We start from the raw sequence: 288,358 nt of genomic DNA on the forward strand, positions 1-288,358 counted from the left end.
CAATGATCTGATCTGTATGAACAGTAGGCAAGATAAGTTTTTCATTCTAGCTTGGTGTACATGACAGAAATAAACTATTTCCAATACCAATACCAAACTTGGCAATCCTTGTAACTTGATTACCAGATAAATCTCTCTGGTACAAACTTCAAAGCACAAAGTAAAGTTATTATCAAAGTATTTATATGTCACCATATACAATCATGAGATTCATTTTCTTGTGGGCATACTCAAGAAATCCATAATAGAAAAATAACCATAATAAAATTAATGAAAGACTGCATCAAGACAGGCATTCCACTAGTGTGCAAAAGACAACAAATACAAAAAAGAAATAATCATAATAAATAAATCATCAACAAATATTGAGAACATGAGATGAAAGAGTCCTTAAACATGAGTGCATAGGTTGTGGGAACATCTCAATGATGGGGAGCATTTCAGTGAAGTTGAGTGAGGTTATCCCCTTTGGTTCAAGAGCCTAATGGTTGAGGGGTAATAACTGCTCCTGATCTTGGTGGTGTGAGTCCTGGGGCTCCTGTACCTCCTTCCTGTTGGCAGAACAGAATCAAAATCAGGTTGAATATCACCAGTAGATGCTGTGAAATTTGTTAACTTTGCTGCAGCAGAACAAAGCAATACGTAACAATACAGAGAAAACAAACTGTGAATTGCAGTCAGGTACCACTGCTTGAAGACGTCCTGGATACTACGGAGGCCAGTGCCCATAACGGAGCTGACTATATTTACAACTCTCTGCAGTTTACTTCGATCCTGTGCAGTAGCCAACCCACCCCCATCATCCATCATACCAGACGGTGATGCAGCCAGTTAGAATGCTCTCCACGGTACATCTGTAGAAATATGCAAGTGTCTTTGGTGACGTACCAAATCTCATCAAACCCCTAATGAAATACGTATAGCCACTGTCTTGCTTTTTTATAGATTCATCAAAAAGTTGGGACCAGGTTAGGTCCTCAGAGATCTTGACACCTAGGACCATGAAATTGCTCACTCTCTCCACTTCTGATCACGCTATGAGGACTGGTATGTGTTCTCTGGTCTTACCCTTTCTGAAATCCACAATCAGCTCTTTGCCCTTACTGACGTTGAATGCAAGGTTGCTGTTGTGACCACTCAACTAGCTGGTGTATCTCACTCCTGTACGCCCTCTCGTTACCATCTGTGATTCTGCCAACAATGGTTGTATCATCAGCACATCTATAGACGGCATTTGAACAATGCCTAGCCACAGTCATGGGTGTGGAGAGGGTAGAGCAGTGGGCTAAGCACACATCCTTGATGTGTGCCGGTGTTAGTTATCAGCAAGGTGAAGATGGTATTTCCAATCTGCACAGATTATGGTCTTCTGATTAGGAAATCATGGATCCAGTTGCAGAGGGAAGTACAGTGGCCCAGGTTCTGGAGCTTTTTGATCAGAACTGTGGGAATGATGGTGTTAGGTGCTGAGCTGTAGTCAATATAAAGCACCCTGACATAGGTATTTGTATTGTCCAGGTGATCCAAGGCTGCACGGAGAAACAGTAAGATCGCGTGCACCGTAGACCGATTGTGGCAATAGACAAATCATGGTGGGTCCAGGTCCTTGTTGAGGCAGAAGATGATCCTAGCCATAAATAACCTCTCAAGCACTTCATCACCATAGACGTGAGTGCTACCGAGTGATAGTCGCTAAGACAGCTCACCCTGCTCTTCTTGGCCACTGGTATGATTGTTGACCTTTTGAAGCAATGAGAGATTGAAAATGTCTTTGCACACCCCCACCAATTGGCTGGTACAGGGTTTCAGAACCTTACCACGTACTCCATTGGAGCCTAGCGCCTGAAAGACAGGGTTCACTCTCCTGAAAGACAGCCTGACGTCGGACCCTGAGACAGAGATCACAGGGACACCGGATGCTGCTGGGATCTTCACAGCTGTAGTTGTATTCTCTCTTTCAAAGTGAGCATAGAAGGCGTTGAGTTCATTGCTGCCACTCACGCAATTGGGTTTCGCTTTGTAGGAAGTAATGGCCTGTGAACCCTGTCAGAGCCGATGTGCATTTGAAGTCACCTCCAAGATTGCTCAGAATTGTCTCTTCACTCGAAACTCATCCACAGCTTTCGATTGGGTATGTTCTCATCCATTCATCCACACAGGTTTTAATGAAGTCAGTGACAGCTGTGGTGTACTCATTCAGATTCGAAGATGAGTCCCTGAATACTGACCAATCCACCAATTCAAAGCAGTCCTGTAAACGCTCCTGTGCCTTCCTGTTCCAAACCTTCTTGGTCCTCACTGCTGGTGCTGCGGTCTTCAGTCTCTGCCTATACTCAGGGAGTAGAAGTACAGCCAGGTGATCAGACTTCCCAAAGTGAGGGTGTGGAATAGCATGGTAGGCATTCTCGCTGGTGGTGTAACAGTGGCCCAGTGTGTTGTTCCCTCTGGTACTGCAAGTGATTTGTTGATGATAATTATTGAGAGATTTTTTCAAGCTGGCCTGGTTAAAATCCCCCAGAATGATGGGGAAGGCATCAGGATGTGGTGCTTTATACTTGTTGATCACATCGCTCAGATCATCTAGAGCCTGTTTGACATTGGCCTGAGGAGGAATGTATACCATAACCAAAATGAATGCTGAAACCTGCCATGGTGGGTAAAATGGACGGCACTTGATTTGGAGGTGTTCCAGGTCTGGTGTACAGGACTGGGCCAGCATCACCACATTTGTACACCACGAGGAGTTGATCATGAAGCACAGTCCTCCTCCCTGGCCCTTGAAAGACTCAGCAACCCTATCTTGGCAGTGTATAGTGAACCCATCAATCTGAATCACTGCTTCCAGAACGGAAAGGGTTAACCAAGATTCTGTGAAACGAAAGATCCAAGTGGTCCTAATGTCCCTCTAGTACAGCACTCTAGATCTGAGACCTTCAATTTTATTCACCACAGACTGTATGTTGCCAGCAAGATGGTTGGTCTTGGGAGTCAAAAGCCATGTTTCCTCAAGCGAACCTGTGCTCGATGAGGGGTCTCGGCCCAAAGCGTCGTATGTTTTACTCTTTTCCATGGATGCTGCCTGGCCTGCTGAGTTCCTCCAGCTTTTTGTGTGTGTTGCTTCCTTTTACAAACTTTCTCACAGCAGTGAGAAGGGAGCATGAGCTGGGATGCTCCTGATGGTGGATGCAGCTTTCTTGCAATAATGCTTTGTGTAGATGTGCCTAAATGATAATGTTTCAAAAGACATTTGCAACCATTCGTTCAATATTAATTGAGGGACCATGAATCAAGGACATTAATGTTTATCAGAAGTGTAGAGTTCAAGTTCAGGAGCAACACTCTGCAGCTATTGCCACCTCTGACATTAACAGGACATGGAGCATGAACAAGTGAACAAAACACTCAAATATTCCAAATACGTCCAAAACGTATGAGGAGCGTTTGATGGCTCTGGGTCTGTTCTGTCACAATGGGGTGCTAGAAACAGACCCAAATACGAGACACAGACACTGAAGCACAAGGAACAGGACTTGACTGGAGAAGGGACGTGACAGGATTCAGGCACGGAGCTGGGACAAGAATGCCGACCTGGGCTAGGGAAAGCGGGACCAGGACTAGAAACCATGGACTAAGAGACAAGGCTTGGACTCTAAGCCCGAGACTGGACAAGGACCCAGAACCTGGGTCTTGCCTCAGGTTCAGAACCCAGAACCAGGTAAGGACATGACATGGCTTCAGAACAGGATGTGGCTGGTGTTCTAGAGGCCTGAGCTTGGAGACAGGCTGGGGTCTTTGCTCTTGAGGCTTGAGGCTGGGGTCTTGGTCTTGATCTTGGCTGCAGGCTGGGGTCTTGGTCTTGAGCTTGGCCGCAGGATCGTCCAGGCTTGGGGTTCTTGGAGTTTGGCCGCGGGATCGCACAGGCTTGGGGTTTTTGGAGCTTGGCCGCGGGATTGCATAGGCTTGGGGTTCTTGGAGCTTGGCTTGGAATCCTCAAGGCTTGTGTTCTAGGAGCTCAGAGACAGAGTGGGAACTGAACATCAACATAGAGCCGGGACTTATCCTAAGACAAGCCAGGACTCAACTTCATCAAGGTCCCTCCGTCAGATAACAGCAGAATGGCCGGACTTACCCAACAGAGGTGAGGACAAGACAAGACAGATTCCCCCACGGGGCAACAGCAAAATGGCCTGACTTACCCCACAGAGGCAAGAACAAGACAAAACAGATCCCCCCGCAGGGCAATGGCAGAATGGCCTGGCTTATCCCACGGAGGCGAGGACAAGAAGAGACAAACACCAAAGAATGACAGACAGTTCCATCTCTGCTCCGGGGAAGCTCCGAGTCTCAGTTCAGCTAGCAACCTCAGCTGGCTACGGAAACAGCTGGATCCCTACCTATCTCAGAGTGGCTGGAAGCCACTCAGCTGGCCCAGGAAACAGCCAAATCCATACTGCAAAGACAGCTCCGACTACCGACAGCAAGGCTCCATGAAGCGATGGCTCTCCAACACGGCCTAAAGATGACAAGTGGCCACTCTAGCCTTCCACTGGCAGGTTGTTCCCAGGGGAACTGACGAGACAAACCAGCAGTCCACACTCAACCCCAAGGCTACTTATATTCCAAGACCCAAGATGGGAATCAAGTGCCTATGCTTAACTCAATCAAACGAGGGACAGCTGGAAGCCCGGAGTCCTGAGTCCATGGACTGGACCGTGAACCGGAATGCAGACTTCACGGACCAGACCATGACATGTACTCACTGGAGCTTAGAAGAATGGGGAATCTCATTGAAACCTATCAAATATTGAGAGGCTTTGAAATGTGGTAGGAAATTGGAGCACCCAGACGAAACTGATGCAGTCACGGGGAGAATGTACAAACTCCTTACAGACAACAGTGGAATCGAACCCGTATCTTACAGCTGACATTGTAAAGCTTTGCACTAATTACTATGCTACCATGCTGCCAACCGGTAAATCAAATATATAAAATAAATTAAATGAAATATAGCTATACTTTGCAATCTCTGGGTAACCAATTGGAATCTGCCCAGACTTGGAGTACTCTGCCTAATTTGGAGTATTGTGTGCAGTTCTGGTCAACTACCTACAGAAAAGATATCCGTAAGAGTAAAAGAGCACAGAAAAAATTCACAAGGATGTTATCAAGACTAGAAGACCTGAGTTATGGAGGAAGTTGGAAAAGTTTAGGATTTTATTCCCTGGAGGAAGAAGAATGTGGGGAGACGTTGTAAAGGTATACAAAATTATGAGGGTACAGATAGGGTAAATGCAAGAAGACTTTTTGCGCTGTGGTTGACTGAGACTAGACCTGGAGGTCATAGATTAAGCGTGAAAGGTGAAATATTTAAGGGGGATCTTCTTCAGTCGGAGGGTGGTGAGAGTGAGGAACGATCTTCCAGCAGAAGTGACGGATGCAGGTTCGATTTCAACATTGAAGAGAATTGTGGATAATTACACGGATGGGTGATGTACGGAGGGTGCGGGTTGATGGGACTAGGCAGAATAACAGTTCAGCATTGACTAGATGGGCTGAACGTCCTATTTCGATGTCGCAGTGCTTTATGAGTGCTCCAACTTCCTGTGTCAGATGTGTTTTAATAACCAGGAGAAAGGCTTTGGAATAATAGACAGTGCTGAAGGTGAACTGGAAAAGCTTGCCAAGTTCAACACAAGGAGGTAACAAAACGAGGAGGTAAAAAGAGGGTCAGTGGTCTCTTCAGCCTCTGAGACTTGCCCTATCGTTCAATGTGATCATGGTTGATCTGTCCTAGGCCTCACCAATTCTGTGCCAGTTCCCATCACTCCCAATTCCCTGATCGTTTAAAATTTCTGCATTAGATAGATAGATTAGATTAGATTATGAGGACACTCGTCCTCGTTTATTGTCATTTAGAAATGCATGTATTAAAAAAATGATACAACGTTCCTCCAGAATGATATCACAAGAAACACAGGAAAAACTAAGACTAAAACTGACAAAACCACATAATTATAACATATAGTTTCAACAGTGCAAACCAATACCGTAATTTGATAAAGAGCAGACCATGGGCACGGTTAAAAAAACGTCTCAAAGTCCCGATAGCCTCATCAACTCACGCAGGCGGTAGAAGGAGAAACTCTCCCTGCCATGAACCTCCAAGCACCGCAAACTTGCTGATGCAGCACCATTGGAAGCATCCGACTGCAGTGGACTCTGAGTCCGTCCGAAAACTTCGAGCCTCCGACCAGCCTCTCCGAGCACCATCCTCTACCGAGTTCTTCGACCCCGCCCCGGCCGCTGAGCAACAAGCAAAGCTGAGGACTCGGGGCCTTCCCCTCCGGAGATTCTGGACCACACAGTAGCAGCAGCAGCGAAGCAGGCATTTCAGAAGTTTCACCAGATGTTCCTCCATGCTTTCACATCCATCTCCATCAAACCAGCATTGTGCACGGCACCCTACTTGACAAATAACAGAATGGCCACTGCGAGCTGCGTCGCGCCGCCATCTTCTCCTCCTTGATGTTATTGATACTTTATTGATCCCAAAGGAAATTACAGTGTCACAGTAGCATTACAAGTGCACGGATATACAAATATACAAATACTAGAAGAGAAGTAAGAAAGAATAAAAAATAAGTTCCCTCAAACAGTCTAACAGGGAGTAAGCTAGCCAAGAATATAAAGGAGGATAGTAAAAGCTTCTTTAGGTATGTGAAGAGGAAAAAATTAGTTAAGACCAAAGTTGGGCCCTTGAAGACAGAAAAGGGTGACATTATTATGGGGAACAAGGAAATGGCAGACGAGTTGAACAGGTACTTTGGATCTGTCTTCACTAGGGAAGACACAAACAATCTCCCAGATGTAATAGTGGCCAGAGGACCTAGGGTAACGGAGGAACTGAAGGAGATGCACATTAGGCAGAAAATGGTGTTGGATAGACTGAAGGGACCGAAGGCTAATAAATCCCCAGGGCCTGATAGTCTGCACCCCAGGGTACTTAGGTCATGGTCCGGTCCATGAAATCCGTGTTCCGGTTCCTTGTTCCGGGGTTTCTGGTTTTCCCCAGTTTCTGTTGTGGGCACAGGATTCTCGTTCTGGGGCTCAGACATAAATACCTCTGCAAACCAGGGATTCCCTGCTGGACTGTCCTGTTCCCCTCCTTGTCTTCCCCCACCTTGCCTGACTCTCTGCCTGCTCACCTAGCCTGGATGCCCTGTCTGTATTGCTGAGGTTTTACTGCCGGAGCAAGACTGGAGCCTTGTTAGGTCAAGATAAGGAACTGTCTTTCATTGTGTGGAATTGTCTCTCTGTGTCACGCCTTTGCTTGGTAGGTCTGGCCATTTGCCACCACCTTGTGTTGGGATCCATCTCTTCACGTTCAGCGTTCTGTGTATGAGTCCCGGCCCTACATCTTATTCCCAAGGAGGGGTCCCGTCTCTCCTAATCCAAGGCTCCGTGCTCCTGTCTCTTCTAGTCCAAAGCTTCATGCTCCTGAAGGCCCTCGTCTAGTCCGTGCCTAGTCCAGTCTATCTGAGTCCTGTCCTTGTGTCTCGCCCTACCCAGGAGCTCCTCACCTAAGCCATGTCCAGTCCTGTAGCCTCGTCTTGTCCTCGCCTAGTTCTGGAGTCCGAGCCTGAGTCAAGTCCCGGGTTCTGGGTCCTTGCCCAGTCTCTGGCTCGGAGTCCATACCCAAGCCTCAAAGTACCCTAGACTCAAGACCAAGACCCCAGCCTCAAGACTCAAGACCAAGACCCCAAGCCTGTCTCCAAGACTCAAGCTTCAAGTCCCCGAGCCTGTCTCCAAGCCTCAAGCCCCAAGTCCCCGAGCCTTGTCTCCAAGCCTCAAGCCCTGTCCCCGAGCCTTGTCTCCAAGCCTCAAGCCCCGTCCCTGAGCCTTGTCTCCAAGCCTGAAGCCCCAAGTCCCCGAGCCTGTCTCCAAGCCTGAAGCCTCAAGTCCCCGAGCCTGTCTCCAAGCCTGAAGCCTCAAGTCCCCGAGCCTGTCTCCAAGCCTGAAGCCTCAAATCCCCGAGCCTTGTCTCCAAGCCTGAAGCCCCGTCCCCGAGCCTTGTCTCCAAGCCTGAAGCCCCGTCCCCGAGCCTTGTCTCCAAGCCTGAAGCCCCAAGTCCCCGAGCCTGTCTCCAAGCCTGAAGCCTCAAGTCCCCGAGCCTGTCTCCAAGCCTGAAGCCTTAAGTCCCCGAGCCTGTCTCCAAGCCTGAAGCTTCAAGTCCCCGAGCCTGTCTCCAAGCCTGAAGCCTCAAGTCCCCGTGCCTGTCTCTAAGCCTGAAGCCTCAAGTCCCCGAGCCTGTCTCCAAGCCTGAAGCCTCAAGTCCCCGAGCCTGTCTCCAAGCCTGAAGCCTCAGGTCTCCAGGCTTGTCTCCAAGCCCCAAGCCTCAAGACCCCAGCCTCCAGTCCTGCAGTCATGTCATGTCCACGCCTGTTTCTGGGGCCCAAGCCCAAGATAAGACCCTGGTATTGGGTCTTGTCCATTCTCTGGCTCAGAGTCCAAGCCCAAGCCTGCGTTCTTGTCCCTGCTCCTTGTCTGTATCCTGTCACGTCCCTACTCTGGTCAAGTCCTGTTCCTTGTACTTCAGTGTCTGTGTCCTGCATTTGGGTTGTTCCCAAAGTATCCATTGTGACAACTTAAGGAGGTGGCTCTAGAAAATGTGGATGCATTGGTAATTATTTTCCAATGTTTTATAGATTCAGGATCAGTTCCTGAAGACTGGAGGTAGCTAATGTTATCTCACTTTTTAAGAAAGGAGGGAGAGAGAAAACAGGGAATTATAGACCAGTTAGCCTGACAGTGGTGGGGAAGATGCTGGAGTCAATTATAAAGGATGAAATAGCGGCACATTTGGATAGCAGTAACAGGATAGGTCCGAGTCAGCATGGATTTATGAAGGGGAAATCATGCTTGACTAATCTTCTGGAATTTTTTGAGGATGTAACTCTGAAAATGGACAAGGGAGAGCCAGTGGATGTAGTGTACCTGGACTTTCAGAAAGCCTTTGATAAGGTCCCACATAGGAGATTAGTGGGCAGAATTAAAGCACATGGAATTGGGGGTAGGGTACTGACATGGATTGTAAATTGATTGGCAGACAGGAAACAAAAAGTAGGGATTAACGGGTCCCTTTCAGAATAGCAGGCAGTGACTAGTGGGGTACTGCAAGGCTCGGTGCTGGGACCACAGCTATTTACAATATATATTAATGATTTAGATGAAGGGATTAAAGGTAACATTAGCAAATTTGCAGATGATACAAAGCTGGGTGGCAGTGTGAAATATGCGGAGGACGTTGAGATAATGCAGGATGACTTGGACAGGTTGGGTGAGTGGGCAGATGCATGGCAGATGCAGTTTAATGTGGATAAATGTGAGGTTATCCACTTTGGTGGCAAGAACAAGAAGGCAGATTACTATTTGAATGGTGTCTAGTTAGGAAAAGAGGAAGTACAACGAGATCTTGGTGTCCTTGTTCATCAGTCATTGAAAGTAAGCATGCAGGTACAGCAGGCAGTGAAGAAAGCTAATGGCATGTTGGCCTTCATGACAAGGGCAGTTCAGTATAGGAGCAAAGAGGTCCTTCTGCAGTTGTATAGGGCACTGGTGAGACCACACCTGGAGTATTGTGTACAGTTTTGGTCTCCAAATTTGAGGAAAGACATTCTTGCTATTGAGGGAGTGCAGCGGAGATTCATGAGGTTAATTCCTGGGATGGCGGGACTGTCATCATATGTTGAAACATAGGAGCGACTGGGCTTGTATACACTGGAATTTAGAAGGATGAGCGGGGAACTGATTGAAACATATACGATTATTAAGGGATTGGACACGCTAGAGGCAGGAAACATGTTCCCAGTGTTAGGGGAGTCCAGAACCAGAGGCCACAACTTGAGAATAAGGGGTAAGCCATTTAGAACAGAGTTGAGGAAAAATTTTTTCACCCAGAGAGTTGTGGATCTGTGGAATGCTCTGCCTCAGAAGGCAGTGGAGGCCAATTCTCTGGGTGCTTTCAAGAAAGAGTTAGATAGAGCTCTTAAAGATAGCAGAGTCAAGGGATATGAGGAGAAGGCGGGAACGGGGTACTGATTGTGGATGATCAGCCATGATCACAGTGAATGGCGGTGCTGGCTCGAAGGGCAGAATGGCCTACTCCTGCACCTATTGTCTATTCCTAATGATCTAATCCCCACAACCCGTCGGGGTAGAGAATTCCAGAGGACTGCAATCCACTGTGAGAGGAACCTCCTCAGCATTATTAAATGATACAGGATTCTCCCATTTGTGGAAGCTTTCCAACATCTACGCCGACATGCTCTCCAATGATCGTTGATGAAAGATCACTCTTCATTCTTCTGATCCACGAAGAATATAATCTCTTCACCCACTCATGATAGGACAATCATCCTATGGCAGGAAATGGTCTAGTCAATCTCTTTTGCGTTGCCTCCAGTGTACTATCTTAAACAAGAGAACCAAAACTAAGCCTCTCTCAATGCAAGTATTACCTGAGTTAGCACACAAAATGCTAGAGGAACTCAGCAGGTCAGGCAACATCTCTGGAGGGAAATGAAAAGGTAAAGTTTTGGGTCCAGAGTGAAAGACTGACAGCCAAATATGGGGCATGAACTGGCAGGTGATAGGCAGAGTCAGGTGAGGGGAGGGGTGACAGGCAGATGTGGAGGGGGGAGAGTGGGAATGGTGTCAGATAGGTGGAAGTGACAAATTGCTGAAGGTGATGGAATATGATAAGGGAGCAAGATGGAGCATGGAATAGAGGGAGGGAGGGAAGTGGAGAGGGGAATCAGTGAAGGGAATGTGCGTGTGTGTGTGATGGGCAGATAGGAAGGGTAAGGAGAGTGACTGGCACCAGGTGAACCAGGAAGAGAGAGGAAAAAGGATCGGGCAGAGTGGGGGGGGGGGGGGTTGCAGTTACCAGAAGTTGGAGAATTCAATGTTCATGCCTCCAGGTTACAGACTAGCCGGGCTACCAGAGTAGCTTTATAAACCACGGAGAAGGAGGTCCTAGATCTCCCACCTGCCTAGGCTAGGGAAGGTTGTGGTGTCTGGGTGTTTGCATGTATTTATGAAAGATCTCTTCAGGCTACCCTGGGACCAGAAGCTGGATTTCAGGAGATGTGAGCCCACCAGGGAATTTAATTTCAAATAATCAGATACTTCTGAAATTCTAAAGAAATACATTTGCATTCATGGAAAGCAAAAAAAAAAAAAAAAAATGACTGGATCATTGTAAGACTCAAATGAGGTTTGCTAGCATTCTCCAGAGATGGAACTTTGCTGAGCGTGCGTACTGTGCACGCTCACAAATCTATGTGAGTGTCTGTGTATGTGTGTGTTTATGAGTGTGTGTGTGTTCCTGTGAACTCGTATGACTGTGTGTGCACATATGTGTGTCCGAGTGTGTGTGTGTGTGTTTTTGTATGAGTGTGTGTGTTTGTGCAAGAGTGTGTGTGTGTGTGTGTGTGTGTGTGTGTGTGTGTGGTGTATGAGTGTGGGTGTGTGTTTGAGTATGTGTATGAGTGTGTGTGCGTGATATCGGTGAGTGTGTGTGTATGTATGTGTGTGATATTGGTGAGTATGTGTGTGATATCGATGAGTGTGTGTGTGTGTGTGTGTGTGTGTGCAATATTGGTGAGTGTGTGTGTGTGATATCGGTGAGTGTGTGTGGGTGGTATCAGTGAGTGTGTGTGTGTGCTATGTGAGAGTACATTTGGATGCCTTTTTATGTGGATACCTGTATGTTTGTTGCTATCATTACCTCCAGTGTAAATCACTCTACCACTGGTGGCCATGTATCCAGCTCGGTAAAAATCCCCAAATGTTTATGTTTGTCTTGTGAACCTTGGTTATATGATGCTAAGTGACTCTGATATGCCAAAATTAAGACTTCCTTTGCTCCTGTGCAAGGATGTACTTCTGCAGATGACAATAAACTTGACTTTGAAAATATAGAAAGTAGATACGCATAAATTATGTGAAGAGGATGTTTCCTATGGTGGGGGAGTTCAGGGACAACCTCAGAAGAGAAGAATAGCCCCTTAGGATAGAGATGAGGAAGAATTTCTTACACCAGAGAGTGGTGAATCTGTGGGATTCATTGCCACAGGTGGCTGTGGAGGCCAAGTCATTGGGTACTGAAGTTGATAGGTTCATGATTAGAAAGGGCATTAAAGGTTATGAGGAAAAGGCAGGAGAATGGGGTTGAGAGTGAGAAGGAATCAGTCATGATGGAATAACGGATCAGACTCAACAGGCCGAATAGCCCAACTCTTCTCCTATATCTGATCACTTTATGATCGGTCAGCATCTATAGAGGGGAAATCAACCATCGATGTTTTGGGTGAGACAATTCATCAGCACTGAAGTAGAAGTCAATAACTCTTACCTGCTGTGACTCAATAAATTTCACATGCTTTATTTCAATACGTCTATTGGTACTTTTATTTCTCATATTTTCTTCTGACACAGAAAGCCATTCAGTTCCCTGAATCAATGTCAGGACAATTTGCAGTTTGTCTCCCTATAACCTACTGTCTTTCAAAGTTCAAAGTTCAAAATACATTTATTATCAAAGAATGTATATATTATACAATCTTGAGATTTCATCTCCTTATAGGCAGCTACAAAACAAGAAATCCAATAGAACGCATTTTAAAAAAAGATGACCGACGAACACCCAATGTGTAGAGGAGAAAGAAAAAACCACATCATGCCAACAATAAATGTAAGCAAATAGCATCTAGAATTAAAGTGAGTCCTCAGGCATGAAGCCAAGAGCAGCCTCAGCTTTAGTGTCGCAAAGAGTGGAGCAGCTCGTTGTAGAGCAGTGAGCAGAACTGGCCCGACCCTCACCTCTGGTATATCCCAACCTGCTTTCTCATTCCACTTGGCCCAGTGTTTAAGTCGTCCAAACATTAGGTTGTTCCTCATTCCGAGACCTGCGCCCTGTCACATTGATACGTTCCCATCAAAGCCATCCTCCTACCCCGTGCTCCTGATTCTTCTACCAGCTACTGACACAACGGCAATGTACTCTATGGTATGGCAGCGTAGCGGTTAGTGCAGTCCCTTTACAGTGCCAGTTTGGATACCCACTGCTGTCTGTAAGGAGTTTGTACGTTCTCCTCACGACCGTGTGGGTTTCCTCCGGGTGCTCCAGTTTCCTCCCACATTCCAAAGGCGTACGGTGAGGATTGATGCATCGTGGGGATGCTACGTTAACGCTGGCGGCATGATGACACTTGCGGTCTGTGTTGGATGTTGATGGAAAACGATGCCTATCACTGTGCGTTTCGAGGTTTCAGTGTACATATGACTCATGAAGCAAATCGATTAACCTATCTTATCGTTTGTATGCGACAGCAAACTAGAGTGACTGGGGAAAGGCACACAGTCACAGGAAAAACGAGCTAACCCCACACGAGCAGCACCTGAGATCCGGACTGAACCTCGTCACCGGAGCTTTGAGATAGCAGTACTAACTGCTGTGCTGTCCGACACCAATAAAATTATATCTGTGAGGGCCGGCTGGTGGTGCAACGACATCGGTGCCGGACCCAGGAGCAGAGGTCCCCGGGTTCGAAACTAGCTGGGTCCGCTCCCGAGTACGCTTTCCATCCGTGCCAGGTTGAGTGTCAAGGTCGTAACCTGACCTTGTAAAATAAAGGGAAAATACTGCAAAAATGTCTGTGTGAGGAGTGGCGCGCCACACAGTCTCTCTCTCTGTCTCGCTCCACACCTTGTAAAAAGCCATGAAAAAGACATCAGCACGAACGCACGCACGCACGGACACACAGATGCACACGCACAGACTCGCATGCACACAGGCACATGCAAAAAAAATTATATCTGTGAAAAAAAATTGTAATGTATGAAAAATATCTTAGGCCTTTCAGAGAAGATATACTCAATGGCCACTTTATTAAGTTCCCCATACCCAATGAAGTGGCCACTAAGCTTACGATCATAGTTCAAAGTAAATTTATTATCAAAGTACATGTGTGTCACCATATACAACCTTGAGTTTCATTTTCTTGTGGGTATACTCAATAAGTTCATAACAGAATAATAATCATAATAGAATCAACTTGGGCGTTCAGCCAGTGTGCAAATGACAACAAACTGTGCAAATCCAAAAAGAGAGAAGTAAAAATGATAAATAAATAAGCAATAAATATTGAGAACATGAGATGAAGAGTACTTGAAAGTGAGTCCATAGGTTGTGGGAACATTTCAATGATGAAGTAAAGTTGAATAAAGTTATCCCCTTTGGTTCAAGAGTCTGATGGTTGAGGGGTAATAACTGCTGCTGAACCCGGTGGTGAGAGTCTTGAGGCTCCTGTACCTTCTTCCTATTGGCAGCAGCCAGAAGAGAGTATGCCTTGGGCGGTGGGGGTTGTTGAAACATGAACAAAGTCATCAGAGGAGCTAATGGATGCAGAAGTTCAACAAAATGAAACGCACTCAAAGGAAGAGGCCTGCTTGACCCAATATTACATGACATTTTATATACTAAGGGTCAAAGGTAACAGCAGGAAAATTCTATAGTTACAATCTTTCTACAATGCTTCCTTTGAATTACAGAAAATTTTCACACATCCTTCTTCGCATCCGCATTCCAGACACCCAAAATGAATGTTAGTCAGCATTGTTTGGTTTTCAATTAACGTGTCCGCAGCTATTGTCCAGGGCTGCGTTTTATATTTAATCTACAATCCACGCCCAGGTCTAAAAACTAGTTGCTGAAGTTAATATTTGATCTATACCCTAACTCCAGAATATGCCCTAACAGAGGTTTCTGATAATGGATATTGCTCTCCTGTGACAACGTTTCGCGTCAATATGGTCAATGGTGGGGAGGGCTTTACCTGTGATGGACTGGGCCGTATCCACTACTTTCTATAGGGCTTTCCATTCAAGGGCATTGGTGTTTCCATATCAGGCTGTGATGCAGCCAGCTGTGCTCTTCTGCTGCTGTCGCCCATTTATCTTAAGGTTTGACATGTTGTGCATTCAGAGATGCGAGGTTATTTGAGTTACTCTCAACTTCCTGCCAGCTTGAACCAGTCTGGCCATTCTCCTCTGACATCTCTCATTAACAAGGCATTTTCACCCACAGAACTTCCACTCACAGGATGTGTTTTGTTTCTCGCACCATTCTTTGTAAACTCTAAAGACTGTTATGTGTGAGAATCCAAGGAGATCAGCGGTTTCTGAGATTCTCAAACCACCCTGTCTGGCACCAACATTTATTCCTTGGTCAACATCTCTGAGATCACATTTCTTCCCCATTCTGATATTTGGCCTGAACAACAACTGAACCTCTTGACCATGTCTGCATGCTTTTATGCATCGAGTTGCTGCCACATGATTGGCTGGTTAGAAATTCACATTAACGAGCAAGTATGCAGGTGTACCTAATAAAGTGACCACTGAGTGTACCTTAATGATTCTAATTATTATGAAGTCAATTTATTAAAGAAATTGATTTAATTTCCATTGATTTAACAGTGTTATTGAAATCAAATCTTACTGACATTGGACACCAAAAGCAAATCTTGTTGACCTGACTACGCACATTCAGAATATACGCTGAATAGAATTCTTCGTTGCTGCTTTCTATTTGTTTTACGATAAAGATATAAAATTGCCCTCTTTTTAAAAATAGTCCTCAATTTAATTTTTCCACATTTGAAATCCTGGCACGGGAGGCAAATAAATCTTTCAGGAAAAGAATGTTCCCTAGTCCAAGGCATCCTTCCAGAGTTCCCTTGAGTACCATTAATGGTTTCTGAAATAGATTTGTGGAGATTTAGTAGGAGTGGCAGGGAGGCCAAACCGAAAATCATTCAATGAATAAGGCAGGAGACCTCTATGGCACACCACAGGATGTACAATATTGAAGAAGCAGTCAGATTTTCCATTGAGGTTGATTGACTATATACAGCCACAAGGTATTTTCACAACCAAGTCAACACTGCCATCAAATAGACCCCGTGACTGTTAAATGTACTGAATTTCCACTCAAAGTGGAAGTGCGGACTGAATTTCATTGATCCACAGAGGGAGTCAGCTTGTCAAGATCAAGCAGGGAGAGCTGGCAAAGCTTTTAAACATAGAACATAGAAAAGTACAGCACAGTACAGGCCCTTCGGCCCACAGTGTTGTGCCGACCCTCAAACCCTGCCTCCCATATAAGCCCCCACCTTAAATTCCTCCATATACCTGTCTAGTAGTCTCTTAAACTTCACTAGTGTATCTGCCTCCACCACTGTCTCAGGCAATGCATTCCATGCACCAACCACTCTCTGAGTAAAAAACCTTCCTCTAATATCTTCCTTGAACTTCCTACCCCTTACCTTAAAGACATGTCCTCTTGTCTTGAGCAGTGGTGCTCTGGGGAAGAGGTGCTGGCTATCCACTCTATCATCTTGTATATCTCTATCATAAGACCATAAGACAAAGGAGCAGAAGTAGGCCATTCGGCCCATCGAGTCTGCCCCGCCATTTTATCATGAGCTGATCCATTTTCTCCCATTTAGTCCCACTCCCCTGCCTTCTCACCATAACCTTTGATGCCCTGGCTACTCAGATACCTATCAATCTCTGCCTTAAATACACCCAATGACTTGGCCTCCACTGCTGCCCATGGCAACAAATTCCATAGGTTCACCACCCTCTGACTAAAAAAATTTCTTCGCATTTCTGTTCTGAAAGGGCGCCCTTCAATCCTTAAGTCATGCCCTTTCGTACTAGACTCCCCCATCATGGGAAACAACTTTGCCACATCCACTCCGTCCATACCTTTTACCATTCGAAATGTTTCTATGAGGTCTCCCCTCATTCTTCTAAACTCCAAGGAATACAGTCCAAGAGCAGACAAACGTTCCTCATATGTTAACCCTCTCATTCCCGGAATCATTCTAGTGAATCTTCCCTGTACCCTCTCCAACGTCAGCACATCCTTTCTTAAATAAGGAGACCAAAACTGCCCACAGTACTCCAAGTGAGGTCTCACCAGCGCCTTATAGAGTCTCAACATCACATCCCTGCTCCTATACTCTATTCCTCTAGAAATGAATGCCAACATTGCATTCGCCTTCTTCACTACTGACTCAACCTGGAGGTTAACTTTAAGGGTATCCTGTACGAGGACTCCTCATGTCTCCTCTCATCCTCCTTCTCTCCAAAGAGTAAAGCCCTAGCTCCCTTAGTCTCTGATCATAATGCATACTCTCTAAACCAGGCAGCATCCTGGTAAATCTCCTCTGAACCCTTTCCAATGCTTCAACATCCTTCCTATAGTGAGGTGACCAGAACTGGCCACAGTAATCCAAGTGTGACCTAACCAGAGTTTTATAGAGCTGCATCATTACATCGCGACTCTTAAAATCTATCCCTCGACTTATGAAAACTAACACCCCATAAGCTTTCTTAACTACCCTATCTACCTGTGAGACAACTTTCAGGGATCTGTTAACATGTACCCCCAGATCCCTCCACACTACCAAGTATCCTGCCATTTACTTTGTACTCTGCCTTGGAGTTTGTCCTTCCAAAGTGTATCACCTCACACTTCTCCAGGTTGAACTCCATCTGCAACTTCTCAGCCCACTTCTGCATCCTATCAATGTCTCTCTGCAACCTTTGACAATCCTCTACACTATCTACAACACCACCAACCTTTGTGTCGTCTGCAAACTTGCCAACCCACCCTTCTACCCCCACATCCAGGTCGTTAATAAAAGTCACAAAAAGTAGAGGTCCCAGAACAGATCCTTGTGGGACACCACTAGTCACAATCCTCCAATCTGAATGTACTCCCTCCACCACCACCCTCTGCCTTCTGCAGGCAAGCCAATTCTGAATCCACCTGGCCAAACTTCCCTGGATCCCATGCCTTCTGACTTTCTGAATAAGCCTACCGTGTGGAGCTTTGTCAAATGCCTTTTATCTGTGATAGTATGCACCAGACCCCCTCCATGAAGAACGCAGCCTGTGGAGGCACTGGAGGTGAGGGCCGCCCAGCAGAGACAATGGAATGGTCTTCAACCTCGCTCACTGGTGCAACACTTAGAGTCACAGAACATTGTGTTACGTTCAGCACAGACACCATGAGTCACCGGATCTGTTCCTGTGCTATACTGTTCTAAGTTAAACTATATCTCTTGCATCTGCATTTGATCGATATCCCTTCATTCCTTACATATTCATGTGTCTCCTTAGACATCACCATTGTTACTGCTTCCACCACTGCCCTGGGAAGCTGCCCTAAGCACACCACCAGCACTCTAAGCTTATACCTTGAGTGCTGAAGATTATAAGACATAGGAGCAGAATTAGGCCATTCAGCCCATTGAGTCTGCTTTGCCATTCCATCATGGCTGATCCCGAATCCCACAGAACCCCATACACCTGCCTTCTGGCCATATCCATTGATGCCTTGATTGATCAGGAAACAGTCAACTTCCGCCTTAAATATACCCACGACTTGGTCTCCACCGCAGTCTGTGACACAGCATTCCACAGATTCACTACTTTCTGGCTAAAAAAAAAATTCCTCCTTACCTCTGTTCTAAACGGTTGCCCCTCAATTTTGTGGCTGTGCCCTCTAGTTCTGGATACCCGTCCATAGGAAACATCCTCTCCACGTTCACCCTATCCAGTCCTTTCAACATTCGTTAGATTTCAATGAGATCCCACCGCATTCTTCTAAATTCTAGTGAGTACAGGCCCAAAGCTGCCAAATACTCCTCATACATTAACCCCTTCATTCCCAGAATCATCCTCGTGAACCTCCTCTGGACTCCCTCCAATGACAACACAGCCTTTCTGAGATAAGGGCCCCAAAACTGTTGACAACACTCCAAGTGTGGCCTGACTAGCATTATCTCCTTGCTTTTATATTCTAATCCCCTTGAAATAAATGCTAACATTGCATTTGCCTTCTTTACCACAAACTCAACCTGTAAATTGACCCTCTGGGAGTCTTGCACCAGGACTCCTAAGTCCCTCTGCACCTCTGATGTTTGAATTCTCTCCCCATTTAGATAATAGTCTGCACTATTGTTCCTTTTACCAAAACACATTGTCGTACATTACCCAACACTATATTTCATCTGCCACATTGTTGCCCATTCTTCCAATCATTTGCAAACTTTGTCACAAAGCCATTAATTCCATTATCTAAATTACTGACAAACAATGTGAAAAGTAGTGATCCCAATACTGACCCCTGAGGCACATTACTAGTCACTGGCAGCCAATCAGAAAAGGCCCCTTTTATTCCCACTCGCTGCCTCCTGCCTGTCAGCCATTCCTCTATCCATGCCAGTATCTTTCCTGTAATATCACAGGATTTTATCTTGTTAAGCAGCCTCATGTGTGTCACTTTATCAAATGCCTTCTGAAAATCCAAGTAAATTGCATCCACTGCCTCTTCTTTGTCTATCCTGCTTGTTACTTTCTCAAAGAACTCTTAACAGATTTGTCAGGTACGATTTCCCTTTACAGACACCATGCTGACTTTGACTTATTTTATCATTAGTCTCCAAGTACCCCGAAACCTCATCCTTAATAATCGACTCCAACACTTTCCCAACCACTGAGTTTAGGCTAGCTGACCTATAATTTCCTTTCTTTTGCTTCCTCCCTTCTTTAAGAGTGGAGTGACATTTGCAATCTTCCATTCCTCTGGGACCATGCCAGAATCAAGTGATTCTTGAAATACCATGACCAATGTGTCTGTTATCTCTTCAGCAACCTCTTTCAGGACTCTGGGATGTCATCCGTCTGGTCCAGGTGACTTATCCATCTTAAGAATTTCAAGTTTGCCTAGCACTTCTTCCTTTGTAATAGCAATGGCACTCACTCCTGCTCCCTGACACTCACATACCTCTGGCATCCTGCTGGTGTCTTCCACAGTGAAGACTGGTGTAAATACCCATTAAGTTTATCTGCCATTTTTTTGCCCCCGATTACTACCTCACCTGCATCATTTTCCAGTGGGCCGATATCAACTCTAACCTCCCTTGAATGCTTGAATTCCAGCATCTGCAGATTTTTTCTTGTTTGTGATTGTCTCACCTCCCTTTTAGTTTTTATATAACTGAAAAAACTTTTGGTATCCTGCTTTATATTATTGGCTAGTTTACCCTCATATTTCACCTTTCCTCTTCTTATAGCTGTTTTAGTTGCCTTTTAAAAGCTTCCCAATTATTCAACGTCCCACTCACTTTTGACCTTATATGCCCTTTCCTTGGCTTTTATGCAGTCCTTAACTTCCATTGTCAGCCACAGTTGCCTAGCCCTGCAATTTGAGAACAACTTCTTCTGTGGGACATATCTATCCCGCGCCTTGTGAACTATTCCCAGAAGCTTCAGCCACCTCTGCTCTGCTGTCATCCCCGCCAGTATCCTCTTCCAATCCACCTGGGCAAGCTCATCTCTCATGCCTCTGTAACTCCCTTTATTCCATTGTGACACTGAAACCTGTGAGCTTTGCTTCTCCCTCTCAAATTGCAGTATGAATTCAATCTTATTATGATCACTCCCTCCAAAGGGTTCCTGGGTTATTACACAACACCCAATCTAAGATAGCCTTTCTCTGTGTAGGCCCAAGCACAAGCAGCTCTAAAAAGTCATCTTGTAAGCATTCAACAAATTCTCTGTCTTGTGATCTGACACCAACTTGATTTTCCCAACCCCCTTGCGTATTGAACTCCCCATTACAATTGTGTCATTACCCTTATTACATGCTTTTTCCAGCTCCCTTTGCAATCTCAACCGCACATCCTGGCTACTATTTGGAGGCCTATGTATGATTCCCGTAATGTTTTTTTTTTTACCATTGCCTTTAGTTAGCTGCTCCCACAAAGATTCAACATCCTCTGACCCTACGTCACCTCTTTCTAAAGGTGGAATTCCATCTCTTGCCGACAGTGCCACACCACTGTCTATGCCTCCCTCCCTGTCCTTTCAATACAACTACGATCTTCTTTCAGCCACGAGTCAGGGATGCCCACAATATCATACCAACCAATCTGTAATTGCGCCACGAGTTTGTCCACCTTATTCCGCATGCTACGCATATTTAAATACAGCATCTTCGCCCTTTTGAATTTTGCCTCTGTGGTACAATTTAGCTCTTTACTCTGTCTGCATTTGTACTTAGTCATTGGCTTGTCCTTCCTTACATTCATATTACACTCATCATCGACTTGTAAACCTGCTGGCTCACCCTCAGCTCTTTCATCCTGGTTCTCATTCCCCTGCCATGTTAGTTTAAACCACTCCCAAAGTCTCTAGTAAACCTCTCCACAAGAATATTAGTCCCCCTCAAATTCATGTGCAACCTATCCATTTTGTACAGGTCCCACCTACCCCAGAAGAGGTCCCAATTATCCAGAAGTCTGTATCCCTGCCCCCTGCTCCAATTCTTCAGCCAGGCATTCATCTGCCACCTGATTCTATTCCTGTACTCACTATTACATGGTACAGGCAGCAATCCCGAGATTACTATCCTTGGGTTCCTTTTCCTAACTCCCGGTATTCTGTTTTCAGGAACCCCTCCCTTTTTCTACCCATGTCATTGGTACAATATGTACCACAACTTCTAGCAGCTCACCATCCCTTTACAGGATATTGTAGATGCGTTCAGAAACATTGCAGACCCTGGCACCATCTGTGTTTTTTTTCACATCCGCGGAACAGCCTATCTGTCCCCCGGACTCTAGAGTCCCCTATTACTGCTGCCACCCTCCTCAGTTCCCGACCCTTCTGAGCTACAGGGCCATACTGAGTGCCAGAGGCACGGCCACTGTTGTTTCCCTCAGGTAGATCGTCTGCCCCAACAGTACTCAAAATGGAGTACTTATTGTTGAGGGGTCCGGCCACAGGGGTACTGCCCTCTTTCTGATGTTTTCCCTTCCCCCTCCTGACAGTCACCCATTTATCTGTCTCCTGTAGCTTTGGGGTGACTACCTCCTTGCAGCTCCTGTCTGTCATCTCTTCACTTTCCCTAACGTCGAAGGTCATCGAGCTGCAGCTCCAGTTCCTGAACACAGTCTCCAAGGAGCTGCATCTTGATGAACCTGGTGCAGATGTGGCCATCGGGGAGGCTGGGAGTCTCCTGGAAATCCCGCATCTGACCCCCAGAACAGAATACTGGTGTACGTCCTATTTGCTCATGAGTTAAATAAGAAAGAAGAAATAATTAATAAGGAATGAACTTACCTACTCACCTTGCCTCCACCAGTCCTTGTCAAAGCCCTGTTGAACCAAAGCCTTACCACTCTGACTCAGATCACTCCCACGATGACCGCTCTGCCACACGGTACCCCTCTTTATGGAGACTGGGTTGTTAAAGCTCTTCGCCAGACTTGCGTGGGAACGCTTTTACTGCGTAGTACTCCAATCAGCGACTCCCGTTGAAAAATATTTCCTGCTGTTTAAAGCTCTTCACCGGAGTTGCACAGGAATGCTGCTACTGCGTCTGCGCAGTGCTCCAATCAATGACTGGACCACTCCAATCGATTATGGGTTGATCTCCTGCAACTGAACATGAACATCTAGGCTGGCCCTTCAGTGTAGTACTAACCGAGCATGATCATTCAAGTTGAGAATGATGGTCTCCCAAGGGATTATTTTGTGAAAGGAGAATGCATGTGCGTGACTTTGTTTACCGTGGGGAGCTTGATGCACGGGCAGCCACCACACGGTCCTTGATGGATTGGGGTTCAAGTTCAGTGGCATGGAATGCAATATGACTGAGGACCTTCACTACTGCAGCCTTCCTCCGCCCTAACTGCTATCGTGATCTTCTGCCAGCTGAGATCTTGTTCAGTTCACCCCTTCCCTCTGGACCGAACCACCATGGGTAAGATCAAGACAGCAGGAACATACAAGCCTCAGGATCGCAGGAACTTACAAACTTCTCCCGCACAACAAGGAGACAATCATCAGAGAAGGGCCACTCAGTGTAGACGGTCAACAACACTATCTTCCCCGCTGGATATTAAACTGGTGCCCCTGCAGTGCATGTAAAAGACCACATGGTACCTTTGTGATGAGGAGTTAGTGGAGTAATGATGTCCAGTCTGAGATTCAGTGCTCGCACCTCAATGACTATCATCCAGTAGCGCTTACATCCACTATGATGAAGCGCTTTGAGAGGTTGGCGATGAAGCACCATGGCAGTGTAGCGGTTAGTGTGATGCTATTGAGGCATTCCAGTGTTCGGAGTTCAACTCTGGTGCTGTTCTGAAAGGAATCTCTGTGGAATGCCTGGGTTTTCTTCAGGTCGTCTGCTTTCCTCTCACGGTCCAAAGATATATCGGGTAGGTTAGTTGGTCATTGTGACTTGTCCTGTGATTAGGTTAGGGTTAATTGTGTTTGTCAGGGGTTGCTGGGGTTGTGTGGCTCAAAGGGCCAGAAGTGCCTACTCTGCTCTGTATCGCTAAAATAAAATAAAAATATCAACTCCTTAGCTGAGAAGTGAGTTGGACTGGCTCCAGTTTGCCTACTGTCACAACAGGTCAACAGCAGGTGGCAATTGACTGAACCCTGGAATATCTGGACAGCAAAGATGCATACATCAGGATGCTCTCCATTGAATTTAATACTATCATTTCTTCAAAACTAATCATTAAGCATCAAGGCATTGGCCTCAATGCCTTCTTGTGTGACTGGATCCTGGATTTCCCCAGTCAGTTCAGATTGGCAATGGCTCCTCCGCAATCAGCACAGGAGTGCACCACGAGGCAGTGTGTACTTGGCCCCCTGCTCTGCTCACTTTATACTTACAACAGTGAGGCCCAGCATGGCTCCAGTGACATATTTAAGTTTGCTGATGATATCAGTCATCGGCCGAATGAAGCAGCATAGAGGAGAGAGATTGAAATCTGTCTGAGTGGTGCCACAACAACCACTCATTCAATGTCACCAAGACCAAGGAGATGACTTCAGGAGGAGAAAACCAGAGGTCCATGAGCCAGTCCTCATCAGGGAATCAGAGGTGGAGAGGGTCAGCAAGTTAAATTCCTCAGTGTTATCATTTCAGAGGATCTGTCCTGGGTCCTACGCATAAACGCCATTACAAAGAATGCATGGCAGCACCTCTATTTTCTTAGAAGCTTGCAAAAATTTATCATGTCGTCTCAACTTTGACAAACTTCTATAGATGTGTGTGTGAGTGTACAGCATATTGACTGGTTGCATCACAGCCTGGTTTAGAAACACAAATGCCTTCAAGGGAAGTAATGGACACGGGTAAATTCCTCTCTACCACCGAGCACATCTATACAGAGTACTGTTGCAGGAAAGCAGCATCCATCATCAGGGTCCCCCACCACCCAGGCCAAACTCTCCTCCTGCTGCTGCCATCAGGAAGAAGGTAGAGGAGCCTTAGGATCTATACCACCAGGTTCAGGAGCAGTTACTTCCCATCAGCCATCAAACTCTTGATCCAATGGGACAAATTCACTCACCCCATCACTGAACAGCTCCTAGAACCTATGGACTCACATTCAAGGACTTGTCATCTCATGTTCTCAATATTTATTGCTTAGTTATTTGTTATTATTATTATTATTACTTTCTATTTGCAGTTTGTTCTCTTTTGCATATTGGTTGTTTCTCCGTTCAGTTAGGTCTTTTATCGATTCTATTGTGTTTCTTGTATTTACTGTGAACACCTGCAAGAAGATGAATTTCAGGGTTCTTCTTCCTCTTCTTCTTCTTCTTCTTCTTCTTCTTCTTCTTCTATTTCTGGCTGTTTAGATGCACCTAGGCGTATTACAGCCCCCTGCAGGATGTATAATTAATTACAGAACTTCAAGGAACTCAAATTATCGAATGCAACCTAGTCTCACGTAAAAACTGAATGATAGACTCTTCAATCAGATGTTGATTCTCTTGATGGCCAAACAAAGATTTAATAGAAAACCAAAATAAATTTAAGCCAGATAGCCTCTTGAACAACATGCTTCTTTCAATTGTGTATCAATTACAGCTCAGCAAAACATGCTGGACTGTGTTACGTACCCCGTAACTGGGTTGCCAAACCAGCAGAAATGGACCACTCAGTTGGAGTCTGGATTACTGGAACTAAGAAAGTTTTATTAAAGAAATAAGCAACACAGTACTCTAATAGTAAGGGTATAAATGCAACAGGTTAGTACTGAATAAACACACGTGTACACAGAACTAGGATAATAGGATCAATCAAGCTCTACCGCAGTCTAGGGGTAAAATGTTCAATCACAAGTGACAGAGTTCAGTTTAGTTCAGTTCGCAGTAATCGCCGTCGTGCCGTTGGAGCGAGAGAGAGCGAATACTGATATTCAAATCGGATTCAACAGACCTTTGATATTCCTCGCAGTTAGCTTTCGGGCGAGCCCTTTGTAATGTCTTCTGAGGTCACCAACTGTGACCCCTCCGTTCCAGATACGATCGTTCTTCAGCGGTGAACCCGGCACCCAGGCTAGGGCGGACACACACCAGGTTCCCGCCGACCGTATCTTTCCACCCTGTGCGTCTATGGCTCGTCCCGCGACTAGACCTTCAAAACTCCCACCGACTTGTGGGGGCGCACCGCTTCCAGGGTCTCGTTAGCTTGTGGTGTCGTGTGTGGTGTCTGAGCGAATCTACCCCTTTTTATCCCCCTGCTGGGGTATCGCCTGTCCATCACACTTCAAACAGTTCAGGGTTCAAAAGGAGTCGGTCTTGACAATACTCAGACCGGTGTCTCCTTCCATTAAACTCTCTCGTCTCTTCATTAACATTTCCAAATGCTGCTCCATTGTCTTACTTATCTCTCTCTCCTGAAGACAGGTGGCAGATCAACTGTTGATCCCACTGGTGCTAGCACAGGACAGTTAACATCTTAGTCTATGTGTACTTTTGTAACCCTCTTTCATCACACCCCTCCCCTTTAAGGATTTGTACCAGGGTAAAAATTATAAGCATGAATACATTATTAGATACACACAAATATACATCTTCATCAGCTATTTGGCTAAACAGAGAATTTTAAGTTGTCGACACCTTGACGGACAGTCAGCAATCACATTTTCCATTCCTTTTTATACGTGTTATTTTAATAATCCTCTCAAACAAGGCTCCAACTTAGCAGGCTTCATAGTGGCCGTAAACACTAATGAATTGTGATCAGTGTCACTTCTCCCACCGGGTCCCGTCCCGGACCACGACAACAAGGGTCGTCCCATCCCGACCCAGTTTCCCCTCGCAAGGGCTCTGCAAGAGGGTGGGTACCATCCGCAAAGTTGTTTTTTTTTTCTGCAAAACTTCCGATAGTACCCCACCATCTCCAAGAACCTTCTCTGGGCTCTCTTGTCTGTCGGGGTGGGGACTTCAGCGATAGCCCGCACCCTAGCCTGCATTGCTGCCAGCTGCCCCGGTGTTACCACAATTCCCAGATAAGTGACCTTCGCGTGGCCGAACTCATTTTTTTCAAGGTTCACTATCAAGCTGGCTTCAGACAGCCGTATTACATCGCCAATATACACTTCTGTGTTCTTTAGCCCTTTCGTCACTGAATTACTCATTCTATAGGGCTGTTGCTCACTAGGCTGACCTAGCGTGACAAACACCACCCAACGTCCCAGTTCTTTGCATCGCCTCGGGACTATCAAACACACGTGTGCGAGCCATTTAATTAGCTCTCCTAAAGGGTCGCTTTGTTCGGGGATTAAGGGAGAGACCTTATCAGCAGAGCTGGCCAAAACAATAGCCTTCTCCCATCTGGTCGGTACCATACTCATCTTTTCAAAATGGGTTTTCCCTTTATCAGGTGGCACCCTAGCTTCATTGATTTCCGCGCTAACACCGACTAGGTTTGTTAGCATATCAAAAGCCTGTGACCGTCTCAGTTCGCGTCTGCAATAATCAATAACATCCTTCTTCCTGTGCAGCCAGAAAAACTCTCTCATGGCTTCGCCGACTGTTTCCTTCAGCACCTCAAAATGTCCACCGAGGGGTACTTGTGGGCCAGGTTAAAAATCTCATCCCCATAACTCTTTTGCACCACCCCCCATTCCTCATCTGCGGTACTTGGTCTCCCTTCCTTCCTTAGCACCTCCCCCTTCACACCATAATTCAGTGGCTCCCTTCCTAATTCTGTTTCACAGAGAGCTGTTTCCTCGTCTCGCTCCTGTGCCTGTATAAAGTCCTTCTTTTCTAATGATAGATCTACCTTAATTTCTCCTCTTCCTCCTGTTTCATTACGCTCCTTCTTTTCACTTTCTACCCCCTCCTCGTACAAGGCTGGTAGAAACGTCTCAGCAGTGTCTCTGTACATACAGAGAGTCACTGCGCAAATGGGATGAACCTGTGAGTCCATGGGCGGGGCCTCAATGCTGGCAGGCGGGCCTGTCAATCTCATTGCTGTGTACACCTCCCCGCCAGCGAGGTCATTACCGAGTAAGATTTCCACGCCTTTCATCGGTAATTCGAGCCTCACCCCGATCGTGACCCGTCCAGAGACCAAGTCGTTTTTTAGGTGTATCTGGTGCAAGGGTACTGCCTCTGTCCCTTCCCCAATACCTTTGACCCTGACCTCCCCAGTCTGGGTCTCTGAGCTAAACTCTAACACACTCTTCAATATCAATGACTGACACACTCCCGTGTCTCTCCAGATCCGTACTGGAACTGGGCTTAACCCTTCCTTCACTGACACCAATCCAGCTGAGATAAACCTCTCGCGCCCTTCCTGAACTTTGCTAGCCCTCTCCTCTCCTAGCGGTTTGTTTACCAGCTCAATACAGCCAGTCGGAAACGCTGCCTTTCCTTTTCCTGTCTCCTTCTTTGGGGCAAAGCACCTGGACGCAAAGTGTCCGGCTTTCCCACAATTATAACATACGACCCCAGGAGACTTCCTACCAGACTGCTCCCGGTCTACATTATCCTTCTCATTAGTCCCCAGCTTACTTTCTGACTTTTCTGGCGGACCCTCCCCGTCGTCCTGACTACCCTTCTGGTAGCCTTTACTCGGGGCAAACTTCATTTTATGAGTCAACACGTACTCATCCGCTAACTTAGTAGTTGCAGCTAACGTGGTTGCCTCTTTCTCATCTAGGTAGGGTCTCATACCTTCAGGGACACAACCTTTAAACTGCTCAATCAGGATCAGCTGTAGCAGTCTGTCATAATCCCCATTTATATCCTTCGAGGCGCACCAACGCTCACAATATGTCTGCATCTCACAGGCAAACTCTAAATACGTGCGGTCCCACTGCTTCCTCGCATTCCGGAACCTCTGCCGGTATGCCTCCGGGACCAACTCATAAATCCTGAGGATGGCCTCTTTCACCACCTCATACCTCTGGGCATCTTCCGCGGACAAAGCCGAGTAAGCTTGTTGGGCCTTTCCTTTAAGTACACTCTGAAGCAAAACAGCCCACTTATCCCTCGACCAGTCCTGACTTGCAGCAACTTTTTCGAAATGGAGAAAGTACCGATCAACATTGGTCTCGTCAAATGGGGGAACCAGCCTAACCTCCTGGGTCGCCCTGAACCCTCCACCTTGGTTCGGCATGGGCCCCTGCTCTGTCATCATCTTTAACCTCTCCAGCTCGAATTCCCTTTCCTTCTGTTTCTCTTCTCGCTCCAACTGTTTGTCCCTCGCTCTCTCTTGCCGTTCTAACTGTTTCTCTTCGTGTTCTAGCTGCCGTACCCGGAACTCGTGCTCGAGTCTCAGTTTTTCAAGCTGCACCTGTACTGCGTCTCCACCAGGTTTTCCAATAGATATCACCTGCAGCTCCCCTTGGGGAAACACACCTTTAGATACATAGGGCTCTATGATAGCTCTGTGTATCTCCTCTCTCCTCATTGTCGACTTCCCCTTAACAAGATTCAACCGTTTGGCCACAGCTGCCAATTCCGCTTTTCTGGCATCCTCTAATGCATCCAAGGTCGGCGCCTTTAGAAATTCCTCAATCTCCATTTCTGCTGTTTGCCTTTTCTTTCTTTCAGGAATTTTAACCCAATCAATTTACCCTGTCCCAAATTTAGCGTTCAAAATCCTGGACGAGCCCCCACTTATGTTACATACCCCGTAACTGGGTTGCCAACTCAGCAGAAATGGACCACTCAGTTGGAGTCTGGATTACTGGAACTAAGGAAGTTTTATTAAAGAAATAAGCAACACAGTACTCTAATAGTAAGGACATAAATGCAACAGGTTAGTACTGAATAAACACACATGTACACAGAACTAGGATAATAGGATCAATCAAGCTCTATCGCAGTCTAGGGGTAAAATGTTCAATCACAAGTGACAGTGTTCAGTTTAGTTCAGTTCGCAGTAATCACCATCGTGCCGTTAGAGAGAGAGAGAGAGAATGCTGATATTCAAATCGGATTTAACAGACCTTTGATATTCCTCGCAGTTAGCTTTCGGGCGAGCCCTTTGTAATGTCTTCTGAGGTCACCGAATGTGACCCCTCCGTTTCAGATACGATCGTTCTTCAGCAGTGAACCCGGCACCCAGGCAAGGGTGGACACACACCAGGTTCCTGCCGACCGTATCTTTCCACCCTGTGCGTCTATGGCTGGTCCCGCGACCAGACCTTCAAAACTCCCACCAACTTGTGGGGGCGTACCGCTTCCAGGGTCTCGTTACCTCGTGGTGTCGTGTGTGGTGTCTTAGCGAACCTGCCCCTTTTTATCCCCCTGCTGGGGTATCGCCTATCCATCACACTTCAAACAGTTCAGGGTTCAAAAGGAGCCGGTCTTGACAATATTCAGACCGGTGTCTCCTTCTGTTAAACTCTCTCGTCTCTTCATTAACATTTCCAAATGCTGCTCCATTGTCTTACTTATCTCTCTCTCCTGAAGACAGGTGGCAGATCAACTGTTGATCCCACTGGTGCTAGCACAGGACAGTTAACATCTTAGTCTATGTGTACTTTTGTAACCCTCTTTCGTCACAACTGTCTCTGGACTACCACAGTCACATAGTCCAGTAGGATGTTTTCCTATTATCTTTAAGTAATTGTTTAGCCCACAATGCCCCAACCTAAGTCTTGTAAATTTCACCATATCTCTACGACTTAAAAGGTAACAGTCTGAGACCTTTTTAACTAGTGGGTGACTAGAAAAATAATGCCTGCCCCTTAATTCATTTTTCCAATCCTCCTGCCACTTCTTCTCTATATCTTTTTTAATCCTACTTCTCAATTCTGCTCTGCCTAGGGGAACTCTAATTTCTACTTGCCTGCTCTGTAAGGAAGACTTTGCAATGCCATCCACAATTTCATAATCTCAGGGTTGTATAGGTGACATATATGAACTTTGATAATAAATTTACGGACTTCCGGTCAAGATGGTGATGGTTTAGTCACCCAAAGCTGTTGCTCTGTTTTATTTCTTATCTCCGCACTTCTTCTCTCCTTTGTTTTTACTGCAGATTGTTAAATTTTTAATTCTCCCTTCTGCCTGAGAATACGCCTGTCTTACTATGGCTGCAAAGATCACTAAACTGGGGAAAAAAGAAGTTCCTACCGTTGGTTCCTCTGCTGAGATTGTTTCCATTTTGGAACAGCACCAACAAGATATAATATCTGAATTTAAGTCTTCTTTCAGTTGTTGGAGTCAAAATTGGATCAAATTAATTCCAAAGTTCGAGGAGGCTCATGCCGAATGTCTTTCTCATCTTGAGTCTGTTACCGATGATTCAGAATGTTATTTTCATGATTTGGAAATCGTTTGCTCTGGCTTGAGAGATCATAACACTAAGTTAATATCCAAAGTTACTGATCTGGAAGGTCAGAGCAGACGTCATAATCTACAAAACCTCAGTTTGCCAGAGGCTATCGAATGTGAATCTCCCATTGAATTTTTTTCCACTTTACTCTGTGAGATTTTTGGGAATGATATATTTCCAACCCCACCCAAGTTAGACAGAGCTTATCGTACCTTTGCGCCTAAGCCGGAGTTGGGCCATAGGCCACGTCCAGTAATTCTGTGTTTTCATCGCTATAAGGTGAAAGACCTTTTGATTATGGATAATAAATTTACTTTGAACTTGAACTTTGAACTTTGAGATTAGATTATCTCGTGTTCTTTTCCTTGGAATGGAGTGCGATGTGGAGAGATTTAATTGAGATTGTAAAGCTATGTGGGTCCCAAAGAAATAGGTAACCCTAATTCCCTTAGAGGAGAGATGGAAAACCACAGAACAGTGATTTAAAAGTTATTGATAGGTTAGAAAATAATTTTTTTTCAATCAGAGGGTTCTGGGAGTCTTGAATTCACAGCCAAGGAGGGTTGTAAATTTACAAATCCTCAGTTTATTTAAGATGTGTGCTTGAAGAAACCAGAGCTTGTTAGGTCTTTCAATTCAAATATTTATGCAGCTCGTTTTAGAACACTGTAATTAAATCTTCCTCTCCTAATGAATGCTAATGTTATGCCTTTGACATCTTCAATGTCAAATGTTAACGTTGGACATCTTCAAGAGGTGGCAAAGAGAGCAGCACCTGTCATTCACGGCCCCCCACCGTCCAGGAATGTCCTCTTCTCATTGCTACTTTCAGGGGGGAGGTACAGGAGCCTGAAGACACACAGTGTTTTAGAAACAGCTTTTCCTGCCCTGCATTCAGATTCCTGAACAAGCCATGAACCCATCAACACTTCCTCGTATTTTGCTGTCTTTTTGCCCATTTTACATTTCTTCTGTAACTGATAGAATTTTTTAAATTGCACTGCGCTATTACTGCAAAACAACACACTTCATGATGTATGTCAGTGATAATAAAGCTGGTTCTGCCTTTGTCTCAATCGGCTGCAAGGACAAGCCAGGAAACTACAGGCAGTTAAGCCTGAAATTAGTGATAGTGACGTTAAAGGAGGGGATTCTGAAAGGCTATTTATCTGCTAAGAACTGACTAGTGACGGGCAGCATGATTTTTGTACATGGAATCTATCTATTGATTGATTTATTTAGAGATATGGCCTAGTAGCAGAGCCTTCCAGCCAACAAGCCTGTGCCCCCCACCTCCCATTACACCCATGGTTCAAATAACCTACTAACCACTACATCTTTGGAGTGTGGGAAGGAACCAAAGCACCCAAAGGAAACCCATTCAGTCACGGGGAGAACATACAAACTCCTTACAGGCAGTAGCGAATTTCATCCTGGATTGTTGGTAACCACATGTGCTCCTGGAATATCATGTCTCGTGAATGTAATTGATGTATTTTGAGGAGGTGGCCAAGAGAATTGATGAGAACAAGGCTATGGATGTTATCAACTTGGTGTAACATGCTGTAAGGTTTCACTGCTAATATAATGGCCTCCCTGTAATGTTCCACTGCTAAGACAATGGTTTCTCTGTACCAGGAATGTTTGGGTTATGACTAGAGATAACGGGGCATGTTGGCCAATGAGTGGGATGTTGTTCTTTTATGTGTGTCTGGGAACTGGGAATTTGTGGTCTTTTTGCCGGGGAGAGAGGAAGAGAGAAGATGCGAATGAAGAGAGTTGGTAGACCGCTGGACAGAGTGGACTTGGAACGAGAGTCCCCAGGTCAGTGTTGATCGGAGGAGGTCGAGGGTGGGCGAACAGCCTTATCAATGAGCTCCAACGTTGTGCATTAAACTGTTTCATGACAATGGGCCCTTTCTCTTTCTTTTTTTGTTTTCTTTACTAACCATATAGTCAAATTAAGAACTATAAAGCTCAGTCATTGAATTGCATATTGTGTACTGTTTGTTATTTCATGGTACTGATTTGTAACAGAGGACATACCACGCTGTATCCACCCAAACGAGATTTCTTAAGTTTGGCCGGGCCGGGGGCTATCATCTCCTATTTTAAGCTGCTAGCTGAACTGGGAGTTACATTTGACTTTAACAAGTGTAGCCCCCCCGGCCATCCTCAGGGTCGCTCGGCTCGCTGTCGTCTAGGGAAACAGCCTCGGCCCCGACAAACTGGGTGTTTGTGTGGATGCTGTGTGATGTACCCCACCGCGCCCAAATAACAGACAATACACCAGATGCAATTAAATGATTTACAGTTTATAGATATTACTGGAACTATATAATTAAAAGAGAATAAAATATAAAAGGAAAATAAAAGGTGCCACACTTATCAAAGTTCAATCTCTTCGTGCACAAAAACCATTGGAGCTCAAGGACCTTCTTCTTCACCCTGTGACCCCCTCGGACCACCTCGACCGGCCGCCTGGGACCAACAACGGTGGTCGACCAGACACTCCACACGAGTCTGTCTCCGTCTCCTCGCCGAACGTCCCACTCGGGGTCCGACCCCGTTAGTGGACTCACAGCACCTGTCCATTCTCTGTCTTTCTCTCCCGCCTTCTGCCCCAAAACACCGCGCATACAGTATCTTTAAATACACCAAAACCATAACAATTATCCCCATTGGTTAATAGCACCCTCTTATCACCCTCTAAACAAAAACAAGCTGCTAGCGCAAACTTTCTCGGCGTTTAACACAACAAAGCCGCATTCCCCAGATTAACATAACAAAGACGCCATTTTAATTAGCCTCCGCAGTAACATAGAAGTCGAAACCCCCTTACACAAGTCTCATGTCAGACTGGCTCAGAAGGTGAGATCTCGAACAACTGTCAACTAAATATAGTTTACCAAAAACCCATTTTTTTCAGTACTTACAAATTAGAGACTTTCTGCGATCTCGATTATATACATTTCCTAATAGTCCTGATAAGAACTTATTAGATGAAATTCTTAATATGAAATCTTTTTATAATGGTTCAATATCCAATATTTATGATATGTTGATGGGAATGAGAAATGATTCTTTAGACAAAATCAAAAATCTTTGGGAACAAGATTTACAGACCTCAATTTCTGAAGAAACTTGGTTAAATTTTTAAATTGGTTAATACTTCATCATTATGCGCTCGTCATTCCCTCCAACAATTTAAAGAGGTCCATAGGGCTTATATGACCAAGGATAAGTTATCTTGTTTTTATCTGGATATATCTCCCTACTGTGATAGGTGTAACAATGGAGAAGCTTCATTTATTCATATATTTTGGACGTGTCCAAGTCTTGGAAAATATTGGAAGGAAGTATTCCAAACTTTTTCTGCACTTTAAAGTAAATTTTAAACCTAATCCTTTGACTGCCCTGTTTGGTATTGTTGAAAGGAAAGGTATCATTTCAAAGACATCTGATCTGTACATTCAGGCTTTTATCTCTCTTATGGCTAGAAGGGCGTTTTTGTTTAAATGGAAAGATGCTGTTCTGCCTAATCATGTTCAGTGGTTATCAGATGTTTAGGCATGCCTAAATTTAGAAAAGATTCGTTGTTCAATTTCTGAATCTAACCAAGATTTTCAAATTTGTGGGAGCTGTTTTTAAATTATTTTCATAATCTTTGATTTCTTGTTAAAGTACAGAAACTGGTTAATAGCATAATTTATTATCTGATAAGTTTTTTTTTCGTTTTTTTCTTTACCAAACAGCTTCGACTTAGGTAGCGGGTATAGATTTTTTTTAACATAAAATTGTTTATATTCTAACATACGAATTAATCTAATCTATATGAATATAGGGTAAGGAGTTCATTAATGTGATTCAATATAACGTATCTGGTATTATTATATTTTTTCTTTTGTTTTATAATATGTATTTTCTTGGACTCCTTCTGTGTAAAATTAATAAAAATATTGAAAAAGAAAAAAGAAGGTGAGATCATATAACATCCAGGGTGAGCTAGCTAGATGGATTAAAAAAGAATTAAGGTTAAAAAATTAAAATAAAAGTTGAAGGTTAGCTTTATTTGTCAAATGTACATGAAAATATTTCGTGAAATGTGTCAGAGAGTTGTAGAAAAGTACAGCATGGAAACAGGCTTTTCAGCCCATCTAATCCGTGCCGAACCACTTGAACTGCCCATTCCCATCGACCTGCACCAGAACCATAGCCCTTCATACCCCTACCATCCATGTACTTATCTAAACTTCCCTAAAATATTGAAATCGACCTCGTATGTACTACTTGTGCTGGCAGTTTATTCCACAGTCTCACCACCCTCTGAGTGAAGAAGTTTCCCCTCTTGTTCCCTTTAAACTTTTCATCTTTCACCCTTAACCCATGACCTCTGGTTGTAGTCTCAAACCTCAATGGAAAAAGCCTGCTTGCATTTACCATAGAATTTCAACCCCTTGTACTTTTCTATGCCTCTATCAAATCTCCTCTCACTCTGCTACGTTCCAAGGAATAAAGTACTAACCTTTTCAATTTTCCTTTATAACTCAGATCCTCATTTGCATCAATAACCAACACATTCTGAGGATGTGCTGGGGACAGTCCGTAAGGGTTGCCATGTTTCCAGCACCAAAAATAACATGCCCACAACCTAGTAACCCTAACAAGTATGAATGTGACAGGAGACCAGAGCACTCGGAGAAAGCGGGGAGAATGTACAAACTCTTTACACGCAGTGATGGGATTCGCGCCCTGCTCGGTGCCACTGTAAAAGAATCAGAGGGCGGCAGAGATTTGTTCTTCAGACTGGTGGCCTGTGCCACAGGGTTCAATGATGGAACTTCGATGCTCCTTTTATGAGCCAGGACCATCAATGGGATCGTGCAGTTCATGGCAGGGTCCTGAGGAGTGTTGGCCAACAGAGAGACCTTGGGGTAAAAGGACATAGTTCACTGAGCGTGGTGATGCAGGGGGACATGGTGGTAGGCCTGCCTTCATTGAAGAGGGCCCTGATAACAAGAGCTGGGATGTCGTGCGGCAGTATCTCGAACGCTGGGGAGACTGCAGCTGGAATACTGGGTGCAGCTCTGGCCACCGTACTCTAGGAAGGATGTGAGCAGGCTGAAATGAACGCAGAAAAGATTCAGAATGATGTTGCCAGGGCTGGTTATGAGGAGAGATTGGATAGGCTGGGACAAATCTCCCGGGAGCAAAGGAAACTGAAGTGTGACCTTACAGAGGTTTAGAGAAACACAAGGGGCAAAGATAAGATAGGTAGTTACAGACTTTTTTCCAGGGTAGGGGAGTCCAACGTGAGATATGTTTCACATGAGAAGGAATGAGTTCAAAGGGAAGCTGACCTGCAAATCCACTGGACTATTCGTGCCCAGGCATCACCCCTGATGAAGCTGGCAGAATTTGTCCCCGAAACATCAGTTACAATCGATACCTGTACCCAGCTGGAAGCCCAAGGAGAGTTTATTTGCAATGTAAGTTTTTCACAGAGAGGGTGGAGGTTTGTGGATGAATTTTGAGAGGAAGTAGTAGAGGCGGGTACAATAGCAATGTTTAAAAGATATGTGGACAGCTGCATGGATAGGAAACTTTTAGAGCTTTAAGGGCCAAATGGAGGCAAGTACCTCAGTTGGCATGAATGCTTCGGGCCGAACAGCCTGCTTTCCTGCTGTATAACTGTATGACTACTAACCTAACAGTGTAATCCAGATCCATAAGACCATAACGTTGTCAGCTATAGGAGCAGAATTAGGGCATTTGGCCCATCAAGTTTGCTCCATCATTACATCTTGGCTGATTGAGTATCCCTCTCAACCCCATTCATCTGCCTTCTCCCCATATCTTTTTACATCTGACTAATGAAGAACTGATCAACCCCTGCTTGAAATGTACTCAAAGTCCCGGCCTCCATAGCAGTCTGTGGCAATGAATTCCACAGATCCACCACCCTCTGGATGAAGAAATTCTGCCTCATCCCTGTTCCAAAAGGGTGCCTTTCTAATCTAGGGGTGTCAAACTCATTTTAGGTCACGGGCTGGATCGGGCAAAGTGCGACTTCATGCGGGCCGGATCAGTTGTGCGCGCGCGCCCTCCCACAGCTTTCGTTGCCTTTGTTTTTTCAACCTGCTCTCATGTGCCTCAGTCTCTGCTATAACACAAAGTGATTCACTTTACAAATTTTGTTTCTTATGAAGAAGATTACCTAGCAAGCATTATTTTTATGATTGGTATTAACTTACAGTCGTAAGCTACAAGAAAGTTGTGATGAGAGAGAGTAAAAATGATGCTATTTTGGCTAAGATTGTTTTGGGAGCCACACCCTTTCCATTAATAAACTATTTGAAATCGAACATTAGCAGACACAAATGTAAACCTAACAAAACAAATTGTAAATGTAGGCTACACAACTGCACCTAATTTTTATTAGCCTGCTTCCTGCAATCAAACTCAGACACAGGAATGGTACCGGAGGATTGGAGGGAGGCGAATGTTGTCCCCTTGTTCAAAAAAGGTAGTAACAATAATCGGGGTAATTATAGACCAGTGAACCTTACGTCTGTGATGGGAAAGCTGTTGGAAAAGATTCTTAGAGATAGGATCTATGGGCATTTAGAGAATCATGGTCTGATCAGGGACGGTCAGCATGGCTTTGTGAAGGGCAGATCATGTCTAACAAGCCTGATAGAGTTCTTTGAGGAGGTGACCAGGCATATAGATGAGGGTAGTGCAGTGGATGTGATCTATATGGATTTTAGTAAGGCATTTGACAAGGTTCCACACAGTAGGCTTATTCAGAAGGCATGGGATTCCAGGGAAGTTTGGCCAGGTGGATTCAGGATTGGCTTGCCTGCAGAAAGCAGAGGGTCGTGGTGGAGGGAGTACATTTGGATTGGAGGATTGTGACTAGTGGTGTCCCACAGGGATCTGCTCTGGGACCTCTACTTTTTGTGATTGTTATTAACAACCTGGATGTGGGGGTAGAAGGGTGGGATGACAAGTTTGCAGACGACACAAAGGTTGGTGGTGTGCAGATAGTGCAGGGATACAAAGATAGTGCAGAGGATTGTTGAAGATTGCAGAGATAGGATGCAGAAGTGGACTGAGAAGTGGCAGATGGAGTTCAACCCGGAGAAGTGTGAGGTGGTACACTTTGGAAGGACAAACTCCAAGGCAGAGTACAAAGTAAATGGCAGGATACTTGGTAGTGTGGAGGAGCAGAGGGATCTGGGGGTACATGTCCACAGATCCCTGAAAGTTACCTCACAGGTAGATAGGGTAGCTAAGAAAGCTTATAGGGGTGTTAGCTTTCATAAGTCGAGGGATAGAGCTTAAGAGTTGCGAGGTAGTGATGCAGCTCTATAAAACTCTGGTTAGGCCACACTTAGAGTACTGTGTCCAGTTCTGGTCGCTCTCTATAGGAAGGATGTGGAAGCATTGGAAGGGGTACAAAGGAGATTTACCGGGATGCTGCCTGGTTTAAAGAGTATGCATTATGATCAGAGATTAAGGGAGCTAGGGCTTTGCTCTTTGGCGAAAAGGAGGATGAGAGGAGACATGATAGAGGTATACAAGATATTAAGAGGAATAGATAGACTGGATAGCCAGTGCCTCTTCCCCAGGGCACCACTGCTCAATACAAGGGGACATGGCTTTAAGGTAAGGGGTGGGAAGTTCAAGGGGGATATTAGAGTAAGGTTCTTTACTCAGAGAGTGGTTGGTGGGTGGAGGCAGATACACTAGTGAAATTTAAGAGACTACTAGACAGATATATGGAGGAATTTAAGGTGGGGGGTTATATGGGAGGCAGGGTTTGAGGGTCAGCACAACATTGTGGGCAGAAGGGCCTGTACTGTGCTGTACTATTCTATGTTCTATGTTCTATGTGTCCAGACCCACAGTTTCAAATTTATATTTCAAAGCCGAGTTACACTGTATTTCAATTCGTGATATTGTACCCCTTTGCCACAGCCACTTGTTGCGAGCATATCAGACACACAGACACTCAGGTTTGCCGTTGACCTCAGAAGAATAAATAATCTTTCCAATTATCATTGAATATCCGACCTTCGATGTCTACTTTTCTTTTCTTGGAAAGCATTTTGAACCACAGCAGCAAACTCAACTCTCTGTTATCTATTGGTTAACCAATTCTCTATCCATGCTAATACATCACCCCAAATCTATGCATCCTTATCTTATAGATAAGTCTTTTATATGGCATCTTATCGAATGCCTTCTGGAAATCCAAGTAAACAATGTTTATCTGTTCTGTTCTATCCACTGCAATCGTTACATCCTCAAAGAACTGCAGTAGGTTTGTCAAACAGGAACTGCCTTTCCTGAATCCATGTTGTGTCTGCATAATAGATCCATTTCTTTCCAGATGCTTTGCTATTTCTTCTTTAATGATAGCTTCAAGCAACTTATAGTCATAGTCATGGTCATAGTCACACTTTATTGATCCCGGGAGAAATTGGTTTTCCTTACAGTTGCACCATAAATAATTAAATAGTAATATGTAAATTATGCCAGGAAATAAGTCCAGGACCAGCCTTTTGGCTCAGGGTGTCTGACCCTCCAAGGGAGGAGTTGTAAAGTTTGATGGCCACAGGCAGGAATGACTTCCTATGACGCTCTGTGCTGCACCTCGGTGGAATGAGTCTCTGGCTGAATGTACCCCTGTGCCCAACCAGTACATTATGTCGTGGATGGGAGACATCGTCCAAGATGGCATGCAACTTGGACAGCATCCTCTTTTCACACACCACCGTCAGAGAGTCCAGTTCCATCCCCACAACATCACTGGCCTTCCGAATGAGTTTGTTGATTCTGTTGGTGTCTGCTACCCTCAGCCTGCTGCCCCAGCACACAACAGCAAACATGATCGCACTGGCCACCACAGACTCGTAGAACATCCTCAGCATCGTCCGGCAGATGTTAAAGGACCTCAGTCTCCTCAGGAAATAGAGATGGTAATTTCCTCAGGAAATTTAAACTACAGACTTTAAATTATTTGACCAACAGTTACCTGACTTTTGCCTACATCTTTTTTTGAACAGTGGTGTGACGTTTGCCACCTTTCAGTCTGCCGGGATTGCACTGTGTCCCTATTCTCCAGTAAAATGGTGTGGCCCTGTTCTCCAGTAAAATGATTGTATCGCAATTCTTCAGTAAACCGGCTGTGTCCCTATTGTCCAATAAACTGACTGTGACCTTATTCTCTAGTAAACTGACAGGGCCTTCTTCTCTAGTAAAATGTCTGTGTCCTTGTACTCTGGGAAACTGACTGTGTCCCTCTTCTCCAGAAATGGCAGAAGCCCTATTCTCCAGTAAACTGGTGTGGCCTTTTCTTCAGTAAACTGGCGTGGCCCTGTTCCCCAGAAAACTGGCATGTACCTGCTCCCCTGTAAACAGGTGTCTCCCTATTCTCCAATAAACTGGTGTGCCTCCATTATCCAGTAAACTGGTGTTTCACTGTTCCCCAGTAAACTGGTGTAGCCCTGTTCTCCAGTAAAGTGGTGTGTTCCCATTCTGCAGTAAACTGGTGTTTCACAGTTCTCCAGTAAACTGCTGTGTCCTTGACCTCCAGTAAACTAGTATGGCCCCCTTCTCCACTAAATTGTTGTGTCCCAGGTCCCAGTTCTTCAATTAGCTGGTGTGTCCCCATTATACGGTAAACTGGCTGTGTCCCTCTTCTCCAGTAAACTGGTGAGTCTCCATTCTGCGGTAAACTGCTGTGTCCCCATTCTCCTGTAAACTGGTGTTTCACTGTTCCCCAGCAAACTGGTGTGGCCCTGTTCTCCAGTAAAGTGGTGTGTTCCCATTCTGCAGTAAACTGATGTTTCACAGTTCTCCAGTAAACTGATGTGTCTCCATTCTCCAGTAAACTAGTATAGCTCCCTTCTCCACTAAATTGGTGTGTCCCGGGTCCCAGTTCTCCAATTAGCTGGTGTGTCCCCCTTATACAGTAAACTGGCTGTGTCCCTGTTCTCCAGTAAACTGGTGAGTCTCCATTCTGCAGTAAACTGCTGTGTCCCCATTCTCCTGTAAACTGGTGTTTCACTATTTCCCAGTAAACTGGTGTGGCCCTGTTCTCTAGTAAACTGGTGTGGCCCATTTCTGGAGTAAACTGCTGTGCCTCCATTCTCCAGTAAACTGCTGTGTCTCCATTCTCCAGTAAACTGATTTGTTCCCATTCTCCAGTAATCTGGTGTGGCCCTGTTCTCCAGCAACTGGTGTTTCACAGTTCCCTAGTAAACTGGAGAGTCCCTGTTCTCCAGTAAACTGCTCTCTCTCCATTCTCCAGTAAACTGGTATTTCACTGTTCCCCAGTAAACTGGTGTTTCACTGTTCTTCAGTAAACTGGTGCGTCCCTGTTCTCCAGAAAAACTGGTGTGTCTCCATTCTCCAGTAAACTGGTGTTTCACTGTTCTGCAGTAAACTGGTGTTTCACAGTTCCGCAGTAAAGTGGTGTGTCCCTGCTCTCCAGTAAACTGCTGTGTACCTGTTCTCCAGGAAACTGGTGTGTCCCCATCTCCAGTAAACTGGTGTTTCACTGTTCCCCAGTAAACTGGTGTGTCCCCATCTCCAGTAAACTCTTGTGTCTCCATTCTCCAGTAAACTGGCGTTTCCCTATTCCCTAGTAAACTGGTGTGGCCCTGTTCTCCAGTAAATTGAAGAATGAGATGTGAATGATGCGTCTTTAAGATCAGGGAAGAGTTTTATTGGTGGTACGTGTGGATGTGAATAATGATATTGTTGTCTCAAAACTGTCTGTTAGATTATCACTACCAAATTGACAACAATGTTCAGAACAAAATACACAAAACACTGGTGTAACTCAGCAGGTGGGTCAGCATCTATGGAGGGGAAGAAACAGTCAACATTTTTGGCCAGTCCCTGATGAAGCCATGAACACCATCTGGTTATTCTTCCTTTTGCATTGTTTACTTCTTGTGTAATTAGTCATAGCTTTCTGTCCTGCTGTCACAAAACAACACATTTCACATCATATAAAACTGTGCTAATAAACCTGATTGTGATTCTGATGCAAGTAGAACATGACGAGTGTTTCTGCCCTGTCCAACCTCTTAGACCAAACCCACCCTGCTGCTTGGAGAAAATGACCCTTCACCTTCTCCTTATGCTCTCACCAATCACTTTTTATCTCTGCCCCCGAATCTCGACCCTCTGTGAAAGGTCAAAGTCAATGTCGAGTTTACTTCATTTGCACAGGCACACGTATGCACAGGTGCAATGAAAACCTTACTTGCAGCCGTGTCACAGGCAGAGAGCATTAGATAGCAGCATTGACAAGAAAAACATTAATTATACACAGATTTTGCAAGAAAGAGCTGCGAGTTATGAACCTGTGGCTCCAGTTCCTTTACGTGGTCTCTAATGAGCTACAGCTTGATTCACTTCATGGAGATGTAGTTATCAGGGTGACTGGAGGTCTTTGAAATTTCCCACATCTCACACAAGGAATGTAACCCACTCTCAGCACACTAGCTATGTCCTAATAGGGAAGAAAAAACTTACTAGAAACTTTCTAACTTACTTCGAACCTCCACCTCTGCTTGCCCAAGCCTGTTGAGCCAAAGCCAGGCCACTCTAACACTGGCCCCCTCAAACAATGGCTGCTCTGCTTACACATCCTTTCTTTTTATTGACCCTGCACTCATTGCCATTCACCCAGTAAAAAGCCAAAAAGTACCCAAACTCTTTTTAAGCCTCACACTGTGTCACCAATGAATAGCCACTCACACTAATTGTCACCCTTTGAGTCTCTGAAGTAAAACTGTTATAGTAATGAAGCATTTGATGTTTCTGAACCTATAGTCAAGGAAGTTCAGAAGAGCGAGAGGAAACATTGAAACCTACTAGATATTGAAAAGCCTGGAGGTGGAGAGGATGATTTCAGTAGTGGGAGAGCCTAGAACCTGAGGGCACAGCCTCAGAATAAAGGGACGTGCCTTTAAAATTGAGACGAAGAGGAATTTCTTCAGCCAGAGAGCAGTGAATCTGTGGAATTTGTTGCCGCAGAAGGCTCCGGAGGCCAAGTCATGGGTTTATATAAGACAGAGTCTAAAAGATCTTTGATTGACAAATAGGTTAAGGCTTACAATGAGAAGGGTACAGAATGGGGCTGAAAACAGCATTAGTCATGGTGGAACAGATTCAATAGTCCAAATGGGCTAATATTTCTCCTGTACCTAATGGTCTGATGGTCAATTATTAGAATGGTCACTGTGTAATAGTGTTGGCTGATGTCAATAGAATATTGGGTATATTTAAAGCACAGGTTGATAGATTATTGATTAGTAAGGATGTCAAAGGTTACAGGGAGAAGGCAGGAGAATGGGATTGAGAGGGATAATAATGGAATGGTGGAGCAGTTTCGATGGGCTGATTATCCTAACTCTGCTCCTATGTCTTAAGGTCTTAATATTAGGCTCATTGGCATAACTGGTCTAAGCAAGGGTGTTTGCTTGCCACAAGCTTTCTTTTGAACCAGTTCATTGAATGTATTAGATTCAATTATTTAATTCTTAGATTAGACTGTTTAATTGCTATTTTTTGCCGTTTTATAATAATCATCTGCTCATATTGAAAGCAGTTCTTATATGCACATAACGGTTTAACTAGCTATATCAAGTATAATTCTGGTAAGCTCTGGAAATTTCTTTCTTCTGCATAACTTGACTAAGTGCTTTCTCATTGGTAACTTAGTACTACAGTACTGAATAATAGCTTTCCATTGGTTAATTCTTATCTGTGGGTATAAAATAGCTAAAAACAAAGCAGTCCCATCTTAATCTTCTTAGTCTTCTCAGTTTTTTAATCTTTGCTTTCTCTATCACTGTCTGTTCAATTTTCCTCTGTTCTATCAACTCTTAATAAAATAATGGTGAAGCAACACATTTTCTGCCTCTTTCCTGATTTCTGAAAGAGCCTTGAATCAAAATCATCAGAATCCTACAAACACCACCAGGTTTCATGTCCTCTGAGAAAAAAAACACAGAATGGAAACTGCAGTAAAACTTTACTTCTTGAAAAGCAGCAGAATTATGGGGTTTCATACACAAAATGCTGGAGGAACTCAGCAGGTCAGATAGCAACTATGAAAATTAGTTACCCCCTTGGTTCAAACCATTCCCACCTACACCTGCTACATTTCATATGCTCTCAATCTCCTTAACAACTTTCACTTCTTGGCCCTGACCATCTCATGTTCACCATGGATGTCCAGTCCCTCCCTACACACTTCTATCCCCCATCAAGATGGCCTTAAAGCTCTCTGCTTCTTTCTTAACACCAGACACAAGCAGTTACCCTTCTTCCAGGCAGAGCAGGTCCTCACATACAACAATTTCCCTTTCGGTTCTTCCTACTTTCCCCAAACACAAGGTGTTCCCATGGGCACCCACAAAGGTCCCAGCTCTGCCTGCATTTTCATTGGCTCTGTCAAATGGTCCTTCCCTGGTAATGCCCCTATTTTCTGCGCTACATCAATGACTGCATTGGTGCTGCTTCATGCACCCCTGCTGTTTCTTCAGTTCATCAACTTTGCCCCCAACTTCCTCCTGCCTTTAAATTCACTTGGTCCACACCTCTCTGTCCTTCCTCTATCTCATTCCAATGTTCTTGGATAAGGGGCCCACAAATACTCCAAATGCAGTCTGACCAATGCCTTATAGAACCTCAACATTGCATCCTTGTTCTTATACTCTGGACCTCTCGAAATGAGTGCTAATATTGCTTTTGCCTTCATTACCACCAGCTCAACCTGCAAGTTAACCTTTAGGGAATCCTGCACAAGGACTCCCAGGGTCCTTTGCACCTTTGATTCCCCATTTAGAAAATAGTCCATGCCTTTATTCCTTCTACAAAAGTGCATGACCGTACATTTCCCTACACTATATTCCATCTGCCACATCTTTACCCATTCTCCCAATCTTTCTAAGTACTTCTGCAGACTCCCTGCTTCATCAACACCACCTGCCGTTGCTGCTCTTCCTACCTTCATATCATCCACAAACTTGGCCACAAAGTCATCAATTCCTTCATCCAAATCATTGACATATAACATGAAAAGCAGTTCCAACACTGACCCCTGTGGAACACCACTAGTCACTGGCAGCTAATCAGATAAAGATCCCTTTACTCCCACTCTTAGCCTCCTGTCTATCAGCCAAGCTTCTATCCATGCTAGCATGCTTCCTGTAATTCTGTGGGCTCCTATCTTGTTAAGCAGCCTCATATGCAAAGCCACAAAGACCTTCTGAAAATCCAAGTAAACAACATCCACTGATTCACCTTTGTCTATCCTGCATGTTATTTCCCCAAAGAATTCCAACAGATTTGTCAGGCAAGATTTCCCCTTTAGCCTATTTTCTCATGTGCCTCCAAGTACCCTGAAACATCATCCTTAATAATGGACTCAACCACTGAAGTCAGGCTAACTGGCCTATAAACTCTTTTCTTCTTGAAGAGTGACATTTGCAATTTTCCGGTCCTCAGAAACCATTCCAGAATCTAGTGATTCTTGAAAGATCATTATTAATAACTCCACAATCTCTTCAGCTACCTTTTTCAGAATCCTGGAGTGTTGTTCATCTGGTCTACGTGACTTATCCACCTTCAGAAGTTTCCGCTTCCCGCCGCCTTCTTAGAACATAGAACAGCACAGCCCCCACAATGTTGTGCCGAACCAGCTGAAAAGTAAATAAAAAAACTAAAACTATTCCTTCTACCTACACAATGTCCATATCCCTCCATCTTCCTCACATCCATGTGCCTATCCAAACATCTCTTAAAAGCCTCTTATGTATTTGCCTCTCCCACCATACCAGGCAGCGCATTCCAGGCATCCACCACTCTCTGAGGAAAAGACCCACCCCTCACATCCCCTTTGAACCAAACCCTTCACCTTCAATGTATGCCCTCTGTATTCATTACTCTTTTTGATTTTGCCCCCATGTTACACTTCAACTCATCCCACTGACTGCAATTTCACCCTTTCATCTGCCTGTCCTTCCTCACAGTCTCACTACACACTGCATCGACTTGTATCCAAACTGCCCCATCCTCAGCCTTATCATTCCATTTCCCATATCAATGTAAAATTAGTTCAAACCTTCCCCAACAGTTCTAGCAGACTTGCCTGCCAATATATATATAGAATGCAACTCTGAAATTTGTTCTCCTGCAAGCAGCCATGAAACAAAGAAGCACCATGGAACCCAATCAAAGAAAACATCAAAAACACACCGTACAAGAGAAGACCAAGTAGTGCAGACATCAGACAGCAAATGAACAACACATAGAATATCAGCATCAAACCAGGACTACAAGAGTACTCTGTTTAGTTCAGTTGAACTTAGTTCTCTTTCCACCTGTCTCCTGCAAACACTCCATTCGCTTTTCTCAGTTCCTTCATCTCTACTGCATCCATTTCAAGGATGAGGCTTTCCTTTCCAGGACATCAGAGATGTCCTCCTTCTTCAAATAATGGGGATTCCCTTCTTCCGCTGTTGATGCTGTTCTCACCTGCATCTCCTTCCTTTCCTGTGCATCCGCGCTCACCATTTCTCTCTGCCACCTTAACAAGATTAGAGCTCCTTGTGGCCAACCATTTCAATTCCTATCTCCAATCCTCATTCCAACATGTTGGTCCAAGGCTTCCTCTTCTGCCATGATGAGGCCGGTCTCAGGCTGGAGGAGCAACACCTCATATTCCATTTGGGTAGCCTCCAACCTGATGGCATGAACATTGATTTCTTTCACTTCTAGTAATACTTCCCCTCCCCCTTCTACATTTCACTCTGGCCTCCCTCATACCTATTCTTCTCAACTGCCTGTCACCTCCTCCTTCCCTTTCTCCTATAGTCCACTCTCCTCTCTTATCAGATGCCTTCCTCTTCAGCCCTTTACCTTTTCCACTTATCACCCCCAGCTTCTCGCTTTATCCCCCCTCCCTCACCCACCTATCACATTCTAGCTTGTACTCCTTCCGCTCCCTCCCCCACCCACCTTCTTATTCTGGATTCTTTCCCCTTCCTTTCCAGTCCTGATGGTGGGTCTTGGCACGAAACATCAACTGTTCATTCATTTCCATGGGTGATGCTTGACCTACTGACTTCCTCCAGCGTGTTGTGTCTGTTGCTCTGGATTTCCAGCATCTGCACAAACTCTTCTTTTTAGAATTATGAGGGAATTGGCATAGATCTGGGCATAAGTTCAAGAAACAACTGGTGGTGCGTTACTGGACAGAGAAACGATTAAGGGACAGGGTGACCTGATGGTTTGGTTGCCAAAAAAAAATGCTTTATTGGATTTTTTTTTCAATGAACAAGTAACCAGTGTGAGAAAACTTTGCACTCATCAGTCTCTCCTCATATTTTGTCAGCATTCTTCACATTGTGGAGGAACAGAGGGACCTTGGGTTCTACCTTCATAAATCCCTCAAAGTTGCTGCGCAGGTTGACAAGGTGGATATAAAGGTGCATGATGCATTGGCCTTCATTAGTCAGGAGATTGAGTTCGAGGGCTCTATAAAACTCTGGTTAGACCAGACTGGGAGTATTGCCTATAGTTCTGGTTGCCTCATTAAGGGAAGGATGTGAAAGCTTTAGAGAGGGTGCCGAGGAGATTTACTGGGATGCTGCCTGGATGAGAGGGCATGCCTGATGAAGATAGGTTGAGTGAGCTAGGGCTTTACTCTTTGGAGTGAAGGAGGATGAGAGGTGACTTGATGAAGATGTACAGGAGGCATAAATGGAGTGAATAGCCAGTTACCTTTTATTTTCCCAGTGTGGAAATGGCTATTACAAAGGGTCGTAAATTTATGATGATTGGACTATCAGAAATAAATTCTTTACACAGAGAGTGGTGAGTGCATAGAACAGAGGTGCCGGTAAAGGCAGATACATTAGGGACATTTAAGAAACCCTTAGATAAACACATGGACGATAGAAAATTGGAGGGTTATGCAGGAGGGAAGGTTTGATTGACCATAAAGTGGGTTAGAAGGTCAGCATAACATCATAGGCTGAAGATCCTGTACTGTCTCGTAATGTTTTATGTTTGATGTTCTATGGTTTTATTGATGAAGGGCCGTGTTGCATGCCTTCTGTTTGCGCCTTTCACAGCCCAAGGGCCCGGCACAGAAACAACCTGTCCACATCCATGTCCACCAGAGAGTACTATCTGTCCACTGAACAGCTCTTGGTCATCGGCTTACCATGCCTTGAAAATTCAGCTGCTCCTCCAGATATTTCCATGAGGGTCCACTCACTTTTGTGGAATACAGTGTGTTCCATAATGAAAGCACACAATGCAACTTTACAGACTATGTCACGCATGGCTGGACTCTTGTACTTCCCACTGTGTTAGTAAAGCAGCCAGTGTAATCTAAGACCCTACCCACCCTGAATAATCTCCCTTCTTCCCCTTTCCCACTGGGCAGAAGATGCCAATGCCTGAAAGTACCTGCCGACAGGCTCAAGGACAGCTTCTGATCCACTGTTATCAGACACTTGAACAGCCCTCTATTACAATGAGGTAGACTCTCGGCCTCACAGACAATCTTGCTATGATCTTGCACTTTAACGTTCATCTGCACTGCACTCACAGAATCTATTATCACTGACACACTGGATTTTGTGAATTTGCTTTTTGACAGCAGTAGAGTGCAAGACATAAGGAGTCACTGCAAGATACAATAAGAAATGCATAGAAGTAAATACACAGAGCAAATAGCCAGGTAGTGTTCATGGGTTCATGGAACATTTAAAAATCTGATGGCGGAGAGGAAGAAGCTGCTCCCAAAACGTGTATTGTCTGTGAGTATTATTCTGCTATGTTATTGCTTTACCTTATTCTACCACAATGGACTGTGGAACGATTTGATCTGTGTGAACAGTATGCAATGCAAACTTTTCCCTGTATCTCTGCACATGTGACAATAAAGTGGAGAGGGTGTTTCCGATGGTGGGGGAGTCTAGGACCAGAGGTCACAGGCTCTGAATAGAAGGACAACCCTTTAGAACAGATGGGGAGGAACTTCTTTAACCACAGGGTGATGAATCTATGGAATTCATTGCCACAGACAGCTGTGGAGGCCAAGTTATTGGGTGTGTTTCAAGCAGAGGTTCTTGATTGGTAGGAGCGTCAAATGTTATGGGGAGAAGGCAGAAGAATGGGGTTGAGGGGGAAAATAAATGAGTTATGATCAAATAATGGAGCAGACCATATAGGCAGAATGGCCCAATTCCTCTCAATTGTCTGCTGGTCTTATGGTGCTTCTTCAAGGAACAGTGGGATTGTTCTCCTGACCTCACACCGGGCATCCTGCTGTTGCTGGAAATCTTGAGCCCACCCTCTTATTCTGGCTCCTGCCTTTTTCTTTTCCAGTACTCTTCGGCCAAAATCTCAACCGTTCATTTCTTTTCCATAGACACCGCCTGACTGACCATAAGGCACAGAAGCAGAATTAGGCAATAGGCAATTCAGCCCATTGAGTCTGCTCTGCTATTCCATCAGGGCTGATCAATTTCCCTTCTCAGCCTTATTCTCCTGTCTTCTCCCTGCAAACTTTGACCTCCTTTCTACTCAAGAACACCTCAGTGTCTGCTTTAAATATACCCCATGACTTGGCCTTTACAGCCATCCGTAGCAATGAATTCCACAGATTCACCACCCTGTGGCTAAAGAAATTCTTCCTCATCTCTGTTCTAAAAGGGATGTTCTTGTATTCTCAGGCTGTGTCCTTGGGTCCTAGACTCCCTCACTATAGGAAACATCCTCTCCACATCCACTCTATCTCCTCATTCTTCTAAACACCAGTGAGTAAGGGCCCTGAGCCATCAAACACTCCTCATATGGTAACTTTTTCATTCCCAGGACCATTCTTGTGAATCTCCTTTGGATCTTAGATAAGGGGCCCAAAACTGCTCACAATACTCCAAGTATTCTCTGACCTGCTGAAGTTCTCCAACATTGTGCATGTGAACCTCACTCAGATTTATGAATTGTTTACACCTCGCAGTTTCTGTGATGACTCTGTGAATGTGCTGGCTGCTTGCATTTGACGAGCCCCGTACTCCACTGACTCTGTAATGAGGCTGTTGGAAAAGCAAGATCTTCCTTTATTTTAATGCTTTGCAGGTCACCAGCCGTCTGTGCAGGGCGGTCCACTGATTGTTACACACCAGAACCCGGAACAGGATGCCAAAGGTGTTGTTCTGAGGGAGGGAACGATGATGACCGGTCAATCATCACTGGTAGTCATCGAAGACACTGCCAAACAGCGGAAAAGCACTTCTGGCAGACATGAACTTCAACTCTGATACAAGAATACTTTATTATGTGCTTTGTTAACAATCTGCACCCTTTGGCTGTATACAGTTAATGACCATGTGTGCGCGATAAGAGAAACCAGACATAATAAGCTTCAAAACCTGACGAAAGGAGACAAATTATCCTGAAAACAATAGAATGCAAAGCCGTGCTCTGATACATTAAGTTTGAGTCTAGCATAACCAATATCCTGCTACTCTTAACCCTGTTCTCTCTCACTGTGAAATGTAGGGGATGGCAGAAGATCATTAAAGAGGTCAAATGAAAAATGTCTGAGTTGGCAATCAAAGGCAGGGGATTGAGGGGATCGAGGCTTGTAAGGATGAATGTTGTCCAAAGCATAGCCTCCAGCTTGCAGTCTGACAGGACAAGTGATTGATCCAATGAAGCCAATGGTTGGCTACTGGCTGAAGACAAAATATACTGCAGATGCTGGAACCTGGCATAAAGAAACAGAATGCTGGAAAAACTTAGCAGGTCAATCAGCACCTGTAGAAGCAAACAACGTAAGTCACCATTTTGAGTCGCGATCACCAGGTTCAGGGAGAGTTATTTCCCTCCAACTATCAGGCTCCTGAACCAACATGGATAACTTCCCTCACCTCAACTCCAAACTGACTCCAAAGCCTACAGACTCATTTCCAAGGATCTACAACTTATGTTCGCGGTATTATTTCTTTACACAATTTGTCTTCTTTTGTACATTGGTTGTTTGTCAATCTTTGTTTATGTAGAGTTTTTCAAAAATTCTGTCATATTTTTTTAATTTTCCTGTAAGTGGCCACAAGAAAACAAATCCTATGGTATGATATGGTGGTGTACTTTGTTAATGATTTTACTTTGACTTTGATATCCTCCATTGGGAGTCCTGATGTAGGTGTCAACCTGAAACATCGACTACCGCCTTTTGTCTTCACAGATGCTGATTGCCATTCTGAGTTCTTCCAGCTTACTGCTGCTGTGTCACCACTGGCTTGTCCAACTAAGGAAACAGAGGGTTGCTCCTAGACTTGGGAAAGGTTTGTTTCAGTATCAAATCAGTGAACCAAATCTCTCGGGTTAACTTCTTGAGCAGACTAATAGGGATGTCAGTTTACAGCGAGGTGTGACCAGAGAACTTCCGAAGTTCAAAGTAAATTTATTATCAAAGTACTACAAAGTTATATCACTATATACTATCCTGACTTCCATTTTCTTGCAGTCATTCTCAGCGCGTACAAAGAAACTCAATAGAATCAATGGAAAACCACACACAAGAAAGATGGACAGACTGTCAATGTGCAAAAGACAACAAACTGTGGAAGTACAAATAAGAAAAAAAACTTAATAATAATAAATAAATAAAGTAATAAACATTAAGAACTTGAGCTGTCAAGTCCTTGAAAGTGAGTCCATAGGTTGTGGAATCAGTTCAGTGTTGAAGTAAGTGAAGTTATCCCCACTGGTTCAGGAGCCTGATGGTTGAGAGGTAATATCTGTTCCTGAACCTGGTGGTTTGGGTCCTGAGGCTCCTGTACCTCCTTCTTGATGGCAGCCTGGATGGTTGGGGTCCTTGATGACGGATTTTACTTTCCTGTGACAGCGCTCCATGTAGATGTGCTCAATGCTGGGAAGGGCTTTACCCGTGACTAAAGGATTGCAAAGCCAACCAATAGAGGCCTACTTTACACTACACCACTGCTATTTACAGCTCAAAGCAAACAAAATTCAGCATGCTTATTTAACTAATGAAGATTACGTATGAACACAGATTGTTTTAACTCACAGAACACTGTTTGAGCCTTTTTTGATAGTTTATTTGCCTAACATTAATCAAAAAATAAAGACTAGGGTTTGTCGGCCAGGTTTCGCTTTCAAATTTTGATATTACTTCAGTGTAAACAAATAAATAAATTATTTACAGTTTTTGGCAAAATTCACTGCTCCCCACAAACATATTTTTAAAGAATGTGTGAAAGAGAAAGAGACAGATAGAGAGGCAGAGAGAAAGGATGAGGCAAAATTCATAAATAAATTAAATAGGAAAATATGATACAATCTAAATATTCACATCTTTTCCACCACACCTCCCCCCCAACCACAAGTGCCATTTCTTTTATCCGCATAAGACATTTGCCCTTTAGGTTGACCTATTGGGATTGTCTTCATGCAAATTTAGGTGGCAGGGAAAGGAATGTATCAGGAAAGAGAGGGGAGATAGGGAAGGGGGGGGTGACAGGAGCGAATTTAGTTCCTTCAAACCTTTAACTTGACCTACGGATTGACTGGGATTGTTTTCATGCAGAATTAGGCAGCGGGGAAAGGGGAGGGAAGAGGGGAAAGGAGATAGGAAGGGGAGTGGTACAGTGGCTTCTTATGAATGCAAGTTTGTTGGTGGACGTTGCTCAACATTGATAGAGCCCACGACGTCTGGAACAAAATGACTTTCAAAAACAATATGCAAAAGTAGAATAATTCTCTCGCTGCAGATATACTCGGGTTAAGTAGATACATTATTGGTTGTTACCTGATTTTCCCCTATGGCTTTAGTGTTTACTCACCTAGTGGTGGTCAGCTGAGGAAGCAATTAGCGCACCAGATGAAGGATTAGACAGTAAAGAGCGAGTGTCTGCTGGACACTGTCACTTGTAATGTTAATACTTGAAAGCTTCTATGCACAGGCAGTGAAATGTGGTAGAAAAATTTATAAACAAAGTGGTTTTAAAAACTTTTTTTTTGTAATTCATTCTTGTTTCCCAGAAAATGTCATTTTAAACATTGTTAAATCAGATTCTCGTCTAAAAGAGAAACAGTCCGCTGTTCAGTTTCCATGCCATAAGAGAACAATCAAGGCAGCCTGATATCTTAGCAGTATAAGTGTGTTAAATGATCACTCTGTCTAGGTATAGTCACGCTGTGAGACTTGTTGAGATACAGCCAGCTTCCAGCCGCTGCGGTCTCTGTTGCTGCGTTTGGGCCGGGCCGTCCAGAGAGCCAGTGTGCACAGAGCGAGGGTGGGTCACCACAAGTCAACCAAAGGGGCATTAAGGGTGTGAAGGCTGGAGGTTACACTCGGGGAGGGAGAGCGAGGAAAGAGTGGGCGGGAGTTGAGGCGGCCGGACAGATTGAGGTGGCCAGGCTGCACAGCCTGCTCGAAGTTCCATCATCCGTGCTACAGGCAAGGCTTAGTTATCTGTGGAGACAAAACATCGGATTACTTATGCGTTGCATTTCCTGTGGCGTAGCAAGAGACCATTTGGCCCATCAAGTAAATACTGGAGCATTCCCTTCAGTCCCATTCCACTTGTTTCCCAGTACCTCATTGTCTTTCACAAGAGCATCATCTAGAGACTAACAACACGCGCAAAATGCTGGGGGAACTCAGCATCCATGGAAAAAGAGTAAACAGTCGATATTTCGGGCTGAAACCCCTTTCTTTCAGATTGAAATAAAAAGGTGAGAAGTCAGAGCAATAAGGTGGGGGGAGGGGAGGAAAAAGTACAAGGTGGTAGGTGATGGGTGAAACCAGGAGAGGGGGGAAGGGTGAAGTAAAGAGATGGGAAGTTGATTGGTGAAAGCAATAAAGAGCTGAAGGAAGTTGACAGGAGAGGGTAGAAGGCCATGGAAGAAATGGAAGAGGGAGGAGCACCAGAGGGAGGCGATGGGCAGGGAAGGAGATAAGGTGGGAGAGGGAAACAGGAATGGGAAATGGTGAAGGAGGGGCAATTACCAGAAGCTGGAGAAATCGATGTTCATGCCATCAGGTTGGAGGCTACACAGGCAGAATACAAGGTGCTGCTTCTTCAACCTGAGTGTGGCCTCATCGTGGCAGTAGAAGAAGCCAGGGACTGACATGTCAGAATGGGAATGGGATGTAGAATTGAAATGGGTGGCCACTGGGAGATCCCACTTTCTCTCGGCAAAGCAGTCTCCCAATCTACATCGGGTCTCACCAATATATAGAAGGCTACACCGGGAGCACTGGATATAGTCGATGACCTCAACAGACTCACGGGTGAAGTGTCGCTTCACCTGGAAGGACTGTCTGGGGCCCTGAATGGTAGTGAGGGAAGGGGTGTAGGGGCAGGTGTAGCACTTGTTCTGCTTGCAAGGGTAAGTGCCAGGAGGGAGATCAGTGGGGAGGGCCGAATGGACAAGGGAGTTGTGTATGGAGTGATCCCTGCAGAAAGCAGAAAGTCCGGCGGGGGGGTGAGGGAAAGATGTGCTTGGTGGTGGGATCCCGTCAGAGGTGGCAGGAGTTTCAGAGAATTATGTGCTGGACACAGAGGCTGATGGGGTGGTAGGTGAGGACAAGAGGAACCCTATCCCTGATAGGGTGGTGGGGGGATGGGGTGAGTACAGACGTGCATGAAATGGAAGAGATGCAGTTGAAGGCAGCGTTGATGGTGGAGGAAAGAAAGCCCCTTTCTTTGAAGGAGGAGGACATCTCATTAGTTCTGGAATGAAAAGCCTCATCCTGAGAGCTATTAGTCCACATGTTTTTGGGACCTGGGTGGAAACTGGAGCACCTGGAAGAAAGCCACAGTGTTATAGAGAGTAACGGACACAAAATGCTGGAGAAACTTTAGCAGGTCGGGCAGCATCTATGGAGAAGACTAAAGAGACGATCTTTCAGGCTGAGACTCTTATCCACCATTGAGCAAATACACAGGGACTGCAGCCACAAAAAAGCAGCATCCATCGTCAAGGGCACCCACCATCCATGTCAGGCTCTCTTCTCACTGCTTTCATTTGGAAGGAGTTACAGGAACCCTAGGTCCCACACCACCAGGTTCAGGGCCCTGACCTGAAAAGGCAGCTCTTTATTCCCCTCCATTGATGCAGCCTGACCTGCTGAGTTTTCCAGCATTTTGTGTGTGTGTGTGTGTGTGTGTGCGTTACTCTGCATTTCCAGCATCTCTTGTGTTTGTCAGTCACGGAGAGAACTTCCAAACTCCACACGGACAGCACCAGAGGTCAGAAGTGAACACAGGTCAATGGGGTTGTGAGGTTGCAGCGCTAACCCTTCCCTGGGTTGTTTTCCCTCCCGCAGGTGCTGACGGGCCTGTTGAGTATTTCTGGTGAGAAAGCAATTGCTCCTGATCACTCATGCTGTGAGCAAACACAGGTCCGTCTTCTGAGATTCATCTCCATGAATTCAGTGGAACCAAGTCCAAGAGGCGGAGACAATATTCAACCTCTGCTTAATGCAAGCAACTAGGCTAGAACTTCCAACACACTTTCCTTCATTCCCCAGGAAGTGGCATCCAGTTTTATAGAACATGCAATTAGTGGCCACTCCAGGAGGTACCTAATAAAGTGGTCACTGAATGTATGTTCATGATCTTTGGCTGCTGCAGCCCATCTACTTCAAAGTTTGACAAGCTGTGTGTTCAGAGATACTCTTCTGCACACTACTGTTGTACGTGAGGTTATCTGCGTTCCGTTGCCTTCCTGTCAGCGTGAACTGTTCTGGCCTTTTTCCTTTGATCTCTCTCATTAATAAGGTGTTGTTGCCCACAGAACTGCCAGTCAGTGGATGTTTTTTTTTACACCATTCTCTTTAAAAGCCAGGGACTGTTGTGCCGACCCTTTTAACCAACTGTAACCCTTCCCTCCCGCAAAGCACTCCAGTTACCTGTCATCCAATATTCAAGTTTATTTGTCGCGCGTGTGTCGAAACGTACAGTGAAAATGCAGCATTTGCATTGACAGCCAACCACCCGAGGGTGTGCTGGGAGCAGCCCACAAGTGTCACCACACAGCAGGCCCACATAAAACACAACAGGCAACAAAATAGCAACAGCGTAAACAGGCCCCGCTCTTCCCACCAACCCACACACCGACACAGACGGTCCTTTAACCCCAGGATAGTGTCGATCTCTAACATATCTGCCTCTACCACCACCTTTGGCACTTCATTCCATGCACCCACCACTGTCTGTTTAAAGAAAACTTACCTCTGACATTCCACCCCCCACCCCCAACTGTACTTTTCTCCAGTCACCTGAAAATTATGTCCTTTCATATTCGTCATTTCAGCCCTGGGTGAAAGTCGCTGGATGTCCACTCTCTAATTATGCCTCTTAACATCTTAAACACCCTGTACATCTTATCGTACTAGGAAACCAGTCAGTATACTAGGAAACCAGTCAGTATACTAGGAAACCAGTCAGTATACTTCCAACAGCGGGGTACAGTCTTTCCTTCAGCCTGGCGTTACGTGCTGGGAAAAAGTCTCACTGACCACTCCATCTCTGCCCCTTACCATCCTGTATACCTCTATCAAGTCATCTCTCCTCCTCCTACGCTCCAGAGAGTGAAACCCTGGCTCACTCACCCTGTCCTCATCAGACATGCTCTCTAATCTAGGCAGCGTTCTGGTAAATCTCTAAAGCTTGCACATGCTTCCTATAATGAGGTGACCAGAACTGAAGACGGTAGCTGAACGCCAGTTTCTTGCGGCGTTTGAGAAGCGAATGCCCGACGGCTGGGAGTTAACTCTGATTAGTCAGCGATGCTACGGAGCATGGATCAAGCGAAAGGTTGAATTGGTTAGGACTTTACTCCCTAGAGCTCAGGAGGATGAGTGGAGATTTGATGGAGGTGATGGGTATAGATAGGGTAAATGCAAGCCAGCTTTCTCCACTGAGGTTGGGTGAGAATGGAGCCAGAGGGTTTAGGGCGAAAGGTGAGAAGTTTAAGGGAACTTCTTCACTCAGGGGGTGGTGAGAGCGTGGAATGAGGTGCCAGTGGAAGAGAGTTTGAATAAGTACATGGATGCGAGGGGTACAGAGGGCTATGGTCCAGGTGAATGTCAATGGGACTAGGCAGAATAATAGATGGGCTGAAGGGCCTGGTTCTGTGCTGTAGGACTCCAAGTCCATATTTGGCCAAGTTATTTAATTCAACTTTTCAGCTTTCATGAGCTTGTAAATGTGCTTATTAAATGTGACAAGTATTCCTGCCCCCACTCCCCCCCCCACCCACAAACCTTTCAACAGTGAGTTCTGGAACCCTGAATAGATTCCACAACTTTGGTTTAAGAATAAGGTAGTCTTAACTACCAGGATGGACTGTGTCAGTGAGAGAGGGCCAGGTCTGGCACTGTCTGAGCAGTGAGAGCATTGCCGCCACTCACGGGCCACTGAATCGCAGGTTCCACGAAAAGCCGTTCACACAGGGGCTGGCTACAGTGGACTTACCTCTACACTCATATTTGAGATCAGAGAAGTAAACGGCTTCTTGGGAGAAGACAAAGAGCCCTAGTCGTCCACCGGCTAACGTCTTATCGTAGATGGGACCGGAGTCAGACATGATTTGTTTACCTTCATAGACCACCACCCTGTGGAAGAAGAGACACTCTTACTGTTGCTACGCACTCATATTTCATACACAAAAGTTTATTCAATCACTATGAAATCAGATAAATGCAAGCAACGCAGTCAGGCTTTTTCCACTGAGGCTGGGTGAGAATAAAACTATAAATCATAGGTTAAGGAGGAAAGGTGAAATGTTTAGGAAAATGTGAGGGGGAACTTCTTCACTCAGAGGGTTGTGAGATTCTGGAATGAGCTGTCAGTGGAAGTGGTGGACGCAGGTGTGATTACAACATTTAAGAGAAATTTGGATAGGTACATGGATGGGAGGGGCGTGCAAGGCAGTGGTCCAGGTGCAGGTCGATGGGACTCAGCCAAATAATAGTTCAGTATGGACTAGATGGGCTGAATGGCCTGTTTCTGTTTCCCCCACAGTCCAAAGACATACCTATTGACAGGTTAGTTGGTCTTTGTAAATTATCCCATGATTAGGCTGGAATTAAATTGGGAGTTTGCTGGTCGATACAGTTTGAAGGCCCAGAAGGGCCTATTCTGTGCTGTATTTCAAGAAAAATAAATAAATATATTCCTGGTTCCCCACTTGACTCAAATAATACACAAAATAACATTAAAATATGTGTCTTCCTCAGAGTACTATTATCCTTGGCAGGACGTTCCACGCACCCATCGCCCTGTGTGTAAAAAATCTACCTCTGACACATCTCCCCTGTATTTTCCTCTTATCACCTTAAATTGATGCCCTTGCCATTTCTGCCCTGGGAAAATGTCTCTGGCTATTCACACAATTTATGCCTCTTATCATCTTATACACCTCTACGAATTCACCTCTCACCCTCCTTGTTCCAAAGAGAAAAGCCTTAGCTCATTCAATCTATTGCATACAACATACACTCTAATCCAGGCAGCAGCACCAGAAGCTCCTCTTTGCGCCCTCTCTAAGGCTTCCAATGCTTCCTATAATGAGGTGACCAGAACTGAGCACATTAGCCCAAGTATGATCTAACCAGAGTTTTACAGAGCTGCAATGTCACCTCTCGGCTCTTGGCCTCAATCTCTTGACTAATAAAGTTTAAAACACTGTACACCTCACACTATAAACTCAACGAAATCTTAATCTCTCAATCTGTCTCATTATGCACCTTGGATTTTATTTGTCTGCCTGCACTGCACTCTGTCTCTAACTGTAACTCTCTATTCTGCATTCTGCTTTTTACACTACCTTGATTTAATCATGCATGTGAATGATCTGGCTGGATGGTACACAGACCAAAACCTTCTCACTGTAACTCATTGCGTGGCAATAACCAATCAATTTCAATTCCAGGTCAGCCCAGCCATAACAGTGGAGCAGGGGTGTGAGGATCACTCCTTGTGCTTGCAGACAGCCCACCCTGCAAAAATTCATTTCAGGGAGGTAGCACCATCAATTTGCGGGAGACTTCTGGGAGAGGTGGGATGTCTGCAATAGAGTAGCTCCTTAGCAGCTAGCCAGCTAGTTTAAATAACGTTAGCTATGCTAATGAACGAATGACACCTGTTAAACTCACCCCAACATGTCTTTTACATTTTAACCCACCATGGGCAATAGAAAAGTCACTGTTGCAAACAGTGCAGCGAGCAACACTGTCATTATTTTGACCCCTATTAGGCAGGGGTGCACTTTAGTGTAGTCTGGGATGACGTACGTTTTATTTTTTTTTGGAACACTCTGCCATGGCGCGCGCTCTCTCTCTCTCTCTCGTGGTCGCTCGCGCGCTCTGAAGCGCTCTCGCTTGCTTTCTCTCTTGCTCGATCTCTCCCTCTCTTGCTCACACGCTCTCGCTCGCATGCTCTCACTTGCTTTCTCTCTCGTGCTCTCTCTCGTGGTCGCTCTTGCCCTCTCTCTTGCTTTTCTCTCGCTCGCTCTCAAAAAAATTGATTTCCGTGATATTGTATATAATTTGCGGGCATCAGGGAGCCATTATTAATATGCGGGAGACTCCCCGAAGTTCCGGGAAAGGTGGGATGTCTGTGGTTGTATGAGAGAGAACAGGCCTTAACAGTGGAGCAGGGCTGTGAGAACTGCTCCTTGTGTTTGTATGAGAGAGAACAGGCCGTGACTGGCCTGAGCTATTCCCAGACTGGAAAGGCAAAACTGCATAATCCTTAGTCCCCACCCCTCTTTGCACCCCACACAGCTGGCTGATTCCACCGCCCCCCACTTCTAAATGAGCAGCGGAAAGATCGTGGATGGCTGGGGAGCTCACCGGCCCCCATGGCCAGTTACCTGATGAAGCCTGTTTTGGGCCGGTGAATCAGGTGCCATCTGTACGCGGTGTAATCCTTCCAGCCAACGTTCTTGGGGTCATGCCACAGAGTTCGGACCTAAAATGCCAAACAGATCTACATTCATTCTGGGGGAGTCCACAGGGTGCACATTAGCAACAAGGAAGTTTACATATAAAAGGGCCTTTCCTCGACTATTTTGTCTCTGTTTATTGACCTAAAGATCTTGTAACCCAGAACTCCCTCCTTTATTGCTCTAGGGCAGACAGAGAGAGTTTAACCGGGCCAAATGAGAAATGTTGAACTTTAGATCAAATGTACGATGGCAAAACCCTTCACTGGGATGATGTAGGGAGAGATCTTGTGGTCCTGATCTTGAGCTCCACAGGTCAATAGGGCAGTGAGCAGGCATTGGCATGTTTGCCTTTATTAGTTGAGGAACTGAGCACAAGGGTGAGGACGTTGTGTTTGCAGCCTGATGAAAGTCGAGCTAGGCCACTTCTGGAGCATCGCAATTAGTTCTAGTTGCCCCAATTACAGGAAGAATGTCAAGGTTTTGGAGAGGATGCAGAAGAAGCGATGGGGTGGAGGTACGTCTCTATCAAAGGAGGCGTAGGGTGCTCCTTCCCTCCGCTAGCCTGCAGGTCACCCTTGGGCAAGGTGTAGCACCTGCTTAGCCACCCCCAATCAGGGTCACGTGAAGCCATGAGAGCAGGTAGTGGGTGGTCGTATGAGCTGTTGGTGTATATTACCTGCTTATGCGACCACTGACGTCAGGCAGACAATCTCTGAAGATAATGGATAATGTAAAGACACTGCCCAGAAGAAGGCCACTTCTACAGAAAAGATTGCCATGGTGAAGACCAAGATCACCCATGTCATATGGCACAGCATATAATGAATGAATGAATGAAAGAATGGATGCAGAAGAGGTTCTCCAGGATTAGAGGGCAACTGTTATAAAGAGAACTTGGACAAACCGGACTTATTTTCTCTGCAGCCACAGAGGCTGAGGGGAGAGGTATAATAATATGAGTGGCACAGACCAATTAGACAGCCAGTATCGGTTTTCCCCAGGGCTTTGTTGTCTAATACCAGAGAGCATGCATTTAATGAGGGAAGGGGTAAATTCCAAGGGGATTTGTGGAGCAAGTTTTTTTACACAGAGAGTGTTGGGTGACTGGAATGTGCTGCAGGGGGTGGTGACAGATACCGTAGAAGTGTTCAAGGGCACATGAATGTGCAGGAAAATGGAATTCGATGGGCATTGTGCAGGCAGAGGGAAATGGTTTATCGGGGCATTTGATTAGTAATTTAATGAGTTTGGCACTACCTTGTGGGCTGAAGAGTCTGTTTCAGTACTGTGCAGATGTGCAGAGGGATCTGGGTGTCGCTGAAAATGAGCCCATGTCCTTTGAGCAGAACGGAGCAGCGTTAGGGATGAAGTAGTGTGTGCGCAACATCGTTTAAGCAAAGCATTGATGGTTGTGGGCTGAGGGAAGAGTCTGGAGTGAACAGAATGGAAGGTTTCCTATCCGCCAGCAGAGAGGTTGAAGGGAAAAAGACAACAGAATCAGCGGAAAGGTCAGCGAAGAAATGAGAACTTTCTTTTCACCCAAAATGTACAGTCTGATAGGGTTACGGAGACAGAAATCTGATAGGGTGGTGGGGGTGGAAATCTGGTAGGGTGGTGGAGGCAGAAACTGCTGGCACCTTTAAAAAGCGTCTGGGTAAGTCCTTGGAGCTGAATCTTTTGGGACTATGGACCAAGAGGTGAGGTGTTTGCTTTTTATTCATGGGATAATCTGGAGCAACTGGAAAAATGGCAAATGGAATTACATGCAGACATGTGTGAGGTGTTGCAGTTTAGGAGGACAAACTGGAGTAGAGCTTACACAGAGAGCGGTAGGGTATTGAGGAGTGCTGTAGAACAGAAGGCTCTGGGAATACAAATCCATATTTCATCGAAAGTGACATCACAGGAGGAAGACTGAAACTCTGACTGAGTGGTGCCAAAATAACAATCTCTCACGCAATGTCAGCAAAACCAACGAGCTGATTATTGACTACGGTAGGAAGAAGCCGGTGGTCCATGAGTCAGTTTTGATCAGGGAATCATAGGTGGTGAGGGTCAGTACTGTATCAGAGGATCTGCCCTGGGATGAGCATACATGCCATTGCAAAGAAGACACAACAGTGCCTCTATTTTCTTCAGAGTTTGCATAGATTTGGCATGTCACCTAAAATTTTGATAAGCTTCTAGAAATTCACAGAGGAGAGTATCTTAACTGGTTGCCTCAGCTTGGTACAGAATCATCAAAGTCCAAGAATGGAGAAAGTCTACAAAAAGTGGTGGATACAGCCCGGTCTATCACAGGTAAAACCCTCCCTACCACTGACCACACTTACATGGAGCACTGTCGCAGGAATACAGAATCCATCAACAGGGTTGCCCACCACCCAGGGGCTGCTCTCTTCTCAGTAATACCATTGGGCAGGAGGTACAGGAGCCCAAAGACCCACACCACAAAGTTCAGGAGCACTTATCACCTTACATCTACCAGGGTCATTTTCATAAGGTCATGTTCATAAGGTCATTTTCATAAGGATTCGAAGAAGGAGTCTGAGAGTCTGAGTGGGAGTGCCGAGAAAGACATTTTTGAAATTTTCGTTATTTTTTTTTTCTCCAACGGCGTTCTGAGAGGCGGGACTGCGCAGGCGTGTGACGTCGGGCTGTGCAGCGCGGCAGATTTAAAAGGAACAGAGCCTCATAGAGCGGGCAGCGTAGTTTGCGGGCTGCGGAGTGAGCCGGGAGCAGAGTGAAGACTTAAGGGCTTCGGCTCAACTGGCTTAGGCGGAAACGGGCGAGGCGAAGGAGGTTTGGCATTCATTTTCTGTTGTTATTTGAGGAGAGGGGCAGTATGAGTGTGAGGGCAGTTTGCTGTTCTCGGTGTCGGATGTGGGAGGCCCTGGAGTCTCCAAGCCTCCTGGACGTCTACATCTGCGCCAAGTGCATCGAGATGCAGCTCCTAAGGGACCGCGTTACGGAACTGGAGCTGCAGCTCGATGACCTTCGTCTGGTCAGGGAGAGTGAGGAGGTGATAGAGAGGAGTTGCAGGCAGGTGGTCACGCCGGGGCCACGGGAGGCAGACAAGTGGGTCACGGTTAGGAGGGGGAAGGGGAAAAGTCAGGTAATAGGGAGTACCCCGGTGGCTGTGCCCCTTAACAACAGGTACTCCTGTTTGAGTACTGTTGGGGGGGACAGCTTACCCGGGGGAAGCGACAGTGGCCGTGCCTCCGGCACAGAGTCCGGCCCTGTAGCTCAGAAGGGTAGGGCAAGGAAGAGGAGGGCAGTTGTGATAGGGGACTCGATAGTAAGGGGGTCAGATAGGCGATTCTGTGGACGCAGTCCAGAGACCCGGATGGTAGTTTGCCTCCCTGGTGCCAGGGTCCGGGATATTTCTGATCGTGTCCAAGATATCCTGAAGTGGGAGGGTGAGGAGCCAGAGGTCATGGCACACATAGGTACCAATGACATAGGTAGGAAAAGGGATGAGGTCCTGAAAGGAGAATATAGGGAGCTAGGAAGGGAGTTGAGAAAAAGGACCGCAAAGGTAGTAATCTCGGGATTACTGCCTGTGCCACGCGACAGTGAGAGTAGGAATGCGATGAGGTGGAGGATAAATGCGTGGCTGAGGGATTGGGGCAAGGGGCAGGGATTCAAGTTTTTGGATCATTGGGACCTCTTTTGGTGCAGGCGTGACCTGTACAAAAAGGACGGGTTGCACCTGAATCCTAGGGGGACCAATATCCTGGCAGGGAGATTATCGGGGGCTACTGTGGTGACTTTAAACTAGAATGGTTGGGGGGTGGGAATCAAATTAAAGAGGCTAGGCGTGAGGAGGATAGTTCACTACAGGGGGATGGGAACCAGTGCAGAGAGACAGAGGGGTGTAAAGTGAGGGTAGAAACAAAAAGTACTATGGAGAATAGTAAAAGTGGCAGGCCGACAAATCCAGGGCAAGCATTAAAGAGGGCCACTTTTCAGCATAATTGTATAAGGGCTAAGAGAGTTGTAAAAGAGCGCCTGAAGGCTTTGTGTGTCAATGCAAGGAGCATTCGTAATAAGGTGGATGAATTGAAAGTGCAGATTGTTATTAATGATTATGATATAGTTGGGATCACAGAGACATGGCTCCAGGGTGACCAGGGATGGGAACTCAACGTTCAGGGATATTCAATATTCAGGAGGGATAGACATGAAGGAAGGGGAGGTGGGGCGGCGTTGCTGGTTAAAGAAGAGATTAACGCAATAGAAAGGAAGGACATAAGCCGGGAAGATGTGGAATCGATATGGGTAGACCTGTGTAACACTAAGGGGCAGAAGACACTGGTGGGAGTTGTGTACAGGCCACCTAACAGTAGTAGTGAGGTCGGAGATGGTATTAAACAGGAAAGTAGAAATGTGTGCAATAAAGGAACAGCAGTTATAATGGGTGACTTCAATCTACATGTAGATTGGGTGAACCAAATTGGTAAAGGTGCTGAGGAAGAGGATTTCTTGGAATGTATGCGGGATGGTTTTTTGAACCAACATGTCGAGGAACCAACTAGAGAGCAGGCTATTCTGGACTGGGTTTTGAGCAATGAGGAAGGGTTAATTAGCGATCTTGTCGTGAGAGGCCCCTTGGGTAAGAGTGACCATAATATGGTGGAATTCTTCATTAAGATGGAGAGTGACATAGTTAATTCAGAAACAAATTCTTAAAGGGGGGTAACTTTGAAGGTATGAGACATGAATTAGCTAAGATAGACTGGCAAATGACACTTAAAGGATTGACGGTGGATATGCAATGGCAAGCATTTAAAGGTTGCATGGATGAACTACAACAATTGTTCATCCCAGTTTGGCAAAAGAATAAATCAAGGAAGGTAGTGCACCCGTGGCTGACAAGAGAAATTAGGGATAGTATCAATTCCAAAGAAGAAGCATACAAATTAGCCAGAGAAAGTGGATCACCTGAGGACTGGGAGAAATTCAGAGTTCAGCAGAGGAGGACAAAGGGCTTAATTAGGAAGGGGAAAAAATATTATGAGAGAAAACTGGCAGGAAACATAAAAACGGACTGTAAAAGCTTTTATAGATATGTGAAAAGGAAAAGACTGGTAAAGACAAATGTAGGTCCCCTGCAGACAGAAACAGGTGAATTGATTATGGGGAGCAAGGACATGGCAGACCAATTGAATAATTACTTTGGTTCTGTCTTCACTAAGGAGGACATAAATAATCTTCCAGAAATAGTAGGGGACAGAGGGTCCAGTGAGATGGAGGAACTGAGCGAAATACATGTTAGTAGGGAAGTGGTGTTAGGTAAATTGAAGGGATTGAAGGCAGATAAATCCCCAGGGCCAGATGGTCTGCATCCCAGGGTGCTTAAGGAAGTAGCCCAAGAAATAGTGGATGCATTAGTGATAATTTTTCAAAACTCGTTAGATTCTGGACTAGTTCCTGAGGATTGGAGGGTGGCTAATGTAACTCCACTTTTTAAAAAAGGAGGGAGAGAGAAACCGGGGAATTATAGACCAGTTAGCCTAACGTCGGTGGTGGGGAAACTGCTGGAGTCAGTTATCAAGGATGTGATAACAGCACATTTGGAAAGTGGTGAAATGATCGGACAAAGTCAGCATGGATTTGTGAAAGGAAAATCATGTCTGCAGAATCTCATAGAATTTTTTGAGGATGTAACTAGTAGAGTGGATAGGGGAGAACCAGTGGATGTGGTATATTTGGATTTTCAGAAGGCTTTTGACAAGGTCCCACACAGGAGATTAGTGTGCAAACTTAAAGCACACGGTATTGGGGGTAAGGTATTGGTGTGGGTGGAGAGTTGGTTAGCAGACAGGAAGCAAAGAGTGGGAATAAACGGGACCTTTTCAGAATGGCAGGCGGTGACTAGTGGGGTACCGCAAGGCTCAGTGCTGGGGCCTCAGTTGTTTACAATATATATTAATGACTTGGATGAGGGAATTAAATGCAGCATCTCTAAGTTTGCGGATGACACGAAGCTGGGTGGCAGTGTTAGCTGTGAGGAGGATGCTAAGAGGATGCAGGGTGACTTGGATAGGTTGGGTGAGTGGGCAAATTCATGGCAGATGCAATTTAATGTGGATAAATGTGAAGTTATCCACTTTGGTGGCAAAAATAGGAAAACAGATTATTATCTGAATGGTGGCCGATTAGGAAAAGGGGAGGTGCAACAAGACCTGAATGTCATTATACACCAGTCATTGAAAGTGGGCATGCAGGTACAGCAGGCGGTGAAAAAGGCGAATGGTATGCTGGCATTTATAGCGAGAGGATTCGAGTACAGGAGCAGGGAGGTACTACTGCAGTTGTACAAGGCCTTGGTGAGACCACACCTGGGGTATTGTGTGCAGTTTTGGTCCCCTAATCTGAGGAAAGACATCCTTGCCATAGAGGGAGTACAAAGAAGGTTCACCAGATTGATTCCTGGGATGGCAGGACTTTCATATGAAGAAAGACTGGATGAACTGGGCTTGTACTCGTTGGAATTTAGAAGATTGAGGGGGGATCTGATTGAAACGTATAAGACCCTAAAGGGATTGGACAGGCTAGATGCAGGAAGATTGTTCCCGATGTTGGGGAAGTCCAGAACGAGGGGCCACAGTTTGAGGATAGAGGGGAAGCCTTTTAGGACCGAGATTAGGAAAAACTTCTTCACACAGAGAGTGGTGAATCTGTGGAATTCTCTGCCACAGGAAACAGTTGAGGCCAGTTCCACTGGCTATATTTAAGAGGGAGTTAGATATGGCCCTTGTGGCTACGGGGATCAGGGGGTACGGAGGGAAGGCTGGGGCGGGGTTCTGAGTTGGATGATCAGCCATGATCATAATAAATGGCAGTGCAGGCTCGAAGGGCCGAATGGCCTACTCCTGCACCTATTTTCTATGTATGTGTTCTGAGCCTGTAGTCCCAGGGGTTGGGAGATGAGCCAGCTTACCATAAATCAGGCTGTCCTACCTGTCCCGGGGTGTTTCCAGTGTGCCAGAGAGCATTGCGCAGGTGCTCTCCCCGTCCCGTGGTGGAGTTCACAACCTTGAGGGAGACGCCGGCGTATCCATGGGCCTTGGAAGGCTTCTCCTCCCAGTAGGTTTGGGTGACCTGCTTCCACATCACCACGTAGAACCGACTGCTGGACTGGAAGCCAAAGACGAAGCCGGCATAGTCATCGTCGCGGTCTGTGTTGACGTAGAAGGTGCCGCTAAAGTCGATGGCGTTGAACGTATCGAAGCCTGTGGATTGGCAAAGGACATATTTCCAAACAGGAAAGCCTCACCTTGTTGTGCATCCATTTTAGAGAAGATCAGGATTCACTACTGGGGTGAGAGAGATCCCTGGCAGTTACTACACATATCTATCCATCCCTGGCTCCTGGGCAATTTTGGATCAGGCCACGTGCTGGGGTCTAGAGTCACATATATTCTAGATGGGGTAATGGTGTCAGATCTACTGACTTTCAGGAAGCGGAGTGCTACAAATGCCCCTGCAGGTACCAATGGTGCTGAGGTAGAGATGGTTGAGACCTTCAAATTCGTGGGCGTGAACATAACCAATAAATTATCTTGGTCCAATCATGTCGATGCTATGGCCAAGAGAGCTCACCAGCATCTCTAATTCCTCATGAGGCTAATGAAGTTCAGTATATCCCCACTGACCCTCACCTATTTGTATCGATGCACCAGGGAAAGCATCATATCATGGCTTGGTATGGCAGTGGCTCTGCTTGAGATTGCAAAGAATTGCAGAGAGTTGTGGACCCGCCCCAATTAATCATGTAAACCAGTTTCTCTTCCATCGAGTGTGTCTCAGGAATAGAGTCAAAGTAATCGTAGACCACTCCTGCCCCAGACATTCTCTCCTCTCACCACTTCCCTCAAGCAGAAGATAAAAAACATTGAAAACAGGTACACCCAGGCACAACAACAACTTCCATCCCACTCCCACTGTTATAACACTATGGAACAGGCCGCATGTGATGAGAATTATCTCCTGATTTCTCAGCCAACCTGGTATGGCTAATGCACCTTATAGTCCACCTGCACCACACTTTCTCCGTAACTGTAACACCTTATTCTACACTCTGTTTTCTCCTCCATTTGTTCTACCTGCTGTACCCACTCACGGAATGATCCGCACTACCCGCTGTATCCGTCTCCGGAACAATCCGTACTACCCGCTGTATCTACCCACAGAATGATCCGTACTACCCGCTGTATCTAACCACGGAATGGTCTGTACTACCCACTGTATCTACATACGGAATGGTCCGTACTACGCGCTGTATCTACATACGGAATGGTCCGTACTACCCGCTGTATCTACATACGGAACGATCCATACTACCTGCTGTATCTATATACGGAACAATCCATACTACCCGCTGTATCTCTATACGGAACGATCCGTACTACCTGCATATCTACCCACAGAACAATCCATACTACCCGCTGTATCTACCCACGGAATGATCCATGCTACCCGCTGTATCTACTCAGGGAACGATCCGTACTACCCGCTGTATCTACATACGGAACGGTCCATACTACCCGCAATATCTACCCATGGAACGATCCCTACTACCCACTGTATCTACCTACAAAATGATCTGTGCTACCTGTTGTATTTATGTATGGAACGATTTGTAGATTGGCATACAAACAAAAGTTTATCACTCTATCTGAAGACATCCTTTCCAGCAGGTATGATGGGTTGGGCAGTTTGAAATATGTGCATATTTTAATGCTCGGAGTATTATAGGTAAGGGTGACGAACTTGGAGCATGGATCAATACATGGAACTGCAATGTTGTCACCATTACTGAAACTTGGTTGAGAGGGTGGGCAGGTGATTAACGTACCAGGGTTTAGAAGTTTTAGAGGAAGAGGTCAAAAGAGTGGGAGGTGTTGCACTACTACTCACCGAGAACGTCACAGCTGCCCCTGGGGAGACATCATGGAGGGTTCGAACACTGAGTCCATTTGGGTGGTACGGTGGTAGAGGCAAATACATTAGAGCTTTTAAGAGGCTTTTAGATCGGCACACGAACCTGAGGAACTCTTTGTGGGGTTTTGATTTGCATTTTAACTGTTTTGACATCACATTATGGGCTGAAAAGAGGGTTGGTCTGCTGTATTGTTCTATGTACTATGTTCTAACTAAGGTGAGCAATTTCTTCAGTCAGAGGGTGGTGAATTGTTGGAATTCATTGCATGGAAGGCTATGGAGACCAAGTCATTAGGGGTACTGAAGGCAGTGATTGATTGGTTCATGTTTGACCAAGGGGTTAAGGGTTATGGATAGAAGGCCAGACCATACTTTGAGTATTGTGAGCTGTTTTGGGCCCCTTATTTCAGAAAAGATGTGCTGGAGAGGGTCCAGAGGAGAGAATAATGATTGCTGCAATGAAAGGGTTAACCTACGAGGAGTATCTAATGGCTCTGGGCCTGTAATCACTGGAGTTTTGAAGAATGAGGGTGGATATCATTGAATCTTGTTGAATACTGAAAGGCTGAGATAGAGTGAATGTAGAGAGTATGTTTCCAGTAGTGGAGGAGTCTAGAACCAGAGGGCACAGCCTCAGAATTGAGGGACATCCATTTACAACAGAGATGAGGAAAAATTTCTTTAGCCAGAGGGTGTTCAATCTGTGGAATTCATTGCCACAGATGGCTATGCATGCCAGTTCATTGGGTACATTTAATGCAGTGGATAATAAGTTCTTAATTAATCAGGGCGTAAAATGTTATGGGAAGAAAGCTGAAGAACGGGGCTGAGAGGGATAAAAAAATCAGCCATGATGGAATGGCGGAGCAGGCTTGATGGGCTGAATAGCCTCATTCTGCTCTTGCGTCTTATGATATTCTGGGCAAAGCCACTGCCTTTCCTGGCTTGTCCCGATTGTTACCTACCAACAGCCAGGCCGGGGTCAGAGTTGGCGGTCTGCAGCAGCTCCTTGCCCTGGTTACGCACCACCCAGTTGGGATCGATCTGTGTTGTCCCTTTAGGATCCAGGTGGACCATCTGGAAATTTCTCAGGTCAGTCTCACTGATGGCGCTGTTCTCAGGGCACACGTCGTAGATGTCTGGGACGCTGTCATTATCAAAGTCGTCCTTACAGGCGTCCCCTCGACCATCACCTGCAGGGGCACAGTCAGAAGTGGTTAGTTCCTCCTCCTCACTGGAAAGGATCTAGAAGAGGTTCATGAGAGTGATCCCAGAAATGAAAGGGTTAAAGTACGAGGAGCGGTTCATGGCATTGAGCTTGTGCTTGCTGGAGGGAGACCTCCTTAAAAGCTATTGAATATTGAAAGGCCTCGTGGATGCGGAAAGGATATTTCCTCTAGTGGGGTAGTCTAGGACCAGAAGACACAACCTCAGAAGAGGGACACATCCTTTTAGAACAGACATGAGGGGGAATTTCTTTTCCCAGAGTGTGGTGAATCGGTGGAACTCATTGCCACAGACAGCTTTGGAGGCCAAGTCATTGGTTAAGCTTAAATCGGAGGTTGATGGGTTCTTGATTAGTAAGGGTGTCAAAGGTTACAGGGAGTAGGCAGGAGAACAGGGTTGAGAGGGATAATAAATCAGCCATGATGGAATGGTGGAGTAGACTCGATGGGCTGAATGGCCTAATTCTGCTCCTTTGTCTTATGGTCTTATGATCTAGGATGAAAAACACTGGAGGGAGCCAGCACGGGGAGTTAGTATAGTGTAATACAACAGAACATCACAACTCTGGTAATCCACACTCACTTCAGAATAAAAATACACATGGAAAAGGTAGGATGCAAGGGTTTTTACACACATTAACAAGGTCAGAATCCAGCCAAGTCAAGTTTAATGTCATTTAACTATATACATGTATATAACGTAATTAACTAATTAATGTGTATGGAAAAGAGACATTTCTCCAAACCAGGTCTAGTATCACTGACATACGTTATGAAACTTGTTGTTTTGCGGCAGCAGTGCAGTGAAATACATTTACAAAATCTGTAAATTACAAAAAATATACATTAAAATATTGAATAAGTAGTGCAAAAAGAGAGTGTAAATAGTGAGGTAGAGCAACACACAGAATTCTGGAGGAACTCAGCAGACCAGGCAGCATCTATGGAAAAAAGTACAGAAGGGTCTCGGCCCGAAAAGTTGACTGTACTCTTTTTCCATGGCTGCTGCCTGGCTAGCTGAGCTCCTGCAGCATTTTGTGCGTGTTGCTTGGATTTCCAGCGTCTGCAGATTGTCTCGTTTGTGAATAGTGAGGTAGTGTTCATTGTTGGTTCAGAAATCTGATGTGGAGTGGAAGGAGCTGTTCCTAAAATGTTGAATGTGTGTCTTCAGGCTATTGTAGCTCCTCTGTGATGCTAGTAAGAAGAAGAGAGCACATCCTTTATGATTGGGGTCCCTAATGATAGATGCATCGCATTTTGGAGATGTCCTCAATGTCGGGGAAACTATTGTCTATTATGGAAGCTGGCTAAGTTTGCAACCCTATGCAGCTTTTCCTGACCCCGTGTAGTAGCCCCTCCATATCAGACGGTGATGCCACCAGTTAGAATGCTCTCCACCGTACATCTGTAGAAATTTACTAGAGTTGTTGGTGACATACCAAATCTCCTCAACCTCCTAATGAAATAGCATTGCTTATGAATGTTGGAGGTGGGATTACTAAGTCTGCAGATGATCACTATGGCCATTTTGCACAACACTTACTGTGTCCGGATTCTAGTTATGTACTATTTTGTGACAAACATGTATAATTTATGTTTAGATTTTAGAACAAAGAACAGTACAGTACAACATGCTGTGAATTTTCAATCTACTCCATGATGAATCTAAACCTTCCCTCCTACATAGCACATAACGCTCTATTTTTCTATCATCCATCTGAATCAGAATCAGAATCAGGTTTATTATCACCAGCATGTGACGTGAAATTTGTTAACTTAGCAGCAGCAGTTCAATGCAATACATTATCTAGCAGAGAGAAAAAACATATAATAATAATAAATTGTGACACCATTCCACTAGTTGGCATATCTCTTGTCACCACCTTAGGTTCCACCAACAATGGTTGTATCGTCAGCAAATTTATTGATGGTATTTGAGCTATGCCTAGACACACAGTCATCTGTATACAGAGAGTAGAGCAGTGGGCTAAGCACACACCCCTGAGGAGCGCCAGTGTTGATCGTCAGCGAGGAAGAGATGTTATCACCAATCCGCAGAGACTGTGGTCTTCTGGTTAGGAAGTCGAGGATCCAATTGCAGAGGGAGGTACAGAGACCCAGGTTCTGCAACTTCTCAATCAGGATTGCGGGAATGATGGTATTAAATGCTGAGCTGTAGTCAATGAACAGCATCCTGACATAGGTGTTTGTGTTGTTTAGGTGGCCTAAAGCTGTGTGGAGGGCCATTGAGATTGCGTTTGCCGTTGACCTATTGTGGCAATAGGCAAACTGCAATGGGTCCAGGAGCTTAGTCTAGTCATAACCAACCTCTCAAAGCATTTCATCACTGTCGATGTGAGTGCTACCGGGCAATAGTCATTAAGGCAGCCCACATTATTCTCCTTAAGCACTGGTATAATTGTTGCCTTTTTGAAGCAAGTGGGAACTTCTGCCCGTGGCAGTGAGAGGTTGAAAATGTCCTTGAATACTCCTGCCAGTTGGTTGGCACAAGTTTTCAGAGCCTGACCAGATACTCCATTGGGACCTTTTGCTTGGGAGAGTTCACTCTCTTTAAAGACAGCCTAACGTCGGCCTCTGAGACAGAGATCACAGGGTCATCAGGTGCAGCAGGGATCTTCACAGCTGCAGTTATATTCTCCCTTTCAAAGCAGGTATAGAAGGCACTGAGTTTATCTGGTAGTGAAGCATCGCTGCCATTCAATCTATTGGGTTTCGCTTTGTAGGAAGTAATGTCTTGTAGATCCTGCCAGAGTTTCCGTACATCTGATATCACCTCCAACCTCGTTCGAAATTGTCTCTTTGCCCTTGAAATAGCCCTCTGCAAATCATACTGAGCTTTCTGGTACAGGCCTGGGTTGCCAGACTTGAATGCCACAGATCTAGCCTTCAGCAGACGATGTACCCCCTGGTTCATCCATGGCTTTTGGTTTGGGAATGGACAGTAAGTCTTTGTCGGCACAAACTCATCCACACAGGTTTTAATGAAGTCGGTAACAACTGTAGCATACTCATCCAGATTTGAAGATGAATCCCTGAATACAGTCCAGTCCACCAATTCAAAGCAGTCCTGTAGGCGCTCCTGTGCTTCCTTTGTCCAAACCTTCTTGGTCCTCACTGCTGGTGCTGCAGTCTTCAGTCTCTGCCTATACTCACGGAGTAGAAGTACAGCCAGGTGATCAGACTTCCCGAAGTGAGAGCGTGGAATAGCATGGTAGGCATTCTTGATGGTGGTGTAGCAATGGTCCAGTGTGTTGTTTCCTCTGGTATTGCAAATGATCTATTGATGGTAGTTGCTTAGTGATTTTTTCAGACTGGCCTGGTTAAAATCTCGCAAAATGATGGTGAAGGCATTAGGGTGCTTACCCATTGCACCTGTGTATGGATGTACTTGTGCATATGACAATAAACTTGACTTTGACATGAAAATCAGTGGCACTGTTAACTGTAAGGACTGCCATTTATGACAGGATAATAGTAAGATGGGCAGAGCAATAGAAAATTGAACTTAAATGTTCAAAAGTTCATTTTATTATCAACTTCTTCGGTTGTCCATCGAGTTCGATGTTGACTGAGGCCTGGGCAAGGTTGTATGGAAGACCAGCAGTTGTCCATGCTGCAAGTCTCCCCTCTCCATGCCACCAATGTTGTCCAAGAGAAGGGCCTAGGCCGATACAGCTTGGCACCGGTGTCATCACAGCAATATGTGGTTAAGTGCCTTGCTCAAGAACACAACATGCTGCCTCAGCCAAGGCTCAAACTAGTGACCGTCAGACACTAGACCGACGCCTTAACCACTTGGCCACGTGCCAACACACATTTTATTACCAAAGTATGTATGCAAAATACAACTCAGAGATTTCTCTTCTCTAGATAGCCATAAAATAGAGAGAACTGTGGAAGTAGTTGTAAGAAAGACATCAATCCTCTAGTTATAATCCCCCCAACTCCGTGCATGAAAAGAAAAAGAAATAAGAACTCACAAATCCCAAACCCATCCCCCCACAACCCCTCCATGACATAAAAGCTAACAGATCGCCCACATGGAGAAATAAGAAGATCAAACCCTCAACCCATCAATTGGCAAAAGAAGGAATGTGGGAGAACTTATTGCTGATTAGCACAAAGTGATGTACTTTGATAGGAAATACACCACAAACATCAGGTTCCTTGGGAGAAATGGGGAACATTTGGTGTGCAAGTCCAAGGATCCTGTAGCCTTGATCTTTGAGGTGGATTTTAATCTATTGGCTTCTCCTTTGACCAGAGAGGTACTGGCAGCAGTGTCAGTAACCATAGGACAGCTAAAAAACAACACACAACAATTTGCTGTTTGGATGAACATTCCAAAATGACACTCAAAACAAGAATTGGCTAAATATTCATAAGGCCAAATGCTAAAGAAGTAGAGGGAAAGTACAAGGCAATAGAACTCTCAAAGAACAGATCATAGGTATGAATATTTATCAGACAATTGTCCAGATACTCATGGACACGAGATTCTGCAGATGCTGGAAATCCAGAGCACACACACAAAATGCTGGATTAACTCAGCAGGTCAGGCAGCATTTATAGAGGAGAATAAACGTTTCGGGATGAGACCCTTCATCAAGACTGGAAAGGAATGGGGAAGAAGCTAGAATAAGAAGGAGATGGTAGGGGTCGGAATACATCTGGCTGGTGACCAATGAGACCAGGTGGGACTGCTTTGTCGAGCACCTTTGATCTGCTCCCCACAAAAGGCAGCATCTCCACATGCCAATCGAACCTCCCATTCCCGTTATGTTTAAATATGGTCTTCGTGACTGCCTGATGAGGCCAAACTCAGGCTGGAGGAGCAACACCTCATGTTACGTCTTAGTAGCCTCCAATCTGATGGCATGAACCTTGATTTCTCGAACTTCCAGTAATGACACCCCCATTCCCTCTTCTCTCTTTTTCCATTCCCCATTCTGGTTACCCCCTCACCTCCATCACCTCCATTTGGCTCCCCTCCTCTTCCCCCTTCTCTCATGGTCCACTTCCCTCTCCTATCAGATTCCTTCTTCTTCAGCCCCTTACCTCGTCACCTGTCAGCTCCCAGCTTCTCATTTCATCCTCCCATCCCTCACCCACCCACTTTCCCCCTCACCTGGTCTCACCTGTCACCTGCTGTCCCCCTCCCACCACTTTCTTATTCTGGCTTCTGCCCTGTTCCTTCTCAGTCCTGAAGCAGGGTCTTGACCCAAAGCATTGACTGTTTGTTCCCCTAAATGCTGAGTTCCTCCGGCATTTTGTGTGTGGTGTCCAGGCACTCAGCATTTCAACAGACTATCTAGACAGAGTTGGGACAATGTTCTGCAGATAATTGTCCAAGTTCTCAACATACATCAGCCAACTCTCTAGTGTACTTAGTATTCTGGAGAATATTGACTCTAAACATAATTTTTTTTAGCAGACATGCAGAACTTTAATATAGTGGATACTGGTTAATTGGGAAACATCAGGATCCGTACATTTTGGCCCAATTAAGCAACTGTCCCAATTAGTTGAACATTCATGGAAATAGTTATAAAGGTATAAAATAGTCTACTCTGTTTAATTGAGAAACAAATTGTATACCTAAATTAAATACACAACAAATTAGAACACCACCAATGTTATTACAGCACTGTGAACCCGTGTATAATAGATATCAACAGAGGAATTTTTCTGGTGCACTGTGTCCGGGGAGGGTAGCACCTCTAGCGAAGGTCCTTGTCGTGTCAATTTTGGGGCAGCTCACTCACCTTTGGTCCCCACCGGACACTCAGCTCTCACCTTTGGCCCCAGGTAGCTGTTTGCATGCGACAGTAGTCACACCAACTCGACAGACGGGCTAAACCTGGTGATGAAAGCCAGCAGGCTTCAGGCCCTGCTGAAATAGGGACATTTCTGTCCTAGCAGTTAGAGTCAGCTCCACCAGACTGAGCCGATGAGATAAACAGTGAGATCCAAAGGCCAAGAAGGCCGTTTTGCAATGCTTTGTGGAGAGCAAGGGGCATGACAAGGCACACAAGTCATGGCTAACCATTGCAACTACGGAAGACCCCAGTTTGTGACAATTACTTGTACCATTGGACTGGAATTTCGAGGTCAAGAGACTGGAACCGTCCCAGTGCAATGGCTTTTCCACTTTAAAAACTCACCCGCACAGGTTTCACTGTCGACGTTGGAGCAACGGACAACCAACATGCTGCATGTTCTCTTGATCGACAGTAAATTAACAAAATTAGCACCGACACCTAGTGTAAATAACGGACTGCCTTCATCAAACGATTTTGATGGTTACATCCTCCAAATCTTCATTTTCATCGTAACATTCAAGATGATTGCTGATACTTTCAAATTCTTCATAGTTCCTAACTTGTTGAAGTTGTGAAATTGTTTAATTTTCACCTCAGGCCATTTGTGGCATCCCTGAGCCCGAACACCTGTCTTACTGCTTATTTCTCGCCAACTATCAGTGACACAAATCACTGCTTTTTGAACAGAAACACACGCAAGTGACACTAATTAAAAACTGTTTCTCTAAGCATGCGCAGTGTCTAATGGCCACAAAAGTTCACAGAACTGACGCTAGATAGAAACTGTTTGCAAATAGTCTCCTGTTTCAGTTAAGCAGCATAGTGTCCTCAATAAACAAAGGGAATCCCAGCTATTTTCTCAATTAGTTTTTGTTCTTTAAGAGTTGTCCCAAATAAGCGGCTACCCCAATTAACCGATGGACCAATGAACTGGAATCTGCTGTATATCATCGGACTGAACATTCGTGGGCTTCCTTGAGACTGTGGGAGGCCCCTTGCTGAGATATTCACTAGTTAGCACTCACCGTCAGCATCTAACTGGTCAGGGTTGGGGACAAGGCGACAGTTGTCCTTCTCATCAGGGACCCCATCATTGTCATCGTCAGGATCACAGGCGTCTCCCCTCCCGTCCTTGTCGTGGTCGGCCTGGTTGGAGTTGGCGATGTACGGGCAGTTGTCCAGGTTGTTCTGGTGGCCGTCCTCATCAATATCCTGATTGTCATCACACTGATCGCCCACCAGGTCCGAGTCGGAGTCCTCCTGCAGGACAAGGCAGAAAGAAAAGAAGATTAGTTTTATTGTCACATGTACAGGGCATTGAAACATTCAGTGAAATGTGTTGTTTGATTCAACAACCAATACATTCTGAGGATTTGCAGGGGACAGTTCACAAGTGTCACCATACTTCCAATTCCAACATAGCATGCCCACAACTTACTAATCCTAATCAGTAAGTCTTTGAAGTATGGGAGGAAACTGGAGCACCCAGAGGAAACCCACGCATTGATGGGGAGAACATACGAACTCCTTACAGACAGCGACAGAATTAAACTGCTGAAGGGTCTCAGCTGTAAAGGTCAACTATACTCTTCTCCATAGATACTGCTTGGCCTCCAGCATTTCATGTGTGCTACTCAGTGTTTTAAGAACAGCTTCTTTCTCTCTGCCATCAGATTTTTGAACAGTCAATGTCAACCCTCGCTATAGGAAGGATATTGAGGCTTTGGAAAAGGTGCAGGATGCCAGGATGCTGCCTGGGTTAGAGGGCGTGTGCTATCCTGAGAGGCTTGAGTTGTTTTGTTTGGGGCGACAGAGGCTGACGGGATATCTGATGGAAGTTTATAAGGTTATGAGAGGCACAGATAGAACAGACAGGTAGTATCTGTTTCCTAATACCAGAGGGCATGCATTGAAGATGAAAGAGGGTAGGTTCAAAGGGGATGTCAGGGATAAGCTTTCTGGTGTGGTGGTAGATGCAAATACATTGGAGGCTTTTAAGAGACATTAGGCACATGAAGATGAGGAAGATGGAGGGATATGGACATTGTGTAGGTAGGTGGGATTAGTTTTGGAGCTCTTTTTGATTTACATTTTAGCTAATTCACACTGTGGCTGAAGGACATGTTCCTGTGTTGTGCTGTTCAATGTTCTATGTAACCCATGGACATGACCTATTGCATTACTTATTCATTTTGTGACTTATTGTAATTTTATGGTGCGTACAGTATGTGGTGCAGAATAACAAATTTGACATACAGGTATGTCAATGATTATAAATCTGATTGTGATTCTGAAACTGACCCCCTACCCTACATGGTGTCTGTCTACACTTCTTGCTGTTCCAGTAAAACAACCACAGAATGAAAAAGAAACCCACCCACCCTGGATATTCCCCCTCCCCACCCCTCCTCTCAGGCAGAAGGTAGGAAACTTTGAAAGCAAGCACCACCAGGCTCAAGGACAGTATTATGAGACTATTGAATGAAATTCCTGTGAGATAAGGTGGACATTAACCTCACAATCGACCGCATCAAGGCCCTTGCACCTTATAGTCTCCCTGCACTGGACCTCCTCTCTAACTGTGACATAAAGTAGTGGATACAGGCCAGTCCATCAGCGGTAAGGCCCTCCTTGCCAGTGAGCACATACACGTGAAGTGTTGTTGCAGGAAACGTGCTCTCTTCTTGCTGCTGCCATCAGGAAGGAGATACAGGAGCCTCAGGACTCACTCACTCCACCAGGTTCAAGATCAGTTATTAATCAACCATCAGGCTCTTGAACTGCTGGAGGTAACTTCACTCTCCCCATCACTGAACTGTTCACACAACCTATGGACTCACTTTCAAGGACTCTTCACCTCATGTTCTAAATGTTTACAGCATGTATATTTATTATTATTAGTTCTTTTGTGTAGTCTATTGTCTTCTACATATTGGTTGCTTGTCCATCCTCTTGGGTGCGGTCTTTCTTTGATTCTATTAGGGTTCTTGGATTTACTGTGTATGCCCGCAAGAAAACAAATCCCAGGGACGCATGTAGTGACACATATGTATTTTGATAATAAAATTATCTTGAACTTTATTCTACATTCTGAGACTGCTTTCCCTGTACTACGTCGATGAACTGCTGTGATGAAACGATGTGATTGCATGCAGGACAAACTTTCACTGTATCACAATAGATGTGACATGATAAAGCACTTTTATCAATTTTGCAGCTGCAGTATAGTGCAATACATAAGATATTTGATAAATTACACACACATATATATGCAAAAAGAGAGCATGAACGGTGAGCTGGTGTTCATGGATTCATTGCGTGTTCTCTGGGAGTTTAAAGGATGGGGAGATCTTATTAAGACCTACTGGATACTGAATGGCCTGGATAGTGTGAATAGGGAGAGGTTTCCAGTAGTAGGAGAGTTTAAGATCTGAGGGCACAGCCTCAGAACAAAGGGAGAGGCCCTTTGAGATTGTGATGAGGCAGACTTCCTTCAGCCAGAGGGCAGTGAACCTATGGAAGCCAAGTCAGTGAGTATATTTAAGGCAGAGATTGATAGTCCCTGACTGGTAAGGGGTTAAGGGTTACATAAATTCAGGTAACAAAGAGATTTTGTAGATGCAGCAACTCAGAAAGAGAGCTGGAGGAACTTATTAGGCAGCATCTATGGAGTGCAGTGGATAGTTGATGTTTCTAGTGAAAAAGAAATCAGTCATGATTGGCTGGCAGAGCAGGGTCGATTGGCTGCATGCCCTAATCTACCCCTATGCCATGGTCTTCTGGAGTAACTGATTTGTACCCACAAAATACTCTGCAGATGCTGGGGTCAAAGCAACACTCACAACACGCTGGAGGGACTCAGCAGGTCGGGCAGCATCCATGGAAATGATCAGGCAATGTTTCGGGCCGGAACCCTTTGTCAGGACTGAAGAGGGAAGGGGCAGAGGCCCTATAAAGAAGGTAGGGGGGAGGGTGGGAAGGAGAAGGCTGGTAGGTTTCAGCTGAAAAACCAGTCAGGGGAAAGATAAAGGGGTGGGGGAGGGGAAGCAGGGAGGTGATAGGCAGGAAAGGTGAAGAAGGAAAAGGGGTAAACACAATGGGTAGTAGAACGAGGCGGAAACATGTGGGAGGTGATAGGCAGCTTTCTCCTTCCCATCCTCCCCCCACCTTCTTTATAGGGCCTCTGCCCCTTCCCTCTTCAGTCTTGATGAAGGGTTCCGGCCCAAAATGTTGACTAATCGTTTCCCAACCTGCTGACTTCCTCCTGCGTGTTGTGAGTGTTGATTTGTACCCACATCCTTTGAGCACAAAGCCTTATGTGGTCAGCAACTAATGCTGGTCCAGTGTTGGAACATCCATTCAGCAAAAAAAAAGTGTCTTAAGAACTCAGCAGATCAGGTAGCATCTGTGGAGGCAAAGGGATGGTCGATATTTTGGGTCGAGACCCTAGATCTGGATTGAGTCCTGTGAGCAGTTTGTCTCACAGCGTCTGCAGTTGCTTATGAATCCAAGGAACTTCTCTTTAGGCTCAAGAGATGTGGCCAACACCAGCATCTGAACCCTTCCAGTGGTTCTTGCTGGGGACTAGATTCAACTGTAGACGAGAGGACTTGTACTTCAGTAGAGCTCTTCATGGACTCAATAACCCACGGGCAAGCAAACCTGGGCTTACTGGTTTATTACTGTCACAGGTACCAAGGTGTAGCGAAATACTTGGTTTTGCATGCCACCTGCACAAAATGCTGGAGGAACTCAGCAAACCATACAGCATCTATGGAGGGGAATTAACAGTCAATGTTTCAGGCCGAGACCCTTCATTAGGACATACATACGTAGAGTGCTCCAAGAATGCAGAATCTAGTGTTATAGCTACTGAGAGAGTGTAGTACAGGGAGACAATAAGGTGCAAGATGACAATGAGGTAGATTTTGAGGTTAAGAGTCCATCTTATCATACAAGGGAATCATACAGTAGTCTTATATTTGGGAGATACAGAAGCTGTACTTGAGCCTGGTTGTATGTGTTTTTGTATTTTCTGTCTGATGGAAGGGGCGGGGAGAGAAAAGAGAAATTCTGGGGTGGGTGGGGTCTCCTGCACCTGGTAATTACAGAAGCATGATAGGCAGAGCAGGGACAGTTGTCCTTACCTGGTCAGGGTTATGCATAAGCGGGCAGTTGTCACACATGTCTCCAACACCATCCTTGTCAGTGTCCCTCTGCTCAGTGTTATAAACATAGGGACAGTTGTCACCCTCATTCAGGATGCCTATTGACATGGGAATAAGAATTACCCTGGTGACAGTGGTCATAGGCTAAGAAAGATTCAATCAACATGTCAAATATTAAAGATTACATCAACATGTCAAATATTAGAGGGCGTGCACTTAAGATGAGAGGAAGAAAATTCAAAGATGTATGCGGGGAGAGAGAGAAGATACACTTCCAGTAGTGGTGGAAGGTAGAGATACAAATGGGGCACCTGAGAGCCTTTTAGATGATACGTAGAGAATTACAACACAGTACGTCCATTCGGCCCACAATATTGTGCAGACTTATAAAAAGCTACTCCATGATCAATCTAACCCTTTTCTCCTTCACAGCCCATAACCCTCCATCTTTCATAAATCCACCTGCAGAGTCTCTTAAATGTCCCATAAGACATCGGAGCAGCATGAGGCCATTCAGCCCATCGAGTCTGCTCTCTCATTCTAACATGTCTGATCTATTATCCCTCCCAAACCCATTCTCATGCTTTGATGCGTTTAAATCAAGAACCTATCAACCTCTGCTTTAAATATACCCAATGACTTGGCTTCCCTGGCTGTCTGTGGCAACCAATTCCATGCATTCACCACCCTTGAATGTATCTGCCCCTACCACTACACTTGGCAGTGTATTCTACACAGCTTTATGTCAAAAACCTACTTCCTAAACTTTCCTCCACTTACTTTAAAAGGATGTCCTCTGGTATTAGCCAATTCTCTCTAGCTATCCACTCTACCTATGCCTCTTATCATCTTTGACACCTCAATCAGGTCACCTCACACCCTCCATCATTCCAGAGAGAAAAGCCCTAGCTCATTCAACCTGTCCTCATTGGACATGCCGTCTAATCCAGGAAGCATCCTGGTAGATCTCCTTTGCATGCTTTCTAAAGCTTCTACATCAGTCCTGCAATGAGGTGACCAGAATCGAACACAATATTCCAAGTGTGGCCTCAGCAGGGTTTGATAGAACTGCAACATTACCTCGTGGCTGTTGAACTCAATCCCCTGACTAATGAAAGCCAACACACCATGCACATTCTTAACCATCCTATCAACGTCCTTGACAGCTTTAAGATCTATGGACCTGGGCCTCAAGGCCCCTCCGTTCCTCTACAACTGCTAAGAATTCTGCATTTCACTGTGCAGTCCGTCTTCATGTTCAAACTTCCAAAGGGAATCACGTCACACTTTTTCCAGTTTGACCACCAGCTGCCACTTCTCAGAGTGGCTCTGCATCATGTCAATGTCCAACTGTAAACTACAACAACCTTCTACACGTCGGAGCTCATGAGTATGCAGAGAGTGCAGGCAGGAGGGTAATAATAATTAGGAGCCATTATCTTAATTAATTTGCCACACCATGGTGAGCTGAAGGGCCCATTCCTTGCCGTACTGATCTGTGTTCGACATTTTAAATTCCACTCCTTCACATACCCTGTCCAAGATTAGGGTTTTGCGTCATAGGACAATGGAACTTTTGCACAGAAGGAGGCAGTTAGTCAATCATCAATTAATGGCTGTGGGCCTTGATGCACTGATGTCAATCTTGGTTCAAAGGTAAAAGAGAAAGGTTCACTTATTTTATTCAGAGAGCTGGCACCTGTATGAATGGCACAAACTCAAGAAGACGGGGCCCACATAATACAAGTGGATAGGCAGGGAGAGTGGGATTGTCTGATGGGCTGAATGGCCTCTCCCTGTGCCATACAGGCCCAGCTGGGCTTGTGCTGGGTGTGGGCCCATACAACTCACCGTCCCCATCGATGTCCTCGGAGCAGGCATCGCCTTCGCCATTTCCGTCCGTGTCAATCTGCGCCGGGTTGTGGTCATACGGGCAATTGTCACATCGGTCGCCTACATCATCTTTGTCATAGTCAAACTGCCTGGGATTGTAAAGCAGAGGGCAATTGTCCTGGAAGAGAAAGACAATCCCCCGTGTTATCCCACAGGTACAGTTGGGTGCAGCGTGCGGTGAAATATAGGAATACCTAATGATTCGACCTACATGTCATGCTTCCCCTTTAAACCCACCGGGACTCTGTTTCCCACTCCCCCTTTAAACCCAACATGACCAGGCTTCCCACTCCCCCTTTAAACCCACCGTGACCCCGTTTCACACTCTCCCTTTAAATTCACCATGACCCCGTTTCCCACTCTCCCTTTAAATCCACTATGACCCCGTCTCCCACTCTCCCTTTAAACCCACCATGACCCCGTCTCCCACTCTCCCTTTAAACTCACCGTGACCCCATTTCCCACTCCCCCTTTAAACCCACCGTGACCCCGTCTCCCACTCCCCCTTTAAACTCACCATGACCCCGTCTCCCACTCCTCCTTTAAACTCACCGTGACCCCATTTCCCACTCTCCCTTTAAACCCACCATGACCCCGTCTCCCATTCTCCCTTTAAACCCACTGTGACCCTGTTTCCCACTCTCCCTTTAAACTCACGGTGACTCCATCTCCCGCTCCCCCTTTAAACACACCGTGACCCCGTCTCCCACTCCCCCTTTAAACCCACCATGACCCCGTCTCCCGCTGCCCCTTTAAACCCACCGTGACCCCATCTCCCGCTCCCCATTTAAACCCACCGTGACCCCGTCTCCCACTCCCCCTTTAAACACACCGTGACCCCGTCTCCCACTCCCCCTTTAAACCCACCATGACCCTGTCTCCCACTCTCCCTTTAAACCCACCGTGACCCCGTTTCCCACTCTCCCTTTAAACCCACCATGACCCCGTCTCCCACTCTCCCTTTAAACCCAAAGTGACCGTGTCTCCCACTCTCCCTTTAAACCCACCGTGACCCCGTCTCCCGCTCCCCCTTTAAACCCAAAGTGACCATGTCTCCCACTCTCCCTTTAAACCAACCGTGATCCTGTCTCCCACTCTCCCTTTAAGCTTACCAGAACCCCATTTCCTACTCTCCATTAAACTCACCAGAACTCCATTAACCTCACCGGTTTCCCAAATTCCCTCTACACTTACTGTATCGTACCACCAAGCATAAAGTGAATTAAATGTATGCTCAGGTATCAATAGGAACTGCATCCAATGCGCTGGAAGATTTGACCTTCTCGTCCAGCACAACCACAGTCTGGAATCTGCCAGATGGTCAGATTTTACAATACTAATTATTGGGTGGGGGCTGAATCCACCTGGAAAGGTCCAGAACTCACTCGGTCATCATTCCTCCCATCATTGTCATCGTCCTTGTCACAGGCATCTCCCTCTCCGTCCCGGTCGAAGTCTTCTTGCCCAGAATTGGGCAGGTGAGGGCAGTTATCCTGTGAGAGGAGCAATGGAATTAAATTGGCAAACTGGCAAATTGGTGTATTATTGTCATCTGGAGCAAGGTCTAGTGAAAAACTTTTATTTGCATGCCCTCTATACTGATCTTTTCATCACATCAGTGAATTGAGTTGGTATTGGAATTGGCTCAAGATTCAGTGAAAATCTTGTCTTGCATACACATCAGATCATTACACAGTGCATTGAGCTAGAACAAGGTAAAACAATAACAATGCAGAATAAAGTAGGAAAGCTACCAATTCAGCTGAGCAATAAAGTGCGTGATCGTAACTTGTGGGGTCAAGGGGAAACAATAAGAGAATGCAGAATAGTTGCACTTCGAGAAAGTGCAGGGTGGTCAGACATGACAAGGTAGATTGTGAGGCCAAGAATCTACCATGGGGGGACCATTCAACAGTTTGATAACAGTGGGATAGAAGCCTGGCGGTATGTGATTCCATGCTTTAGTATCTTCTGCCTGATGGGGCAGGGGTCGCTGAGGAGAGGAGATACCACCTCGGGTGGTGGGGTTTTGGATAATGAGGGCTGTTTTACTGAGGCAAGCAGGGTCTATAAAGGGGAAGTTTGTCCCTGTGATGTGCATTACTCATCTCTGTTTACCCCTGACAGTTCACTACAGGATAGCAGAGAGTGTTCAGCTACCTCTGTAGAGTCAGTGTAGATTTGGCTACATCATAGTGGGTCCGACGTCACATATAGAGTCAGGGAGTTATTCAACAAAGAAACAGGCCTTTCAGCCCAACTCATTCAAACTGATCGGTGCCTACATTTTCACAGGAGAATGGAGGTTAATCTTATTGAGATGTATGAATCAAGATAGGCATAGATATCGTCAATGCACACAGTCGTTTCCCCAGGGTTGGGGAACCAGAAGTAGGAGAACAAAAGTTTACAGTGATTGGGAGAGATTTAATAAGAACCTGAGCCAACTTTTTCACCAAGAGGGTGGTCATAGTACATTTATCATCCAACTACACTAACGTCAGCTTGTACTACCAAGAGATTCATTTTCCTGCAGGCATTTACAGGAAAACAAAGAAATACAAGGGAATCAATGAAAAACTGCACACAAAGACTGACTAACAACCAATGTGCAAAAGAAAACAAACTCTGCAAAAACTAACGAATAAATAAATGATGAGTTGTTGAGTCCACAGGTTGTGGAATCAGTTCAGAGTTCAGAGGAGTGAAGTTATCCACAATGGTCCCGGAGCCTGATGGTTGTAAAGTAATAACTGCTCCTGAACCTGTACTGTTCCAGTATATAGCCGGGGAAGTGGTTGTGGAAAATATATTAACAACATGATACAGAGAGAGATATGGGCTGAACACAGGTATGTGACTGACTTAGGTAAGGGTATGGGTTGGCATGGATCACTGGGCCAAGGGGACTGTTCCCCTGATTCTGTTTCTAATTGTACTTGCCTGCATTTGGCCCAATTCCCTCTAAACCTTTCCTATCCATGTACTTGTATAGAGTCAGAGAAAAGTACAGCACAGAAACAGGCACTTCGGCCCATCTAGTCTCTACTGAGCCGTTTAAACTGTCTACCCCATCAACCTGCACTGGAACGTAGTCCTTCATATGCAGTACCTTTCCAAACTTCCTTTAAATGTTGAAATCAAGCTCACATGCACCACTTGCGTTGGCAACTCGTTCCTCACTCTCACCACCCTCTGACTGAAAAAGTTTCCCCTCATGTTCCCCTTAACTTTTTACCTTTCACCCTTAACCCATGACCTCTAGTTATAGTCCCACCTGACCTCAGTGAAAAAAGCCTGCTTGCATTTACCCTTTCGATACCCCTCATAATTCTGTAGACCTCTATCAAATCTCCTCTCAGTCTTCGACGTCCCAAGGAATAAAGTCCTAACCTATTCAATCTTTCCTGATAACATCGATCCCCCAGATCTGACAGCATCCTTGTAAATTTTCACTGTACTCTTTCAACCTAATTTACACCTTTCCTGTAGGTAGGTGAACAAAATTGCACACAATATTCTAAATTAGGCCTCACCAACACCTCGTACAAATTCAACATAACATCCCATCTCCTGTACTCAATACATTGATTTATGAAGGTCAAATGTGCCAAATGCCTTTTAAAAGTTGTAATAGTACCAGCTTCTGCAACTTCCATTGGTAGCTTGTTCTGCATTGCCATCATCCTTTGTGTGTAAAACAAATCCCTCAGGTCCCCTTTAAATCTTTCCCTTCTCAACTTAAACCTATGCTCTCTGATTTTACTCTCCCCCATCCTGGGAAAAAGACTTTGACTACTCACTCTAACTGTGTTCCTCATGGCTTTATAAACCTCTATATGATTATCCCTCAGCTTCCTGTGCTCCTGGGAGAAACAAACCCAGCCTATCAAGGCCCAGCCCTCAGTTATGCCACGTTATAGAGTTTCTGGGCCATAATGATTAACAGGAGGTTAAAACAAAGTGGGGAGGGGTTTTGAAAAACCGTGCCAGTTACAAAAGTTTGCTTTTCATGATGCAAGTGGTGGGTGTCCAATTACTGCCTGGAGGAGTCCTTGGGAATTGACAGAGATTGTGATTGAGGTCAAAACTCTCTCTTCAAATTAGGAACATATTTAAAACCCATTCCTGCGTCTTAGAATAATTCTAGTCGCTCCTATCATTTTTTCAAACGACGAAGTCAACATTTATTGTCAGAATCAAATCAGCTGTGTGCTATTTTAATGGCGTTGATGAACTTCTTTGCCATTCTATGAAACGCAACAGGGTCATAGTTACACTGTGTGTGTGAAATCTGTGTGCTTGTGTGCATCTTGTTAGACTGTGTGAGTGTGTGTGTCTGTGTGTAAATGTATGCATGTGAAAGTGTGTGTCTGTGTGTGTGTCTCTGAGTGTATGTGAGTGTGTGACTCTGTATGTGTGTGTGAGTGTGTGCGTCTGTGTGTGAAATCTGTGTGCTTGTGTGCATCTTGTTAGAGTGTGTGTGTGTGTGTGTGTGTGTGTGTGTGTGAATGTGTGACTGTGTGAGTGTATGAGTGTGTGCCTGTGTGTGAGTGTGTGTGTGTGTGTGTGTGTGTGTGTGTGTGTGTGTGTGTGTGTGTGTGTGTTTGTGCGCGCGCGCGTACCAAAGTCAGTATACATTGGAGTGTCTCCAGTGAACAAGGCTCACGGTGAACTTTCCTCCTTCCAATGTCCTGAGTCCACTGCTGGCAATCTGGCTCACCCTCTCACCCTTCCTGCTTGGAGTCAGCCCTGCCACAGTACGCAGTGATCTGTGGGAGACTTTCGCCACAGTGGCGTAGTGGTCAGCGTGACAATTTGCAGTACCAAAGATCAACAGTTGGTGTTCAATTCCCGCCACTGTCTGTATGGAGTTTGTATGCTTTCCCCGTGACTGTGTGTGTTTCCTCCGGGAGCTCCAGTTTCCTCCCACATTCCAATAGATGTACTGCTTAAGGTTAGTAAGTTCTGTGCAAGCTAAGCTTGGGAACACTTGCCAAGGCATTTCACTGTATGTTTCAATACACGTGTGATAAATAAAGCTAATCTTTTCATCCTTACTTTTATTTTGTTCACCTTTATCTTTCTCCCCTCTTACCTTCTTGCATTGGTAGGTGGCATTGGCCGAGCAGGCCAGTTGCTCGTTGGGCCAGCCATCCAGGTCAGAATCCTCTCCGCAAATGATGCCATCACCGGCATATCCTATTCTGCATTCGCACTTGTACATGGGCTCACTGAAAATGCCCAGGTAGGTGCACCTGGCGTACCTGTGGCACTTGTGGGAACCGTCCTTGCACGGGTTGTGAGGCTCACAGACCTGCGGGCGGAAGGAAGGAGCTGAGGGTCACTACAGGGGCAACAGTCGTAGCCAAGGGAAACATTACAGCCAACCCCACCAAACCCCACCCCCGGCATTTTATGAAGAGAATTATTTCACTCGGACAAAAGAGGGAAACACTAGGACACAGGCTGGGTGGCATTGCAATGTAATGGTTGGCGTAACTCTTTACAATGCCAGTAGTCACTGATCGGGGTCAATTCCCACCACTGTCTGTAAGGAGTTTGCACATTCTCTCATGGCCGTTTGGAGCTCTTCCGGGTCCTCTGGTTTCCTCCCACAATCCAAAGACACACAGATCACGGTTAGCAAGTTGTGGGCATTCTATTTTACAGCTGGAAGTGTAGCCACACTTGCGGGCTGCCCCAGTGCATCCTCGGTCTGTGCTGGTTGTGGACACAAATGACACATTTCACTATACGTTTCAAAGTGCCTGTGGCAAATGAAGTTCATCTTTCAAAATCTTTTCTTTAAAGCTCAGTCCAAAAGTTTCAAGAGTCATCCACTCTTTCACTCAGCAGAACCATCAGGGGTTCCAGAGGGGGTGAATGACAAGGTTGTAGAATGAAGAACAGAGGGCATAGGTTTAGGGAGAGAGGGAAAGAATTGATGGGAACCTGAGCGACAACTTGTTCATCCAGAGGGTGATCCATAAGTGGAATGAACTGTAACAGGAAGTGGTTGAGGCAGACATAAGAACAACATGACAAGTGCATTTCGACAGGTACCTGGATAGGAAAGGTGTAGAAATGGAGTTCCCAACCTTTTTTATGCCATGGACCAACACTATTAACCGAGGGGTACATGGACCCCAGGTTGAAACCCCTGGTTTAGAAGGACATGCACCGAACATGGGACACAGAACCAGCTTAGATGGGAATTGGGCCCACAGTCGCTGGAGTTTAGAACCATTGAAACTGATCCAATATTGAAAGGCCGAGAGAGAGTGAACCTGCAGAGGAATGTTTCCAATAGTGGGAGATTTTCGCATCGGAGACCACAGCCGCAGAATAGGTCATGGTTTTAGAACAGAGATAAGGAGGGATTCCTTTAGCCAGAGGGTGGTGAGTCTGTAGGCTTTGTTGCCACAGACAGATATGGAGGCAGAGTCATTGGGCATGTTTGAAGCAGAGGTTGATGGGTTCTTGATTAGTAAGAGCATTAAATTGGTCATGATGGAATGGCTGGGCATACTCAATAGGCCAAATGGCCTAGTTCTGGTCCTATGTCTCATGATCTTATGGCCTTATGTTAGGTTCTCCTTACTTGCTTGTCCTTTTGGGCTGCTTCAACTCCAAGGCCAAATGGTTGGTTGCCTCGGTAACGTGGCGGGCAGGGCAGGCAGTGGAATCCTGGCTCTGTGTTGATGCAATGCTGGACACCATTCATCTGGTAGCACGCGTCAGGGACCTCGTCACACTGCAAGCAAATCAGACAGGGTCAGCGGGAGCCCAACAATATGTTGGATCTGAACCTCCTTCGCAGTTCCCCTACCTCGTCGATGTCCTCGCAGAAGGTGCCGTTGCCTTGGTAACCAGCGGGACACGGGCCGCACTCCCAGGAGCCATCAGGGGAGCTGCTGCACTGTACTCCAGCGAAGCAGGGGTTGGACAGGCATCCATCTGGCAATGGGTAGAGAAAGAGGCTTCAGGTTGTCATAGGTTACAGCGGGACATTGACAGGATGCAGAGCTGGGCTGAGAAGTGGCAGACGAAGCTTAATCCAGAAAAGTGTGAAGCGCTTAACGTTGGAAGGTTGAACTTGAGGGCCGAATATAGGGTTAGTGGCAGGACTCTTGACAGTGTGGAGGAACAAAGGGATCTTGGGGTTCACATCCTCAAAATGCTGTGTGTTGATGGGAGATTAAGAAGGTGTACTATGTGTTGGCCTTCATTAGTTGGTGGGTAGAATTCATGAGCCATGAGGTAATGTTGCATCTCTTTTAAATCCTGGTTAGACCACACTTGGAATGTTGTGTTCTGTTTTGGTCACCTCACTATAGAAAGGATGTGGAATCTTTCCACCATTCCATCATGGCTTATCCATTTCCCTCTCAACCCCATTTTCTTGCCTTCTCCCCATAACCTTTCACACTGTGATTAATCAATCAACTTCCGCTTTAAATATACCCAGTGACGGCCTCTACAGCCCTCTGTGGCAAAGAATTCCACAGATTCGCCACTCTCTCATGAAAGAAATTCCTCCTCATCTCCATTCTAAATGGACGTCTCTCTATTCTGAGGCTGTGCCCTCTGGTCCTAGGCTCTCCCTCCATAGCAAACATCCTCTCCACACCCACTCTCTCGAGGCCTTTTAACACATTCAGTAGATTTCAATGAGATCACGCCCTCATTCATCTGAGTTCCAGTGAGTACAGGCCCAGAGCCAATAAATGTTCTTCATATGACAAGCGATTCAATCACGGAATCATTTTCATGAACCTCATTTGAACCCTCTCCAGTTTCAGCACATCCTTTCTTAGATAAGTGGCCTAAAACTGCCCATGATACTCTAAGTGAGGCCTCACCAGGGCTTTATAACGTCTCAACATTGCATCCTTGCTCTTAAATTCCAGTCCTCTCAAAATGAGTGCTCACGTTGCATGTGCCCTCCTCACCACCGACTCAAACTGCAAATTAACCCTGCTGCACGAGGATTCCCAAATTGCTTCGCTCCTCTGATTTTTGAGTTTTCTCACCATTTAGAAAATAGTCTGTGCTCTTATTCCTTCTACCAAACTGCATGACCATACACTTCCCAACACTGAGTACCACTTGCCACCTCGTTGCTCATTCTCCCAGTCTGTCTAAGTCTTTCCGCAGCCTCAACACAATGTGCCCCTCGACCTATCTTCATATCGTCTGCAAACTTGGCCACAAACCCATTAATTCCTTCATCCAAGTCATTGACATACAACATAAAAATAGGTGGTTCCAACATCGACCCCTGTGGAATACCACTAGTTACCAGCAGCCAACCAGAAAAGGCTCCCTTTATTCCCACTCTTTGCCTCCTCCAATCAGCCACCGTTTTATCCCTGCTGGTATCTTTCCTGTAATACCATTGGCTCTTAACTTTTCAGCAGCCTTATGTGTGGCACCTTGTCAAAAGCCTTCTGAAAATTGAAGTACGCAATATGCACCGATTCTCCTTCATCTATCCTACTTGTTGTTTCCGTCCTTATTATAGACCTATCTTACAAAAAAAATGAACTTGAATTGATGGTAGCTGCGTGACTACATTGAGATGAGTAGGGGGGTGATGTGGTGCAGATCGGAATAGGATTGCACCTACCTATGGGACAGGGCTCCTTGTTGCATATCTTACTGTCCTTGGTGTCTCCCAAGCACTTCTTGCCGCCATACTTGGGCACAGGGTTGTTGCAGTTCCGCTTGCGCTCATGGAGTCCGCCGCCGCAGGTGGCCGTGCAGGCTGACCAAGGGGACCAGGGGCTCCAGTTACCATCAACTGTGGAAGGAAGGAGGAAAGAGAAGGTCAGTTGGGTAGTCCGTGGTTGTCCTTGATGGGGGGAGGAGAAGCTGGCACCAACACGGTCCCCGACCTAGATATGATCTAGTGTGGAGGTCCACCTCCAGGATCCTGATGATGTTGAGCAGATAAGAGTCTCTTCTAAGGACAGAAATGAGGCCTAGAAACTTGAGGTAAAGTGTCTCCCTCAGGGAGTTGAGGTCAGGCAAGTAACTCATATTGATTGGTCACCTTGCTGCCTCTTTTATTCCAATCAGTAATGATCTTCTACCCTCTCTGTAAAGGGTTGGGTCCTAACAGAGTGGACGCTAAGCTTTAGCTGGAGGCATTGCTCTATGTGAGTGAGAACTTCTCTCCGCTAAGAATTTTTCCAAGTAATTTTATTTAGAGATACATCGCGAAATAGGCCCTTCCAGTGCTTCGAGCCTGCCACCAGTAACCCCCCAAATTTAGCCCTAGCCTAATCACCAGACTACTTACAATGACTAATTAACCTACCAAACGGTACATCTTTGGTCTGTGGGAGGAAACCAGAGAACCCAGAGGAAACCCTCACATTCCACGGTGAGGACGTACAAACTCCTTACAGAGGACGCCAGGATTGAACTCCAAACTCTGATGCCCCAAACCATAAGAATCCCATTTATCAGCAGTTGCTCCAAAGCCTGCTCTCTTTGGCACATCTAGGTAATTCTAAACTGCTTTACGAGTCTCTGCTTTCACTGCAGGCATGTTTCAGAGTTAACCATTCTCAGGGTGAGAAGCTCTTCCTCAAGTCCCCTCTAGACCTCTTATCTGTTGCCCTAAACATATGCCCTCCGGGTTTTTATTTCTTCTCCTTTGTACTTCTGCCCAGAAGTCAAGATTTGTCTGGTTCTTGAACCATCCATTAACACGAACAGCTTCGCTCTATCAAACCAACGCAGCCCAGTCACCACCTGGTACACCCTCCTTTGCAAGGAACATCTCTTGTTCAACCTTGGGAAACCTTGTGCCCCATTCCTCCAAACTTTGGGGACAATGGAACAATGTACTCAGCCTTCCCACACACATCAGTCTTGTGAATGAGAAGGTTCAAGGCCTGGTACTTGCGGTGTGTTCTTCAGCCTGTTTTTACACAATAAAATAGCAATGATACAATTGGTATTCATCATTTACCTGCACTGCACATTTTCAGTAGCTGTTGCACTGTTAACGTTTTACCCCATTCCACTTCAATGCACTGCATAATGATTTGATCTGTATGAGCAGTATGCAAGACAAGCTTTTCACTGTATCTCAACCACTCCTATCTTTAGACAGGGACATGAAGAGAAGGTAGAGACCATGAAAAGGCAGATATGTAGTTTAAATTAGAAGCGTGGCCGGCACAGACATTTTGGGCCTGTGCTGACCTGCTCCAGGTTCTATTCAATGGCACAAACACCAGGGGTTCTGCAGATACTGGAAATCCATGGTAACCCAGGCAAAATGCTGGAGGAGCTCAGCAGTCTCACCAGTTCTGATGAAGAGTCTCAGCCCAAATTGTCAACTCTTTATTCCTCTCCATAGATGCTGCTGAACCTGCTGAGTTTGTTGAGTTCCTCTGGCGTTTTGTGTCTCTATGCATTAGGATTGATTCTGGAGCACGGCACAATCCAGGCTCTGAAGGCACGTGCAGAGCTGTGGGGAGATACGAGGCGGGACTTACTGGGGCACGGGGCCTTCATGCACTGCTTTGTCTCCCGACCGTTTCCTTGGCAGTCCTGCCCGCCGAGCTGCGGCACGGGCGAGTTGCAGAGGCGGATGCGGGTGGTGATGCCGTCTCCGCAGGATACCGAGCAGGGAGACCACGGCGACCAGTGGCTCCAGCCCCCGTCCTGACGAACTGAAGACACAGGAGTTCACATCAGTACACCGGCAGAGAGACTTTCAACATAATACAGACAACACCTACCTCCATTTCCAGAGCACCCTTAACATAGCAAGGTATTCCAAGGAGGCCAACAGGAGACACAGACTGAAGCAATGTCGATGGTGTCGTTTACTTAATATTTCAATAACCTTGTACATACATTGTTCGATTAAGCACTCTTGTTTGATTAAATAATTCATTATGGGTTATGTATATAAATGCATCAATTGCATACGACATCACATTACCACCTGATGTGTGCGCACCTTGCTTAAAGTAAACATGAAGTCAGACCTACATTTCAAACTCTCATGTGCTCCTTTGAATTAATTTAATGTTTTGAAGTTACAAAACATAAAAAACAGTTTCAAAGTTCAAAGTAAATTTATTCTCAAACCACGTTACCATGTAGTTCCTTGAGATTCACTTCCTTGCAGGCATTTACAGAGAGAAAAGAAATTCAATAGCTTTTACAAAAATATATACATAAGCAGACAAGGATAAACAATGAACGTGCAAAAGTATACAAATTAAGCAAATATATATATATATATTTGGAGAGGGGAGACTTGCAGCATGGGCAACTGCTGGTCTTTCATACAACCTTGCCCAGGCCTGCGCCTTGGAAACCTTCCAAGGCACAAATCCATGATCTTACGAGATTAACGGATGCCTATATAAAAAATAATACTGACATGGAGATACCCCGGTAAACGTCACTATAACAAATAGGAGCAGGAGTCGGCCATCTGGCCTGTCGAGCCTGTACTATTGGACTCAGCTCCACCTACCTGTCTTTTCCACATAAACCTTAATTCCCCTGCTACGCAAACATCGATATTTAATGAGGTAGCCTCTACTGTGTCTCTGGGCAGAGAATTCTACAGGTTCACTACTCTCTAGGAAAAGCAGTTCCTCGTCATCTCTGTTCTAAATCCATTCCCCTGAATCTTGAGAACCTATCCCATGGTTCTAGATTCACCAATCAGTGGAAACAGCTTTCCTGCCTCTATCTTATCGATCCCTTTCATAGTTTTATATGAGATCCCCTCTCATTCTTCTGAATTGCAGCAAGTATGGTATCAGGCGACTCAATCTCACCTCACAGGTTAACCCCTTCATCTCCAGAATCAGCCATTGTACATTGCACCCAATGTACACTTGGTGATGAAATTCGTGGAGGATTGCTCCATGAGCCAGCAGATGTCTGTGTAAGCCACGACAATGGATATACTTAAAGTGGAGGATGATAGGTTCTTGATTGGTCAGGGCTTCAAAGTTTGTGGAGGGTAAGGAGAAAGAAAGGGGTTGAGAGGGAAAATAAATCAGCCAAGATCAATGGCAGAACAGACTTGATGGTCTGAATGGCGTAATTCTGCTCCTATGCCTCCTGGTCTAAGTTAAGTGCACAGTTTAAGTGACTTGATGGTCTGAATGGCGTAATTCTGCTCCTATGCCTCCTGGTCTAAGTTAAGTGCACAGCTTGATTTTAAAGTTTTAAAGATTAGCGTTTTTTTGTGTACTTCGAAACATCGGAAAGTACAGGGAAATGTGAAATGCATGAAATCCAGTGATGGAAAAAGAGCTGGCAATTCAGATCTTCAAACCTGAACTGCCTTCTGCCTCTCAGGAACTCGAAGGGAAGATTTGCTGCACTATTTTTGATCAGAAAAGGTTCCTCTCCAATGTAAGTGTTAGAGCAACCGAACAGAAATCAGATCCAGCACATTATCCTCCGCAACTTCCGCCACCTTCGACAGGACCCCACCACTAAGCACATCTTTCCCTCTCCACCCCTCTCCGCTTTCCGCAGGGATCGATCCCTCCGCGACTCACTTATCTGCATGCCCATCCCCACGGATCTCCCACCCGGCACTTATCCCTGTAAGTGTAAGTGCTACACCTGTCCCTACACCTCCTCTTTTGCCACCATTCAGGGCCCCAAACAGTCCTTCCAGGTGAGGCAACACTTCACTTGAGAATCTGTTGGGGTCACCTATTGCATCCGGTGCTCCCGGTGTGGCCTCCTCTACATTGGTGAAACCCAATGCAGATTGGGGAACCGCTTCGTCAAGCACCTCTGCTCCGTCCGCCGCAAGAGACAGGATCTGCCGGTTGCCACCCACTTCAACTCTGCTTCCCATTCCCATTCAGATATGTTCATACATGGCCTCCTCTACTGCCATGATGAGGCTAAACTCAGGTTGGAGGAGCAACACCTCATATACCGTCTAGGTAGTCTCCAGCCCCTTGGTATGAACATAGAATTCTCCAACTTCCAGTAATTCCCTCCCCTTCCCTTCCTCTATCCCTATTTCGCATCACCTCCCTCATAGTTCCGCCTCCTTCTACTACTGCGCATTGTTCTCCTGCCAATCACCTCCCTGCTTCTCCTCCCCCACCCCTTTGTCTTTCAAATTACTGTTTTTTTTCAACTACCAGCATTCTTCAAACCCTCCCCAAAGTTCTTCCTTCAGTCCTGATGAAGGGTTTCGGCCCGAAACGTCGACTAATCTTTTCAACTGATGCTGACTGGCCTGCTGAGTTCCTCCAGCGCATTGTGAGTGTTCCTTTGACAACAGCATCTGCAGATCATTTTGTGTAACCGAACAGAAATTCCTTACAAATAGAATTTAGGAAAAGAGAAGGGAGCTCAGAAAGGTTTTGGACATAGTCCAGATCAGGGATTTTCTCATGAACTCTGTACAGAAGAAGCTGTTGAGCTTGACTGTAGCCTCTGGCTATCCAGTCCATTCTCAGGGCAGAGCCACACTGTGCCAGATACACCAGGGACCCTGCAGATGCAGGAAATCTGGAGTGTAGTGTATTCAATATTTCAGTCATATTTGAGTACTCTTGTAAATATATTGTCTGAGAAAGTATTCTTTATTTGCTTAAGTAAATCAATATGGGTTATATAGATAGATAGACAATATCTATCTATATAACAGTATCACAGTAGCATTACAAGTCCACAGATATAATTATAGATACAGAAGAAAAGTAAGAAAGAATAAAAAATAAGTTACCTCAAACAGTCTAACAGGAGGGCATCATCACTTCCCCGGCTATACGTTGACTCATTATAGAGCCTAATGGCCGAGGGTAAGAATGATCTCATTTAGCGCTCTTTGGAGCAGTGCAGTTGTTTTAGTTTATTACTAAAAATGCTTCTCTGGTTAGCCAAGGTGGCATGCAGAGGGTGAGAAACATTGTCTAGAATGGCCAGGATTTTCTGTAGGGTCCTTTGTTCTACCAGGGCCTCCAGTGTGTCCTGTTTGACCCCTGTAACAGACCCAGCCTTTCTAACCAGTTTATTGAGCCTGTTGGTATCGCTCATGTTGATGCCACTGCCCCAGCACACCACCGCATAGAAGATTGTACTGGCATCAACAGACTGGTAGAACATGTGAAGGAGAGGCCTGCGTACTCCAAAGGACCTCAGGAAGCAGAGGTGACTCTGGTCCTTCTTGTACACAGCCTCAGTGTCGGTGTTCCACTCAAATCTGAGGTGCACCAGGTGCACCCCGAGGTATTTGTAGGTCCTCACCACATCCACATCCTTACCATCAATAGTAATGGAGCAGTGCACGTTTGGTCTTCCTACAGCCCATCTTTACATTTTTACATATGTAAACATAAGTGAATTTCATACATCATGATGCTACCACGTAATGTATATATGGATTTCAGCAAGGCATTTGATAAGGTACCCCACGCAAGGCTTATTGAGAAAGTAAGGAGGCATGGGATCCAAGGGGACATTGCTTTGTGGATCCAGAATTGGCTTGCTTACAGAAGGCAAAGAGTGGTTGTAGACAGGTCATATTCTGCATGGAGGTTAGTGACCAGTGGTGTGCCTCAGGGATCTGTTCTGGGACCTCTACTCTTTGTGATTTTTATAAATGACCTGGATGAGGAAGTGGAGGATGGGTTAGTAAATTTTCTGATGACTCAAAGGTTGGGGGTGTTGTGGATAGTGTGGAGGGCTGTCAGAGGTTACAACAGGACATTGATAGGATGCAAAACTGGGATGAGAAGTGGCAGATGGAGTTCAACCCAGATAAGTGTGAGATGGTTCATTTTGGTAGGTCAAATATGATTGCATAATATAGCAATAATGGTAAGACTCTTGGCAGTGCGGAGGATCAGAAGGATCTTGGGGTCCTAGTCCATAGGACACTCAAAGCTGCTGCGCTGGTTGACTCTGTGGTTAAGAAGGCATATGGTGCATTGCCCTTCATCAACCGTGGGATTGAGTTTAAGAGCCGAGAGGTAGTGTTGCAGCTATGTGGAACCCTGGTCAGACCCCACTTTGAGTACTGTGCTCGCTTCTGGTTGCCTCACTACAGGAAGGACGTGGAAACCATAGAAAGGGTGCAGAACAGATTTACAAGGATGTTGCCTGGATTGGGGATCATGCCTTATGAGGATAGGTTGAGTGAACACGGCCTTTTCTCCTTGGAGCAACGGAGGATGAGAGATGACGTTGACAGAGGTGTACAAGACAATGAGAGGCATTGATCGTGTGGATAGTCAGAGGCTTTTCCCCAGGGCTGAAGTGGATAGAATGACAGGGCATAGTTTTAAGGTGCTTGGACGTAGGTACAGAGGAGATGTCAGGGGTGAGTTTTTCATGCAGACAGTGGTGAATGCGTGGAATGGGCTGTTGGTGACGGTGATCGAGGCAGATACAATAGGGTCTTTTAAGAGACTACTGGACAGGTATATGGAGCTTAGAAAAATAGAGGACTATGAGTAACCCTAAGTAATTTCTAAAGTAAGTACATGTTCAGCACAACATTGTGGGCCGAAGGGCCTGTACTGTGCTGTAGGCTTCTCCGTGGATTGTCACCATGTCATGGTGGAGAAGCTTGTGTGGTCCCGTGATCCCGAGAACGATGCCGTCTGGAGCTATGCTCCTGGTAGGGTCGCCCATGGCGATAAGGTCGAGGGTGAGGTCCCTGACAAAGAACAATCCAACCAAGACCTCAACGGTGAAACAGGCGGATGAAGTTACTTCGAACTCAACAGCGGTGAAGGCGGATGAAGGCTGCAACAAATCCATCAGCTCCAATCGTCGTGGTTTCCATGCTATTGGAATCAGTTGGTTGATTTGTGAAGTATCGTGTGCTTCTTGGAGTGCAACATCAAATACATGTTAAACAAATACACGAACAGGCACCTTCGCTCTGTGGGCCACTTCTTCAGAACATAGACCATCATCCTCGACCTCGAGGGATACCCACAACAACTGTGCTGTAGGTTTTCTGTGTTTCTATGTTTCTTATACATGTGTGGGTCACTTAAAGTAAAGATGAAGTTAGTCTCGCATCCCCGGCTCTCCTGTTTTCCTTTCATTTTTTAAAAATGTTTTTGAGTTACAAAACATAAGACAGAGTAACACATACAAAATGCTGGAGGAACTCAGCAGGTCCTGTGGTGAGGGAGTCTAAAACCAGAGGACACAGCCTCAGAATAGAGGGGCATCCATTTAGAACACAGATGAGGAGGAATTTCTTTAGCCAGAGAGCGGTGAGTCTGTGGAATTCATTGCCACAGGCGGCTGTGGAGGCTAAGTCATTATTTTTGAAGCAGAGGTTGATAGATTCTCGATTAGTAAAGGCATGGAAGGGACACAGGGAGAAGGCAGGAGGTTGGGGCTGAGAGGGAAATTGGATCAGCCTTGATGAAATGGCAGAGCAGACTCAATGGGCGAGATGGCCTAATTCTGCTCCTATACGTTATGGTCTTCTGGTCAGGCAGTAGCTATGGAGGGGAATAAACAGTCAATGTTACAGGCCAAGACCCTTCAACAGGACTGGAAAGGAAGGGGAAGAAAGCCATTCTGCTCTCAGCCCCAAACTTCGACTGTTTTATTTCTTTCCATAGACGCCACCTGACCTGCTGAGTTCTTCCAGCATTTTGTTTGTGTTGCTATGCGTTGGCTGCCCTGATTAAATCTGACAGGGAAGAAGGTGTCTCAGGACTACAGGAGACTGGGACAGCCCTGGGAGGCAGAGGAAGAAATTAAGCAGGTGGTTATGAGTCAGCAGCTTCAGTGGAAACAGGAACAACAAGTAGCGGGCCTGGTGAATGTCTGGTTCACTAACATCTGCTCACACCTTCGCGCACCACTCTCTCAGTTCTTAAATTCATCGTCTAGATTAGAGCGCAAAATCACATTGTTGGCTGCTGGAATGTCGGAGGCTGATGGGAGAACTGACATTAGCTTATAAAATTGTGAGAGTCTGAATCTTCCCTCCAGGGTAGAAATATTGAATACAAGAGGCATAGCTTTGAGGTGAGAAGGGGACAAGTTATTACAGAGAATGTGGTGGGTACCTGGAATGCACTTGGTGCAAGTAGATACGATAATGCTTTTCAAGCTGATTTTAGATGATCCCATGAATATACTGGAGGGATATTTATTTATTTACTGGGAGACAGTGTGGAATAAGCCTTTCAGCCCTTCAAGCCATGCTGCCCAGCAACCCACCGACCCACCGATTTTGTACAACTTTATAGCACTGTGGTTAGGCCACATCTGGAGTATTGCACACAGTTCTGGCCACCTAACTGTAGGAAGGATGTTGAGCCTTTGGAGAGAGTGCAGGTGAGGTTTACCAAGATACTGCCTGGTTCAGAGGGCATGTGCTTTCATGACAGGCTGGATAAACTTGGGCTGTTTTCGATGTGTCAGAGGCTGGAGGGAGATTTGATTGAGTTTTATAACATTATGAGAGGCAGAGATAGAGTAGACAGGGAGTATCTTTCTCCCAGGGTGGAAGAAGGGCATGCATTGAAGGTGAGAAGGGCGTTCATTCAAAGGGGGTGTGAGGGGTTAGTTTTTGACTCAGAGTGGGGGATGCCTGGAATGTGCTGCCTGGCAAATACATTCCAGGTTTTTAAGAGATGTTTAGATCGGCATATGAATATGATGAAGATGGAGGGATATGGACATTGTGTAGGTAGGAGCGATTGGCTTTTGGAGGTTTTCTTGATTTACTTTTTAGTTGGTTTGGCAAAACACTGTGGGCCCAATGGCCCAATGGCCTGTTCCTGTGCTGTACTGTTCTATGTTCTATGTTTAACCCTGGCCTAATCACTTTTCAATTTACAATGACCAATTCACCCGCTAACCGGTACATCTTTGGAGAATGGGAGGGAACCTCACTACCCGGAGAAAACACATGGGGAGGACATACAGACTCCTGACAGATGACATTGGAACTGAACTCTGACCTCTGACACGCTGAACTGTAATGGTGTTGGTGCTAAGCGCTATGCTGCCCGTGTGCTGGTAGAAGGGATTAGTTTATCTTGGCAACATGCCTGGCACAAACAGAAACAAAATCCAAATCGCTGAAGTATAACAGGAACTTTGTCTTGTATAACACGAAGGGATAAAATTATTGCAAATTCAGAAATCAAATAAATAGTAAAACAAAAGGAATATTGAGATATTGTTCATGGTGTTAGATTGGAATGAAGAATTGGAGTTTAACTTTCTTAAGCTTGTTTGTATTTTAGTTTCATCACCTGTACAATTGTTCAGTGAGTTTTCCAGAGGTTACTGTTGCCTCTGTATTTTTCTCGAAACTACTTGATTGCAGTGGTGGGTGTCACATTACTTCAATTTGGCTGTCTGATTGGTTAACTGTTATCAATGAACTTTCCTTTGGACTTCCTGTTCTCTCTAGTCTGGTTTGAGAAGACCAAACTAGGTGTTAGGCTTCTTCTCTCTATTGTCTCTGGACACTCCTCCACTTTCCCGGACCACACACCCTCCCTGCCCCCAAACTCTTCTCCCTCTACCCCACCCACCCCTCCGGTGAGTGCTTGTCTTCCAAAGCCTCCAACCTTGGAGTATCCTGCCTCCATGGGGATGACCATCCTCCCCCACCCTGACTGTAAATGCAGGTCAGTGTAAGAGACAGCTGGAGAGACTACATCAAGGCAAGGCTGCTGGTCCGGACGGTATCAGCCCCAGGGTACGGAGAAAGCCTGTGTGAGCCAGCTGTCTGGTATTTTGCAGCACCTTTACAATCTGAGTCTGAGTCAGGAAAAGATATCGGTGCTATGGAAGACTTCCTGCACCCAAGAAGGTGACTCCATCTGAACTTAATGACTATAGACCAATTGCCCTCACATCTCATGTGATGAAGGTGCTGGAGAGGCTGGTCCTGATTTACCTTGGACCGTAGGTGAGATCTTCATTGGATCCTCTACAGCTTGCCTACCAACCTCATGTGGGAGTGGATGATGCCGTCATATTTTGTGAGATTCATATTTTTTCATCTCTCTAGTGCCTTCAATACAATCCAGCCATTTCTTCTGATTAAGAAACTGCAAAGGATGGGCGTAGACAAATCCACTGTCTTCTGGATTACTGATTACCTGACAGATAGACCCCAGTTTGTGTGGCTGGGTAGTTCTCTGTCTGAGATGGTGGTGAGTGGCACTGGAGCGCCACAAGGGACTGTCCTATCTCTGGTTCTGTTCACACCGTACATCTCAGATGTTCAGTACACCTCTGAGTCTTGCTACTTGCAGAAATTCTCTGATGACTCTGCGGTGGTTGGGTGTATCCGAGGTGGGCAGGAGTCAGAGTACAGAGGATTGATGGACAAGTTTGTGGAGTGGTGCGGGTGGAATCACCTGCTCCTGAATGTGGCCAAAACCAGGGAGATGGTGATTGATTTTAGGAGGAAGAGGACTGTGACGAGTCCTGTATATATTCTAGGAGAAGAGGTTGTGGTGATAGAGAAGTACAAATACTTGGGTGTTCACCTCGACAACAGACTTGACTGGAAAACCAACACCCTGGCTGTTTACAAGAAGGGAATGAACAGACTCTATTTTTAAGAAAGCTGAGATCCTTCAGTGCATGCAGCAGGATGTTGGAGATTTTTTACCAGTCTGTTGTAGTGAGTGCAATCTTCTTTGCTGCTGTATGCTGGGGGAGCAGCATCTGTGTTGGTGATGCAAAAAGTCTAAAGAAACACATCAAAAAGGCTGGATCTGTCCTTGACTACAATCCAGACTCTTTTGAGTTGGTGGTGGAGAGGAGGTCACAAAGCAAACTGTTATCCATTATGGACAATCTGGCACATCCTCTTGACCTACTGAATAAGCAGTGGAGCACCCTTTCGAACACACTCATTCAGCTCTGCTATCACCAGGATCATTACAGAAAATCTTTCCTACCAAATGCAAGAAGCAAATACAACAGTTCATCTCTGTGCGACAGGAGAACAAACATCATAGTACAATAGTCTCTACTTTATTGTTTAGTACGTTATGATTGCATATTGGTAAATTATTATTGTGTATATTATTCTGTACTTTATTATGTTAATATTATTATTGCTAATTGTGTGTTTTTAAATGTTGTTGCTGTAATGAAATAATTTACCACTCCGGATCAATAAAGTACTTATTATTATTATTATTATTATTATTATGATTATTGCCTTACCTTGTCTTACCATGTAACGATTTGATCTGCGTGAACAGTTTTCAAGACAAGCTTTTCACTCTATCTCAGTACATGTGACAATAATAAACCAGTTTATCAATACCAATACACTTCCTGCCCCTGCAAAGCAGTGGAGGTCACAGGTTAGTAAAGTCACATCCTCGCTGGTGAGCTCACAGACAGCAGAGCTGGTGCACTTGGGAGACTGGTTGTGCTTCTTGGAGTGGGATCAATCAAGAAAAGCCAGGACGTAATGATGAGGCCCCCTATAAGGCATTGGTCAGACCACGTTGAGAGTATTGTGAGCAGTTTTGGGTCTCGTATCTGAGAAAGAATATGCTGGCAATGGAGGAGGTTCATGAAAATGATCCCGAGAGTGATAGGGTTAAAGCTTGGGGAGTATTTGTTGGCTCTGGGCTCGTACTTGGTCAAGTTTAGAAAATGAGGGGTGATCTATGGAACATTGAAAGGCTTAGATGAAGTGTATGTGTAGACGATGTAACCAATAGTGAGAGCGCCTAGGACCAAAGGGCACAGCCTCAGAATAGAAGGATTTCCCTCCAGAACAGAGATGAGTAATTTACTCAACCAGAAGGTGGTGAATCTGTGGAATTCATTGCCACAGACTTGTATGGAGACCAATTCATTGGGTATATGTAAAGCAGAGGTTGATTGGTTCTTGATTAGTAAAAGCACCAAAGATTGTATGGAGAAGGCAGGAGAATGGGGTTAAGAGGGACAATGAATCAGCTATGATCAAATGGTGGAGCAGACTCGATGGGCTGAATGGCCTAATTCTGCTCCTGTTTTATGGACTTAAGTACTGAGAGACAGCAGACACTTCCTGTAGCGCATGCCCACGACACCCCCCCCCACCCCCACCGTTCCCCGTCAGCGAGGCTTACTGCGTTTGTCACACTCCGCCGGCTGGCAGGACTTGGTCTGAATCGAGGGGCCTTCACACCGGCTGCTGGTGGGATCACAGGACCTTCCCCGCTGCTGCGTTCCGGTGCCACAGGACACTGAGCACTCTGTCCACTCTGACCATGGCGACCAGCCATTCGCACTGTCCTTGACTGCAGGCAGAACAGAAACCACTCAACATCAGCACACGTACAATCCCCCACCCCACCCCGCCCCAGCCGAGGTCAAGATCGCAGTGCCTGTCACCACCCCAGCTGAACAGAGTAACTAAGAAGAGACAAATCAGGAGGCTGGGGTGGTTTGTTTTGGGATTAAAGGCCGCGGGCAGCGTGGTAGTGTTGTGATTAGTGTAACACTATTACAGCACCAGTGACTCGTGTTCACTTTCTGCCGCTGTCTGTAAGGAGATCGTACATTCTCCCTGTGACCATGTGGGTCTCCGCAGGGGTTCAAGGCCTGGCTCAGCTCATTTGGATTTCAGCCCCAAGTTATAAAATAACACACTTACACTGAGTGGCCACTTCATTCAGTACACCTGTACACCTGCTCGTTAATGCAAATATCTAATCAGCCAATCATGTGGCAGCAACTCAATGCTTAAAAGCATGTGGGCATGGTCAAGGGGGTCAGATGTTGTTCAGACCAAACATCACAATGGGGAAGAAATGTATTCTAAGTGACTTCGGATGTGTTATGATTGCTGGTGCCAGACAGGGTGGTTTGAGTATCTCAGAAACTGCTGACCTCCTGAGATTTTCACACACAACAACCTCAAGAGTTTACAGAGAATGGTGTGAGAAACAAAAAAAAATCCAATGTGTGGTAGTTCTGTGGGTGAAAATGCCTTGTTAATGAGAGAGGTCAGAGGAGAATGTCAGACTGGTTCAAGCTGACAGGGAAGTGACAGTAACTCAAATAACCATACATTACAACAGTGGTGTTCAGAAGAGCATCTCTAAACACACAACATGCCAAACCTTGAAGTGGATGGACTACAGGAGCAGAAGACCGTACCAGGTTACACTCCTGTACCTAATAAATGGCCACTGAGTGGTATACAAGACAGTGAAGAGAGCGATATAAAAAAACATGTAAAAACAAGACCTTGGTGCAAATAAACAATGCTGTTTGAATGTGACGTAGTTTTCTGCATCTTCTCTCTTTTCAGATGCCTACCACCCTCTGGGTAAAAAACCTCTTCCTGATCTCCCACTTAACCCTTTTATTAACTATTTAAAATCGATATTGTTCTGCTGAGGAAATGCAGAAAGGGCATGAATACTTAATGGCAAGTAAAACCAAAGCAAGTCCAATCATGTAAGGAGTAAGAAAGTAACTTATCTGAGAAAAGATGTGCTGGCATTGGGAAAAGTCCAGAGGAGGTTCACAAAAAAATCACAGTGTGTACAAAGAATGGTACGAAAAACAAAAAAAAATCCAGTGAGCAGCAGTTCTGTGGGCAAATGTGCCTTGTTAATGAGAAAAGTCAGAGGAGAATGGCCAGACTGGTTCAAGCTGACAGGAAGGTGACAGTAACTCAAATAGCCATGTGTTTGAAGAATGATGTGCAGAAGAGCATCTCTGAATTCAGAACAAATTAAACATTGAAGTGGACGACAGCAGCAGAAGACCACGAATGTACACTCAATAGCCACTTTATTAGGTACAGGAGCCCCATTGCCTCAATCAGATTGGCAATCTTGACATCTATCCATTCTCTCCTCACTCTCTGATAGGCTGTCTTTGGCACCCACCCACTCTCTCCTCACTTTCTGATAGCATGTCCTTGACACCCAGCTACTCTCTCCTCACTCTCTGATAGGCTGTCCTTGACACCCACCCACTCTCTCCTCACTCTCTGATAGATTGTTCTTGACACCCAGCAACTCTCTCCTCACTCTCTGATAGGCTGTCCTTGACACCCACCCACTCTCTCCTCACTCTCTGATAGATTGTTCTTGACACCCAGCAACTCTCTCCTCACTCTCTGATAGGCTGTCCTTGACACCCACCCACTCTCTCCTCACTCTTTGATAGGATGTTTGTTCCCTTCAGACCTTGCTAACCGTCAAGTGTCTGGTCACACTTATCCCATTTTATTCTTCCTGCCTTCTCATCAACTCTCCCACAGATTCTATTTTCATGCTGCAGACAATCAAATCGTAGTGGCCAATTAACTTGTAGGCCAACATATGAGCCCTCTGATGGCGTAGTGGCATCAGCGCTGGACTTTGGAGCGAAGGCTCCCGAGTTCGATTCCAGCCGGCTCCCCGGCACGCTTTCCATCCGTGCTGGGTTGAGCATCGAGCTAGCCACTCGACCTTGTAAAGAAGAAATTGCCTGCTACAGAAACATCAACAAAAAGTTGATGGCCTATTCTCCCTGTGAGTTGAAAAAGGCAATTTCCTTTTTTTTTCAACGTATGTCCAGGATTGGGGGTTGCAATATGAGCACCTGGAGGTGCAAACTCTGCACAAACAGCACAAGAGGACAGGACTGAAGCCAGGTCTCTGGGGTTGTAAGTCAAATAGCTGTAACACTATGTCCCCCAACCCCTTCACCACCCCCAGGGCTGATATTGATGGATATTTGGATCCAGGGATCGAGGGACTTGGGATGTGGCAGAAGAGTTTAGTTGGGTGGAAGACCAGTAGGAATTGTGCTGAATGGAAGAACGGGACTCAAGGCTCACCCTCCCTTTCATTCCACACTTCCTCCTTCCACAGAAGCTGTCTATAGCCCTCCCGGTTCTGCCAGAGATTTTGGTTTAATTTAAATTATTTTATTTAGAGATACAGCACCTTTGACACCCTCACAAATCAAGAACCTAGCAACCTCCACGTTGAAGATACCCAATGACTGGGCTCCCATAGCTGTCTGTGACAATGAATTCCACAAGTTCACCACTATCTGGCTGAAGAAATTCCTCCTCATCTCTGTTCTCAAGGGACATCCTTCTTTCCTGAGGCTGTGCCCTCTGGTCCTGGACTCTCCCGCTATAGGAAACATCCTCTCCACATTCACTCTTTTGAGACCTTTCAATACTCAATAAGTTTTAGTGGGATGCCCCTGCCACCAACCTCCACACCCCACCAACACACATTCTTCTGAACTCTGGTGAATACAGGTCCAGAGCCATCAAACACGCCCCACACATTAACCCTTTCATTCTCAGGATCATTCTCAGGAACCTCCTTTGAACCTTCTCCAAAGCCAGCACATCATTCTTTAGACATGAGGCCCAAAACTGCTCACAATACTCCAAATGTGGTCTGAGCAATGCCTTATAAAGCCTCAACATTGCAACCTTGCTTGTTTGACTCTGAATCTTGGCCCACTCTGTAGGGAATGGTTCCAAACAGCCCTGGCAACCCACCTCAAATACTTCACCTCATAACACAAAACCCTCAGAAGTCCTGTAACATTCCCAATAGACCTACATGGACCTCAGCACCTTATCTCCCTGTGATCTGTTAATAACACAGTGTAAATAAATCCCAGAGATAACTTCTGCTTGGACAGCCAGAATCTAATCAAAAAAAGGAGGGAATAGCACTTCTTAAATTGCATTTTTGGACAAGAATCTGCAAAGGAGTATAAAACCAGAGCCAAAATCCCCAGGAATATCTCAACGCCCAGAGCAGATGGGAATTTCCAAGTGGAGTAGACAGAAATCTCAGGCAAAGAACATAATGGGATCCTTGAAATATCGAACATAAGGTCATCAGAGGAGGTAGGAGAGATTTCTGAAACCTCAGGGAAAAAGGGTTCGGCAATCTCAGATGAGAGAGGTTATGGAAATACCTGAGGATGGTGATGGGGTAAGCAGTAGAAAACTCAGGGGAAAGAGAAAGATAGGAATCCCAGGGAAGTGGGTATGGGAAATCTGAGGAGAAGGTATAGGAATCTCTGCAATAGAGGGAAAAGAATCTCAGGGGAGAGGCTACAGAAATTTCAGGAGGGAGTGTATAGGAACTTCAAGGGGGAGGCATGGGAATCCCAGGTGAGAGAGTATGGGAATCTGAGGGGAGAAAGTACAGGAATCTCTGGGACAGAGGGTATGGGAATCTCAGAGGAAAGAGATGGAATTCCCAGGGCAGTGGGGATGAGAATCCCAGGTGAGAAACTACAGGAATTTCTGGGAGAGAAGCGATAGGAATCATTGGGAAAGAATGAACAGAAATCTCAGAGGAGAAACATTTACTGTTCAGCAGGATATCTGATATAATGCTGTCAGATGTGGAAAGGAGTTCAGCTGTTCCCAGCATCCGTGACACTCACTAGATAGCCCATGGGACTGGAGTCCTCATGGGGCAGATTCCCCACGTGGAGCAGGTACCCTGCACTGAGCCATTCCCCATAAGGATCAGGTCACACACACAGAGGCTGTCCCCGCACAAAGCAGGTCTCCTTACTGAGCAGGTCCCCACACGGAGCAGGTCCCCACACGGAGCAGGTGCCCCACATGGTGCAGGTCCCCACACGGAGCAGGTCCCCCACATGGAGCAAGTCCCCACACGGAGCAGGTCCCCGCACAAAGCAGGTCACCCACATGGAGCTGGTCTCCTCACAGAGCAGGCACCCACATGGAGCAGGTCCCCCACATGGAGCAGGCCCCCACACAGAGCAGGTCCCCCACATGGAGCAGGTCCCCATACAGAGCAGGTCCCCCACATGGAGCAGGTCCCCACATGGAGCAGGTCCCCCACATGAAGCAGGTCCCCCACATAGAGCAGGTCCCCACATGGAGCAGGTCCCCCACACGGAGCAGGTCCCCCACACGGAGCAGGTCACCACACGGAGCAAGTCCCCCACATGGAGCAGGTCCCCCACATGGAGCAGACCCCGCATGGAGCAGGTCACCCACACGGAGCAGGTCCCCCACACGGAGCACGTCCCCACATGGAACAGGTCCCCACACGGAGCTGGTCCCGCACACGGAGCAGGTCACCACATGGAGTAGGTCCCCACATGGAGCAGGTTCCCACACGGAGCAGGTCCCCCACACGGAGCAGGTCCCTCACATGGAGCAGGTCCCCACACAGAGCAGGTCCCCACACGGAGCAGGTCCCCCACATAGAGCAGGTCCCGCACACGGAGCAGGTCAGCACATGGAGTAGGTCCCCACATGGACCAGGTCCCCACACGGAGCAGGTCAGCACATGGAGTAGGTCCCCACATGGACCAGGTCCCCACACGGAGCAGGTCACCACATGGAGCAGGTCACCACATGGAGCAGGTCCCCCACATGGAGCAGGTGCCCCACACGGAGCAGGTCCCCATACGAAACCAATCTCTTCACAGTGCCAGCTTCCATACATGAAGCCAGTCACACACATGGAACAGGTCACACACACACACACACAGAGCCAGACACATGCAGCAGAAACACAATGGTACTTTCACCTGTGGTCTCTGCCCTCTCCCCACAAGAGTTTTCTGGTTCTGATCCCCACTGGGCAATCATGGAAACACGGTGTGCAGTTGTGAACTTCAGCACGAAACGCTGTAGGTGTACTCACGGAGACAGGAGGGGCAGCACTCGCCCTCGATGAAGGAGGGGCTGGCACACGACACAGGAGGGCAGGTGATTCGGCCACAGATGATACTGAAGTCCTGTACAAAACCAAACAGAACCATTAACTCACAAACAGGAATGACCAGGAAACATCCCAAACAGAACCATTATCTCTCACAAGGAATACCCAAGGTATGCCTCCAAACAGAACCACTACTTCCAGACAAGGAAATACATGCAAACTGGACAGAGAGACTCCCAGTGAGACTATCCCAATGGGTGCAATATTTTCAGCTTCTCATTGCCATCAAAGGGGAGGGGGGATGGGAATCTTGGGGAAGAGGGGATAGGAAACTCAGAGGAGAGGGGATGGGAAATCAGGGGAGAGGGGATGGGAATCTTGGAGCCAGGGACATGGCAATCTCAGGAGGGATGAGTCAGAAATTCAGGAGAGAGGGTATGCAGATTTTGGGTGAAGAGATGCTACAGGAATCTCAGGGGAGAGGGGACCAGGTGTCTCGGGGGGGAGAGGATAAGGGAATCTCAGGGGCGAGAGGACAGGGATCTCAGGGGAGAGGAAGGAATTTTAAACAAGATCTGATGGGGGTAACCAGTTTTACACAGAGATTGGCCAATCTGGAAACCACCGCCAGAGGACCTGATGGAATCAGATATAGTTACCACCCTTAAGGGAAGTCTAGACAGGCACTTAAAAAGGCATATTGAAGGATACCAAACTAATACTGTCTCAGTATTTTTATATTTGTGTTCTGTAGCACTTTTTTTATTCGCAGTTATTTTGTAAATAACACTATCCTTTGGATTTTTGGTCAGATGCTAAATGCATTTCATTGGCTTTGTATCTGTACTCGGCACAATGACAATAAAGTTGCATCTAATCTAATCTAATGCAGGCACAGGATTATTACTGATGAGAAAAAGGTTAGCAAGGATGTGACCGGCTGATAGGTTTAGTTCAGTACAACTCTGTGAGTCTATTGTTCTATGACCTCTCACAACATGCTGCTATCGCAGGATCCTCCACCGTTCAGGCTATGCTCTCTTCTTACTGCTGCCTTCAGGAAGAAGGTACAGGAGCCTCAGGTCTCACACCATCAGGTTCAAGAACAATTATTACCCTCAATCATCAAGCTCTTGAACCGGAGGAAATAAAATCACTCAACTTCACTTGCCCCATCACCGAACTGATCCTACAACCTATGGACTCACTTTCAAGGAATCTTCATCTCATGTTCCAGATATTTATTGCTAATTTATTATTATCATTATTATTTTTCTTTCTGTATTTTCGTAGCTGATTTTTGCACTTTGGATTTTTGTCAGTCCTGTTGAGTGTGGTCTTTCATTGATTCAATTGTGTTTCTTGCATTTGCTGTGTATGCCTGCAAGAAAACAAATCTCTGGGTTGTTTATGGTGACATATATGTACTTTGATAATAAATTTACTTTGATCTTTGAATTTTATTTTGAATATTTAACTCGGAAGCAAGCCTTGAAGAGCAGCAAACAACCTGCCGCAGGAACTCAGCAGGTTGAAAAACGTCTGTAGTTGGGGAAGGAACAGTCGACATTTCGGGTCCAAACTCTGAACCATGACTTCTATGCCTGCAATGAGTTGTCAGAGGAGGGGATCGAGGCAGGTACAATTGCAATGCTTAAGAGACTTTTGGATAGGTACTGGGAGGGGAAGGGCTTGGAGGGTTATGGTCCGAACAAGAGGAACTGGGACTAGCAAGGAGGATGCTTGGTTGGCATGAATCAGATGGGCTGAAGGACCCCTTTCTGTGCTGTTATTCTAGAGGTGAGGTGTAGAGGTTTTTCTGGCTGTTTGCTGTGCAGACCCTACTCTCTCCTTGGCATTACATGGGCTGCAAAGAAAAGAGCCATCAGGATCGTCACAGAGGCTGTTGAGCAAGATTCTAGATGGCTATGCATCAAGAGGTGTGACCCGTGGACCAGTGCTGTTGAGAAATAAGCCAGGGCCTGATCACCCCTGGCTGGGTCACCTGGTCTGATGTTGAAAAGCGCGAATCACCCGATAAGCGCAGGTTACATCACCGATGATGTGTCCCAGTGCATCCTAGGATGTATCTCAGCATCATAAGCTCTGGTTCAGCCAGTGACACCCAGGAAGAGTCTGGATGACAACCAACATGGTTTCTCGGACAAGAGAATTACTGCATATAGAGTTTTCAGCAGTAATTGTGGTCCTGACAGGCAGGAAGTGGAAGGCCCAGGATGCAGTAGAGACGGCTGAATCACAGGGACAGTGACATCTGGTCAGATGGGGCTGGGCACTTTCCCTTCGACCTGCTTCGACAGGGCCGTGGACAGGGACGGATGCAAACTGGTCGAGGAAGAGGCGTGAGCAGCCGTTGATGAAGTGCATATCACCAGGATGGTAGGAATGGGACAGCAGGGAGCTTGGACAAGATGGGAGGGTGTGCTGAAGTGGAAGATCTCCTGGTCCAACATCTGGCAGGCTGAACCCCAGTGCATCAAGTTCATGATCCAGGCTGTGTACGACGTCCCATTTAGTCCAGTGAACGTGTTACTTGGGGCAAAATTGAGGCACCATCATGTCCTCTCTGCCCTGGCAGAGGGACCCTGCAGCATATAGCGTACAGGATCCTGTGGACCTAGCTAAAAAGCAAAACAAAAACACCCAAACACTAATCCCTCCTATCTACACCGGTCCATATCCCTCTACCTTCCTTACATCCTTGTGCCTATCCAAGTTTCTCTTAAAAGCCTCAGCTAAGAGACATTTAGATATCCTCAGCAGCTGCCCAAAAGCCCGGAGAGAAGGCTACTGCCACTGGCACCATGACCAGGTGCTGAAGGCAGTGGCAGAAAGTATCTTCTTGACCACTAAAACCTCCACCAACTCAGAAAGCCCATCGCCTTTGTCAAAGCTGGAGACCAACCGAGATCACCAAAAGGCTTGCTCACCATGGTGTCAGAATGACAACTGAAGGTCGATCTTGGCAAGAAATTAAAGTTCCCTGGCTTCATTATATCATCATCCCTGAGGCCAGACGTGGTCACTCTGTCAGAAACCTCGACGCAGATGGTCATGGTGGAACTGACAGTTGCTTGGGAAGACCTGACTGAGGAGGTGTTTGAACATAAGAAGCTGAAATACCAGCAGCTGGTAGACCAGTGGCAGAGACAGGGGTGGAGTGCATGATGTGAGCCTATAGAGGTGGGGTGTAGAGGTTCTGATGGCTGCTTGCTCTGCAGAACCTACTCTCTCCTCGGCATTACAGGGGCTGCAAGGAAAAGAGCCATCAGGATCATCACAAAGGCCACTGAGCAAGCCTCCAGATGGCTCTGGACAAGAAGTGTGACCCATGGACCAGTGCTGCTGGGACACAGGCTGTGGCCTGATCAAGCTTTGGCTGAATCACCTGGGTGAGGGTGTCTGATGCTGGAAGACCCTGTAACACCCGCTGACCGCAGGTCACATCACTGACGATGTGTGTCCCAGCACATCCTGGGTATGTCCCAGCAATATGACTATGACCTGAAGACCTCATTTTGCGAACTTGCACCCTCATTAATTAGCTTTCAGCTTCATTTAATTGTCACGTGTACGTTGGAACATACAGTGAAATATGTCATTTGCTACAAGTTGATTCACATCAGCGATGGATTGTCCTGGGAAGCCCACAGGGGTCACCACATTTCTGATGCCACCTCACTAACCCTAAACTGTATGACTTTAGACTGTGGGTAGAAACTGGAGCCCCCAGAGGAAGCACTCATGGTCACAGGGAGAACGTACAAACCCCTTACAGTCAGCGGCAGGAAATGAACCCTGATCTTACAGCTATCACTGTAAGGTAGTGGTCATCAACCAGTCGATCGCGATCGACCGGTCAATCTTGGAGACTTTCCCAGCAGATCACCAAAAAAAAAAGAAAAATAAATACACAAATACATTAAGCCTGATAAACCTTTAGATGTAAAAGCAAATTTTACCCCTAGAGTGCATATGTGAGTCATATGTAGTAACTTCTACTTTGTAAAAGGACCACTCGACAACTTCATGTCCAAAGGAACAACTTTATCTGGAACGGCAAAACCAATGCGGCGGAGGGGCTTATACACATATGCGCAGAAAAGACCGGAAGTAAAACCCTGCAACCCTGGAAACAACCTCTGTTTACAAACAGCTTTCCGTAGCAGGAGTATTGCTATATTACCAGTATCCTAGTTGGCATTAACTTATCTTTATAATGCTCACATTACAACACCTTTAAATCTAAGTTTCATTATTTAATTTTATTTCAACATGAAAAATAAATGAATAAAAATTGACTTGCACTCAGTGTGATGACTGGAGCTAGTCCCCTGAAATTTGGCTCATAGTTACAGACAGCCAGTCTGAGACAGTCTGTGAGATGTCTGTCAGTAAGACAGCTCCTGTACTTAGATTTAATAATTTTCATCTGTGAAAATGCAATTTCACACAGATAAGTTGACCCGAAGTAGGCAATGACTTTTAGTGCACATGTAGTGAGATGAGCAAACTTCTCCCTGCTGACAAGCCCCCAAAAGTCATCGTCCCTTGATCTTGCTTTAAGCTCGATGTTATTTTGCAAATCAATTATTTCCATTTCAGAATCACTTGGCACACCAAATACTTGCTGGAATTTGGCTGCTATCTGTTCTATATCGATCGGCAGAAATGGGTTTGAAATAAATGCAGCAATATCTTTCATGACATTTAACTCCCCAAAACGCCAATCGAACTCTATTGCCAGTTTGTCTAGATAAGCACAGTACTGCTCAGGGAGAAAAGCATTTTTTTTTCCTTGATGGCCTATAACAGTTTCTCCAAGTTGGGAAAGTGTGTCAGCCTCCTGTTCTTTAAATTTGAAATCCAAACACCGAGCTTGGCCTTAAAAGCATTTACTGCATTTATCATGTGGGGCAGGTATTGGTCCTTTCCCATGAGCTTGCTGTTAAATGTGCGTTTAATTTAGCCGTTAGGTCTGTCAGAAACCCTAAATCCAGTAGCCATGCATCACCTGACAGTCCCTCGTGCTCCTTGTTTCTTTATCTCAGGCAGCAAGTCAACAAACAGTTGCAGCACAGTGCCCTCGCAAACCTCCTGACAGACTGAATATTCGAATGGACAGTTTCCTTTGTTGGACAGAATGTTGAATCTGCCACGTTTTTCAGGTGTTTTGTATTGGTAAACTGCTACTGAGACACTAGTATAAGTTTCAGAGGTATGCAAGCTAATGACACCACTGTTTTTTGTTTCCCAGTTCCTTTACATTTGCGAAATGTTGGAATTTAAAGGGGGAGAAGTGTTGTAACGTGAGCATTATAAAAATAAGTTAATACCAATCAGGATAATGGTGATATAGCAATACTCCCGCTACGGAAAGGTTGTTTCGGGGTTGCAGGTTTTACTTCTGGTCTTTTCAGCGCATGCGTGTCTAAATCCCTCTGCTGCATTGGTTTTGCCGTCCCAGATAAAGTTGTTCCTTTGGACATGAAGTTGTCGAGTGGTCCTTTTTTAAAGTAGAAGTTACTACAAAAGGTATGAAGTATTGTAATATTCTTAAAGAAAGACAGCTATGGCCTGTTTGATATGCTAGTTACAGTGTTCTCTTGGTTGAATTAATTTGAAAGTTTGACAAAAGCATTTTATGTAATTCAAATACAATTAGACCAAATAAAAGGCCTCAAGTTGGAAGTACAATCTGAGCTGTTTTTTCTCTAAACGATTTAATAGGTTGATCTTGCCTTTCACTAAGGCAGAGGTAGGGGATCTTGGGCTTAAAAAGATTGGCGACCACTACTGTAAAACATTACGCTAACTGCTGCATTACTGTGACAACTTCCGAGGCCCATTTCAGATATAGCTGCGCCCTGGCACAGGTCTGGCTATTGTCCTGGCTGAATGCCCAACATCTCTTCATGACATCTATCAAACCCTCCACCAAAAACTTTCACTCAGTGGCCACCCATACACCTCTCGTTAACGCAAGTATCTCATCAGCCAATCATGTGGCAGCAACTCAATGCACAAAAGCATGCAGGCATGGTCAAGAGATTCAGTTGTTGTTCAGATCAAACATCAGAATGGGGAAGGGATGTGATCTCAGTGACTTTGACCGTGGAATGACTGATGGTGCCAGGTGGGGTAGTGTGAGTATCTCAGAAACTGCTGATCTGCTGGGATTTTCATGCACAAGTCTTTAGAATTTACAGAGAATGTTGTGAAAAGCAGTCCTGTGAGTGAAACACCTTGCTAATGAGAGAGGTCAGAGGAGAATGGCCACACTGGTTCAAGCTGACAGGAAGGTGACAGTAACTCAAATAAACACACATTACAACAGTGGTGTGCAGAAGAGTATCTCTCAACACACAACATGCCGAACCTTGAAGTGGATGGCCTACAGCAGCAGAAAAAGCCCCAAAAACACACTCAGTGGCCACTTTATTAGATAAAGGAGCTACCGACAAAAGTTGCTGCTGAGTGCAGCCAAAAGAAAATCTGCTCTGTCCCCAGATGACAGAATTCCCTGCACGAATTCCCAGTGACTGTGTCTGTTCAAAGACTCCCTCCGAGTCAATGACAGATCCTCAGGCTCAGCAGCTAGGATCATTTTCCAGCAAAAGTTTGTTTTTATCCTCAAACTCAGTCTGCTCCCAGTTATCTGTTTCTCTGAATGAATTTTTATGGCATCAGACTGAGTGGCATTCAACACTGAAGAGTTTCCCTGATTCTTAACATGTGGCGTTGAGCAAGTATGACTAATATTTGAAGGAATTAAACCTCAACATGCATGCTTAAAGAAAATGTCATTTGAGTTCAGCACTTTGATTATTTACATCTATTGGCATCCAGTTTTACGCTTATTTGCCTGCTATTCAGATTGACAATGTGCTCAGGACTGCAACATAAAGGAACTGCAATTGGATTTTTATTGTCACATGTACTGAGATACAAGAGGACCACAACCTTGTCATAGGGTTTGCAGGCTTGTGTCCCTCAATATCCGGACCTGCCTCTTGGCTTTTTTTTTCACTACCTTACTATTTTCTATTTATGATTTATAAATTAAATTTTTAATATTTTTAATATCTACTATCGATTTGTAATCCAGAGAGCAGGAAGCGCAGAATCAAATATACTGTGATGATTGTACGTTCAATTGTTTGGCGACAGTAAAGTATAAAGTAAAGTAAAGTAAATGAGCTGGAGAGCTGTGTTGACCAGAGTCAGGCCCTTTGTGCATTGACTATTGGTAGGGTTAACAAGGTCAAAGGGTAGAGGCCAGACTAAGAGTGATCCACTGGTCTTCAGGGTTCAGAGGTTCAGCTCAGGGTGAACAACCCTGACTGGTAAAACAAAATTGTTATGGAAACAGCGATGAAGAATCCTTCTACGTCTGAGTGTGACTGTATTGACAGATAGAGATGGAAGACCTTCAATGTTGCCCAAAATGCCAGCGGTGTAATAGGTGCAAGTACAACATCACAATCTACCTCATCATGGCCTTATTGCAGGGGTTGGCAACCTTTTTGCCTCTGTGGGCCGGATCGTATACGAAATATGGGAATTATCCCTTTAAGAACATCTAGTTATGTTTTGCCTCAAAGTAATGAATAACGCATGCTAGAAAATCATTTGTGCTTAACCAAGAATGCCAATTAGTAATCAAAGAACTCAGTTTAGTTGCAGTTTATTTCAATCAAGGCATCTTTTGAATCTATTAAAAGGACACAATGAATCTTTAAACATAAAACGTATGAACATGATGCATGGAATGGTGGTAAATTAAGTTAAATAAAAAAGAAAATTTTAATGCAAACAGTCAATAAATCGATGTGAAACTTGATGTTGTTTGTTCTGAAACCAGCCTTCATTCGCTCAACTTCATCTTTCCTTGCTGGCCCAGTAAACTTGTTAAAATTTCCTCTATTTGTGACCTTCTTCACAGCAACATTTTCTAGGCAAATGAGACAAACTGGTTTCCCAGCTTGCTCGATGAAGAAGTAATCTAGTGTCCAAGTGTCCTGGAAGTTTCGGCACTCAGTGTCTACCTTCTAGCGTTTTGCATTCATTGCCATTGAACTTTTTTTTCTTCGATTTTATTTCGAAACGCGAGTTATTCAACAAGTATCGTAGCACATGTAAATATCTGGATATTTAGCGTGGATTTCTTGTTAAAACACAGTGACACTGTTTCTGTTTACCAATTTGAACGATCCCAACTGAAATCCTGCGCGTGCACGGAGTGTATCTAATACATACTAATAAGGTAGTCTGCCTTCCCGTCATTCGTATATACCAGTGTTTGGTTTGGAAGAAAATGGAACCTGGGGCCAGTGTAACAAGATACCATGCATGTCCATCAGTGTGGTTGCGTGAAACACTCAGAATAAGGAAAACTCGCTCGCGGGCCGTATAAGCATAGTATCCCAATATTTGCTCAAGGGCCAACTCCTGCCTTATTGTCTACCTACACTGCACTTCCTGTCTCACTGTAACACAATATTCTGCATTTTGTTTTTGGTTCTGTTATTTCCACTGTGGATGGCATCTATAGAAGGCCTCAAGAAGACAACATCCATCATTACAGATTCCCACCACCCGGGCCATGACAAATTCTCACAGCTACCATCAGACTGGAGAGCAGAACTCCGACACCTCCAGGTTCAGGAACAGCTACTTCCCTTCAACAATTTGATTCTGGAACAAACTGTCCAAACCCAAGTCATCAGCAGAATTAACAACACTATGACTATTGTGATCACTTTGCATCAAAATAGATCTTGCAGTGTGGCTCAAAGGGCCAGAAGGGTCTATTCCATGCTGTATCTCAATAAATAAATAAAATTGTGATTGCATTGTGAATACATGCTCATGATGTTGCGACAATTAAGGTTTTCATTGCACATGTGCATCCATGTATTCATTCATATGTCAATAAACTTGACTTTGACTCTAGATTCTGGTCTTCCCTTGTACTGCCTCAATACACTGACGTAATGAATGGCTCTAATGAACCGCATGCACCAGTACATGTGACATTAATAACCAGATTTATGTACTTCGGTATGTGAACAAACGGTAAACAATAAGGGAATGGGGGGGGCACAGCAGTGTAGCAGTCAGAGTGAAGCTATTACAGCGCCAGCAACCTGTGTTCAATTCCACCGTGGGCAATTCATCGTCAATTCCACCATGAGCAACCCGTGTTCAATTCCACTCCAACAACCCTTGTTCAATTCCACCTTCTGCAACCCAGGTTCAATTCCACCGTCAGCAAACCCGTGTTCAATTCAACCCCAGCAAACCGTGTTCAATTCCACCGTCAGCAACCCGTGTTCAATTCCACCGTCAGCAAACCCGTGTTCAATTCAACCCCAGCAAACCGTGTTCAATTCCACCGTCAGCAAACCGTGTTCAATTCAACCCCAGCAAACCGTGTTCAATTCCACCGTCAGCAAACCCGTGTTCAATTCAACCCCAGCAAACCGTGTTCAATTCCACCGTCAGCAACCCGTGTTCAATTCCACCGTCAGCAAACCCGTGTTCAATTCCACCGTCAGCAAACCGTGTTCAATTCCACCGTCAGCAACCCGTGTTCAATTCCACCGTCAGCATCCCGTGTTCAATTCCACCGTCAGCAAACCCGTGTTCAATTCCACCGTCAGCAAACCGTGTTCAATTCAACCCCAGGAACCCGTGTTCAATTTCGTCAGCAACCCGTGTTCAATTCCACCGTCAGCAAACCGTGTTCAATTCCACCCTAACAACCTGTGTTCAATTCCACTACAGCAACCCATCTTCAATTCTGTCAGCAACCCGACTTCAATTCCACCGTTAGCAAACTGTGTTCAATTCCACCCCAACAACCCTTGTTCAATTCCACCTTCTGCAATCCAGGTTCAATTACACTGTCAGCAACCCGTGTTCAATTCAACCCCAGCAAACCGTGTTCAATTCTACCGTCAGCAACCCGTGTTCAATTCCACCGTCAGCAACCTGTGTTCAATTCAACCCCAGCAAACCGTGTTCAATTCCACCGTCAGCAACCTGAGTTCATTTCCACTGTCAGCAACCTGTGTTCAATTCAACCCCAGCAAACCGTGTTGAATTCCACCATCAGCCACATGTGTTCACATCCCCCCCGCAAACTGTGTTCATTTCCACCGTCAGTATCCTCTGTTTAATCCACCGTTAGAAACCTGTGTTCAGTTCTACCCTAGCAACTTGTGTTCATTTCTACCCCAACACCACGTGTTCAATTCCACTGTCAGCAACCACTGTTCAATTCCACTATCAACGCATGTTCAATTCCACCCCAACAACCCAAGTTCAATTCCACCGTCGCCAACCCGTGTTCAATTCCACTGTCCGCAAGCCTTGTTCAATTCTACAGTCAGAAAACCGTTCAATTCCCACCTGCAACCCGTGTTCATTTGCACCGTCAGCATCCCATGTTCAATTCCACCCTCTGCAACCCATGTTCAATTCCACCGTCAGCAAACCATGATCAATTCCAACATCAGCATCCCGTGTTCAGTTTCACCGTCAATCAACCGTGTTCAATTCCAACGTCAGCAACCCCAGTTCAACTCCACCGTCAGCAAGCCGTGTTCAATTCCAACGTCAGTCAATTCCACCGTTAGTATCCCGTGTTTAATTCCACTGTCAGCAAACCATATTCAATTCCAACGTCAGCATCCCGTGTTCAATTCCACCGTCAGCAACCCCAGTTCAATTCAACCATCAGCAAACCGTGTTCAATTCCAACGTCAGCATCCTGTGTTCAATTCTACCGTCAGCAAACCATGTTCAATTCCAACATCAGCATCCCGTGTTCAATTCCACCGTCAGCAAACCATGTTCAATTCCAACATCAGCATCCCGTGTTCAATTCCACCCCAACAACTCGTGTTCAATTACACCGTCAAAAACCCGTGTTCAATTCAACCTCAGCAATCCGTGTTCAATTCCATTGTCAGCAACCCGTGTTCTCTTTCGATATTTTTATTAATATTATATAAATTGCATAAATACAAATACAAAATTCATAAGGATACAAGTAATACGAATTACATTGCATTTAAATCATAGTAATATGATCACAGTATCCCATATGCCAGATCAATCATGTAGAAAATAAAGATGGAATTAGGAAATGAAATAAAATAAAATAATTGTAATTTACTTAAAAAAAATCTAACCCCACTACCAAAATGAGCTGGTTGGTTAAAAAAAAGAGCAGAAAATACCTTACCATATAATAATGATGATAATGGCTCAGATCCATACTTTAATAACAGTTCAGAGATTATGAAAATAACTCAGAAAGGGTCCCAATAACATTAGAAAATCATGTTTAAAATCAGAAATTGAACAACGAATCTTCTCTAGATCAAGGCACAACATAACAACAGTTTGCCATTGAACATGAATGGGCGGGGCGGCCTCCTTCCACTTGAGCAAGATCGCCCTCCTGGCCATAAGAGACATAAAGGTCAATACCCGCAAATTAGATGGCTTCATTGTAGCACTATCCTCCACAATACCAAACATGGCAGTCAAAGGATTGGGCTTAAAACTAACATTGAAAAGTACAGAAAAAGATTGAAATACATCTTTCCAAAATTTTTCAAGGCTCGGACATGTCTAAAACATATGAATTAGTGTGGCCACTCCATTAGTACATCTATCACAGTAAGGGGAATTATCCGCGTAGAAACGAGACAGCTTGTCTTTAGATATATGAGCTCTATGTACCACTTTGAATTGTAATAAAGAATGACGAGCACATAATGATGAAGAATCAATTTTAAAATAATCTTCCAGCTCTCTTCAGATATGAAAATCTGTAAATCCTTTTCCCAGTCTCCTTTAATTTTATCTAAAGAGGCCTTTTCAAGTTCCAACAGCAGACTGTAAATGTAAGATATTGAACCATTGTCAAAGGGTTTCAGATTAAAAATTGTATCTATTATATTCTTATCTGGACTTGTAGAAAATGTATGTAAATGAGATCTTTAAAAATCTCTAATATGTAAGTATCAAAAAAAGTGGGTATTGGAAAGGTTAAATTTCGTTGAAAGTTGCACAAAAGAAGAGAGATTCTCTCCATCAAACAAATCTTGAAATCGTTTAATACCCAATCTATCCCATTCTTTAAAAGGTAAGTCAATTAAGGATGGTTTGAAAGAACAATTAGAAAAGATGAGACTCGAGAGGGAGAATCTCAATAAACCAAAATATTTTCTAAACTGTAACCAAATCCTCAAAGTATGTTTGACCACCACATTGTCAATTAGTTTACTTAAAGATAAAGGAAGCGAGGATCTAAGTAAAGAAATAATGGAAAATTTCATAACGGAGTTGACTGCCAAAGAAACCTATACAGGGCAATTCTCATGGTTAATGTAATATATCCAGAATGTAATATTTCATATATTAACTGCCCAATAATATAACCTAAAATTGGGTAAGGGAAAGCCTCCATTCTGTTTGTTTTTTCGAAGGTGAGAAGATGGCAGGAGGAGAAGATGGTGGCACGCGCAGCTCTCCGTGAAATGATATCATATTTGTAAGTAGGATGCCGTGCACAATTCTGATTTGATGGAGACAGACATGAGAAGCCGAGGAACATCTGGAGAAAAACTTCTGAAATGCCTGGTTCGCTGCCGCTGCTACTGTGCGATCGAGAATCTCCGGAGGGAAGGCCCCAAAATCCCCGGCTTTGCCTGCTGCTGGCGACCGAGGCTGAGGTCAAAGCGTTCAGCAGAGATGGTGCTTGGTATTCGGTGTCGGAGGGCTGATTAGAGGCTTGAAGTTTTCGGACGACTAAGAGTCGGACTGTGGTCGGGCATGGCAGGGAGAGTTTTCTTCCTTCTCCCGTCTGCGTGAGGTGTGGGACTTTTGAGAGACTTTGAACTTTTTTACTGTGATCATGGCCTGTTCTTCATCAAGCTATGGTACTGTTGCACTGTTGCAACTATATGTTATAATTAGTGTTTTTTGTTAATTTTTCAGTCTTGGTCTGTCCTGTGTTTCTGTGATATCACACCGGAAGAATATTGTATCATTTCTTAATGCACGCATTACTAAATGACAATAAAAGAGGACTGCGTGTCCTTATAATCTAATCTAAAAAAAAGGTGAGCTTTATTTATGTGAGGTTTTTAATTCTTCCATATATAGGAAGAAAGAATTGAATACAAAGAGTCAAAAAAAGATATAGGAATAAAAACAGGCACAGCTTGAAAAAGGTATATAAATTTAAGTAAGATATTCATTTTAATAGAATTAATTCGGCCAATCAGTGATAAAGAGAGAGTCCACCAATTAGAAAGTGTTTTTTTTAACATAATTCATTAAAGTTATAAAATTTTCCTTAAATAAATCTTTATAATTCTTAGTAATTCTTACTCATAAACACGTAAATTGTTTTCTTAAAATTTTAAAAGGAAGGTTAATATCAGTTGGTATTAAATTCTTTAAAGGAAACAGTTTGCTCTTATGTAAATTTAATTTATATTCTGAGAACTGACCAAAATTAGTCAGTAAATAGAACACAAATGGTAAAGAGGTTGTAACATTAGGTATAAAAATCAATAAGTCATTAGCACAGAGCGACATTTTATGGATAGTACCTCTCCTTAAAATACCAGTAATCTCTTTAGACTCTCGAAAAGCAATTGCTAAGGGTTCTAATACCAAATCAAAAAGCAGAGGGCTCAAAGGACAACTTTGTCTAGTTCCACATTAAAGTTTAAAGGGTTTAGAATTCTGAAGATTAGTAAGAACCTGAGTGGAGGGAGATAAATAAAGTAATTTAATCCCATGAATAAAATTAGGTCCAAAATTAAACTTTTCTAAGGATGTAGATAGATAATTCTATTCAACTCTTTCAAAGGCCTTCTCTGCATCCAAAGATATCACACATTCCGATATTTCCTTAGATGGAGAATACATTACATTTAACAAACACCATATATTAAAATGGGAGTATCGATTTTTAATAAATCCCGTCTGATCACCTGAAACTATAGAAGATATAATATTTTCAAGTCTGCGAGCCAACACCTTAGATAAAATTTTAGTATCAAAATTGAGTAAAGAGATAGGTCTATATGAAGAACATTCAGTAGGATTCTTATTCTTTTCGAGAATAAGCAAAATAGAAGCTTCGTAAAAAGATTGCGGTAATCTTCCTACCTTAAAGGAATCTGTAAGGGTAGAACATAAGTGTGGTATAAGCAAGGAGGAAAAAGCCTTATAAAACTCTAGAGAATCCATTGGGTCCTGGGGATTTCCCAGAATGCAATTCTCAGATAGTCTGAGCAATTTCCTCCTGGGAAATGGGTTGATCCAATTGCCTACGATCATCTATCAAAAGATTAGGAATATTTAATTGATCTAAAAATTATTCATTGCAATATTATCATTAACAGAGTCAGAACTATACAATTTGGAATAAAATTCCCTAAAAGTGTCATTAATTTCAAAGTGGTCAGTTGTCATATCCCCATTGATTTTACGTACTTCTTTAATTTGCCACTTGGCTATAAGTGGCTTCAATTGATTAGCCAGTAGCTTACCAGTTTATCTCCGTGAATATAAAATTGACTTCTATCTCTTAAAAGCTGGCTTTCAACTGGATATGTTAAAAAAAGATCATATTTAGTTTTGGTTTCAATACGTCCCTTACGTTTCAGGATTGGGTACCGAAGCATATTTATGGTCCAGTTGTTTTAACTGATTAACTAGTTTGTTTCTCTCCTTGTTAGCTTTTTTAATGATGTTTGCAGTATAAGAAATAACTTGACCCCAGATATATGCTTTTAAAGTATCCCATATAATAAAACTAGACGTCTCTTCCAACGTATTTTCTTCAAAAAAAAGAGTAATTTGATTCTCCATAAATTTTTAAAAACCCTCATCGGATAACCGAGTTAAATTAAATCTCCAAAATCTACTCATAGGGATAAGACCAAGGAGATTTAAAGATAGAAGTACAGGAGAGTGGTCAGAAATAGCAATCTCTTTATATTCGATCGATCGAACCAATGGAATCATTTGACTGTCAATAAAAAAATAATCAATCCTGGTATAAGAATGATGGACATGAGAGTAAAAAGAATACTCCCTGTCTGTCGGATGATGAAAACTCCAAGCATCAACTATACCACATTTAGTTAGAAAGGATTGGATAAACAAAGCTGATTTATTAAGTGTGGCTGGTTTGATAGATGAGCGATCTAACCAGCAAATAAAATCTCCTCCTATCACAAGAAAGTAAGTACACAAATCTGGCAAAAACAAAAATAGACGTTCAAAAAATCCTGGATCATCTACATTGGGGGCGTATACATTAGCAAAATCAATCAATTTACTGTCTAAACTCACTGATAGAATAACAAATCGACCATTAGGATCTGAAACAACTTTATGCTGAACAAAGGAAACTGTATTAGCTACAAAAATCAAAACTCCACGTGATTTTGCATTAAACGAAGAATGGAATTGCATATTCTTCCACCGAGTAAAAAAACGTAAGCTATCACAGCTGCGTATGTGCGTTTCTTCTAAGAAAATAATGGGTGCTTTAAATTATTTAATATAAGCAAACACTTTTTTCCGTTTAACGGAAAACTAAATAAGTTAATATTTCGAACCATCTTAAATTCAAATCATCATGTAATTAAAAGATCTGGCCATAAGTTATTAAAACTAGAAAGCAAACTGTAAGGTAAGGTAGTCAAACAGACAATAATATAATCAACCCAACACAGCTCCCAGAGAGAAATAGGCCCTAGCCTCTCCCCCACGCAAAGCCAGAAAGCTGACCAACAGGCAATCAGCAAGCTAACAACTAAGTTCCCTCCCCAAAAATCCTGTTGACAGAAACTCCTGTCCTTCAAGGTCAAATATGTCCCTACCAAGACACAACATAAAAAGAAAAGTAACTCAGTACATGTATTTGAAAATACAAAAGGATCAGTTTAAACAAATTCAAAGAAAGCTGTATTAAAATAAAGTCTCAAAAAGGGATATAATAAAAAAGTATCAAAAAGTATATAACAAAAGACAATATATGAACAGCCAAAACGTAAGCTTATTGAAACCTTATTTCATTTCATATTAACAGAGGAGAAAAATGATCAAATAAGAAATATAACAGTTTTAAACTGCATCCTTCAAACTCTTTTGTGTCTTCAACCGACTTAATATTTTTTCGTAATCCCTTCTTCAAAACAATACTCAGATGGGTGGGAAACCGAAGGGATAGTTTAAATCCTTTATTATAAAGTTCTGACATAACTTCTTTATATTTCATACAATCGGCCATAACTTCAGGCAAATAATCTTCTACAAATTTGACCTTGTAACCATGGAAATCGATCATTCCTTGTTGACGAGTATGGCAAATTAAAAGGTCCTTAATACGAAATTCATGAAAACTTAGAATGACCGACCTGGGTCTCGCTGCCGACGGCAATGGCTTTGATGTCAGCGAGCAATATGCTCGACCGAGCTTTGGCTCAGAAGTGAATAAAGCAGGGAATAGCTGTTTCAGAAAGTTTGCAAAGAACTTCTTAGGGTCAGCGCCTTCAATTGATTCTTCAAGACCCAGAATTCGCAATTTAATTCTCCTGTTTCTATTTTCTAGACTGATAATCCTTTTCATCATTTTTTCATTGGATAAGGATAACTCTTTGCAGAGTTTAAGTGTATCTTTAAGATCCTCTTCAAATGTTACCAGCTTTGCAGTATTTTCCTGAATTCTGTTCTCGTGCTCAGCTAAAGTTTATTGGATTGTATCCAATTTGCCATTAAATTATTGAAACTTCTCGGAAAATTCCAATTTTTGCTGTTTAAGGAAGTCACTGATTGAATCCAAAGTGACTGGGGATTCATCTTCTGTATCTCTTTCTTTTGCAGAAGCTTTTCTTCTTTTCCCAGCCAGAGTAGAACAGTATTAAGGTATTAAAATAAGGTTTCAAAAAAAAACTGGTTGGAGACAATAAAGTAAATAGGATAGGAGCAATCTAAAACGACGTTACTGCATCAGCTGCCAACAGGGCTCTGAGTAACCCATGTTCAATTCCATCCCAGCACTCCGTGTTCAATTCCACCGTCAGCAAACTGTGTTCAATTCAACCACAGGAACCCATGTTCAATTCCATCAGCAATCCATGTTCAATTCCATCGTTAGCAACCCATGTTCAATTTCACTGTCATCAAACCGTGTTCAATTCCATCAGCAATCTATGTTCAATTCCATCGTTAGCAACCCATGTTCAATTTCACTGTCATCAAACCATGTTCAATTCCACCATCAGAAACCCGTGTTCAATTCCACTGTCAGCAACCTGAGTTCATTTCCACTGTCAGCAACCTGTGTTCAATTCCACCGACAGCCACCCGTGTTCAGTTCCACCGTCAGCAACCTGAGTTCATTTCCACTGTCAGCAACCCGTGTTCAATTCCACCGTCAGCAACCCGTGTACAATTCCACCGTCAGCAACCCGTGTACAATTCCACCGTCAGCAACCCGTGTTCAATTCCACCATCAGCAACCACTGTTCATTTCCACTGTCAGCAACCCGTGTTCAATTCCACCGTCAACAAACCGTGTACAATTCCACCCCAGCAACCCGTGTTCAATTCCACCCCAACAACCCGTATTCAATTCCACCCCGGCAACCCGTGTTCAATTCCACCCCAACAACCCGTGTTCAATTCCACCCCAACAACCCGTGTTCAATTCCACCTCAACAAGCTGTGTTCATTTCCACCGTCAACAACCAATGTTCAATTCCACTTCAACAACCCAAGTTAAATTCACCCAACTGTAAACCGTGTTCAATCCCACCCCAATAACACATGTTCAATTCCACCATCAGCGACCCGTGTTCAATTTCACTGTCAACAACCCGTGTTCAATTTCACTGTCAACAACCCGTGTTCAATTTCATCAGTGACCTGTATTCCATTCCACCGTCAGTGACCTATGTTCAATTCCACTATCAACGACCTGTGTTCAATTCCAACATCAGCAACCCGTGTTCAATTTCACTGTCAACAACCCGTGTTCAATTTCACTGTCAACAACCCATGTTCAATTTCGTCAGTGACCTGTATTCAATTCCACCGTCAGTGACCTATGTTCAATTCCACTGTCAACGACCCGTGTTCAATTCCACTATCAACGACCTGTGTTCAATTCCACTGTCAGCAACCTGAGTTCATTTCCACTGTCAGCAGCCCGTGTCTAATTCCACCGTCAGCAACCCGCGTACAATTCCATCGTCAGCAACCCATGTACAATTCCACCTCAGCAACCCGTGTTCAAATCCAACGTCAGCAACCACTGTTCATTTCCACCCTCAGCAACCCGTGTACAATTCCACCGTCAGCAACCTGTGTTCAATTCCAACGTCAGCAACCACTGTTCATTTCCACCATCAGCAACCCGTGTACAATTCCACCGTCAGCAAACCCGTGTTCAATTCCACCGTCAGCAACCAGTGTTCAATTCCACCGTCAGCAACCACTGTTCATTTCCACTGTCAGCAACCCGTGTACAATTCCACCGTCAGCAACCCATGTTCAATTCCACCGTCAGCAACCCGTGTTCAATTCCACCCCAACAACCCGTGTTCAATTCCACCCCAACAACCCGTGTTCAATTCCACCCCAGCAACCCGTGTTCAATTCCACCCCAGCAACCCGTGTTCAATTCCACCCCAACAACCCGTGTTCAATTCCACCTCAACAAGCTGTGTTCAATCCCACCCCAATAACACATGTTCAATTCCACCATCAGCGACCCGTGTTCAATTTCACTGTCAACAACCCGTGTTCTATTTCGTCAGTGACCCATGTTCAATTCCACCATCAGCGACTCGTGTTCAATTCCACCGTCAGCAACCCGTGTTCAATTTCACTGTAAACAACCCATGTTTAATTTCATCAGTGACCTGTATTCAATTCCACCGTCAGTGACCTATGTTCAATTCCATTATCAACGACCTGTGTTCAATTCCACCATCAGCAACCCGTGTTCAATTTCACTGTCAACAACCCGTGTTCAATTCCACCGTCAGCAAACAGTGTTCAATTCCACTGTCAGCAACCTGTGTTCAATTCCACCGACAGCCACCCGTGTTCAGTTCCACCGTCAGCAACCTGAGTTCATTTCCACTGTCAGCAACCCGTGTTCAATTCCACCGTCAGCAACCCGCATACAATTCCACCGTCAGCAACCCAAGTACAATTTCACCGTCAGCAACCCGTGTTCAATTCCAACGTCAGCAACCACTGTTCATTTCCACCGTCAGCAACCCGTGTACAATTCCACCGTCAGCAACCCGTGTTCAATTCCACCGTCAGCAACCACTGTTCATTTCCACTGTCAGCAACCCGTGTTCAATTTCACCGTCAGCAACCCGTGTTCAATTCCAACGTCAGCAACCACTGTTCATTTCCACCGTCAGCAACCCGTGTACAATTCCACCGTCAGCAACCCGTGTTCAATTCCACCGTCAGCAACCACTGTTCATTTCCACTGTCAGCAACCCGTGTTCAATTCCACCGTCAGCAACCCGTGTTCAATTCCACCCCGACAACCCGTGTTCAATTCCACCCCAACAACCCGTGTTCAATTCCACCTCAACAAGCTGTGTTCATTTCCACCGTCAACAACCAATGTTCAATTCCACTTCAACAACCCAAGTTAAATTCACCCAACTGTAAACCATTCAATCCCACCCCAATAACACATGTTCAATTCCACCATCAGCGACCCGTGTTCAATTTCACTGTCAACAATCCGTGTTCAATTTCGTCAGTGACCCATGTTCAATTCCACCATCGGCGACTCATGTTTAATTCCACCGTCAGCAACCCGTGTTCAATTTCACTGTAAACAACCCGTGTTCAATTTCATCAGTGACCTGTATTCAATTCCACCGTCAGTGATCTATGTTCAATTCCACTATCAACGACCTGTGTTCAATTCCACCGTCAGCAAGCCGTGTTCAATTCCACCGTCAGCAACCCGTGTTCAATTCCACCCTTAGCAACCTGTGTTCAATTCCACTACAGCAACCCGACTTCAATTCCACCGTAGGCAAACTGTGTTCAATTCCACCCCAACAACCCTTGTTCAATTCCACCTTCTGCAATCCAGGTTCAATTACACTGTCAGCAACCCGTGTTCAATTCAACCTCAGCAAACCGTGTTCAATTCCACCGTCAGCAACATGTGTTCAATTCTACCATCAGCAACCTGTGTTCAATTCCACCGTCAGCAACTCGTGTTCAATTCCACCGTCAGCAACTCGTGTTCAATTCCACTGTCAGCAACCCGTGTTCAATTCCACCGACAGCAACTCGTGTTCAATTCCACTGTCAGCAACCCGTGTTCAATTCAACCCCAGCAAACCGTGTTCAATTCCACCGTCAGCAACATGTGTTCAAATCCCCCCCACAAACTGTGTTGAATTCCACCGTCAGTAACATGTGTTCAATTCCACCGTCAGCAACCTGTGTTCAATTCCACCGCCAGCAACCCGTGTTCAATTCCACCGCCAGCAACCCGTGTTCAATTCCACTGTCAGCAACCCGTGTTCAGTTCCACCGTCAACAAACCGTGTACAATTCCACCCCAACAACCCGTGTTCAATTTCACCGTCAGCAACCCGTGTTCAATTCCACCGTCAGCAACCCGTGTACAATTTCACCGTCAGCAACCCGTGTTCAATTCCAACGTCAGCAACCACTGTTCATTTCCACCGTCAGCAACCCGTGTACAATTCCACCGTCAGCAACCCGTGTTCAATTCCACCGTCAGCAACCACTGTTCATTTCCACTGTCAGCAACCCGTGTTCAATTCCACCGTCAGCAACCCGTGTTCAATTCCACCCCAACAACCCGTGTTCAATTCCACCCCAGCAACCCGTGTTCAATTCCACCCCAGCAACCCGTGTTCAATTCCACCTCAACAAGCTGTGTTCATTTCCACCGTCAACAACCAATGTTCAATTCCACTTCAACAACCCAAGTTAAATTCACCCAACTGTAAACCATTCAATCCCACCCCAATAACACATGTTCAATTCCACCATCAGCGACCCGTGTTCAATTTCACTGTCAACAACCCGTGTTCAATTTCGTCAGTGACCCATGTTCAATTCCACCATCAGCGACTCATGTTTAATTCCACCGTCAGCAACCCGTGTTCAATTTCACTGTAAACAACCCGTGTTCAATTTCATCAGTGACCTGTATTCAATTCCACCGTCAGTGACCTATGTTCAATTCCACTATCAACGACCTGTGTTCAATTCCACCGTCAGCAAGCCGTGTTCAATTCCACCGTCAGCAACCCGTGTTCAATTCCACCCTTAGCAACCTGTGTTCAATTCCACTACAGCAACCCGACTTCAATTCCACTGTTAGCAAACTGTGTTCAATTCCACCCCAACAACCCTTGTTCAATTCCACCTTCTGCAATCCAGGTTCAATTACACTGTCAGCAACCCGTGTTCAATTCAACCCCAGCAAACCGTGTTCAATTCCACCGTCAGCAACATGTGTTCAATTCTACCATCAGCAACCTGTGTTCAATTCCACCGTCAGCAACTCGTGTTCAATTCCACCGTCAGCAACCCGTGTTCAATTCCACTGTCAGCAACCCGTGTTCAATTCCACCGTCAGCAACTCGTGTTCAATTCCACTGTCAGCAACCCGTGTTCAATTCCACCAACAGCAACCCGTGTTCAATTCAACCCCAGCAAACCGTGTTCAATTCCACCGTCAGCAACATGTGTTCAAATCCCCCCCACAAACTGTGTTGAATTCCACCGTCAGCAACATGTGTTCAATTCCACCGTCAGCAACCTGTGTTCAATTCCACCGTCAGCAACCCGTGTTCAATTCCACCGCCAGCAACCCGTGTTCAATTCCACTGTCAGCAACCCGTGTTCAATTCCACCGTCAACAAACCGTGTACAATTCCACCTCAGCAACCCGTGTTCAATTCCACCCCAACAACCCATGTTCAATTCCACCGTCAGCAAACCCGTGTTCAATTCCACCCCAACAACCCGTGTTCAATTCCACCCCAACAACCCATGTTCAATTCCACCCCAACAACCCGTGTTCAATTCCACCGTCAGCAACCCGTGTTCAATTCCATCATCAGCGACCCGTGTTCAATTTCACTGTCAACAACCCCTGTTCAATTTTGTCAGTGACCCGTGTTCAATTCCACCATCAGCAAACCATATTCAATTTCACCATCAATAACCCATGTTCAATTCCACCATTAGCAACCCGCATTGAACTCCACCATCAACAACCCGTGTTCAACTCCACCGTCAGCAACAAGCATTCAATTCCACCGTCAGCAACCCGTGTATACTTCCACCGTCAGCAACCCGTGTTCAATTCCACCATCAGCAACCCGTGTACAATTCCACCGTCAGCAACCCATGTTCAATTCCAACAGCAAACATGTTCAATACCACCCCAACAGCCCATGTTCAATTCCACTGTCAGCAACCCACGTTGAATTACACCTCAACAACCCCTGTTCAATTTCACAGTTTACACCTCATGTTCAATTCTGCCCCAACAATGTGTTCAATTACAACGTCAGTAATCCGTGTTCAATACTGTCACCAAATCGTCTTCAATTGAACTCCAGCCAACCTGTGTTCAATCCTATCGTCAAGAACGCGTGTTCATAATCCATAGAAACCGTAGAAAAACTACAGCACAGAAACAGGTCTTTTGGCCCTTCTTGGCTGTGCTGAACCATTTTCTGCCTAGTCCCACTGACCTGCACATGGACCATATCCCTCCATACACCTCCCATCCATGTATCTGCCCAATTTATTCTTAAATGTTAAAAAAGAACCCGCATTTACCACCTCATCTGGCAGCTCATTCCACACTCCCACCACTCTCTGTGTGAAGAAGCCCCCACTAATGTTCCCTTTAAACTTTTCCCCCTTCACCCTTAACCCATGTCCCCTTTTTTCTCTCCCCTCGCCTCAGTGGAAAAAGCCTGCTTGCATTCACTCTATTTATAGCCATCATAATCTTATATACCTCGATCAAATCTCCCCTCATTCTTCTACGCTCCAGGGAATAAGGTCCTAACCTATTCAACCTTTCTCTGTAACTGAGTTTCTCAAGTCCCGGCAACATCCTTGTAAACCTTCTCTGCACACTTTCAACCTTATTAATATCTTTCCTGTAATTTGGTGACCAAAACTGAACACAATACTCCAGATTCGGCCTCACCAATGCCTTATACAACCTCATCATAACATTCCAGCTCTTATACTCAATACTTTGATTAATAAAGGCCAATGTACCAAAAGCTCTCTTTACTACCCTATCTACCTGTGACGCCACTTATAGGGAATTTTGTATCTGTATTCCCAGATCCCTCTGTTCTACTGCACTCCTCAGTGCCTTACCATTTACCCTGTATGTTCTACCTTGGTTTGTCCTTCCAAAGTGCAATACCTCACACTTGTCTGTATTAACTCCATCTGCCATTTTTCAGGCCATTTTTCCAGCTGGTCCAAATCCCTCTGCAAGCTTTGAAAACCTTCCTCACTGTCCACTACACCTCCAATCTTTGTATCATCAGCAAATTTGCTGATCCAGTTTACCACATTATCATCCAGATCATTGATATAGATGACAAATAACAATGGACCCAGTACTGATCCCTGTGGCACACCACTAGTCACAGGCCTCCACTCTGAGAAGCAATCCTCTACTACCACTCTTTGGCTTCTTCCACTGAGCCAATGTCTAATTCGGTTTACCACCTCTCCATGTATACCTAGCGAATGAATTTTCCTAACTAACCTCCCATGTGGGACCTTGTCAAAGGCCTTACTGAAGTCCATGTAGGCAACGTCCACTGCCTTCCCTTCATCCACTTTCCTGGTAACCTCCTCGAAAAACTCCAATAGATTGGTCAAACATGATCTACCACGCACAAAGCCATGTTGACTCTCCCTAATAAGTCCCTGTCTATCCAAATGCTTGTAGATTCTGTCTCCTAGTACTCCCACCGATAACTTATCCACTACCGATGTCAAACTTACCGGCCTATAAATTCCCAGATTACTTTTTGATCCTTTTTTAAACAACGGAACAACATGAGCCATTCTCCAATCCTCCGACACCTCACCCGTAGACACCGACATTTTAAATATATCTGCCAAGGCCCCTGCAATTTCAACACTAGTCTCCTTCAGGGTCCGAGGGAATACCCTGTCAGGTCCTGGGGATTTATCCACTTTAATTTACCTCAAGATAGCAAGCACCTCCTCCTTTTCAATCTGTACAGTTTCCATGATCTTACTACTTGTTTCCCTTAATTCCATAGACTTCATGCCAATTTCCTTAGTAAATACAGACGCAAAAAACCCATTTAAGATCTCCCCCATTTTTTTTGGTTCCGCACATAGCCGACCACCCTGATCTTCAAGAGGACCAATTTTATCCCTTACAATCCTTTTACTCTTAATATACCTGTAAAAGCTCTTTGGATTATCCTTCACTTTGACTGCCAAGGCAACCTCATGTCTTCTTTTAGCCCTCCTGATTTCCTTCTTAAGTATTTTCTTGCACTTTTTATACTCCTCAAGCACCTTATTTACTCCCTGTTTTGTATACATGTCATACAACTCTCTCTTCTTCTTTATCAGAGTTGCAATATCCCTTGAGAACCAAGGTTCCTTATTCCTATTCACTTTGCCTTTAATCCTGACAGGAACATACAAGTTCTGCACTCTCAGAATTTCTCCTTTGAAGGCTTCTCACTTACCGATCACATCCTTGCCAGAGAACAACCTGTCCCAATCCACGCTTTTTAGATCCTTTCTCATTTCTTCAAATTTGGCCTTCTTCCAGTTTAGAACCTCAACCCTAGGAACAGATCTATCTTTATCCATGATCAAGTTGAAACTAATGGTGTTATGATCACTGGAACCAAAGTGCTACCCTACACACACTTCCGTCACTTGTTCTAACTCGTTTCCTAATAGGAGATCTGCTATTGCATCCCCTCTAGTTGGTATCTCTATATATTGATTTAGAAAACTTTCCTGAACACATTTTACAAACTCTAACCCATCTAGACCCCTAACAGTATAGCAGTCCCAATCAGTATGTGGAAAATTAAAATCCCCTACCACCACAACTTTATGTTTCCTGCAGTTGCCTGCTATCTCTCTGCAGATTTGCTCCTCCAATTCTCGCTGACTATTGGGTGGTCTATAATACAACCCCACAAATGTGGCCATACCTTTCCTGTTTCTCAGCTCCATCCATAAGGACTCAGTAGACAAGCCCTCTAATCTGTCCTGCCTGAGCACTGCTGTAACATTTTCCCTGATGAGCAATGCTACACCCCCACCTTTCATTCCTCTGCCTCTATCACATCTGAAACATCAGAACCCTGGAATATTAAGCTGCCAGTCCTGCCCCTCCTGTAGCCAAGTTTCACTAATTGCTATAACGTCATAATTCCACGTGTCAATCCATGCCCTCAACTCGTCTGCCTTCCCCGCAATACTCCTAGCATTGAAATATATACACCTCAGAAGATTTTTACCACAACTCACAACCTTTCTATTTGCGACTTTGCTTGAACTTTTAACATCATTTATTTTCACCCCAGCCACACTGTCAGCTCTGGCACTCTGGTTCCCATCCCCCTGTAAATCTAGTTTAAAGCCTCCCCAATAGCACTAACAAACCTCCCTGAAAGGATATTGGTCCCCTTGTAGTTCAAGTGTAACCCTTCTCTCTGCCCCAGAAGAGGTCCCAATGATCCTGAAATCTGAAACCCTGCCCCCTACACCAGTTCCTCAGCCACTTGTTCATCCTCCAGAGCATCCTATTCTTACCCTCACTGGCACGTAGCACAGGTAGCAATGCTGAGATTACCACCCTTGAGGTACTGCTTTTCAACTTCCTACCAAGCTCTCTATACTCACTCTCCAGGACCTCTTCACTCTTCCTTGCTATGTCATTGGTACCGATGTGCACCACGACATCTGGCTGATCACCCTCCCGCTCCAGAATGTCATGCAAGCAATCACAGACATCATTGACCCTGACTTCCCACATCCTGCAAGAGGAACATTCCAACGTCCTGCCTGGCATTCTCTCCACTCTAAACAATCTGGACAAAAAACTTACCGGAACCTACCCTGGCCTCTGCCTGTTCTCGCCAAAGCCTGTTGAGCCAAAGCCATCCCACTCTGCCCTCTCTCACTCCGCTGCCCGCTGTATATCCACACCAACAACCCGTCTTCAATTCCACCATCAGCAATCTGTATTCGATTTGACCCTGGCAACCCGTGAATAATTCCACCGACAGTAAACCATGTTCAATTCCTCCCCAACAACCGGTGTTCAAGTCCATCGTGAGTAGAATTCCACTCCAACAACATGTGTTTAATTCCATCGTCAGCAACCCATAATCAATTCCACTCCAGCAAATCGTGTACAATTCCACCGTCAGCAAACCGTGCTCATTTTTATCGTCCTCAACCTGTGTTCAATTCCACCATCAGCAGCCTGTGTTCAATTCCACCGTCCTCAACCCATGTTCAATTCCACCATCAGCAACCTGTGTTCAATCCCACCGTCCTCAAACCATGTCAGTTCCACCGTCAGCAACCCGTGTTCAATTCCACCGTCAGCAACCCCTGTTCAACTCCATCATCCTCAACCCGTGTTCAATTCCACCGTCAGCAACCCGTGTTCAATTCCACCGTCAGCAACCCGTGTTCAGTTCCACCGTCAGCAACCCGTGTTCAACTCCACCGTCAGCAACCCGTGTTCAATTCCACCGTCAGCAACCCGTGTTCAACTCCACCGTCAGCAACCCGTGTTCAGTTCCACCGTCAGCAAACCGTGTTCAATTCCACCGTCAGCAACCCGTGTTCAATTCCACTCCAGCAAACTGTATTCAATTCCACCCCAGCAACCAGTGTTCAATTCCAACGTCAGCAACCTGTGTTCAATTCCACCGTCAGCAAACCGTGTTCAATTCCAACGTCAGCAACCTGTGTTCAATTCCACTGTCAGCAAACCGTGTTCAATTCCACCGTCAGCAAACCCGTGTTCAATTCCACCCCAACAACCCATGTTCAATTCCACCGTCAGCAAACCCGTGTTCAATTCCACCGTCAGCAACCCGTGTTCAATTCCACCGTCAGCAACCCGTGTTCAATTCCACCGACAGCAACCCGTGTTCAATTCTACCTTTAGTAGCCGGTGTTCAATTTCACCCCAACAACCCATGTTGACTTCCATCCCAGCCACGAGTGTTTAATTCCACCGTCAGCAAACCATGGTCAATTCAACTCCAGCAAACTGTTTTCAATTCCACCCCAGCAACCAGTGTTCAATTCCAACGTCAGCAACCTGTGTTCAATTCCACCGTCAGCAAACCGTGTTCAATTCCAACGTCAGCAACCTGTGTTCAATTCCACTGTCAGCAAACCGTGTTCAATTCCACCGTCAGCAAACCCGTGTTCAATTCCACCCCAACAACCCATGTTCAATTCCACTGTCAGCAAACCCGTGTTCAATTCCACCGTCAGCAACCCGTGTTCAATTCCACCGTCAGCAACCCGTGTTCAATTCCACCGACAGCAACCCGTGTTCAATTCTACCTTTAGTAGCCGGTGTTCAATTTCACCCCAACAACCCATGTTGACTTCCATCCCAGCCACGAGTGTTTAATTCCACCGTCAGCAAACCATGGTCAATTCAACTCCAGCAAACTGTTTTCAATTCCACCCCAGCAACCAGTGTTTAATGTCACTGTCAGCAAAAAGTGTTCAATTCCTCCCAACAACCCGTGTTCAATTTCACCCCAGCAACCTGTGTTCAAATCCACCGTCAGTATCCGGTGTCCAATTCCACCCCAGTAGTCCGTGTTCAAAGCCACCGTCAGCAACCCGAGTTCGATTCCACCCCAGCAAACTGTGTTCAATTCCACCATCAGCAACCCGTGTTCAATTCCACCATCAGCAAACCGTGTTCAATTCCACCCCAGCAAACCGTGTTCAATTCCACCCCAGCAAACTGTGTTCAATTCTACCCCAGCAACCCGTGTTCAAATCCACCGTCAGTATCCGGTGTTCAATTCCACCCCAGCAACCCGTGTTCAATTCCACCCCAGCAACCTGTGTTCAATTCCACCCCAGCAACCCGTGTTCAATTCCACCGTCAGTATCCGGTGTTCAATTCCACCCCAGCAACCCGTGTTCAATTCCACCCCAGCAACCTGTGTTCAATTCCACCCCAGCAACCCGTGTTCAATTCCACCGTCAGTATCCGGTGTTCAATTCCACCGTCAGCAACCCGTGTTCAAAGCCACCGTCAGCAACCCGAGTTCGATTCCACCCCAGCAAACTGTGTTCAATTCCACCATCAGCAACCCGTGTTCAATTCCACTGCAGCAACTTGTGTTCAATTTCACTCCAGCAAATCGTGTTCAATTCCACCCCAGCAAACTGTGTTCAATTCCACCCCAGCAAACCGTGTTCAGTTCCACCCCAGCAACCCGTGTTCAATTCCACCCCTGCAACCCGTGTCCAATTCCACCCCAGCAATCCGTGTTCAATTCCACCCCAGCAAACCATGTTCAATTCCACCCCAGCAACCCGTGTTCAATTCCAACATCAGCAAACCGTGTTCAATTCCACCCCAGCAACCCGTGTTCAATTCCAACATCAGCAAAACGTGTTCAATTCCACCCCAGCAAACCGTGTTCAATTCCACCCCAGCAACCCGTGTTCAATTCCAACGTCAGCAACCCGTGTTCAATTCCAACGTCAGCAACCCGTGTTCAATTCCACTCCAGCAACCCGTGTTCAATTCCATCCCTGCAACCCGTGTTCAATTCCAACGTCAGCAACCTGTGTTCAATTCCACCGTCAGCAAACCGTGTTCAATTCCAACATCAGCAAAACGTGTTCAATTCCACCCCAGCAAACCGTGTTCAATTCCACCCCAGCAACCCGTGTTCAATTCCAACGTCAGCAACCCGTGTTCAATTCCAACGTCAGCAACCCGTGTTCAATTCCACTCCAGCAACCCGTGTTCAATTCCATCCCTGCAACCCGTGTTCAATTCCAACGTCAGCAACCTGTGTTCAATTCCACCGTCAGCAAACCGTGTTCAATTCCAACGTCAGCAACCTGTGTTCAGTTCCACCCCAGCAAACCACGCTGAATTCCATTGTCAGCAAACCCTGTTCAATTCCACCATCAGCAGCTCAGACACTAGACACTAGAATACTACAGCACAGTACAGTCCCTTCGGCCCTCGATGTTGTGCCAACCCATACATTCCTTAAAAAAAAGTACTAAACCCACACTACCCCATAACCCTCTATTTTTCTTTCATCCGTCTTAGATGCCCCTAATGTTTTAGCCTCCACCACCCCTGACAAGTCATTCCAGGCACTTACAACCCTCTGTGTAAAAAACCTACCCCTGTCTCCCCTAAACGTCCCTCCCTTAACTTTGTACATATGCCCTCTGGTGTTTGCTATTCATGCTCTGGGAAACAGGTGCTGTCTATCCACCCTAACTATGTCTCTCATAATCTTGTAGACCTCTATCAGGTCCCCTCTCATCCTTCTATGCTCCAAAGAGAAAAGTCCCAGCTCTGCTAACCTTGCCTCACAAGACTTGTTTTCCAATACAGGCAACATCCTGGTAAATCTCCTCTGCACCCTCTCCATAGCTTCCACGTCCTTCCGATAATGAGGTGACCAGAACTGAACACAATACTGCAAGTGTGGTCTCACCAGAGATTTGTAGAGTTGCAACATGACCTCTCTACTCTTGAACTCAATCCCCCTATTAATGAAGCTTACATCCCATAGGGCTTCTTAACTATCCTATCAACCTGTGCAGCGACCATGAGGGATGTATGGATTTGAACCCCAAGGTCCCTCTGTTCATCCACACTCTTAAGTAACCAACCATTAACCCAGTACTCAGCCTTCTGGTTTGTCCTTCCAAAATGCATCACCTCAAACTTATCTGGATTGAACTCCATCTGCCACTTTTCTGCCCAACTCTGCACCCTGTCTATATCCTCTTGTAACCTTCGACAACCTACAGCTCCATCCACAACTCCTCCAATCTTCGTGTCATCCACAAACTACCTCACCCATCCTTCCACCTCTTCATCCAGTTCATTTATAAAAATCACAAAGAGCACGGGTCCCAGGACAGATCTTTGCGGCACTCCACTAGTCACCAACCTCCAGGCAGAATACTTTCCTTCCACTACTACCCTCTGCTTTCTTCCTTTATGCCAATTTTTTTATCCAAACAGCCGAAGTCATGCCTCATGACTTTCTGGATGAGTCTCTCCTGGGGGACCTTGTCAAATGCCTTGCTAAAATCCATGTAGAACACATCTACTGCCCTACCCTCATCAATTTCTTTTTTTACTTCTTCAAAAAACTCAATTAGGCTCTGAGGCACAACCTTCCCTTCACAAAGCCATGTTGACTATCCTTGAGTAGACTGTACTTCTCCAAGTGCTCGTAGATCCTATTCTTTAGAATCCTTTCCAATAGTTTGCACACCACCGATGTTAGACTCACCGGTCTATAGTTCCCAGGATTCTCCCTATTACCTTTTTTAAACAAGAGAATTACATTTGCCATTCTCCAATCCTCTGGCACCTCCCCTGCAGCCAAAGAGGATTCAAAGATCATAGCTACTGCTCCAGCGATCTCTTTTCTCACTTCCCGCAGCAACCTGGGGTATATCACGTCCGGCCCTGGGGACTTATCAATCTCGATGTTTTTAAGAAGATCCAACACTTTTTCTTCCTTAATCTCCACACTGCCCAGCACACAGGCCTGTTCTATTTTAACCTCACCCTGATCAAGGTCCTTTTCACTTGTGAATACTGAAGCAAAGTATTCATTTAGAACCTCCCCAACCTCCTCCGCCTCCAGGCACATGTTGCCTTCTTTATCCTTTAGCAGCCCCACCTTCATTCTTGCCATCCTTCTGTTCTTCACATACACACAGAATGCCTTGGGGTTCTTCTTAATCCTACATGCCAAGGCCTTCTTATGTCCCCTTTGAGCTCTCCTAAGTCTTTTCTTAAGCTCCTTCCTGGCTACCCTATATTTCTCATGAGCCCCTCCTGCTTCTTGCTTCTTATATCTAACATACGCTTCCTTATTCCTCTTGACAAGTTGCCTCACATGTTTCTTCAGCCACGGTTCCCTTTTCCTACCATTTTTTCCTTGTCTCAGTGGGACAAACCTATCCTGAACCCAGCACAAGTGGTCCCTAAACTTCCTCCACATTACTTGTGTGCTTTCACCCTCGAACATCTGTTTCCAATTTACTCTCGCTAGTTCCTGCCTCATCCCTTCATAGTTGCCCTTCCTCAGTTAAGCACTTTCCCATTTTGTCTGTTTTTATCCTTTTCCATAGTTATGCTGAAGCTAAGGGAGCTGTGGTCACTCTCACCAAAATGCTTCCCCACCAAGAGGTCTGCCACCTGACCAGGTTCATTTCCCAAAACTAGACCCAGTATGGCCTCTCCTCTCGTCGGCCAGTCCACATACTGTGTCAGGAATCCTTCTAGAACACACCTGACAAATTCAGCCCCATCTATCCCCCTTGCATTCAGGAGGTGCCAGTCAATATAAGGGAAGTTGAAATCACCCCTAACTACAACCCTGTATTTCCTGCACCATTCTAAAATCTGTCTGCTTATCTGCTTCTCAGTGTCCCGAGGGCTATTTGGGTGCCTATAGACTACTCCCAGCACAGTGATTGATCCCTTCCTATTTCTGACTTCCACCCACACCGACTCAGTGGACACTCCCTCTACAGCGTCTTCCCTTTCTATAGCCATGATATTATCCCTGACCAGTAATGCTACTCCCCCCACCTTTTCTACCTCCCATCCTATTCTTTTTAAAACACCTAAACCCCGGTACCTGCATCAGCCAATCCTGCCCTTTCTCCAGCCAAGTTTCAGTAACGGCCCAACATCATAGTTTCATGTACTGATCCATGCTCTAAGTTCATCCCCTTTATTCCTAATTCAATTATTCAATTCCTGTATTCAATTCTGCCCCAAGAATCTGTGTTCAATTTCACCATCAGCAAACTCTGTTCAATTGAAATCCAGCCAACCCATGTTCAATTCCACCGTCAATAACCCGTGTTCAATTCCACCGTCAGCAACCCGTGTTCAATTCCACCGTCAGCAACCCGTGTTCAGTTCCACCGTCAGCAAACCCGTGTTCAATTCCACTGTCAGCAACCTGTGTTCAATTCTGTCAGCAACCCGTGTTCAATTCCACCGTCAGCAAACTCGTGTTCAATTCCACCGTCAGCAACCCGTGTTCAATTCTGTCAGCAACCCATGTTCAATTCCACTGTCAGCAAACCCGTGTTCAATTCCACCGTCAATAACTCGTGTTCAATTCCACTGTCAGCAACCCGTGTTCAATTCTGTCAGCAACCCGTGTTCAATTCCACCGTCAGCAAACCCATGTTCAATTCCACTGTCAGCAACCCGTGTTCAATTCCACTGTCAGCAAACCCGTGTTCAATTCCACTGTCAGCAAACCCGTGTTCAATTCCACCGTCAGCAACCCATGTTCAATTCTGTCAGCAACCCATGTTCAATTTCACCGTCAACAACCCGTGTCCAATTCCACCATCAGCAAATCCCTGTTGAGTTCCACGCCAGCAACCCCTGTTCAATTCCACTGTCAGCAAACCGTGTTCAATTCCACCATCAGCAAACAGCAGTCCTGACGAAGGGTCTCGGCCTGAAACGTCGACTGCACCTCTTCCTACAGATGCTGCTTGGCCTGCTGCATTCACCAGCAACTTTGATGTGTGTTGCTTGAATTTCCAGCATCTGCAGAATTCCTGTTGTTATCAGCAAACCGTGTTCAATTCCACTCCAATAATTCCACCCCAGCAACCCTTGTTCAATTCCACCCCAGCAACCCGTGTTCAATTCCACTCCAGCAACCCGTGTTCAATTCCACCGTCAGCAATTCAACTTTAATTCCACTCCAGCACACTGCGTTCAATTCCACCGTCAACATCCCATATTCAATTCCGCCGTCAGCAACCCGTGTTCAATTCCACCACTGTGTAAGAAGTTATTGGGTTCTCCTGTGACTGCCTTGGTCTTGTCCGGGTGCACCAATTCCCCCCACATTCTCCAGATGCACAGATTAGACGATCAGTTGATCACATGCGTGTAATTGGGTGGGGTAGGCCCAGTGGCTGAAGGACCTGGTACCCATGTGTAACTCAAATCAGGGCAGACGCATACCTCCCTCATTCACAAGGACGGAAGTTAGTTTATGGGCTCCTCCATAGCAGCATTCAGTTCATCAGTAATTTTCAGAAGGTAACTAGTTGATAAGGAGGTGTTTGCTGGAATGGGAGGTGGGATTAATGTAAGGACTCAAGAGGGGGCCACAAGTGAGGCACAAGCTGCAATCGGAGGTAGTCGATTTGGATAAGTATAGGGAGGGCTATGGTCCAGACAGGACAATGCAGAATAACAGTTGGGCATGGACTAGATGGGCTGAAGGGCCTGTTTCTGAGCTGTAGTGCTCTATGATTCTATAACTCTTTCAATAAGCAGTGACAAGGATCAGAAGCAGGAGGGTCTCCCCCTGCACTGTCTGAAAGCAGCGTGGGCTTGCCACAGCCTTTGCTGATTATTTCCATGGCCAAATCTCCGAAGGCTTTGGAAATTCTCCTCAAATCGAGATACAGCAGCGAGCAGGCTGCTGTCACCGGGCTTCTCGCCATGGCTCAGAAGAGGAGCGGATGTGGGAGTGGTGAACAGACAGGCATGATCCACAGGCAGCAACGAGATAAAACCTTGAATTACATGACCCTTGCTGGCCTTGGCATGTCCCAAAACACTTTAGCAGCCCGTAAGTTACTACAGGTAGACTCCATGGGCAATTGGTGCACAGCAAACTCCCATGAAGGTTAATAACGTGCGAGCTGTTGTACGGATGTCAGCTGAGGGGTAAGTTCTTGCCAGTGAATCAAGGAGAAGTCTTTAATTCATTTGGAGCTCCACCCCTGTAATAATTAAAGACACGTTCAGGTAGCTTATCTTTCTGCCAGGCTCCTGGGAATGGATCCACTGAGAACCAAAACTATTCGCAGACTGCAATTACATCTGTTACAAATCTGATTTTAAAAGTCATTATTCACCCTTTGCAGTGGTTTTCTCTGCAGCCTGGAAGCTGGCTGTGCGTGCATGACAATGCCTCTCCATCATGCCTTCCAGTTCCAGGCTGCCCAGCTCCAAGGAGCTCAGACGGACACAATCACTGTCTGCCCATTGAGCAGAGAACTGGGCAGGGGAAGGTGTGGAGCAAACCTTGGGCTGGGGGTAAAGTGGGTGGGTCTGGTCATTGTCAGTGACTGTGATCGCTGAACAGAACTGGCATTTCAGCCCAATTTGCTTTGGTTGCTGCTCCTGCTGATGGGACAAGACAGTAGCACAACGTCATAGCATCACCAGTAGCCCACGTTCAATTCCCTCCACTGTCTGTCAGGACCATGTACGCTTCCCCCATGGCCACGTGGGTTTCCTCTGCGTGCTCGGGTTTCCTCCCACATGCCAAAGACTGGCGGGTTAGTAGGTCAGATGGTCACATGAGTGTAATTGAGCAGCCGGACTCATTGGAAAGGCCTGTTACCATGCTGTTTCTCTAAATAAATTAAAATAAAAACAGCCTCACGCTCCCCTTCTGCCCTCCCTCGGTTCACCTAGCTTCATCTAAAATCTGTCTCTAGTGCAGTCTGGGTGGAGAGGCTCCTCCTGAATTCATACTAAGAACATGGTCCAAACGCAGGTCAACGGGACAGACTTAAGAAAGTCAATATGGTCAGCACAGGCAAGCAGGGCTGAAGGGCCTGGTTTCGTGTGGTACAGCCCTATGACCCTGTGAACGGAGAACCGTGCTCTTGCTGTTTCTTTAACACAGATTGTCCCAAGGGTCAAAGTTCACATAAATACTGAGAAGCATTTAGCAGAAACATATATTCTGGAGAGAGATTACTTCCCGTCTGCAAACTCAGTGCTTCCTCCCGAATTTAAGCAAATTTTGTGCTTTCATTTTAAGAATCAGACCTGTGCAAATCACCAGCTGGGCACTTAGCGACATGCCAGCTGCTCGCACTGCCCAGTGCAGTGGGTCTTTCAGGCCCAGGGCGAACTCAGCTCACCTGGCATGTACACTTCGTACAGCTGTCCACCGTCCACTCCTCATTGTTGTCGAAGAGCCGCCCGCTGTGCCAACATTGCCCTGGGCGCACCTTCTTCAGCGACTCCTCCAGGATGTCCCGGATTATCACGTTTTCTTCTGTCTGCAAAAAAAAACATTGGCCAGGGCAGCAAGGTTACTGCTTCATCTGTCTTTTACATCCAGACACTGAGAAACATGTCCCGCTTTACATACTTGCCCCTTTCAAGCTCCCCTTGTAACCATACCCAGGAATACAGCCAAACGGAACAGCGTTCTTCTGAGGCCAAGGTACAAAACACAATACCAACAGGCACACACAGCACAAGTCACACATAAAGGCATCCGTTAGTTTTGTGAGACCATGGATCTGCTCCTGGAAAGTCTTCACTCTCCAGGGCACAGGCCTGGGCAAGGTTGTATGGAAGACCAGCAGTTGCCCATGCTGCAAGTCTCCCCTCTCCACGACACCAATGTTGTCCAAGGGAAGGGCGTTAGGACCCATACAGCTTGGTACCAGTGTCATCGCAGAGCAATATGTGATTAAGTGCCTTGCTCAAGGACACAACACGTTCCCGCGGCTGGCGCTCGAACTCACAACCTTCAGGTCGCTAGTCCAATGCCTTAACCACTTGGCCACGTGCCCACACAAGTCACACACGTATAATTACAATAGCACCAGGCACACACAGCACAAGTCACACATAACACGTATAATTACAATAGCACCAGGCACACACAGTACAAGTCACACATTAACATGCATAATTACAATAGCCTGAAAGCAGAGTCACAAATACTAATCTAGTGCAAGTCTCTGAGTGTCATGGCCTGAAGATTGATTGTGCATGGGATATTGTGCACACAGTGAGATATGTTTTCTGTGTACCTGCATTTACCTGTGTACACAGTGTGAAGTATATTCCCATGTTCCCCTGTATACATAATGTGAGGTACATTCCTGTGTAGCCATGTTCAGTTAGACAGACAGTGTGAGCTATACAGTTTTCTGTGTATCTATGTTTGCCCATATACACAGTGTGAAGTATATTCTCTTGTTTCCCTTTATACCTAATATGTGACACATTTCTCTCCATTTGTGTTCCCTTGTGCACATACTATGAAGTATATTCCTATTTTCCCTTGTACAGACAGTGTGAGTTATATTCTCCATATACACAGGATGAGTTATATCCCTTGGTTTCCCCATATATACCGTCTGAAGTATGTTCCTGTGTACCTGTGTTCTCATGTACACAGTGTGAAGTGTATTCCTGTGTACCTGTGTTTTTCCATATCCACAATGTGGCGTATTTCCCTGTGTGTTCCCCATGTACACAGGGCAAGGTGTGTGCTTGTGTTCCCCTGTATACATGATGTGACATGCATTGTATTTAATAAAAGGCTGCTTCTGTGTACCTACCACTTTAACTAGTCCGTCAGCCAGAGTGCTCACAAGAACCCTTAGTCCATTAAGCTCTTTAAACATGTTTCCAATGTCAGAGCAGGAGTGGTCACAGAAATCCACCACTTTGTTGGTTTTCTGGCCAATGAACTCACTCTTCATAGCCGGGCTGACCGCTGTGAACTCGTGGCTTTCGTGACTGCTCATGGCCTCGGCTGTGAAAGAACAAAAGGTAAAATTTGAAGTGTTGTACTAAGCCGGTGGGCAGGTCAGGAGTGTCAAGATTTCAAAACAGCTGCCCGTCAAGTGAAATGCTAATTCCACTTACTGGAGATGCAAAAACATCAAAGCACTGAATCAACAAAACATTGTCCCTTTATCATGAGGAATGGGCTTTGACAGTCTTGCTAGTGATCCAAATCATTCTCGCTTCAGAAGCTGTACATGGGGGAGCCAGTTCCAGAATCCCCATGCAGCCAAAATAATCACTGCTGAGGACTGGAGAGGGTGACGGTGACAGAAAATCGATAGCAAACCATGGCCCAGATATGAAGTCTGCTGCCTTTGCCAGTGACTGGAATCCAACACACATCATCCTTTCAGCGCCCCGGCCCACTGACTAAAGATTACCACTGACCTGTACTGCAGCTGAGTTTCCCCTCAGAGGGTGGGGAACGAGCACCGTCGCAGAATTTTGCTGAAATTTTTTTTTGGAGTGGGAAAGGCATGCTGATTTGCAGGTACAATTGAAATGCAGAGGTCTTAGACTCCCCACTCCTACACTATCCTGCTAGCAAATGTATAGTCTATGGAAAATAAAACTCAGAACAAGATTGCAGTACCAGAGGGACATCAAAGACTGCAGTGTATCTTGTTTCATGGAAATATGGCTCAACTCCCGAATTTTGGACACAGCGCTGCAGCCAGTTAATAGAAACATAGAACAGGAAATCTACAGCACATTACAGGCCCTTCAGCCCACAATGTTGTGCCGACCATGTAACCTACTCTAGAAGCTGCCCAGAATTTCCCTACCGCATAGTGCTCTATTTTTCTAAGGTCCATGTACCTATCTAAGAGGGTCTTAAAAGACCCCATTGTATCTGCATCATCTCTTCGCTGATGGTGCATTCCATGCACCCACCACTCTCTGTGTGAAAAACTTACCTCTGACATCCCCCTTGTATCTACTTCCAAGCACTTTAAAACTATGTCCCCTTGTGGTAGCCATTTCATTCCTGGGAAAAAGCCTCTGGCTATCCATACGATCAATGCGTCTCATTATTTTATACACCTCTATCAGGTCACCTCTCATCCTCTGTCGCTCCAAGGAGTAAAGGCCAAGTTCACTCAACTTATTCTCATAAGGCATGCTCTTCAATCCAGGCAACATCCTTGTAAGTCTCCCCTGCACTCTCTCTATAGTATCCACATCCTTCCTGTAGTGAAGTGATCAGAACTGAACACAATACTCCAAGTGGGGTCTGACTAAGGTCTTATAGAGCTATAACATTACCTCATGGCTCTTGAACTCAATCTCACAGTTGATGAAGGCAAACACACCATATGCCTTCTTATCACTGTCAACCTACGCAGCAGCTTTGAGTGTCCTATGGATATGGACCCCAAGATCTTGCTGGTCCTCCACACTGCTAAGAGTCTTACCATTAATATTATATTCTGTCTTCAAATTTGACCTACAAAATGAACAACTTCTCACTTATCTGGGTTGAACTCCACCTGCCACTTTTCAGCCCAGTTCTGCATCCTATTCATGTCACATTGTAACCTTTAACAACCTTCCAGACTATCCATAACACCCCCAACTTTTGTGTCATCAGCAAACTTACTAACCCACCCTTCTACTTCCTCATCCAGGTCATTTATAAAAATCACAAAGAGGAGGGATCTCAGAACAGATCCCTGCAGAACACAACTGGTCACCATCCTCCATGCAGAGCACAAACCATCTACACCACCTTTTACCTTCTGTGGGCAAGCCAATTCTGGAGGATCCCATGCCTCATTACTTTCTGAATGAGCCTCACATGGGGAACCTTATCAAATGCCTTACTGCAATCATTAATGGCTTTCCATTTTCCGCAAAGACAGGTCAGTTGAGTCTTTTAAAAATAGAGAAGGAGATGTATGCTTCATGATGAACTCACTGTGGTGCACAGACATGACTGTTCTGTCCCAGTTCTGCTCGCCAGACCCTGGGACATATAATGGTCAAGCGCCATTCATTTTTATCGGCCAAGGGAGTGTTCCACTGTCATCCTGGTAGCCGTGTACATTCTGCCTCAGGCCAACGTCGGGCAATCACTGGAGGAGCTGAGCACCGTGATCAGCAATTGTGAAACAGCACACCCTGACGCCTTCACTATCCTTGCGGGGGATTTCAAAATCAGGCCGGCTTGAAGAAGTCTCTGAACAACTACTACCAATATATTACTTGTGGAACAAGAGGAGCCAACACACTTGACCACCATTGTACAACCATGTAGAATACTTTGCCTTCCATCCCACGGACACACTTTGCAAAGACCAGTCACCCCTGGTCATGCTCCTACTCCCAGGACATAGGCAGAGACTAAAGATGACAGCACCATCTGTCACCTGGTGAGGACCAAGGAGGAAGGGCTCAATAGAGGTATAAGAGTGCTTACGGGACTGCTTTGTCAGTGGACTATTCAGGGATTCTGAATCATGTTTATTATCACTGGCACATGTCATGAAATTTGGATCTTTGGATCTGAATGAATATGCCACAGTTGTTACTAAATTCATCAAGGCCTGTGTTGGATGAACATACTAGACATACCCAAACCAAAGCCGTGGATGAACCCAGAGAATCTTAGTCTGCCAAGGGCTGTATCCATGGCATTCAAGACCGGTGATTCAGAACTACACAAGACTTCCAGATGCAATCTACCGAATGCTATTTTAAGAGTGATAAAACAATTCCTATTGAAGTTAGAGATGGAATTGGATGCATGTCAACTCTGGCAGGCGAAAGGCTCCCAGATGAGCTCAATGCTTTTTATACAGGCTTTAAAAGGGAAAATAAAACTCTCCCTATGTGAATCCCTGCCGTATCTGATCCTGTGATCTCTGTCTCGGAGGCCGACATCAGAACATCTTTAATGAGGTTGAACCATCACAAGACATCGGGCCCTGAAGGTATACATGGTAAAAACCCGTTCCAACTAACTGTTCAAGGACATCTTCAATCTCTCACTACTTCAGTCGGAGGCTCACACCTACTTCAGAAGAGCGACAATCATACCAGTGCCCAAGAGCAGCAGGGTGAGATGCCTCAACGACTGTTGCCCAGTTGCACTTACATCTACAGTGATAAAGTGCTTTGAGTGGCATGGCCAGAATCAACTCCTGCCTAAGCAAGGACCTGGACCCTCTGCAATTTGCCCACTGCAACAACAGATCTAACTGTGAATTCAATCTCACCACCTCTTCACTTGAGCTTGGATCACCTGGACAATAACAACATCTACATCAGGCTGCTGTTTACTGATCACAACCTTCAACACAATCATTCCCTCAGTCCTAATCAACAAGCTCCGAACCCTGGGCCTCTGTACCTCCCTTTGCAACTAGATCCTTGACTTCCTCATCAGGAGACCGCAGTCTGCGCAGATCAGAAATAACATCTCCTCCTCGATGACAATCAGCACTGGTGCACCTCAAGGACGCGTGCTTAGCCCACTGCTCTACTCTCTCCACACCCACAACTGTGTGGCTAGGCACAGCTCAAATTCTAGCTATAAATTTGATGATGACACAATTACTGTTGGCAGAATTTCAGATGGTGACAAGGAGGTGTACAGGAGCAAGGTAGATCAGCTGGTTGAGTGGTGTTGCAACAGCAGCCTTGTACTCAACCAGTAAGACCAACGAATTGATTTTGGACTTCAGAAAGGGGCAGCCAAGAGAACACATACTCATCCTCATTGAGGAATCAGAAATGCAAAAGGGTGAGCGTTTCAAGTTCCTGGGCGTGAACACCTCTGAAGATCTATCCTGGGCCCAACATATTGATGCAATTATAAAGAAGGCACAACTGCGGCTATATTTCATTAGGAGTTTGAGGAAATTTGGTATGTAACCAAAAGCTCTTGCAAATTTCTACTGATGTTCTCTGGAGAGCATTCTGACTGGTTGCATCACCGTCTGGTATGGAGGGGCCACTGTACAGGATTGGAAAAAGCTGCAGAAAGCTGTAAGTTCTGCCAGCTCAATCATGGGCACGAGTCTCCCCAGCACTGAGGACTTCTTCAAAGGACGATGCCTCAAAAAGGTGGCATCTATTATTCAGGACCCACATCACCCAGGGAATGCCCTCTTCTCATTGCTACCATCAGAGAGGAGGTACAGGAGCTTGAAGACACACACTCTACATTTCAGGAACAGCTTCTTCCCCTCCACCATCAGATTTCTGAATGGACCATGAGCCCATGTACACTACCTATTTTCTTTTCCTTTTTTTGTTCTCTTTTTACACTACTTATTTAATTTTACATATATTTCTTATTGTAATTTATAGTTTTTTTTAATAATATCTTGTGCCACAGTACAACTTATTTTACGACACATGCCAGTGATACTAAACCTGATGCTGATACTCTCCAAGTGTCTTTGCCAACAACGCGGGTTCTAACACTACAGGCATCTTCTCCCCACATCAAGGTCTGGTACCGCAGTTCAATTGGGCAAGGATGAAAGAAGCTGCAGAGAGTAGTGGGCGCTGTCATCATTGCGGGATCTTGCTGTGCACAGATTTCCTATATCACAGCAGTGCAGAAATAGCAGAACTATTCTTTCACTGGCTGGATATCCTGAGGTTGTAGAAGAAGAAGAAGAAGAAGATGAAGAATAGCCCTTAACTTGGCAGTGGAGTTATCGGGGCACCGCCATGACGGTGTTTCCGTAGCAAGCTATTCTTGTTCTTACGAGGCGAGTTGCTAGCTCGATGCTCAACCTGACTTGGAGTCGAACTTGGGAACCTTTGCTCCAGAGTCCGGCGCTGATATTATTGTGCCACCAAGCAGGACTGAGGCTGTAGAAAGTTCTCCTAAATGGATGCTTTGTTCCTTTTCCATTTTAAGCATGGAACATAGACCTTTACAGCACAATGCAGGCCCTTTGGGCCAACTTTTTTTACCCTACTCTAAGATCAATTTAACCCTTCCAGCCCTGCATTTTTTATTCATCCATTTACTAATCTAAGAGTTTCTTAAACTTCCCCAAAGTATATCTGCCTGTATCACAGATCCTGCCAGTGCATTTTACACACCCACCAGTCTCTGTGTAATAAACATAGCTCTGACATCTCCTCTATACTTTCCTCCAAGCATCTCAAAATGATGCCTCCTCATATTAGTCATTTCCACACTGGGAAAAAGCCTCTGGTTATCCACTTGATTTACAACATGTATCTCTCTTATCATCTTGTATACCACTACCAGGTCACCTCTTATTCCCCTTCACTCCAAGTGAAAAGCCGAGTTTTCTCAACCTCTCCTCAAAAGACGTGCTCTCTAATTGTAGTAAATCTTCTCTACCCCTCTCTACAACTTCCACGCTCTTTCTATAATGAGATGATTAGAACTGAACACAATATTCCAAGTGTGGTCTAACCAGAGTTTTATAGAGCTGCAACATTACCTCGTGTCTCTTGAACCCAATTCTCTGACTTATTAAGGCCAGCACATGATGAGCCTTCAATTAACTGGTAACTTTTGTGAGAGATGATACATCCTTTCATTTAACAGTGGACCTGGTAATTTGTTTTGATTGCCATGGAAAATCATGCGGTTAGCACCACACTATTACACCGCCAGAGATCCTGGGACATATCCCGCCAATATCTATAAGGAGCTTGTATGTTCTCCCCATGACCACTTGGGTTTCCTCTGGGCACTCTGGTTTCCTCCCACAGTCCAATGACATACTGATTAGATGGTTAATTGGTCACATAGGTATCATTGGGCAGTACGGGCTCATTGGGCCAGAACGGCCTCCTACTGAGCTGTATCTCTGAACAAAAATAATAAAATTGAACAAGCTAAATGGGAAAAAAATCAGGTACTGAGCATTAGTGCTTCATCATGCCTTAGTTACATTAGTTATTAAACCAATTTTGGGCCCCTTATTTAGGCAAAAGCTATGTTGGCATTGGAGAGGGTCCAGATGAAGTCCACGAGAGTTATCCCAGTAATGGAAGGGTTAATCTATGAGGAGTGTTTGATAGTTCTGGGCCTGTAATCACTGGAGTTTAGAAGAATGAGGAGGGATCTCATTGAAACCTATCAAATATTGAAAAGCCTAAATATAGTGGATGTGGAGAGGATGTTTCCCACAATGGGGGGGTCTAGGACAAGAGGGCATAGACTCAGAATAGAAGAACAGAGATGAGCAGATTTTTCTTTTGATCCACATGGTGGCGAACCCATGGAATTCATTGCCACAGAAGGCTGTAGAGGCCAGGTTATTGGGCTTATTTAAAGTAGAGGAATAACTTCTTGATTAGTAAGGGCTTCAAGTGCTATGGTAGGAGAGTGGGATTGAGTGGGAATAATAAATCAGCCGCGATTGAATGGTAGAGCAAACTTGATGAGCTGAATGGTCTCATTCTGCTCCTACGTCTTATTGTCTTATGGTACTATACCCACTTGAGCTAGTTACTCATTGAGTAGACAGCTTTAAGGGAATTCAAAGGAATAGAACATAGAACAGAACAGGAACTAGCCCTTCAACCATGATGTCTGTACCCACCAAGATGCCAATATGAACTGCACATCTGCCTACATGGTCTAAATCCCTCAATATGGACTGCACTCCTGTCTACATGGTCTATATCCCTCAATATGAACTGCACTCCTGTCTACATGGTCTATATCCCTCAATATGAACTGCACTCCTGTCTACATGTCTATATCCCTCAATATGAACTGCACTCCTGTCTACATGGTCTATATTCCTCAATATGAACTGCACTCCTGTCTACATGTCTATATCCCTCAATTTGAACTGCACTCCTGTCTACATGGTTTATATCCTGGAGCATATCACAAGTCCTGATTATGTGACCAATGACGCCAGGTAGACAATCTCTGAAGAGTATTGATAATGGCTGGGCTCACCCATCTTGTAAAGTCACTGCTTTGGTTCTACTTGCCATTAAGTATTCATGCCCTCTCCGCATTTCCTCAGCAGAACAATATCGATTTTAAATAATTAATAAAAGGGTTAAGTGGGAGATCAGAAAGAGGTTTTTTACCCAGAGGGTGGTAGGCATCTGAAAAGAGAGAAGATGCAGAAAACTACGTCACATTTAAACAGCAATGTTTATTTGCACCAAGGTCTTGTTTTTACATGTTTGTTTATATCGCTCTCTTCACTGTCTTGTATACCACTCAGTGGCCATTTATTAGGTACAGGAGTGTAACCCGGTACGGTCTTCTGCTGTTGTAGTCCATCCACTTCAAGGTTTGGCATGGTGTGTGTTCAGGGATGCTCTTCTGAACACCACTGTTGTAATGTATGGTTATTTGAGTTACTGTCGCTTCCCTGTCAGCTTGAACCAGTCTGATATTCTCCTCTGACCTCTCTCATTAACAAGGCATTTTCACCCAGACATCTGCTGCTTCCTGGATATTTTTTGGATTTTTTTGCACCATCCTCTGTAAACTCTAGGGACGGTTATGCATGAAATTCTCAGGAGATCAGCAGTTTCTCAGATACTCAAACCACCCTGTCTGGAACCAAAGTTCATTCCACAAAGTTACTGAAATCACATTCCTCCCACATTCTCATGTTTGCCCTGAACTAAAACTGAACCTCTTGACCATGTCAGCATGCTTTCATGTATTGAGTTGCTGACACATGATCGGCTGATTAAATATTTGCATTAACGAGCAGGTGTACAGGTGTACCTAATAAAGTGGCTACTGAGTGTGCAGTAATTATATTCTGTGTGTTGTCTACATTTATGTGCCTGTGATGCTGTTTCAAGCAAGTTATTCATCATACCTGTTGCTCACTGTAATTGTGCATGTGACAATAACTAAGACTTGACTTGAAATGACTTGGTAGACCAGTAACCTGCAGGGCTACATACTATTGCTGAAAGGTGGGATTAGACTAAGAAGAATTTTTCCACCAACACAGACCTGATGGGCCAAATCACCTTCTTTCTTTCTGTAAATCTTCTGTGATCCTGCAACAGATCAAAGGAGGCCAGGGAAAGCACCATCCAATCATGTGACTGCTGGAAGTGGTTAAGACTGAAAGTGATCACTTTGAAAAGGTTTTCTTCAACCAGCCCATGGGAGAGCTCTAATAAAAACACAAGAGGTTCTGTAGATGCTGGAAATCCAGAAGGAGACCCACAAAATTCTGGAGGAACTCAGCAGCTCAGGCAGCATCTATTGAAAGGAATGCGGAATTGACATTTTGAGCTGAGACACTCCATCAGGACTGGTGAAGAGTCTTGGCCACAAATGTTGATTTCTTTCTCCTTTCCAGTTGAAGTTGCTGAGTTTTTCCAGCACTTTGTGTGTGTTACCATGGAAGCACTCTTATCACTCATAAACCCTGATTAGGAGTCTGATAGCGCTGCGCACATTGGCGATCTTGTTGCAAGTGTGTAGAGTAACAACAGGTGAATGGGCTATGACTGCGAATATGACCATAAAACATAGGAACAGAATTAGGCCATTCAGCCTATTGAGACCGCCTCGCCATTTGATCATGGCTGATTTATTATCCCTTTCCACTGTAAGAACCATCCTCTCCACATTCATTCTATCTCAGCTACTCAATCCTCACTGGTATTTCTCACTCTGTTGCAATCCAGTGAATAACTCCCTTTAGCAGCTGCAACAGTACAAAGTGTAAAGGCAAACGAAGAGGTTTCAGTGCCTACTCAAAACCATAATTATCACTATGACTGTATTTCTACTGAGTGTTATAATTATATCCTGCAGAATTTTTAATAACAACATCCTACCTTCATTAGGTGGTCGGGTGGAGATACATCTCTACCTAAGGAGGTGTAGGACGCTCTTTCCCACTGCTGGCCCGTAGGTCAGCCCTGGGCAAGGTGCTGCACCTGCTTAGCCCCCATCCCCCTGATAAGGGTCACGTGAAGCCACGAGAGCAGGAGGTGGATGGTCGTATGAGCAGCTGATGCTTATCACAAGTCCTGGTTATGTGACCACTGATGCAGGCAGACAATCTTTGAAGTGTATTGATAATGGTTGGGGTCACCTGTCTTGTAAAGACACTGCCCGGAAGAAGACAATGGCAAACCACTTGTGCAGAAAACCTTGCCAAGAACTATAATGCCTATAGACCTTGATCGCCCACAACATATTGCACTGCATACAATGATGATGTCATAGGACACGGCATGTAACGATGATGATCCTATCTTCACACCATATTCCCCACAGGCAAGCCTTCTCAGCAGCACTGCCTGTAATCCGTGGCGTGTTAGCAACTTGGTTAGCATAATGCTTTCCAGCACTGGCTGTAAGGTTGGGATTCGAATCCTGGCACTGTTTGTATGTTCTCCCTGTGTCTGCATGGGTTTCCTCCAGGTGTGCTGACTTCCTCTCACACCCCAAGGATATATGGTTCTGGTGCTGGAAGCAAGGTGACACTTGCCTTGGCCAGAATTTACTTCAGATTTCCAGCATCTGCAAGAACTTGCTGACAGCAGGAGGCACGACAAAATCTTGCAGGTGGCCGGAAATCTGAAATAAGCATCTCAGTCAGCATGCATGGAAAGAGAAAAAGAGATCGTGGCCTTTTAAGAAAATGTTTCATCAGAGTCTCTTCGATACTTTCTTCATTAAATCCATCCCTGTATCTAATTGTGATGAACGTTCATCAATCTGAAATTTCCCACTCCACAGATGCTGCTTGGTGTGCCTGGTATCCTCAGAACTTTGTGTTTATGGGGCTGTCCCTGACCAACAGGTAGTCTAGTGAACGGCTTATATTACACATTGTCTGCGGGCAAACAAAATGATATAGAAGAACTACATACAAAGTTATGAGAGGTATAGATAGGGTAAATGCAAACAGGCTTTTTTCCACTGTGATTGGATAAGGGTGAAGCAGCACAACACTTTATAGTACTGGCGACCCGGGTTCAATTCCCACCACTGCCTGTAAGGAGTTTGTATGATCCCCCCCCACCCCCCATGACCCCGTGGATTTCCTCCGGGTGCTGTGGTTTCCTCCCACAGGCCAAAGATTTACCTGTTAGTAGGTTAATTTGTAATTATAAATTGTCCTGTAACTGGGCTAGGATTAAATCAGGGGTATTGCTGGGCAGCGTGGCTCAAAGTGCCGGAAGGGCCTATTCCATGCTGTATATCAATAAATAAATAAAAACTAAAGGGCATGGGTTAAGGGTGAAAGGTGAAATATTTAAGGAAACTTGAGGAGGAACCTCTCAACTCAGAGGGTGGTGCGAGTGTGGAATGAGCTACCAGTGGAACTGGTGGACACAGGTTCAACTGCAACAGGGATGGGAAAGGTATGGAGGGCTATGGTCTGGATGAAGGTTGCTGGGACTAGGCAGAATAACAGTTTGGCAAGGGCTAGATGGGCTGAAGGGCTGTAGAGTTCTATGACTATGAAAAATTCCTAATGGAGCTCTAGGAAGTATCAATGGGCAATATTGTTGATGAAAAAACAAAACCGGGGAACAATAATATCATTGTGATTTCATATTCTATGTACACAACAACAGCACAGTGATTAACTGCATTTTAATATTAACACAATAAGAAATTGTTAATACAGACCCAATTCCTGATAAAGCCCACAGTCATTCTCCTACTTCCAATGACAATAATGTAAACTGCAAAGCTGGCAGAGAAGTGCCTTCAACACTCCATGAACTTCAGCCAGAAACATGCACTCATTAACATGCACTCTGTTCCTATTTTGTTCATTAAATCCATCCCTGTTTCCATTCTTAGTCCAATGTGATTTGCGGAGTTTTGTTCTACAACAATTGATATTCCCAGAGGATTTGTACTGCCAGAGTATTGGCATTAAGTTAGTTGTACTTGTATTCTCTCCCCCAAGTTCCACTGCAGGGGTGTGAGTGGTCGCCGCAGAACAACAGAGACCCCTGAAAGACCTTGTTTTCCCTCAGTATTCAGGTTTGGAGCCAAATGTAGGTGCCCCATTTCCCCACAGCAGGAGATCAGGTGTTCACAAAAGCTTCTGTGTCTGTCACAGTGACCCGTGAAGCAGTGATGTCATATACAAAGTGATATTCAATAGTGCTGGGGAAAATGTTTTGACTAATACATAATGCTGAGTGAATTGCTATAAACGTGGTGAGCTAGTTCTTTTCTCTTTGATGACTTGATAGAGGTATACAAGATGATAAGAGGCATAGATCCAATGGACAGCCGGAGACTTTTCCCCCTAGTGGAAATGGCTAACACGAGTGGAATAATTTTAAGGTGACTGGAGGGAAGTATAGGGGGGATGTCCACAGAACGCCCTGCCAGGGGAGGTGGTAGAGCAGATACATTGGGGCATTTAAGAAACACTTAGATAGTCACATGGATGATAGAAAAATGGAGGGCTGTGTGGGAATGAAGGGTGAGATTGATCTTAGAGTAGGTGAAAAGGGCAGCACAACATTGTGGGCTGAAGGGCCTGTACTGTGCTACATGTTGTCATCAGGAAGAAGGGACAGAAGCTTTAGAACTCACACCACCAGGTTCATGAACAGTTATTATCCCTCAACCATCAGGCTCTTGATCCAAAGGGGATAACGTCACTCAATTTCACTTGCCCCATCATTGAAATGTTCCCACAACCTAAGGGATTCACTTTCAGGGACTCTTCATCTTGTGTTCTCAGTATTTATACGTCTTTATTATTATTATTATTATTATTATTATGATGATTATTATTATTAGTCCTTTTTGAATTTGCAGTTTGTTGCCTTTTGCCCTCTTAGTGCGGTCTTTCATTGATTGTATTATGGTTGTTGGATTTATTGAGTATGCCTGCAAGAAAACGAATTTTGGGATTGTACATGGTGACATACATATACTTCAACAATGTATTTACTTTGAACTTTGGAGTTCAGGAGCAGGAGAGAAGATCCCATCGAGGTATACAGAATTATAAGGCGAGATAGAGTAAATACAAGCAGGCGTTTTGCCCTCAGGTTGGGTGAGACGAGAACTAAAGGTTATAAGTCTAGGGTGAAAGGTGAAGTATTTAGGGAAACTTGAAAGGGAACTTCTTCATTCAGAGGGTGGTGCGAGCATGAAAAGAGCTGCCAGCAGAAGAGGTGGATGCAGGTTCATGTTCAACATCTATGAGAAATTTGTTTCAGTACATGGATAAGAAGTATAGATACAAATATAGATAGACAGATAGATAGATAGATAGATAGCTAGATAGACATACTTTATTGATCCCGAGGGAAATTGGGTTTTGTCACAGTTGCACCAACCAAGAGGGCTATTCTATTGATTCCATAAAACCATAGGACATAGGAGCAGAGTTAAGGCAGCATTCGGCCTACTGAGCCTGCTCCACCATTCCATCTTCACCCTTTCAACGCCATTCTCTTGCCTTCTGCCCATAACCTTTGATGCCCTCACTAATCAGGAACCTATCGACCTCTGTTTTGAATATGCCCAGTGACCTGATCTCCGCAGCCATCTATTGTAATGAATTCCACAGATTCCCCACCCCCTGGCTGAGGAAATTCCTTCTCACCTCTGTTCTGGCACCAGCATTGCAATGGAGAAGGGTGACAGCGAGATAAAATGTGGTGGAGGCGAGGCAGGTATTATTCAATGGTGAAATGACACACAAAAGGTGTGCAGGTGTGTACTGTGTGCTGTTCTGGGAACCTACCTCCAGGAAAGTGAGCTTGAAAGAGTACAGAGAAAATTTACAAGGATATTGCCAGGATTTGGGGACTTGAGTTATAGGAAAAGGTCGAATAGGTTAGGACTTTACTCCCTGGGGTGTAGAAGATTGAGGGGAGATTTGATAGAGGCATTCAAAACTAGGAGAGATATAGACAGAATAATTGCTGTACATGTAAGCTTTTTCCATTGAGGTTGGGTGAGACTAGAACTGGAGGTCATAGGTTAAGGGTAAAAGGTGAAATATTTATGGAGGTTCTGAGGGGGAACTTCTTCACTCAGAGTGGTGAGCAGTGGAAGTGGTGGATTTGGATTTGATCTCAATATTTAAGAGAAATTTGGATAGGTACATGGATGGGAGGATTATTGAAGGTTGTGGTCCACGTGTAGGTAGATGTAACTAGTCAGCAAACCAGGTCAGCACACATTAGATGGACTGAAAGGCCTTTGTCTGTGCTGTACTGTTCTATGACTCCATTGCCACCCTTCTCTTGCCGTCTCACTGAATATAAACGTTCACAGCAAGACTAGAAACCATGGCCAACTTCCCATTCTATGAATACAGCCAGACATAGGTCAGCTGGAAAGTTGGACAGAGTGGTGGCAGGTGGAATCTAATTCAGATTGTGAGGTGTGGTCAGCTTCTTGTGGCACATACAGTGCAGGCTGCTGAAACCTGAGGAGTATTGATGTACAGAGAGCCCTTGGTGCGCAAGTTCATGTCTCCCTGAACAAGGCATTTGGTATGATTGCCTCCATAGCATGAAGCATTGCATACAAGAGTTAGGGTTTGTTGTAATTCTGTTGAAAACATCCATTAGATTGCACTTAAAATATTGAAGTATAAACATCACACAACAGAAATTATGTGATAGCAATTGAGAGAGTTCAGAAGGTTACACCAATATGTGATGTAAAATGAAGGGCTGTAGTTACAAAGAGAGATTAGAACATCTGGATTTATTTTCATGAGATTGTAGGTCGAGGGCTGAGCTCATAAAATGATGAGGTACAGACAGGAAAGATAAGGAGAAACATTTGTTCCGGGGTCGTGGAGTCCAGAACTAGAGGGTACAGGTTTAATATGAGAGGTTGAAATTATAAGGAGATCTGTGTTTTTTCACACTGAAGGTGATGAATATCTTCAACAAGCTAGAGGAGGAGGTGGTGCTGAAAGATCCAATAACAACATTTTCAAAGTATTTGGACAGGGCTTAGATAGGAAAAGGTACAGAGATTTCAGTCCCATTATTTTTTTTTGCTAATGCTAATTAATTTCATAGAGTCACAGAACACTACAGTACAGAAACAGGCCCTTTGGCCCATCTAGTCCATGCTGAACTATTACTCTGCCTAGTCCCATTGACCTGCACCTGGACCACAGCCCCCTATATCTCATCCGTGTACTTATCCAAACTTCTCTTAAGTGTTGAAATCAAACCTGCGTCCACCACTTCTGCTGGCAGCTCGTTCCATACTCTCACCACCCTCTCATAGAAGAAGTTTCTCCTCACGTTCCCCTTAAACTTTTCACCCTTAGCCCATGACCTCTTACCCAGCCTCAGTGGAAAAAGCCAGCTTGCATTTTTCCTCTGTATCCTTCATAATTTAGCACACCTCTATCAAATCTTCTCTCATTGTCCTACGTTCCAGGGAATAAAGTTCTAACCTACCCAGCCTTTCCATATAACTCAGGTCCTCAAGTCTCGGCAGCACCCTTGTAAATTTTGTCTGACCTCTTTCAACTGTATTTACATCTTTCCTTCAGGTAAGTGTCTAAAGCTGCACACAATTCTCCAAATTGGGCCTCATACAACTTCCCATCTCCTGCACTCAGTACTTTGGTTTATGAAGGCCAATGTGTCAAAAGCTTTCTTTACAACTCTATCTATCTGTGATACCACTTTCAAGGATTTATGGATCGGTATTCTCAAACCCTTCTGTTCTATTGCATTTCTCAGTGCCCTACTGCTGAGAAATGCAAGTACTATGATGGTTTGTCCCTCCAAAGAGCAACATGTCACACTTGTCTGCATTAAATTGCAGCTGCCATTTTTCAGCTCATTTTTCCAGCTGGTCCAGATCCCAATGCAAGCTCTGATAGTCTTCCTCACTCTCCACTACACTCCCAATCTTGATGTCATGTGTAAATTTGATGATCTAGTTAACAACATTATTATACAGATTGTCGATATAGATGACAAAAAACAACAGCCCAGTGACACACCATTAGTCACAAGACCACCAGTCAGAGAGACAACCATCTATAACCACTTCTTCCATGAACCAATGTCTAATGCAACTTACTACCTCATCTTGAATGGCAAGCAACTGAGCCTCCTTGAACAAGCTCACATGTGGGACCTTGTCAAAGGCCTTGCTAAAATCCATGTACACAACATCTCCTGCCTTGCCTTCATTAACTATCTTGGTAACTTCCTTGAAAAACTCTATAAGATTGATTAGACATGACCCACCACACATAAAGCCATGTTGACTAATCAGTTCCTGTCTGATGGAGATGAGAGTGCGTACAGGAGTGAGGTACATCAGCTAGTGGAGTGGTGTCACAGCTACAACCTTGCACTCAATGTCTGGAAGACAAAAGAGCTGATTGTAGACTTCAGAAAGGGTAAGTCGAAGGAACACAAACCAATCTTTATAGAGGGATCCAAAGTGGAGAGTGAGAGCAATTTCAAGTTCCTAGATGTCCAGACGTCTGAGGATCTAACCTGGTCCCACGATATCGATGCAGCTACAAAGAAGGCAAGACAGCGGCTAAATTTCATTTGGAGTTTGAAGAGATTTGGTTTGTCACCTAAAGTATTTGAAAACTTCTATAGATGTACCACGGAGAGCATTCTGACAGGCTTCATCACTGCCCGGTAAGGTGGGAGAGGTGCTACTGCACCGGACTGAAAGGAGCTACAGGAAGTTGTAAAATTAGTCAGCTCCATTTTGGGTATGAGCCTCCATGGACATCTTCATGGAGCGGTGCCTCAGAAAGGCGGCGTCCATTATTAAGTTCCCCCAGCACCCAGGGCATCCCCTTTTCTCACTGTTACCATCAGGAAGGAGGTACAGAAGCCTGAAGGCACACACTCAGTGATTCAGCAACAGCTTCTTCCCCTCTGCCATCCAATTCCTAAACGGACATTGAACCCATGAACACTACCTCACTTTTTAAAAAATATGTATTATTTCTGTTTTTGCACTATTTTTAATCTGTTCAATGTACATATACATATATACTTACAGTAATTAATTTACTTATTGATTTTTTCTCTTTCTGTATTATCATGTATTGTATTGAACTGCTACTGCTAAGTTAAAAAAATTTCATGACACATGCCAGTGCTAATAAAGCTGATTCATTTCTCATTCTCAAATACTTACCCATGTATATCTGGTCGCTTAGATCGTAGAACACCTTTCAGTAACTTTCCCACCTCTGATGTCAGGACCACTGGACTTATTCCTGGCTTATCCTTAGAGACTTTCTTAAACAACAGAACAATATTAGCTACCCTCCAATCCTCCGGCACCTCACCTGTGACCAATGGACATTTCAATTACCTCTGCTAGAGCCGCTGCAATTTCTGCATTTGCCTTTCACAGGGTCTCAATTTGCCTCAAGGCAGCACAGATCTCCTCCTCTGTAAGCTGCACATGGGGTCAGAAAGCGTAGAGGAGTCTTGACTCAAACACAGACCAGTGGGAATAATTTGGCGGTGAGCGATAACTTTAATAATACACTGCAAAATAACAAGTCGCGGGAGGCCACTAAACAAAAGAGAACAAATACTGACCACAACCAGGAAACAAGGCAAGGATTGACTGATCCAGGCTGGCCAGTTTGATACATGAACAAGGACAGTGTATGTGAGCTGTGCTTCAATAGGCTGCAGGTGACGAGTTGGGAACGAATTGCAGGTGACTCCTATTAGCTGGGTAGAGACTGAGAAATGCTTGTCTGTGTAGACTTTGTGTCTGTCTCCCAAGTAAATACAGATGGAAGAAAAATCCTTCCATGAACTTCCCCATCTCTTTCAGCTCCATGAAAAGATGACCATTCTGATCTTCCAGAGGACTAATTTTGTCCCTTGCTAGTTTTTGCTCTCAGTATATCTCAAGAAGCCCTTGGGATTCTACTTCACCTTGTCTGCTAGAGTAGCCTTATGTCTTTTTATTTTTAACTCTTGATTTCCTTCTTAAGTGTTCCCTTGCATTTTGCAAAATCCTCAAGTACCACATTTGCTCCTTCTCCCTATACTTGCTACACACTTGCTTCTTTATTTTAGCCTTGGTTACCTAAACCTGTTATCCTTGCCTTTTATTCTGACAGGAACATTCAAGCTCTGTACCCTCAAAATTTCACTTTTAAAATAATGGTTACTGGAGGCAAAGTATTCCCCTACACAAACTTCTGTCACCTGCTCTGTCTTATTTCCTAATAAGCTCCCTCTCCTGCTACCAAGTCTCACTAATGGCTACAATGTCATAATTCCATGTGTTGATCCATGCCCTAAGCTCATCCGCCTTTCCTACAATACTCCTTGCGTTGAAATACACAGAACATAGAACACTAGTCCCACCATGATCAACCTTTCGATTCCTGACTTTGTATGTAGGCTTAACACCTTCTTTCTTTTCTATTTATATATCTATAGAAAGCTGTGGGTGGTGGGTTGGCGATACATCTCTACCAAAGGAGGTGTAAGATGTTCCTTCCTTCCGCTAGAGTGCAGGTCACCCTTGCACACGATGTGGCACCTGCTTAGCACCCTCCTCCCCCCCCCACCAATCAGGGTCACGTCAAGCCATGGGAGCAGGTGGGGGATGGTCGTTTGAGCAGGTGATGTGTATCACAAGTCCTGGTCGTGCGACCACTGAAGCCAGGCAGACAATCTCTGAAGAGTATTGATAATGGCTGGGGTCACCCGTCTCGTAAAGACACTGCCCAGAAGAAGGCAATGGCAAACCACTTCTGTAAAAAAATTGCCAAGAACAATCACGGTCACCATGATCACCCAAGTTATATGACAAACGTATGAACGGATAGAATAGAAAGCTGACAGCACAAGAAACCTTCCTCTTTGGTCTAATGCCACCCTTAACTTCTCCTGCTAGGCATAGTGTGCAAACAGTTCCTGTTACATTGTTCTACCTTATATAAATAAGGTGGATTTTTAGCATTTCTTATTTAATTTAACGATTTAGTACAGTATATTCAGTCTTACTGTAATTCATTTTTTCCTCTATCATTATGTACTGCAATGTACTGCTGCCACAAAGTTAACAAATTTCACGCTATATGGCAGTGATATTAAATCTGATTCTGATTTGTGGAGAGGATGTTTCCTATCATGGTAGGATCTAGGACCGGGAGCACAGCCTCGGAATAAAAGGATGTCCCTTAAGAACTGAGATGAGGAGAGATTTCTTCAGCTAGACAGTGGTGCATCTGTGGAATTCGCTGTCACAGCTGGCCGTGTGGCTGTGGAGGCAAAGTCATTTGGTGTACTTCAAGTAGAAATTGATAAGCTTTTGATCGGCAAGGAGAAGGCAGGAGAATGGGGCTGGGGAAAACAAAATTAGCCATGATGGAATGGTGGAGCAGATTTAATGGGCCAAATAATGTACAGTATGCCTTATGGTGTCACTGTTGGATCTCTGACACCAATGTACTCCCTCCCTGACAAGACTCCTGATTATCATTATCCATTACATTCTCCGATACTCACTTCTATTCTTCACTTCTAACTTTCTAAACTTTCTTCCACTTAATAATTCAGTTTATTTATTTGGACAGGCCCTCCTGGCCTAACAAGCCGGGCTACCCAGAAGCCCACCTACTGTATTTAACCCTAGATTAAAGACAATGACCAATTAGCTTACTAACCACGACGTCTTCGGACTGTGAGAGGAAACCGGAGCACCCGGAGAAAAAAACCACGAGGTTACAGGGAGAACGTACTGACGGCATCGGAATTCTGATGCTCTGGGCTGTAACAGCTTTATATTAATTACACCACCGCTGTGGTGCCCACTTCCACCATGTCTGACTGAGTTTAATGCTTTATCGACATCCCTAGTCCTATGATTCACTAGAATATTGGCCCCAGCTTTTTGAGTTTTTTTGACACTGATCAACAGAAAAACACTCTTTCATGTCAAAGTGAAAACAGATCTCTCCAAAGTGATCTAAATTAATTACAAATATAAAATACAATAATTGATTGCTCAAGTATTCATCCCCTCAAGTCAGTATTTAGTAGATGCACCTTTGGCAGCAATTACAGCCTTGAGTCTGTGTGGATAGGTTTCTACCAGATTTACATATCCGGACACTACAATTTTTCCTCATTCTTCTTTACAAAACAGCTCAAGCTCTGTCAGATTGCATGGGGATCATGGGTGAACAACCCTTTTCAAGTCCAGCCACAAATTCCCAATTGGATTGAGGTCTGGACTCTGACTTGGCCACTCTAGGGCATTCATTTTGCTGTTTTTAAGCCATTCCTGTGTAGTTTTAGGACCTTATGCTGGGGGTCATTGTCTTGCTGGAAAAAATAATCCTCTCCCAAGTCACAGTTCTTTTGCAAACTGCATCAGGTTTTCCTCCGGGATTTCCCTGTATTTTGCTGCATTCATTTTACCCTCTACCTTCACAGGGCCTGCTGCAGTGAAGCATCCCCACAGCATGATACAGCCACCACCATGCTTCACGGTAGGGATGGTGTGTTTTTGTTGATGTGCGTGCATGTCTTATGTTAAACATAGTGTTTAGTCTGATGGCCAAAGCACTCGATTTTGATTTCATCAGACCATAGAACCTTCTTCCAGCTGACCTGTGAATCCCCCACATGCCTCCTAGTAAACTCTAGCCAAGATTTCATGTGATTTTTTTTCAACAGTGACTTTCCCTTTGCCACTCTCCCATAAAGCTGCAACTGGTGCAGCACGCAGGCAACAGTCGTTGTATGCGCAGTCTCTCCCATCTCAGCCACTGAAGCTTGTAACTCCTCCAGGGTTGTCATAGGTCTCCTGGTGGCCTCCCTCACTAGTCCCCTTCTTGCACAGTCACTCAGTTCTTGAGGACAACCTGCTCTAGGCAGACTTACAGCTGTGTCGTAATCTTTCCATTTCTTGATGATTGACTTAACTGTACTCCAAGGGATATTTAGTGACTTGGAAATTTTCTTATATCCATCTCCTGACTTGTGTTTTTCAATAACCTTTTCACAGAGTTGCTTGGAGTGTTCTTTTGTCTTGGTGTGGTTTTTGCCAGGATACTGACTCACCAGCAGTTGGACCTTCCAGATACAGGTGTATTTTTACTACAATCAATTGAAACACCTTGACTGCACACAGGTCTCCAAAAACAGATCTTCATTTGACTAATTAAGTGACTTCTAAAACTAATTGGCTGCACCAATGATGATTTGGTATGTCATATTAAAGGAGTGTAAATACCAATGTGATGAATTATTTTGTGTTTTATATTTGTAATTTAGTTAGATCACTTTGTAGAGATTTGTTTCACTTTGACACGAAAGAGTCTTTTCCTGTTGATCAGTGTCAAAAAAAGCCAGATTAAATCCATTGTGGTTCAACTTTGTAAAACAATAAAATATGAAAACTTCCCGGGGGGGAGGATACTTTTTACAGGCACTGCGTTCAGAGGAATTGATAATAACACTCTGGGAAAAAATGTTAATAACTTGGAGGCAAGAGAAACTGCAGATGCTGAAAATCTGAAGCCACACACAAGGGTGATGGAGGAACTCGGCAGAACAAGCAATATCTACGGAGGGAAATGCATAGAATAACATGGTGATACTGGGTGGAATTGCCAGTTTCACAATGGAATTCAATAGAACACAATAATAACAGAACATAGAACATTACTACACAGTACAGGCCCTTCTGCCCACAATGTTGTGGCAAACTTTTAACCTACTCTAAGGTCAATCTAACACTTCTCTCCGACATAACCTGTATTACTCACATGCCAATCTTAAATGTCCCTAATGTACTTTTTTATTGAGAGAAAGGGTGAAATAGGGCCTTGCAGCCCTGCCCATCGATCCCCGATTTAATCCTAGCCTAATCACAATGACCAAATGGTACGTCTTTGGGCTGTGGGAGGAAATCAGAGTGCACAGAGGAAACCCACACGGTCACGGGAAAAAATGTACAAACTCCTTACATGCAGCGGTGGGGACTAAACCCGGACTGGCTATACCCGAAAAGCATTGAGTTAACCACTACCCACTGTGCTGCCCTGTAGCAGGCAGGATGCTCCACGATCTGGGAACCAATTAATAGCTCTGTTTTTGGAGACCTGTGTTTCAAGGTGTTTTAATTGATTGTAGTAAAAATACACCTGTATCTGGAAGGTCCAACTGCTGGTGAGTCAGTATCCTGGCAAAAACCACACCAAGACAAAAGCTAGTAATAGTAAATAAATATTGGTGACATTTGCAAACATGATAATATGACTCTGTGGAATTGATAACAATCCACTCATGTTCCTGGGAAATGATAAAGACAGAATGAAACTGAGAAATTTAAAATGATACCGTGATACTCTGAAGATGAAGAGGAACACATTGCCAGGGGTGGGGTAGGGGCAAAAACCCAAACCCACACCACCAGGTTCAAGGACATTTATTACCCTACAACCATCAGGCTCCTGAACCAGTGTGGATAACTTCAATCACCTCAAATGGGAACCAACGCCAGAACCTACAAACTCACTTTCATCGACCGTACAACTCATGTTCTCAGTATTTACGCATTTGTTTGTGTGCTTCTTTATTTATTTCCACAGTTCACCTTCTTTTGCATGTTGATTTTCAGTCACTCTTTATGCATATTTTTTCATAAATTTTTTTCATAAATTTGATTGTATATTTTTATTTTCCTGTAAAATGCCTCAAGCAAATGAATCTGAATGTAGTACATGGTGACATGTATGTACTTTGATAATAAATTACTTTGAATTTGAAATACATCAGGAATACTTAAAGGACTCTTAGATGGGCAAGAGAATGAAAGAAAGATGGAGGGCTAAATGGGAGGGAAGGATTAGATTGATCTTAGGGTAGGTTGGATTCTCACCACAGAGACTGGACTGAAGGGCATGAACTGGGATGTACTCTTCTACGCTCTCTGTTGGAACTAATCCTGGTGGGGCAGGAGTGGAGAGTGATAAAAGCACAATGGTGATGGGGAGAACTGATGATAATGGGAAGATACAAGGGTGATTTCACACCAGCACAACTATAATCCGGAAATTAATAAAGACACAATGCAACTGCAAGGCATGATAAGAAGAAAACGATAAAATAGAGATGACAATGAAGATGAGTGTAATACAATGGAAATGGGGTATTTCAATGGATGTGGGGTAATTCTGTGGATATGGGGGTAATACAATGGATGTGAGGGTAATACAATGGAGATGGGCTAATACAATGGGGATGGGCTAATACAATGGAAACGGGATAATTCAATGGATGTGGGTTAATACAATGGATGTGAGGGTAATACAAAGGAAACGCGGTAATACAATGGAGATGGGGTAATATAATGGGGATGGGGTAATACAATGGAGATGGGGTAATACAATGGAAATGGGGAAATTCAACGGATGTGGGGTAATTCAGTGGATATGGGGGTAATACAATGGGGATGGGGTAATTCAATTTAGATGGGTGTAATACAACGGGGATGGGTTTAATACAAGGGGGATGGGTGTGATACAATGGGGATGAGTGTAATACAATGGGGATGGGTGTGATACAATGGGGATGAGTGTGATACAATGGGGATGGGTGTGATACAATGGGGATGAGTGTGATACAATGGGGATGGGTGTGATACAATGGGGATGAGTGTAATACAATAGGGATGTGTGTAATACAATGGGGATGTATGTAAGAACATGGGTATGGGGTAATACAATGGGGATGTTGTAATACAATGGGGATGGTGTAATACAATGGGGATGGGGGTAATACAATGGGTATGGGGTAATACAATGGGGATGGTGTAATACAATGGGTGTGGGGTAATACAATGGGGATGGTGTAATACAATGGGGATGGGGGTAATACAATGGGGATGTGTGTAATAACATGGGTATAGGGTAATACAATGGGGATGGTGTAATACAATGGGGATGGTGTAATACAATGGGGATGGGGGTAATACAATGGGTATGGGGTAATACAATGGGGATGGTGTAATACAATGGGTGTGGGGTAATACAATGGGGATGGTGTAATACAATGGGGATGGGGGTAATACAATGGGGATGTGTGTAATAACATGGGTATAGGGTAATACAATGGGGATGGTGTAATACAATGGGGATGGGGGTAATACAATGGGGATGGAGGTAATACAATGGATATGGGGTAATACAATGGGGATGGTGTAATACAATGGGGATGGTGTAATACAATGGGGATGGGGGTAATACAATGGGGATGGAGGTAATACAATGGATATGGGGTAATACAATGGGGATGGGGTAATACAGTGGGGATGGTGTAATACAAAGGGGATGGGTATAAGGATGGGTATAATACAATGGGGATGGGAGTAATACAATGGGTATTGGGGTAATACAATGGGTATTGTGGTAATACAATGGGGATGAGTGTAATACAATGGTGATTGGGGTAATACAATGGGGATGGAAGTAATTCAGTTGAGAAGGGGTAATAGAATGGATGTGGGGGTAATACAAAGGAAATGGATGTAATACAATGGAGTTTTGATAAGTACGGGGATGGGAGGAGTATAGAGGGATATGGTCCAGGTGCAGGTAGATAGCAGAAGATTCGGTTGGCATGGGCTATATGAGCCGAAGGACATGTTCCCGAGCTCTGGTACTCTGTGAATCTATGCCTCTTTACAGCAAAGAAATGGTGGCCCAACTTGTCCATGCTGAACAAATTGTCCACTTCAGCTAGTCTCAGTTCCTTGTGCTTGGCCCACATCCCTCAAAACTTTTCCTGTCCATGAACCTGCCCAAGTGCCTTTAGATTTCTGGGACAGTAGGTTCATCCCACCCTACTGTGGAAAGATTTTATACAGTGGTTAATCAAATACAGAGCACTACAATATAATCTAGTAACAATCAGTGTGATCTGCCCCATTAACTTAATAATAATCTGAATGTTTGCCAATAAATTAATAATACTCTACAGAAAGATGACATTCATGACACTGGTAAGAATTTGATACTCCAGAGAATTGATAATGGCAAAGTAGACATTGAGCAATGTGACCCTAAAACTTCAATAAATGTAATATCTTAATGGAGTCATAGAGCAGTCTAGTCCCATTGAACAGCACCTAGATCGTGGTTCTCCGTACACCCCATCCATTATCCATAGATAATAAACAAACACAATAAATATAAATATGTAAATTAGCTTGATTGTATGTCCATAAAGTGACGCTGGACGCAGGAGTATCTATACACAAGGACCCTGACGGGAAATGATAAAGTAGTGGTGGTGTTGATACTGTTTTTGAGTCTGGTGGTCCTGGTGTGAACGCTATATGCCTCCTTCCTGATGGGAGTGGGACAAACAGTCCATGAGCTGGGTGTATGGGATCCTTCATCACATCACTGGGCCTTTTCTGGCACCTTACTGTGAATAATGGATGGGAAGCCTTGATGGCAGGCGGGCTGGTGCCAGTTTTGACTGCCCTTTGTCGAGCATTCCTGTCTACTGCAGTGCAGTTTCCATACCACGCAGTGATGCAGCTTGTTAGGATGCTCTCTACTACGCATGTGAGGATTGACATGAGCATGGATGTGCAAAGTCCAGCTCTCTTCAGCCTCCTCAGAAAGTGGAGGTGTTGGTGAGCTCTCTTGATTATGTAAGATGTGTTCTGGGACTATGAGAGGTTGCGCGAAATGTGCACTCCTGGGAGTTTGAAACAGTTTGCAATTTCTACTGCTGGGCTGGTGATGTAAAGAGGTCTTAGTTGAGGAATGAAAAATATGCAGGACTCCAAGAGCAATTCATCTGCTTTTTACTGAAGGAATCACTTTTACATCCACCTGAAAGAGTTGACAGGACCCACAATTCATGTCCCATGTAAAAAGACAAGGGAACATGAACACGACCAGTAAATTCACCAGCACTACAATGCAGTCAACCTGCATCACTTGACATCAGGTCTCCTGAGTGGGCTTCAACCTTCTGGGGCTATTCCTTCTGCTGTACCCAACACTTGCAACTGGAATTGAAACTGGAAGTGAAATTGGTTTATTATTGTCACTTGTACCAACATACAGTAAAAAGACTGTCTTGTATACTGTCCATATGGATCCTATATTGCACAGTGCATTGAGCTAGTTCAAGGTAAGAGGTGGTGCCTTCTCCTAGACAGGCACATGCATGAAAGAAAACTGGAGGGTTATGTGGAAGGCAAGGGTTAGATTGATTTTAGAGTTGGTTAAATGTTTGGCACAACTTCGCAGTCCAAAGGGCCTGTACTCTGATATAATGTTCCATGTTGTATGTTGTTCTAAACCAATTACAGAACGTAAAATAAAGTACAAGAGCTACATAGAAAGTGCAGTGCACATAGATTATTGTTACATATGTGCAGAGCAAGGAGAATGACAGAGTAGAAAGATTAACCATTTTATAAAGTCACACTAGTAACACTGCTGTGTGGGAGCTACAAACCAAACCTGCTGAGACAGAAACATGTGCATTCGAAAGCCCACGCCGAAACAGAGAGAGAGCCCTCCTCACACAGGAGACACAATGGATTCACTGTGTGGCTCAATCAGCATTTGTCACATTCTCACAATCCATCCGATATGGTTTAACGATAAAGGACAAGATCATAGTGAGGTAGATTGTGAGGTCAAGAATCCATCTTGTCATACTAGGGAACCATTGTAGTGCTTATAACTCCGGGGGAGGGTTTGAACCATTCAAAAGTTTATAACAGCAGGGTAGATGAGCATGCTTTCAAGCTTTTGTATCTTCAGTGTGATGAGAGGGAAGAGAGAATGCCTGCAGAGGGCTTTGAGTGGGGTACCCTTCTCAAATAATCCCATCCATAGGCACTTCCACAAAAACATTGTGTTCACCCAGCTTCCTGAAGCTCTTGCTAAACTGGGAGAATACTTTATGATAGCACATTAAGCAATGTCGTAACTGAACAACAACAATCATAGCAAGTTAATGCTAAGCAAATAAAGTTCAAGGCTCAATGTAAGTTAATCATCAAGGTACATATACCACCCTGAGATTCATTTTCTTGAAGGTATTCACAGTAGATACAAAGAAATACAATAGGATCAATGAAAAACTCCACAAAAACAAAGACAAACAACCAATGTGCAAAAGATAACAGATTCTATAAATAGAAAAAGAAAAACAAAATAATTATAAAAATAAATAATAAATAATATTGAGAACAATATTCAGGGCAAAAGGTGAAAAGTTTAAGGGAAGACCTCTTCCCAAAGAGGGTGGTGAGAGTGCAGAATGAGCTGCCAGCACAAGTGGTGGATGCAATTTCAAAGTCAATGTTTAAGAGACATTTGGATGGGTACATGGAAGGAACGGGTATGGATGGGGGGGTATGGTCTGGATGCAGGTCGATGGGACCAAGCAGTTTAAATGGTTTGGCATGGACTAGATGGGCTGAAGGGCCTGTTTCTGTGCTGTGCTTTTCTATGACTCTATGACATGAGTTGTAGAGTTCTTGAAAGTGAGTCCATATATTGTGGAATAAGTTCAGTGTTGGGGTGAGTGAAATTATCCACCCTAGTTCAGCAGTCCACTCTGATTCATGGAAGCCACTCTCCTGAGAGGAAGGCTCAATGTAATGAAGCATCACTTTCCCTCAAATCTCCAAATATCTCTCAGTTGACAAGTATCGATCAATAACCACTAATCTCACTACAATCAATTATTCAGTTCTCTATAGAAAATAATCCCAATTTCTTCTGGAAACATACAAATGTCCAGTGGACAGCCAGAAACTCCTTTCCAGGGCAGAAATGGCCATTGAGAGGGGGCATAATTATAAAGTAGTGTTGAAAGAAACTACAGGGGGTATGTCAGAGGTAAGTTTTTTTACAGAGTGGTGGTTGTGTGGAACACCCTGCCAGGGGTGGTTGTAGAGGCAGATACAATAGTGAAATTTAAGAAACTCTGAGATAGCCACATGGAGCCCTACGTAGGAGGAAGGGCTAGATTGATCTTAGAGATGGCACAACATCATAGGCCGAAAGGCCTGTAATATGTTGTGATGTTCTATGTTCTATCAGGAAGCCAGCAGCTTCATACAATGACAGCAACACATAACGATTACTGAAGGAACTCAACAATGTGACAGCATTTATGGAGGGGAATAATCAGTCAATGTTTCCAGCTGAGACCCTTCATCAGTCGCGGCTCAAAACTTCAGTACTTTATTCCCCTCCTCAGATGCTGCCGGACCTGTTGAGCTCCTCCAGCATTTTGTGTGTGTTGCTCCAGATTTCCAGCACGTTTATCACACCATTACAGACCTGTCCCTCACATACACCTGGCTAGTAAGGGTCCTTGAAAACCTTCCCCAAACTATCCTCACTGAACACAGATAAGGTGACTTACAAGAAACATTTTGCTGGAGAATAGGTTGAGTAACCGGTCAGATGTTTAGAGATCTATGGAAGAATCTGCTGCTTTGCTCAAAGGGAAGTTGGAATCCTTGTCTGAATGGGTGTTAGAGGCAAAGAAACACAAAGCACATTTATGAAATGATCTAGCTGAGCACTTATGACATAGAAGGCTAAGTAATGGTAAATAGGATTTGCACAGGCAGGTGATTAGCATAGGCATGATGGGATGAAGGGCCTGTCTGTGTGTTGTATGACTCTGTGATCCCCCTTAGCATTAAGAAAGTGAACAAAATACCACTTGGAAGAAGTGTTGTGTGCGTATGGCTTTATGGTAAATAGCAAAGGCTCACAGATGGAGTCCAAATGAACGCTTTGGCAAGGTTCTTTGCAAAAGTATTGGAATAGACAGAAGCATGTGAAATTAATTGGTAAGTACTTTGGGAGATAGGTCAGCAACTATTTGTTGGAAAGGTTGCCATTGTCTTTATCCCTACATTAAGACTAATTTCATTATAATAACCTTTAAAGAGAAAGCAGCACATTTTCACCCTGTGGAGAGTGTGTGGGAGAGTAGAAAGGAGAGATAGACAGACAGACAGACAGGGCAGAAAGGGGGTGGGGGGGGCAAGACAGAGAAATGGACAGAGAGAATCAAAGACACTTCCCAAAGGACAGCTGATCTTGCGTAGCGCACATGGTCCAAACGGCAGTGAGCAGTGTTCTGCCAACCACATCTGGCATACACACAGAATACAGGCGCTGGCATCCACCGCACTGGGCAGCCACTAGCAATAAATTGTGTCTTTTTCAGAGCTTAATAGGGATGAGCACCACACCTCTGTCTCCCAAAGTCATGCCCTTTGTTACCGATAAATCAAGGACAGCATGGGAATGTTTCAACCAATAAATACTCTCCAAACTGCTGAAAAAGGAAACTTGGCATTGGTATTGGTTTATTACTGTCACATGACGGTTGTGGAAGCCAAGTCATTGAGTATATTTAAACACAGGTTAATAGGTTCTTGATTAGTCGGTGTGTCAAAGATTACGGGGAGAAGGCAGGAGAATGGGGTTGAGAGGGAAAATAAGTCAGCCATAATCAAATGATGGAGCAGACTCAATGAGCCAAATGAGTTTGTTCAACACATTCTGTTCTTGCATCCTGTTCATACAGATCAAATCATTACACCATTGTATTGTAAATTGCCCCATGATTAATCTCGGATTAAATCATGTGATTGCTGGGCAGCGTGGCTCAAAGGGCCAGAAGGGTATCTCTAATACATCTGCCTCTACCACCAGCCCTGGCAGCACACTCCTTGCACTTGCCACTCTCTGACACCTTCCCTGAACTTTGCCCCAATCACTTTAAAATTATATCCCTCCAAAGCAGCTACTTATACCCTAAGAAAAAGACTTTGGCTGTCCACGCTATCTAAAAGATACATAATTCTTTGCTGTGGCTTTTGTTGGCACAGCCAATGTTTAACATCTACTGTAGGTGTTAAATTTGGTTATTTTATTTGGCAATACGGGGTGGAGCAGGCCCCTCTGGTCCACCGAACCAATCCACCCCACGACCCCGATTTAACACTAACCTAGTCACAAGACAGACTCACCTACCCAGTACCCCTTTGGACTGTGGGAGAAAACCAGAGCACCTGGGAAAAATCCACACCTTCCACAGGGAGCATGAACAGACTCCTTACAGATAATGCTGGAATTGAACTCTGAACTCTGATGCCCCGAGCCGTAATAGGGTCACGGTTAAGAAGGCATATGACGTTTGGCCTTCATTAGGGGGGGGATTGAGCTCACGAGCTCTGAGGTGATGTTGCAGCTCTATAAAGCTCTGGTGAGACCACACTTGGAGTATTATGTTCAGTTCTGGATGCCTCATTATAACCAGAATGTAGAAACTTCAGAGATGATCTTTTCCAGGATGCTGTCTAGATTATTGACCATGCCTTATGGAGGTAGTTTGGGCGAGCTTGGGAGTTTAGAGAATCATAGAGAGGTACAGCACAGAAACAGACCCTTCAGCCCATCTAATCCATGCCAAACCACTTAAACTGCCTACTCCCAATGACCTGAACCTGGAACATAGCCCTCCATATTCCTACTATCCATGTACCTATCCAAATTTCTCTTAAATATTGAAATCGAGCTCACATGCACCACTTGTGCTGGCAGCACTTTCCACACTCTCAATGCACTCCACGTGAAGAAATTTCTCCTCATGTTACGCTTAAACTTTTCACCTTTCACCCTTAACCCATGACCTCTAGTTGTAGTCCCAACCAACCTCAGTGGAAAAAGCCTGCTTGCATTGACCCTAACTATACCCATCATAATTTTGTATGTCTCCATTAAATCTCCTCTCAATCTTCTACGTTCTAAAGAATAAAGTCCTAACCTATTCAATCTCTCCACATAACCCAGGTCCTCCAGACTCGGCAACATCCTTATAAATTTTCTCTGCACTCTTTCAACCTTATTTACTTCTTTCTTGTAGGTGGGTGATCAAAATTGCACACAATACTCTAAGTTAGGCCTCACCAACATCTTATACAATTTCAACATAACTTCCCATCTTCTGTACTCAATACATTGATTTATGAACGCCAATGTACCAAAAGCGTTCTTTACAATTCTATCTCCCTATGATGCAATTTTCAATGAATTATGCACCTGTAGTCCGTACCCAACCATGCAAGACCTACCCTGGTTGGTCCCACTGAAGTACAAAACCTCACACGTGTCTGCATTAAATTCCATCTGCCATTTTTCAGCCCATTTTTCCAGCTGATTCAGATCCCTCTGCAAACCATGGTAGCCTTCCTCATTGTTCACTACATCCCCAATCTTAGTGTCACCCACAAATTTGCTGATCCAGTTAACCACATTATCATCCAGATCATTGATATAGATGACAAACAATAAAGGACCCAGCACCAATCCCTGTGGTCATCACTAATCACAGGCCTCCAGTCAGAGGCCTCTACTACCAGTCTCTCACTTCTCCCACAAAACCATTGACTAATCCAATTTACTACCTCATCCAGAATGCTGAGTGACCAAACCTTCTTGACCAGCCTCCCATGCAGGACCTTACAGATAACAAACAAGAGAAAATCTGCAGATGCTGGAAATCCGAGCAACACACACACAAAATGCTGGAGGAACTCAGCAGGCCAGGCAGCATCTATGGAAAAAAGTACAGTTAACGTTATGGGCCGAGACCCTTCGGCTGGACTGCTGAGTGCCCCCAGCATTTTGTGTGTGTTCCACGTAGACAACATCTATTGCCTTGCCTTTGTCAACTTTCCTGTTACTTCCCTCAAAAAACTCTATAAGATTGGTTAGACACAACCTACCATGCATGAAACCATGCTGACTGTCCTCAATTAGTCCATGTCTATCCAAATACGTATATATCTAGCTCCTTAGGATACCCTCCAATAACTTCCACAACTGATGTCAGACTCACTGGTCTATAATTTCCTCATTTATGTTAAGACAGCGGAACAACGTTGTCTATCTTCCAATCCTCTGGTCTCTCTCCTGTCACTAAGGATATCTCCTTCCCAGCAATTTCTGCACTTGTCTCTCATCAGATCCAAGGGAGCACTTTGTCAGGCCCTGGGGATTTATTTACCCTGATTTGCCTCAGGGTAGCAAACAGTTCCTACTCTGTAATCTGTACAGGGTCCATGAAGTTGATGCTGCTTTGCCTCTCTTCTACAAACTCTGTATCTGTCTCCTGAGTAAATACAGATGCAAAGAATGCATTTAAGATTTCCTCTATCTGGTTTGCTTCCACACATGGATTACCAGTCTGGCCTTCCAGAGGACCCATTTTGTCCCTAGCAATCCTTTTCTCCTTAACATACTTGTAGAATCCCTTAGGATTCTCCTTCACCCTATCTGCTAGAGCAACTTTATGCTTTCTTTTAGTGTTCCTGATTTCTTTAAGTGTTCTCTTGTATTTCTTGTACTCATTTGTTCCTCCTTGCCTATGCCTGCTACGCACCTCCTTTTTTCTTTTAACCAGGACCTCAATATCTCTTGAAAGCCAAGGTTCCCTACACTTTTTATATTTACCTTTTATTCTGATGCGCACATACAAGCCCTGTACTCTCAAAATTTAATTTTTAAAGGCCTCCCACTTTCCAAAAATACCTTTGCCAGAAAACAGCCTGTCCAGAACTACTCTTGCCAGATCCTTTCTGATACCATCAATATTGGCCTTCCCCTAATTTAGAATCTGAACCCGCTGACCGGATCTATCTCTTTGCATATTTACTTTGAAACTAATGGCATTGTACTCCCTGGATGCAAAGTGTTGCCCTACTCAAGTTCTGACACCTGCCCTGTCTCATTCCCTAATAGCAGGTCAAGTATCACATGCTCCCTCATTGGGATTTCTATGTATTGATGAAAGAAACTTTCCTGAACATTTGATAAACGTTATCCCATCTAGTCCTTTAACAGTATGGGATTCGCAGTCAATACGTGGAAAGTTAAAAATCACATACTATAACAACTCTGTGTTTCTTGCAACAGTCTGCAATCCTTTTACAAATTTGTTCTTTTAAATCCCTTGGACTGTTGGGTGGCCTGCAATATAGCCCCATTAACGTGGTCATACTTTTCTTATTCCACCCTTTATTTCTCTTTCGAGTGAAGGAGGATGAGGGGTAACCTGATAGAGGTGTATAAGATGATAAGATGCATTGATATGGTGGAGAGCCAGAGAATTTTTCCCGGGACAGAAATGGTTAATACGAGGGAGCATAATTTTAAGGTGATTGGAGGAAAATGTAGGAGGGATTTCAGAGGCAGAATTTTTAAACAGCGAGTGGTGGGTGCATGAAACGTGCTGACAAGGTTGGTAGTAGAGGCAGATACATTAAGGATATTTAAGAGATCATAGACTGGCACATGGACGAAAGTAGAATAGAGGGAAATACCAGAGGATAGGGGGAGATTAATCTTGGAGTAGGGTAAAAGATTTGCACACCATTGTGGGCGAAGGGCCTGTACATTCTAACAGTTTTGAAACAGGTGATCATCTAAAAAGGAGTGGAAAGTGACAGACTATAGAGGCCCCTGCCTTGACCATCAAGGTCTCCACCAAGCTAGACTAGGTGTTACATGCTGAGGGACACAGACATCAATAATTGGTGCCACAGCCTCACATGGGTACAGGTCTGATCTCGGGTGCTGTTCTGCTGCTCCATTCTCCCAGAAACTTACTGGCAGGTTAATTGGTTGCTATAAATTATCCCCAACTAGGATGAAATGCATGTGGTTTTGAGGAGAACGTGCAAACTCCACGCAGGCAGCACCGAAAGTCAGGCTCAAATGTGGGACTCTGGGGTTGTGAGAAAGTGACTCTACCACTTATGCCACCATGCCACCATCTGACACACATCACCTCTAAAAGCATAGCAGCTCACACCCGCACGGCTGCACCCAGAAAGTCTCAAGACTTTTGAGGATTGACCTGTGGTGCTTCACATCAGCAGGAGACAGAAACACCACCACCCCAATACAAAACAGGGCAGTAAAGCATAAACACAAGAGAGAATTAGAATTAGAACAAGATAGAATTAGGCCATTCAGCATTGAGTTTCTTCCATCATTCCTTTATGGATGACTTCAAAGTTCAACATAAATATTATTATCAAAGTACAGATATGTCACCATTTACAACCCTGAGATTTATCTTCTTGTGGGCATACTCAGCAAATCTACAGAATAGTAACTATAACAAGATCAATGAAAGATCAACCAGAGTGCAGAAGACAACAAACTGTCCAAATGCAAGTATAAATACATAGCAATAAATAATGAGAACATGAGATGGAGATAAAGAGTCCTTAAAGTGAGATCATTGGTTGTGGGAAATATCTCGATGGGGCAAGTGAGTGTAGTCATCCCCTCTTATTCAAGAGCCTGATGGTTGAGGGGTAGTAACTGTTCTTGAACCAGGTGGTTAAGTCCTGAGGCACCTGTACCTTCCACCTGACAGCAGTAGCAAGAAAACAGCACGGCCTGGGTGGTGAGGATCTCTGATGATGGATGCTGCTTTCCTTTGACAGCATTTCATGTAGATGTGCTCAGTGGTTGGGAGGGCTTTGCCTATGGTGTACTGAGCCGAATCCACTACCTTTTGTGGGATTTTCTGCTCAAGGGTGTCGGTGTTTCCAGAGCAGGCCGTAACACAGAAACCTGTCAACGTTTCCTCGCAACCCCATTCTCTTGTCTTCTCCCCGTACCTTTGTTGGCCTGACTAATCAGGAACCTATCAACCCCTGCTTTAAATATACCCATTGGGCTTGGAGTATTGTGCGTAATTGGGATGTAGACACCGTGGAGAGGGTGTAAAAGGAGCTTTCTGGAATGATGCCTGGATTTGAGGGTATGAGTTGTAAGGAGAGGTTGGACATTAAAAGGTTAACCCTTTCTCAGCCTCTTCCCAGACTGCCTATCATGGGCACACACTGATGTCTGTGGAGTAGTCTGCCCCCTAGTGCACCAGATAATTATAAACACAAGAGATTCTGCATATCCGGAGCAGCACATACTTTATACTTTATACTTTATTGTCGCCAAACAATTGATACTAGAACGTACAATCATCACAGCGATATTTGATTCTGCGCTTCCCACTCCCTGGATTACAAATATTAAATATTAAAAATAGTAAAAATTAGTAAATATTAGAAATTTAAATTATAAATCATAAATAGAAAATAGAAAAATGGAAAGTAAGGTAGTGCAAAAAAACCGAGAGGCAGGTCCGGATATTTGGAGGGTTCGGCCCAGATCCGGGTCAGGATCCGTTCAGCAGTCTTATCACAGTTGGAAAGAAGCTGTTCCCAAATCTGGCCGTATGAATCTTCAATCTCCTGAGCCTTCTCCCGGAGGGAAGAGGGACGAAAAGTGTGTTGGCTGGGTGGGTCGTGTCCTTGATTATCCTGGCAGCACTGCTCCTACAGCATGCAGTGTAAAGTGATACATACAGAATGCAGGAGGAACTCGGCAGGTCAGACAGCATCTATGGAGAGGAATAAACGGTTGGTGTTTCCGACTGAGCCACAGATGCTGCCTGACCTGTTGAGTTCCTCAGCATTTTGTGTGTGTTTCGCTGAATAATTATACCAGCTAAAAAAATGTTTGGATCACAAGTTATCCACAGTAAAACCTGAGGCACTCTCCAGGCTGAGGAACACCTTTGAAGGGCAGCGCAGATTCTGTAGAAAGTACATGGCAATAGTAGAGAGGAGAGAAATAAACACTCAATACTTCAGCCCGAGGTCCTTCATCAGCACTGGAAAGGAAGGGAGTAGAAGCCGGAATAGGAGGGTGGGGGAGGGGGAGGGAGACAAGCTAGAAGGTGATTGGTGAAGGAGGGTGAGAGGATGAAGAACAAAGTTGGGAGGTGATAAGTAGAAAAGGTAAAGAGCTCAAGAAGAAGAAGGAATCTGAGAGGAGAGCATAGTGGGTCATGGGAGAAAGGGAAGGAGGGGACCCGGGGTGGCTGATTTGCAGGTGAGGAGCAGAGATAAGAAGCCAGAGTAATGAACAGAAGAGGGAAGGAGGGAAAAGTTACTGGAAGGAGAAATCAATATTCATACCATGAGTTTGGAGACTATGCAGGCGGAAGGTATTGCTCCTCCATCCTGAGAGTGGCCTCATCATGGTAAAAGAGGAGGCTGTGAACCGACATGTTGGAACGGGAATGGGGATAGAAATTAAAGTGCTTGGCCACCAGAAAACTCCACTTTTTGTGCTCGACAAGGTGGTCCCTTTATTTACGTCAGCCCTCACTAATGTAGAGGTGACTGCAGTTGGATATTTTCTGTTTTAATTTGCAACAATCAGCTCAATCCTGAAATGACTGATCTCCTCATGATTTGTCAGACAAAGGCATAAAATAAATCTGGGCGAGATTCTGATTCATGAGTGCTGCTTTGTTATTAGGTACACTTGTAATAGAAATATCTAATCAGCCAATCACGTGGCAGCAACTCAATGCATAAAAGCATGCAGACATGGTCAAGAGGTTCTGTTGTTGTCCACACCAAACATCAGAATGGGGAAGAAAGGTGATCTAAGTGACTTTGATTGAGGAATGTTTGCTGATGCCAGACAAGTTGATTTGAGTATCTCAGTAACTGCTGATCTCCTGGGATTTTCACACACAATAGTCTTTACAGCTTACAGAGGATGGTGCGAAAAACAAAGAACATCCAGTGAGCAGAAGATTTGTGGGTGAAAACACCTTGTTAATGAGAGCGATCTGAAGAGAATGGCCAGACCGGCTCAAGCTGACGTCACCTTGCCATTCATGACTTCAACTACTTCCCTAATGGATTCTCGGACTGTGGCATTGTAAATTGTTTCTGAAGTTTCACAGCCAACAGCTGCAGTTCCAAACAAGCATTACACTTTGCTGAAGGCTGCTGTTCTGTAGACCGCACTGATATTTTGACACATCTTTCAAAACATCTAACTACATACTATTCCAGTTTGTGAGGGGGTTTTCCTTTTGAAGCAACCAGCAATCTATCCAAAACAGGAATCTTAAGTCAAACAAAGGTAATGACTCAGAAATCAATGCCAAGTCCTCTTACCTCTCAGGTAACATAACCACATTAAGGACATCTAGGTGAGTCCACACTTCTCTGCAAGTCTTTCGGGTTACCTACTACATCCGGTGCTGCTGGTGCAGCCTCCTCTACTTTGGTGAGACCCGATGTAGATTGGGGGCTGCTTTGTTGAGCACCTGCACTCAATCCACAATGAGCAGGATTTCCCCAAGGCCAACCATTTTAATTCTGATCCCCATTCCCATTCTGACCATAATGAGGCCACACTCAGGTTGGAGGAGCAACACCTTATATTCCATCTGGATAGCCTCCAACCTGATAACATGAAAATCAATTTCTCCAACTTTCCACTCCCTCTTCTCTCCTCTTCCATTCCTCATTCTGTCTCCCCTCTTACCCCTTCTCTTCTCCTCACCTGCCTATCACCTCCCTCTGGTGCCCCTCTTCCTTACCCTTCTCCCATGGTCCATTCTCCTCTCCTTCTTCTTCAGCCCTTCACCTTTTCCACCTATCACCTCCCAGCTTCTTACTTCATCCACTCCCTCTAGTTTGTATTCCTTCCCCTCACCCTCTTTCTTATTCTGGAACCTTCCCCCTTCTTTTCCAGTTCCAATGAAGGGTCTCGGGCTGAAATGTCAACTGCTTATTCCCCTTCATAGCTGCTGCCTAATTTTCTGGGTTCCTCCAGCATTTTGTGTGTGCTGCTCTAGATTCTAACATCTGCTGAATCTCTTGTTTTATGATATTCATTCTTTCTGACTTAGACACCCCAGTCTTTTAATCTCACAAGACTTCAGAAACACACAAAAACATTCTCCAACTCTCTTTGTTTGTGAATAAGAAAGAAAACTTTTGTTTTTTAAGTGACACCGTTCACCATGCCCAAAACACTATACAGTCACTGAAGCACTTGTTGAAGTGGATACTGTTGCTTCATAAGACATACAGTAACCAGTCCCCACAGATCAAGTAACAGGCCACAACAGCACATGCAAAATGCTGGAGCAACTCAGGTCAGGCAGCATTTATGGTGAGGAGTGAACAGATGACATTTTGGGCCGAGATCCTTCTTCAGGACTGGAAGGGAAGGGGGAAGACGCCAGAATAAAAAGGTGGGGCGGAGGGGAAGAAGAGTAGATGGAAGGTGATAGGTGAAGCCGGGTGGGTGGGGAAGGTAAAGGGCTGGAGAAGAAGGAATCTGATAGGAAAGGAGAGTGGACCATAGGAGAAAAGAGGGGAGGAAGGGTTCCAGGGGGAGGTGAAAGGAGGTTAGAGAGGTAAGAAATCAGGGTGGGAATTGAAGAAGAGCGAAGGGGGAGGGGATGAATTTCTGAAAGGAGAAAATGATGTTTATGCAGTCAGGTTGGAGGCTACCTAGGTGGAATATGACAGGTTGTACCTCCAAACTGAGAGTGTCCTCGATGTGGCAAAAGAGGAGGCCAGGGACAGACATGCAGGGTTGGAATGGGCATTGGAATTAAACAGCAACCAGGATAGCCAGCAAGACGGTAATGGCCAGTCAAGAGGCTCTGTTGTAAATAGTGCTGGTGAGGAATTGGTACTGGCAAGGACACCCCTAAACAAGATCACAAGAGATCATCTCAATATCTCATGCATCATCCGTCATTGTCACCAGAGCCCAGCATAAGACTTTAATGCTCAGATTGAGGAACCATTGGCCCCACGACCTTCAGAGCTTAACCCACTGAACCAAGACTGAGATCTATTATTGTGATACGACAACAGTGTTTAACCCTGTGGGTGGGCTCAAACCAAAATACACCATCCACCCAGTCTGTCATCCCGTGCAGACTGTTAACACACTGAGAAACTTCCATTAACGCCACAGACGCCTGACGCTAAAAAAAAGTAAAAGGCAGACGTTTCATACAGCGATTGTCCATTCTCCCTGGTGTATTTCAGAACAGAACCACAAAACGATTCAAAATCATCCTAAACGCAGCTGAGAATTCATTCTTACCTGGCTGAAAGCAGCCTTTACTCCTGAGAACATCCGCTATGGACGCGCCAAAAATGAACTGGACGTTCTGCAGGAAGCCCTGCGGACAAGACAATAACATCATTAACTCCTTACGGGGAAGCCGTTCTCAAAACAGGTCTGCAGTCTCAATAGAGGCGATTACGTGGGATTATTGGCGACATCCTGGGCGCCGAATGGATTGTTGGTAATGTGATCGCGGGACGCGGCTTTATCACTAGCGATTGGCGATTAGGTCCCAATGACATACCTTGAAGTTCTTTCCCGGCGTGAGTCCTTTCGCCACGTAGAGCCTGCTGTTAGTTGAGGTCAATTGCTCGTAAAACGGGTCGTCAAGGATGAAGCTATCAGCAAGTTCACAGCCCACGTACAGGTTGGCATTCTCTCCGCTCACATGGATGGTGATGTTCTTCCACTGGGAATCAGCGATGTCCACATCCTGGAAGGAGACCAGGTTCTGGGACCTCTCCACCGTGTACTGGAAGTCCAGCGTGTTGGCCAGTCCGTTGGAGATGATCTCCAGCTGCCGCTTGTAACCCGGACCCTCGATGGACAGTAATGTCCCCTGGCTCTTCCGGTCCTGTCTCACGCTGGCCCAGAGGATGAAGCCCTCGTGGTACTGCATGAGCCTCACGATCTCCCCGAACTTCTCCCCGGAGGCTGCCGGTATCTGGTCGAACCGGCTGAACCGGAAAGCCGGGTTGCTGCGGTCGGGGCCTCGAAAGAGCTTCACTCCAGCCGTGTGTCTGTTCACGTTGCTGATGGCGAACAGGTCGTAGGTAACCTCCTCTTCGGAGACATCATCTAGGGAGCACATTACACAGTGAGAGTCAGCCAGCAGCTGGCCAGCCCGGCGGCTGAGACGGGGTACGGCACCGCAGCCCAAAGACTGGGGCTCTTTACTTACCGACAGACTGAGCCCCGGTTCCCATCGCCAGCATCCAAAGCAGCAGCCAACGCAACTCTTCCCTCGGCATCATCAGCCCTACAACAGAGCACAACAGTCTTGAAAAACCGCCATCCAAACCCACTCCAACCTCTATTCCCACTTACACTGAAACCTCTGCACTTGAGTGAAGCAAATTCTGAATTTAACACAAACGGTGAGCAGTTTCCCAAGAAAGAAAGTTAAATGTTTTAACTTAATACAGATCAATGGAAATTAATTGTTTTTATTGCAAGTTTTTCTCTGCGCGTCTACGTTGCAATCGATTAAAACGTCTCTCACCCAGTATTTGAAATCGGTGTTCGATATAGTAAGTAATCTGTTGACGGGGAACTGTGTGTGTGTGTGTGTGTGTGTGTGTGTGTGTGTGTCGCTGGCTAACCTGTCTCTCTTTCTCGCTCCCTCTCGCACTCACTGGGCACGTCAGCCGTCGCTCTAACCAGCAGCCCAGGAGTAGCTGGGCTTCACCGCGATCCGCTCTTTATATACCCTCCTGTGGGGGCTGTCAATCATCCAGGAAGTCGGGGGGGGGGGGGTGGTGGAAGTGGTGCCAGTATGCCTCAAGAGAAGTTACATAATCCTCACACCCGCCTTGTTCCGCAACCGGACAGCGTCCCTCTGCAGTGCCGGCTGCGGAACCTCGCCAAGATTCTGGGACACCCCCCCCCCCCGCGTCCCCGTCCCCGTCCCCGTGCCCGTGACGGCTCCCTCCGCGCCACAGCCCTCCTCCTTCGCTTCTCTCCCACCCCCCCACCCCACATCTTTGCCGAAATCAGGGCCGCCAGGACAGGAGGAGTCAGTCTCCAGTCCTCGCGTGTGAAGGAACCTGACATCAATGTGACTATTGTAAATTAATAACAAATCGCAAAGGATTGTGCGGAATTCTGAGATTTACCACGTGGAGAGAGAGAGAGGGAAAGAAAGAGAGTGGGGGGGGAGAAGGAGAGAGAATCAAAGAGTGAAATAAAACCCACCCATTCACGAACTAACGTAAACATTTAATGGATATATTACATATACAGAGCTAGATTAATAGGAGCATTCATCGTGGCAGTGTTAATCCACAGTGTCAAATTTCCCGGGATTATTTTGTCCAGGGTTACAGTAAAGAGCGGATTATTTAGAAAGTGTGTGTTTAAAAGTGAATATTGGCAGTCGTGACTTCTCAAAAGTATTGAAACAGTTCGGTGGTTCTAGAGAAGCGGCCTGTCACCAAACAACCGTAGTTCTGAAGTTGCCGCGGAGAGCGCGTTCGCTGGCACTGGGTGGGATGAAGGTGGCGACGGCCAAACCCGGCAATGGGTTCTCGTTCTCTATACTGCTTTAACCGGATTTCTTCAATATAAAACTCCAGCTTCGAGCAAAGTGTGCGGCGTGCAGTTCAGGCGCAACCAGGTTTAAGAGGAGACGGGGCTGGAAGAAGTGGTAAATAGCTGTCCCTTCTCTCTCCGACAGCAGCGCGACGGCCTCTGGTTTGAGTGAGTTAACATCCGCGCCGAATGAACTCCTCCCGCCGAGTATGACATTAGCATAGACCGGGGAAATACCTGCGCCGATTTAACCCTGGTACTGGATTAAACACTGAATTAACTCAAACTGGATTAATATCTCGACTGGATTAGCCCATTGGGGAGATTAGGTCTCCTGATTTAACAACTGCAGGATTAAATAGATTAACATATACTGGTTAAATAGATTAACTCGTCAACTGGATTACCACCCCCAGGTTAACATGCAGTGGATCTGTTGAATTAACCTTTCACCAGATTTATTCCTGGTTAATATTCATTGGATTAACCCATTTGGTGGACTAACATCCACTGGATTAGAATAGGCAGTAAATTAATGACTGGTTAAAATTAGCCTCCTCCACTGGACTGGACATCAGCACTGGAATAATATCCACTGGATAAAGCTCGCTCACTTGATATTTCCACTGGATCAATGCCTCCCCTGAATTAAACAGCACTACTGGATTAACCACAGCATCATAACTGATTCAACATCACCACTAGGTTAACATCCACTAGTTTAATCTTCATTAGACAGACATCCCACTGAATTAATCATCACTGAATTCAAACATATACTGGCATTAAACTGGACACTGCATTAATACCTATTGGAACAATTCTTGCACTGGTTCTATGCATTCACTTGGCTTACATCTTCACTGGATTAGCACGCAGTGAATTATCTTCGGTGGATTTGTTCATTAACTGGTTAATATCTCCACTGTGCTTGCATCTTCACTGCATTAATTCCTACATGATAATTCTCTCCAGTGGATTGATTCATCTACTGGTTAATACCTCCACTCCGTTGACACCTTCACTGGATAAACACCAATTGAATTAGCATTCACTGGACAGGAATCTTCACGAAACACACACAAAGGAATGTTACATGGAATGAAATATTTCCAGTCCTGTTCTAGCTGCTATTATACTTAAAGGAACTCCTCCTGCCTCTGCATTTCACATTTATGTCAAATTACTTGGAACCAATCAGAAGACATGTGAATAAATTAATGAGATAGAAATTCAGTTGAAAATCATTCGAAAGATGTGTACTCAGTTGGTTGATGGTTGGATTGAGTTGTTCCCCGATCCTGGCAATTTACTTGCAAATGTTTCATCACCATACACACAGTGTGTCCTCCGAATGCTTGGCCTTTACATACTTTTCAATCAGCTGATTGGTTCTGCAGCATTTCGAAGCACGTGGATCATAAACGAGTACAGCACAGGAACAAGCTCTCCAACCCACAAAAATTATTAATTAAATGTAACTATAACTAAATTAATCCCTCCTGCCCACCCACACAGTGTCCACATCCTTCCATTCCCTGCCTATTCAAGAACTTCTTAAGCACTCTGTCATGATGCCTCCACCATCACTCCGGGCACCCACCCTCTCTGAGTAAAATCTTGCCCAATACACCTCCTTTGAACTCACCTGAAGTGAATGCCCTCAAATGCACCTAAATACTCCTTACATGTCATGGGAGTACCTGTTTGCGTCACCCGCTCCGAATGTGCATTCTCGATCTGAACCACATTCGTAGAACACAGAACACAGTTCAGCACAGGAATAGGCCCTTTGGCTCACAACGTTGTACCAAACCAGCTAAAAAGTAAATTTTAAAAAACAGAAAAGTAATCCCTCCTACCTAAAAAATGTCCATATCCCTCCATCTTCAATGCCTGACCTCTGGTATTAGACATTTCTCCCCTGGGAGAAAGATACTCCTTGTCTACTGTATCTCTGCCTCTCATAATCTTATGAACCTCCAACAGATCTCCCCTCAGCCTCCGTCGCTCCAGCGAAAATGACTCATGTTCGTCCAGTCTCTCGTGATAACAACACACCCTCTAAACCAGGCAGCATCCTGATAAACCTCGTCTACACCATCTCTAGTGAAAAAAATTCTTCTTCAAATTCCCTTCAAATCTCATGCCCCCTTCTTTAAACTGGAGTAGATGTAGAACGAAATTAGTATATTCAGAATCAGGTACAATGTCACTGGCATATGTTGTGAAATATGTTATTTAAGGGGAGACTGGGTGGCTACAGGTGTGAAAATGGATATGACGTTATCCTGATGGATGAGGGGAAGAAGAGTGTGAGACAAATGGATTGTTTCTGCCTTGTGACTATTATATGATCCCAGTCTACGCAGAATTCATAAGAAGGGAAAGCCAGTGTGCATACAGAATTAAAATCAAGTTTATTATCATGAATCAGCTTTAGTCACTATAACCAGTTACATGTACTAGGAGTTTGCTATGGTGTGTTGCCACAGCATGCAACAAAAATCAACATTCAACAATGATAAAGAATAAAGAATTATATAAAAATAAGATTAAAATACAGGTATGGAATAAAAGTGCTCAAATAGTAGCATGTATTTACAATGTAAACAGGTGGTTTAAGTGTCTACTGTGCAGTACAGTGACTGAGTAATAAATAGGAGGGCTTGGGGGGCGTAACTATAATGGTTGATCAGATTAACCGACTGGAGGAAGAAATGCTTAAGATTGTGTGAAGTTTTTGCATTAACAGCCCCACAGCACTTTCCAGAAGCGAGCTTTTGGAAAAGGCAGTTTGCAAGATAGGTAGTGTCCGCAATGATTTTTCTTGTCCATTTCTTTGTCCTGGACACATGCAAGACCTTCAGTGATGGTACTGAGATATGGCACAAAAATACTTTTCCCAGGGGAGATATGGCACAAAAACAGCAGTGTGCGTAAAAATTACCACAAGTTACAATAAATAAACCAGTGCAAAAGAGGAATAGTGAGGATCGAGGACTGTCAGAAATCTGATGGCAGAGGTGAAGAAGTTGATGCTAAAATATCGAGTGTGTTTCTTTAGGCTCCTATACCACCTTCCCGATTGCAGTAATAAGAAGTTCAAACTTAAAAGCAAATTTATTTTCAAAGTACATACGTGTCACCATATCAAACCTTGAGATTTGTTTTCTTGTGGGCATACACTGTAAATCCAAGTCCCATAACAGAATCAATGAAAGACCACACCCAACAGGACAGACAAACAACCAGTGGGCAAAGACAACAAACTGTGCAAATAAAAAGAAAAAAAATCAAACAAAATAATAAATAAGCAATAAATATCCAGATCATGAAATGAAGAGTCCTTGAAAGTGAGTCCATAGGTTATTGGAACAGTTCAGTGATGGGGCCAGTGAAATTGAGTGAAGTTATCCCCTCCAGTTCAAAAGTCTGATGAGTGAGGGGTAATAATTGCTTCCAAAACCTGGAGGTATTAGTCCTGAGGCTCCTGTACCTTCATCCTGATGACAGCAGTGAGAAGAGAGCATGGCCTGGATTGTGGGGGTCCTTGATGATAGATGCTGCTTTCCTATGACAATGCTCCGTGTAGATGTGCGCCGTGGTGGGGAGGACTTTACCGTGATAAACTGGACCAAGAAGAGGGCATATCCTGCATGGTGATAGCCCTTATGGTGGGTGCCTCTTCCTTAAGGCACCATCTTCAGAGGGTGTTCTCGACAGTGGGGAGGCTGTGCCTGTAATAAATCACCCTCCCTCACCACCTTTGAGATCCTCCCCTGGTTGTTTTTCAGCTATGATTATACATTCCAGAACAGACTGGGCCTGTGTATCATAAACTCATTGAAATGAGTCACAGCTGATTAATCAAGTTTCTTGTCAGAGCCCAGTTGCATCTTTCAGGAAGTTTTGGTCATTTGACTTCACAAACAATAACACAGGAACAACTTTAATGGGAACATGATGGTGATGACTTGTCTGATGATCAAATAGGAAAATGGGAGCCATTCCATTTTCAGATCCCATTTTCTGTTTTCCGATCAACCGAAAGATGATTTATGCTGAGTGTCTGAGATATTTAGCAATAAAATAACATAATAGTTCCAGCCATTTGTAGCTTCCTCAAAGAACATTCTTTGGTATGCCACAAGTCTCACTTTTTGAGACAGGTTCATTAATTTTAAATCCTCCAATTCACAGTTTCTCAATCACTAATATCTACAACTCAATGGCCATTTTATTAGACATCTCCTGTAGCTAATGCAGACATCCAGTAGCAGCAGTTCTGTGGGCAAAAACACCTTGTTACTGAGAGAGGTCAGAGGAGAATGGCCAAGCATTAGCGTTACCCTAATGCTTCAAGCTGACAGAAAGGTGACAGTAACTCAAATAATCACGCACAACACATCAAACTTTATACTTTATTGTTGCCAAACAATTGATACTAGAGCGTACAATCATCACAGCAATATTTGATTCTGCTCTTCGTGGTCCCTGGAGTACAAATCGATAGTAAATATTAAAAATTTAAATTATAAATCATAAATAGAAAATAGAAAAGGGAAAGTAAGGTAGTGCAAAAAAACCGAGAGGCAGGTCCAGATATTTGGAGGGTTCGGCCCAGATCCGGGTCAGGATCCGTTCAGCAGTCTTATCACAGTTGGAAAGAAGCTGTTCCCAAATCTGGCCGTATGAGTCTTCAAGCTCCTGAACCTTCTCCCGGAGGGAAGAGGGACGAAAACTGTGTTGGTTGGGTGGGTCGTGTCCTTGATTATCCTGGCAGCACTGCTCTGACAGCGTGCGGTGTAACGTGAGTCCAAGGATGGAAAATTGGTTTGTGTGATGTGCTGGGCTGTGTTCACGATCTTCTGCTTCTTCCGGTCTTGAAGTGGTTGGGCTCCTGGCAATCCAAGCAGCTTCCCTGATGATCCACAGAGCATTAGAGCTTCACTGCCTGGCCTGCCTTTCCACAGTGTGAACACCAGCACATTACACGCGGTTTCAAAACATCTCTGTGATCCATTTTCCAGATGAGACAACAAGTTACAGCTAAGGCAGAGGTGTGGTGCATAGTTGTCATGTTACTAGATAAGTATTCAGAGGCCTGGCTCAGAGATCTGTAGATGTACGTTCAAACCCCTTTACAGTGGCTAGGAATTCAAGGAAGTGTGAAAGTTTGAAGTACACTCAGTGGCCACTTTATTAGGTACACCTGCTTGATAATACAACTATCTAATCAGCCAATCATGTGGCAGCAACTCAATGCCTAAAACCATAGAGACATGGTCAGGGGGTTCAGTTGTTGTTCAGACCAAATATCAAAATGGGGAAGAAATGTGTTCCAAGTGACTTTGACAGTGGAATGATTGTTGGTGCCAGACGGGGTGGTTTGAGTATCTCAGAAACTGCTGATCTCCTAGGATTTACACATAGAACAGCCTCTAGAGTTTACAGAGAATGTTGTACAAACAAAAAAAAATCTTGGGCCTCTATACCCACTTCTGCAGCTGGATCCTTGACTTTGTCATCAGGAGACCACAGTCAGTGCAGATCAGAAATAACATCTCCTCCTCACTGACAATCAACACTGGCATCAGGTCCTTAAAGATGTATGCTTATCCCACTGCTCTACTCTCTCTACAGCCACCACTGTCTGGCTAGACGCAGCTCAAACTCTGTCTATGACATTACTGATGACACAACCATTGCTGGCAGAACTTCAGATGGTGACGAGGACACATCCAGGAGTGATATAGATCAGCTGGTTGAGTTGTTTCACAGCAACAGCTTTTCACTCAGCATTAGTAAGACCAAGGAATTGATTGTGGGCTTCAGGAAGGGGAAATCAAGGGAACACACACTATTCCTCATCGAAGGATCAGCAGTGGAAAGAGTGAGCAGTTTCAAGTTCCTGGGTGTCAACATCTCTGAGGATCTATTCTGGGCCCAGCATTTTGATGCAATTGCAAGGAAGGCATAGCAGTGGCCATATTTCATGAGGAGTTTGAGGAGACTAAGTATGTCACTAAGACGCTCCCAAATTCCTACAGAAGTACCATGGACAGCATTCTGACCAGTTGCATCACCGTCTGGAAGCACCACTGCACAGGATCAGAAAAAGCTGCAGAAAGTTGCAAACTTAGCCAATTCCATCATGGATACTAGCTTCCCCAGTTTCAAGGACTCCTTCAAAAGATGATGGCTCAGAAAGGTGGTATCCCATCATTAAGGACCCCCATCACTCAGGACATGTCCTCTTCTCATTACTACCATGAAGGAGGAGGTACAGGAGCCTGAAAGCACACTCAATGTTTTAAGAACAGCTTCTTCCCCTCCACGATCAGATTTCTGGATGGACAATGAACCCAGATACACCACCTAACTACTTTTTTCTCTCTTTTTGCACTACTTACTTAATTTTTTTATATACAGTGGATTCTGGTCATATGAGCCATCAGCTAATCGGGAAAACCACTTGTTTGGGCAAACTTTTAAACACCAAAAATGAATCGAGGAAAAGTGGTTGCTGAACAGTTTCTGACTAGCATCAGATGCATGCACTGGTGTGGCTGCGCTTAAAATCAATAGCTTTAATGTAGCATCAGTTGAATGTGCTTATGTTCAAAAAGCAGTGATTTTTGTCACTGATAGTTAGTGAGAAATTAGCAGTAAGATAATTCTGAACTCTGTTGCTTACTGTGGTTTCAAGCATTCAGGCTTGGAGATGCCAGAAACAACTGGGAGTGAAAATAAAACAATTTCACTACTGCAACAAGTTCGGGACTACAAAGAATTTGAAGGTATCAGCAATCATCTTGAATGTTACAATGAAAATGAAGATTTGAAGGATGCGATCGTCAACAGCATTGTATGAAGGCAGTCCATTATTGTACACAAGAAGTCTGCGCTGATTTTGTCCATTTGCAGTCAATTAAAGATTGTGGCAGCGTACACTGAATGCCTTCATTGATAACTATTAGGTACCAATACAGTTTTATAGCACTGTAGTAATATTGATAATGATCTAATTTGTTCTATATTTCACTTAAATACGTAATTTTTTACTTAGTTGAACACTACTTTGTCTTTTTTATATCTTTCCAACGGTTCCCATGAAACTGGCCAGTTGCAGCAGCTTCTTATTTGGGCCAAAAAGTACTGGTCCCAATGTGCCTCAATTAACTGTAATCCACTGTATGTATTTTCCCATTTGTAATTTATAGTTTTTTTCTTATCATGTATTGCAAGTTACTGCTGCCACCAAACAACATAATTCCTGATGTATACCAGTGATATTAAACCTGATTCAGATTCTGAACACATCAAACCTTAAAGTGGATGGGTTACAGCAGTGGAAGACCACAAATGTCACTCGCTGGCCACTTTATTAGGTACAGGAGGTGGATCATAAAGTGGCCACTGAGTATAAAAAGCTGGCCATTGATGGTGAACATGCATCAACCTGAAAAAAACAGCTACTTCAGAGACACAGAAAATCTGCACACACAAAATTCCAAAGGAACTCAGCAGGTCAGGCAGCATCTATTGAGGGGAACAGTGTACTTCATTATTCAATTATGTTGGTTTAAGAGGAATATCTTTTGCCTTTTGACAATCTAACGCATTTGTGATTCATAACCTATTTCTGCTCTTTAAAAATACTGTTCAGAGTAGCATAGTGGCGAGCAGAAAGCTGTACACCATCGGTGACCGGGTTCAATCCCCACCAGAGTAACACACACACAGAATGCTGGAGGAACTCACCAGGTCAGGCAGCATTCATGGAAAAGAATAACAGGCGATATCTTGAACTGAAACAAAGGAACACAGAAAAACTGCATCACAATACAGGCCCTTCGGCGCACAATGCTGTGCCGAACATGTACTTACTTTAGAAATTACCTAGGGTTACCCATAGCCGTCTATTTTTCAAAGCTCTATGTACCTATCCAGTGGTGTCTTAAAAGACCCTATCATATTTGCCTCTACCACCATTGCCAGCAGCCCATTCCATGCTCTCTTTCACTCTCTGTGTAAAAAAATTACCCTTGACATCTCCTCTGTACCTACTTCCAAGCATCTTAAAATTGTGCCTTCTCATGTTAACCATTTCAGCCCTGGGAAAAGGTCTCTGACTATTCACACGATCAATGCCTCTCATCATCTTATACACCTCTATCAGGTCACCTCTTATCCTCCACCGCTCCAAGGAGAAAAGACCAAGTTCACTCAATCTATTCTCATAGGGCATGCTCTCCAATCCAGGCAACATTCTTGTAATCTCCTCTGCACCCTTTCTATAGTTTCCACATCCTTCCTGTAGTGAGGTGACCAGAACTGAGCACAGTACTCCAAGTAGGTTCTGACCAGGGTCCTATATAGCTGTAGCATTAATTCTCGGTTCTTAAACTCAGTCCCACTGTTGATGAAGGCTAATGGATTGTATGCCTTCTTAACCACAGAGTCAACCTATGCAGAGCTTTGAGTGTCCTATGGACTCGGACACCAAGATCCCTCTGATCCTCCACACTGCCAAGAGTCTTGCCATTAACGCTATATTCTGCCATCATATTTGACCTCCCAAAATGAACCATCTCACACTTATCTGGGTTGAACTCCATCCGCCACTTCTCAGCCCAGTTTTGCATCCTATGGATTTCCTGCTGTAGCCTCTGACCGCCCTCCTCTGAAACTCTTTATCAGGACATCAATTCCCTCCACTCTCTGTAAGGAGTTACGTGCAATCTCCCCATACCTGTGTGGGTTTCCTTGTGGTGCTCTGGTTTCCTCCTAAAGAAAATACACCTCTTCCTCTCTGAGCCTAGACCTTGCTGAATTCTGAGATGCTGCCTGCAGCATAACCACTTTTAAAGTAACTCATGATGCATTTACAACATGGTTAGTGTAACGCTTTACAGAGCCAACAGCCAGCCTTCAATCCCTGCCACTCACTGTAAGGAGTTTGCACTTTCTCCTTTGCTCCAGGTGCTCCAAGTTCCTCCCACATTCCAAAGACATACGGATTACTAAATTGCGGGCATGCTCTGTTGACATACCAATTACTAAATTCTGGGCATGCTCTGTTGGCATCAGAAGCATGGTAACACTTACATGCTGCCCCCAGCACATATTCGGGCTCTATTGGTCGGTGATGCGGTTCACTGCGTGTCTCGATGTTTCAATGAAAATGCGACAAATCAAGTTAATCTTGAAAGGAAAGGAAAGGGTTTAAGGAGCCAGTAAAGAGTACCTCTGTGGCCATTTCCCTCAACAACATGTATATCACTTTGGATACGATCGGGAGTGGAGAGGGGATTGACCCAACAGAGGAAAGTCACAGTGGTCGAGTCTCTGGCACTGAGTCTGCCTCTGTGACTCAGAAGGGAAGGGGGAAGAAGAGGCATGCTGTAGTGATAGGAGATTCATTAGTTGGAGGAACAGACAGGAGGTTCTGTGGGAGAGAACGAGATTCCCTGATGGTATTTTGCCTCCCAGATGCCAGGGTACGGGATGTCTCAGATCGAGTCTTAAGTGGGAGAGTGAACAGCCAGAGGTCGTGGTCCATGGTAGAGCAGACTCGATGGGCTGAAGAGCCTCATTCTACTCCCCTGCCTTATGAGCTTATCGTTGTGAAGTAGAATTCACTAAGCGTCCACTAACAGGGAATGTGAATTGGGATTAGACCATGGTGAAGTTAGTTCTACCTTACTGATAATGTGTTGTTGCAATAGTTAACCTGCTCAGTATGAGAGGAACCTTCAGTTCAGATATTTAGTGCGTGTACTTGGCTGAGGAGCCAATGGTGCAAAGCAAGCTTTGGTCGGTAATTGATCGAACAGCTCCAAGTCAGTCTGGGGCAGCATGGTAGTTTAGCAGCCAGTGTGATGCTAATACATTGCCAGTGATCTGGGTCCAATACTGTCACTGTCTGTAAGGTGTTTTTTGTACGTTTTCCCTCATCCATGGGATTATGGAGTAGCACAGTAGAGTCCTGGTTCACATACCACTATTACAGAACCAATGATCCAGATTTAACTCCCACCAGTTTCTGCAAGGAGATTGTACGTTCTCCCCGTGACCGTGTGGGTTTCCTCCGGGTGCTCTGGTTCCATTCCAAAGACGTACGGGTTAGTAGGTTAATAGGTCACGTGGGTGTAATTAGCTAGCGTAGGCTTGTTGGGTCAGGAGGGCCTGTGATCGTGCTGTATCTCTGAATAAAAATCAAAATAGGAGTCCTCCTCTCTCCTACCACCCCCAAACACCTCCACATCCAGGAAAGAGCAAAGCATGCTTGCACAAGGACACATAGGTGGAGCTTATCGGTGACTCTGAGAAAATGCACAGTCGACAGTACTGCCAGAAGATATTTCCTGATACCCATTCCAGACCCTAGATCATATATCACAACCAAAGTAGTCTATGAGCCTCTGGGTGCAATATATGACATTTTATTTCTAATTTATAACAAAAAAAGTTCCATTACATTAAATTAAACAGGACCAGGCGTTTAAGTCTCTGTAAGAGCTAGTCACCTACTCCCTTTTAGTCATGCATTCACACAGCACCAAAACAGGTCCACGTCATACAGCATGGAAACAGGCCCTTCAGCCCAATTAGTCCATGCTAACCAAGACTTCCATCTAAGCTACTATGTTTAGCCCATACCCCTCTACACCAGCAGTTCCCAAACTTGTTCAGGTTACCATGTCCTTGGCTCCCAGACCACATCCCCAGTGTTCCCTCGCTCCCTTTCTGGCCATTCCATAAAAACTATAAAGAATTTTGATTTGCAGTGCTCAGGTAAAGAAAATAGGGCAAGCAGGATCTAGGCAGTTACAAATAATTTCAAAAACTAATCATATCTATTTAAAGCTATAAATAAAATTATTTCTTTATTTAATTGCAGCAAAAACATTTGTCTACATTTTAGAGAGTATAGTCCAACTGTTCACTACTTCACTGTTTTTCTCCTTTCAATGAGATGGATGGGTTTGGTGCAGTGATATCAGCTTCTCAACACCAGGCTGAATATCACTCAGAAGGGGTCTCAGACCCCCATGTTCAGTAGTTTGCAGTCTGTTTTGTTGCTTTGAAAGAAGTTGAGTGACCGCACTGAAACTGCCCTCCACTAAATATGATGCTGGAAAGGCAATAAAGAACATCTTGACCTTTTCCACCATGCAGGACAGCATTCAGAGATATCTTTCTGTAGCTAAAAGTCTTGATATTTGAACTTTGGTTTCAGCTCAGTCATTTTATTGTGAGATCAGTTCTTCCTTCGTCCTTCCTGTTAATTCTCCATTACAAGTGTTCAGGAATGGATTTATTAGTCTGGAATTTGGATCGAGAGAAGATCCTGAAATCTGTCTGCCATGTCTTTATGCAGCTCGCCCAGGTGGGCACAGTATACTTGAAGATCATCATCTGGTATTTTCTTTCTCTTCCAACTCAGAGAAGCTCGGAAAATGGAAAAACATCGCAATTGCCAACGTTGCACTTAAAAAGGGTTAGACAGAAATGTGGAGACAACTGATTTGCCTTGGATAAGATTGACATCATGTCTTTGTAATTAAATATTGATTTAATGAAACTTTGTCGATAATTATGACAAATAAGCAATGTCATGCTTAACGTTCTTGAGTTGGTGATTACTGAATGAAGCATCTGAGTTTTCAAAGAACTTTATCAGTTTCAAAAAGTGCATTAAGTTGCCTCAGGCAGTTTCCTTTTGAGAGCCATCTGACATCTGTGTGCTACAGCAAGCATTCAAACTGTTCACCGTTCTCCATACAAAGCTATTAAAGTAGTCAAGAATTAAGAACATGGGACTTGATTTGATTTGCTGCTGTGAGAACAGTATTTAATGATTTGTGCAGCCGATCAATTGGGTGTTTTGTGACAAGATGTTGCCTGTGAATCATACAGTGAATGGTAAATATGCTAGTTTCATCTTTTTTTCAAGAAAGTAGTAACCCCACAGTGGTGTCCTGTCATTGACAGTGCCCTAACTGTCGCACAAGGAAGAATTTTGGTGAGTGAAATGTCCTTCTCTTTGAAACATTGCTCAATGACATGAAATATTGACTCTCCCTTCATACTTGTTTCTTGACCCCTTGCAAATACCAATTCTTATACCATGTTTTCATGCTTTATGAAGCAAACATAACCAAGAAACAAAGATTCATTGCCCGACAAAGCTGACTTATCAAACTGCAGAGCAAATTCTGTTGTGCTAAGTATGTTGCACAATGTGTCTTCCACATTCTCAGACATTTCATCTATTCATCTTTGAACAGAGTTGTCACTGAGCGGAATTGCTTTAATTATTTGGTCTGATGTCTTATGCAGAACTGCACTCAGAACCTCCCTTACTGCTGGTAGAATTAGTTCTTCTCCAATTGTATGGGACTTTCCAGATTCAATGAGTAATAAGATGTTGAATGAGGCAAGCAAACTTTTGTGTTCTTTACACGTACTGTAGGTTACTAAGAACAAACCATATTCTGGAAGAATTAAAACTAGAATGTTTATTTACAACAGGAAACAGCAAGCACATCTTTAACATACAGTTTCTAGATCATCCCGTCATTTCTGCGCATGTTCCCGACTCCGTCCAGTCACGTTCTTAAACATGACAGGTGTTATCACCACACAAACCATCAAAGTTTTGTTGTGAAGCACTGGCAAACATGTTTTCATGTGATTTCTGTTTCCGAAAGTTTTCACAAAGTGACTGAAGATAAGCCAAGGTCTTGTTTGCTTTATTAGAATGTATTCTCTTCAAAAGTCCAAGGAGCCTGGATGGTTTTCATTGCCTCATTTGAAAAGGCTTCTTAAACACAACAGATACATTTGCTGCTGTTGGTTGCGTGGTGCTAGTATAAATCCATATTTCAGATACTGTACTCCACACTATAATGTCTGCACTTCTTTCTCATTTGGTCTGCTTTGTCATTTTCATAATAGCTTAATGACCATGGTCAATCACCTATTGTGTAGGTCTAACCTCAAGTGCTGTGACCAATAAAAGGGAAAGTTATAATGTCATCATAACTCAGGCAAAACCTGAAGGTACAATATCTCAGTTGTGCCGTGGGCTAGAGAAATGCGATCAAGACCATTTGAAAGGGCAGATTCTGAACTTAGCCCCATTGAATACCATATCCTAATTCACTGGGATTGTATCACAGTGTGATTAGAGTATGGGACTCGTACTAGGTAACACTGTACTACAGTAGCGAGCAGCAATAATGCATGGCCCAGGCCTAGAATTAACACAATTTCTTTAGTCCAGATTTCTCATGATATGCCAGGTACAGAAGTGTCAGATTATTCTTCAACAATTGTAACACACTTCAAGCAAAGTCTAAGAGAACGGTGGGTTAGCTAGAAAGATACCTTATTGATCCCAAAAGAAATTACAGTGTCACAGTAGCATTACAAATGCACAGATATACAAATATCAGAGGTGAAGTAAGAAAGAATAAATAAGTTACCTTAAAAAAAGACATAAAAGATTTCCAGGTTCACACTGATAAGATGGTAGTGCAAGAATCACCATAATATTATACAGTAATGGGTGCACATTCACACTGTCCAGATAAAAAGTGATGGTAGTATTGCACAGTGTGTCCGCGATAGCAGGGTGTGGTAAACAGAGCTTAACAGAGCTCTGGTAAACAGAAGTTAATAGCAGTTTAACAGGAGGGGGCATCACTTCTCTGGCTATAGGTTAACCCATTATAGAGCCTAACGGCCAAGGGTAAGAATGACCTCATACAGCGCTCTTTGGAGCAGCGCAGTTGTCACAGCAAGAGATGAGGTGATTACATGATCATTGTAATCAAATATGAGGCACTGCGGATAAAATGCTTATAATAAGTAATTCATTTCTTAAATTAAGCCTGTAATTTGTCAGCTGCCCCCTTGCTACCGAGCACCTCCCTCCACTACTCCTTTATATTTACTGCCCCCCTGAGAAACTTCCACCGCCCCGGGGCAATATCACCCACTTTAGGAACTGCTGTGGTCCATATTTCCTATCCATTAACCTATCCAAGTATTATTAGATGTTGTTCATGTATCTGCCTCAACCACGTCATTCCACATGAAGGTCACATTCTAAACAATAAAGTTGCTATTAAATCCCTCCACTCTTACCTTAAACTTTAGTTCAACATTCGAGAAATATCTCCTGTTTTCTCCTTCTTCTTCTGCGTACGTTCGCAAACGTTAAGGATTTAAGATTAGCTTGATTTGTCACAGGTACAAGGAAACATCGAAACATGCAGTAAAATGTGTTATTTGCATCAAATCAGATCAGTGAGGATTGTGCTGGGGGCAGCTCGCAAGAGGCACCACACTTCTGGCGCTAACATAGCATGCCCACGACTCACTGACCTGAACGTCATTGTCACAGGCAAAATGCACAAACTCCTTACAGTCGTGGCAGGTATTGAACCCCGGTCGCTGGTCCTATCATAGCACTATGCTCAAACGTACACAAATACCCCTCTGCAACTCATTGTGTTCACTGTGCCCTTTCCATAAAGTGATAACCTCTCACTTGGAAAAAAAAATCATCAAACCTCCCTGAATCACTTGCCAATTATTTCAAATCTGCTTCCTCTGGTTAGCTGGTGACCTTCTCCCTATTGCTCTTTAACCCCAGTGATCATCTAGCATATCAAACAGCCTTCTCTAAAGAAGAAAAACCAAGATTATCTATTCAAGTCACAGCACCTAACCACTTCTAGTCCCTGACTCCCACCATCCCTCAGTGGGGAAAACGAAGCTTTGAGCTTTCAAGGGGACAATGCTGAAAACACCTTCATTAAGTAGGCAGCCAAACCCCACCAGGTGTGGAACCAAATTGTGCAGATCTCAGTATCAGCAAAATATATAAAGTTGAGCTCATCAGTAACGACGACTCATTGTTACGAAATCTAGTATTTTTGTTTCTTGTGTTCATTGGCATATTAATCTTGGACATGATCCTGTGATCTGAGAGAGGAGCCATTGCAGTCAAGAGCCTAGGTTGGAGATTATAATAGAGTCACAGAGCACTACTACACAGAAACAGGCTCTTCAGTCCATCTGCTCCGTGCCAACCTCGTTTTCTGTCTAGTCCCATCTACCCACACCTGGGCCATAGCCGTCCACACCCTCCTCATCCATATTTCTCTTAACTGTTGCAATTGCATCCACATTCACTACGTCTGCTGGCAGCTCGCTCCACAGTCTCACCACCCTCTGAGTGAAGGAGTCACTCTTAAATATTTCACCTTTCACCCTAAACCCGTGACCTCTAGTTTTAGTCGCACCCTATCGATAACCCTCACAATTTTGTATACCTCTGATCTCCCCTCATTCTCTTACACTCTAGGGAATAATGTCCTAACCTATTCAACCTTGTAACTCAGTTCCTTGAGGCCTGGCAATGTAGAAATACAAGTCTCTCCAGGTTACAGCGGAGTTCTGTTCATAGTCCAGACGTTTCTTAAGAGGATAAGACATAGGGGCAGAATTAAGCCATTCAGCCCATCAAGTCTTCTCTGCCATTTAATCAAGGCTGTTTCTTTTCTCAACCCATTGTCCTCCCTTCCAACTGTAATCATTAACCCACTTACTAATCAAAAACCTATCAATCACACCCAGTGACCGGGCCTCCATAGCCCTCCATGGCAATGAATTTCACAATCCACCAGCTGAAGAAATTCCTGTTCGTTTCAGTCTCTTTATTCTGAGACTCTGCCGTCTGATCCTAGACGCTCCCACTGATGGAAACATCCATTCAGTACGGGCAAGCGGAAGATGTAATCACAAGCCGAGTTCCCATATGACAGATCTCCTAGCAACTGGCAAATCATTCATCTGGTCTCTCAAATGCTAGTTTGTAGGCGTAGGCTAAACATAAGTCGGGGGCTGATAACTGGGGAAGGGCAGTGGCCTCTCTTCTGGGGATGCTCACCATTAAATATAGGACTGTCTAGCACCAGGTCTAGGACAGCCAGACTGGATAATGGCTTCTTCTCTTAGACAGAGAGATTAACGAATACTCTTCTACCACTGAAAACTTGGCACAAGGACAGAGAACTGTTTATTATACACTTTACTGTTTGCCTGTGCAGTACTTTACTACATGCATTTTGAATTATATTTTATTAACTTATTTAAAGTATAATGTTTTGGTTTATGTAACTAGTCCTCGACTTCCTAACTGGAAGACCACAACTGGTACGAATTGGAAGTAACATCTCCACCTCGCTGACAATCAGCGCTGGTGCACATTCCATCAGGGATGTGTGCTTAGCCCAATGCTCTACTTTCTCTCCACCTGATGACTGTATGACAAGACACAGATCAAGTTCCATCTTTAAATTTGCTGATGATACAACCATTGTTAGCAGAACTTCAGATGCTGACAAGAGGGTGTACAGGAGCGAGATATACCAGCTAGCTGAGTGGTGTCACAGCAACAACCTTTCATTCCACATCAATAAGACCAAAGAACTGATTGTGGGCTTCAGAAAGGGTGAGATGAGGGAACATGCATTAGTCTTCATAGAGGGATCAGAAGTGGAGAGAGTGAGCAATTTCAAGTTCCTGGGTGTCAATATCTCTGAGGATCTAACCTGCCCCAACATATCAATGCAGCTACAAAGAAGACATGAGACAGCGGCTATATTTCATTAGGAGTCAGAGGAGCTGATGAACGCAGCAGGTCAGGCAGCATCTCTAGGAAGAGGTACAGTTGACGTTTCAGGCCGAGACCTGAAACGTCGACTGTACCTCTTCCTAGAGATGCTGCCTGGGCTGCTGCATTCACCAGCAACTTTGATGTGTGTTGCTTGAATTTCCAGCATCTGCAGAATTTCCTCTTGTTTGAGGAGTCTGAGGAGATTTGGTTTGTCACTAAAAACACTTGCAAATTTCTGCAGATGTGCGGTGGAGAGCATTCTAACTGGCTGCATCACTGACTGATATGCGGGGTGGTGGGGGGGCTCTACTGCACGGGGGTTGAAGTAAGCTGCAGAGGGTTCTAAAGTTAGTCAGCTCCACCATGGGCATGAGTGTTCATAGTATCCAGGTCCTCTTCAAGGAGGGGTGTCTCAGAAATGCAGCATCCATCATTAACTACCTCCAGCACCCGGGACATGCCCTCTTCCCATTGCTACCATCAGGAAGGAGGTGGAGAAGCCTAAAGGCACCCACTGAGTGATTCTGGAACAGCTTCTTCCCCTCTGCCATCGGATTTCTGAATGAACATTGAATATATATATATTTACCGAAATTCATAGTGTTTTTCTCTCTCTATTATCATGTATTGCATTGCACTGCTGCCGGAAAGTTAACAAATTTCATGACATATGCCGGTGATATTAAACCTGATTCTGATTCTGATGTGCTGTCACACTGTTCCCTCTAAGCTGTGCAGGTTTGCAACCACACAGTAACTGATATGCTCCCACGCACTTAGTTTTCATTGCTGCGCGGTTGGAATTTTCTTTTGTATAATGTTAATATAATTTTGAAATATTCTGCAATTAAGTATGTTAATGAATATGATTCATAATTTTTCTAAATAATAAATGTATGCCAGCCGTTACTTTGAACCATTTTAGAGTTTTGATGTATTTACATTGTCAGTGTTTCAAGTTACAACACTGTTACAAATTGCAACAATAAACACAGAATGGAAGTCAGCAGCTCACTGTTAACAAACTGCAGGTCTGCTGAACGTTGACACCCTCTAGTCAAAACATTTTACTTTTACCATTATGTCTGTCAGTTGTTCTGATTGTCTGACATCATTTACTTGTGTGTGAGTTGTGGTTTGTGTTTGTTTGATGCATAAATTACAAATAAAAACATCTAAAGTGCCACACAATTTTCAGGCTGTGTGAATATTTCCTCCTCAGAGCGATGGTTGGTCCATGCACCAGTAAAAAAGTTAGAGGGAATGCTGGTGCTGTATGTGATATATGTTGTGTGGGTGCACCGCAGTCTGGAGGAACATTGTTTTGTTTGGTTGTATATATATGTACAGTCAGATGACAATAAACTTGAACTTCAGTCAGCACTGGCACCTAGTGGTAGAGCATCAACACTGCATCAGTACTTATTTTGATGATGAGGTAGAAGCAAAGAAGGCAACTGGGGTGGAAAACCTGGATTTGAAAGGTTGGTAATAAGTGAACAACATTCCTACAGTGAGGAAATTTAGGACCAGAAGGCACAGCCTCAGAATAGAAAGATGCCACTTTAGAACAAGAGATAAGGAGGAATTTCTTTAGCGAGAAGGTGGTAAATTTGTGGAATTCGTTGCCATAGATGGCTGTGGAGGCCAAGTCATTGAGTATATTTAAAATGGAGGTTGACAGGTTCTTGATTAGTTAGGGTGTCAAAGGTTACAGAAAGAAGGTAGGAGAATGGGGTTGAGAGGGATAATAAATCAGCAGTAATGGAATTGCGGACAGAAAGTGATGTGTGTGTGGAATGCACTGCCTGGGGTATTGGGAGAGGCAGACTCATTTAAGAAACTCTTAGATGGGCAACTGAATGAAAGGAAAATGGAGGGCTATGTGGGAGCAAAGTATTAGAATGATCTTGGAGTAGATTAAAAAGTTGGTACATCATGGGCCAAAGGGCCTGTACTATGATAATCAAGTTTATGTTACAAGTGGGATCCTTCGTTAGTTCCAGCAGCTTCACTATACCCACACAAATGATATTGAGTTCCACGGTAGTGTCACTGTTAGCTACAGCTCAGGGTGTTTCGGACTTTGGAGCTCAACTCCAGTGCCATCTGTAAGGAGTCTCTGTACTGTGGAAGGTGAGGGTCCAAAGACATTTCAGCTAGGTTAATTGGTTATTATATAAGTTGTCCTGTCATTAGGTTAGGGTTAACCTGGGTTGTGGGGTTGCTGTGGTGGTGTGGCTCGAAGGACCAGTAGGGCCTAAACCACACTGTATTACTGAACAAATAATAATTCCTTCCTATAAAACACCCAAAATGCTGGAGGAACTCAATGGGTTGGGCAGTATCTATGAAGAGGAATAAAGAGTCAACATTTCAGACCAAGACCCTTCATCAGGACTGGAAAAGAAGCGGGTAGAAGCCAGATTAAGGTGGTTGAGGGAGGGGAAGGAGGACAAGCTAGCAGGTTGAGACTCGGGGAGGAGGGTGAGCTGATAGGTGGAAGGGCTGATGAAGAAGGAATCTGATAAGACAGGACAGTGGACCATGGGAAGAAGATGGGGCACCAGAGGGAGGTGATAGGCAAGTCATGATAGTGGGAGAGGGAGAGGGAAGGGAAGAAAGGGACACCAGAATAGAATAACTCCTTCCATCATTTTCTGCTTTAACACATTTGCATTGCACTAACAATGGATGACCTATAAAGTATGGTGTCCTTAACCTTTTAAGAACTGTAGCTGGGCGTCCCACTCGGTTTTTGGCTCTTTTCTGGGAAGTTTAAAAGTAGAAGAAATGCTTAGTTTTGCTTTAGGTTATAATGGACACATGGCTCACACTTAATTGCCAAAACTAAGCAAATGTCATCCAATTGATTTAAGATATACATGCTTATTCTACCCATAATGGTAATCACAGTGCTGTGGGATCTTAGTAGTCTACATAGTTTCCAAGTGCAAGTTTTTATACAGTTAAACTTTTAGGCTTCTCCAACACTTAAACTAGGAATTAAAAAAAAACTCCTTTTATTGCAGATGACATCTTTTAGAAACTACTGTTTCTTGAAAGATATAAACAGACATTTCAGTTATCCAAAAATGACTTAATAAACCTTTTCTAGGTATTCCAGGACGCAAAGTCTGACTATTAGATTATTTCTGGATATTTGTGGGAAGCTTATTGCCAAGAGGAAACACATGCTCCATTCTGATGACCACAAGCCCACTCAGAATCCAACTGTTTTCTTCTGCTAATCCCTGTATCCAGAAGATCTTCTCCTTTTCTCACATGAGAGGGTTCAAAGAGTACACAATAAGGTCACAGCCAAACTCATCAGACAGCTTCTGACAATGCCTGATTATGTGTGGCAAAGCTGACTCGTTCTCTATATTAAATGAATAGAATTTGAATTGACTTGGTTAGTGGTTTACCAGGGTGAACTAACAATGATGTCCAAGTGCTGGTTAAATGGGTCTAGTGCAGATGGGTGTAATCTCGCCAGTGTGGATATGATGGGCCAGTTTCCCTGCTCTTCAGCATGGCATGGTATTGGTGAGATATTGGATTCGACATGTCATCTAAAACCTTGACAAACTTCCATAGATGCACAGTGGACAGTGTCCTGACTGGTTGCGTTGCAACATGGTATGGAAGCACCAGTGCCCTAGAATGGAAAAGCCTACAAGGAGCGGTGGTTGTAGCCCAGTCCATCACAGGAAAAGTCTTTGTTAGAAAAATTGGGAGGCTTTGGAACATATATAAGAATTTGGGCAGGACAGTCATTTTAATTGTATTAATCCTCCCACTAAGGGAAAGAGATAAATAATTCCAACGTTCAAATTCCTGTTTAAGATTGGAAAGGAGATGTTGATAATTGGCTTTATAAAGGTCCTTGTAATTATGTGTTACCCAGACCCCCAAGTATTTAAATTTCCTATAGCTGATTCCAAAGGGGGTTACGGAAAAAGAAATGTCCAAACGTGGTCCCAATTGGCATTAGTTCACTCTTTCGAAAGTTAACTTTGCAACCAGATATTGATAGATTTTGGAGACTTCAAGTTGGATCTGAGATATACAATAGCATATCATCCTCGTACAGTGACACTTTATGTTCCAAAGCTCCCTCTGGATGCCTTTGATACTAACTGATGTTCTCAGAGCTATAGCGAGTGGCTCAATTGCCGCAGCAAAAGGAGTGGAGATAAAGGGCATCCCTGTCTTGTGCCATGTTGCAGTTCAAGAAAGGACGATATACAGTTATTAGTACACACTGCTACCAGTGGGGATGAGTAAAGTACTTCAATCCATGAGATGAATATAGAACCAAAACCAAATTTTTGGAGAGTATAGAAAAGAAAGTCCCATTTCACCCGGTTAAATGCCTTTTCAGCATCAAGTGAGAGAAAAATCTCCACGGTACTAGATGCAGAGGAATCATATAGTATATTTAGAAGATGTCTTATATTAAAAAAGAGTACCAATTTCTTATAAAACCTGTTTGATCAGATGGGATATCTTCTCCATTCGGTGTGCCAGGACTTTTGCAATGATTTTGGTATCCATATTTAAAAGGGAGATTGGTCGGTATGAACTACATTCAAGGGGGTCTTTGCCCCTTTTCAAAATTAATGAAATAACTGCTTGACACATTGTGGGAGGTAGGGAGTGAGATAAAAAAGATTTTTTCAAAAACAGATAATAGTAATGGGGAAAGTTGAGTGGAAAGCTTTTTAAAAAAATCAGAAGGATATCGATCTGGGCCTGGGCTTTTTCACTCTGCATACTCCTAATTGCTGAGTCTATCTCCAGACTTGTGATTGCCTTCTCCAGATCAGCAGCTACACGTGGATCTATATATGGGATGTTTAGCTTTTTAAAGATCTGATGGGGTGGTGGATGGATCTGAGGAGTACAATGATTGGTAAAAGCTATGGAAGCATGAGTTAATTCCTACATTATCTGTTTGCTTTAGGCCCTGTGCATCTCGTCTCTCAGGTATACAGTGACTGGCCGTTTTGTGATGCAGTTGATGGGCTAGCAGCCTCCCTGTTTTTTCTCCATGTCCATAAAACTCACATTGCAACTTGGAGATAAGATATTCAGCTTCTTGAGTTGTTAATAGATTGTATTCAGTCGGAAGTAATAAACATTGTTTTAGCAAAGCCGATGAGGGTGCTTGGCTATGCAAAAGGTCAAATTACAGTATCTGATCTGTCAGTCGTTTAATATGTTCAGTCCTTATTTTTCTCCAATGCACGCAGAATGAGATTATTTGGCCTCTTAAATATCCTTTAGCACCTTCCATACAATTGATGGAGACATCCCTGGTGTTTGATTAATTCTCAGAAAAGATTCTATTTCGGAATAAATATACTTCACAAAACATTCATCTGAAAGGAGAGTAGGATTTGGCCTCCAAGGACAGTAACGTGGTTGTGTAGTAGGGATACGTAATATTAAAGTCAGTGGATGATGATGGGATATAACTAAGGCTTCATGATCATACTCTGTTACAGGAGAGAGAAGGCTGGTGTCCATAAAAAAAAATCTATACACGAATAGGAACCGTGAACTGGGGAGAAAAAAAAGAGTAACTCCAAGAGGTAGGGTTACGAAACCACCATACATCAGCCACTCTGTACGTTTTAAGAAAATGTCTGATAGACTGTGCTGACCTAGACATAGGGACATTCCTCTCCGCACTGCGGTCCAAAATTGGAGAGAGGACACAATTAAAATCACCTCTGAGGACGAGCTTATGTGTGACCATGTTTGGCAACATGGAGAAGAAATCACTAAAAAACATAAGGTCATCCCAATTCGATGCATAAACACTGGCAAGAATAACGGGCAGCCCATATAGCTGCCCACTTACAATTAAAAACTGTCCAGCTGGATCAGATTCAACACTCATTGCCATGAACTGCGTTTTTTTTACTAATTATTATAGCTGCTCCTCTGGCCTTTGAATTAAAATTAGAATGAAATACTTGACCAACCCATCCCCCTCTCAATCGACAATGATCAGAGCTACGCAAGTGGGTCTCCTGTGGGAATGCTATATTAGTCTAAAGGTGTTTCAGATGAGTAAATACCTCTTTACGTTTTCCAGGGTGTTTAAGAGATTTAACATTCCAACTCACTAATTTAACAGAGCAACCATTTGTCTGAGATGAAATATTATTATTACCCATATGGAACTGAAGGAAGTAGAATATCACACAAGTGTCTCCCAATATACATAGATAGAAACGACGACAGGCCCAAGTATGAAACAAAAAGAAATAGTCTAGCAATTTCCCTACCCTCATCAGCTATAGAACCCAAAACCCTTTATTACCATATTCACATATTAAGTGTTTACTTCGGTGCCTTCTGAGCTAAATCAGGTTGAACTCCTGCCTAATCCACCCTAAATTAAGAAATAAGAAAAAAAAGAATAACACTGGAAATTCCCCCAGCTTATAAATATCAACATTGTTTGGGATTTTTACATAGTATGTGTATATATAGCCCACCGGAGTTCCACATGTGAAAAATGCATTACCGGTCCATGATCATATTCTCTGTTTTGCTGCCGCGACGATATGCTCTGTTATGTAGGCCCTGGCTTTCTCCAGATCCAGAAATTCTTTCTCCATCCCATTGTGTGTAACGCAGAGTCGAGCAGGGAACAGTACACCATATCGGATATCCGCTAGTCACGCAGCAGTTTCCTGACGTCCATGAACGCTGCTCGAGCTTTGGTGACCCTCGAGGTGTAATCTGGAAAAATAGCGATGGGTTTCCCATTGTAGTTAAGCGGAGCCTGGTTTCAAGCTCAACGTAAAACATCGACACAGTCCTGATAATAATGTAGTTTAACTACAATTGCATGCAGTTTACCGCTGGGTTTTTTGGTGTGAGACTCCGATGCGAGCGGTCAATAAGAATGTCTTTGTCTGTTTTAAGCACCTCTGACAGTAATTTAGAAATGGACTCTGCAGAACTTGGCCCGGGCCTCTCAGCAAACCCCCAAAATATGGATATTGCACCTCCGCATTCTTCCCTCAATGTCTTCACATTTATCACTTAAGTCCTTCAGCTCCAACTCCAGGGCGTTTACAATGATTTGAAGCGATACCATTTCATCTGACCACGATGATATGCAGTCTTCCATGTCTTTAACGTTAACCTTTACTTAGTCAATCTCAACTTGGGTCCGTGCCGCGTTTGCTAACTCGGTTCTTACTACCTGCAACTCGTTTTTCAGGTAGTTTAAATTTTCGGCTAGGGCGTTCTTCATCTCATTTTTCAGGTAGTTGAAATCTTCGGTGAGGGCGTTTTTCAGCTCAATTTTCATGTAGTTCGAATCTTTGACGAGGAAGTTTTTCAGCTGTGCTCTTATCACCGCAAAGATGTCTGTTTTTAGCTCCGAGAGGAGCTGAATCTTTAGGTCTTCCGTGTCCATTTCGCCTGAGTTCATGCGGAGTAAGGTACTTGCACAGTCACGGTCAGCACTTAAACTCTGCACCAGGAAGTCGGTCATCTTGGTGTTAGTGGGCCCAGGGTATTTATATTTTCGAAGCTTAGATGCATGTCAGAGAACAAATTAACTCCTGCTATATGTACTTAGACGACTTTATTTACTTATTTTGATAACATTTGAAAGAAAGCGCTATTCTAAATAAACAATAAAGTAAAGGTTAGGCAGGAGCCCATTGCTTGCTCACGTGGTTCCCCACACCCTAACCTCTGTAATTCTGATACTAACTTGTACTCTACTGTTACAAAACTATAGAATGGAGCTTTTATACAATAAGATGGATTCTTGACCTCACAATCCACCTTATTATAATCTATTATCTACCTGTGCTGCATTTTTTCTGTAGCTCTTGTACCTTATTCTACATTCTGTAATTGTTTTAGAGCAACAAGCAACATGGAACATTACAGCACAGTACAGGCCCTTTGGCCTGCGATGTTGTGCTGAACTTTTAACCAACTCTAAAATCAATCTAACCCTTCCCTTCCACAAAAGCCTTCAGTTTTCTTCCATGCATGTCTGTAGTGTTCTGGCGCAGTGTGTTGAAACTCTGACTAAACACCAAGTTAAACCGGAGCCAATGAAGACAGAGTCGTAGTAAGGTTAACCATTTACTGTTCACTCTTCCACATTAACGTCGTATGGTGAAAGCTGATGATAAAACATATACAGCGTCCGTTTCGTTCTGGAGACCACGCACGCTCTCCTTTAGCGAGTGTCTCCGGCCGCCCCGAGTCGCGGCCGAGGGGGGTCGCGTCAAACCGCCATCGGGCTCGAGCCCACCCCGCGTTTGAAATTGAAAAGCCGACACGCGCTCCGCCCCAACCGCCGCTTCCTTACCAGAAACCGCGTTAATACTTTTACTTCAAATACTTTCTTATGAACTTACGGCGTTGCTTCTATAATGTTTCTTTGTGGGTAGGAACGGAGCTCCTCACGATCACGCTGCACACATGGCACCCACCCTCACACCTTCTCCGAGACGGAGTTACACGTGAGACGCGGCAAAACCGGGGCTGACGTCATCGCATGCCGCGATATACCAGAGACAATGAATTTACCTTTGTTACACAGTAACGTCATTATCAACCTTTAACTTGAACTAGAAAATAGTTGCAAACAAATCATTTAAAGTGTAGACCCAACAAAGACAAATAAATACCTTAAGGGCAACACAATATGTATGAGTCTCTGATCTTCTACCACCACCCCTGGCAGTGCATTCCAAACACCCACCACAAGCTGTAGGCTGTTCTTTTCCCCCCAGTTTATTTGTTGTTTCCTTCTTTATAATTGCGCAGTTTGAGCAGTAGGGAGAAGTGCATCCAGCTGCAGCTTCTAACAATCCGTGTTTACGAGTTGGAGCTGGAACTGGATGGACTCTGGATCATCTGGGGGGCTGAGGGGGTGATAGACAGGACGTCGAGAGGTAGTTACACTCAAGGTGAAGCACACAGGAAACTGGATGGCATTCAGGAAGGGGAAAGGGTTTAAACAGCCAATGCAGAGTACTCTATGGCCACCCCCCTTAACAAAATGTTTACCATTTCGGATGCAGTTAGGCGGCGGTGGGGGGGGGGGGGTGACCTAATAGTGGAAAGTCACAGTGCTCCAGTCTCTAACACTGAGTCTGGCTCTTTGGCTCAGAGGGAAGCAGGGAGAAGAGGTGAGCTGTGGTGACAGGGGATTTGTTAGTAAGGGGAACAGAAAGGTGTCATAACGGTGGGGCGCTGGGAGAGGACCCAAATGCAAGACACTGACACTGAAGTACTAGGAACAGGACTTGACTAGAGAGCTGGATTTGGGACGTGACTGGATGCAGACTAGGAGCTGGGACAAGAACACAGACTTGGGCTAGGACTTTGGCTAGGCAAGCGGGACCAGGACTAGGAACTGGAAACTAGGAGCCTGTGCCTGGACTCTGAGCCAGAGACTGGACAAGGACCCAGAACCTGGGTCTTGACTGGAGTTCAGACCCTGGAAATAGGTGAGGACATGACGTGGCTACAGGACTGGACATGGCTTGGGTTCTTTGAGGTGAGCACATGACAAGGCTTGGGTTCAGACTTCGAGCCGGAGACTGGACAAGGACCCAGAACCTGGGTCTTGACTTGGGCTCGGACTCCGGAACTAGGCAAAGACATGACGTGGTCTTGGGAGACAGGACTAGGCGAGGCTACAGGACAGAGCGAGAGACTCCTGGGCAAGTCGAGGGAACTTCAGGACAGGATGAGGCACCTCCAGCACAGGATGAGGCACATGAAGCCTTAACATGGTACTCAGGAACAGCCGAGCCTTGAACTTGGAATGACAGGAACCTTGGAACCTTGGATTTGGGACGACAGGAATGCAGAACACAGAGCCTTGGTCTTGGGGAGGACAGGAACACAGAGCCTTGGTCTAGAGCACGAGAACACGGAGCCTTGGACTTGAGAGACAGGAACACAGGGACATGGAACACAGAGCTCGGAACCCTCCTTGGGAACAGGACTTAGGGCTGGGGCTCTACACAGAATGCTGAACATGACGAGACGGTTCCCAACACTAGGTAGTGGCAAACGGCCGGACCTACCTAGCAAAGGCGTGGACACAGAGACGGTTCCCAACACTAGGTAGTGGCAAATGGCGGAATCTACCTAGCGAAGGCGTGGCCACAGAGACAGTTCCAACTCAACAATAGACAGTTCCCGTCTCACTCCGGTGGTACAACTTGACAAGGTTGCAGGCAAAGGCTCAAGAACCTGGGACTTGACTCGGGCTCAGACCCTGGAACTAGGCGAGGGCATGACATGGCTACAATGTCTCCCATCCACTATATAATGGACTGGTTGGGCACAGGAGTACATTCAGCCAGAGACTCATTCCACCGAGATGCAACACTGAGCGTCATAGGAAGTCATTCCTGCCTGTGGCCATCAAACTTTACAACTGCTCCCTTAGAGGGTCAGACACCCTGAGCCAATAGGCTGGTCCTGGACTTATTTCCTGGCATAATTTACAAATTATTATTTAATTATTTATGGTTTTATTACTATTTAATTATTTATGGTGCAACTAACAAAAACCAATTTCCCTCGGGATCAATAAAGTATGACTATGACTGCACATGGCTTCGGATCTTTGAGGCGTGGACATGACGAGGCTTGGGTTCTTCGAGATGAGGACATGACGAGGCTTGGGTTCTTCGAGGCGAGGACACGACGAGGCTTGGGTTCTTTGAGGCGAGGACATGACGAGGCTTGGGTTCTTCAAGGCGAGGACATGACAAGGCTTGGGTTCGGACTCCGAGCCAGAGACTGGAGAAGGACCCAGAACCTGAGTCTTGACTTGAGCTCAGACTCCGGAACTAGGCGAAGACATGACGTGGTCTTGGGAGACAGGAATAGGCGAGGCTACTAGACAAGGGAACACGAAGCTTTGACCTGGTACTCAGGAACAGCCAAGCCTTGGACTTGGGACAACAGGAACACAGAGCACAGAGCCTTGGTCTTGGGGAGGACAGGAACACAGAGCCTTGGTCTACAGCCTGGGAACACGGAGTCTTGGACTTGAGAGACAGGAACACAGGGACATGGAACACAGAGCCTGGACCTCTCCTTGGGAACAGGACTTCGAGCTGGAGCTCTACACAGAATGCTGAACATGACAAGATGGTTCCCAACACTAGGTAGCAGCAAACGGCCGGACCTACCTAGCGAAGGCATGGACACAGAGACGGTTCCCAACACAAGGTAGTGGCAAATGGCCGGACCTACCTAGTGAAGGTGTGGACACAGAGACAGTTCCCAACAATGACAGACAGTTCCCTATCTTGACACAGCAAGGCTCCGATCTCGCTCCAGTGGTACTATTTGACAGGGCTGCAGGCAAAGGCTCCAGACACAGGTTGCAGGCAAGGCTCCAGAAGGAAGGTGAAGGGAACAGTCCAGCCTCAGGGTAACAGTAAAGACAGCCTGGCTTACCCAACGGAGGCAAGGACAGGAAGGGACAGATCCAACTGCAGAGTAACGGCAAAGATGGCCTGACTTACCCATGGAGGCGAGGACGGGATACTGACGAGATGAACCAGCACCCACACTCAAACCCAGGGCCACTCATATTCCCAGCTTCATCAGGTGCCTATGATTAAGCCCAACTGAAACAAAGGACGGCCAGAAGGCCCAGAGTCCAGTTCACGGACTGGACCGTGAACCGGAACACAGACTTCACAGACCGACCATGACAAAAGGAGGTTCTGTGGACGAGAACGAGATTCCCGGATGGTATGTTGCCTCCCGGATGTCAGGGTCTGAGATATCTTGGACTGATAAGTGGGATGGTGAGCAGCCAGAGGACGTGGTCAATATAGGTACCAATGACATGGTAGGAAGAGTGTCAAGGTTTTGCAAGGTCAGTTCAGGGAGTTAGGTGTTAAATTAAAGGACAGGATGCCTAGGGTTATGATTTCAGGATTGCTACCCATGGCATGTGCTAGTGGAGGCTAGGAATAGGAAGATCATACAATTTAAATGTTGCTAAGGAGCTGGTGCAGGAAGAAGGCCTTCAGATTTTTGGATCATTGGGCTCTCTCTTCCATGGAAGGTGAGACCTGTACAGAAGAGACCGCTCGCATCTGAACTGGAGTGGGGCTGATATCTGAGCAGGAAGGTTTGCTAGTACTGCATGGGGGGGGGGGGAATAGGGGAGTTAAACTAGAAACATGAGGGATGAGAACCAGAGTGCCAGAACAGATACTGGAGAGCTGAGGAGACTGATGTTAAGATTTCAGGCAAAGTCAGGAATCAAAATGTTAAGCCTGGTGGGAGTAATGTTCTGGGCTGGTATGTTTCAATGCAAGAAGTGTCACAGCAGTGCTCAGTCAGGACAGGCTGGAGAACTCGTCTAGTGAGGCTTTATGGGTGAACCTGAGTAATAAGAAAACAATTTTTTGAGGATGTAACTATGAAAATGGACAAGGGAGAGCCAGTGGATGTAGTGTACCTGGACTTTCAGAAAGCCTTTGATAAAGTCCCACATAGGAGATTAGTGGGCAAAATTAGGGCACATGGTATTGGGGGCAGAGTACTGACATGGATTGAAAATTGGCTGGCTGACAGAAAACAAAGAATAGCAATTAACGGATCCCTTTCGGAATGGCAGGCAGTGACCAGTGGGGTACTGCAGGGTTCAGTGCTGGGACCGCAGTTGTTTACAATATATATTAATGATTTAGATGAGGGAATTAAAAGTAACATTAGCAAATTTGCCGATGACACAAAGCTGGGAGGCAGTGTGAAATGTGAGGAGGATGTTATGAGAATGCAGGGTGACTTGGACAGGCTGGGTGAGTGGGCAGATGCAGTTTAATGTGGATAATTGTGAGGTTATCCACTTTGGAGGTAAGAACAGGAAGGCAGATTATTATCGAAATGGAGTCAAGTTAGGAAAAGGGGAAGCACAATGAATGAGATCTAGGTGTTCTTGTACATCAGTCACTGAAAGCAAGCATGCAAGTACAGCAGGCAGTGAAGAAAGCTAACGGCATGCTGGCCTTCATAACATGAGGAATTGAGTATAAGAGCAAAGAGGTCCTTCTGCAGCTGTACAGGGCCCTGGTGAGACCACACCTGGAGAACTGTGTGCAGTTTTGGTCTCCAAATTTGAGGAAGGACATTCTTGCTTTTGAGGGAGTGCAACGTAGGTTCACAAGGTTAATTCCCAGGATGGCGGGACTGTCATATGCTGAAAGATTGGAGCGACTGGGATTGTATACTCTGGAATTTAGAAGGCTGAGAGGGGATCTTATTGAAACATATAAGATTATTAAGGGATTGGACACGCTGGAGGCGGGAATGTTCCCGATGATGAGGGAGTCCAGAACCAAAGGCCACAGTTAAAGAATAAGGGGTAAGCCATTTAGAACGGAGTTGAGGAAAAACTTTTTCACCCAGAGAGCAGTGGATATATGGAATACTCTGCCCCAGAAGGCTGTGGAGGCCAAGTCTCTGGATGCTCTCAAGAAAGAGATAGATAGAGCTCTTAAAGATAGCGGAATCAAAGGTTATGGGGATAAGACAGGAACTGGATACTGATTGTGGATGATCAGCCATGATCACAGTGAATGGCGGTGCTGGCTCGAAGGGCCAAATGGCCTACTCCTGCACCTATTGTGTATTGTCTATTGTATGACGCGTTAATGGGGCTATATTATAGACCACCCAACAGTCCAAGGGATTTAGAGGACCAAATTTGTAGAGAGATTGCTGACAGTTGCAAGAAATACAAGACCAGAAGATTGTCATAAGGAGGTGACTAGGAACGGACCCAAGTGCAAGACACAGACACTGAAGTACTAGGGACAGGACTAGGGTACAGGGTGGGGGTAAGGACATGGACACAAAAAACTGGGAACCCGGAACAGGACTGGACAAGAGCGCTAGGAGCCGGGCATGGACTCCGAGCCAGAAACTAGACAAGGACCCAGTACCTAGGTCTTGCCTCTGGCTCGGACCCCAGAACTAGGCAAGGACGAGGCTTGGCTGGTAGGCAGGACGAGGCTGGAGTCTTCAGGCTTGAGGCTAGGGACTAGAGGTGAGGCTTGGGAGGAGGCAGGAGGCTGGAGTCTTCAGACTTGAGGCTAGAGGCTAGAGACTAGAGGTGAGGCTTGCAGGAGGCAGGAGGCTGGAGTTCTTCAGGCTTGAGGCTAGAGACTAGAGGCGAGACTTGGGAGGAGGCAGGAGGCTGGAGTCTTCAGGCTTGAGGCTAGAGGCTTAAGGTGAGGCTTGGCAGGAGGCTGGAGGCTCCTCCTGGGCAGGGCGCGGAACTCCTGCGCAGGGCGTGGAACTCCACCCGAAGGAGGCAAGGGACAGGAAGGGACAGAACAAACCGCAGTTAACGGCAAGACGGCCTGGCTTACCCAACGGAGGCAAGGGTTAGGAAGGGACAGAACCAACCGTAGGTAACGGCAATACAGCCTGGCTTACCCAACGAAGGCAAGGGTTAGTTAGGGACAGAACCAACCGTAGGTAACGGCATTACGGCCTGGCTTATCCGGCGGAAACAAGGGACAGGAAGGGAGCTAGGTACGGGGTGGCTCCAGTACAAGACTGCAGGCGAGACGAGGCGAGAGTTACCAGCAAGACCAGGCGAGGCTTCAGGCAGTGCAAGGCAAAAAGAGAACTTCAGGCAAGGCGAAAGTTACTGGCAAGGCTTCAGGCGAGGAAACAAAAGGCAGAGGAAGGGATACAAGGAGTAAGGACAAGAACAATCCAGCAGCCACACCCTGGTCTCTAAAGGTATTCATGCAGTCAGCCCCAATGAGCATCAGCTGCCTCAATTAGAGCACAACAAGAACAGAAACAGGGTAGACAGGAAAACCTGGAGCAAGGGTCGATGGACCGGACCGTGAACCGGAATACAGATTTCATGGACCGGACCATGACAAAGATATAGGAGCAAAATTAGACCATTTGGCCCATCAAGTCTGCTCCACCATTTCATTATGGCCGATCCAATTTTTCCCCTCAGCCCCAATCTCCTGCGCCCATCCATATCCCTTCATGCCCTGACCGGTCAAGAATCCATCAACCTCTGTCTTAAATATACAAAACGACTTGGCCTCCACATCTGCTTGTGGCAACAAATTCCATAGATTCACCACTTTCTGGCCAGAGAAATTCCTCTTATTTCCGTTATAAAAGGATGTCACTCTATTCCGAGGCTGTGTCCCCCTGGTCTTAGACTCTTCCACCATAGGAAAGATCCTCTACACATCCACTTTGTCAAGGACTTTCACCATTTGATAGGTTTCAATGAGATCATCCCTCATTGCTCTGAATTCCAGCAAATACAGGCCCGGAGCCATCACACGGTCTTTATCTGACAAGCCATTCAATCCTGGAATCATTTTTGTGCACCTGCTTTGAACCCTCTCCAGTTTCAGCACATCCTTTCCAAGATAAGGGACCTAAAGCTGTTCACAATACTCCAAGTGAGGCCTCACCAGTGCTTTATAAATTCTCAACATTACAGCCTTGCTTTTATATTTTATCCTTTTGAAATGAATGGTAACATTACATTTGCCTTCTTCACCACAGACTCAACCAGCAAATTAACCTTTAGCCAAACCTGCAAAAGGATTTCCAAGTCCCTTTGCTCCTCAGTTTTTTCTATTTTCTTTCCATTTAGAAAGTGGACTCTATACCTCCCAACACTATGTTCCATCTGCTGCTTCTTTGCCCATTCTCCTAATCTGTCTAAGTCCTTCTGTAGCCTTCCCACTTCCTCACAACTATCTGACCCTTCACCTATCTTTGTATCGTCTGCAGACTTTGAAACAAAGCCGTCAATTTCATAATCCAAATCATTGACAGATAACGTAAAAAGTATTAGTCCCAATACAGACCCTGTGGAGCACCATTAGTCACAAACAGCCAACCAGAAAAGGCTCCCTTTATTCCCTCTCTTTGCCTGCTGTCAATCAGCCACTGCTTTATCCATACTAGAATCTTTCCTGTAATACCACAGGCTTGCAGCTTGTTAAACAGCCTTGTCAAAGGCCTTCAGAAAATCCAATTTTACAACATCAACCAATTCTCCTTTGTCTATCCTGCTTGTTATTTCTTCAAAGAATTCCAACAAAAGGTTATGATAGTAGGTGATTTTAACTTTCCAAATATTGACTGGGACTCCCATCATTCTATAAAAGAACTACAAACGTTTGTAGATGAGATAAAGTTTGTCAAATGTGTTCAGGGAAGTTTCCTTAAACAGTACATAGAAGTCCCAATGAGACAGTGTGTGGTACTTGATCTGAAATTAGGGAATGAGATGAGGCAGGTGACAGAAGTTTGTTTAGTGGAAAATTTTGCTTCTAGTAATCATAATAGCATTAGTTTCAAGGTAATTATGGAAAAGGATAGGTCTGGTCCTCTGGTTGAGATTCTAAATTGGAGAAAGGTGATTATTGATGGTATCAGAAAGCATCTGGCTAGTGTCGATTGGGTCAGGCTGTGTTCCGGTAAAGTTCAATTTGAGAGGCCTTCAAAAGTAAGTGTGATGTCTTTGTAAGTGAATTTTTGAAAGTACAAAGCTTGTATTTGCCTATCAGAATAAAAGGCAAGGATAACAGTTTTAGGAAACCTTGGTTTTCAAGAAATTTTAAGGCCCTGGTTAAGAAAAACAGGAGGTGCATAGCATATATAGGCAGGTAGGAACACGAGGTGCTTATGGAGTATAAGAAATACAAGAGAACACAAGAGAGAAATTAGGAGGATTAAAAGATGATATGAGGTTGCTCTAGCACACAAGGTGAAGGAGAATCCCAAGGACTTCTACGGATATGTTAAGAGCAAAAGGATTGCAAGGGACAAAATTGGTCCTCTGGAAGATCAGGATGGTAATTTGTGCATAGAGCCAAGAGAGATGGGGGAGATCCTAAATGGAATCTTTCTGCATCCGTATTTACTCAGGAGGTGGACACAGAGTCTACAGAAGTGAGGCAAAGCAGCAGCAAGGTCATTGACCCTATAGAGATTACAGAGGAACAGGTTTTTGCTAACTTGAGGCAAATTAGTTCGGACAAATCCCCAGAACCTGACAACGTGTTCCCTCAGAGCTTATGGGATGTGTGCAGAAATTGCAAGGCCCTAGCAGAGGTATTTAAATCATCCTTAGCGACAGATGAGGTATCAGGATATTGGAGGATAGCAAATGTTGTTCCACTGTTTAAGAAAAGCTCAAAAAATAAACCAGGAAGTTATAGATTGGTGAGCCTGACATCAGTATTAGGAAAGTTATTGGAAGGTATTCTAAGGGACTAGGTACGAGTATTTGGATAGACATGGACCGATTAGAGATAGTCAGCATAGTATTATGTGTGGTAGGTCATGTCTAACCAATCTTATAGAGTTTTTCGAGGAAGTTACCAGGAAAGTTGATGTAAACAAGGCTGTGGAGGTTGTCTATATGGACTTCAGCAAGGCATTTGACATGGTCCCACACAGGAGATTGGTCAAGAAGGTTCAGTTGCTTGGCATTCAAGATGAGGTAGTCAATTGGATTAGACATTGGCTTTGTGAGAGAAGCCAGAGAGTGGCAGTAGATGTCTGCCTCTCTGACTGGAGGCCTGTGAGCCTGGAGTGCCACAGGGATTAGTGCTGGGTCCATTGTTGTTTGTCATCTATATCAATGATCTGGATGATAATGTGGTTAACTGAATCAGCAAATTTGTGGATGACACCAAGTTTAGGGGTGTAGTGGACAATGAGGAAGACTATTAAAGCTTGCAGTGGGATCTGGACCAGCTGGAATAATGGGCTGAGAAATGGCAGATGAAATTTAATGCAGGCAAGTGAGGTGTTGGACTTGGGTAGGATCAACCAGGGCAGGTCTTACAAAGTGAACGATTGTCATACAGTGGGCATTGAAGGTGGACCCAAATGCAAGACACAGAAACTGAAGTACTGGGAACTGGACTGGACTAGAGTTAGGGACGGGACTGGACACAGACTAGGAGCTGGGACAGGAACACAGACTTGGGCTAGGACTTTGGCTAGGAAAGCAGGACCAGAACAAGGAACTGGGAACTAGGAGCCTGGCTTGGACTCCGAGCCAGAGACTGGACAAGGTCCCAGGACCTGGGCTTGGACCCCAGAACTAGGAGAGAATATGACATGGCTACAGGACTGGACACAGGCTTGGGTTCTTCGAGGCTTGGGTTCCTTGAGGCTCGGTTAGGCCCTTGACTACGGAGCCAGGACTCCTTCTTAGAGCACAGGGCCAGGATCCTTCCTAGGACGCAGGGCTGGGATGCTTTCACAGGGCCAGGCCCCCTTCCTTGAACGCCGGGCCGGGATGCTTGCTAGGATGCGGGACCGGGATGACTGCCGAGCTAAACTGCTGAGGAAATTGTCAGGGATTCAGATAGAGAGGGGAAGGAAACAGTCCAGCCTCAGAGTAACAGCAAAGACAGCCTATCTTACCCAACAGAGGTGAGAACAGGAAGGGCTCAAACCCAGGGCCACTTATGTTCCCAGCCCCAAGACGAGCATCAGGTGCCTATGATTAAGCCCAACTGAAGCAAGGAACAGCCGGAAGACCTGGAGTCTGGAGTCCATGGACCGGACCGTGAACTGGAATGCGGACATCACGGACTGGACCATGACAACAATAGGTAGAGCACTGAGGAGTGTGGTAGAACAAAGGGATCTGGGAAAACAGATCCATAATTCATTGACAGTGACATCACTGGTAGAATAAGGATGTAAAGAAAGCCTTTGGCAATTTGGCCTTTATAGATCAATATATTGAGTACAGAAGATGGGATGTTATGTTGAGTTGTATAAGATATTGATGAGGCCTAATTTGGAGTATTGTGTGCAGTTTTGGTCGCCTACCTACAGGAAAGGTATCAATAAGATTGAAAGAATGTGGAGAAAATATACAAGGATGTCACGAGGAGTGGTGGACCTGAGTTATAGGAAAGGATTGAATAGGTTAGAACTTCATTCCTTAAAACATAGAAGATTGAGGGGAGATTTGATAGTGGCATACAAAATCATGAGGGGTATAGAGAGGGTAAATTCAATCAGGCTTTCTCCACTGAGGTTGTGTGAGACTACAATGAGAGGTCGTGGTTTAAGGGTGAAAGGAAAACGTTTAAGGGGAAAATGTCAGGAAACTTTTTCACTCAGAGGGTGGTGAGAGTGTGGAAGTAGCTGCCAGCACAAATGGCAGATATGATTTCTAATTCATCGTTTAAGGGTAGTTTGGATAGGTATTTGGATAGGAGGGTATGGGGGGGGGGCCATGTTCCAGGTTTAGGTAGATGGGGCGAGGCAGTTTAAATAGATTGGCATGGGCTAGATGGGCCAAAGGGCCTGTTTCTGTGCTGTAGTCTTCTATAACTATGTAACAATACATACCTCTGACATCTGCCCTAGATTTTGATCTAATCACCTTAAAATTATGCCCCCTTATATTACCCATTTCTGCCCTGGGGAACAGTCTCTGGCTTTCCACTTAATCAATGACTCTTATTATCTTGTACATATCATTCATAGATTTGATACATTGCACTATACGTTCTCTGTTGTTATTGCACTTTACGCTGCATTCTGTTCCTGGTTTATCTTGTTCAAAGGTACATTTAATGTCAGAGAAATGTATACAATATACATTCTGAAATAATTTTTCTTCACAAACATCCACAAAAACAGAGGAGTGCCCCAAAGAATGAATGACAGTTAAATGTTAGAACCCCAAAGCCCCTCCAACTCCCCCCTCCCACGCACAAGCAGCAGCAAAGCTATGATCCCCCACCAGCAAAAAAGCATCAACGCCCTCCACTGAGCACTCAAGCGTGTAGGAAAGCATCAATAAAGACACAGATTTGCAGTTCCCCAAAGACTACTCATTCACCCGGTAATTTGGCATACCACTGGCTCTTTCTTCCAAATAATGTCATGGTCCGGATCAGGGTCCCCTTTAAATTTACCTTGTTGATGTTACGATCCGGACCATTGATTCCCTGTTTTCCCTTGTCCCTCGACTTTGGTGATTAGAGGCAATTAACACTCGGTTGAACCGGTAGTTTATAGTCTCCAGCTTTCAGCCGTTCGACGCAGGAGCGTCTGCAAAGTCACGGCGTGCCAATGTCATCTGGCCGGAACAAGCCTTGTCTCCGCCCGAAGCGAGTGCCGGTAATTCACCTTTCCTCATCGGAACAACCCTGTCCAGTTACCTCACCGAAGCGAGCCTGCAAAGTTTCCTCATCAAGGTGGGTCCGTCAGTTAACCCGCCGGAGAGAATCAAGAGCCGCTGTCTACTGTCCCCGGGCCGAGTTGAGAGCTCGCTGCTACCCAGAGGCTCCAAGTCAAGTCCTGGTTCCGGCGGCATCCAAGTACCACGTCCACGTCCTGGCTCCGGTGGTATCCAACTACCACTTCCACGTCCTCACTCCGGTGGCATCCAAGTACCACGTCCACGTCCTGGCTCCGGTGGTATCCAAGTACCACATCCACGTCCTGGCCCTGGCAGCATTCAAGTACCATATCAAGTCCTGGCTCTGGCGGCATTCTAGCACCAAGTCCAGTCCTGGCCCGGGCGGCTTCCCAGTTCTGAGTCAAGTCCTGGCCCTGGCGGTCTGTGATCCCTGTCCTACCCTCTTGTCTGAATCCCTTCTTTGCCCCTCTCACCTCTAGCCCTCGTCTGCAGCCCCCACCTGCACTTGGGTCTAGTTCCATCACCAGAGCTAGATAGGTGTTCATTCATGTTGGTCTTGTCTTGTCTTGTCCTCGCCTCCGTGGGGTAAGTCAGGCCGTCTTGCCGTTACCCCGCAGGGGCTCATGTCTTGTTGTGTCTCGTTCTCGCCTCTGTGGGGTAAGTCAGGCCGTCTTGCCGTTGCCCCGCAGGGGGTCATGTCTTGTTGTGTCTCGTTCTCGCCTCCGTGGGGTAAGTCAGGCCGTCTTGCCGTTTCCCCGCGGAGGGTCATGAGTCCCAGCCCTATGTCCTGTACCCAAGGAGGGGTCCCGACTCTGTGTTCTGTGTACATGTCCATGGTTCCATGTATCTGCTCTCCCGAGACCGAGACTCTGTGTTCCAATGTTCCTCCTCTCCCTAGCCCATGTCATGTCCATGCCTGGTTCTGGGGTCTGAGCCCAAGGCAAGACACAGGTACTGGGTCCTCGCCCAGTCTCGGGCTCGGAGTCCTTACCCTAGCCTCTTCATGTCTCCTCTAGTTCTGGGAGCCGATTCTGAGTCCTAGCCCAGACCCTTGGTCCCAGCCTAGTTGTAGTCCTTGTCCAGTTCGCTACTCCTGCTCCTGCCTAGCTTTCCTGATATCAAACAATAAACTAAATCTAAGTAACCTCACAAGATGTGTCGTGCATCATTTGGGTTCACCCTTGCTCCCAGGCCCCCGCCATTGTGACAAATAAAGAAAAAAGAGATGTCACCATTTCACTGCGAGAGGGCAGACATAACAAACAGCACACTGACTTATGATGTTAAAAGTCTGTTGCATTGTTTTTTCCGAGCTCTGCACCTAGAGAATCGGCCCCGGAAAGGCTCAGTCTCCGGACACACAGCCAGCAGCTAATCCGTTGCTCCTGATGTTCCTTATTCTCCCGCCTTGCCTCAGTCAGGGGCACTGGTCTTGAATCAGCCTGTCTCCAAAGCCACGAAAATCTGGCACCCTGAAGGCATGCTACTCTTTCAGGCCGTGTCCTTGGGATATCAAAAAGCAGCTGTTCGTGAGGCCCTGAGAGTGGGGTCCCATTCCCGCAAAGAACCAAAGTCAGAGTGTAACTCTAGGTCGGGGTCTTCAGAAGTAAAATAAGAGATATCAAAGATAGAAATAGAGCTGTTTCCGAAAATGAAAGCAGAGGAGTCGCCGCTTAGGGCCATCTCGAACCCCTACCTATGATGCACAGAACGAACACCATATACAAAACTCCATGCACCAACTGCCACAAGCATGATATTGGCCAGGCTGGTAGGAAGCTATCAACAAGGGTACATGAACATCAGCTGGCTGTAAACCATCATGAACAATCTTCCCTTATGCTATACATTGTGACAGCGAGACACATCAATTCAACTGGTCAACTGGACCAATGTCACTATCCTAGACCAAGCCCATCAACGACAAGCCCGAGAATTCTTAGAGGCTTTGTTCTCCATACAGAATTCCATCAACAAGCACGTCCAAATGAACCCAGTTTACATTCCCCTTCAGCGTCAAGTCGTCAGTCAAGAGCCAAGAGCCAAGTCACACCTGATTACACGCTTCAGTCAATGAGGATGATGTTAATCCTACATAACGGTCCTACTAACTCGGCCCAGACAAAATCCTAATCAGATTTTAATGAACCAATTGCAGATTACATAATCGGTAACCAATAGAAATGGTACATATACCCCCCACCACACACACACACACACACACACACACACACACACACACACACACACACGGACTAATCACAGGACACATACTGTAAAAGATGAACAATGTAGATCACCAACATTTCATTCGAAGTTGTCCTGATGATATTGCCTAGCTGGGTAACAAAACGTCTGCAAGCTAGCAGGCCAGCTCAACAACATCCTGAACCTGAGCTACAACCCTTTTCCAACAGCCTAGAAAGAGTGGAAGTGGAGAAGATGTTTTCAGTAGTACAGGGGTTCCCAACCTAGGGTCTTCATTTACTGGTAGGATTCCCATGGCATAAAAACGGTTGGGGACCCCTAAAATAGTAGGATCAGAGGGGCTGTGTGGGGCCTCAGGGTTTTCTACCTTCTGCACAATGGTAACTGTGAGAATAGAAGAACGTCCTTTTAGAACAGAGATGAGGAGAAATTTCTTTAGCCAGAGGCTGGTAAATCTGTGGAATTCATTACTGTAATTGTCTGTGGAGGCCAGATCACTGGGTATATCCAAAGCAGTGGTTCTTGACTAGTAAGGGCATCAAAGATTAAGGAGAGAAGGCTGGAGAATGGGGTTGAATCAACATTTTGAGTTGAGTCTTGTCATCTGGAAAGTAACCCTTCTTTTTGACGACTTGGGGTCAAGGATGACTGCCATCCACCCCAATTCTCAACTGGCTAATGAAGTCAATGTGGAACCTCCAAGCCAGGGGTTCCCAGCCCGGGATCCACGAAGTCCTTGGTTAATGGTAGAGGTCCATGGCATAAAAAAAGTTGGGAACTCCTGCTCTACACAAAGGCAAAGTCATTTTTACATGCGCAAGTACGTGCATGCACAAAAGCATTGTAGAATTTCCTTGCACGGCACATTACTTCATGGAAGCAGCACCTACAAGAAAAGCATAATGGCGCATGAATCATACAGAATTTTTACAAGAAAAGAAACACAATTAGGACATAACTGCAGTGCAAAGTGATCAGAGTGGTCATAGTGTTGCTATGTTGTTGCGATTTAGGCTTGACCAATTAGTTCAAGAACCAGATAGTTGAAGGGAAGTTGCTGTTCTTGAACCTGGTTGTGTTGGGCTTCAGGCTTCTGTACCTCCTGCCCAACGGTAGCTGTGAGAAGATGGAATGGCCCGAAAGGTGAGGATCTTTGATAATGGATGTTGGCTTCTTGAGACAGTACCGCCTATACCTGCGGTTGTACCTGCGACAGTTTCAACTCTTCCAGAGAAGGTGCTTGACAGGGAGAATGGGATAGTTGTTGAGGTGGTGCAGCCTTTTACAAATGCTCAGGAAATGAAGAAGTTGCACAGAGCAGTGGACTCAGCCCAATTCATCCATTCCCAACATTGATAAGATCTACAAGAAGAGGTGTTATTTTAAAAATTGCGTATAATTTATGTTTGATTTACTTTTTTTTCTTGTGAGTGTATCTGTAATGCTGCTGTGAGTAGGGTTTTCACTTCACCTGTGCGCTCATGTAGATGTGTATGTAGCAATATGCACTCTACAAAGCACTATAGGGCTGTTTGAAGGAAAACTTCACACCTCCTTAAAAGTTTCTTCCCCAGGCAGTTAATCTGATCAACCATTCTAGTTAACCCCCGCCCCCTCTATCTATTACGCTTATCACTGCACTGTAAACGCCTTAAACCACTTTCTGTACTGCTGTTTACATTGTAAATACATGCTGGCACTTGTGTAGCTTTTGTGTATTTTATTCTATATCTGTATGTAACCTCTAACATTATAGTCATAGAATCATAGAGCACAACAGCACAGAAACAGGACTTTTGGCCCATCTAGTCCATGCTGAACTATTATTTTGCCTAGTCTTATCAACCTACACTTGCAATATAGTCCTTCGTATCCCTCCCATCCATATACTTATCCAAATTTCTCTTATATATTGAAATCAAACACACATCCACCAGTTCTGCTGGCAGCTTGTTCCACGTTCTCACCACCCTCTGAGTGAAGAAGTTTCCCTTAAATATTTTTACCTTTCAGCCTTAACCCATGACCTCTAGGTCTAGTCTCACCCAACCTCAGTGGAAAACACCTGCTTGTGTTTACACTATCTATATGCCGCATAATTTTATGTACCTCTAGCAAATCTCCTCTCATTCTCCTACAGTCCAGGGAATAAATTCCTACCCTATTCAATCTTTCCCTACAACTTGAGTCCTCAAGTCTCAGCAACATTCTTGTAAATGTTTTCTGCACTCTTTCAAACTTTTTGATGTCTTTCTTGTATGTAGGTGACCAGAATTGCACACAATACTCCAAATTAGGCCTCACCAGTGCCTTATACAATTTCAACATAACATCCCATCTTTTATACTCAATTCTCTGATTTATGAAGGCCAATATGCCTAAAGCTCTCTTTACGACACTACTTACCTGTGAGACTGGCACCTATTTACCTGATACATTTTACATAACTTTCTGTTCTTTAAGATTGTTGAATGCGTTTTTGTTGCATGTCGTGTCAATACACTATGACAAATTTCTAACACGTAAATGTACACGCACTGCATGTTCAAAGTTCAAAGTTCTAAAGACATTTATTGTCAAAGCATGTATACAGAATACAGCTCTGAGATTCAACCTCACACAGGCAGTCATGAAACAAAGAAACACAATGGAACCCATTCAAGAAAACATCCAACACCCAACACATGGGGAAAAAAAGAACAAATTGTGCAAATAGCAAAAAGCGAGTGAACAACACACAGAATAGACAAACCAAGAGTCCTGTAGCTTTCAGCTTAGTTCAGATCACTCCTGCTAACCCACTGCAGGCTGCGCACAGAGCTATTCTTCGTTGAAGCTCCGCAGTCCACACATCAACCATCTTGATCAAACCACTCAAAAATAACAAAAAAAAGGACACATGAAGTTCGGTCTCACCTAAATGCGTCTACAGCCATGCCAATCACTCCTTGCAGCATGGAACCCAAGGCTCCTGCACAGAAGCTAGCAAGAGGGTGAGGAAGATTGGTCAAATGCAGGCAGATGGCACCAAACACCCGCCCATCCTCTGATCTTGTCTTCGTCAACTCCAACCTTGCTCATGGTTTGTGATCTTCTGCTGCTGTAGCCCATCCACTTCAAGGTTCGATGTGTTGTGTGATCAAAGATGCTCTTCTGCACACCATTGTGGTAATACATGTTTATTTGAGTTGCTGTCAGCTTGAACCAGTCTGGTCATTCTCCTACGAACTCTCTCATTAACAAAACATTTTCACCCACAGAACTGCCACTCCCTGGATGTTTCTTTTTTTTTTGCTTTTTGCACCTTTCTCTGCAAACTCTAGAGACTGTTGTGCATGAAAATCCCAATAGATCAGCAGTTTCTGAGATACTTAAACCACCCCATCTGGCACCAACAATCATTCTGACGTCAAAGTAACTTTGATCACTTTTCTTCCCCATTCTGATGTTTTGTCTGAACAACAGCTGAACCTCTTGACCATGGCTGCATGCTTTTATGCATTGAGTTGCTGCCACATGATTGGCTGATTGGATATGTGCATTAACGAGCAGGTGAACAGGTGGACCTAGTGAATTGACCACTGAGTGTGGATGGCTAATTAAGTTGATCCTTCATATAGTTGACTCTGCCTTTGTTTTGACTTTGGCTTGTTCATGGTGCTTAGCCTCAAGGTCGTCTACACCATCTGAGTGTTGCAAGGGCCAACTGGAGGACGGAAGCGGACCCAGGCACAGGACACAGACACAGAGGTAGACTAAACAAAAATGCATTTATTGATAGCTACTAAGAAGGCCAGGGAACGAGGATAAAAAACCAACATGGACATGAACGTTGGATAGCAAACCAGTAAAACCTGGACCTGGACTTCGGCTCGGACATAGAGCCTGGACTTGGACTCGGACTCGGACACAAAGCCTGGACTTGGAATTGGACTCAGACACAGAGCCGGGACCTGGGCTTGAACTTGGGCTCGGACACAGAGCCTGGACTTAGACTTGGACTTGGACTAGGACTCGTACACAGAGCCAGTACTTGGACTTGGACTTGGACCTGGAACCTGGACCTGGGCTTGGACTCAGACACGGAGCCAGGACTTAGTCTTGGACTTGGGCTCGGACACAGAGTCTGGACTTAGACTCGGACTTGGAACCTGGACTTTGATGGGCTCAGACACAGAACCAGGACTTAGACTTGGACTTGGACTTGGGGCTTGGACTCAGAACCTAGACTTGAGCTTGGGCTTGGACACAGAGCTTGGGCTTGGACTTGGACTAGGACTCGGAACAACATAACAACAACAGTTCATTTGAGTAGCGGCAAACGGCCTGCCTACTGAGCTGGATACGATATGACAAAGCAATGACAGTCCATTCGAGTAGCGGCAAATGGCCTTCCTACTGAGCTGATACAAGACGACAAAACAATGATAGTCCATTCGAGTAGTGGCAAACAGCCTGCCTACTCAGCTGGATACAAGATGATGAAATCCAAACCACAACAGTCCATTTGAATCTCAGCTCCGTGAAGCGGCCACCGGCCAGCAAATCTCAGCTGGCCATAGAAACGGCAGAATTCGTACCTTTGGCTCAAAGTGGCAAGAAAAACATGTTGGACTTGGACTTGGGCTCGGACACAGAGCCAAGACTTAGACTTGGACTTGGACTTGGGGCTTGGACTCGGAACCTAGATTTGAACTTGGGCTCGGACATAGAGCCTGGACTTAGACTTGGACTTGGACTAGGACTCGGAATGACAAAACAACGACAGTCCACTTGAGTAGTGGCAAATGGCCTGCCTACTGAGCTGGATACGAGACGACAAAACAACGACAGTCCATTTGAGTAGCTGTAAATGGCCTGCCTACTCAGCTGGATACGAGACAACGAAATCCAAACCACGACAGTCCTTTTGAATCTTGGCTCCGAGAAGCGGCCACCGGCCAGCAAATCTCAGCTGGCAATGGAAATGGCAGAATTCGTACCTTTGGCTCGAAGTGGTGGCAAATGGCCAGCAAGTCAACTGGACACGAAAGCCACCGAATCTATGGAGTAACCCCTGGCACCGGAGCCACTTAGAGTCCACAGTGAACAGGGACCTGAATCGGGCACCACTGCACTTGCTTAGGTGACGGTCTAGCACCGAGTAGCGGTAAGCCAGAGCTTTTATGCTGCCCACTCAGATGGGAAATAGGCACCCGATGGACCACGGGGAAAAGCAAATAACTGGAATGAGGAGTCAATGGACTGGACTGTGACACTGAGATGTTTCTGCTACACCTTGACAGACGATATTCTTAAGAAACAGTGGGGGTTGGTGCACTTCATAAAGAAGGCTGTAAGCATGTGCTGGAGTCTCTTCCTATAATGCTGATCAGAATAGTGTTCCTTCCACTGAGTGTGTGATACATTATGTCTGAGATACATGGAGAATGTGTTACATTGCACGCAACTGCAAGATGGTTCTGTAGATCAAACAATCTGTTATAAGTAAGATCAGGAACTCATCAGAGAAAATAATTAATCTGGCAGGAGATCCAGTCTCAATACATTGTGATGTTCTTTTATGAGAACCAACACATTGTGCACTTTAAAGTTGTCCTAGATGCCAGCATTGCATTTACTTCATAGTGAACCAAGCTGTAAGATAATTAAAAGCAGCTGATGTTTGGGAAGTATTGAATTCTCCAGAGTGCCAAGGAGTACTAAATAACGGAGAATGTGACGAGGCTAAAGCGTCATTGGAATTTTCCTCTCCGAAAGTCATTGGAATGATGGGAAAATAAGTGTGAGGTTCACCTCGGCAAAGTGAGGAATGGCTGTTAATGGCCCTCGCAGCCTTTCTCCGGATGTGAATGCACCACAAGGAACATCCTGATTCCATTAAGTCGCCAGAACAGAACACAGTTCCAGCTCCAGTGAACGTACCACTTGAACACAGAAACACGTCCTGTTTCAGAATTTCCTTAGACTACACCTTTACAAAGCCCATGTTGGCATTGAGAAGTTCAAATACAAAGGCATTGGTGTTAGTGCCAGTTTAGTGTAAACATCCAAGACTTCAACTCAGTGTTCATCCTCTCCTTCAGCACATTCCAGGGTTCAAAACAGCTACTTCTCTTTGTTCTCTCTCCTTCTCAACATGCATAGAACCCTTTCTTGCTAATCCTTTACCCTCTAAGATCAATCTAACCTTACCTTCCTACATAGTCCTCCATTTTCTATCAGCAATGTGCCTTAAACATCCTATTCAACTCAAAATAGGATATAGGAGATGAATCAGAGAATTGCGAGTCACAGAATTCAGCACGGAAATGGATCCTTTGATTCATTATATTCATGTCAATCTGCGTCCATCTGTGCTAATCACATTTGCCCATATTCATTCCCTATCCTTCTCTGTCATGTCCATTTTCCTAAACATCTCTAAACTATATTGATTGTAACTGATTCCACAATCTCCTCTGGCAGCAAGCTTCAAATTTCATCACTCTGTGTAAATTAACTAAACCACCCCCCCCCCCAAAATCCCTTTCAAAGTTCCTTCCTTTCACCTTAAGCCTAAGCCCTCTTGTTTTTCATACCCATAATTTAGTAGAAAGTTTCTGACTATCAACCCTGTCTCTGCCTCTTAAAACTTTATGTGCCTCTATGTGTCAACTTTTAGCCTCGTTCTCTCCTGGGAAACCAGATCCAGCCCATCCGATCTCTGCTCATAACTGGAGCACTGGCCCAAAGTGCTTCCCCCTACCTCCACCACTAATTTCTGAGGGACAGGTCACTTCTGAACATCTTCCACTTACACAGCATGGAAACAGGTCCCTGTGCCCATCTGGTGCATGCCAACCAAGGTGGCCCATCCAAGAATGTTCTATCTGCCTGTGATATCCTTTCCCATCTGTGTGCCTGTCCAACTTCCTTTTAAAAGCTGTTATTTTATCTGCCTGGGTGGCAGGATGGAGATACGTCTCTACCAAAGGAGATGTTAGGCACTCCTTCCCTCCACTAGCCTGCAGGTCACCCTTGGGCAAGGTGTAGCGCCTGACCACCAGCACAGCACCACGATGATGGTCATGATTTTACCTGCCACAACTACCTCCTCCAGCAGCTCATTCCAGACATACCTGTACAGTATACCATCCTCTGTGTTCAAAAATAGACTCATAATTTCCTATTAAATCCTCCACCTCTCACTTGAACTTCAATCTTCCAGTTATTGATTCCTCAACCCTGTGACAAAGACACAGAACATAGACAAGTGCATCATGTTCTCGTTATTTATTGCTATTTATTTATATTCGCATTTGCCGTCTGTTGTCTTCTGCACTCTGGTTGATCTTTCACTGATCCCGTTACGGTTATTGTTCTGCAGATTTGCTGAGTGTGCCCACAGGAAAATGAATCTCAGGGTTGTATATGGTGATTCATGTGTTCTTGGAGAATACATTTACTTTACTCTTACTTACTTTATTTATTTATCTATTTTCCATACAATAACTTTTTATGTCTTGCACTGTACTGCTGTGACAAAACAACAAATTTCACAGCACATGTTAATGATAATAAACAGATTATGAAGTGAACGTCCTTGTTCTTAATACTCAACAAAACACTATGATCTTTCGGTGTTTCTGAGCAGCATATTTCAGGATTTAGACCCATGGAAATTATGTTGACGATGATTCTGTTTGACAGGAATAATAAATCGGCCGTCAATAATAAATCGGACGCAGTGATCCATAGAAACCATAGAAACTACAGCACAGAAACTGGCCTTTTGGCCCTTCTTGGCTGTGCTGACCCATTTTCTGCCTAGTCCCACTGACCTACACAGGGACCATATCCCTCCATACACCTCCCATCCATGTATCTGTCCAATTTATTCTTAAATGTTAAAAAAGAACCTGCATTTACCACCTCATCTGGCAGCTCATTCCATACTCCCACCACTCTCTGTGTGAAGAAGCCCCCACTAATGTTCCCTTTAAACTTTTCCCGCCTCACCCTTAACGCACGTCCTCTGGTTTTTTTCTCCCCTTGCCTTAGTGGAAAAAGCCTGCTTGCATTCACTCCATCTATACCCATCATAATTTTATATACCTCTATCAAATCTCCCCTCATTCTTCTATGCTCCAGGGAATAAGGTTCTAACCTATTCAACCTTTTTCTGTAACTGAGTTTCTCAAGTCCTGGCAACATCCTTGTAAACCTTCTCTGCACTCTTTCAACCTTATTTATATCCTTCCTGTAATTTGGTGACCAAAACTGAAGACAATACTCCAGATTCGGCCTCACCAATGCCTTATACAACCTCATCATAACATTCCAGCTCTTATACTCAATACTTTGATTAATAAAGGCCAATGTACCAAAAGCTCTCTTTACGGCCCTATCTACTTGTGACGCCACTTTTAGGGAATTTTGTATCTGTATTCCCAGATCCCTCTGTTCTACTGCACTGCTCAGTGCCTTACCATTAACCCTATATGTTCTACCTTGGTTTGTCCTTCCAACGTGCAATACCTCATACTTGTCTGTATTAAACTCCATCTGCCATTTTTCAGCCCATTTTTCCAGCTGGTCCAAGTCCCTCTGCAGGCTCTGAAAACCTTCCTCACTATCTACTACACCTCCAATCTTTGTATCATCAGCAAATTTGCTGATCCAATTTACCACATTATCATCCAGATCATCGATATAGATGACAAATAACAATGGACCCAGCACTGATCCCTGTGGCACACCAGTAGTCACAGGCTTCCACTTGGAGAAGCAATTCTCTACCACCACTCTCTGGCTTCTTCCTTTGAGCCAATGTCTAATCCAATTTACCACCTCTCCATGTATACCTAGCGACTGAATTTTCCTAACTAACCTCCCATGCGGGACCTTGTCAAAGGCCTTACTGAAATCCATGTAGACAATATCCACTGCCTTCCCTTCATCCACTTTCCTGGTAACCTCCTTAAAGAACTCCAATAGATTGGTCAAACATGACCTACCATGCACAAAGCCATGTTGACTCTCCCTAATAAGCCCCTGTCTATCCAAATGCTTGTAGATTCTGTCTCTTAGTACTCCCTCCAATAACTTACCCACTACCGACGTTAAACTCACCGGCCTATAATTTCCCGGATTAATTTTCGATCCTTTTTTAAACAACGGAACAACATGAGCCACTCTCCAATCCTCCGGCACTTCACCCGTAGACGGCGACATTTTAAATATTTCTGCTAGGGCCCCCGCAATTTCAACACTAGTCTCCTTCGAGGTCCGAGGGAACACCCTGTCAGGTCCCGGGGATTTATCCACTTTAATTTTCCTCAAGACAGCAAGCACCTTCTCCTTTTCAATCTGTACAGTTTCCATGATCCAAAAGGCCTAATTCTGCTGCTATGTCTTATGGTCTTGTGACGGGTAATATCACTTCAGTGTCAGGGTCCTGTGTGACTGGGATGGGAACCTGTTGGCAGGGGAGGTATATTATGCACTTTCTCTCCTTGTCCTTGCTGGAGGTGGAAAACATAAGTAAGGAACTGCAGGCCTTTATCGAGGTACTGTACACAAAGAGCAAGAAGTCCTGTATTTCAGAGCAGTCTTTTACAAACTCTGGAGGACAATCCAGCTGACAAAGCTTGTACTTCATGTGGAATTTAACTTTGGAAACAGAGCAATCAGTGAGCAGGCAACTAACGACCTAAAAATCTGTCAATACGAGGATAAATCGCACTGGGTGGAAATTTTGTGTTCCTCTTTCACAATGCTGCACAATACCTCATCAGATCTGAATGCGTGCACGGTAGAATAGTGGTTAACCACCAAAGGCCAGTCCTTAATTGATCCAGAGACAGAAGTTCTATTTCCACCACAGCACTTGGAGGTGAAAATTCAAACCATTAGATAAATCTGGAAAATGCAATGATCATGAAGTAGCCAGATCATTGTTGTCCACCCTCTCATAAGTTATACTCTCTGATCTAGGGAGCATCCTATGAACCTCTTTTTTGCCCTCTCCAAAGCTCTTACCTCTTTCCTGTAATAGGATGATTAGAACTGCACACAACACGACTGGATCGCTAACTACGACATCACCATGTGTAGGCAGCACTGGTTGGCTAGGACTATGAAAATATCAATTTCCCTTCTTTGAAATAATGATCATGCATTGGATTGGAACTGGAATTAGTTTATTATTGTTACATGTACTGAGATACAGTGAAAAGCTTGTCTTGCATGCTGTTCACACAGGTCAGATCATTACACAGTTCACCGAGCTAGGGTAAGGTAAAACAATAACAATGCAGAACAAAGTGTAAAACTTACTGAAAAAAAAGGACAGTGCAAATGATAAAGTGCATGAATATATTAGATTGTGAGGTCAAGAATCTATCTTATCATAAGACCATAGGATATAGGAGCAGAATTTGGCTATTTGACCCGTCAAGTCTGCTCCGCCATTCAACCATGGCTGATATATTTTCAGCTCCATTCTCCCTTCTCTACAAAAGCATAAGATCATAAGACCATAAAAGATAGGAGCAGGATTTGGCCAGCTGTCCCATCCAGCCAGAGGCCTGTTCAGGTCTCTGATAACTGGGGTAGATGCCTCCCTTGAGCCCGGTGGTACATGCTTTCCAGCTTTTGTATCTTCTGCCTGATGGAGATGGGGGAAGAGAGGATGTCTGGGGTGGGTAGAGGTTTTCTTTATGCTGGCTGCTGAGGCAGTGAGAGGCATTGACAGAGTCCAAGGAGGGGAGACTGATTTCTGTGACATGTTGTGCTCTGCGTTTTCTCGGGTAGACCATTTGCCATGCCAATCCATTGTGCATCCAGCAGAATACCGTTTATGATGCATCGATAAAAATTGGTAAGGGTTGACGGGGACTTGCCAAATTTCTTGAGCCTCCTGAGGAAGTAGGTGCATTGGTGAGCTTTCTCTTCCACGGCATCTACGTGGTTGGATCAGGACAGGCTGTTAGTGATGCTCACTTGGAGGAACCTAAAGCTCTCAACCCTCTCAACCTCAACATCCTTAATGTAGGCAGGAGCGTGTGTACCGTCCCCTTCCTGAGATCAATGGCCAGCTCTTTTGCTTTGTTGACACTGAGAGAAAGGTCGTCGATATGACACCATGTCACTAAGCTCTCATGGACTGAACTTCAAGTCCTATTCTGAAGGCAGCACCCCTGAGCGCGTGAAACCCTGACTTCTTTACCAGGGATTTGGCGCTGAAACCTCAGGAGATGTGCTTGAACCCACAACCTTATGACTCAGAGGTGAGAGAACTGTCCACGAAGCCACATGTGAAGGACGAAATGACCTCACGGTGAGGTCTCTGGTTTAACAGATGTTTCTGTGCCTGTGAATAAGCATTGTAGCAAGAGGATCAAATTATAATGGGATCCTGGATATTTCACAAAAAAATACTTTGCTCACACATGAAAACATAATCATGTTGACTTGTAGAGTTTGGTATGTTCACAAGTGCAAAATATATTTACTGTCAGGTCATCAGGGAAGTGGAATCGGTTTATTAATATCACATGTAGCAAGATCCAGTGAGAAGCTTCTCTTGCATACTGTTCATGGTAGTTGTCCATTGGGTCTGCCGATGACTGGACATCTGTGCGCGAGAGTTGTTAAGGTGGGAAAGCCATTGCACCGGGGCTCTCTTGACCTCGAAAGTCCAGGCCCGGTGACATGAGCAAGTGTCTCAAACTGGGGTCTTCCTTGACTGCAGTGGATGATGAAGATATCTTCTGTGCCTTGCCATGCCCTTTGCTCTCCACAGAATGTTGTAGTGCCAATTTCATGGCCGTTGGATCTCACTGTAGATCTCATCCGCTCAGCCCCCCGGAACCAACCGGCAGATGTATATGGTGTCCTGCGAGGGGTAGCACCTCCGGTGAAGGGGCATGACGTGTCCGTTCCAGGGCAGCTACCTCACCTTTGCTCCTCACTGGACACTCCTGGGGCTCCAAGTAGCTGTTTGCATGTGACAGCAGCCACCACACCCCAGTACACCACTTTGACAGGTGGGTTAAACCAGGCGAGGGTAGCCTCATACCCTGGTGAGATATATGTTCATACAGATCAAATTATTAAGCAGTGCACTGAGGCAGGACAGAGGTAAAACAATAACAATGCAGAATAAAGTGCAAAAGCTGCTGAGAAAGTGCAATGCGGATAGAATATGAGTGCAAGATCATGGTGAGGTAGATTGCAAGGCCAAGAGTCCGATCTACTGTACGGGGATCCTTCCTCAGTAGGAGAATGGGCTTGAGAGGGAAAATGGATCAGCCATGGTGAAATGACAGAGCAGGCTTGATGGGCCAAATGGTCTCATTCTGCTCCTATATCTCCTGGTCTTCAGGTCTTAAATCCTACGGTCTTGCATGGAACACTGCCCGATCATGATGATTTTCTACCTCTTGACATAATCTACACAATGTGGAGGAGATGAACTCATAATACTTGAACCGACTTGCACCTCAGACAGCCCTTGGATGTGCTTCAGCATTTCACAGAAACGTAGTCACTAATATAAGATGCATTGCAGTCAAAATGAAGGCTGGCTGATGGCGCAATGGCATCAGCGCCGGACTCCGGAGCGAAGGCTCCCGAGTTCGAATCCAAGTCGGGCCATCCCCGAGCACGCTTTCCATCCATGCCGGGTTGAGCGTTGAGCTAGCCACTCGGCCTCGTGAAAAAAAAAGGGTCGAGTCAGGAACGTTCATATCGTGACCAGGTTAATCTGAAAGGAGACCAATCCTGACACCACGCGCCAGACAAGAATGGCTGACTGTTTGGTGCAACATGCTAAAAAACAAAGTCAAAATGACTCACAGCCAGCTCACACAAACACTACAAAGTAGCAAAGGCCCAGTCATTCTTTATAATGAAGTTGGCTGAGAGTTACATATTGACCGATCTTTCAATGTTATGGAGTTACACAGTGTGAATAAGGCCCTTTGGGCTAACCCATATGTGCTGACCAAGTTCCCTACCTGAGCTGATCCATTTTGCCTGTGTTTGGCCTATATCCCTCCAAACCTTTCCAATTCACGTATCTGTCCAAGTGGCTTTTAAATATTATATACTATGTGGCCACTTTATTAGGTACACCCATACACCTGCTCATTAATGCAAATATCGAATCAGCCAATCATTGTCAGCAACTCAATGCATAAAATCATGCATTCGTGGTCAAGAGCTTCAGTTATTGTTCAGACCAAACATCAGAATGGTGAAGAAAAGTAATGCAAAGTGACTTTGACCGAGGAATGATTGTTGGTGCCAGATGGGGTGGTTTGAGTATCGCAGAAACTGCTGATCTCCTGGAATTTTCATACACAGCAATCTCTAGAGTTTACAGAGAATGGTACAAGAAACAAAAAAAAACACCTAGTGAGCAAAAACATTTTGTTAATGAGAGAGGTCAGAGGAGAATGGCCAGATTGGTTCAAACTGACAGGAAGGCGTTAATTACTTAAATAAACAGTGGCGTGTAGGAGGGCATCTCTGAACCCAATACACATTGAACCTCAAAGTTCAAAGTTCAAGGAACATTTATTATTATTATTATTACAGTGTACAAACTTGAGAATCGTCTTCTTGCCGGCAGCCACCAAAAAAGAAACACAATAGAACCTATTAAAACCCCCCACACAACAGGGACTGTCAGACACTCAATGCGCAAAACAAAAGAACAAATTCAAAGGTTCAAAGGTTCAATTTAATATCAGAGAAATGTATACAATATACATCCTGAAATGCTTTTTCTTTGCAAAACAACAAGGAAAACAGAGAAGTGCCCCAAAGAATGAGCAACAGTTAAATGTGAGAACCCCAAAGTACCCCCCCAGCTCCCCCCTCCCGCATGTAAGTGGCAGCAAGGCAATGATACCCCCAACGCCCCCCCCCGGCAAAATAAACGCATCCGCTACTGAGCACAAGCATGAGCTAGGCAATAGCAAAGACACAGATCTTGCAGTTACCCCAAAGACTATCGCATTTCATCTGTCATTCAACAAACCACAAGTTCTATCTCTCCCTAATAAGGGAGAGGGATGTGTACCCTGTTTTCACTGCGAGCAGGAGACATAACAACAACCCATTGGTTTACGATGTTAAAAAGTCCATTTAGTCGCTTTTTACAAGCTCTGTGCCTGAAGATTGCAAAGATCTTGGGTCTTTGGGCCCACAGCAAACGATTTTCCAGCCTCCCCGATGACACACAAGTCTCCTGCCATGACACCGACGCTCAATCCGCCCGTCTCCAGAGCCCCGAGATCTTAGACTTCCAAACCCGAGGCCGACTCTCTGGTGTGCCGAACAACAATGGCTGGTCCTGAAACCCGGAGAACAGGTCCCATTCCCGCAAAGAACCGAAGTCTGCGTGTAACTCCAGGTCAGGGTCTTCAGGAGAAAAGATATTCAAGCTGGAAATAGAGCTGCTTCTGAAGATGCCAGCAAAGGAGTCACCGTTTAGCACCATTGTCACTCCGCTCCGCCTCCAACAATATGTGCAAACAACAGAAAAGTGAAAAATTAACACACAGAAAGTGAGTCCAGAGCCACAGAGCCAGTTCAGTGCTGATACAAATGCTGAAGGTTGCAGACCCCAGCTACAGAGTCAGTTCCCCACCGAAGTGAATAAACCTCAGAGTAGTGAGCTGATCACCGGTTAAACCTTGAAGTGGATGGGCCATAGCAGCAGAAGATCACACTGGGTTCCACCCCTGCATCTAATCAAATGGCCACTGGGCAAAGTTCCCTCTAATTTGAAGTGACCAGTGTACGCAAAAATCTTGCGCTCTGCAATTTTCTGCCCAGTGACAACAACAGTGTGCGCTGAATAATTTCTTTAATAAAAACAGTATAAATAAGCCAGTTCTAAAATCTGCAGACAAATTGTTGTATGTTGTCAATTCCGTCTGCATCGGAAACTGGAAAAGGAAATGTGATTGTGTACAATTGTGAAATATGCATACATGCCAACGAGGTAGAGGTTTTTTTAAATTTACAGGATGTGGGTGTCGCCAGCTGAGCCAGCATTTATTGCCCATCCCCAGCTGCCCTTGAGAAGGTGGTGATGAGCTGTCTTCTTGAACCACTGCCGTCCCCGAGGTGTAGGTACACCCACAGTGCTGTCAGGGAGGGAATTCCATGATTTTGACCCTGTGACAATGAGGGATCAGTAATATGTTTCCAAGTCAGGGTGGTGAGTGACTTGGAGGGGATTTCCAAGTGGTAGTGTTCCCAGGGATCTCTGGCGACAACCTTTTGTGCGCAGTTTGAATTCCTTTGTGCACTCGCAGCAGGAAGTGTGTACAGCACGGCAGGTCAATGGCTTCACAGTTCTCTGCGAAGACTGGACAGCGGAATCTTTAAAAGCAGAGAAGGTAGAGAATGTTTTAAGATTAACTCACCATGGTGCACAGACATAGTGGTCCTGTCTCAGCCATCGCCCAGCCTGGAAAATCTACTGATCACAAGGTGTCCATTTTATCTGCCAAGGGAGCTTTCCCAATCATCCTGGTAGCGGTGTACATTCCACCTAAGTCCAACATTAGGCAAGCATTGGAAGAAATGACCAATGTAATCAACAGGCATGGAACTGCGCACTCTGATGCCTGTGCTTTCCCACACCCGCACTTTGGAAAGTCCAATATCTGGCTGTACTTCTACTCCCAGCATATAGGCAGAGGCTCAAGATGGCAGCACCAGTGGTGAGAACCAAGAAGATGTAGCCAAGGGATGAGGAGGAGCACTTACAGGATGGCTCTGAGGCAGTGGACTGGACAATATTCAGGAATTCATCTCTGGTTTTGAATAAATACGTCGCTGCTGTCACTGACTTCATCCAGGACTATGTGCCTTCCTAAACCAAAACCAAAAGCCATGGATGAACCAGGAGATTCATAGCCTGCTGAGGGCTAGATTCAGGATTGGTGATCCAGAAATATACAAGTCCAGATACTACCTATGAAGGTCTATTTTAAGAGTAAAAAGAATCCGATTGCCGTTAGAGATGGAATCACATATACGTCAGCACTGGTAGGGTTTGCAGGCCACTACTTCCTACAAAGCAAAACCTAACATCATGAATGGTTGTGATACTTCACTGCCAGATAAGCTCAAAGCCTTATTAAAGGGTAAAAAAGAAATTGCCTGCTACAGAAACATCAACAGCAAAAAGTTGATGGCCTCCGCTCTCTTGTGAGTTTAAAGGCAATTTCTCTTCTTTTTCTTGTCAAGGGATAGACAGTGGAAAGAGTGAGCAGTTTCAAGTTCCTGGGTGTCAATATCTATCCTGGACCCGACATATCGATAGTGTACATTACAAACAAGGTACAATAGCAGCTATATTTTATTAGAAGTTTGAGGAGATTTGGTATGTCACCAAAGACACTTGCAAATTTCTACAGATGTACCATGGAGAGCATTCTAATTGGTTGCATCTCATTCTGCTATGGAGGGGTGGGGGACACTGCACAGGATCAGAAAAAGCTGCAGAAAGTTTTAAATTAACCCGGCTCCAAAATGGTCACTAGCCTCCCCGGCACTTAATAAGGTCCCCAGGCACTTTCAAAAGTCAATGCCTCAAAAAGGTGACACCCATCATTAAGGACTCCATCACGCAGAAGAGCGAAGGACTTTTGGTATCTCAATACATTACCATACGTAACGCACATAAACTGCTGGAGGAACTCAGTAGGTCAGGCAGCATCTTCGAGGGGAATAAACATTGAATATTTTGGACTGAGACCCTTCTGCAGATCTGGAAAGGAAGGGGCAAGAAGTCAGAATAAGAAGGTGGGGGAGGGGACGGCGAACAAACCAGCAGGTGATAGGTGAGGTCAGGTGAGATGGAAAGTGTGTGTGGCGGGGTGGGGAATGAAGTGCAAAGTTGGGAGCGATAGGTGATAGGTGGAAAAACTAAATGGCTGAAGAAGGATAGGAGAGAAGAGTGGACCATGGGAGAAAGGTAAAGAGGAAGGGCACCCGATAACAGGAAACAACTTGCATTATTATCATATCCACATTTCCATATCTTGCTACAATATAAATACGAGTTGTGTCTGTTATTATGTTAACAGAACAAAAACAAGATATTTCTATTTTGCCAGAGGATACACACCACACTTATTTTAAGCAGTTATCTTTTCTGGGATGCTTAACCACAAGATGCTATAAAATAAAACCTAAAGCTGCAATTAAATGAAATTTAATTGAAACCTGCAATCTTGTTTCTTTTACTTTCCATTTCTTGTCTGCACTAAGTTGCGGAGTTTAAATAACTTTACGAAGATAAACAGAAGTAAAAGAAAATACTCAGCAAAAATCGTCAACAAAGCAAAATATTTGTGGTTGCCAGTAGAATAGAAGGGCTTCCCTTTAGAACAGTGATTACTTACTTTAGCCAGAGGGTAGTGAATCTGTGGAATTCATTGCCTGAAGCCAAGTCGTTAGGTGTAGTTAAATTGGAGATTGATGTGTTGTTGATTAGTTAGGTTACAGGGAGAAGGCAGGAGAATGGGGTTAAGAGGGATAATAAATCATCTTATGGTTTTAAGGTGTAAGATGGCAGGGGTAGGTTTTTCTTTTGTACAGAAAGGAGTGGGTGTGTCGAGTTTGCATGTTCTCTTGCTAACCACAGCATTTCCTCTGGATCCCCCAGTCTCCTTCCAAATCGCACCGATGTAAGGGTTGGTAGGTTGCAGCCAATGAGTCATACAGCATGGAAACAGGCCCTTCAGCCCAACCTGGATGTGCTAACCCAAGTGACCTATCTCAGTTTGGTCCTTTTCCCAATGATTAGTTCATATCGTTCTATGCCATTCTTATCCATGGACCTGCCAAATGTATTTTTAAACATTGTAATTATACCCACCTCTACGGCTTCCTTTAGCAGCTCATTTCATATACCTCACTCAAGGACCCCCGCCGTCCAGGCTATGTTCCCTTCTTCCTACTACCATCGGGAAGGCAGTACAGCCTTCAGTACCGTCTAGGTCCCAAACCACCAGGTTCAGGAGCAGATATTACCTGCAACCGTCAGGTTCCTGAACCAAGGTGGATAATTTCAGTTACGTCAACACTGAACTGATTCCACAACCTATGCACTCGCTTTAAGCTCTACAACTCATGTGCTCAGCATTATTTAATATACATTGTGGATATATTTTATTTGTACAATCTGTCTTCTTTTGAATATTTGTTGTCAGTCTTTATTTATATTTTTCACAAATTGTGTTGCATTTCTATGTTTTCCTGTAAAACTACACAAGAAAATGGATCTCAAAGTAGTACATGGTGACATTCTGTTATCGATTTTGACAATACATTTACTTTGACTTCGACTCTAAGTGAAAACCTTGCTCCTCAAGCCCCCTTTAAATCTTTCCACTCTCTCCTCAAAACTACGCTCCCTAGTTTTTTTTTAACTCCTCTGGGAGAATGACTGCACAGGATTGAAGTAAGCTGCAGAAAGTTGTGAACTCAGTCAGCTCCATCATGGCTACTGTCTTCATAGTATCCAGGACATCTCTAAGGAGCGATGCCTCAGAAAGGCAGCATCCATCATTAAGGACCCCCATCACCTAGAACATGTCCTCTTCTCATTGCTACCATCAGGGAGGAGGTACAGGAGCCTGAAGGCACACATGCAGCGATTCAGGAACAGCTTCTTCCCCTCTGCCATCCGATTTCGGTGATATTAAACCTGATTCTGATTCTTTTCATTCACCTTATCTACACCCACCCCTCCCCATTACCCCTCTAGTAGGGTATTGTGTTCAGTTCTTACCCTCTTATTAAAGGAAGGCTGAAGAATCTTTTTGAGAGTGTACAAAGGAGATTTACCAGGATGCAGCCTGGATTGGAGACCATGTCTTATGAGGATAATAGGTTGAGCAAGCTACAGCTTTTCTCTTTGGGTGATAGGTGACTTGATAGAAGCATTGATCGAGCAAATAGCCAGAGACCTTTTTCCAGCAAAGAAATGGCCAAATCCAGAAAGCCATAATTTTAAGGTGATTGGAGGAAAGTGTCGGGGAGGGAGATATCAGAAGTAAACTTTTACACAGAGAACGGTGGGTGTGTGCAAGGTTCTGCCAGGGATGGTGGTAGAGGCAGACACATTAGGGACATTTAAGAAATACTTAAAGAGGCACCTGGATGAATGATAAATGGAGGGCTATGAGGAGGAAAGAGTTAGATGAATAATGTTGAGTAGGTTAAAAGGTCGGCACAACATTGTGGGCCAAAGAGCCTGTATTTTACTGTACTGTTCTATATGCTATGAAACGCTGACTGTCTATTACCATCCACTAGCTGAGCTCTTCCATCATCTTGTGCTCTGCAACGAGAACTGAAGAACTGCGAACCGATTCAAACAGAGGGAGGCTCCTGAAGGGAGCAGAGCATTCCCACTACACTGTAATGTGCTTTGAGGAAATCATCTGCAGGCTCTGGATGAAATCCAAAATGAATAAGATGTATTTTTAATTTCCACTCACTTATTCTGACAGTGAATCTTACAGACAGCATTAGTTACCTTCTTGAGAATTCCTGCTGATTTTGGACTGAAATTTGCCATCTCTGGAAAACACAAGTAAACTTCCAGGAAAATACAACTTTGGAAAAGTGTGCCTTTCTCCTTAATTTAATGAGGTGAGTGGGAGAAATTTTGAAAGCACAGTTCTGTTGCACAGTGAAGGTGAATTCTGCCTTGATATTGCATGGGAAACACTGTACATCCACTTACCATTACCTAATCTGAAAGAATGTCCTAAAGAGAACAGACATGATTAGGAGGTTCAGACATACCACATTTAAAAGAGACAGTTTGGAAATAATCTTGAGGCCATAAATTAGTTGAAGACAAATCAATTCCTGGCCTTTTCTGTGCTGAGGTATGTCTTTGGTTGTTGGAAACAATTGTGAGAGTATTGGCTGCTATAGCAATCTTCCCTGATGTTCAGAAAATCGGAATCAGATATACATTATCATTGATAGGCATGACGTAAAATAGGTTGCTTTGTGGAAGTGAAAGGAATAATGAAGTAGTGTTCATGTACCATTCAGGAATCTGCTGGCAGAGGGGGAAAATATTGTGTGTGTCTTTAGGCTCCTGTACCTCCTCTCTGATGGTAGCAATGAGATGAAGGCATGTCCTGGGTGATGGGGGTCCTCAGTGACAGATGCTGCCTTCTTGGGCCACCATCTGTTGAAGATGTTTTCGGTGTTTTTGGGGAGTGTGGTGCCTGCATTGGAATTGGGTGAGTCTGCAACTCTCTACTGGGTTTTGCATCAGAGCCTCCATGCCAGCCTGTGATACACCCAGCCAGACTGTTTGCTACTGAATATCTATAGAAATTTGTGGACATACTAAATCTCCTCAGACTTCTAACAAAGGAGATTCACTGGCATGCCTTCCTCATGGCTGCATCAGTTTGTTGGTCCAGGATGTTGACGTCCAGGAGTTTGAAGCTGCTCACCCACCACTGAACCCTCAAAGCGGTCTGGTGTGATTTCTCCTGATTCCCCCTTCCTGAAGTCTACAGTTAGGTCTTGCTGACATTGAGTGACACCATTTAATCAGCTGTCTTTCACACTCCTGTACATCTCCTGGTAGCCGTCTGAGATTATAAGACCACAAGACATTAGGCCATTCGGTCCATTGAGTCTGTTCCATCATTCCTTCGCAGCTGATTTATTATTCCTCCCAACCCCATTCTCCTGTCTTCTCCCCATAACCTTTGACACCCTGATTAATCAGGAACCTATCAAGCTTCACCTTAAATATATCCGATAACTTGACCTCCAAAGTCATCTGTAGTGAAGAATTCCACAGATTCACCACCCTCCAGTTACATACATTTTTCCTCAACTCTGTTCTAAATGCAAGTCCCTCAATTCTGAGGCTTTGCCCTCTAGTCCTAGATTCACCCACTATGGAAAACATCCTCTCCACATCCACTCTATCTAGACCTTTCAATACTCAATAGGTTTCAGTGAGATCCCCTCAGTCTTCTAAGCTCCATGAGTAAAGGACCAAAGACATAAGAACTCCTTATATGTTAACCCTTTCATTCCTGAGGTCATTCTTGTGAATGCCCTGTGGACCCTCTTCAATGCCAGTATATCTTTTCTGAGATAAGAGGCCCAAAACAGCTCACAATACTCCAAGTGTGGACTGACCAGTGCCTTATAAAGTCTCAGCATTACATCCTTGCCTTTGTATTCTAGTCTTCTCGAACTGAATGCTAACATTGCATTTGCCTTCCTTACCACTGACTCAACCTGTAAGTTAACTTTTAGAGAATCCTATACAAGGACTCCCAGGCCCCTCTACACCTCTGAGCTTTAAATTTTCTCCCTATTGACAAAACAGTCCACACCTTTATTGTTTCTCCCTATGGCCACGGGCTTCCCTACAATATATCCATCTGCCAATTATTTGCCCATTCCCCCAATCTGTCTTAATTCTTCTGGAGACAGCCAGCTTCCTCAACAGTATCTGCCCTTCCACCTATTTTTATATCTTCTGCAAACCTGACCACACAGCCATCAATCCCTTTATCCAAGTCATTGACACACAATGTGAAAAGAAGCAGCCCCGACAGCGACACATGTGGCCCACCTCTAGTCACAGGCAACCAACCAGAAAAGGCTCCTTTTATTCCCGCTCTTTACCTCCTGCCACTCAGCAATGCCCTGTCCATGCTAGTATCTTTCCTGTCACACCATAGGCCCTTATTTTGTTCATCGGTCTCATGTGTGGCACCTTGTCAACAGACTTCCGAAACCCCAAGAGAAAAACAACACCCATAGACTCTTGCAACACACACAAAATGCTGGTGAATGCAGCAGGCCAGACAGCATCCATAGGAAGAGGTACAGTCGACGTTTCAGGCCGAGACCCTTCGTCAGGACTAACTGAAAGAAGAGATAGTAAGAGATTTGAAAGTGGGAGGGAGAGGGGGAGATCCGGAATGATAGGAGAAGACAGGAGGGGAGGGATGGAGCTAAGAGCTGGACAGGTGATAGGCAAAAGGGATACAAGGCTGGAGAAGGGAGAGGATCATGGGATGGGAGGCCTGGGGAGAAAGAAAGGGGGAGGGGAGCACCAGAGGAAGATGGAGAGCAGGCAAGGAGTAAATGTGAGAGGGACAGAGAAAGAAAAAAGAGAGAGAGGAAAAAAGGGGGGGGGGGGGAAATAAATAAATAAATAAATAAATAGGTGGATAGATAGATAGATAAATAAATAAATAAATAAGGGATGGGGTAAGAACGAGAGGTGGGGCATTAGTGGAAGTTTGAGAAGTCAATGTTCATGCCATCAGGTTGGAGGCTACCCAGACGGAATATAAGGTGTTGCTCCTCCAACCTGAGTGTGGCCTCATCATGACAGTAGAGGAGGCTCTATCTCTCTGTACCCGTCTCCAGCACCTTCACTGACAGTGCATTCCATGCACCCATCAATCCCTGTGTGAAAAACTTACCCCTGACATCCTCCTTATTCCTACTTCCAAGCACTTTAAAACTATGCCCCTTCATCTTAACTATTTCAGCCCTGGGAAAAGCACTGGCTGTCCATATGATCTATGCCTCTCATCATTTTATACACTTCTTTCAGGTCACCTCTCATCATCTTATACACCTCTTTCAGGTCACCTCTCATCTTCCATCATTCCAAGGAGAAAGGCCAAGTTCACTCAACCTTTTCTCATAAGGCACACTCTCCAATCCGGCAACATCCTTGTAAATCTTCTCTGTGCTCTCTCTATAGTATCCACATCCTTCCTGTAGTGAAGTGACTAGAACTGAACACAATACTCCGAGTGGGGTCTAACTAAGGTCTTATAGAGCTATAACATTACCTCACGGTTCTTGAACTCAGTCCCACAGTTGAATGCCAACACATCATACGCCTTCTTAACAACACTGTCAACCTGTGCAGCAGCTTTGAGTGCCCTCCACGCTGCCAAGAGTCTTACCATTAATATTATATTCTGTCTTCAAATCTGACCTACCAAAATGACCAACTTCTCACTTATCTGGGTTGAACTCCACCTGCAACTTCTCAGCCCATTTCTGCATCCTATCAATGTCCTGCTGTAACCTCTGACAACCCTCCAGACTATCCACAACACCCTCATCTTTTGTGTCATCAGCAAACTTATTAACCCAACTTTCTACTTCCTCATCCATGTCATTTATAAAGATCACAAACAGGAGGGTCCCAGAACAGATCCCTATGGAATATCACTGATCACCAACCTCCATGCAGAATATGAACCGTCTGCAAACCTTCTGTGGGCAAGCCAGTTCTGGATCCACAAAGCAAGGCCTCCTTGGATCCCATGCCTCCTTACTTTCTTAATGAGCCAGGCATGGGGAACCTTATCAAATGCCTTGCTGAAATCCATATCCGCTACGTCTACTGCTCTACCTTCATCAATGTTCACAATATCAATGTTTGGGATATTGGTGAAGGAGTACCCTGAAATATGAGGTTATTAGAGAAAGTTTTCGAGTAGTAGAGTCATTTTAATAAAGAAAACTATTTTACCAGGAGTCAATGCAAAGTATAATAAACAATGCAGAACAGAGGTTCACGGGAGCACCATTGAGAGCATCCTGACAAGCTGTATCTCCATCTGGTATGGGAACAGCAGAGCATTAGACTGGAAGTCCCTATAAAGGACTGTCAGAATGACCAAAAGAATCATAGAAGTCTCCCTATCATCCATCGGGGACATTTATCAGGAGCGCTGCGTGTTCAGGGCCCTTAGTATTATCAAGGATCCCACCCATCCATCCAGCATCCTCCATGACTTTCTACCACCAGGCAGGAGACTCCGATGCATGAAGACAAGAGTAGTCAGTGTGGAAAACAGTTTCTTCCCTCAGGCCATTTGGCTTCTGAACTCCCTGTCACATTTTACTTGAAATGTTACTGGATAATTTGTACTGTACCCCACAATATTTAATTTATGCACTTTACTGTGTTTACTTATGCGTAATTCATTTGTAGATTTTATTCCTGCTTTCCTAAGTTATTGTGTGTTATATACGTATGTATTATGTATACTACTGTGCTTTACATCCGGGTCCAGAGAAACGTTCAGTTTGGCGGTATATGTGTATGTAGTTAAATGACAATAAACTTGACTTAATGAAGGAGGAAGAAGACCAAGTTGTTCAGAATGGGCTTCAGAGAGATTGAGCATACTTTGGAAATTGGACTGATTGTTGGTAGGTTAAACTTAATGTAGAGAAATGCAGAGAGTTTCACATGGAGATCAAAAAGAACTGGGAAGGGACTGGCAGGCCAATGGGAATATAATGATGTGCATGAGAAATAACAGTCTCCCCAGACTCCTCTCTATGGACTCTGCCCACACTTCTCACTGCCTCAGTAAAGCAGCCAGCATAATCAAAGACCCAACCCGCCTGGGACATTCTCTCTTCTCCCCTCTCTCATCAGGCAGAAGACAGCAAAGCCTGAAAGCACATACCACCAGGCTCGAGGACAGCTTCTACTCTAATGTCATCAGACTATTGAACGGTCACTAGACCTAGTGTCATGATCCCTGGGGCTTCTGCAGATTGCTGTGGAGCATTGAGCTTCTCGGGTTCTCGAGCATCTGCATTTACTAATTGTTATCTTAACTGGAACCACTAAACTCTTGAGCTTTCAGTTTAATCTTGTCAAGTTCATTGTGACTGGCACGGGTTCGCTGCCCTAAATGTTCGTTTAGTGCCTAAGCGGAGTCACTGTGCTGGAGTTGTTTTTGCAGTGTTGCTCAGTCGCGCCCCCGAGGTCCTGTTGGCCTCTCGTTTCCGTCTCTTTCTGGAGAATCCGCTCCTGGATTGAGATGGGAGCCTGCCATCCTCCGCCCCTGGGCTCGTGTCGTTGTCAGTGCTTCCCGTGACTGAGAGCCCGCCGTTCTCAGCACTTGGGTCCAGTCCTGTTCTCCGAGAGCACACCGTGACACCTAGTGCAAAAAAATGGGTTCTTGGCCTCGTTATGACCTTGCACCCTTACTGTTTACTTCCTCCGTAGCTTGTGCACTTTACTTTGCATTCTGTTACTATTGTTTTTCCTTGTTCTGCCTCGGTGCACTGTGTAATGATTTGATCTGTATGAACAGAACGCAAGACAGGCTTTTCGCTGTGTCTTAATAATAAACAAGTTCCAATGCTGAGGGATTTTGCCAATAACGTGAACTATTGCTACAATGTTTAGTAATGGTAAATAACCTCAATCAGATGCTGGGATGTAGTCAAGCCAGAATTCTGAGGTAATCCTGGAAAGGAAATGGTGACATAATTAACGTATTTCAGATTCTAGAGGGAAGAGATAATACTTACCCGAGTAGCCAAATGCGGTTTTTATGGAGGGACTGGTCTAGTATTCTGGCTCAAGGTCTATGTCACAGTTAGCAAACAAAGTAGAAATTAGAAAAGTATTTTTCTTCATCCTTGCAAAATAAACAAACTCAATGTTTTAATATCTCTGAGTGTGCTGTTTCACATCTAATCTGCATAGTGGCTAATTAAGTGCATTTGGACAGAAGTATTTGGTTTCCACAGACTGCAGGATACCTGGCAACTGCTTACAGCCAGTGCGATCTCTGCTGACAGTATCTCCTTTCCTTGCCTCCTTCCAGCTCGCTGTAAAATGTGTGAAAAGGCTGGAGAAGGTTCCTGGGAGCAATTCAGGCTCGGCTGACGGAACCTCCCCACCCTGCCTCCTTCCAGCTCGCTGTAAAATGTGTGAAAAGGCTGGAGAAGGCTCCTGGGAGCAATTCAGGTTCAGCTCCTGCTAGATCAAACTCAGACCTTTTAATGCTGTCTTAAATAAACTTCTGTGTTAAAATGATCAATCAAGAGTGGTCATAACCTGTAAGAGGGGCTGAATTTGAGAGAGTGTAGAAAACCACCTTCCCCCCACGGGATCTGTCTATATTTTCTCACAGCTTCAGTAAAGCAGCCAGCATAATCAAAGACTTCACTTGCCTGGACATTCTGTCTTCTTCCCACTTCCATCGAGTATGAAAGCCTGAACACACGTACCACCCGGCTCAAGGACCATAAGATCATAAGACATAGGAAGAGAATTAGCCCATTTGGCCCATTGAGTCTGCTCTGCCATTCCATCATCACTGATTTATTATCCCTCTCACTCCCATTCTCCTGCCTTCTCCCCAAAACCTTTGATGTGCTTATGCTGTTATAAGAATATTGAATTTAATGCAGACAGGTGCAAGGTGTTGCACTTCAGTAGGTCCAACCAGGGTAGGACTTACACAGTGAATGGTCGGACTCTGAGGAGAGAGGTAGAACAAAGGGCAAGGAATACAGGTCCATAAAACATTGAAAGTGGCGTCACAGGTATATTAGGTCGTAGAGAAAGCTTTTAGCACATTGCCTTCATAAGTCACATGCAAGAAATGGGATGTTATGTTGAAGTTGTATAAAACATTGATGAGGCCTAATTTGGAGTATTGTGTGCAGTTTTGGTCACCTACCTACAGGAAAGATGTAAGTAAGGTTGGAAGAGTACAGAGAAAATTTACAAGGATGTTGCTGGGTCTGGAGGACCTGAGGTATAAGGAAAGATTGAGTAAGTTAGGACTTTATTCCTTGGGACTTTGAAGATTGTGAGATTTGATAGAGGTATACAAAGTTATGAGGAGCAGCTTTTTCCACTGAGGTTGGGTGGGACTACAACCAGAGGTCATGGGTTAAAGGTGAAGGGTGAAAAGTTTAAAGGGAACATGAAGGGAAACTTCTTCACTCAGAGGGCCGTGAGGGTGTGGAAAGAGCTACCAACACAAGTGGTGCATGCAAGCTTGATTACAGCGTTTAAGTGAAGTTTGGATAGGTACGTGGATGGCAGGAGTATGGAGGGCTATGGTCCTGTTGCAGAACGATGGGAGTAGGCAGTCCAAATGGTTGAGCACAGACTAAATGGGCTGAATGGCCTGTTTCTGTGCTGTGTTACATTTATTCATATATATAATAGACAATAGACAATAGGTGCAGGAGTAGGCCATTCAGCCCTTCGAGCCAGCACTGCCATTCACTGTGATCATGGCTGATCATCCACTATCAGTATGCAGTTCCTGCCTTATCCCCATAACCTTTGATTCCACTAACTTTAAGAGCTCTATCCATCTCTTTTTTGAAAGCATCCAGAGACTTGGCCTCCACAGCCTTCTGGGGCAGAGCATTCCATATATCCACCACTCTCTGGGTGAAAAAGTTTTCCCTCAACTTCGTTCTAAATGGCCTACCCCTAATTCTTAAACTGTGGTCTCTGGTTCTGGACTCACCCATCAGCGGGAACATGCTTCCTGCCTGCAGCATGTCCAATCCCTTAATAATCTTATATGTTTCAATAAGATCCCCTCTCAGCCTTCTAAATTCCAGAGTATACAAGCCCAGTCGCTCCAATCTTTCAACATATGACAGTCCCACTATCCCGAGAATTAACCTTGTGAACCTACGCTACACTCCCTCAATAGCAACATTGTCCTTCCTCAAATTTGGAGACCAAAACTGCACACAGTGCTCCAGGTGTGGTCTCACCAGGGCCCTGTACAGCTGCAGAAGGACCTCTTTGCTCTTATACTCAATTCCCCTTGTTATAAAGGCCAGCATGCCATTAGCTTTTTTCACTGCCTACTGTACTTGCATGCTTGCTTTCAGTGACTGATGTACAAGAACACCTAGATCTCATTCATTGTGCTTCCCCTTTTCCTAACTTGACTCCATTTAGATAATAATCTGCCTTCCCGTTCTTACCACCAAAGTGGATAACCTCACAATTATCCACATTAAACTGCATCTGCCCACTCACCCAGCCTGTCCAAGTCACCCTGCATTCTCATAACATCCTCCTCACATTTCACACTGCCTCCCAGCTTTGTGTCATCGGCAAATTTGCTAATGTTACTTTTAATTCCCTCATCTAAATCATTAATACATATTGTAAACAGCTGTGGTCCCAGCACTGAACCCTGCGGTACCCCACTGGTCACCGCCTGCCATTCCCGAAAGGGACCCGTTAATCGCTACTCTTTGTTTTCTGTCAGCCAGCCAATTTTCAATCCATGTCAGTACTCTGCCCCCAATACCATGTGCCCTAATTTTGCCCACTAATCTCCTATGTGGGACTTTATCAAAGGCTTTCTGAAAGTCCAGGTACACTACATCCACTGGCTCTTCCTTGTCCATTTTCATAGTTACATCCTCAAAAAATTCCAGATTAGTCAAGCACGATTTCCCCTTCGTAAATCCATGCTGACTCGGACCAATCCTGTTACTACTATCCAGATGTGTCATAATTTCATCTTTTATAATTGACTCCGGCATCTTTCCCACCACTGACGTCAGGCTAACCGGTCTATAATTCCCTGTTTTCTCTCTTCCTCCCTTCTTGAAGAGAGGAACAACATTAGCCACCCTCCAATCCACAGGAACTGATCCTGAATCTATAGAACATTGGAAAATGATTACCAATGCGTCCACGATTTCTAAAGCCACCTCCTTAAATATATATACTTCTTCTCATGGGTGATGAGTATGCGTACTTTTCCCTCAATCTCAGCTCCTCTACCAGAGGCCTGGGAGCTTGAGGATTCAGCGTAATATCCTTCCTGTTCCCAGTAGTGCGCTGTTCTGGACTGAGATCTCAGATGTTGTTCCCAGGATTTGTTGGAGCCACCCACCCAGTCCAGGTGTCTCAGCCAAGTGCTCCTATCACCACTGGCTGACTCTGGCTTTAACCTTCCACATCCTCTCCATCTGCTCTTTCAAACCCTGATATTTCTCCAGCTTCTCATATTCTTTCCTCCTAACGTTGCTGTCATTCGGGATTGCAACATCTATTGCTATTGCTTTCTTCTGTTCCTTGTCCAGTATTACTATGTCTGGTTGGTTGGCCAGTTCCTGCTTCTCAGTCTGTATTTGGAAGTCCCTCAGGATCTTAGCTCTGTCATTCTCTACTCCCTTCTCGGGTGTTTCCCATTTGGACTGGGGAGTGTCTGATCCATACTCACCACAGATGTTCCTGTACACAGTTCCTGCAACTTGGTTATGCCATTCAGGGTATGCTGTCCCTGCCTGCATCTTGCACCCTGTTACTATGTGCTGGATGGTTTCAGTGGATTCCTTACACAGTCTGCATCTTGGGTCTTGTCTGGTGTGATAGACTCTGCTTCTATTGCCCTTGTGCTCAGCGCCTGTTCTTGTGCAGCCATGAGCAGTGCCTCTGTGCTGTCGCCCAGACCTGCCATTTCCAGCCATTGGTAGGACTTTCTAAAGTCAGCCACCTCTAATGATACCTGGTGATGGTACATCTCCTGCAGTGGCTTGTCTTGCCATGGCCTCTGGTCCTCTGGTTCTGCTTCACCCACTTCCATTTCCATATCCCCTGCCTGCAGCTGCCTGAGATATTCTCCTAGCAGGTCATCCTGACATACTCATGGATGTTTCGCATTTCTTCCAGGACTGTGGCCTTGACGCTTCCCAGAACCTGTCCTCCTCTATCCCAGCGGGTGTACAGTCACTCGATGTTGAACTTTGGATGAATATAGTAGTTTCCAGGTCTTGATATCAGTGGATGGCATGCAAAAGCAAGCCCTTCACAGTACCTGAGCACATGTGGCAATAACAAACCAATTTAACAATTTACAATGCAAACTCTTCCAGCTGATGTTGAAGCGTGGCTTCAGTTCAACATTACAGGTAAACAGGGAAGAGGCTTCCATTGCAAAGTGTCAAGTGTATATCTGAAGTGGAGCTTGCCAGCTTCCTGAGTAGTTTGAAAGTTCCAAGGAGAAGGCAGGAGAATGAGGTTTGGAGGAATAATAAATCAGTCACGATGGAATGCTGGTGCAGGCTCAGTAGGACAAATGGTCGAATTCTGCTCCTATGTCTTATATTCTTTCACACGCAGTCACCTCAAAACCAAGCTGACAAGTCTTTTCAGCTGCACCACACTGCCGCCCTTCATGAGTTGTCATTTAGGTTCGGATGGAAAGGTATGGCACAGGAGCAGGCTCTTCAGCTGATGATGTTTATACTGACCGTGACTCTGGTACAAACTAACTCACCTGCTTGCACATGGTCTGTATCCCTCCATTCCCTGCTCGTCCAAATGCCTCTTAAATTTCCGTCAGAATCAGGTTTATTGGCATTGACATGGGTCGTGAAATTTGTTGTTTCGGGGCAACGGTACAGTGTAATACATGAAAAAGTTACTCCAAGTTATAATAAGAAATCTATTAAAATAGTGCAAAAAGAGAACAAAATACTGAGGCAGTGTTCATGGGTTCATAAACCGTTCAGAAATCTAATGGCAGAGGGGAAAAGCATTGAGAATCCATCTCTGGGCTCCTGTACTTCGTCCTTGATGGTAGTAATGAATAATTTTGCCATCTACTTTCACCACTTTCCCTGGCAGTGTATTCCAGGCACATACCAGTCACCATGTAGGAAACTTGCAGTGCGTGTCTCCTTTAAACATGCCCCCACTCACCTTGAAGTTCTGCTCTCCAGTATTTTACATCTCCACCCTGGGAAAAGATTCACGTCTGTCTCTCATTATTTCACATACTGATGCAGATTGCCTCTTGACCCCCGACATTCCAGAGAAAATGATCCACGTTTGTCCAACCTCTCCTTAACTCGAATGCAGGCAACATCCTGGTGTCCTTCCAAAAAGTCCCCACATGCTTCCTGTAACAGGACAACTGGAACTGCACACATTACTGGAAATGTGAGCTAACTAAAGTTGTGCTTCAGGTCCAGGTACACATTCGCATGACAGTGCTGGTCAAACTCTTCTTGGTCAAGGTCCTTGGTCGACACTTCGGACTGAGACCCATCCTGAAGGTGGATCACGGCCCAAATCACTGGCTCTTTATTCATCTCTGTAAATGAGGTCTGATTTGCTGAGTTCCTCCAGCATTTTGTGTGTGTTGTCTTGGCGATACTTGCAACATTATAGAACAGGTTCACAGCTTCGTTGAGGAACAAATATTTTTAGTTTGGATGCTTTTTTGAATTGCTCAAACCAGCTTGTCTTGTTTTGAATACATCAGGACTTTTAGAAAATTCATAACCCACTTTGTGTTCTTTCAAGTCTTACCACAATGATCTTGCTTTTTCCCGGAAAGTTCCCAAAGTCAGGGGTACATTCTATTGATTCTGATCACCTAACCACAAATTTAGCCCTTTTCCCATTCTCTGCATCTACATTCAGTGGCCACTTCATTAGGTACACCTGCACACCCACTTGTTAATGCAAGTACCTAATCAGCCAATCGTGTAGCAGCAATGGTGAATAAAAGCATGCAGATATGATCAAAAAGTTCAGTTGCCACATGACCTATGTGAATGGGGAAGAAATGTGATCTAAGCAAACTTTGACTGTGGAATAATTTGTTGGTGCCAGATGGGGTGGTTTGAGTATCTCAGAAACTGCTGATCTCCTGTGATTTTCACACACAACAGTCTCTAAAGATTAGATTAGGTTAGATTCAACTTTATTGTCATTGTGCCGAGTACAGATAAAAAGTCAGTGAAATGCAGTTAGCAACTAACCAGAAATGCAAAGAATAGTGTTATTTACAAAATAGCTGCGAACAAAAGTAAGTGCTACAGCACACAAATATGAAAGTGTTGAGACAGTACAATATGGATGCAATACTGCTTAGCGCTGTGATGTGAGGTTCAGCAGGGTCACAGCCTCAGGGAAGAAGCTCTTCCTGAGCCTGCTGGTGCGGGAGCAGAGGCTCCTGTAGCGCCTACCGGTTGGGAGGAGAGTAAAAAGTCCATGGTTAGGGTGAGATGCATCCCTGATAATGCTTTTCGCCCTGCACAGGCAGCGTTTATGGTAGATGTTCTCAATGGTGGGCAATTGGGTGCTGATAATCCGCTGGGCAGTTTTTACCACACACTGGAGTGCTTTGTGATTCAATACGGGACAATTGCCATACCAATAGACAATAGACAATAGGTGCAGGAGCAGGCCATTCGGCCCTTCGAGCCAGCACCGCCATTCACTGTGATCATGGCTGATCATCCACAATCAGTATCCAGTTCCTGTCTTATCCCCATAACCTTTGATTCCACTATCTTTAAGAGCTCTATCTATCTCTTTCTTGAAAGCATCCAGAGACTTGGCCTCCACAGCCTTCTGGGGCAGAGCATTCCATATATCCACCGCTCTCTGGGTGAAAAAGTTTTTCCTCAACTCCATTCTAAATGGCATACCCCTTATTCTTAAACTGTGGCCTCTGGTTCTGGACTCACCCATCAGGGGGAACATGCTTCCTGCCTGCAGCGTGTCCAATCCCTTAATAATCTTATATGTTTCAATAAGATCCCTTCTCAGCCTTCTAAATTCCAGAATATACAAGCCCAGTCGCTCCAATCTTTTGACATATGACAGTCCTGCCATCCCGGGAATTAACCTTGTGAACCTACGCTGCCCTCCCTCAATAGCAAGAATGTCCTTCCTCAAATTTGGAGACCAAAACTGCACACAGTTCTCCAGGTGTGGTCTCACCAGGGCCCTGTGCAGCTGCAGAAGGACCTCTTTGCTATTATACTCAATTCCCCTTGTTATGAAGGCCAGTATGCCATTAGCTTTCTTCACTGCCTGCTGTACTTGCATGCTTGCTTTCAGTGACTGATGTACAAGAACACTTAGATCTCATTCATTGTGCTTCCCCTTTTCCTAACTTGACTCCATTTAGATAATAATCTGCCTTCCCGTTCTTACCACCAAAGTGGATAACCTCACACTTATCCACATTAAACTGCATCTGCCATGCATCTGCCCACTCACCCAGCCTGTCCAAGTCACCCTGCATTCTCATAACATCCTCCGCACATTTCACACTGCTACCCAGCTTTGTGTCATTGGCAAATTTGCTAATGTTATTTTTAATTACCACACTGAGATGCAGTTGGTGAGTATGCTCTCAATGGTACAGCGGTAAAAGTCCGTCAGAATCCTGGGACAGAAGTGAGCTTTCTTGATGCACCACAGGAAATAAAGGTGCTGTTTCGTCTTTTTGATCAGGATGGAGGAGTTCAGGGACCAGGTGAGATCCTCGGAAATGTGGACACCAAGGAATTTGAAGCTTGATACATGCTCCACTACAGCTCCGTTGATGTAGATGGGTCTTGAGTGTGGCTCCTAGCATGCCTGAAGTCCACAATGATCTCCTTGGTCTTCTATGTGTTAAGGGCCAGGTTGTTGTCGGCACACCACGCAGCCAGGTGCTGGACCTCATCCCTGTAGGCAGTCTCGTCATCCCCTCTGATCAGGCCAACCACTGTGGTATCATCTGCGAACTTGATTATGGAGTTAGCGCCATGTATAGGAACGCAGTCATAGGTGAAAAGGGAGTACAGAGTATGGTGTGAAAAACAAAAAAAAATCCAGTGACCGGCAGTTCTGTGGGCAAAAATGCCTTGTTAATGAGAGAGGTCAGAGGAGAATGGTCAGACTGGTTCAAGCTGACAGGAAGGTGACAGTAACTCAAATAACCATGCGTTACAACAGTGGTGTGCAGAAGAGCATCTCTGAACTCACAACACACCAAAGCGTTAAGTGGATGGGATATGGCAGCAAAAGACCACACACATACACTCAGTGGCCACTTTATTAGCACAGGAAGTACCTATTAAAGAGTCCACTGAGTGTTTATCTCTCTGCCTTACAAAGCATGGAATGAGCTCCCACACATCATGAGTGGGGCATTGATGTATATTGCCCATATTGCTAAGGGTTGTCTGTTGTATCTGTACTGTAGTATTTAGTGGGTGGTCAATGTCCAGCAAACATTCATTTATTTTACTTCCATTAATTACATCCAGCATTGTACGGATGCTTACAGCCTACACTGATCTGCAGAGGTCGTGCAATTCTCAGAATTGCTGTGATATTTTGAAAGATAATTTCATCGCCGGATGCTCGACCATGGTTTTTGGTTGGGCACCGGACGCTCAGAGAGATTCGGCGGGGAGCGGACACCTGGCGCTCGGCCATGGTTGAGTGATCGGCAACTTGGGCCGGCTCCTGCACCGGACTTAGTCTGATGAGGAGGATGTGAGGACACCCAGCATGACTGAAAAAAACAAGGCCTGACAAAGGGCGGATGAGCTCCTTGTGAGCCAACGGCCATCTTCCGTGGAAGAGATTAAAGCCTCACCACGTATCTACGAATCGTATGGTATGCACCTAGTTAGAAGAGACATGACAAACTTGGGCGCTGTACCGTGTGCCTGGACCTTCCTGGGGCCTCCGCCTAAGGAAGGGCCGAGCTCGAAGAAGCGGCCGCGGCTGGAGGCCGACAGGGCCTCGGGCTCGAGTTCGGCAGGGCGGCAGCAGGCGGTGCCAAGGCGACCAGCGAGAACAAACTGGAGGAGAGGTACTTGGTACTGTCACAAGATCGAAGAAGATGGAGATGCATAGCTGCCAACCCCGAATTCGGGACGGCACCCACTGACTGACTGGCTGACATAGGATGAAGGGCTTGTTGTAAATTGGATGAACAAGTGCACATTTATAAATCAAAGAATGAAATTGTCATAATTTTCTTCAAAAGAAAATCTTTCCTGACAAATCCGTTGGAATTCCTTGAAGAAATAACAAGCAGTTTAGAAAAAGGAGAGTTGGTGGATATTGTGTACCTGGATTTTCAGGTCTTTGACAAGGTGCCTTCTCGTATGGATAAAGCAGTGGCTGATTGGCAGGAGGCAAAGAGGGGGAATAAAGGGAGCCTTTTCTGGTTGGCTGCCGGTGACAAGCAGTGTCCCACCGTGTGGTCAACAAGTGGTGTTGGAACCAATTCTTTTTATGTTATTTGTCAATGATTTGGATGATGGGATTTGATGGCTTTCTTGCAAAATTTGCAGAAGATATGAAGATAGGTGGAGGGGCATGTAGTGTTGAGGAAGTAGAGAGGCTACAAAGTGACTTAAGACAGATTAGCAGAACGGGTAAAGAAATGGCAGATGGAATCCAGTGTCAGGGAGTGCATGGCCATGCACTTCGGTAGAAAAAATGAAAGTGTTGACTATTTTCTAAACAGAGAGAAAATACAAAAATCTGAGGTGCAAAGTGACTTGGGAGTCCTTGTGCAGGATTCCCTAAAGGTTAATTTGCTGGTGGAGTTTGTGGTGAGGAAGGCAAATGCAATGTTAGCATTCATTTCAAGAGGACTAGAATATAAAAGCAAGGATGTAATGTTGATACTCACTTGATGAGGCCTCACTTGGAGTATTGTGAGCAAGTCTGAGCCCCTTATCTTCGAAAGGATGTGCTGAAACTGGAAAGAGTTCAAAGGAGGTTCATGAAAATGATTCCAGTATTAAATGGCTTGTCATGTGAAGAGCATTTGATGGCTTTGGGCCTGTATTCACTAGAATTTAGAAGAATAATGGGTAACCTCATTGAAACCTATCAAATGGTGAAAGGCCTCGATAGGGTGGATGTGGAGAGGATGTTTCCTGTGGTGGGAGAATCTAAGACCAGAGGACACAGCCTCAGAATAGAGGAACATCCTTTTAGAAAGGAAATGAGGAGGAATTTCTTAAGCCAGAGAGTGTTGAATCTGTGGTGTTCTTTGCCACAGGCGGCTGTGAAGGCCAGGTCTTTATAATAAAGTTAAGGCAGAGGCTGATAGATTCTTGACTGGTCAGAGGATGAAGGGATAAGGGGAGAAGACAGGAGAATGGGGCTGAGAGGGAAAAGTTGATCAACTATGATGAAATGGCAGAGCAGACTCAATGAGACAAATAGCCTAATTCTGCCCAATATCTTATGGTCTTAAGATCTTAATTAGGGTGGGAATACAGATTCAGATTCAGATTCACTTAGTTATCACGTATGTCAAAATATCATTTGCATTTACAGCCAACACAACAGCAGGATATGCTGGGGACAGTCTGCAAGTATTGTCACACAATCCAGCTCAACGTAGCATATCACCATGTTCAGCAGATGCTGGGAGCCATTCAATGTTGACAACATCCACCAAGAGACCCAGCAGTTGTGGTAATGTACACTGGCTTGCACCTGACCTAAGTCAATGCAGGCATGCAAGAGAAGGAAGGGCTATCAAAGAGTTTTTGATCCATCAAGACTGGTTCACATCTCATGGTGCTTGTGGGAGTGATCAGATTGATCCTTTCCTGCTCCTAACAACTGTGTTGATATTAGAAACTGCAGCCACGGATGCTGCCAATGTGCCCAATTTCTAAATAGAACAAGACAGCAAGGATAAATATACAGAAAGGTGCTGGAAAACGACCAGCAATAAAGTGAAGGATTTCCCCCCAACCCTGATTAGGGACTGTTTGTCCCACTCCCATCAGGGAGTAGATTGAAATGCCGGCACAACATGTAGCTGAAGTGCCTGTACTGTGTCGTAGTGAGTTATGTTCTTTGCTCGTTACAGTGGAATATTGTAAATCAGATGTTGGTGTATCAAGGTCCACTTGCATTGTGATTTGAGTGCCCGGCTGGAATTTGAAGAGAGGGGATTCTGTTAACTATTACTTCCTTTTGCAATTTTTCAGTCCCACTCCGGTTTAGTACTGAATCCCTAATAGTGACTCTGTTGGCGGCACTAGATGGAGCAAGTCATTTTTAGCTGGGCTCCGGACTTTTTTCAATTTTTCTATCACCCTTCTATTATATATATTAAAGTGTCCTTAATACCTTTGTATGTTTGAATTTTGAACTTTAATCGATGGAAATGCCTTGACAAAGAAAGGCATTAGCCGAAGGCAAAGAAACTGAAAATGGAAACGGGAAGAAGGAAGGTACTTTCAAACAATCTAAACAGCCTCGACTTTCTTTGCAAACTATCTCGAATTTATTGGATGAAAAACTCGACAAGAGATTCGCTACATTGGAAGCAATGTTGAAGGAGAATCAGAGTAAATTGATAGCACTTGGAAAAGAGAGCGAAAAACAGCAACGGCAAATTTCAGGGCTTACTGAAGCTGGGAAACAGAGGGATTCCAGAAAGAACTCTTTGGAAAAGAAATTAAATGTGACTACTTGTATGTTGGAGCAGTATAAGGCCAAGATTATTGACTTGGAGAGTCGTAGTTGCAGGCAGAATTTGCGAATAATAGGACTCAGTGAAGACGTTGAATCCCAAATAGTTTAAGCCTTAGAAAAGCCTTAGTCACACGTTACATCTCAAATAGATTGCAGGTTGACTGTGCAAAGAAATCAAACCCAAACCAGGAGGATTAAGTAGATTGAGATGAGGCTGGGTGCATGACAGTGAAGATATAAGTTCTGGCAATGAGATGCTTCAATCGGTGCTCCTTTCTTACAACCCTTATCAGTAGCTCACGCATGGAACTTACCAGCTCACATTAGTCTCCTCTGCTGTTGGATCCTGATGCTTCTGCACTTCAAAGGTTCTTCAGAAGTCATGATGGAGGCAGAAAACGTGTTGCTTACGGCCATTTTATTTAGTGTTACAAGATGAAAAATAAACCAGAGCGAGCTCCGAGAACAAAGTGAAGATGAAGGAAACAGCAGTTGTGGTCGTCTCATACTCAGACTGGGGATAACAATTAACATGTAAAATATCCAGACTCAAGTAGTGTGACACCTGCTACAGAAAAATAGGAAATTTCTCAAAAAATACAGGAGCAACTTTACTGTAATTACCAGGAAATTTATTGAACATTTATATGCATATAGGTGATTATATAAAAATACAAGCATAGGAAAGTTAAACTACAAGAAAAATAACAACTCTCAGTATTATTTATCTATCTGTTTATTTATTAGTTGGTTTGTTTGTTTATTTATTAGCACAATTTGTCTCCTTTTGCATATTGGTTGTTTGACGGTCTATGTATAGTTTTTCACAACTGCATTCTATCTCTTTAATTTCCTATAAATCCCTGCAAGAAAATGAATCTCAGAGTTATATATGGTGACATATACATTACGTACTTTGATAACAAATTTACTTTGAACTTTGACTACATCCTAAACCTACGTTCCTCACAGCAGGACCAGAAGTATGTGTACTATGTAATATCTCTGTCCTGGTAATAATACCACTATTTGGAACCATTTTCAAAGTTCAAAGTACACTTATTATCAAAGTATCAGAGTACACTAATTATCAAAGAGATTCTGACCTCTTGCAGGCAGCCACAAAACTAAGAGACACGAGAAAACACCCGCACAAAAAAGACCATCAAACACCCAACTTGTGGAGAAAAAGAATAACTTGTGCAAGCAATTAAAAAGTAAACAAATAACCGCACAGAGTCCCCGAAAGTGAGGCCGCAGTCCCGGAGCAAGTTCTGCGCTGAAGCGAGTAAAGCCTCTCAGAGCAGTGAGCTGAACACTGGTTCATCCTTCGAGCTGCGTATGTAATATTTCAGTTACATTTGTGTGATTGGCTGCTAAGTATCTTAAACAAGAGAAAATCTGCAGATGCTGGAAATCCAAGCAACAGGTTCAAAATGTTGGAGAAAGCCAGCAGGCCAGGTAGCATCTATGGAAAAGAGTAGAGTCGACATTTTGGGTCGAGACACCTCAGCAGGACCGGACGGTCAGCATTCTTGTTCATTTAAATAATTAATTATGGGCTATATGTGTAAATATGTGAATTGCATACGTCATCATGCTACCACATGATACTAGTGCGACTCGCTTAAAGTAAGCTCAAAGTTAGACCTGCTTTCATGGACTCATGTGTCTTCCTTTGAATTAGTTTAATGTTTTGAAGTTACTAAACATAACACTTGGCCCTTGGTGTGCAATCATTGGAACAGTTTTAGCTGGAATCTCATTTAGCTGCATGTCCTGTTTCTCAGCAGAGCCGAAACTCACTTTGTCTCAAGTGGCCTTCCCTCCACCAAAGGCTTTCTAGACTTACTGGCCTCAATCCAGCTTTCCCGCCAAAACCAAAATCCCACAGATGCTGCCAATATGAAGTTAAAACCTGGCAAGCTGAAGGTGGTCACTAAGCTAGTTTCCAGCATAAGCTTCAGATTTCCACAGTGTTTTCCTTCTAACTTTCCATATAATGCTTTACTTTATCCTGTATAACTCCTCCTCTGGCCTAGTGCTTGTTCCTTCATCTTGCAGCATCTCCCACCACGATCAATCAATGCCAACTCAGATGGAGATAGGTCATATCATCCGGATCCCTAACTCACATCTCCCCAAACACATCCTTTACTCCCAGTTGAAGGAAGGTGGGCAAAGGAAACACGTCAAAGATAACATCAAAATCAGCCTGAAGAAATTCAACATCACTTCTAAAAACTGGGGAGACTTTGCACTCAATAGATGCACTGGGAGGAAATCTGTTCAAGAGGGAGCTGCGCTACATGAGAGCGGCCTCCCCTGTGAAAGGAGTAGAACAACAAAAAGACCCAGCCAGCACTTACTCGCCCACGCTGCACCAGAATATGTGGATCCCGGATCAGCCTGTACACACACCTAAGGACCCACCAATCGACAACCCCTTAGGAGAACATTGTACTCAACTTGAGTGATCACACTACTACTCATATTCCCATCATCCTTTATGCACATGACTCTCCTTTTCCTTCCATCCAATCACAAGGCTTCCCTCACTTCTCTTTATACAGATGCCAACAACCAGTCTTTTTATGTCCCACAGCATACAGCTACTCTAACACTTCCACAGCTAGAAATCGAGAGGACTAGACTATTAAAGCAACAAGCTGAGGCTTTATAAGGCATTGGTCAGATGCATTTGGAGTATTGTGAGCAGTTTTGGGCCCCATATCTAAGAAGAATACGCTGGCTTTGGAGAGGATCCAGAGGAGGTTTACAAGAATAATCCCTGAATGAAAGGGTTAGCATCCTGCACTCCCTGGGCCTCAAAAAATAGGCGGTGAGGGGAGGGGAGGATCTCATTGAAACCTATTGAATATTGAAAGGCTGAGACAGAGTGGATGTGGAGAAGATGTTTTCTGTGGTGAGTGAGTCTAGGGCCAGAGGACGCAGCCTCAGAATATAAGAATGTCTCTTTAGAACAGAGTTGAGGAGGAATTTCTTCAGCCAGGTGTTGGTGAATCTGTAGACTTCATTGCCACAGGAGGTTGTGGTCAAGGGGTATATTTGACGGTTTCTTGATTAGTAAGGGGGGGTCAAAGGTTATGGAAGAAGACAGGAGAATGGGGTTGAAAGGGACAACAAAGCAGCCATGATGGAATGGCAGAACAAACTCAATGGGCCAAATGGCCTAATTCTGCTCCTATGCCTTATGGCCTTGTGGTGTAATGGTAGTACGGTGTCTCCCCCTGAAAGTTACTAATTTCAGACCCCGCGTCACAAATCTCTCTTCCACACAAACTTGACAGGGTACTGAGTCAACAACAGCTGCTATGTAGGCAAATGTGCTTGCTTACCCTCTGATGAAGGTACACGGCATAATGTTAGCAGACAATCCAGCAATTCCTTGCAAGACTTGGAAGGGAAACAGGAACCCCAGACCCCAATTTAGAAACAACAGCGTTGAGTGTGAAAGATCTCCCCATCCCCCCGAATTACCATCGAGCATCTGTTCAGTTGAACCTATTCAAAAAAAAGCACAACTTAAGAAACAGCTACCGTTGTTTGAGAGGCAACACGGAAATGGGCCATTCATCCCATCAGGTTTGCACTGGTATGCTTCCTGCCACATGGAAGCAGCTAGTCTCCATCCATTTTCCTGGGCCCCCCATTTACTGTAAGAGTCTTTTTTTGTCAGACTTGGTGGTTGTCCATCATGTTGAATGATGACAGAAAGCCTGTGTGGGAAAATCCATGGCTCTGGGGAAGTTCCACTCTCTCGACCTCGGAAGTCCGGGTCCAGTGGTGCGAGTGGTCATCACAACTGGAGTCATCCTTGGTTGCAGTGGGCGACCATGACTTCTGCTGTGCCTTGTCATGCCCTTCGCCCTCCACAAAGCCTTGCAGAACTGCCTTCTTGACCGTTGATCTCTTCTGCTCAGTACGCCAGAGCGGATTTCACATGTACCTATCTCACATGGGTATGAGGCCCGCCAGCTACCCTCACCTGGTTTAGCCCACCTGTCGAAACGGTGTATCGGGATGTGGCTGCTGTCGAACGCAAACCGCTACTTGGGGCCACAGTTGAGAGCTGAGTGATGGGGACCAAAGGGGAGTGAGGTGTCCCAGTATGGACAGCACTGGCCCATTAATCAGAGGTGCTACCCTGCCCTGGACATCCCATATACCCCCTGTCAGACTTATTCTGAACTAAAACACACCTGCAGCCCAAACTATGGTGGGAAAAGGTGATACCGGCTAACATTTCCTCCTGATTTTTAAGCAAGTAGTTCCATTTTAAAGTGGTATGCAGGTTCCAGTGGACAGGATGATAATAAACTGTTGTCACAGTGTGTGCTGACAGGCAACTGAACTCAGGAGCAGAGGAACGCCAGATTCCCATGTAGGAACAGAAACAAGAGTTTATTCATAGGCATTCTGAAACATCGATGACTTGACCAAACAACATCACACCAGATTCCATAAGACCATAAGATATAGGAGCAGAAGTAGGCCATTCAGTCCATTGAGTCTGCTCCGCCATTCAATCCTGGGCTGATCTAATTCTCCCAGTCATCCCCACTCCCCTGCCTTCACCCCATACCCTTTGATGCCCTGGCTAATCAAGAACCTATCTCTCTCTGCCTTAAATACACCCAATGACTTGCCCTCCACAGCCGCTCGTAGCAACAAATTCCGCAGATCTACTGCCCTTCGACTAAGGTAATTGCTCCGCATCTTATTTCTAAAAGGACGTCCTTCAATCCTGAAGTTGTGCCCTCTTGTCCTAGAATCCCATACCATGGGAAATAACTTTGCCAAATCTAATCTGTTCAGGCCTTTTAACATTCAGAATATTTCTATGAGATACCCCTCATTCTCCTGAACTTCAGGGAATACAGCCCTAGAGCTGCCAGGCATTCCTCATACAGTAACTCTTTCATTCCTGGAATCATTCTCGTTAATCTTCTCTGAACTCTCTCCAAGCTCTCTGATTCCTCAACATTACCCGCTCCTCCACCTATCTTTGTATCATCGGCAAATTTATACTTATACTTTATTGTCGCCGAACAATTGATACTAGAACGTACAATCATCACAGCGATATTTGATCCTGCGCTTCCCACTCCCTGGATTACAAATATTAAATATTAAAAATAGTTAAAATTAGTAAATATTAAAAATTTAAATTATAAATCATAAATAGAAAATATAAAAATGGGAAGTAAAGTAGTGCAAAAAAACCGAGAGGCAGATCTGGATATTTGGACCCAGATCCGGGTCAGGATCCGTTCAGCAGTCTTATCATAGTGGAAAGAAGCTGTTCCCAAATCTGGCTGTATGAGCCTTCAAGCTCCTGAGCCTTCTCCCGGAGGGAAGAGGGACGAAGAGTGTGTTGGCTGGATGGGTCGTGCCCTTGATTATCCTGGCAGCACTGCTCCGACAGCATGCAGTGTAAAGTGAGTCCACGGACGGAAGATTAGTTTGTGTGATGTGCTGCGCCGTGTTCACGATCTTCTGCAGCTTCTTTCGGTCTTGGACGGGACAACTTCCATACCAGGTTGTGATGCACCCTAGAAGAATGCTTTCTACAGTGCATCTATAAAAATTAGTGAGGGTTTTAGGGGACAGGCCAAATTTCTTTAGTTTTCTCAGGAAGTAAAGGCGCTGGTGGGCCTTCTTGGTAGTGAACTCTGCTTGGTTGGACCAGGTCACGTCATTAGTGATATTGACCCCGAAGAACTTAATGCTTTTGACCTGTTCCACTTGCGCACCACCGATGTAAATTGGGTCGTGCGGTCCGCTACTCCTTCTGAAGCCAACAACCAATTCCTTTGTCTTGCTGACGTTGAGGGATAAGTTATTGTCACAAATTTACTTAGCTACAAATCCATTAATACCGTAGTCCAAGTCATTGACATACATCGTAAAAAGCAGCCGTCCCAACACTGACCCCTGTGGAACTCCACTGGTAACCGGCAGCCAGCCAGCCTCGTCCATTTCTGACACCTCCCTCCCCTTTCTAGATCTTTCTGTCTCTATCTCTGGAGACAGCTTATCCACTGATGTCTACTATGAGCCTACTGACTCTCACAGCTATCTGGACTATTCCTCTTTTCACCCTGTCTCTTGCAAAAAGGCCATCCCCTTCTTGCAATTCCTCCGTCTCTGCCGCACCTGCTCCCAGGATGGCTTTTCATTCCAGGACGAAGGAAGTGTCCTCTTTTTTTAAAGAAAGGGGCTTCCCTTCCTCCACCATCAACTCTGCTCTCAAACGCATCTCCCCTATTTCATGCACATCTGCTCTCACTCCATCCTCCCGCCACTCACTAGGAATAGGGTTCCCGTTGTCTTCACCTACCACCCCACCAGCCTCCGGGTCCAACATATTATTCTCCGTAACTTCTGCCACCTCCGACGGAATCCCACAACTAAGCACATCTTTCCCTCCGCCCCTCTCTCTGCATTCCGCAGGGATCGCTCCCCACGCAACTCCCTTGTTCATTCGTCCCCCCCATCCCTCCCCACTGATCTCCCTCCTGGCACTTATCCTTGTAAACGGAACAAGTGCTACACATGCCCTTACACTTCCTCCCTTACCACCATTCAGGGCCCCAAACAGTCCTTCCAGGTGAGGCAACACTTCACCTGTGAGTCGGCTGGGGTGATATATACTGCATCCGGTGCTCCCGATGTGGCCTTCTATATATTGGCGAGACCCGACGCAACTGGGAGATTGTTTTGCTGAACACCTACGCTCTGTCTGCCAGAGAAAGCAGGATCTCCCAGTGGCCACACATTTTAATTCCACATCCCATTCCCATTCTGATATGTCTGTCCACAGCCTCCTCTACTGTAAAGATGAAGCCACACTCAGGTTGGAGGAACACACCTTATATTCCGTCTGGGTAGCCTCCAACCTGATGGCATGAATATTGACTTCTCAAACTTCCGCTAATGCCCTACCTCCCCCTCGTATCCCATCTGTTATTTATTTATTTATATACACACTTTCTTTTTCTCTCTCTCCTTTTTCTCCCTCTGTCCCTCTCACTATACCCCTTGCCCATCCTCTGGTTTTTTCTCCCCCTCCTCCTTTTCTTTCTCCCAGGGCCTCTCATATCCCCTTTGCCAATCACCTGTCCAGCTCTTGGCTCCATCCCTCCCCCTCCTGTCTTCTCCTATCATTTTGGATCTCCCCCTCCCCCTCCCACTTTCAAATCTCTTACTAACTCTTCCTTCAGTTAGTCCTGACGAAGGGTCTCGGCCTGAAACATTGACTGTACCTCTTCCTAGAGATGCTGCCTGGCCTGCTTCGTTCACCAGCAACTTTTATGTGTGTTGCTTGAAATTCCAGCGTCTGCAGATTTCCTCGTGTTCGTGCCAGCCAGAATAGGATCTCTTTATTCCCACTCTGTTTTCTGCCGACTAACCAATGCTCCACCCATGCTAGTAACTCCCCTGTAATTCCATGGGCTCTTGTTAAGCAGCCTCATGTGCGACATCTTGTCTTCTTTTTCAATATTTTTATTGATTTCTTACATAAAAGAATACAGAGTCCAGGAAGATATTTATTATATATCAATTACAATATATTTAAATCACACTTATAGTCTCATTACGGCATCTTGTCAAAGGCCTTCTGAAAATCCAAGTACATCATGTCTACTGCATCTCCTTTGTCGACCCTGCTTGTAATTTCCTCAAACAATTGCAGTAGGTTTGTCAGGCAGGATTTTCCTTTCAGGAAACCATGTTGGCTTTGGCCCATCTTGTCATGTGCCTCCAGGTACTACATAACCTCATCTCTAACAATCAATTCCAACAACTTCCCAACCACTGATATCAGGCTAACAGGTCTATAGTTTCCTTTCTGCTGCCTCGTACCTTTCTTAAATAGCGAGTAACATTTGCAATTTTCCAGTCATCCGGTACAATATCAGAATCTATCGATTCTTGAAAGATCATCGTTAATGCCTCTGCAATCTCTTCAGCTACTTCCTTCAGAACCCGAGGATGCATTCCATCAGGTCCAGGAGATTTATCCACTCACAGACCATTAAGTTTCCTGAGCACCTTCTCAGTTGTGATTTTCACTGCGCATACTTCACTTCCCTGACACTCTTGAATGTTCGGTATACTGCAGACATCTTCCACTGTGAAGACTGATGCAAAATAGGCATTCAGTTCCTCTGTCATCTCTGCGTCTCTCATTACAATATCTCCAGCATCATTTTGTATTGGTCCTATATCTACCCTCGACTCTCCTTTACCCTTTATATACTTAAAAAGGCTCTTAGTATCTTCTTTGATATTAGTCACCAGCTTCCTTTCATAATTCATCTTTTCCTTCCTAATGACCTTCTTAGTTTCCTTCTGCAAGTCTTTAAAAGCTTCCCAATCCTCTATCTTCCCACTGGCTCTGGTTTCCTTGTATGCCCTCTCTTTTGCTTTTACTTTGATTCTGACTTCACTTGTCAGCCACGGTAGTGTCCTTCTTCCCTTTGAAAATTTCGTATTATTTGGAATATATCTGTCTTGCACTTCCCTCTTTTTTCACAGAAACTCCAGCCATTGCTGCTCTGCTGTCCTTCCTGCAAGTGTCCCTTTCCAGTCAACTTCGGCCAGTTCCCCTCTCATGCTATTGTAATTTCCTTTATTCCACTGAAATGCCAACACATTGGATTTTATTTTTTCCCTCTCAAATTTCAATGTGAACTCAATCATATTGTGATCACTGTTCCCTAAGGGTTCCTTAACCTTCAGCTCTCTTATCACCTCCAGATCATTGCACAACATCCAACCCAGCACAACCGATCCCTTAGTGGGCTCAACAACAAGCTGTTCTAAAAAGCCATTTCTTAGACATTCCCCAAATTCTCTCTCTTGAGGTCCAGTACTCGCCTGCTTTTCCCAATCCACTTTCATGTTAAAATCCCGAATGACTATCATGACATTGCCTTTCTAACATGCCTTTTCTATCTCCTGCTGTAATTTACAATCCACATCCCGGCTGCTGTTTGGAGGCCTGTATACAACTGCCATTAGGGTCCTTTTTACCCTTGCCATTTCTTAACTCAACCCATAGAGACTGTATGCCTTCCAATCCTATGTCATCTCTTTCCAATGATTTAATATTATTTCTTATACACAGAGCTACAACACCCCCTCTGCCTACTAACCTATCTTTCTGATGCACCGTATATCCTTGAACGTTCAGCTCCCAATGGCAGCTTCTGTTGCGAAGAGCGGGTGAACCGAAATGCAGGACACTGACACAGAGGTAGAGTACCCTGAAGAGTGTTTATTAATGGTTGCAGGGAAGGTAGGGGAGTGAGGATTAGGCCGAGGAAAGCCGAGGAGTGAGCGAGGCTTGACCGGGGATCGAAGCCGGGTCGCTGTGGTGAGAGCGCGGCATTTAACCACTAAGCCAGCGGAGAGTGTAGGTGGGCGGCGGGACGAGCCAGAGCAGGGATGCAGATCAGGGTGTGAGCGTGGCTGGAGGAGAACGGCAGGCAGGAGGATGAACGGGAAGGCAGGGGGCATGCGATGCTCCTGTTAACCCGGAGTTAACACAGGCAAACAACAGCGTGGAAACAAAACCTAGAATACGCAATTCTAAGCGGCCTAGCACGTGAATTACCACACAGGCTGAAGCAACGATCTGGCGATGAGTGGATGGAAAGTTGGGGTATTTATGCTGCAGGTTAGGTGAGACTCAGGTGCGCCGCAATCAGGAAGCCCGGGAGAACCAAAGCAACACCACGCCAGGACTGTGACAGCTTTCCTTCAGCCAAGTTTCAGAAGTGGCCACAATGTCATATTTGCCAATCTGTAGCTGAATTTTAAGATCGTCCATTTTATTCCTTATGCTGCGTGCATTCAAATATAACACATTCAGTGCAGTATTTGTTGCTTTCTGTTTTAACCGCACCACACCTCTATTGCCCTGTAACTCATCCCACTGGCTGTGATTATGCCTCATCTCCTGCCTGTCCTTTCTATCATCTCTCTTGCACGCTGTCTTTGATTTATTTCTGTTTTCCCCTTCCTCAGCCCTTTCACTCTGTTTCCCACCCCCCTGCCAAGTTAGTTTAAATCCTCCCTAACAGCTGTATTAAACCTGCCTGCTAAGATAATGGACCCTTTTGGGTTCAGGTGTAACCGGTTCTTTTTGTACAGGTCATTCTTCCCCCAGAAGAGGCCCCAATGATCCAGGAACCTGAAGCCCTGCCCCTTACACCAGTCTCTCAGCCACACATTAATATGCCTGATCATGTTATTCTCATGCTCGTTAGCATGTGGCACAGGCAGCAATCCTGAGATTACTACCCTAGGGGTCTTGCTTTTCAGCTTCCTACACAACTCCATGAATTCTCTCTTCAGGATCTCCTCCCTTTTTATACCTATGTCATTGGTACCAACTTGTAGCAAGACAACTGGCTGTTCACCCTCTCCCTTCAGAATACTCCACACCCAATCCAAGGCATCCCATACCCTGGCACCTGGGAGGCAACACATCATGTGGGTATCTCTATCAGGCTGACAGAACCTCCTGTCTGTTCCCCTCACTATGGAATCCCCTCTGACTACCACATTCCTCATTTTCCTCTTTCCCTTCTGCACCACGGAACCAGGCTCAGTGCCAGAGGCCCAATCACCGTGATCATCCTCTCTCAGGTCATCCCCTCAATCGCATCCAAAATGAGATAATGATTACGGAGCGGTATAGCCACAGGGGTGCTCTTGACCATCTGAGCTCTTTTCCTCGCTTCCCTGGCCATCACCCACTTATCTAACTCCTGCAGCCTCGGGGTGACTAACTCCCTGTAGCTCTTCTCTACCTCCTGTTCACTTTCCCAAATGAGGTGTAGGTCATGGAGTGACAGCTCCAGATCCCTAACACAGTCTCTCAGAAGCTGCATCTTGGTGCACCTGGCGCAGATGTGGACATCTGGGAGACTGGAAGATTCCCAGGAATCCCACATCCGACACCCAGAGCAAAATACTAACCCTACTGACATGTTCTGTATTCCTCAAAAAAATGCGAAGTAAAACCAAAAACGGAGTCCACCTACCCATTTACCTCGCCAAAGCCTGAATGAGCCAAAGCCTGTCGCTTCTACTTTCGCCACTGGCCCACTCCCAACAATGGCTGCTCCGCTTATCCCTTCTGTACTTTTATTTAGTTCATCGAGCTCTGTTGCCGCCGCTAATATTCCCATGTAGAAACAGAAACAAGAGTTTATTCATAGGCATCCCAACAAAGCATTGATGGCTTGACCGAGCAACATCATGATACAAATCAATCTTGAAACACACAAGGACCCCTCGATAAACACTAACCGGGAGTCCGCTTTAAATAACCACAGTACACGGAAAACCCGTGCCAGTCAAAATAAACCTGACATGGATAAGCAGAAAGCACAAGGGCTTAATGACTCGAGATAAGATAACAATGAACAAATACATGTGCACAGATGGTCCGCAGGGCTGATGGCAGATGTAGGCTTAACTAGTTCCATCGTGGGCATAGACGTCTCTTCCATCGAGGACATCTTCGAGAAGTGATGCCTCAAAAAGGTGGCATCCAACACTAACAACCCCCATCACCCAGGACATACCCTCTGCTCATTACTACCAACAGGGAGGAGGTACAGGAGCCTGAAGACATACACTCAACATTTTGGGAACTCCTTCTTCCCCTCCACCGTCAGCTTACTGAATGATCTGTGTACCCATGAACACGACCACAATATTCATTATTTTTGCCTCTTTATTTGGTAATTCATAGTAATTTTATGGCTTTGTGCAGTATTGTTGCAAAAAACAATAGATTTCAAGTCAATAAGACAGTGATGATAAATCTAATCCTGATTCCTCGCTTTATGATTAGCTGCCTCTTACATAGACCAACTCGGAGAGTTGTGACTGAGTTACAGTCCAGAGCAACTTGTTGGAGTCACTCTGCTTGTCTGAATCTGAAGTATTCGCTAACAAAGTGATGGCAAAAATGGGAAGCAACTGTTCTTATCCTTCCTTTTTCTCTGCCGAATCTTCCTGGGGAAATGTTCCACCAGTATCAGCCATCCTTTGGGATCTTGTCCAGCTGAGCGTCCTTTGTTTCCAGGTTTAGTGACGAATCAGGCTCTGGGAGCCATCACAGCTGAGCAGGGTGACTGGCCAAGGACCAAAGGGAAGAATTCAGTTTAAAATCACCCTCTTGTAACTGACCCAACTAGTGATTCTGTGTTTCTGCAGTGGGACATGTCAGTGTGAAAAATTGTCTTGGATTGATCCATTGTAACAAAGACTACAATTTGGGAACATAATACCATAAGACATAGCAACACACATCAAAGTTGCTGGTGAATGCAGCAGGCCAGGCAGCATCTCTAGGAAGAGGTACAATCGACGTTTGGGGCCGAGACTCTTCGTCAGGACTAACTGAAGGAAGAACTAGTAAGAGATTGCGTTCACCAGCAACTTCAATATGGGTTGCTTGAATTTCCAGCACCTGCAGAATTCCTCGTGTTTGCGACCATAAGACATAGGACAAAATTAAGCCATTTGGCCCATTCAGTCTGTTCTGCCAATCCATCATGGCTGATTCATCATTCCTCTCAACCCCATTCTCCTGCCTTCTCCCCATAAACTTTGATGCCCTGACTAACCAAGAAACTATCAACTTCTGCTTGGAATATACACAATGACTTGACCCACACAGCTGCCTGTGGCAATGAATTCCACAGATTCACCATCCTCTGGTTATAAGAACATAGAATACTCCAGCACAGTACTGGCCTTTTTAACCTATACCTATGCCAACCTTTTAACCGATACCAAGGTCCTTTCTGCATTGACAGACATTTTCCTATCATCCATGTGCCTGTGTATGAGATTTTTAAATGACTCTAATGTATTGGCCTTTACCATCACCCCTGGCAGAGCATTTCACGCACCCACCACTTACCTCTGATGTTCCCCACATCCACTAAACATTCCTCCAATCACCTTAAAATTAAGCCTCCTGGTACTAATCCTGGGAAAAGGCACTGGTTCTCCACTCCATCTATGCCTCTTATCAGCACATACACTGTCATGTCAGAAACGTACAAGAAAGTAACATACTTAGGAGCAAGAGAAAGACATTGACCCATCCTGTACTGTCCCTGTACCTGCTGAATCTCTGCATTTCCAAAAATCTATCATTCTTTCCTTCGAACAATCTCAGCGACTGACCCTCCATGCTCCTTAGGGAGAAACAATTCAATAGATTCATTGAAGGTTACATGTACATCGAATCATCAAAACATTGTACCTAAGGAGGGAGGGGAAGATGGCGGCACGATGCAGCGCGCGGCCGTTCCGAATGATATCGATTTTGTGTAACTAGGGGGCCATGCACAATCCAGATGTGATGGAGACAGCCAAGGAAGCACAGAGGAACACCTGGAGTAACTTCTGAAATCAAAGTTGCTGGTGAATGCAGCAGGCCAGGCAGCATCTCTAGGAAGAGGTATAGTCGACGTTTCGGGCCGAGACCCTTCGTCAGGACTAACTGAAGGAAGAGCTAGTAAGAGATTTGGAAGTGGGAGGGGGAGGGGGAGATCCAAAATGATAGGAGAAGACAGGAGGGGGAGGGATGGAGCCAAGAGCTGGACAGGTGATAGGCAAAAGGGATATGAGAGGATCATGGGACAGGAGGCCCAGGGAGAAGGAAAAGGGGGAGGGGGGGAAATTTTGTCCTCATAATCTAATCTAATCTAATCAATACTTTTGACGTTCCCACATTGACTCTACATGTTCTACAGAACTGGACTTCCACATTAACCCACACTTGCCTGGATTAAATCCATCTGCTTCCAGTCCTCCCAACTTTCCAGTTGATCTCTGTCTCATTGTATACTCACACCTTCTTCACTGTTTACAACAACTGATTTTCAAGTCCTTTTCAAGTCCAGCCACAAATTCTCAATTGGATTGAGGTCTGGACCCTGACTTAGCCACTCCAGAACATTAACTTTGCTGTATTTATGCCATTCTTGTGTAGCTTTGGCTTTATGCTTGGAGTCATAGTCTTGCTGGAAAACAAATCTTCTCCCAAGTCGCAGTTCTCTTGCAGACTGCATCAGGTTTTCCTCCAGAATTTCCCTGTATTTTGCTGCATTCATTTTACCCTCTACCTTCACAAGCCTTCCAGTGCCTGCTTCAGTTAGGCATCCTCATAGCATGATGCAGCCATCGCCATGCTTCACTGTGGGGATGGTGTGTTTCTGATGATGTGCGATGTTTGGCTTATGCCAAGCATAACTTTTAGTCTGATGGCCAAGAAGCTCAATTGTGGTTTCATCAGACCATAGAACCTTCTTCCAGCTGACTTCAGAGTCTCCCATATGCCTTCTGGCAAACTGTAGCTGAGATTTCATGTGAGTTTTTTTTTCAACAGTGACTTTCTCTTTGCCACTCTCCCATAAAGCTGCGACTGGTGAAGCACCTGGGCGACAGTTGTTGTGGGCACAGTCTCTCCCATCTCAGCTACTGAAGCTTGTAACTCCTCCAGAGTTGCCAGAGGTCTCTTGGTGGCCTCCCTCACTAGTCCCCTTCTTGCACAGTCACTCAGTTCTTGAGGACAACCTGCTCTAGGCAGATTTACAGCTGTGTCGTAATCTTTCCATTTCTTGATAATTGACTCAACTGTACTCCAAGGGATATTCAGTGACTTGGAAATTTTCTTCTCTCCATCTGACTTGTGCTTTTCAATAACTTTCATGGAGTTGCTTGGAGTGTTCTTGTGTCTTCATGGTGTAGTTTTTGCACGGATACTGACTCTCCAGCAGTTGGGCCTTCTGGATACAGGTGTATAATTGAAACACCTGACTGCACACAGGTTTGTCTATAGCTAGGACACTTTAACTAATTATGTGCTTCTAAGACTTATTGGCTGCACCGGCAAAGATCTGGTGTCCCGTATTAAGGAGGTGAATACTTCTGCAATCAGTTATTTTATGTTTTATGTTTGTAATTAATTTAGGTCACTTTGTAGAGATCTGTTTTCACTTTGACATGAAAGAGTCTTTTTCTCTTGATCAGAGTAAAAAAAAACAAATTAAATCCACTGTGATTCAATGTTGTAAAACAATAAGACATTAAAGTTTCCGGGGGGGGGGGGTGAATACTTTTTATAGGCACTGTATATTGAGTGTATATTGCACTTGTGAGATTATGAGTGAAAGTGATTGTGATTTTGTGTGTGAGTGAGGATAAATAATCAACCAATACCACTGAAGTTCGGGCGTTGCTGGGAAGGACTGCTCATGCTGCCTGCCCCAGTTGTTCTTCAACTGAGAGGCTGGTTGGCGCAGTTCCGGTCATTCGTGGGGTCAGAGACCACAGACCAGACTGCATAAGGGTGGGTCCTTCCCAGTCAAAGATCAAAAAAGTTAGTGAATCGCACAACGGTACCAGCGATCCCGGTTCAATTCCTGCCGCTGTCTGTAAGGACTTTGTACGTCCTCCCCATGACCATGTGGGTTTCCTCCAGCTCCTCCAACTTCCTCCCACAATCCAATTGTAAATTGTCCCACGATGAGGCCAGGGTTACATCGGCAGTGGCTGGGCAGTGTGGCTCGAAGGGCCGGAAGGGCTTATTCCACTCTACATCTCAATAAATAAACAAACAAACAAATAGATCTAATTAATTAATTAATTAACAAGAAGACAAACAAACAGCTAGATAAATAAGTAAATGAATGAATGAATGAATGCATACAGACATGCATGCTTAGAAACATAGAAAAACCTACAGCACAATACAGGCTCGTCGGCCCTCAATGCCGTGCTGAACATGTACTTACTTTAGAAATTACCTGGGGTTACCCATAGCCCTCTATTTTTCTGAGCTCCAAGACCCTATTGTATCCGCCTCCACCACCGTCGCCGGTAGTCCATTCCACATGTTCACCACTTTCTGCGTAAAAAACTTACCCCTGACATCTCCTCCGTACCTTCTTCCAAGCACCTTAAAACTGTGCCCTCTTGTGTTAGCCATTTCAGCCCTGGGAAGAAGCCTCTGACTATCCACACAAACAATGCCTCTCATCATCTTACACACCTCTATCAGGTCACCTCTCATCCTCCGTCACTCCAAGGAGAAAAGGCCGAGTTCATTCAACCTATTCCCATAAGGCATGCTCCCCAATCCAGGCAACATCCTTGTAAATCTCCTCTGCACCCTTTCTATAGTTTCCACATCCTTCCTGTAGTGAGGTGACCAGAACTGAGCACAGTAGTCCAAGTGGGGTCTGACCAGGGTCTTACATAGCTGTAACATTACCTCTCAGCTCTTAAACTCAATCATACAGCTGATGAAGGCCAATGCACCGAATGCCTTCTTAACCACAAAGTCACCCTGTGCAGCAGCTTTGAGCGTCCTATGGACTCGGACCCCAAGATCCCTCTGATCCTCCACACTGCCAAGAGTCTTACCATTAATACTATATTCTGCCATCATATTTGACCTACCAAAATGAACCACCTCACACTTATCTGGGTTGAACTCCATCTGCCACTTCTCAGCCCAATTTTGCATCCTATCCATGTCCCGCTGTAACCTCTGACAGCCCTCCACACTATCCACAACACCTGATGGTTTGAGATGTGTCTATTTCAATGCAAGAAGCATCATGAACAAAGTGGATGAGCTTAGAGCGTGGATCAGTACTTGGAGCTATGATGTTGTGGCCATTACAGAGACTTAGATGGCTCAGGGGCAGGAATGGTTACTTCGAGTGCCAGGCTTTAAATGTTTCAGAAAGGACAGGGAGGGAGGCAAAAGAGGTGGGGGACTCCATAAAGCAGTCTCCTTTTAAACTCTCCGTGCAGGTCTAACTCACTGAAGTCCACGTGCCTGCGCAGTCGCTTCTCAATACGTACATATGTAAATCCATAAATAAAAGTATAAATAATGAGATTATGAGTAGTAGAGTCCTTAAAAGTGAGTCCGCAGATTCAGGAATCAGTTCAGTAACCAGAGTGGGTTTTTGCAATAACCGACGATCATCCATGGTGAAGACGAGATTTTAATCTCCAGGTTTATTGAAGTAACTGAATTCCAATCCCCCAGTCATTGTGATAGGGGTTATATTTGGCCCTTGAAAGGTTTGTGAAGGCCTCTGGATTGTAATCCAATGTCAAGTCTTGGCAGACATGAAAGATGCCAGTCCCTTGCTCCGTGAGCATCCTTCCTCCTTGTATCCAGGCTGTTGAGTTGTGGCGACGCGACCAATCACATCGTTCCTCTCATTCCTCCTGTGATCAGCTGACATTGCAAGGCGAGATATTTGCGTGTGAGTTACTGTTACATGTGCTAAACTGGGGACCAGTAAATCTGTGGATGACACCAAGTCTGGAAACAGAGTGGACAGTGAAAAAGGCTATCAGAGGTTGCAGCAGCTGGAAAAATGGGCTGAAAAATGGCAGATGGAATTTAATACAGACGTGTGAGGTGCTTTTGAAGGACAAAGCAGGGTAGGACTTACACAGTGGGCGATGGGTCACTGAGGAGTGCAGTAGAACAGAAGGATCCGGGAATACAGATTCCTAATTATTTGAAACTGGTATTGTGGACCGGTAAGGTCAAAGAGAGCTTTTGGCACATTGGCCTTCATAAATCAAAGGTATTGAGTAAGGAGTTGGGATGTTCTGTTGACATTGTAACAAGGGCTGTAAGATGTACAGGAAACAAGATTGAAAGACTACAGAGAAAATTTACAAATACCGCCAGGACTTGCGGACCCGAGTTATAGGGAAAGGACGAATAAGTTGGAATTTTATTCCCCGGACTGCAGGACAATGAGAGGAGATTTGACAGAGATACACAACATTATGAGGGCTATAGATCAGGTAAATGCAAGCAGGCTTTTTCCACGGAGTTAAGAAGGCCTACAACTAGAGGTCATGGGTTAAGGGTGGAAGGTGAAATGTTCAAGGGGAACACGAGGGAGGGGCAGCCTCTTCACTCAAAGGGTGGTGAAGTGTGGACAAGCTGCCCGTGGAAGTGGTGGATGCAGGTTCAACTTTAGCAGTTAAGAGAAATTTGGATCAGTACTGTACATGGATGAAGAGGGGTGGAGGCCTGTGGCCCAGGTGCGGGCCAATGGGACGAGGCAGGATGTTAGCTTGGCACAGACTAAATAGGCTGAAAGGACTCCTTCTGCGCTGTAGTGCTCTATGACTCTATGACTCGACATTCACAGATGCAAATTAAACATCAGTTGCCAGACACTTAAACTAACACATAATTACATCAAAGGGCACTGCACATCTGACAGTACGTACATACAAAATGGGCCGAAACACTGGGTAATTTGGATAGAGATGAGTTCCCTATTTGATGTACTAAAATTACAACAATCCCACAGATGAAGGAGGTTGTTGTTGCTGTGGTTACAATTTTCCATATAAATCTCGAAAGAATGACAATACTGAATGACGGGTTTCCTGTAAACAAATGGAAAACATTGCAACTGTAATTATGATAGGACTAAGCTGTTGGCAATCATCAGTTTGTGAATCAAAAACATTTCTCATGTTTGGTTGCTTCACCACTTTCCTCAATGTCCTTTATCCCATCGCTCGTACTTATGGTTATCGAGGCCTTTACTCCTTTCCTGTGGCTAATCTGTCCTCAATTCTCTTCCCTCAGGCAATTTCAACACACCAAACATCTCAAATCACTAAAGCTTTGTTGCCCTCCCCTTCCCCACCCAACTCAACAACGCCAGTTCCCCATTCCCCTCCTTCAAATCCACACAGGGTTTCATCCCCTGGTCGACCCACCCTCCCGGTATACAGGCAGAGTGGTGGGGATTGAGGGATGGGAGTGGTGGGGAGGAGGGCAGGCAGTGTGGGGAGGGTAGTTGGGAGTGGTGGGGAGGAGGGATGGGAGTGTGGGGAGGAAGAATGGGAGTGGTGGGGAGGGGCGGGCGTGGTAGGGAGGAGGGATGGGAGTGAGTAGGAGGGATGGGAGTGGAGAGGAGGAGGGATGGGAGTGGCGGGGAGGGTAGTTGGGAGTGGTGGGGAGGGTAGTTGGGAGTGGTGAGGAGGAGGGATGGGAGTGGTGGGGTGGAGGGCAGGCAGTGTGAGGAGGGTAGTTGGGAGTGGTGGGGAGGAGGGATGGGAGTGGTGATGAGGAGGGATGGGAGTAGAGAGGAGGAGGGATGGGAGTGGACAGGAAGAGGGATGGGAGTGGTGGTGAGGAGGGATGGGAATGGTGGGGAGGGTAGTGAGTGGTGAGGAGGAGGGATTGGAATGGTGAGGAGGAGGGATGGGAGTGGTGAGGAGGAGGGATGGGAGTGGTGGTGAGGAGAGATGGGAGTCATGGGTAGGAGGGATGGGAGTAGTGAGGAGGAGGGATGGGAATGGTGTGGAGGAGGGATGGGAGTGTGCGGAGGAGGGATGGGAGTGGAGAGGAGGAAGAATGGGAGTGGTGGGGAGGGTAGGGTGTGATGGGGAGGAGGTATGGGAGCGAGCAGGAGGGTTGGAAGTGGTGAGGAGGAGGGATGGGAGTGGTGGGGAGGAAGGATGGGAGTGGAGAGGAGGAGGGATGGGAGTGGTGGGGAGGTGGGATGGGAATTTAGGGAGGTGGGATGGGAGTGGTGAGGAGGATACATGGGAGTGGTGGGGAGGGTAGATGGGAGTGGTGGGAGGAGGGATGGAAGTGATGAGGAGGAGGAATGGGAGTGGTGGGGAGGAAGGATGGGAGTGGTGGGCAGGGTAGATGAGAGTGGGGAGGAGGAGGGATGGGAATTGTGAGGAGGAGGGATGGGAATGGTGAGGAGGAGGGACGGGAGTGGTGAGGAGGAGGGATGGGAGTGGTCGGCAGGGTAGATGGGAGTAGTGAGGAGGAGGGATGGGAATGGTGAGGAGAAGGGATGGGAATGGTGAGGAGGAGGGATGGGAGTGGTGTGGAGGAGGGATGGGAGTGTGCAGAGGAGGGATGGGAGTGGAGAGGAGGAAGAATGGGAGTGGTGGGGAGGAGGTATGGGAGTGAGGAGGAGGGTTGGGAGTGGTGAGGAGGAGGGATGGGAGTGGTGGGGAGGAAGGATGGGAGTGGAGGGGAGGAGGGATGGGAGTGGTGGGGAGGAGGGATGGGAATTTGGGGAGGTGGGATGGGAGTGTGCGGAGGAGGGATGGGAGTGTGGGGTGGAAGAATGGGAGTGGTGGGGAGGAGGTATGGGAGTGAGGAGGAGGGATAGGAGTGGAGAGGAGGAGGGATGGGAGTGGTGGGGAGGAGGGATGGGAATGTGGGGAGGTGGGATGGGAGTGGTGAGGAGGATAGATGTTAGTTGTGAGGAGGAGGGATGGGAGTGGTGAGGAGGGAGTTGGGAGTGGTGGGGTGGAGAGATGGGATTGGTGTGGAGCGGGATGGGAACAGTGAGGAGGAGGGATGGGAGTGGTGAGGAGGATGGATGGGAGTGGTGAGGAGGATAGATGTTAGTTGTGAGGAGGAAGGATGGGAGTGGTGAGGAGGAGGGATGGGAGTAGTGAGGAGGAGGGATGGGAGTGGTGAGGATGAGGGATGTGAGTGGTGGTGAGGGTAGGGAGTGGTTGGGAGGGCGGTGGGAGTGGTGGGGAGGTGAGATGTGAGTGGAGAGGAGGAGGGATGGGAGTGGTGTGGAGGAGGATGGGAGTGGTGAGGCGAGGGGATGGGAGTGGTGGGATTGAGGGATGGAAGTGATGAGGAGGACGGATGGGACTGTTGGGGAGGAGGGATGGGAGTGGTGAGGAGGAGGGATGGGAGTGCTAAGGAGGAGGATTGGAATGGTGATGAGGAAGGATGTGAGTGGTGAGGAGGAGGGATGTGAGTGATGGGGAGGAGGGATGGGAGTGGTGTGGAGGAGGGATGGGAGTGGTGTGGAGGGATGTGAGTGATGGGGAGGAGGGATAGGAGTGCTGTGGAGGAGGGATGGGAGTGGTGGGGAGGAGGGATGTGAGTGGAGAGGAGGAGGATGGGAGTGGTGTGGAGGGGTAGGGAGTGGTGTGGAGGAGGGATGGGAGTGGTGTGGAGAGTAGGGAGTGGTGTGGAGGAGGATGGGAGTGGTGTGGAGGAGGATGGGAGTGGTGAGGCGAGGGGATGGGAGTGGTGGGATTGAGGGATGGAAGTGATGAGGAGGACGGATGGGACTGTTGGGGAGGAGGGATGGGAGTGGTGAGGAGGAGGGATGGGAGTGCTAAGGAGGAGGGATTGGAATGGTGATGAGGAAGGATGTGAGTGGTGAGGAGGAGGGATGTGAGTGATGGGGAGGAGGGATGGGAGTGGTGTGGAGGAGGGATGGGAGTGGTGTGGAGGGATGTGAGTGATGGGGAGGAGGGATAGGAGTGCTGTGGAGGAGGGATGGGAGTGGTGGGGAGGAGGGATGTGAGTGGTGAGGAGGAGGGATGGGAGTGGTGTGGAGGGTAGGGGAGTGGTGTGGAGGAGGGATGGGAGTGGTGTGGAGAGTAGGGAGTGGGTGTGGAGGAGGGATGGAGTGGTGTGGAGGGTAGGGAGTGGTGTGGAGGAGGGATGGGAGTGGTGTGGAGTGTAGGGAGTGGTGTGGAGGAGGGATGGGAGTGGTGTGGAGGGTAGCGAGTGGTGTGGAGGGGGATGTAAGTGGTGTGGAGGGATGGGGTGTGGTGTGGAGGAGGGATGGGAGTGGTGGGGAGGGAGATGGGAGTGGTGATGAGGAGGGATGGGAGTGGTGTGGAGGGTAGGGAGTGGTGTGGAGGAGGGATGGGAGTGGTGGGGAGGAGGGATGGGAGTGGTGTGGAGGAGGGATGGGAGTGGTGATGAGGAGGGATGGGAGTGGTGAGGAAGGGATGGGGTGGTGGGGGAGGAGGGATGGGAGTGGTGGGGAGGAGGGATGGGAGTGGTGGGGAGGGAGATGGGAGTGGTGGGGAGGAGGGATGGGTGTGGTGGGGAGGGGAGATGGGAGTGGTGGGGAGGAGGGATGGGAGTGGTGGGGAGGGAGATGGAGTGGTGGGGAGGAGGGATGGGAGTGGTGGGGAGGAGGGATGGGAGTGGTGGGGGAGGGAGATGGGAGTGGTGGGGAGGAGGGATGGGAGTGGTGGGGAGGGTGATGGGAGTGGTGGGGAGGAGGGATGGGAGTGGTGGGGAGGAGGGATGGGAGTGGTGGGGAGGGAGATGGGAGTGGTGGGGAGGAGGGATGGGTGTGGTGTGGAGGAGGGATGGGAGGTGGTGGGGTGGGGGATGGGGTGGGTGTGGGAGGGATGGGAGTGGTGAGGTTGTGGGATGGGGTGGTGGGGGGTGGGTGGTGGGAGGTGGTGGGGTGGTGGGTGGGAGTGGGGTGGAGGGGTGGTGGGGTGGGTGGGTGGGGAGGGGTGGGTGGTGGGGGATGGGGTGTGGGTGGGGGGTGTGGGTTGTGGGTGGGGAGGGGGATGGGTGTGGTGGGGTGGGGGATGGGTGGTGTGGGGAGGGTGGGGTGTTGGTGGGAGGTGGGTTGGGGTGGTGGGAGGAGTGGGAGTGGTGGGTGGTGGGGTGGGTGGGGGGTGGTGGGTGGTGGGGGTGGGTTGGGTGTGGGGGGTGGTGGGGTGGGTGGGGGGTGGTGGTGGGGGTGGTGGGGGTGGTTGTGGGATGGGGTGGGTGGTGTGGAGGTGGGTGGGAGTGGTGGTGGAGGGATGGGAGTGGTGGGGTGGTGGATGGGAGTGGTGGGGAGGGGGTGGGAGTGGTGGTGAGGTGGGATGGGTGTGGTGTGGTGGTGGGTGGTGGGTGTGGGGTGTGGTGGGTGGGGGGGGTGTGGTGGGTGGGGGGGTGGTGGGTGGTGGGGGTGTGGTGGGTGGTGGGGGGGTGGTGGTGGTGGGGGTGGGTGGGTGTGGGTGGGGTGGGGGGGGGTGGTGGTGGGGTGGTGGGGGTGGGTTGGGTGGGGGGGGGTTGGGAGTGGTGGGGTGGGTGGGTGTGGTGGGGTGGGTGGTGGGGTGGGGTGGGGGGTGGGTGGTGGGTGGGGTGGTGGGGTGGGGGTGGGTGTGGGGTGGGGGATGGTGGGTGGGGTGGGGTGGGGGTGGGGAGTTGGGTGGGGGGGGGGAGGTGGTTGGTGGGTGGGGGGTGGTGTGGGGGTGGGGTGGGTGTGGGTGGGTGGGTGGGTGTGGTGGGGAGGTGGGATGTGGTGTGGGGGGTGGTGTGGGTGGGGGATGGGAGTGGTGGGGGGTGGGTGGGTGGAGTGGTGGGGAGGTGGTGGGTGGGGTGGGTGGTGGTGGGGTGGGGTGGTGGGGTGTGGGTGGGGTGGTGGTGGGGGAGGTTGGAGTGGTGGGGGGTGGGGATGGGAGTGTGGGTGGGGGGGGTGGGGTGGGGTGGGGGGGAGTGGTGGGGAGGGGATGGGGTGTGGTGGGGGAGGGTGGGGAGTGGTGGGGGAGGGGGTGGGTGTGGGTGGTGGGATGGGAGGGGTGGTGGGGTGGGGGGTGGGTTGTGGAGGGGGTTGGGGTGGTGTGGAGGGGAGGGGTGGTGGGTGGGGGGAGTGGGTGGGTGGTGGTGGGGGTGGGGTGGGAGGGTGGTGTGGGGTGTGGGTGGGTGGGTGGGTGGGGGGTGGTGGTGGAGTGGGTGGGAGGTGGGTGGGGTGGTGGGGTGGAGGGATGGGGTGGTGTGGGGTGGTGGGGGGTGGTGGTGGTGGGGAGTGGTGCGGAGGGGATGGGAGTGGTGTGGAGGGGGTGGGAGTGGGGTGGTTGGGTGGTGTGGGGTTGGGTGTGGGTGGGGTGGGTGTTGGTGTGGGGTGGTGGGTGGGGATGGGTGTGGTGGGGGAGGTGGGTGTGGGGTGGGGGGTGTGGAGGTGTGGAGTGGTGTGGGGGGTGGGGTGGGTGGTGGGGTTGGTGTGGTGGGAGGGATGGGAGTGGTGGTTGGTGGGTGGGGGATGGGGAGTGGTGTGGGGTGGGGGGGGTGGGGAGTGGGTGTTGTGGAGGGATGGGAGTGGTGGGGAGGGGATGGGAGTGGTGTGGTGGTGGGAGTGGATGTGGTTGGGGGGGGAGGAGTGGGTGGGAGGTGGTGTGGTGGAGGGGTGGGTTGGTGTGGTGGGGGAGGGGGGTGGGTGTGGTTGTGGAGGTGGTGGTGGGAGTTGGGTGTGGAGGATGGGGGGTGGTGGTGGGGGGGGGTGGGTGTGGGGTGGTGTGGAGGGGTGGGTGGTGGGTGGAGGGTTGGGTGTGGTGGGGAGGGGGGGTGGTGGGGTGGGGAGGTGGGTGTGGGAGGGGGTGGGTGTGGGAGGTGGGTGTGGAGTGGTGGGAGTGGGTGGTGGGGGAGTGGTGTGGGTTGGTGGGGTGGGGTGGGTGGGTGGTGGGGTGGGTGTGGTGTGGGTGGGTTGGGTGGTGGTGGTGTGGGTGGGGGTGGGATGGGTGTGGTGGGGTTGGGTGGGGTGGTGGGGAGTGGTGTGGTGGGGGGAGTGGTGTGGAGGGTGGGTGTGGGGGGGTGGGAGGTGGTGGGGTGGGTGTGGGGTGGAGTGGTGGTGGGTGGGTTGGGAGTGGTGTGGTGGGGGGGGGGTGGGTGGTGGGGTGGAGGGTGGGATGGGTTGTGGTGGGGAGGGGGGTGGGGTGTGTGGTGTGGGGTGGGGTGGTGGGGTGGGGGTGGTGTGGGGGGAGGGGGTGGGTGTGGTGTGGTGGGGAGGGGTGGTGGGGTGGGGTGGGAGTGGGTGGAGGGGATGGGTGGTGGTGGGGTGGGAGTGGTGTGGATGGGATTGGTGTGGGTGGTGGGATGGGAGTGGTGGGTGGGGGAGTGGTGGGGAGGAGGGATGGGTGTGGGTGGGGAGTGGGTGGGAGTGGTGTGGTGTGGGGTGGGTGTGGGTTGTGGTGGGGTGGGAGTGGTGGGGAGGGTGGGTGTGTGGGGAGGGAGGGTGGGTGTGGTGGGGTGGGAGGGTTGGGAGTGGTGTGGAGTGGGGATGGGAGTGGTGTGTGGAGGGATGGGTGTGGTGTGGGGGTGGGGTGGTGGGGGGTGGTGGGTGTGGTGGTGGTGGGAGTGGGAGTGATGTGGGGGATGGGAGGGTGGGGAGGTTGTGGGGTTGGGAGGATGTGAGTGGTGTGGGAGGGGTTGGGGGGTTGAGGTGGGGAGGTTGGTGGGGGATGGTGGTGTGGGGAGGGATGGGGTGGTGGGAGGGAGATGGGTGTGGTGGGAGGGATGGGAGTGGGTGTGGTGAGGGGGATGGGTGTGGTGGGGAGGGGGATGGGAGTGGTGGGGAGTGGTGTGGGAGGGATGGAGTGGTGGGGAGAGGGATGGGAGTGGTGGGAGGAGGGATGGGTGTGGGTGGTGGGAGGGAGGGATGTGAGTGTTGGTGGAGGGAGGGAGTGGTGGGAGTGGGTG

The 288,358-nt window shown here is 45.3% G+C and overlaps 1 protein-coding gene across 2 annotated transcripts; it reads right to left on the reverse strand.

Moving 5' to 3' along the window:
* Positions 1-50,115: 50,115 nt before the first annotated feature.
* Positions 50,116-186,058, reverse strand: LOC140201546 (thrombospondin-2-like). Of its 2 annotated transcripts, none has more exons than XM_072265827.1 (22): positions 185,853-186,058; positions 185,432-185,509; positions 184,775-185,328; positions 184,507-184,585; positions 146,314-146,510; positions 144,874-145,014; positions 109,516-109,609; positions 103,975-104,145; positions 93,385-93,561; positions 91,500-91,673; positions 89,700-89,827; positions 89,472-89,624; positions 87,966-88,184; positions 84,253-84,360; positions 82,826-82,985; positions 80,954-81,072; positions 76,832-77,066; positions 69,703-69,930; positions 66,755-67,026; positions 59,714-59,811; positions 57,313-57,452; positions 50,116-53,300 (listed from the first exon to the last, which is right to left on the reverse strand). In XM_072265827.1, exons 2-22 carry the CDS (start codon positions 185,502-185,504, stop codon positions 53,293-53,295), a joined length of 3,528 nt encoding a protein of 1,175 aa, XP_072121928.1. In that variant the 5' UTR covers positions 185,505-185,509; positions 185,853-186,058; the 3' UTR covers positions 50,116-53,292. The 2 variants fall into 2 exon arrangements, with proteins under 2 accessions (XP_072121928.1, XP_072121929.1); XM_072265828.1 differs by lacking the exon at positions 185,853-186,058 and adding an exon at positions 185,753-185,835.
* Between the last annotated feature and the right edge of the window lie 102,300 nt (positions 186,059-288,358).

Source organism: Mobula birostris, chromosome 8, assembly GCF_030028105.1.
Source record: "Mobula birostris isolate sMobBir1 chromosome 8, sMobBir1.hap1, whole genome shotgun sequence".
In the NCBI taxonomy this organism is placed as follows: domain Eukaryota; kingdom Metazoa; phylum Chordata; class Chondrichthyes; order Myliobatiformes; family Myliobatidae; genus Mobula; species Mobula birostris.

What these genes read in the sequence shown, in the direction of transcription:
- LOC140201546 (XM_072265827.1), bottom strand. Translation starts at nt 185,504, where the DNA reads ATGATGCCGAGGGAAGAGTTGCGTTGGCTGCTGCTTTGGATGCTGGCG. An exon ending in TAAAGGCTGCTTTCAGCCAG is followed by an intron (nt 146,511 to 184,506) that starts GTAAGAATGAAT and finishes GTTCTTTCACAG; the next exon opens with CCGAGGCCATGAGCAGTCAC. An exon ending in GGCGGAGTGTGACAAACGCA is followed by an intron (nt 93,562 to 103,974) that starts GTAAGCCTCGCT and finishes CTGTGTCTTCAG; the next exon opens with TTCGTCAGGACGGGGGCTGG.